The sequence below is a fragment of the Lutra lutra genome, chromosome 4, assembly GCF_902655055.1.
Source record: "Lutra lutra chromosome 4, mLutLut1.2, whole genome shotgun sequence".
Classification (NCBI taxonomy): domain Eukaryota; kingdom Metazoa; phylum Chordata; class Mammalia; order Carnivora; family Mustelidae; genus Lutra; species Lutra lutra.
In genome coordinates, this window is record NC_062281.1 from 161,698,126 (window position 1) to 161,909,145 (window position 211,020).

The following is a 211,020-nucleotide window of genomic DNA, read 5'->3' on the forward strand; positions in this document are numbered from 1 at the left end:
TAGTTAGTATCATGTTGATACTCAAATTAGAACAGAATAGTGTAATAAAGAAAAAGTAAAGGTCAGCCTCACTTATAAATACAAATGCTCATATTCTTTTTTTTTTTTTTCTTTTAGGGGGTGAGGAGCAGAGGGAAAGGGAGAGAGAGAATCTGAAGCAGGCTCCATGCCTAGTGCAGAGCCACATGCAGGGCTCAGTCTCTCAACCCTGAGATCATGACCCGAGCCGAAATCAAGAGCCAGACGTTTAACTGAGCCACCCAGGCACTCCACAAACCTATAGTTTTTTAATTAATAAGGGACTTAAGCTTGTTGTCTATAGTATTAGTGTACAGGCATGAATTTAGTTTCTTTACCCAACAAACATAAAGTGTAATTCTTAAAAAGATATAACGTATGATAACACAAAGATAAAAGTACTTAGGAACAAATTTAATAAAAGATATATAAGACCCTTATGGATAAAGTTATAAAACTTCTAAAATTTCTGAAATTTAAGGAAGTCTGACTGGTTCAAGGGAGGAGCATGCAACTCCTGATTTCAGGGTTGTGAGTTCGAGCCCCACATTGGGTGTAGAGATTACATAAATAAAAACTTAAAAATATAAAAAAATATAACATTTAATTTTGTTAATGGATAAGAATACCCAATGTTATAAAGATGTTATTTCTCTCCAAATTGTCCTACAGAGTTACTGAAATTCTAATAGAACCCCCACCTTGCATATATGTGTGTGTACAACTTGAAAAGGTTGTTCTAAAATCCATGTAGAAGAACCAAGAGTCCCAGGAACAGCCAAGACACTGCTGAAGAAGAACACAGTGGAACCTTGTCCTACCAGACTTATTACAAAACTACAGTAATTAAAACAGTAGGGCATGGATGAATAGACCAAGAAATTGAACAGAGAACTGATCCCAGGCCTAAAGGAAATGTAAAAAAGGAGATGTGGCATTTCAGATTAGTGGGGAAATATGAACTATTCAATAAATACTGTTGTGATAACTGCTTATGCATATTAATAAAAAAAGAAATTGAACACCTATCTTAATCTACTTGGAAAAATTGGTTCCTGGAGTGCCTGGGTGGCTCAGTCCATCAAGTGCCTACTTTTGGCTCAGGTCATGATCTCAGGGTCCTGGGATCGAGCCCCGCACCAGGCTCTCTGCTTAGCAGGGAGTCTGGTTCTTTCTCACTCTTTCTCAAATAAATAAATAAATAAATAAATAAATAAATAAATAAGATCTTTTAAAAAATCGATTCCTAGTGACTTAAATGTGAAAAATAAAATTATAACACTTGTTTTTTTTATCTTTCAGAAAAGTTTTAAAATTTTTTCAAGATTTTATTTATTTATTTGACACAGAGAGAGAGATCACAAGTAGGCAGAGAGGCAGGCAGAGAGAGAGAGTGGGAAGCAGGCCCCCACTGAGCAGAAAGCCTGATGTGGGGCTCGATCCCAGGACCCTGAGATCATGACCTGAGCCAAAGGCAAACGCTTAACCAACTCAGCCACCCAGGTGCTCCAAATTCTAACACTTTTAGAAGGAAATATAAAATAACATCTTTGACACTGGAGAGAGGAAAAATTTCTTAAGCAACACCTCAAAAGTGCAAAACATAAATAGGCTGATAAATTGGTAAAATTACGAACTTTCATTTATCGAAAGAGACAAGAAGACAAGAAATGAAAGATCTAGACAAACCACAAATAGAAAGAAAATACTGGTAACACATATATACCCATACCTTGGGGATATCATGGGTTCAGTGCAAATATTGTACTAATATGAATTAAATGAATTTTTTGGCTTCCCAGTGCATACACAAGTTATGTTTAAACTATACATATACATTTTTTATATATATGCATATAAGCATATATACATATATATACACATTTACACATTTAGGGCACCTGGGTGGCTCAGTTGGTTAAACATCTGCGTTTGGCTCAGGTCTGATCCCCACAGCAGGCTCCCTACTCAGCAGGGAGGCTGCTTCTCCCTCTCCCTCTGCCACTCCCCCTGCTTGTGCTCTCTCTCTCTCTCTGTCAAATAAATAAATAAAATCTTTAAAAAAAAAATTAACTAACTAAATAAATAGACTATATGGTCGTTTATTAAGTGTGTAATAGCATTATGTCTTAAAAAAGCACATATCTTAATTTAAAAATACTTTATTGCTAAAAAATGCCAATCATCATCTGAACTTTTAATGAATCATAATCACTGATAATAGATATCCATAACAAATACAATAATAACATGAAAAATTTGAGATATTCCAAAAATTACTAAAATGTGACACAGAGACACAAAGTGAGCAAATGCTTTTGGAAAAATGGTGCCAAGAGAATTGCTTGATGAGGGTTGCCACAGACTTTCAATTTGTAAAAAACGCAGTACCTGTGAAGCACAGTAAAGTGAATAGCAATAAAATGATTGCACCTATAATAAAAAAAAACCTCCTAAAAATCAATTTTAAAAAACTTAACTAGAAAAAAAGGACAAAAGACATAAATAGCCATTTCATGGGAAAAGAAACTCAGTTGGCTACGTATTAGCCTGCTTAGACTAACATAACAAGCTATCACAGACTGGGTTGCTTAAACAACAGAAATTTACTTCTCATAGTTCTGGAGGCTTGGAAGTCCAAGATGAAAGTGTCAACAAGGTAGGTTTCATTCTGAGGCTTCTCTCTTGGTTTATAGTTAGCTACCACCTCTGTGTGCTTACTTGACCTCTTCTTCGTGGGCGTAGTGAGTTAGCAGATTTAAGGGGAGAAAGAGGGGTGGAAAGAGAAAGGGAGAGAGGAAGGAAGCAAGTTTTCTGGTATTTCTTTTATAAAATCACTAATCCCATCAAGGGGGACCCATTCCCCTGACCTCATTTTACCCTAATTACCTCCCAAAGGCCTCACCTCCAAACACCATCATATTGTAAGTTAGGACTTCAACATGAATTGGGGTGGGGGGCAGGGCACAGACACAATTTAGTCTGTAGCATCTTATAAACATCTTTTTAATGCCTGATCTCATAAGTGATCAGGTAATGTAAATTATAACAAAATGAAACATTTTACACTCACCAGGTTATACAAAATTTAACCATCTAATGATATTAAGGGTTGGCACGACTGTGGAGGAAGGGACCTCATTCACTACTGGTGGGAATGTAAATAGGTTGGAGTTTTGAAAAGAGGTATTTTCTAGTGCAATTGAAGATGTACATGCCATATATTCCAGCAGTTCTGCTCCCATGTATATACACTGGTTTTCTCTTTTTAAAGATTTTATTTATTTATTTGACAGAGATTGCAAGTAGCTGAGAGAAGCAGGCAGAGAGAGGGGAGGGGGAAGCAGGATCCCTGCTGAGCATAGAGCCGGATGTGGGGCTCTATGTGGGACTCGATTCCAGGACCCTGGGATCATGACCTGAGCAGAAGGCAGAGGCTTTAACCCACTGAGTCACCCAGGCGCCCCTACACTGGTTTTCAAATTGCTGGGTGCAATCCAATAATAAATTGGGAAATTAATTTTAGTGGTGCTGAAGTATAATTTTCCAAAAGGTAAAATTATGGCTGTCATAAAAATATAAAATTAACACATGCCAAAAATATTATTTATATTAATTAATGAGAGCCAGTAGAATGTTACAGAAATGCTGTATGAATTGCTAAGAATCAGGAATGTTGAATTTGCTGAGAGGAAAAAATGGTTTAATATGCCATCGGTTAATATAACTTAATGTTTTTATGTTATCTTTTCTATAGAGTGGATAAAATTTTAAATACCCATTTTCTTGCAAAATAGTTTAGTCAATAGAAAGTCAGAGGTCCCTATGGACTCAAATCCTTCCAAAGTCTGCTAGGCAATGCCCAGCCTTACAGTAAAAGCGCACCCAAATAATTGCTTTTGCTCATTTCCAAGTCTTGGATAATAATTTTTCAGACAATGGGTCTCTTTTAGCACTTTTCGGTAATGAATCGAAAAGGAGAAATAGAAATTTAGAGAATTGCTGGCAGTAAGTATATTTTTCTGTGAAATTTTTGTTTCAGATATATACATCTATAGACGTATGTGGTATTATTGGGTTTGAAGTAGAATGTTTTTGTTCACTGTTGGCCGGGGTCAAAATGTTTGAAAATCATGAACGTGACATATTACGAGGTTCAACAGTGAAAAGAACTAGATGTTTGGAGTTCTCCCTTCCCTCAAAGTAGGCATCCATTCAAATGCCAGGCTTAGGCAAACCTAGAAAATGATCTGAGTGAATGGTAAAGAATAAAGAGACTGGAACGCCTAGGTGGCTCAGTCGGTTAAGTCCCTGTCTTCCGCTCAGGTGGTGATCCTAGGCTCCTGGTATCGAGTCCCCGCATCCGGCTACTTGCTCAGCGGGGAGCTTCTCTCTCCACCTCTGGCAGACACTCTGCCTGCTTGTGTGCGTGCACTCTCTGATAAATAAGATTTTTTTAAATAAGAGAAGGTAGAAATATCGAATCATGTTGTACACATGAAGCTAAAGTTACACGTCAAGTAACATCTCAAGTTAAAAAAAAAAAAAAAAAGAATAGAAGCGCAGCGCCGGGGGGTTCATCTCTGTCTTTCCTCAACACTAAAGTTCGGGGCATCTGGGTGGCTCAGTCAGTTAGGCCTCTGCCTTCCGCTCGGGTCGTGGTCGTGGTCTCCGGGTCCTGGAATCGAGCCCCCCGTGGCGGGAGGGGGGGTTTCCTCTGCTCAGCAGGGATCCTGTTTCCCTCTCTCTCTCTCTGCCTGCCTCTCTGCCTACTTGTGATCTTTCTCTGTGTCAAATAAATAAAATCTTAAAACAAACAAACACTAAAGTTCGCTGGCTATCTGGGACGCCACAAGAATGGAGAGAACGTAGGTTGAGGGGAACGGTCGAGCAGGCCAGCCCCAACAGGCAAGAGCTTGGACTCGTAGCTGTGCAGTTCGCCTGCTGCGAATCCAACACCAGGCGCGGGTCACAGCCATCCGGCTCTGGGTGTCGCCTCTACCCGCCAGCGTAAGAACACTGCGCACGCGCAACCCGACTAGCGACGGCGCCACGCTAGAGGCACTTGTCAGCAGGCCCGGCCTCACCTCCAGTCCTCCGTCGGCCAAAGTACCCAGTCGCCTCCGCCTCGTCCGCCCAGCCGGGCTCCCCCCGCCCTCTCGGCGCCGGCGCTGATAGCGACTGCGCGCGCTGGGCCTTAGCGGGCGCCGGCGGGAAGGGGAAGCGGCGGGTAAGAAGGGCCTGCGTCCGGGTGCGACTGTGACGGGGTTGGGAATGACCTCTTCGCTCTTACGGCTCTTGGGACCCCTGAGGAGAGGAGAGGAGCCTCTGGAACCGCTTACTCTGGCCGCTCAGGCGTGCCTCTGATAGTCAAGTGTTTTCGCCCTCACCTTTCGCTTGGTCTGGTCTGGTCGACTCCTGCCTCTCCTTTCCCCGCCCCCACCAGGGAATCCGAAGGCTGAGCCCCCAGCCGGTCAGATATCCCCGGACAAGTGGGAGATGCCTTCTCCGCCATTTAGGTAGCGCCGAATGTTTATCGGCTTGTAGTGTCGCAGCAGCTTAGGGGTAACTCTCCAGGTCCCCGACTCAGACACAAAGAACCTCGGTTTCTTGACGCTTGTTTTTTCTGCCACCCTTTGCTGAAGCAGCTTCCCGATGCTCTGAAGAGTAAAGTCAAGGCCACCAAACACAGGTCCTCTTTAATTCTTCTGGGCATCTCCACCATTTCCTGATAATCTCTCCCTTTCAAGTTTAGGTCTCTTGAGGCACGTCCCTCACATCCATATGCAGTGTCCCGGAGTTGTGCTCTTTCCTTTTGGAAACACGGTCACACATGTGCCGCCTTTTGGAATGAAGTTCTTCACTGGTAGTGGGATAGTGTCAGCAACTACTAAGAAGCACGGTAACACGTTAGGATTTCTGCTGTCTGCTACCGGAGTGGATGGATATTGACTGAACTCAGCAGGAGGCAGCATTTTAGCTCAGTGGCTGTGCTTGATGCCTTGAAGTTGGGGGCAGAGGAGGTACCTTGTAATCAAGCCGCTGGGGTCTAACGGGAAGAAATCTGAAACAGAAGAAAAGCCTAACAGCCATGTGATGTTTGATAATATTCTGCAGATCAAATTTCAGTATAGAGACAAATGCCGTTTGCTTTTATATGCCAATTAAATGTAGTATGTTGACATTATGTAAATGCTAATGTGAAGTTTTAGCAGCTGTCTTGGAACTTCTCAATCAGATTTCTCAATTCCTAGATAATCATGATGATTAGTTTTACTTTGATGAGTTTGACTGAATGCTATAAAATTAACCACTTTTTTCTAACATCAGCCCACACCTTTCTGTCAGTCTTTTTACTAGTTCCCTTTGATGCCTAGGTTACAAAACCATAGTCATCTTGGATTTCCCTTGTGCTTCATCCCCAAATATATTACATTACTGGATCTCATGGTTTCTTTATTTAAAAAGTAAGTTGGATTCATCCGTTCCATTTTCATTGTTGAGGCTGTATAAGGCTGTTTTCAAGGACTTTGCTACCTCTCAGTTCATTCCCTGGAAGGTTCATATAACAGTTCTGAAACATGACTGTTGTCTTGTTACTCTTGAGTCTATAATGGCTAAATTTCTGTCCTTGGGTTTCAAAGCCTTTTCTCTATAACCTGTCCTAATAATTCCTATGCATGTGATATGGTGGGAATAGCCTAAGATTTAAAGTAATAAGACTTGGATTCCAATACTGAGACTGTCATTATACTAACACTGTGTCTTCGGGAAACTTTGAGCTTCAGTTTCCTTCTCTCTCATTTCAAATAACAATATCTTTTTTTCCCACCTCTTAATTATTGTGAGGATTGCAATTGGCAAAATGTGTGGAAAAGCTATCATAGTTAGACAAAAACAACATAAGCTATTGTTATTTCTCATTGTACTCGTTCATTTCACAAATATTTGAAAAGTTAATATATGTTAGGTACCGGTGCTACTACTATGAAAGATAGTCCCTGCCCTTAAGAGACTCTCAGGAAGATTTCAGAGAATATATGTGTCTGTAGAAAATAGGTTTGGTAGTGTCTGACAAAGTATAGTGTGATGTAGCCAAAAAATAGGTAAGTTTTAAAAAAAAAATAGGTGAGTTTAGGATGGCCACCAAATCCAGAGGAGAGAGGAACAGGGAAGGTTCTGCAGGAAATTATGTTTGAACAGAGTCTTGAATTATAACAAAGACCCAAAAGGAAAAGGTGGGGAAGGATGCCTTGAAAGAGACACTTTTAGAGAACTGCAAATTGTTAGGTTTTGTTGGAGTATTAAGTTCAAAAAAGAGTATGGGAGATAGGACTGGACAGATAGACAGAGGTGAGATTTGAAGGGCTTTGTGTACTAAGAGAAGTGTGCCAAGTGAAGGTTTGTAAGCAGACAGTTGGCCCGATCACAGTTGGGTTTTTGAAAATTCATTTTGGTTAGAGTATGTGCTTTCTTAACTACAGTGTACAAAAACTTCTGCCTTTGTGCCTTTTCTTAACCAACTGAGCCACCGAGGTGCCCCTGTGCCTTTTCTTTCTTTATTTATTTCACCCAGAAGGGCTTATGCCCTCTCCTCAGATGTTAATCTTTATCTTGCAACATCCAGTCAGGTCCCATTTCTACCATGAATCATTCTCCATTTATTTTAGGCCCCATTGCTTATTCCCTTCCCTGAAACCCATATTTGTTTTGTGTGTATTTTATGTCCCTAAGTAGATTTTAAGCTAAAGGATAGGGAATGTGTGTCAATAGAAGACATGTTAAAGACAAAAATATGTTTTCTGGTCTCCTATTTTGTTTTTCAGGGTAGGATCAGATTATGGGCAACAGTCCTTTTAATTAATCTGTCAACATGGCTAATGAGGACTGTCCCAAGGCTGGTAATAGTCCATTTTCATCTGATAAACATGCCCAACTCATCTTGGCCCAGATCAATAAAATGAGGAATGGAGAGCATTTCTGTGATGTGCAGCTGCAAGTTGGGAACGAGACTTTTAAAGTTCATCGGCTGGTTTTGGCTGCCAGTAGTCCTTACTTTGCAGCTTTATTCACTGGAGGAATGAAAGAGTCCTCAAAAGATGTTGTACAAATTCTAGGAATTGAAGCTGGAATCTTTCAAATACTTCTAGATTTCATTTATACAGGTATGTTACATGAGCCTAAAGTTTTGAGTGAAGAATGATATAATCACTCATTCATTGCAATGGGAATATAAATTGATACAACTTCTATGGAAAGTAATTTGACAATATGTTATTATGAGTGTTTGAAAGTTTCATATCTTTTGACCCAGTATTCCTTTTCTAGGAAGGAATTATTCATAAGGAATTACTTAGTGATACAGGCAAATATTTATGTACCAGGATGTTTACTGTAACATTATTTATAACTACATAATTGAATACAATCTAATTATCCCTCAGTAGATTATATGATTAAATAAATTATGGCATATGTGTGGATCATGAAATATTTTTTTAGATCTCTCAAATTATTTAAATATATACTATGGAAGAGTGTTTACAATATTTCAAATGAAAAAAAATTGAATATAAGCACCGCTCTAATTTTGTAAAGAAAAAAAATCATTTGTCTTGGTGCACAGGAAAAAGACCAGAATGTTGATAAGTGTCTATCTCTGGATGACAGAATATGGAAGATCTGTTTGTTTTTTTAAAGATTTTATTTATTTATTTGACAGAGAGAGAGACAGCAAGAGAGGGAATACAAGCAGAGGGAGTGGGAGAGGGAGAGGCAGGCTTCCCACTGATCAGGGAGCCCGATGAGGGGCTGGATCCCAGGACCCTGGGATCATGACCTGAGCCAAAGGCAGATGCTTAACAACTGAGCCAACCAGGCAACCCTGGAATATGGAAAATCTTTATTTTTCCCCCCTCAAAATATTTGTAATCAACGTGTATGTATTTTAATTAAAACTTTTATTTTTAAAATGTTTTTTAAAAGTTTTGATAATGTTAGAAAGTGCACACAAAAAAGTATGAAGTTTATATGATATGTAATAAATATACATGGAAATAAGATTTGAAAGAAAGACACTAAAGTGTTAGTACAGTGTATGTCTGTGGGAAAATGTGTGATTTTCATTTTTGTACTTTTCTGCCTTGAAGTTTTTTCCTGTGGTGAAGATAATATAATCAGAAAAAATGTTTGAAAACAAAAGACTGTTTGGTCATCATGCTCTCCTTAAAGGACTACTTGTGGGAAATTATTAGGTGATCCCATAAAGTATTATTTATTTAGTGCTTGGTATTTAAACCTGGAAAATGACAAAAGGAGATTTCTTTGTGTTGTTTCTTATTACATTTTGGAAAATATCAGAAAATAACTCTTAATTTGGAGATTATAAAGATGATTATAAAACTATTCAGTTTTATTTACTGAAAGTCGTGCAGCCCTGTCTATTGTCTAATGTACAAATTAGCATCGAAGGATTTTTTTAACCTTTTCTAACTGACTTGTGTGAGCTGAACACAGTTTCATAAATGTTCTGCTTCTCTTATTTACAAAGTGTAAATTAACACATATTAATCCAGTGGAATTAGTGTTGAGCTACATAAACACAGAAGAAATGCTACAAGATGTTTATTCTGCCTCTTGTCTAAGGGTAGCAACAAGAGCTACTTAGTGAAAGATGTTCCCGGTACTGTCACCATAATGGTGATTAGCACTTCATCAAATAAATAAAAAGTAGTAAAACCCAGAGAAATAAAAGCTTTTGAGCATATCTGAGAGAAATAACATTCTTGAATATTGACATTTAAGGTTAAAATTGGTATCACAATTAAGAACAGAATTTGGCTACTGGTAAAGGATATCAAGTGGCTTAACAAGCTAGTTTATTTTTCCACAGAAGTGAATTCATAGTAGGCATTCCAAGGATGGTATGGTGGCTTCATGATGTCCTTAATATCCTATTATTCTCCCAACATTTTGCTCTGCCATCTATAGCTTGTAGGTGCTAATCTCATGATTGCTGAATTCCAGCCAGTGGAAGGAGGAAGGGAAAAAGGCAAAAGGTCCTGCTAGCTGAGTCTTTTCTTTTTTTAAGCTTTTCTGATAGCTGTACCCAGTAACTGCTGTCTATATCCCATTGGCCAAACAGTAAAAAATTCAACCTTATCTGTAAATGAGGTTAAGGTACGTAATTTTCATCAGGACACAATTAGCACCCACAACAAAATCAAGGTTCTTCTTTTTTTTTTTTCCTTAAAGATTTTATTTACGTATTTGAGAGAGAGAGAGCACAAGCAGGATAGAGGGACAGGGAGAAGCAGACTCCCAGTGGCAGGGAGCCCAATGTGGGGCTCGATCCCAGGACCCTAAGATCATGACCTAACCTGAAGGCAGATACTCAACTGACTGAGTGACCCAGTTGCCCCTATGGATACTTTAAAAAAAAAAAAAAAGCTCTATGCCCCATATGGGGATTGAACTCAGAACCCCCAGATCAAGAGTCACATGCTGGGGACGCCTGGGTGGCTCAGTTGGTTGGACGACTGCCTTCGGCTCAGGTCATGATCCCGGAGTCCCAGGATCGAGTCCCGCATCGGGCTCCCGGCTCCACAGGGAGTCTGCTTCTCTCTCTGACCTTCTCTTCGCTCATGCTCTCTCTCACTGTCTCTCTCTCAAATAAATAAATAAAATCTTTAAAAAAAAAAAAAAAAAGAGTCACATGCTGTACTGATTGAGCCAGCAAGTATCGCATATGAATACTTTATGTGAGCTAAGCACTAAACATGGCAGTGAACAAGCAGGCAGTGGCTCTGCCTTCTCAGAGCTTTATAGGTAGTGCAATTTAGGTACTTACAAATCTGAAATGAGCTTGTGAGAGCCTCATTTTCCTTAGTTGTAAAGTGGGGATAAATTTTCATAATTCATGTGAAGGTTAAATGAGATAAATTTTCCTAAATGTAAAAGTGTTTTTTGTAATCTATAAAGCCTTGTACAGTTATAGGACATTCTTTTTATTGCTCTCAAGTAACTCTTGGCTTTATCCAGTAGCAGGCATTCAGTCTTCATAGATTACAACCCATGATCTTGTCCAAATTTGTTGTGAATTCTCATTTTATTCAGCTAAGTCTTATCTCAGTTCTCTCTGCAACCACTACCATTTACTCCATGGTGGATTCCATTTCTTTCTTTCAGGAATCCCTGTTTGCATTCAATAAGCCATATTCTTCCTCTCACCGTAATTTCTTTGGGCATTTATTTATTTATCAATGATTTTATTTATTTATTTGACAGGGAGAGACAGCTAGAGAGGGACAGGGAGAAGCAGGCTTCCCGCTGAGCAGGGAGCCTGATGCCGACTCAATCCCAGGACCCTGGGATCATGAACTGAGCTGAAGGGAGACGCCCAATGACCGAGCCACCCACGTGTCCCTGGGCATTCATTTATTTAAAGCAAATTTTTTTAAAGATTTTTTATTTGTTTGTTTGACAGAGATCACAAGTAGGCAGAGAGGTAGGCAGAGAGAGAGAGAGAAGGGGAAGTAGGCTCCCTGCTGAGCAGAGAGCCCAATGTGGGGCTCGATGTGGGGCTCTATGTGGGGCTTGATCCCAGGACCCTGGGATCATGACCTGAGCCAAGGGCAGAGGCTTTAAACCACTGAGCCACTCAGGTGCCCCTATTTAAAACAAATTTTTGAGTACCTAGTGGGCAGTAGGCATTGAGAATATAAAAGGGAAAGCCTTCCCCCAACAGACTATAAATCTTGTTGGAAATACAAACTTAAGCCAAATAATTTAGTGGAGTGAATATCCTAAAAGGGATTAAGGGAAATATAAGACTGAATGGAGAGTTTATCCTTATCAGATAGGAGAATTACAGGGTTTTTCTTCCATTCTAAATATAATTAACTATTTAGTGTTCTCCCAAAGTCATATATGTTAATATAAAAGTAAAGACATCTAGAAAGAAAGTGGTGTACGTAGTTACTTAAATGTTAAGTATTTAAGGAGCGCCTGGGTGGCTCAGTGGGTTAAAGCCTCTGCCTTCGGCTCCGGTCATGGTCCCAGGGTCCTGGAATCGAGCCCCATGTCGGGCTCTCTGCTCAGCAGGGAGCCTGCTTCCTTCCTCTCTCTCTCTCTCTCTGCCTGCCTCTCTGCCTACTTGTGATCTCTCTCTATCAAATAAATAATTAAAATCTTTAAAAAAAAGTATTTAATAACGTCTCATATGTCATGAACTCTTGGTTATACCTAGCATTAAAGAATAATGTTTGTATGGCACTTTATCAAATTGAAGATGGGGACCCTGTCTTATTCATCCCAGTGCCTCAGTAAATGTTAGATGCATATAACCTTATGTTAAAAGCATGGACTTTGATGTCAGTCTCTACCCTCAATCACTTGACCATGTGACTTTGAGACAAGTTATTTAAACTTTCTGATTCTTGAGGGCACTTGGGTGGCTCGGTTGGTTAAGCGTTTGTCTCTTGATTTCAGCTTGGGTCTTGATCTCAGGATCTTGAGTTCAAGACCCACATTGGGCTCCATGTTGGGTGTGGAGCCTATTTAAAAAACATTTTTTTTTAAAGATTTTATTTATTTATTTGGCAGACAGAAATTACAAGTGGGCAGAGAGGCAGGCAGAGAGAGAGGAGGAAGCAGGCTCCCTGCTGAGCAGAGAGCTGGACGCAGGGCTCGATGCCAGGACCCCAGGATTATGACCTGGGCAGAGGCTTTAACCCACTGAGCCACCCAGGTGCCCCTAAAAACATTTTTTAAATGTATAATAAAGTAAATAAACTTTCTATTTCTGTTTAATTGATAGAAAAAGGAAAAATAATAACACTATTATATGGGTTGTAGTGACAGTTAAATAAATGTATGAAACAGTTACTGTTTCTGTCCATTATAAGTGTTCCATAAATGTTAGGTATCATCATTTAAGTTTTGTGCTCTTTCTACAAATCCTTTGTTGCCTTTTTACTTAGGATCTATCTACTCACCAAATACTAAGCTTTATCAGTGGAATTAAATATAATGCTTTTTTAATATAAGTCAAATGTTTGTTTTTACTTTGTTGGTTATTTTGTCTCCCTACTTCCCTAGGTATAGTGAACATAGGTGTGAATAATGTCCAGGAGCTGATTGTTGCGGCAGACATGCTACAGTTGACTGAAGTTGTTAATCTGTGCTGTGAATTTCTAAAAGGACAAGTTGATCCATTGAACTGCATTGGAATCTTTCAGTTCTCTGAGCAAATTGCCTGCCATGATCTTTTGGAATTCACAGAAAACTACATTCATGTCCATTTCTTGGAGGTTCACAGTGGGGAGGAGTTCCTAGCGCTTACAAAAGATCAACTGATCAAAATTTTGCGAAGCGAAGAGCTCAGTATCGAGGATGAATACCAGGTCTTCTTAGCTGCTATGCAATGGATTCTGAAGGACCTGGGAAAAAGAAGAAAACATGTGGTGGAAGTGCTAGAACCAATTCGATTCCCTTTATTACCTCCTCAAAGACTTTTAAAGTACATAGAAGGTAAATTTTTTTTGCATATCAAATGCGTGAATATCCAGTGGCTTTCTCTCTATTTGAAATGTGATAATGTTTTCATTTTTCAGTTCAATAATGGACATTTATTGAATTATTACTATATGTGAGATACAACTTTTGTGTTTTGCAGATAGTAGTATTTCAGTATTTCTACCCATTATTTTAATCAAATTCTGACATACCTTTCTTGAGTTTAAATACTAAGGGAGATTAGAATTATAGATAAAATTATTGACAGGCCTAAAATACCACTGCTGTTTTTGGTAGTACTGATTATTTCAGTGTAAGATTTCTTCTTATTCCTCTAAAAATTATAACAAAACCTGATACATGAGGAAAATTCATATGCTAAAAACAAAGCCCAAACTCAATAAATTCTGTACATCTTCTCATTATAAACTTAATTTTATATTGCTATAATATCATAACTTTTTTTTTTCCCAAAGATTTTATTTATTTATTTGACAGAGATTACAAGTAGGCAGAGAGGCAAGCAGAGAGAGAGGGGGAAGCAGGCTCCCCGCTGAGCAGAGAGCCTGATGTGGGGCTCGATCCCAGGACCCTGAGATCATGACCTGAGCCGAAGGCAGAGGCTTTAACCCACTGAGCCACCCAGGTGCCCCAATATCATAGCTTCTAAGTAGCCTTTGAATTGTCTTTAGGTACTAAACTCTGAAAATACTTTTCATCATAGTATGAATAGTGTTAATTTTTCTACTAGAAAAATTATATATACATATATAGATATAATATATTAATTATTATTAATTAATTGATTAAGATTTTATTTTTAAGCACTCTCTATACCCATTGTGGGGCTTGAACCCACAACCCCAAGATCAAGAGTCATATACCCTACTGACTAAGCCAACCAGGCACCACAGATTTAAATGTATTTTTACAAACTACCTTAGACCTGGTTTCAAGATTTGAAGCTCTTGCTCTTGTCATGCCTGAAACTTTAGAAAGTTAAAAATGATCTTCATATCAATTAAATACACTATTAGCATTAAAGGTATAATTCTGTGAAGGAATTATATTTAATGTGGGTTTTTCGGTTTTTTCTACTCTTAACAGTATATAATAGAATTTGATGGGTTTTTCTGAGTGATATCTTTTTTTTTTCTGAGTGATGTCTTTTTTTTCTTTTCTGAGTGATGTCTTTTTATTAATGCATATATATTACTCAATCAATTTTTATTGTTCACAGTAGTTATGTTCTATAAAGTTGCCACAAACACTGCATTGGCAAATACTGAGACATTGTTCCTAAGGGAAATACTTATGTAGATCACAGTATTTTTGCCACCTGATCAATACATAACATTGTTTTATGTGTGTTTCTATCAAAGACACCTTATTTAATATATATACTTAATATATATATACTTAATTTAATATATATACTCATAACATTGAACTCCTAGCCAATAGCACTATAACCCGTGCCTGAATGAAACCAAATACATGCATTTACTCCATAAAGCACATCACAGGCTTCTTGCAATCGGGAACACTAGATAGTACTTCAACAGTATGGGTGGGGTCATTTTCAACAATATCACCAAGAAAAAGCCCAAAAATGTGAAAACCACAGCACTAAAGAGACTGTGAAAAGGACACTTATTTATAATATGAGAGCTGAAATATGAGGCAAAGTGTCATCTTGTTTAGTTCCTACCTAGAAACATGCATGTCAGGTGATTCAAATTTTTTTCTACTCTGCAGCATGTTTATGAATGACTAGGAAAACACCATGAGTGTTAATTTGGGTTACAAATGCATTTTAATGAGTAGCTGTATTCATAAATAAGGAATCCACAAACAATGAAGACTGATTTAATTAATTTATTTATTTTTAGATTTTTATTTGTTTATTTGACAGACAGAGATCACAAGTAGGCAGAGAGGCAGAGGTGGAGGTGGGGGAAGCAGGCTCCCCATTGAACAGAGAGCCTGATGCGGGCTCAATCCCAGGAATCTGAACTCAGAACCAGACCCAAAGGCAGAGGCTTTTTTTTTTTTTTAAAGATTTTATTAATTTGACAGAGAGACATCACAAGTAGGCAGAGAGAGAAGGGAAGCAGCCTCCCTGCTGAGCGGAAAGCCTAATGAAGGGCTCAATCCCAGGACCCTGAGATCATGACCTAACCCAGAGGCAGAGGCTTAACCCACTGGGCCACACAGGCGCCCCAAGACTGACTATATTTAAATGCTAAAATAAGAAGAGAGAAATTATCCAAATACATTTTTGCTTGAATCATATGAGAATTTAGGAGTGGGACAAAAGCTTTCATGGTTGAGTTGTCTTTTCCCAAGTTCTGTAGATACAGTGTTATAGGAAAGTTCCTTTGCTAGGAGCAAGGGAAAGTTACCTAGAATTGGGGCTTCTTTTCCTATAGCTTTTTAGTCTTATAATATTCAAATCTGTACTGCTTTATTAAGCATGCCCAATTAGTTGTCAGCTAAAGGTATTTCTTGGAGTAAAGCTGCAAGGAGTCAGAGAGATGGAAATGGAGGATTTTTTTTAAAAGATTTTAAAATATTTCAACTTTGAAACTTTTTATTTTTGATCATATTAGAGAAAAAGCTGGCGATTTATGTAGAAAAATAATGAGACTCTACCACAAAATTCAGAGAGCAAAAGACTTAATAGAAATGGTTAAATTGGGGCTCCTGGGTGGCTCAGTCATTAAGTTTCTGCCTTCAGCCCAGGTCATGGTCCCAGGATCCTGGGATCAAGCCCTGCATCGGGCTCCCTGCTTGGCGGGAAGCCTGCTTCTCCCTCTCCCTCTGTCTGCTGCTACCCCTGCTTGTTCTCTCTCGCTCTCTGTCAAATAAATTAAATCTTAAAAAAAAAAAAAAAAGAGGGCACCTGGGTGGCTCAGTGGGTTAAGGCTCTGCCTTGGGCTCAGGTCATGGTCTCAGGGTCCTGGGATCAAGCCCCGCATCAGACTCTGCTCAGCAAGGAGCCTCCTTCCCCTTCCCCCTCTGCCTGCTTCTCTGTGTACTTGTGTGATCTCTCTTTCTCTGTGTCAAATAAATAAATAAAATCTTTAAAAAAAAAAAAAAAGAAAGAAATGGTTAAATTATGTTATGTGAAATATGTAGATTTCCCCCCTGGTGTATGTTTTTCGTATTTATCACTGGAATAATTGAGGCAATTCAATAGTACTAACTAAATTATAACATCTCTTTCTTGCCATTTTAGAGAATGACTACTTTCTAAAAATTGTATATCCTCTTATAAATGTTTAGGTAATAAAGTGTAATAAAACAACAAATTCCCCCAAAGTCCACTACCCAGAAATAACCAGTTATAATTAACATTATTAAACATCATTCTAGGTATCTATATAGGAGGATGGATGATGGGTGGATGTATGGTTGGATGGATAAACAGAAAAAAATGTAAAAATCATTATGTACATACTATTTATAATACAAAAAGTGTGCTTAACTCTCATTAAAAATTAATGAAGAAACTGAAGTAGTAACTAATTTCTGATGAATGTTTCTTTATCTCAAGAAACACTCATTTTAAAAAGTTCTTATCGAGTTCAGGACAAAAGATGAAAATCATTAAAAGATGAAATAAAAGTTTCATTTGTGTTTCAGTTTTATTTTTATTTATTTATTATTTTTCATTTTAATTCCAGTATATTTAAACATATAGTGTTTTGTGTTTAAATTTTTAACAGTGTAGGGACGCCTGGGTGGCTCAGTCATCAAGCGTCTGCCTTGGGCTCAGGTCATGATCCCAGGATCCTGGGATCAAGCCCCCCTTCAGGCTCTCTGCTCAGCAGGAAGCCTGCTTCTCCCTCTCCCACTTCCCCTGCTTGTGTCTCTCTCTCTCTGTCAAATAGATAATTTTTTTAAAAAAATTAAATTTTAAACAGTATAGACTCATTAAGAAAAATAAGGTAATTAGCATTGTTAGTTTTCTTCCTATGCCACCATTCAAGGTTTATACCTTTATTTATTTATTTTTAAAGATTTTATTTATTTGACAGAGAAGAGACACAGCAAGAGAGGGAACACAAGCAGGGGAAGTAGGAGAGGGAGAAGCAGGCTCCCCAGTGAGCAGGGAACCCAATGCAGGGCTGGAGCCCAATGCAGGACTCAATTCCAGGACCCCGGGATCATGACCTGAACTGAAGGCAAATGCTTAACGACTGAGCTACCCAGGTGCTCCAAGGTTTATACCTTTATATAGATTTTTTTTTCAATCATGATTTCCCTAGCTCTGTGCTTTTGTTCTGTATTGAAATGAATTTGATGCTGTCTACCAGTTTTTCAGTCTTTTTATTCCCAAATTTTCTTTTTTGACTTGTCTTTTGGTTGGCTGGATTTCATCATCAAGTACTTTTTTAAAGAAAAGTTCATGATTGGGGTGCCTGGGTGGCTCAGTGGGTTAAAGCCTCTGCCTTCGGCTTGGGTCATGATTCCAGGGTCCTGGGATCGGGCTCTCTGCTCAGCGCGGAGCCTGCTTCCTCCTCTCTCTCTGCCTACTGGTGATCTCTGTCTGTCAAATAAATAAATAAAATCTTAAAAAAAAAAAGAAAAGAAAAGTTCATGATTACTGTATTTCCTAAATTTTTTCATATTGAGAATTTCTGCCTGTTGCTTTTTTAAGTTAACAGCAATTTGGATGGGCATAATCATTTTTTTTTAAAGATTTTAAAAATTTGGGTGGCTCTGTCAGGTAAGCATTGTGCCTTTAGCTCAAGTCATGATCCCAGGGTCCTGGAATTGAGCTCTGCATTGGGCTCCAGCCCTGCATTGGGTTCCCTGCTCACTGGGGAGCCTGCTTCTCCCTCTACCTCTGACACTCACCCTGCTTGTGCTCTCTCTGTCAAATAAAAAATAGTAAAATCTTGGAGGAAAAAAAAGTAATCTCTACACCCAACATGAGTCTCAGACTTAACAAACCTGAGATCAAGAGTTGTATGCTCTATCAAATGAGCCAGTCAGACACTCCATGGATGGGCATAATATTTTTTTTAAGTTTATTTATTTATTTATTTGACAGAGAGAGACAGAGCAAGAGAGGGAACAGAAGCAGGGGGAGAAGGAGAAGGAGAAGCAGGCTTCCTGCTGAGCAGGGAGCCCGATGTGGGGCTCCATCCCAGGACCCTGGGATCATGACCTGAGCTGAAGGCAGATGCTTAACAACTGAGCCACCCAGGCACCCCATCTTTTTTTTTTTTCCTTAAGATTTTTATTTATTTATTTGAGGGAGAGAGAAAAAACAAGCATGTGCATGTGCCTACTAGCAGGGGGAGGGGCAGAGGGAGAAAGAGGATCACAAACAGAATCCTCGCTGGGCGAGGAGCCCAACTCAATGCTCAGTCTCACAACCCACGGAATCATGACCTGAGCTGAAATCAGGAGTCCAAGGCTTAAATGACTGAGCCACCCACTTGCCACCATTTCTCACAGTATAGAAAGTAGGTTTCGCTATTGGTCATTTCCATTTTACAGATAAAGAAACTGAAGTCCGAGAGATTATGTAGTTTGACCCTATCACATATTTAGTAAATGGTAAGGCCTGAACTTGAACCCAGATTTCTCTCATTCTGCAGCTTAACCTGATACTCCTTTACCCTCCACCTCCAGCCCTCCCACTTGCACCCTTTCATTGGCATTAAGAAACACAAATGTGGGCATTACCTATAGGTGCTATTTCAGCAGAAGTGTTATAGTTTCAGCTTTAAATCATAACAATTGGAATCTCTCTGACTCTTCTACCAGAGAGATACAGCAGCTTGGTGAAAACCATCAACCCTCACTTTGGCCAGCTAGGTGCTGGACACCTGTGCATATAAAGAGAAGACCCAAGAAAGAAGAGATGAATCTCATACCCCCGACACGGGGCTGGATTTCATGAGCCTGAGATCATGACCTAAGCTGAAATCCAGAGTCAATTGCTTAATTGACTGAGCCACCTAGGTGCCCTGGGCATAATATTCTTTTTTTTCTTAAGATTTATTTATTTAGGGATGCCTGGGTGGTTCAGTTGGTTAAGTGCCTGCGTCTCAGGTCATGATCCCAGGGTCCTGGGATTGAGCCCCTCGTCTGGCTCCCTGCTCAGCGGGGAACCTGCTTCTCCCTCCCCCTGCTGTTGTGCTCTCATTTGCATTCTCTTTCTCTCCCTCTCAAATAAATAAAATTAAAAAAAAAAGTATTTATTTACTGAGAGAGAGTGCACACACATGCATGCACTCAAGTAGCGGGGCGGTGGGAGGGGCCCAAGCAGAGGAAGAGGAGAGAGGATCTCAAGCAGACTCCCTGCTGAGCTTGGAGCCCAACATGGGACTTGATCCCAAGACCCTGATATCATGACCTGAACTGAAATCAAGAGTCAGACGCTTTACTGACTGAGCCACCCAGGAGCTCCGGTCTTCATCATTTTATTGGAACTTCATTGTCTCTCAGATTTATCATCCTCTAATGTTAAAATATTTTCCTTTGCTCTGTATTCACAGCTGTTTTCTCAAGTCTTTAAATTGATGGTTTGATTTTTCATCATGTCTATTGTGTTTCTTGTTTCTAATTTATTAAGTCTGTAATACTGTCATTTCAAGTTCTCACTTTGTTTCCTTAGCAAAGCATCTAATTCTGCCTTTGAGTTTTTTTGGTTTTGGGTTTTTTTTTTTTTTTAGATTTTATTTATTTGACAGACAGAGATCACAAGTAGGCAGAGAGGCAGGCAGAGAGAGAGAGAGAGAGGAGGAAGCAGGCTCCCCACTGAGCAGAGAGCCCGGTGCAGGACTCGATCCCAGGACCCTGGGATCATGACCTGAGCTGAAGGCAGAGGCTTCAAGCCACTGAACCACCCAGGAACCCCCCTTTGAGTTTTTTTTTTAAATAGGATCTCTATATGTATTTTTTTTTTCAATTTTTATTTTAAATAGGCTCAATGTCCAGCGTGGGGCTTAAACTCATAACCCCGAGGTTGAGAGTCACATGCTTTACCACCTGAGCCAGTCAGGCACCCCAGATCTGTATTTTTAAGTAATTCTAAATAATTAATTAATTCTAAATAATTGATTAAGTAATTCTAAAATTTTAAGTAATTCTTCACATGCTGTGAATCATGTATGGGAAGTCTGTTTGTGTTTGTGGCTAATGTTTTATTCCAGAATGAATTATTTCTCCTCTTTTTCCTGGGGTATATTTTAATAGTGCTATTGTTACTTATTGGTATATTGCTCATGTATAACATGGGCTACTCTCTTCAAACCAGTTTACTCTGATAATGGAAGAGCTAATTCTCCTTGACACCCTTTCTACCTTAGGGTAACTTCCAGCTAGAATTTGAGGACTGTGTTGTGTTCTTGCCACTTCTTTCTAGACTGAGGTATGAAGGTGGTGGAAGAACAGAGATCTGCTTAGGTTTAGATATTTGCTTAGGGACCTGGACTCTGAGCTCTCCCTAAAATCCTATTATTGATTTTGTGTCAGGGCTTACTTAACCCAGCTAAAGATATGTCTCATTAGTGTGGACATCTAACTGTGCCCTGTTAGATGGCAAGCCACGGTGATTCTGTCTTTACCTCAATGGTACTGTAAAGGATTTCCTGTAATGGTTTTTCCTTTGACTTCTCAGTTCTGCTTCTTACCTGCTCCTTCTACCTTTCCAAATTCTTAGTCATTAGGGAGAATTCTCAAGATTTGGTTAATTGACCTTTCTTCCTGAATATTGCTTCTGGGATATAGGAACAAAGCTTGGAGACAGTTCCTTGCTAGCATGTATGGTGCTTTTGTGTCAATTAGAAAATAGTCCTTCTCAAGGGGCCAGGTCTTATGGATTGGCAAGTGGGATATAGGTTGACTTTCATCCCCACTTCACCTCAGCTAAGCATCCTTGAGCAGGAAGAGTCTACTCAAAGTCTCTTTGGGAGATGGACCTCATCCTACTGGAATCTTTTGTTTCTTGATTTGACTATCATTTTTTAAATTATGTGACATAATTTTATATCTTTCTGTTATTAAGCCATAAGTATAGAATATGGGGCTATTTTATTTTTCCGTTTTGTTGGATAATCATGATCCTGTTTTACCTTGCCATCTCTGTTTAGAAATCCTCACACATGTGTTTTTAAATTAGGTATTATGAAGCATATTGTTAAAAACAATCTTTGATTTAAGGTAAGTTTATTCTTTAGTAACAATGAGAAAAATAATATTTGGTATTGTGGGAAACAATCACCATTGCTTGATGATGAGTTTTTATATATTTTGATAAATATGTTCTATCTTTATGGGAACATGTCTTTTCAATATTTATTTAAAAGTTGATTAAAACAGTATCTTGTCAAACTTGCTTTAGGAGTATCTGATTTTAATCTTCGCGTTGCGTTGCAAACACTTTTGAAAGAGTACTGTGAGGTGTGCAAATCTTCCAAAGAAAACAAGTTTTGTAGTTTTCTGCAGACATCCAAGGTTCGGCCTCGGAAGAAAGCAAGAAAGTACCTGTATGCAGTAGGTGAGAATCTTTTAAAAGGTGACGCAAATAATCTTTATTTTTAGGATTAAAACCTTTAATATTTTGTTATTATTTTACACATCAGAATATGCAAGTGTGTCAAATAGGCATATTTAATTTCACATATAGGCTAAAAATTAATTGTGTTTTATACAGTGGATACATCTAAGAATAAATAGCTATTTATTTGACATCGATTATTCTGTGATCCAAATTGTTGGGTTCTTAGATTGTCCAATTATTGTCAAATAACTGACTTACGAAATACTGCTTTAAAAGTTAAAAATGTGAGTTCTAGTGAAAAATAGGGAAATTCTCAACATTTTTAACTATTCATGGCATCTTAGATGATTAGGGGTAATAGGAACCAGTGGTCGCTAAAGTGTGGATGGATAGGATAATCCACAGAAGTATCAGGAGAACATATTAAAACATCTTTTTTATTTTAAAAAGCAGTAAGTCTCATTAATATGTGAAGTATATATAGACAGATTATCCAAATTTATATGCATATTTTCATATATTCATAACATAATTTATCATCTGTATATAATTATATGTGTAAGTTTATGTATGCTATAATATATAAATATGTAATTTTTTAGTGCATGCTACAGTTTTTTTACTGATGTTATGTGCTGTTCAACTCACTATTTTTATTTTTAAAGACTTTATTTATTTATTTGAGAGAGAGACAGTGAGAGAGAGCATGAGTGAGGAGAAGGTCAGAGGGAGAAGCAGACTCCCCATGGAGCTGGGAGCCCCATGCGGGACCCGATCCCGGGACTCCGGGATCATGACCTAAGCTGAAGGCAGTCGTCCAACCAACTGAGCCACCCAGGCGTCCCTCAACTCACTATTTTTAATTGAAAAATATACTAATAGAAGTCATAATGAGACTTCCTAACTAGACAGATAACCAGCTCCTTTTATGTTTTATCTAACATTTTATGACCAAAACCAGGTGGTAGAATGCTGGTTGACGTCATTGCATTTAAGCCATCATCTTTCAGGACTTGGAGCATATAAGAATATTTGTATACATGGCAAGCTCTAAAGTGCTTTTTCTTTGCTATGAAGTAATTATGGATTAAATGTCTAGATGTAGAGGGCTAGATTTTTCTCATTACTTTCATTTACATATTTAGCAGTAAGTGATTCGCTGTTTATCTCCTTTCCTTCATTCAGGCGGGTATACTCGGTTGCAGGGGGGTCGTTGGAGTGATAGCAGAGCCCTCAGCTGTGTAGAGCGTTTTGACACCTTTAGCCAGTACTGGACCACTGTGTCTTCACTTCATCAGGCTCGATGCGGGCTAGGAGTAGCAGTTCTGGGAGGGATGGTTTACGCTATTGGAGGTAATAATGAAATGTCTTTTTTCTCTCATTAGTCGCTACCTGTAAATTGGCTGCATTCTTATATGACTTATATATATTTCTAGGTACTATGGGGTATGCATATATATGGTTGTCCTCAATAAATATTTAATGAATAAATTAATGAAACGAAGAAAAAGGAAACAGAAGATATTGAATGTTTCAGACCAGGGGGATACTATGATTTATCCCAAGGCAGAATATTTAGGTTTGGTTTCGTTGAAAAGTTGTTTATAAAATGTGGAACCAAAATTTAGGTCAATGTTTGTGATAAAAATTATTTTAATTTTGAAATTTAATTTCACATACTAGAAGTTGTATTACAAATAATTTTTAATTAACATAGTTACCTGGACAGTGAGATCTATAAAAACTAAGTCAGCTAGTCTTTGGGATATGTTTCTTGATTGAAATCACTGTGTTTTCTGAAACCATTATTATGAATTATAAAATGATTAATAAAATTAAAGGAGTTTTGGATGTTGGAGGGAACTAAATATCAGAGGAGGATCTAAAGAGAAATAAATGCTAACACTTTTTTTTTTAAAGATTTTATTTATTTAGTGGGCGCCTGGGTGGCTCAGTGGGTTAAGCCGCTGCCTTCAGCTCAGGTCATGATCTCAGGGTCCTGGGATCGAGTCCCGCATCGGGCTCTCTGCTCGGCAGGAAGCCTGCTTCCCTCTCTCTCTCTCTCTGCCTGCCTCTCTGTCTGCTTGTGATCTCTCTCTGTCAAATCAATAAATAAAATCTTAAAAAAAAAAAAGATTTTATTTATTTACTTGACAGACAGAGATCACAAGTAGGCAGAGAGAGAGAGGAGGAAGCAGGCTCCCTGTGGAGCAGAGAGCCTAATGTGGGGTTCGATGTGGGGCTCCATGTGGGGCTCGATCCCAGGACCCTAGGATCATGACCTGAGCCGAAGGCAGAGGCTTTTAACCCACTGAGCCGCCCAGGTGCCCCCACTTTTTTTTTTTTAAAGATTTTATTTATTTATTTGACAGAGAGAGAGAGAGATCACAAGTAGGCAGAGAGGCAGGCAGAGAGAGAGAGGGGGAAGAAGGCTCCCTGCTGAGCACAGAGCCTGATGTGGGGCTCAATCCCAGGACCCTGAGACCATGACCTGGGCCAAAGGCAGAGGCTTAACCCACTGAGCCACCCAGGCGCCCCGGCGGTCACACTTTTATATCAGTATTTACTTCTGGATAATTTGTGTTTGTAGCAACAAGCCTAGATAGGTCATCTCTAACCCTTACAACTAATCTTTATGCCTTATTTCTCTGGGTTAGTCTAAAACACAAGAAGTTATATATCAAAAATATTTTTTTAATATTTATTTATTATTTGAGAGAGAGAGCACTAGCAGGTGGGACAGGGGGAAGCAGAAGGATAAGGAGAATCTTAGGCAGACTCAGTGCTGAGCCCAGGGTAGGGCATGATCTCACTACCCTGAGATCACCAACCTGAGCTGAAACCAAATTTGGTCCCTTAACCGACTGAGCTACCCAGATCCTCTTGAAAATGTTATTATTATTTTTCAACTATGATACTATCAGCTTAAAATGAGAGAGAGAGATGGAGAATATTTGGTTTTTATTTCTCTTTTGGAGAGAACATAATTGTTGCTAAAAACAGTTCATTAAGATGCAGCTGAGTGGCTTAGATGGTTAAGCAGCCAACTCTTGATTTTGGCTTAGGTCATGATCTCACGGTCGTGAGGTTGAGTCCCACATTGGTCTCTGCTCAGTGCAGAGTCTACCTGTCCCTCTCCCTCTACCTCTTTATTAAATCAATAAATGCCCTGTTGAATCTAAAAGTCCCAACAAAGAAATGAGAGTTTAAGCAAAAACTTTCTGTCAGCATAAAGACCATAATTCTATATAATCTTTGACTAGAACACTAATAGCTCTTTTTATATACATTTTATATGGATAGTTTCAATGCATGAATGCTCCTGTTTAACATAGGGTCACAGTGTCCTGTGTGACACTTTCATATATATTTGTCCCCTTTCCTGATGCCACAGAAATACTTAGGAGCACCCTTCAAAAATGCTATGACTTGGGGGCACCTGGGTGGCTCAGTGGGTTAAAGCCTCTTCCTTCGGCTCGGGTCATGATCCCAGGGTCCTGGTATCGATCCCCAAGTCGGGCTCTCTGCTCAGCAGGGAGCCTGCTTCCTCCTCTCTCTCTGCCTGCCTCTCTGCCTGTTCGTGATCTCTGCCTGTCAAAGAAATAAATAAAATATTTTTTTAAAAAAATGCTATGACTTCACTAACTTTTATTTATTTATTTATTTATTTATTTATTTATTTATTTATTTATTATTCTAAATAGGCTCCACATTCAATGTATGGCTTAAATTCATGACTAAGGTGCAGGGCCACATGCTCTATCAACTGAGTCAGCTAGGTGCCCCAACTCGGCCTACTATTATTAATACTATTAATATTGCTATCCTAAGATTTTTTTTTTTTTTTTTTTAATTTGTCAGAGAGAGAGGGAGAGAGAGCAAGCACAGGCACACAGAATGGCAGGCAGAGGCAGAGGGAGAAGCAGGCTCCTGCTGAGCAAGGAGCCCGATGCGGGACTCGATCCCAGGACGCTGGAATCATGACCCGAGCTGAAGGCAGCCGCTTAACCAACTTAACCAACTTAACTTAGCCACCCAGGCGTCCCTATCCTAAGATATTTTATAATGTATAATGTTAAGACGATTTTTATTATCAAAGTAATTCAGGTTTGTGATAGAAAATTTTGCTGAGGGGCGCCTGGGTGGCTCAGTGGGTTAAGCCGCTGCCTTCAGCTCAGGTCATGATCTCAGGGTCCTGGGATTGAGTCCCGCATCGGGCTCTCTGCTCAGCAGGGAGCCTGCTTCCCTCTCTCTCTCTCTCTTTCTCTGCCTGCCTCTGTCTACTTGTGATCTCTCTCTGTCAAATAAACAAATAAAATCTTTAAAAAAAAAAAAAAGAAAAGAAAATTTTGCTGAAATTGAAGCATATAAAAAAGTAATAATCACCCATACTCCGATCATATCGCCCAGAGATAATCACAATACTTGGTTTATTTCCTTCTACATACATACATATCTGGGTTAATATTCTAAATACTATTTTTGAAAATTAAGATATAATTCACATACCATAAAATTCACCATTTGAAGTATATGGTTCAGTGATTTTTAGCATATTTACAAAATTGTACAACTATTACCACTGTTTAATTCCAGAACATTTTTATTACTGCCAAAAGCCACTCTTATTATTTAGAGAAATTTTTATATCAGTGTAGGGAATTGTTTGCGAGCTCTGTTCCCAGACTCCAGCCAAGGGTCAATCTTGCAAGCAGGCCTTTCTTTCTTTTTTTTTTTTTTAAAGATTTTATTTTTATTTATTTGACAGAGAGATCACAAGCAGGCAGAGAGAGAGGAGGAAGCAGGCTCCCCGCTGAGCAGAGAGCCCGATGTGGGGCTCGACCCCAGGACCCTGAGATCATGACCTGAGCAGAAGGCAGCGGCTTAACCCACTGAGCCACCCAGGCGCCCCGCAAGCAGGCCTTTCTAAGGTTAGGAATTCTCAGGCCTGCTGTGCTGATTCTTTTCTGCACCGTAGTTTTATATGTTCAGGATTCTAGGCCCTCATAAAATTATATGTGCCACAAATACTTTTTGCAACTCTGCTGCTTCATCTTTCACTCTCTTTATGGTATTTTTTAAAAGATTTTATTTATTTATTTGGAGAGAGAGACAGTGAGAGAGGGAACACAAGCAGGGGGAGTGGGAGAGGGAGAAGCAGGCTTCCCTCCGCTGAGCAGGGAGCCTAATCCGGGGTTTGATCCCAGGACCCTGGGATCATGACCTGAGCTTAAGGCAGAGGCTTAAGGACTGAGCCACCCAGGTGCCCCCTTTTCTTTTCTTTTCTTTTTTTTTTTTTTAAAGATTTTATTTATTTATTTGACAGAGATCACAAGCAGGCAGAGAGGCAGGCAGAGAGAGAGGAGGAAGCAGGCTCCCTGCTGAGCAGAGAGCCTGACGCGGGGCTCGATCCCAGGACCCTGAGATCATGACCTGAGCCGAAGGCAGCGGCTTAACCCACTGAGCCACCCAGGCGCCCCTCTTTTTTTTTTTTTTTTTTTTAAGAAGTATCTTTTTTTCCTTTATTATATCTTTTGATAAACATATTTTTCATTTTAATGGGGCTAACTCTGTTATTTATTTTCCCTTTATGGTTTCTTATATCTTTTTAAAGAAATCCTTCTCTACTACAAAGTCATGATGATATATACCTTTATTGTTCTCTAAAATTTTAGTTTTAGAACTAAATGTATGTCTGTATTCTGCCTGGAATTGAGATAATAGGAGTAGGGAACCAGTTTCATCTTTTCCTTGTATATGTAACCAATTATCTCAATATAAAAAGCTTTTATTGCTGTGCAGAGCAAACTTCGTCATATATCAGGTAATCATATATGTGGGTATCTGTTTCTAGAATTTCTTTTCTGTTTTGGTCTCTTTGTGTATTGCTATCTTAATTACTATAGCTCTGTTTTGTTTGTTTGTTTTTTATTCATTTGAGAGAGAGACAGAGACAGAAAGAGGGAGAGGCAAAGGGAGAGGGAGAAGCAGACTCCCTGCTGAGCTGGGAGCCCGATGTGAGGCTCCATCCCAGGACCTGGAGATCATGACCTGAGCTGAAGGAGACTCTAAACCATCTGAGCCACCCAGGCACCCCACTATAGCTCTGTTTTAATTCTGATAAGCTTATCTGATAGGACAGTTTCTTCCCTTACTATTACTATTGTGTGAGAATGCTTGGCTATTCGGGGTCCTATGTACTTCCATATAAATTTTAGAGCCAGTTCATCAAATCTGTTTTCTTCTGTCAAATCTGTTTTTAAAAATAATGTGTGACGATGGACTACTACTCAGCCATAAAAAAATGAAATCTTGCTGTTCGCAATGATGTGGATGGAAATCAGTGAAATCAGTCAATCAGAGAAAGACAATTATCATATGATCTCATTCATATGTGGAATTTAGGAAACAAAACAGAGGGTCATAGGGGAAGAGAGGAAAAAATAAAACAAGATGAAATCAGAGAGGGAGACAAACCATAAGAGACTTTTAAGCATAGGAAACAAACTGAGGGTTGCTGGAAGGGAGAGGGGTGAGGTGTTAGGGTAACTGGGTGATGGACATTAAGGGGGGCATGTGATATAATGAGCACTGGGTATTATATAAGACTGACAAATCACTGACCTCTACCTCTGAAACCAATAATATATGTTAATTAATTGAATTTAAATTAAAAATGTTAGTTGGAAAAAATAAATAACAATAAAGTATGATTTCACTTATATGAGGTACATTAATCAAAATCATAAAAGACAGAAAGTATAGTGGTGGCTGTCTGGGGCTGGGGAGGGGAGAATGAGGAGTTATTGTTTGAATCAGAATAGTATTGCAGGGACGCCTGGGTGGCTCAGTTGGTTAAGCAGCTGCCTTCGGCTCAGGTCATGATCCCAGTGTCCTGGGATCGAGTCCCACATCGGGCTCCTTGCTCATCGGGGAGCCTGCTTCTCCCTCTGCCTCTGCCTGACATTCTGTCTGCCTGTGCTTGCTCTCTCTCCCTCTCTCTCTCTGACAAATAAATAAATAAAATCTTAAAAAAAAAAAAAGAATAGTATTGCAGTTTTATAAGATGTAGAGAATTTGGGGAGTGGATAGTGGCATGGCTACACAAAAATATGAATGTTTAACATCACTGAACTCTACACTTAAAAATGGTTAAGATGGTAAATCTTATGTTACTTGTATTTTAACACAATTTTTTTTGTGTTTCAAATTGGGATTATGTTAAATCTATAAATCAGATTGGGGATAACCATCTATACATTCACTCTTCTAATTCATGAACATGATATATCTCTTCATTTATTTAGCTTTTCCTTAATTTAAAATTTTACCTAAATGAAGTTTATAAATTCTATATGCCAGAGGTTTTGTACAATCTTTGATTAGACTGACTTCTAGGTATAGTCTATTTTAAAATTCTATTTTAAGTGGTACCTTTTTAGAAATTTTTATTTTTCTCTTTGTTACTAGGTAAGGATTGGGTTAAAATTCAAATTATACCAGAGCCAGGTATCCAAACTAATACATGAAAAAACATAGAAGTGTTAAAGTACAAATTTTATCCTCAAAAATTACATGGATTATTTGGGTGGCAAAATTAGAAATAATAGGAAAATGATGCCTTGCTTCATTAAATGGGCTTTAATAAATGATAGTGCTATTGATTTATAATAATACTTACTGGGCAAACTAATTTTAATGAATAGCATAAAATCAGACTTAATAGTTGAATTTCTGATAACGTGGAATGCTACTGAATATTGATTGTATTATGGTTCTAGGCTATTAGCATTATTATTAAACCTTCTGATATATGTCTCTTTTATTTAACTCAGGTGAAAAGGATTCAATGATTTTTGACTGTACTGAATGCTATGATCCAGTTACTAAACAGTGGACAACTGTAGCTTCAATGAATCACCCCCGCTGTGGTTTGGGAGTGTGTGTGTGTTATGGGGCTATCTATGCTTTGGGTAATTATGCTTTTCAACTTAAGGATATCTGGTATTATTTAAATTCTTAGATTCTAGTTACTTTAGACATTTTTCTTCCCTCCCACAAGAAATTTATGTCTTTTCAGCTTTATAAATTTTAATTTTCAAGTTTGAGTTACTTGGGGAATATTGTCAAGTATGGATCTCTTAGAAGGAGATGGAGATAAAGTATAGTAAGATGTCCAGTGAAGCACTTCAGCTGACTAATTAAATCTCATGATTAGGATAGCCATTCTGAATGTGCAGAAGTTGTTTCAAAAGGTAGTTTTGCAAAATACCTTATTTCCTAAGCAACATGATGAGCTTTTGTTTTTATTTTGTTTTGTTTTTTTTAAATCTCTGATGAAAACTAGTCAGAGTTAAGATCCAAGTTTTATAGTCAGATTCCAACTTTTTGTATGATCTTAGACAAATTACCCCTCTGGTACATATGATTATCATTCACATTATAAAGTTGCCAGATTAGATGCTTTCTAAGTATTTTTCATAGATAAGATTTCTTTATCCAGAAATGACATTTTTCTTTTTGGTTACAGGTGGATGGGTTGGAGCGGAGATAGGTAACACCATTGAACGATTTGATCCTGATGAAAATAAGTGGGAAGTAGTTGGCAACATGGCTATGTCACGCTACTACTTCGGGTGTTGTGAAATGCAAGGTATTGCTTTCTAAAAAATTTTTTTCTGAAAGTGTATTTTATTTTTGGGGGGAGGGGAAGGAGAAGAGGGAGAAAAGAGAATCCGAAGCGGGCTCCATGCCCAGCACGGAGCCCAGTATAGGGCTCAGTCTCACAACCCTGAGATCATGACCTGAACTGAAGCAAGAGTCAGATGCTTAACTGACTGACCCACACAGGTGCCATCCTCTTTTTCCCCTGAAAATATATTTTTTGAAAAACTAAGCTTGAGCCTTTATTTTCACAAAACTATGTTTTATGTCTGTTAGAATTGACTGATTGACACTAACAGTATGGACGTATTATTTTAAACATTTTATATGTTTGTGGTTTTTTTTTACAGATTTTTATTTATTTATTTGACAGAGAGATCACAAGCAGGCAGAGAGGCAGGCAGAGAGAGAGGAGGAAGCAGGCTCCCTGCTGAGCAGAGAGCCCGATGCGGGGCTCGATCCCAGGACTCTGAGATCATGACCTGAGCCGAAGGCAGCGGCTTAACCCACTGAACCACCCAGGCGCCCCAAAACATTTTATATGTTTTATTTTATTTTATTTTTTTTTAAAGATTTTATTTATTTATTTGACAGAGAGAAATCACAAGTAGGCAGAGAGGCAGGCAGAGAGAGAGGAGGAAGCAGGCTCCCTGCTGAGCAGAAAGCCCGATGTGGGGCTCGAACCCAGGACCTGGGATCATGACCTGAGCCGAAGGCAGCGGCTTAACCCACTGAGCCACCCAGGCGCCCCCATTTTATATGTTTTAATCTCTTATATCTTTATATCTGTATTGCCAAAATAATCATTTTTTTCCAAAATAAACAAAAGAAGAATTAAAAATTACAAATGAGCCGAAGACCTGACTAGGAAAATAAGCATTTGAACCTTCGTCCATCTTTGTCACTTTCTCTCCCATACAGTCCTTACTAAGTATTTCTAAGTTAGGATGAGGATATAAAAAACAATCTTCACTGTCTCTTATTTTGGCATTTTCAATGTTTTCTTACAGGGCACATTGTGATTCAGTCCACACAGAATATAATGCTATGACAAACTGGAAAAATGTTGTACCATAGGGTGCTGGGTGGCTCAGTGGGTTGAGCCTCTGCCTTCAGCTCAGGTCGTGATCTAAGGGTCCTGGGATTGAGCCCCGCATCAGGCTCTCTGCTTGACGGGGAGCCTGCTTCCCCCTCTCTCTCTTCCTGCCTCTTTGCCTACTTGTGATCTCTCTGTCAAATAGATGAATAAAATCTTTAAAAAAAAAATGTTGTACCACATATTAAAATGGTGTACAAACGTTATTTTAATTGTCTACTATACCCTGAGAAGTAGTTGTTAAGCATTGTCAAGTAGAACTGGATTCTTGGTCCAGATTGGAGAGCAGATTTATATGTACCTGTAGAGTAGTGAGCGGTGTGCTCCTTGTTAAAACAACTCGATCTGCTATTCCCAGCTCAAGTTCTTTCTGCTTTGTGAGTACCTTCTCTGATTTCCACTAGAATTTAAGTGTTCAAGTTACATGGTACAGAATATATCCTGTTGTGTAATACTATAGTGTTCTCTAATTGTTTTATATTTATGATTTTTATCTTCTCATATAAATTAAGTGTTCTGAGACTTAGTTTTCAGCATGGGGGTAGGGGCTGGTTTCTCTTCTACTAGCAAGAAGAGGTTCTCAGAATACCACCTAGGTGTTGGAGAATTCAATTCAACTCTAATACTGTGTACACATACCTGGAGAGAGCATCAAATTCCACATCAGTCCTACAACACTCATCCTCCCCAGGCTATTATTACCTGTGCTTTGGAGCGACAGGCTATAGATCAGAGATTCCAGTGGTCCCTCCTCTTCAGCTTCAATTAATTTGCTAGGGTAGCTCACAGAACTCAGAGAAAATGTTACTACTAAAATGACATAACACAGGAGCAGCTAGATGGAAGAGATGCAAAGTCAAGTTATACAAAAGGAGCACAGAGTTTTCATGCCCTCCCTCTCCAGATACACCACTGTTCGCACATCTCCACATACTCACCAACCCAGAAGCTCTCCAAACCCTGTCCTTTTTTTTTTAATGAGTTGTCTTTTTTTTTCTTTTAATTTTATTTATTTATTTGACATAGAGAGACACAACGAGAGAGGGAACACAAGCAGGGGGAGTGGGAGAGGGAAAAGCAGGCTTCCCACCGAGCATGGAGCCCAATGTGGGACTGGATCCCAGGACACTGGGATTCTGACCTTAGCCAAAGGCAGACACTTAACTACTGAGACACCCAGGCCCCCAAACCTGTCCTTTTGGATTTTTATGGAGGCTTCACTATATACATAGGCACAAGTGGTTAAATCATTGGCCATTGGTGATTGATTCAACCTCTACACCTCCTCTCCCCAGAGGTCAGGGGCTGAGACTGAAAGTTCTCACACTCAAATCATAAGTTTGACTTCTTTGGCAACTACCCCCCATTCCTTAAGTGCTTTCCCAAAGTCGCCTCATTAACATAACAAAAGACACCCTTCTCATTCTGGACACTTTGGAAATTCTAAGGATTTAGCTTGCTGTGAGCAAGGAATTGTGGATGAAAACCATATATAGATGAGAAATGTATTTTGGTCATCTGAATGACCAACTACATATTCCTTTTTTTCATAATTTTATTTTATTTATTTATTTGAGGGGGGTAGATAGCATGAGTAGGAGGAGGGGCAAAAGGAGAGGAAGAAGCAGACTCCCGTTGACCAGGGAGCCCCACATGGGTCCGGATCCCAGGACCCAAGGATCATGACCCGAGCCAAAGGCAGCCACTTAACCAACTCACCCACCCAGGTGTGCCCCAAATACGTATTTCTTAAAAATCACAGTATTGTGATTCTAAAATCATTGAGCTAGAGAGGCATCTTGGAGATTATCTATTTTATTCCCTTTATTTATAGATGAGCAAGCAGAAGATCAGGAAGGTTGTGAATTATCTTTTCCCACAGCTGGTTACTGGCAAAACTGGAGCTAGAACCCAAGTTTCAAATCAAATATAATAAGCAACTCACAGTGACTTACATTGTAATGTACTCTAATGATATGATCCTGAATATCTTTTTTTTTTTTTAAAGATTTTATTTATTTATTTGACAGAGAGAGATCACAAGTAGACGGAGAGGCAGGCAGAGAGAGAGAGAGAGGGAAGCAGGCTCCCTGCTGAGCAGAGAGCCCGATGCGGGACTCGATCCCAGGACCCTGAGATCATGACCTGAGCCGAAGGCAGCGGCTTAACCCACTGAGCCACCCAGGCACCTGATCCTGAATATCTTAATCTTGCCATATAACTATTCTAATTTGAATTCAATTCTCTATATCCATTTGAGTAACAGGTAGGCTGTCACCAAATAAGGCTATATCATTCCCAGTTTAAGTGCATGGTATTTTTTTAGGGGAAAGAAAATCCCTCTCCCTTTCCTTTTTTTATGTCATGTTAGCATTGATTCTGGAACTTGAGGTCATCAAGTAGATAATAAGGTGGAAAACCATGTCTGACTGTTTTGTTATAGCACTGTAAGTTCTTTGAAAAACAAATGCCACTTAATTTTTTTTTAAGTTGTATTTATTTTAGAGAGAGAGCACGTGCATGGGGATGGGGGAAGGGCAGAAGGAGAGGGAAAGAATCTTAAGCAGACTCCATTCTGAGCATGGAACATGACAACAAAAGACTCAGTCTCCCAACCCCAAGATCATGACCTGAGCCAAAATCAAGAGTTGGATGCTTAACCAAATGAACTACATAGGTATTTTAAATGCCACTTTAAATCATACCTCTAATTCTTTGTAACATGCTTAAATATGAGCTATGATACACCAGACAGAAGTCAAATTTCTCTCTTAAAGGATAATGTGAGCCCTACATTAAATATGGTCTCAGCATAGCAGACATAAATCATAAGTCTTATGTTTTATAATTATTTACATTCTATTTTCTGTAGCATCTGAATAAAAATATTCTGTTTCCAGGTTTAATTTATGTAATTGGGGGCATCAGCAATGAAGGAATAGAGCTTCGTTCTTTTGAAGTGTATGATCCACTTTCTAAGCGTTGGTCTCCACTTCCTCCGATGGGAACCAGGAGAGCCTATCTTGGTGTGGCTGCACTCAATGACTGTATCTATTCTGTTGGAGGGTGGAATGAGACACAGGATGCTCTTCATACTGTGGAGAAATATTCCTTCGAAGAGGTAGGTTGGACAATTTCAAATGCTTTGATATCCTGTTGTGATGTGCATTCTTTTATTCATGATATTGATCATTTGTAGTTTTTTTTTTTTTCTTTTTGGAGAACCAACTTTGGTGTTACAGGTTTTTTTCTATTGATTGCCTATCTTCGGTTTCATTGATTTCTCTATCTTTTTTCTTCTGTTTTGTTTTGTTTAATTTGCACTTTTTTCAGGGCACCTGAGTGGCTCAGTGGGTTAAAGTCTCTGCCTTTGGCTCAGGTCATGATCCCAGGGTCATGGGATGGAGCCCCACATCGGGCTCACTGCTCAGCGGGGAGCCTGCTTCCTCTTCTCTTTCTGCCTGCCTCTCTGCCTACTTGTGATCTCTTTCTCTCTGTCAAATAAATAAAATCTTAAAAAAAAATTTGCACTTTTTTTCTAAATTCTTTTTTTTTTTAAAGGTTTTATTTTTTACTTGACAGAGATCACAAGTAGGCAGAGAAGCAGGCAGAGAGAGGGGATGGGGAGAAGCAGGCTCCCCGCTGAGCAGAGAGCCCGATGCGGGGCTCGATCCCAGGCTCCTGAGATCATGACCTGAGCTGAAGGCAGAGGCTTAACCCACTGAGCCACCCAGGCGCCCCCAGAGAGCATACTTTATATGATTTCTGTCTTGGTAAATGTTCCTTGTCCACCCGAAAGGAATTTGTATTCTGCTGTTGTTGAGTGTAGTGTTCTATTAATGTCAGTTAGGTTAAATTGGTTAGTGTTGTTTAAGTCTTCCCTACTCTTTTTAACTTGTGCAATTGTTTTGTCAATTATTAAGAAAGCTTGTTGAAATCTTCAAGTATAGGAAGTATAGGAAGAGCCAAGGGCAGGCTGCCCCAAAATGTACCACTTTGGCATCTTGATTATTTTATTATTTTTTCAAAGATTTATTTATTTATTTTAGAGAGAGAGAACTCAAGAAGGGGGAGGGTTGGTGGGAGAGAAACAGACCCCCCTCTGAGCCGGGATCCCATCACAGGGCTCAACTGCAGGAACCTGAGATCATGACCCAAGCTGAAACCAAGATTCAGATGCTTAACTGACTGAGCCACCCATGTGCCCCTGGCATATTGATGATTTTAAATAAAAGTTACTTAAGAGACAGGCTATACAAGGACTTTTCCGACCCTCCTCTGTCCCCCTAAAAGCAGGAAATAAATCTCTTATTTGAAAGGTACCCTCCTTGTACCAGGAGGTAAAAAGACATCTGTGTCACCCAGATAGGAAATTTAGACCCAAGAAGAATATATAAACGATCCTTGTTACTGGTTTACTAAGTTATTATTTTTTTTAAAGATTTTATTTATTTATTTGACAGAGAGAGATCACAAGTAGGCAGAGAGGCAGGCAGAGAGAGAGGAAGGGAAGCAGGCTCCCTGCTGAGCAGAGAGCCCGATGCGGGACTCGATCCCAGGACCCCGAGATCATGATCCGAGCCGAAGGCAGCGGCTTAACCCACCAAGCCACCCAGGCGCCCTGGTTTACTAAGTTATTATCAGAGCCCAAATTCTCTTTAGAATCCCTTACTAGTTGAAGCTCCTAAAGTTACTTTTACTTTGTCCTGTCAATACCCCACAGATTTATTGTCTCTAAAAAGTATAAAAACTGCTTTGTTCACTTCTTTAGGTCTCAATTACATTATTGGGCCTATGTGTGTAAGTAATAAAACTTTTTTTTCTCTTGTTAATCTGTCTGATGTGAATTTAATTTAGTCCAGCTGGAAGGCCTTAAGAGTAAAGGAAGAATTTTTCCTTCCCTGTAAATTTTTTTTTTAAGATTTTATTTATTTATTTGACAGAGAGAGATCACAAGTAAGCAGAGAGGCAGGCAGAGAGAGAGAAGGGGGGAAGCAGGCTCCCTGCCAAGCAGAGAGTCCAATGTGGGACTCGATCCCAGGACCCTGAGATCATGACCCAAGCTGAAAACAGAGGCCTAACACACTGAGCCACCCAGGCACCCCCCTGCGCATATTTTGAATCTCTGTTATTAAGTGTGTACAAGTTGAGATTATTGTCTTCTTGATGAATTGATCCTTTCATAGTCATGAAATATTTGTCTTTATATTTGGTAATATTCTTTGTTCCTAAGTCTACTTTGATATTAATTTGACTAATTGATGTAGCCAAGCTATTTTTTTATTATTATTTGCATGGTGCATCTTTTTCTTTCCTCCCACTTTAAATCTATCTACATCTTTACAAGCTGCATCTCTGGTAAGATAACATACAGTTGTAATCTCTTTTTTTATCCAGGTTGACAATCTCCAACTTTCAAAAGGAATCTTTAGAGTTTTTCCTATTTATAGTAATGTAATTGGAGATATGGTTGGTTTTTAGACTCCTGTTTTGCAGTTTTACTCTTTGTATAATTCATTCTTTGATCCTTTTTTCTCTCTTTCTGTCTTTACATTGACTGTTTTAGTACTCCATTTTCTCTCTTTTATTATCCAATTAACTATAACTTCGCCTTTTTCTTAGTGGTTACTGTAGGGCTTACATTGTGTGTATATGTATTATACTATAAATATACTGTATCAAGGCAATCTTTGAATATTATCATATTCATTTTCTTATTCTTTTTCTTTTTAAATTTTAAACCATTTTTATTTATTTTTAGCTTTCTCTGTCTCTCTCTCTTTTAGATTACTTATTTGAGACAGTGAGCAAGAGAGAGAATACAAACAGGGGGAATGGCAGAGGCAGAGGGAGAAGCAGGCTCCCCAATGAGCAGGGAGCCTGATGTGGGGCTCGATCCCAGGACCCTGGGATCATGGCCTGAGCCAAAGGCAGACACTTAACTGACGGAGCCACCCAGGCACCCTAACAGTCAGTTATATTTAAAATTAAATGTTAATGTGAAAGTCTTTGATAATTATACATATATTAATAATTCCTAGTCCTATTCTTTTCTGTAGAAGTAAGTTTCTATCTAATACGTTTCTCTTTGCATGAAGAACTTTAATAGTTCTCTTAGTGCTGGTCTGCTGGCATTTATTCTCTTAGTGTTCATTTTCTGAAACTATTTTTCACCTTCATTTTTGAAAGATACTTTATTGAGTATAAAATTTTTTCCCTACCATCTAAAAGGTGATGTTTAATATCTGCTTACACTATTACTGATGGGAAGTCAGTAGTCATTCTTATCCTTGTTCCCATATATATATACGTAATGTGTCTTTTCTTCCTTGGAGGCTTTTACAGTTTTCTGTTCATCATGGGATTCCAGTAATTTGATTATTGTGTACCTTTTTGGAGTTTTGTGTTTAATTTGTTTGGAATTCATTGAACTCCTTGAATCTGTGGGATTACAGCTTTCATGAAAATGAATGTTTTCAGCCGTATTTCCTCAGATACTCTCCTGCTCTTTTTCTGAGACTCCAATAACATACATGTAAGATCAATTTAATATTGTCCCACAGGTCACTGAGGCTCTGTTAATTTTGATCTCCCATCTTTTTTCTCTCTGTGGTTAAGTTCATTTTTGTTTTACAGCTTCATTGAGGTATACTTGATAAAAATTGTGTAGATTTAAGGTGTATAATGTGATGTTTTGATATATGTTGTGAAATGACTACCAAATCAACCTAATTAACATACTTATCACCTTATATTTTCCTGTTCCTTTTTTTAACTTTTTTTTTTAAGATTTTATTTATTTGACAGAGATCACAAGTAGGCAGAGAGGCAGGTAGACAGAGAGGGGGAAAACAGGCTCCCTGCTGAGCAGAGAGCCCGATGTGGGGCTGGATCCATGACCCTGGGATCATGACCTGAGCTGAAGGCAGAGGCTTTAACCCACTGAGCCACCCAGGTGCCCCTTTTTTACTTTTAACTGAAGTCTTTATTAGCCATTCTAATTTTTTAAAAAATTCCAGTGTAGTTAAACATACAGTATTGTATTAGTTTCAGGTTCTCTTTTCCTTTTCTCATGTGTGGTAAGAGTTGCTTTCTTACCAAATTTCAAGTATACAATATAGTATTATGAACTATAGTCACCATGTTTTATATTAGATCTCTAGAACTTATTCATCCTGCATAACTGAAATTCTGTTCTCTGTGCTTCAGTTTGGATGGTTTCTTTTGCTGTGTTTTCAAGTTCATTGATCTACATTGTCTCACTTCTAATATGCAGTATCTAATTACATTTAGGGAATTTTTCATTTCAGATATATATATTTTTTAGCACTAAAAGATCTTTTTGGTTGTTTTTAGTGTCTTCCATTTCTCCCCTCATTGTGTTCATCTTTTCCTTTAGATCCTTGAACATATTTATAATATCTGTTTTTAAGTCCTTGTCTGTTGTTCTCATTATCACCATCACTTTTGGACCTGTATCTGTTGAACTTTTTCTTCCTGTTTGAGTCACCTTATTCCTTCTTTTCCACATTTCTAGTAACTTCTGATTGGATGGTGGACACAGTGAATGTTATATTGCTGAGTGTTTGGATTTTATTTCTTCTTTTAGGAAGTATTGAGTTTACTTTTGGTAAGCAGCTAAATTATTTGCGAATCAGACTGATTCTTTTGAGACATATTCTTAAGCTTTGTAGGAAAGGTCTAGAGTAGTGTTTCCTTTAGGTCTCCTACTAAAAGAATGACCCTTCTTATGTCTCTATTGAATGTCCTAGCTGTTCAGCAAGGTGTCTTTATTGTTGGCTAGTCAAAACTAGAATGTCTCCAGCTTTGTGTGAGATCTGGGAATTGGTTCAGTTTATAACTCCTGTAACGAAAACAGTTTCTCTAGTCACAATACTTTTGACACCAAATGTGCGTGTTTTCCATACCAGCTGTTTCCCAGTTCTCTTATGTTCACCAACTAGGTACCCTCAAGTCATTCATTTCTGACCCCTAAATACCCAACAGGCTAAGAGCTCAGTTTCAAAGATTACCCCTGTACTTTACACACCAGTTTCAAGTAGTGGGTCCTGAGGTTAACCACTAACTTATTTACACTTGTCTGACTTGGCTACATTTGGGGGTTCCCATAATCCTTTCCTCAGGTTCAATAATTTGCTCTAATGGTTTACAGAACTCAGGCAAACACTGTGTAAGTGGTCTATTGTAAAGGATTCAAATGGATAGCCAGATAAAGAGGTATATAAGGCAAGGTCCAAAAGGTCTCGAGTGTAGGAGTCTCTGTAGAATTTGGGGTGTGACACCCTTCTGACACATGGATGTGTTCACCAACCTGGATGCTCTCTGAACACCATAGTATAGAGATTTTTATGGAGACTTCATCATGAAGGCATAATTGATTATTAATTCAACCCCCAACCCTCTTCCCCTCCCCAAATGATGGAGGTGGGGATAAAAGTTGCAAGCTTCTAATTCGGGGCTTGGTCTTTCTGGCAACCAGCCCCCATTTCTTCTTCTTCTTTTTTTTGTAAAGATGTTATTTATTTATTTGACAGAGATCACAAGTAGGCAGAGAGGCAGGCTCCCTGCTGAGCAGAGAGCCCAATGCGGGGCTCCATCCAGGACCCTGGGATCATGACCTGAGCCAAAGGCAGATGCTTTAACCCACTGAGCCACCCAGGCGCCTCCAGCCCCCATTTCTGAAGTTATTTAGGGAGTCCACCAAGAGTTGCCTCATTAGAACAAACGACACTAATATCATCCAGGGAATTCCCAGGGATTTAGGAGTTCTGTGTCAGGAACTGGGGCCAGAGGCTAAAGGTATACTTCTTATTATGTCATATCTTCCTATGAGTTGTTCTGTGCCTATTTCTCATGAAGTTTTACTTTATGCATTGCATAGATTAATGGCATTCAGCTGAAGACACAAGGGGACCTCTGGCAGTCTTGCTGGAAAATCTTGGCTGCTTCAACCTCTCTAAACTCTGATCTCTGCCTCTTAAATCAGATTATTGTCATTCTGTGCTTGGAAATCCCCTTCCTTGTGGTGTGCAGAAAGCCCCACCAGACAGAAAGCCTAGATGACCATGAAGTTCACCTTCTTTGTTTCTATTTCTGACTGATCACAATTTTTCATTGTCTGTTGTCTGGGAACTTTAGTTTTTTAGGTTTGTCCCACTTTCTAGATCTTGTGGCAGGAGGACAGCTTTGGTAACAATTATTCTATTGTGGCTGTAAGTGGAAATCCTTCCTATGTCATTTTGCAGTGCTCCCATCATTCATTGAGCATGCCTTTACTTTCTAGCATAATAAAATATTTCAAGCTCATTTTGTACTTTCTCTGCTTTAGCTCTGGAATCAGCCATTCTTCTAAGAAGCTCCAGTTCCTCTTAGTGAAGGATAGTATTTAGAAACCAAGGTCTAGGCACTCAGACTACTCATGGCTACTGGGACATTGCTGCTTCTAGGCACTCGCAGTAAACAGAGCTAGGAATACATGTACCCATATACATCATGTATTCACTCACATATTTATTTATAAGTATTTCTGTAACATGTAAGTCATATGTTGTAAAACCGTGAGTTTATGATGATAACTCCAGTTCCAGTGCAATAGCTTAGATTCTTTCAGGCCTTCCCCATTTCCATGTCTGTAAATACCTTCTCTGTTAGTTAAAAACTACTTGGCTCTTATTATTCTCCCTATAGTCTACCCTTGAACAACATGGTTTTGAGCTGTGTGGGTCCACTTATACATGGATTTTTTTCAATAAATATAATACAGTACTGTAAATGTATCTTTTCTTCCAATTTTTTCTTTTCTTTTATTACATTTTATTTTATTTTTTCAGTGTTCTTAGATTCATTGTTTATGCACCACACCCAGTGCTCCATGCAATACAGGCCCTCCTTAATATCCACCACCGGCTCACCCATCCCCCCACCTCCCTCCCCTCCAAAACTCTCAGTTTGTTTCTGAGTCCACAGTCTCTCATGCTTCGTCTCTCCCCACCCCCAATTTACCCCAATTCACTTTTCCTTTCCTTCTCCTAATGTCCTCTATGTTATTCCTTATGTTCCACAAGTAAGTGAAACCATATGATAATTGACTTTCTCTGCTTGACATATTTCATTCAGCATAATCTCCTCCAGTCCCGTCCATGTTGATACAAAAGTTAGGTATTCATCCTTTTTGATGGCTATGTAATACTCCAGTGTGTGTGTGTGTGTGTGTGTGTGTGTGTGTGTGTGTGTGTGTGTGTGTGACACACCATATCTTCTTGAGCCATTCGTCTGTTGAAAGGCATCTTGGCTCTTTCCACAGTTTGGTGATTGTGCCATTGCTGCTATGAACATTGGAGTACATATGCCCTTCTTTTCACTACATCTGTATCTTTGGGGTAAATACCCAGTAGTACAATTGAAGGGTCATAGGGTAGCTCTATTCTGATTTTCTTTATAACATTTTCTTTTCTCTAGCTTACTTTATTGTAAGAATTTAGTACATAATACATACACAAAATATGTGTTCGTTGTGTTATTGGTAAGGGTTTTGGTCAACAGTAGGGTATTAATGGGGTACCTGGGTGGCTCATTCACGTACGCATCCAACTCTTGATTTTGGTTCAGGTCATGATCTCCGGGTTGTGAGATTGAGCCCTCGCATCAGGCTCCATGCTGTATGTGGAGCCTACTTAAGATTCTCTCTCTCCCTTTCCCCTTCTCTCCCTTTATTCCCCTCTCTAAAACAATGAAACAAAACAAAACAAACCCAGTAAGCTATTAGTAGTCAAGTTTTGGGGGAGTCAAAAGTTTTACATGGATTTTTAAAAAATTTTAGAATTTACTTATTTTTTTAAAAGATTTTATTTATTTATTTGACAGAGATATCACAAGCAGGCAGAGCAGCAGGCAGAGAGAGCGAGGGAAGCAGGCTTCCCGCCAAGCAGAGAGCCCGATGTGGGGCTGGATCCCAGGACCCCAAGATCATGACCTGAGCTGAAGGCAGAGGCTCAACCCACTGAGCCACCCAAGCGCCCCAAATTTATTTTTTATTTAAATTCAATTAATATACAATAATTATTGGTTTCAGAGATAGAGCTCAGTGATTCATCAGTCTTAACATAATACCCAGTGCTCATCATATCACATGTGCTCCTTAATGTCCATCACCCAGTTACCCCTTTCCCTTCCCCCCTCCAGCAACCCTCTGTTTCCTTTTTTTTTTTTAAGATTTTTAAATTTTTATTTGAGAGAGACAGAGAATGAGAGAGAGAGCACAAGAGTGGGGTAAGAGGCAGAAGGAGAAGCAGACTCCCCACCGAGCAGGGAGCCCCATGTGGGACTCGAACCTGGGACTCTGAGACCATGACCCGAGCTGAAGGCAGATACTCAACCAACTAAGCCACCCAGGCGCCCCACAGTTTGTTTCCTATGCTTAAGAGTCTCTTATGGTTTGTCTCCCTCTTTAATTTGGTCTTGTTTTATTTTTTCCTCTCTTCCCCTATGATCCTCTGTTTTGTTTCCTAAATTCCGCATGTCGGGGTGCCTGGTGGCTCAGTGGGTTAAACCTAAATTCCACATGTCAGTGAGATCATATGATAATTGAATTTCTCTGATTTATTTATTTCATTTAGCATAACACCTTCTAGTTCTAGCCACATTGTTGAAAATGGCAAGATTTCATTTTTTTGATGGCTAAGTAGTATTCTTTTGTATATAGATACCACATCTTCCTTCTTCTTTTTTTATTTTTTTGTTTTTTTTTTATTTTTATTTATTTATTTATTTTTCTTTAAAATTTATTTATTTGAGAGAGAATGCATGAGAGGGGAGTGGTCAGAGGGAGAAACAGACTCCCTGCTGAGCAGGGAGCCCCATGTGGGACTCAATCCCCGAACTCCAAGATCATGACCCAAACCGAAGGCAGTTGCTTAACCAACTGTGCTACTCAGGCGCCCTTCTTCTTTTTTTAAAGATTAAATCAGCTATAGATATTTTTGTGAATATCTATGGGTTTTTTTCTTTCGTTTTGTTTTTTAAAGATTTTTATTTACTTGACAGACAGAGATAACAAGTAGGCAGAGAGGCAGATAGAGAGAGAGGGTGGGGAAGCAGGCTCCTGCTGAGCAGAGAGCCTGATGCAGGGCTCGATCCCAGGACCCTGAGATCATGACCTGAGCTGAAGGCAGAGGCTTAACCCACTGAGCCACCCAGGCGCCCCTATCTTTGTGTTTTAAAATATGAGTATTTTGGGAGCACCTGAGTGGCTCAGATAAGTGTCTGACTCTTGATTTCAGCTCAGGTCATGATCTTAGAGTCATGAGATCTAGCCCTGCGTTGGGCAGCATGCTGGGCGTGGAGCCTGCTTGGGATTCTCTCTCTCTCTCTGCCCATCCCCCTGCTCATGTGTATACTCTCTCTCTCTTTCTTTCTAGGTAAATAAATAAAACATGAATTTTTTCAACAATGCCAACTTTGTCGTAATTCTGTAATTTCAGATAGTCTAATAGCCTTCAATTTTTAATAGAGGTCCTTAAATTTCAAAGGATTGTCTCTGGTTTTGGTATCTCAGAATTTAATTTAAATTCAGATCAGCAAACAAGGGCACCTGGGTGGCTCAGTCGGTTAAGTGTCTGCTTTTGGCCTAGGTCATGATCCTAGGGTCATGGGATCAAGCTTGCTAGGCTTCCCACTCAGTGGGAGTCTGCTTGAGATTCTCCCTCCCTCTCCTTCAGCTCCCTCCCCCATGTGCTCTCCCTCTTTCTAAAATAAATAAATAAATCTAAAATAAAATGGCAAAAAAAAAAAAAAAGAAAAAGAAAAAAGAAAGGATGAATACCCAAGTTTTGTAGCAACATGGACGGGACTGGAAGAGATTATGCTGACTGAAATAAGTCAAGCAGAGAGAGTCAATTATCATATGGTTTCACTTATTTGTGGAGCATAACAAATAGCATGGAGGACAAGGGGAGATGGAGAGGAGAAGGGAGTTGAGGGAAATTGGAAGGGGAGGTGAACCATGAGAGACTATGGACTCTGAAAAACGATCTGAGAATTTTGAAGGGGTGGGGGGTGGGAGGTTGGGGGCACCAGGTGGTGGGTATTGTAGAGGGCACGGATTGCATGGAGCACTGGGTGTGGTGCAAAAATAGTGAATACTGTTATGCTGAAAAAATAAAAAATTAATAAAAAAAAAGAATCTTCAATAAATATTTCTTTTTAGTTCTTTTAAAAATAAAATAAAATGGCAGTCAATCATTAAATTCAGATCAGCAGACCTACATTGAGTGTCTATAATGTGCTAGTGCTAGGCTGAGTCCTGGGATGTGAAGCTTTTTAAGTTTCCTGTCCTCAAAAATTCACTTTCTAGCATTGATGAATAGTTGGTGTTCACCCTTTGTTTCTGTAAACTTTGTTCATCATATACTTTATTTCCAGGTAACTTGCTCTTTTTTCTCTTATTTTTTGGGACCTTTATTAGCTTTCCTGTTTTCTGGGTATAGACATTTTCTCTGGAGAAGGTCATTATGAATAATTTTGGTTGTAGCAGGTTATTGAAATTTCTTCAGGGAACAGTGTATACCAGGAGTTAGCAAACTTTTTATTAGACAGATAGGGGCACGTGGGTGACTCAGCCAATTGAGCATCTGACTCTTGGTTTCAGCTCAAGTCATGATCTCAGGGTGTAGAGCCCACAGTGGGCTCCATGCTCAGTACCAAGTCTGCTTAAGATTCTTACCCCTCCTTCTCTCTCCCCCTCTGCTACTCCTCCCATTCACCCTCTTTCTCTCAAATAAATAAAATGCTTTTTTTTTAAAAAAAGAGTATTTTAGGTCTGCAGGCTACATACAATCTTTTTGGCACATTCTTGTTTTGTTATTTTTCAATTCATTTTTATTTTTATTAAGTTTTAAAATAAAAAAAAAATTTTTAAAGATTTTATTTATTTATTTGACAGAGAGAGATCACAAGTAGACAGAGGCAGGCAGAGAGAGAGAGAGAGGGAAGCAGGCTCCCTGCTGAGCAGAGAGCCCGATGCGGGACTCGATCCCAGGACCCTGAGATCATGACCTGAGCCGAAGGCAGCGGCTTAACCCACTGAGCCACCCAGGCGTCCTAAAACAATTTTTTTTTAAGATTTTATTTATTCACTTGACAGAGACACAGAGAGATCGCAAGTAGGCATAGAGGCAGGCAGAGAGAGGGGTGAAGCAGGCTTCCCACTGAGCAGAGAGACCGACGTGGGGCCCAGTCCCAGGACCCCAAGATCATGACCTCAGCCGAAGGCAGAGGCTCAACCCACTGAGTCACCCAGGCATCTCTTATTTTTTTATTTTAATTCCAGTGTTATTAACATACAGTGTTATATTAGTTTCAAATGTACAATATAGTGATTCACCAATTCTATACTTTACACAGTACTCTTCATAATAAATGTACTCTTTAATCCCCATCTCCTGGTTCACCCATCCTCCCCACCACCTCCCCTTTAGTAACCATCAGTTTGTTCTCTATAGTTAAGAGTCTATTTCCTGGTTTGTCTCTATCTTTTTATTCATTTTCTTGTTTGTTTTGTTTTTTTTTTTTTTTTTTTTTTAAGTTCTACATATGAGGGGCGCTTGGGTGGCTCAGTGGGTTAAGCCTCTGCCTTTGGCTCAGGTCACGATTTCAGGGTCCTGGGATCGAGCCCCACATCGGGATCTCTGCTCAGCGGGGAGCCTGCTTCCTCCCACTCTCTGCCTGCTGCTCTGCCTGCTTGTGCTCTGTCTGTCAAATAAATAAAATCCTTAAAATAAAAAAGCTCATTTGACAATGTCCTACATATATTTATATGACTGGACTCTTGAGTTTGTAATTTAAATATTTAAAAAGAACTAGAGTATTTGATTTCTCAGCAGTTTTCTCTATTGTCATCTTATGATTCTGCTAATTTTTTTTTTCCCTCTTAACCAGGAAAAGTGGGTTGAAGTTGCTTCAATGAAAGTGCCTAGAGCAGGCATGTGTGTTGTGGCAGTCAATGGGCTTCTATATGTTTCTGGAGGTCGATCTTCGAGCCATGATTTCTTGGCCCCAGGTACCTTGGACTCTGTCGAAGTTTATAACCCTCATTCAGATACATGGACAGAAATTGGTAACATGATCACCAGTCGTTGTGAAGGAGGTGTTGCTGTACTGTGAAATATAAAGTATAAGGGAGCACAAGAAACATTTTGAAAATATAGGATTTGACCTTTTGTAAATCACACATATATTTGGTGATAGGACCCTCTGATTCTATTGAGTTTTCCATGTATATGGTAGATAAATGACTAAAGAATGATTTTTTCTAAGAATTTGAGTAAGGAGAGATATGGAATATTATCCTAAATTAATAAAGAACTCACTCAAATTTGCCATGCTTACCAATAGGAATGCTGTTTATGCTCTAGAATTCTCTTAGGGGTAGAGTCCTCTTTGTAAAAATGATTTGCTAGAAGCTTCTTGGCAAATAGCCCCATTAGCTGCTTCTCCAGTGTAAGCCACACTGTAACATGACCCATGTGTGATGTAAGAATATCAGTGAGACAGTTTGAAGATGTCTGTACATTCAGTCTATGGCACAATTTTCCATGACCACAGTTGAACCTACAGAGAAAAGCCAGTGACACAACTCCCTACTTTTATTTGATACCAATCTTTTTATTGGCAGCAGATACACTGGGAGGGACATGTAGGAAATATCTAGCTATCTCTATAGATGTTTATATAGACAGACAAGTTTTTGCCTGTTGATAACAGGATTAAAAAAGCTTTTGCTCACTTATGTTGTCTTAGTGCTGAAAATGCAAGTGAGGAATTACTAGGACGTTCTTCATGAAAGTCCTTTAGTGCAATTGGATGATATAATGAGTGACAGAGCCCAGTGAGAGATAGGTACCTATTAAATTTCTTTCCTATTTTCTAAATAGTTATCAAAAATTATCTGCTTGGTTTGGGAAAGAGGGAATTTTATTAGACTATCAAGCTTTGTGAAGCTTACTTGTACTTGGGCAATCCTAAGTATGAACTTAGTACAAAACCTACTGTCTGGTTGGGAGAAGGTGGAATTGTAGGGACCTATGAAGCTTTTTATAGACATTGACAAAAGTCTTAAGTTGAAAGTCCTCTGATCCAAAACTGCTTTTCAAAACTTTTCATTTTTTTCCCCCTGAGAAACATTCTAAAGAATTGTTCTCTATTTCTGAGAGGAACATTCTTTTGTGTACATGATCATCACTTCTAGTTATTTCTACCAGTTGCTTGGAGCCATATATATTAAGTCTTACATACATTTAGGTTAATCTAGTGATTCCAGGATTTGATTTGTATATTCCTGATTTCCCCCTTTTTTTTTTTTTAAGATTTTTAAACAATCTCTACACCCAGCGTAGGGCTTGAAGCCACAACCCTGAGATCAAGAGCCAGCGAGGCACCCCTGATTCCCCCCTTTTCTTTCTTAAATTCCTTCAGTGTATTATTACAGGCTTCAGCAGCTTATTTAGATAGAAAATCTTTGTTGGTAACCATTAAAGACTCAGGTGGCACTCATATCCAAAATATTTGGATTGGCTCATAAGAGTACTTTCTTTTATAATTTAACCATATGCATTTATTAAGAAAAGCTTACGTAGTGTAGTGTATACCTGTGTCCCTTTGTTTGGGGTATCCTAAAAGTCTAAAGGGTCATAGGTGCCTGGTGTGATCTATAAAATGTCAAGGAATGACAGATGATTTGTAGATTATTTAAACTCCAATTCATGTGCCTTTAATATTTCTCTACAGAGAATCTGCTTTCTGGTTCAAAAGAGATTTACAAAATACTCCTATAATTTCTCATTATTGCCTGGTGCCAACCTGAAATGGCATTGTGAAGTGAGGCATTTTGTAGTGCTGTGGCAGAAACATGTCAAGACAATCTATGTTTGGGCTTAATGGGTCCAGACAATCCCTGTAAATAGATAATTGTAAAAATGCTTATTATATTATTTTCTGGGTGATGATTTTAAAAATAATGTACTAATAAAGTATGTTGATTTTTGCTTTTTCCTTTTCCTTGTATTACTTATTAACTTAGTTTATTAGCAGTGTTCCTAGATTACCCAAATGTAATAGGATTGCCCAAGATTTTTACTGTTTGTTTTACCTTTAGGGGCTTGCACATTTAGTTCTTACATTTAAATGTTTACTGAGCAGCTATTAATGTGATCTTCCTCCGAAATATTTTACAATCTAATATACTTCTAAACATCCTGTCCAATGTAAAGTCAGATGTACTTTAAAGTCAGTTTTTTCCCCCAAAGATTTTATTTATTTATTTATTTGACAGAGATCACAAGTAGGTAGAAAGGCAAGCAGAGAGAGAGGGTGAAGTGGGCTCCCTGCTGAGCAGAGAGCCCGACGTGGGCTCGATCCCAGGACCCTGAGATCAAGACCTAAGCCAAGGGCAGAGCCTTAACCCACTGAGCCACCCAGGTGCCCCTAAAATCAGGTGTTTTGTTTGTTTGTTTGTTTGTTTTAAGAATCATAACACTGTGGGGTGTTGACAGATAGAGATCACAAGTAGGCAGAGAGGCAGGCAGAGAGAGAGGAGGAAGCAGGCTCCTGGCCGAGCAGAGAGCCCGATGTGGGGCTCGATCCCAGGATGCTGGGATCATGACCCGAGCTGAAGGCAGAGGCTTTAACCCACTGAGCCACCCAGGCGCCCTCCCTATTGACTTTAGAGTAGCCGCAGATCCTTTCAGCTCATATAAATAGATTATACCGACGAAATGGGGTTGGAAATGCAATTCCCAGGGCAACTGCAATGAAAACTCCACACTGGAACCACCTATTATTCTCAGACACTAATGGATACAAAGTTTCCCTCTTGTGGGAGAATGTGCCTCTTTTTTCAATGATCGTAAGGCTCTAAAAAACGGGTTTCCGTTTTTATTATTTTACATTCAAAACAAAACATTAAAATGTGTAATTCATAAAGACTAAAAACTGTAATCTAAAGTGAAAATGACTTGTTAGGGATTTTCAAGCTGTTGCCAAGTAATTTCTATGAAATAAAGATTTCTAGAAATGAAAAAAATCTGTGAAGAATAACCACCGATGGAGGAAAAAGCTGTTAAACAGGGTAAGTAGAAAAAGATGATGCCAAAACACAGCTTTCTAAGGCTTATAGCCAACATGCTCATGTCATCTACAAAGTAGTTTTGTATTTATTCTACTTGACCAGGTCTCTTGGGTCCTTTCTCTGGATAAATATCTTCAACTAGTAAAGTGATTATAAATGAAAACAAGGCCACTAAAGTGACTACTATCTTAAGGGCTTTGAACCAATTGGGATAATGTGGCAAAAGAAAAAGTTCAATGTGTAATGCTATCCCCAAACCTATTATTACTGTGACTATAGCTTCACTGAGTCTTTCAGAAATAAGGAAAGCAAACCATGAAAACACAAGAGGAGCTGCACTATTAGCTAAATTGAGGAAGTCTGGTTTCGCTGTACTACCTTCTGGTAGAGCAAAACCCCATCTGATCCCTCCCAAGAAAGCTAGGAAACTGGCTCCATAAGCCATCTGAGTAAAAGCTAACACAGGAATATAAGTCTTTGTCATCACCATGACCAATGGTGGAGTAATAAAGGGAATTAGTCCTCCCAGAGTTATGTATAATGCTGGCTTTGGGCTGTCAAATAGGTAAGTGATGGTGCTTGATGGCTTGGCTGGAAGTACTTCTTGCTTCTGCTTCTTAAAGCTGCATGGGGAAGTGTGATAGTATTGTGTCTTCCTCATATACACTGGAAATGAAGAGAAAAACCAAGGCCTTGGAAACAAAGGGGAAAAGTTCTGTTGGTGACATGTCTTGAGAGAAAATGTTTCTATTCTGCTGGCTCCTAGTCGGACTGGAAAAGGGTACTTAAACATCTATAGAGAAAACAAAATCAACAGACAAAAACAGATTTTTAGATAACTGCAGTGTCTTAATCCCAAACTGAAACAATATAAAAACAAACAATCTGCTTTGTATTAGAACATCAAACTTTACAGAAAGGTTGAATTACAGGGTGCTGTTAATGCTAGCTAAGACTAGCAAACAGTTATACAACATGCAAAAGAAACTACTGAAAAGAAACCGAGTGATGTAATTTGGCCTACCACTAATTTTATCCTATGAGAGGAATATCTGAAAGAACAGGTAAAGACTATATCTTTAGTATCTGGCATTTTAAACTGTCTCTTCTATTTATAACTTGCAAAAGCAGCAGCATTAATTACTGTGGGAATGCTGTTTTATATAGAAAAAGTAATCCAGGGGCACCTGGGTGGCTCAGTGGGTTAAGCCGCTGCCTTCGGCTCAGGTCATGATCTCAGGGTCCTGGGATCGAGTCCCGCATCGGGCTCTCTGCTCGGCAGGGAGCCTGCTTCCCTCTCTCTCTCTCTCTCTCTCTCTGCCTGCCTCTCTGTCTACTTGTGATCTCTCTCTGTCAAATAAATAAATAAAATCTTTAAAAAAAAAAAGAAAAAGTAATCCAGCTTCCAATTTAGCTTTAGAAACACTGAATACTGGGGCACCTGGGTGGCTCAGTGGGTTAAAGCCTCTGCCTTCGGCTCAGGTCATGATCCCGGGGTCCTGGGATGGAGCCCCGCATTGGGCTCTCTGCTCAGCAGGGAGCCTGCTTCCTCCTCTCTCTGCCTGCCTCTCTGCCTACTTGTGATCTCTGTCTGTCAAATAAATAAATAAAATCTTAAAAAAAAAAAAAAGAAAGAAACACTGAATACTTTCCATAACTCCATGCCTTCCTATATGTCTTTTTTTTTTTAATTTTTTTATAAACATATAATGTATTATTAGCCCCAGGGGTACAGGTCTGTGAATTGCTAGGTTTACACACTTCACAGCACTCACCATAGCACAGACACTCCCCAATGTCCATAACCCCACTACCCTCTCCCTACCCCCCTCCCCCTGGCCCCCCTCAGTTTGTTTTGTGATATTAAGAGTCTCTTATGGTTTGTCTCCCTCTCGATACCATCTTGTTTCATTTATTCTTTTCCTACCCCCGAAACCCCCCACATTGCATCTCCACTTCCTCATATCAGGGAGATCATATGATAGTTGTCTTTCTCCGACTGACTTATTTCACTAAGCATAATACCCTCTAGTTCCATCCACATCATCGCAAATGGCAAGATTTCATTTCTTTTGATGGCTGCATAGTATTCCATTATATATATATATATATATATATATATATATATATATATATATCACATCTTCTTTATCCATTCATCTGTTGATGGACATCTAGGTTCTTTCCATAGTTTGGCTATTGTGGACATTGCTGCTATAAACATTGGGGTGCATATGCCCCTTCAGATTACTACGTTTGTATCTTTAGGGTAAATACCCAGTAGTGCAATTGCTGGGTCGTAAGGTAGCTCTATTTTCAACATTTTGAGGAACCTCCAAGCTGTTTTCCAGAGTGGTTGCACCAGCTTGCATTTCCACCAACAGTGTAGGAGGGTTCCCCTTTCTCCGCATCCTTGCCAGCATCTATCATTTCCTGACTTGTTAATTGCCTTCCTATATGTCTTTGCCTAGAATTCTAACATAGTACATTTTTTTCTTTTTCTTTTTTTGGGGGGAATGGGGAATGGGGAGGGGCACATGGAGAAGGGGAGAGAATCTCAAGCAGGCTCCAAGCCCACTGTGGAGCCTGATCCCACAACACCTGAGCTGAAATCATGAGTCAGACACTTAAGCAACTGGCCACCCAAGTGCCCCCTAACAACTACTTTTTTGTCTAGGGAATCTATCTTTTAAAATTCAGCATGAAGTTTCCCCAATCTGAATTAATACTCCTATAAATACTTTACGCACACTCCCATCATAATTTTCACAGTGAATTTAAATCATATGTTTATCAGGGCACCTGGTGGCTCTATGGGTTAAGTGACTGCCTTTGGCTCAGGTCATGATCCAGGGTCCTGGGATTGAGCTGCACATTGCAGGGGGCCTGCTTCTCCCTCTCCTACTCTTCCTGCTTGTATTCTCACTCTCTCTCAAACAAATAAAATCTTAAAAACAACAACAACAACATGTGTTTGGCTGTCTCAATATACTTAAGAACCAGGCCAGTAATTTTTTGCCTTAAAACAAAACAAAACAAAACCAGGGGCACCTCTGGGTGGCTCCATCCTTAAGCGTCTGCCATGGGCTCAGGTCATGATCTGAATCCTGGGATTCAGCCTGCTTCTCCTCCCACTCCCCCTACTTGTGCTCCCTCTCTTGATCTCTGTCAAATAAATAAAATCTTTAAAACAAAACAAAACAAACTTCCCCAGTGCCTTTCATGGTACATGCCCAAAGGAGTAACCTTTACTGCTGATTCTGTGCTTTAGTGAGCAGATTTCCAGACTTCAACTAGTTAACAGATGAACAATAACTCAAAAAGCACTGGATGAAAGAAGAAATAAAGTTATTTAAGAATCTTGGTGACTCCTTAAAATGCTAGGAAATGATTCCATCCTGGGGCCTTTTCCTTTTCTTTGAAATGTTCTTCCCTGAGCTACTTGCATGGCTGATTCCCTCTCTTCTTACCTCTCTCTCTCTTTTTTTTAAAAAATAGATTTGTTTATTGCAGGGAGGGTAAGACAACATGAGTTTGGGGAGGGGCAAAGGGAGAGAATCTTTAAGCAGACTCCCCCCAAGTATGGAGTCCAATGCGGGGCTCAATTCCAGGACCTTGAGATCATGACCTGAGCCAAAATCAAGAGTCAGATAGATGCTTAACCGACTAAGCTACCAAGCACCCCTATTTTTTTTAAGATTTTTTTATTTTTAAGTGATCTCTACACCCAACATGGGGCTTGAACTTACTACCCTGAGATCATAAGTCAGCACCCCTGGCCCCTCTATTTTAAGATATTAGTTATTTGAGAGACAGCAAGAGAGAGAGCATGAGCAGTGGGAGAGGGACACAGAGAGAGGAAAAACCAGACTTCCTTCTCAGCAGGGAGCCCCACATTAGGCTGGATCCCAGGATCCTGAGATCAGGGCCCCAGCCAAAGGTACCTGCTTGACTGACTGAGCCCAGGCCCCCATGACCCCTCTATTTTTAAGTGCAATCCTAAGCCTATTGTTGATATTCCCTATTATTCTAACCTGCTTTATAGTTCTCCAGAAGACTTACCACTTGTAATATAAAATATTTTACTTATTTGTATTTTATCCACCCTTTACCCCATCACCTAAACATATAAGGATAAGGATGTGTCTTTTTTTTCCCATTGCTATTGCCCCAGCAAAGCAGTGCCCGCAAGTATTTGCTGAATAAGCCAACCTTTGAAGATGCTTGAGAAAACTTCTGGATAAAATGAAGCATGCTGGGTCCCACTGTAAAGTCTTGCTCAGGAAGATACCAGGCAGTTGTGATTAATGCATTTTTACAGCTAAGTGGAGGAGCTGAATCAGAAGCATGTTGCTGTATAGAAAACAAAATGTTACTAAATTTTCTTCATTTTATGCATAATTTTGTATAAGTAGGAACCCGAGAATTTTTTCCATATAACACATTTGCCTTTGAAAACAATCATTAATGCTGTCCAGAAATCAGTAATACATTAAGTAAATAATCCTTTTCTTCTCTGATCCATTCTTTTAGCTTTTGCTATTTGGTGTAACAGAAAAGGTATTGCACAGAGACAGATCTATATTTTACAAACACTTCTTTAATTCCCCAGCTGTGTGACCTTGGGTAAATTGCTTCTTTGAAGTGTAGTTTTCTTATCTTTAAAACCGAAGGTTATAGCTTCTCTGTTCTCTTTTTTCACCCTAGGTGTTTACAGCTTATTTATTTATTTATTTATTTTTAAGGAAGTATTTTTAAGGGTGCCTGGGTGGCTCAGCGGGTTAAGCTGCTGCCTTCAGCTCAGGTCATGATCTCAGGGTCCTGAGATCAAGTCCTGCATTGGGCTCTCTGCTCAGCAGGGAGCCTGCCCCCCCCCCCCCCCCCCGCCCCGCACTGCTCTCTGCCTGCCTCTCTGTGTACTTGTGATCTCCCTCTGTCAAATAAAATCTTCTTTAAAAAAAGTATTTTTAAGTTATCTCTACACCCACATGCTCCCACTGAGCCAGCCAGGCACCCCTGCCTTAACTCATTTAAAACAATAACCTCATCACCTTGATTCTGAGAGACAGTATAGCCTGTTAGGTTAGAGTTGAGATTCTGGAATCAACAATTTGTGTTGGGATCCTGGCTTCACCACTTATATGGGATGTGATTTTGCAAACATATTTAACTTTGTCATGTTGCAGTTCACTCACTTTAGAAATAAGAATTGATCTATGTAAAGAGCTGCAAACGGTCCCTGACACAAAGTAAGCATTCAAAAAATAAAAGTTATATTCCCACCCTACACAAGAGGAAATGGTTAAGAACTCTAAATGAGCAGCCAGTAAGTGGTTGAGAATATGAATCTAGATCTGTCTTACATGAGTTTCATTGTTAACCAAGAGAATGAACTGTCTAAAAGACCCAAAAACCACAGTTGCTACCTAGTTAAATACTTTAATGAACTATTTCTAGGTCACAGCTCTTAGGGATGGGTAGAGAAATCCTGTATACCAGTCAATGTTTTCACTCTTTTTTTTTTTTTTTTTTTTGACAGAGAGATCACAAGCAGGCAGAGAGGCAGGCAGAGAGAGAGGAGGAAGCAGGCTCCCCGAGAAAGCAGAGAGCCTGACGCGGGGCTCGATCCCAGGACTCCGAGATCATGACCTGAGCCGAAGGCAGCGGCTTAACCCACTGAGCCACCCAGGCGCCCCAATGTTTTCACTCTTTAACAAAGACGTAGGGAGGTAAGTTATCCAGGGCCTCTGAGTACATCTTAGATGGCACCTTACATCCACTTCCTGACTTCCAAACACACATATCTGCAGGACCCACACACTCACTGTTGGTCAAAAGCATAAGGGCTTTCCAGACCACCCCACTTAAAAATCTCAACGCTCTCTTCACAGTTGGAACTCTCTCTGCACTGTGACCATGCGCTTTCCAACTCATGGGTGTTATATGGAGACCGATGGCCTATATCCCGGGGACAGCAACTGGTGAGGAAGGCAAAGACCTAAGGGTCAATCCACTCAATTTAGGTGAAAACGCCCGATACTGCCACCGTCCCAGAGGAAAGAGTTGTAAACTGCAAGCCTCAGAGCGGACTCCTGAGAAAAGGGCGCGCTGTGAGAACCCAAGGATCCTCGGGAAACTGCCTGACATTCCCAGCGGCTTTGATTTACTCTCAACCCTCGGTGCCTCCCCCAACGCCCCTCCCCCCAATTTGCACAGTGTGGCAGCAGCCCTGCTGTTAAATATGTAAGTATACTTGCCAGTGTCGAACCGGGAATTGGAACGCAGAGCAGCAAGAACACCCAGACACTCACGAAAAGGCACTTCCGGTAGATGGGGTTTGGCAGTCCCCTCCACTTCCTGGGAACAGAAAAAAAAGAGTCCGGGTGGGGACTTGACCAGTGCTGACTGGTTCCCATGCCGGGTGTTCATCTTGGGTCATTCTTTTAAAGAAATCTTAATTCTGGAAGCCAGCTTTTGAAGTCCGTAGGGTACTTGAATGGTCCTTACCTCCCCTCTCCAGGTTTCTCAGGCATCAGAATCTGACCCTCGAGTTCGGACAGGTAGAGCACAACTACTAAAACAATCCCAAAGTGATGGTGTTGTAGGAAGGTAGGAAATATTTGGAGTCTAGGCCAAGTACAACTTGGCCAAATTGTTCGCCATTTCTGGAACTCACAACAGGGTTTTCTAGGATGGATGGGGCACATCTGTGTTTGGGTCCTGAACTACTAACACTAAGAAAAACAAAACTTTTTACTTCCATTCTCTTTGCTTGGAACTGGAGACTCCATTAAGAAATAAAAAACACGGGGCGCTTGGGTGGCTCAGTGGATTAAAGCCTCTGCCTTCAGCTCAGGTCTTGATCCCAGAATCCTGGGATCAGCCCCGCATCTGGCTCTGTGCTCAGCAGGGAGCCTGTTTCCTCCTCCTTCTCTGCCTGCTTGTGATCTCTGTCGAATAAATAAATAAAATCTTAAAAAAAAAATAAAAAGCACAAAGGGCAGGATTCTCGCTTCCGTAAGAGTGGTTATAACAGTTTTGAGTTTAGGGTTGATCTGAAAAGTTAGATCGTTCCTTCTGTCGCCCTCTGCTTTAACTTTTATTTGTTGGCTCTGTGACCTTGGACAACTCTCTTTTCTTCCCTGGGCCTCCATTTCATACTCTGTCAAAGGACACAGCACCAGACAATTTGAGCGGCCTTCTGAAAACAGAGCTGCCACGGCCCACGTTGGCCAGTTGCTCAATTCCTCCGGATCCTGGGTAATGGAGCTTCGTGGTTGTCGGCCATCATACGGCTTAACGTCCCGTGCAGAAGGCGCCCATTACTATTTCTTCGTAATAGTAACCGCTTCTAACCGCGATAGGCTTTCACTTTTGTTTCCTTCTCTATCATGGCAGCACCACCCCTTCTAGTAGTGCGATATCCAATGAGACTTTGGGTCAGAGAAACAACTTCTCCGCCCCAGCCTGCGAGCCGGCTCCAGACAGAAATCCGCCCTGCGCTGGGCCAGGGGCGTGACGCCAGCCGTCGGGCGGAACTACCACTCCCAGCGGGTAGCGCGACGGACCCAGCGGCGCAGGCCTCGGGAGCACGGCGGTGTGGTCCGCTGGGGGCTGGAGTCCTAACGAGGCTCGCACGTGAAGGAAGGAGCGGAAGGTGGGAAGGGTAGGAAATCACGATCCTGCGAAACCGGTTTGCTAGTACTTGCACGGGTAGTCTGGGGACGCGAGTATGCCCAGAAGTGGGGTACCGGAGGGTGAAGGGGCGGGGAAAACGGTACACACACACCCACCCACTCATTCACAGGCATCCAGGCCCTGTGTTGGGCCGGGAAATAAGAAGAGGAGTTCCAAACTCGGCTGGTCACCCTCTCTGAAGAGCCGCGAGGAAAGGCAGAGCATTCAAGTCTGCAGAGGGGTGGGGGTAGCCATGCACAGTCTGGAGCCGCGGTAAGGGGGGGTGGGGAACGGCGCAGGGAATAACTGCCGTTCACGCGGCGGAACGTTGGAGGCGTGGGGCGCCCGCAGGGTCACCGGAACAGGGCTCCTGCGCTTGCGCTCCTGTGGGCGGTGCGAGCGGGTGGGCGTGTGTGAGGCGGGGTCGGGGTGGGGGAGGGCCGGCCTGGTCGTCGCTCCTCCCCCCCTGCCCCTCCAGGGCCGTGTGGGCCGGGCAGCCATTTTGGGAAGAGCTTTGTTATGGTTGTGGGCTCTCCACCTCTGCGGGATCAGGAAGCTGGGGACGCGCCCTCAGACGCTGCCTCTGGCCCCTAGCTGTAGCCCCACGGCTGCCGGGTAAGTGGGGGTTCGGGACAACGGGGCGGCAGAGGATCTTGAGTCGTTCCGGCCCGGGGCTCCGCCCGGTGCCCAAACAACCGGCTGTTGGAACTAGTTGAAGGAGGCTCTCACACAGGTGGTTGGTGTAGGTCGGGGTGGGGGGAGAGAAGCCGAGGGGCCAGTGGTCCTGTGGTTCGGATGGGGCACCTCCCCCCGCACGAGGAGCTTTGCAGTCGAGTGTCGCCGCGGCTTTGCCCGAGCGCTCCTATTTCAACTTTGGTCTTCGGCTCGGAACGCTCACCTGCGGCTCCCTGGCTCCTCTCCAAGCGTTCCGGCTTGTCGATGGTTGAGTGGCTTGGTTTACGGGTTTATTTTTCTTTCTTTAGAGCCAAGGGCTTTTGTTTTCCAACGAAGGAAAATTGAAGGAGGAAAAAATCGTGTAAGTCAGCCGTGGGGCATCTGAGGGGAAAAGAAGAGCTTTAACCACCAGCGTTTCGGTTCTTGATACCGAGGTGTTTTCTTTGATTTAGATTAAGTCGGTATTCAGCACCTACGGATTGCCTCCCTCCCCCCAAAAAAAGCTAGTCGATCTTGGAGAGTTTTAAGGAGGATTTTTTTCTGTTTTAAATCTACCTCCCTCCACCCCCGTGAAATTCAGAAGAAAGGCTGAATCTAAAATGGCTGTAGCTTGGGGAAGTGCCCTAAGCTTCGGTAACTTAAATACGTTACCATGTCTTAAATTTTTGGTGGTTTCTCCCAGGAGGAGAACAACTGAATCCTTTGGATATTTTGGTCTTCTTGGAATTGCTGTCTTGTCTTGAAGAGTCCTTTTAGGTAAAAACAAAGGTGAGGCTAAAGAAGTTTGCTTACTCCGAAAGTTTACGTAAGAGTGGGTGCGGTTTTGTTTGGCTTTTTTTCTTTTCTTTTCTTTTCTTCTTCTTCTTTTTTTTTTTTTTTTTTTGTGGTTGCTTATAGTTTTTTTTTTTTTTTTTAAGATTTTATTTATTTATTTGACAGAGAGAGATCACAAGTAGACAGAGAGGCAGGCAGAGAGGGAGAGAGAGGGAAGCAGGCTCCCTGCTGAGCAGAGAGCCCGATGCGGGACTCGATCCCAGGACCCTGAGATCATGACCTGAGCCGAAGGCAGTGGCTTAACCCACTGAGCCACCCAGGCGCCCTGTGGTTGCTTTTAGTTTTGAAATTGTGCTATGATGGTAATTTTATCAGCTAACTTTGTGCTCTGAGGTTGGTTTGCATTTGTCGAAATACACTCTTAACGTTGATACTTATTGCTTACCAGGAAAAAAAAAAGTTAATGGTGGTTCATGTTTGAGTTTAGTAACAGAAGGCACACGTTTCTTTGTAAATTCCTTCCAAAAGTAGAGTGACTGGTAATCTTCAGGAGACTTAGATTTGTATTTTCGTGGACTTCTGGCCTATAATATTTGAAAGGGAGTCAAGAGTGCTCTTAAGTTGAGGACAGTTATTGCAGTGGTGAGACAAGTGAAAACGAACTTTAAATCTGTAGCTCCTGATTGTTGTGCCCTTTCAAACAAAAGGCTGTCTTTTTGTTAGCCTTTTATTATTATTTTTTTAAGCCATTAGATCCAGAAGTTTAACTGAGAACACAAAGGCATACAGTGGAAACCAAGAACAGATAACTTAGTGTTTGGAAAGGTGCTTCAGTTTCAGGTTGCATTCTGTCTGAAAGATAAAAATAATAAAATGCTAGTTGTGAATGAGAACTTGAGAATTAATAGTAAAATAAGCTGTCATCTTCCCTAGGGAGTCAGTTTCACTTTACCTTCCTCCATTCTTTCAACACAAAAGTTTACCTTTGTTAGTCCCCCTGGGACTTTTTTTTTGGTTCTTAAATTATTTTGGTGATTTTATAAGAAAAACATTTGAAGTGCTCTATAGGAATTACAGGTCCTTTGCTTTATGTTTTGTCATTTGCCTGCTGAACCCGTAAACTTGGGTACTCGAAATGGTTTGTACATGTTGATATAAATATTCTTTCATTTGATTCTGGATGGTATCTTACCAGTTCTTGAAATGGGGAGTTGATGTTAGTAAGCTTTTTTATTTTGAATAAATGCAGCTCACCAATTTTCTCATTAGTAGCTGCTTAAAACCTTGGCTGAAGCGGGCACATGCAACCATTTTAATAACTTTGGAATGATAAAGAATCTGGAACACGTTTCTGCTTATAATACATTTTTAAATTCTTAAAGATATAATACACAATTATGAATCATACTTAGCAGATTGCATATCTTTGTTATATGGTTAAATTGTATGTACTTAGTAACAGTGATAAGTAATGTGCAGGGACCTAAGCAGTCTGTTTATAAGTCATTAACCATTATGGGTGCTTGCTTTAACTATGAAAATAAGACTGTTGGAAAGGTGAGAGGCACAACAATTTTAAAGCATCCCAATTTAAAAACTACTTCATGGAAAAACCATGTTTATGGTTTTTCAAATAGATGGGAGGAAAAATCTAGGAGGCACATTGATATCATGTTACCTCACATATGACTATAGTTGCCATTGTCTGGAATTTAATATTTGGTATGCTGAGACTTCGTTGTCCTAGTCATTTCTAAATCAGACTCTGATTTTTATTTCCCATTGAAGTCTGCCCCAAAACAAAACCAGCTACAATCAAACTTGAAAAGTAGTTCTGTAAGAATAGCTGAACTTCTTTCGCCCACAGATAGTCAGTCTTAACTAAAGTAAAATATTGCAAATGTTATGTAATATGAATTTTGATAGGTGATTTCAAATATACTGAGCAAATATTTCAAGAAGTCAAATAGTTCTTTTCCTTTATGAAAGCAATCAGCTTTTTTTCCTTTTCATTTCAAGAAATGCTACAGGCTCTATCTACTGTGGTGCCGGTTTTGGTGTACTAAAGGCTAGACATACCTAAATAATCATAAAACATTTTGTCAACAAAGAACTTAGTAGTTTAACAGATAAGTGGAATATGTTACAGGATGACAACATAGAAAACTTTCTCAAACAAGTTGGCTTTTGGGGCACTTGGGTGGCTCAGTGGGTTAAAGCCTCTGCCTTTGGCTCAGATCGTGATCCCAGGGTTCTGGGATCAAGCCCCACATTGGGATCTCTGCTCAGCAGGGAGCCTGCTTCCCCCTCTCTCTCTGCCTGCCTCTCTGCCTACGTATGATTGCTATCTGTCAAATAAATAAATAAAATCTTTTTTAAAAAAATGAAGTTGGCTTTTAACATACTTGTTATGTTTACCTTCCTTTTCTATGATAAAACTGTGTTGCCTTATGTTAACCAGATGTCAGGCTAACGAATTACCAGAATGAGCAAAGTTTTAGTACACTTTTCTGATTAGTCGGTCTGTTCGTGTGGAAATACATGTTGTTTTCAGAAAAATAAATTCATTTAAGTTTAGCTATACTTCAGATTTCAGACTCTTGTTTCTTCTGGTTGTAAGTTTAAATTTCATTATATAAAAAATTCTCTTCTGAATTATTGCTGCCTTTGAAGTATATTGAAAAGTTGTTTGGGGGGGGGCTCTTTGGCTATTTAATTAAGAGGTAGAGCCATTCCAGTGTTCCTGCTGTATGTTTATGAATTATTAGCTCTACTTTTTAATTAGTCTATGAGGTCTGATGGGAAGGGTAGTTTATTGCGGGCTTCATAAGCTAGAGGCTGTAATAGAGTCCAACATATATAATCTCATTCTTCAAACATATATAATCTCATTCTTCAAAATACTTTTTAGAAATAGATAATATTAACCCTTCTACAGTGAGTGTACACAGGTTCCAAGAAGTTAATTAATTTACATAATACAGTGAGAGATCTGGATTCAGGCAGCTTTCTCTGATTCTAAAGCTCAGTTTCTGCCACATCATATAGAGAGATGGTATGGTAATTAAGGGCCTCAGCTGTACAACCTGGATTTGAATCTCCACATTGCCACATTGCCACTTACTGCTTGGTGATCTTGGGAGAGTTTAAAGTGAAATTTTTGTGCCTATTTCTTCCTTTGTTAAATGGGGGATAATAGTAACTTCTCAGTGTGATTGTGGCAAATAAATAAAATACTGTTTGTAGAGTTCTTAAAACCATGCACTTCATAATTGTTAAACTGTATAAAATTGTCTGCATGAATGCCCTTTTACCCATCAAATGAAATTCATTAAAATCTGAACAGATTGTTGCACATGGGTGTTCTTATTTTTCTTTCTTGGGTATTTTTGTGTTGATTTTTCTAGTTTATTTGAATCAGAATCCAGTTCCCATATACTATAACTGGCATTCTTTCAAACCTCTTAATTTGTACATTTCTTCTGGTTTTTTTTTTCCTTGCGCTTATTGAAGAAACTGGATTATTTATCCTGCACAATTGCCATATTCGAGATTTTCCTGAATTCTTATAAATTGGTAATTGGATATGAGGGTTACATTGAGATTTGTTGGGGGGCGGGGAGGAGAAGACTAACTTCATAGGTGACTGTGCATTTGGATTTTTTTTTTTTCGTGGTTTGTTCAGTGGTTCTCATATATATAATTTCCTTAAAATTTTTCTATTGAGCAGTACAGAGTAATTAGAAGAGTTATTTACCCTCCTTTGTTATGTATGTAAAAATGGATCATTTGGTTTGCCAACTTAATGTTAACTTTTCCCAGGCACTGTTTTCCCTGTCCTCTTTTTCTTCATAGTATGTATTTTTGTATATAAAATTGAGCTGAGTATGCTGGGTTTGCAATGGTTTTGTTTTCTGGTTTTGGTTGCTAGTGAATAGTTTTCTTAGTCTCTTTGGTTTGAAAATTTTTCTTCTCAAAACTTTTCCCCAGGGCACCTGAGTGGCGCAGTTGGTTGAGCATCAGACTTGGTTTCAGCTCATTCGTGATCTCTGGGTCCTGAGATCACGCTCCACCTCAGGCTCTGCCCTCTGTGAGGAGTCTGCTTAAAACTCTCTTCCTTTCCCTCGGCCCCTCCCGTCTGCACTTTATCTCTCAAATAAATAAATACATCTAAAAACACTTTTCCCCCTATTGCTTATGCCCCCCTCCCAACCTCCTTAAGCATTTTATTCTTAACACCTATTGAACTTTCGCTGTCAGGGCAGGCACTTCTCCCTCTCACACCCCAGGGGAAAACATCCAGGCATATTCTTAACACTACCTTTATTCACCATTTAATCATCAACTTTCCAACAGTCTCCAAATCATAAAGATTTGAAGCAAAAAGGGGTGGAGTGACTTGCCCAAAGTTATACAGCTAGTACCTGGCAGAACTAGCTAGATCCAGTCTGCTCTTCTACCTTAAAAGTAATGTTTGGATTGAAAGCAGAGTTTATTCTTGAGAAGAAATTTGTAGAAATGCTTGTAAATAAAATGAGCTTAAAGTAAAAATATATGTCTGGTGATAAAGTGTTCGCTACTATTACTCCCCTCAGTTATAAAAACTATGTATAGTTTTTTAGATGTGACAAATAGTCTGTTCCCCATTAGGAAACTGGTGCCTTTCAGGGTCAGTGTAGCTGCAAATACTTGATAAAAGTTATCACAACTAAATGGCTTGTTTGTTTGTAGTGTAGTTGATATAGTGACTTTTGGAGCAAATGCTATAAAAACATTTTTGCTGGTTTTAAAACCTTAAGAGTTTCAGATACTTGAATAAATCTAGTGGATTAGTTACCTAAATCTTAAAGTCAGAATTTAATGTGTCAAATTGCATTAGTTAATAAATAAGTTTCTGTAACATACTATTCTTACTTGGAACTTCTGTGATTTAAGCAAATTCCATTTCTTTTCTTTCTCTCTCTCTCTCTTTTTTTTTTTAAGATTTTGTTTGTCAGAGAGAAAGTGTCCGCATATAAGCAGGGGGAGCAGCAGGAGAGGGAGAAGCAGGCTCCCCGCAGAGCAAGGAGCCTGATGCAATGAGGGACTCCATCCCAGGACCCCAGGACCATGACCTGAGCCACAAGCAGACCCTTAACTGACTGAGCCACCCAGGGGTCCCGTAAATTCCGTTTCTGTCAGTGGGATAGTTGAGTGTTTAGTTACGATTGCAGAAAGTGTTCATGACTGTTGAATGAACAATATTGGAAAGGAGGTTACCTGAGAAAGGTTAATAAATTTTATTCTTGAAAAATTTTGCATTTTGTGAAATTACCTTTAGGAAATGTTTTTTGTAACAATGGAGCAGAAGTGACACAATGATTAAAATTTATTACTGCTGGTAAGACTGGCAAGATTCCTGTGTTGGACATTCTAATTGGGTCTTAAAGTGATCTTTGGTGTTTCTTTTTGACCCTTTACCTTTTTAATCCCCTTCATTTATTGCCTTTTTGTGAATCTTAGTAGGAGAGGAAGCTGGAAAGTCTGTGTGTATTTAACAAGTGTATATATACGTACCTTATATATACACTTTCTGTCCTGAACACCTGGCAGTTGTGACCCAAGTTGTGCCAGTCACAGACACTTGTCTGGAGACTTGGATCTGGAGCAAAAGATGCAGAGAAGCAAGAACAGTTTAGAATCTATTCCATTGGCTTGTGGCAGTAGCAGTGGCAGTGGCAGTACTAGCTGGGCAGTTTCTTAAGCAGCTCTTCCGGTGATGTGTGACCTTGGCTGGTGATTTTTTGACTGCTTAGCTTTACATGGTTTCTGTGTGTTTGCAAAGTTAAGGAGGCTCTCAGTCATTCTCTGAACTCCCAATATATTTCTGGTAAATTCCTTTTCTGTTTAGTCTACTTAAGTATAGTTTCTTTTTCTCAACCAAAGACCCTCATTTATAAAATTGGCTAATATAATTTGCACCTTCTAGAAGATTTTGTTTGTAATACCCTCTGTTTAGGGTAGTCTCATATCTCAAGAAGTGAAAAACTTATATGAATGTCTTTTTTAAATACAAGACAATTTTCCGTTTTATCCACTCCCAAATTTTTAAAGCAGTTTAAAAGTTTAAACCTTTTAAAATTTAGCTGGAGTAAGGCCTGTGCACTATTAGTGTAGTAAAGCTCCCCATGTAATTTTCTTTCTTTTTTTTTTTTTTTAAAGATTTTATTTATTTATTTGAGAGAGAGACAGTGAGAGAGAGCATAAGCAAGGAGAAGGTCAGAGGGAGAAGCAGACTCCCCATGGAGCTGGGAGCCTGATTCGGGACTCAATCCCAGGACTCCGGGATCATGACCTGAGCCGAAGGCAGTCGTCGTCCAACCAACTGAGCCACCCAGGCGTCCCTAATTTTCTGTCTTTTAAAGATTATTATTATAAAAGCAATGTTATGCTGGATAGACTATTAGGAAATGTATATGTGCAAAAATAAAAATATTCTCCTCATCTAGAAATCACTACTGTAACTTTTAGTATACTTTTTCCAGTTCTTTGTATAAGCACATGTATGTAGGTTTTTATTTTACTAAAATAAAATTAACTTGCAACTTGCTTTTTTAATTAGTGATACCCATTCTTTAGTGTGAGTAAATGTTCATTTCTTCTACTATCCAGGTACAATTTTAATTCCTGGGGCGCGTGGGTGATTCAGTTGGTTAAGCATTTGACTCTTGGTTTCAACTCAGGTCTTGATCTCTTAGGTCATGGAATCATGCTCCACTTTCAGCAGGGAGAGTATGTGAATGAAAATTCTCTCTCTTTGCCCCTTCTCCTCTGCCCTTAAATAATCTTAAAAAAAAAAAAAAAATCAATTCCTCCAGCTTATCTAAAATAGAACCATACAGCTAGCTATTCAATACTATTATCTGATCCAAGACCTTGTTACATGTAACACTTTAATTTCCTTAGATCTCTTTAATCTAGCATAGTCCTTATTTTTCAGTGAGACTTGAGTTTGAGACTGCGCTGTCATGAAAATTGTTTTGTACAGTTGCATTCTGTGTTGTCTTTTAGTTTGTCCCTTTAATTCTTCTATTTTTCTCTAAAGTGTACATCTAAAAATTTGATAGATTCACATCAAAACATTTTTGGCCAGAATACATTGTAGCTATATCATTCTGCATTGTATTTATTGAATACATAATACCTCCTTGACCTAATTTCATAATGCTAAGATTGATCCTTAGATTAAGATAATAGTAGTCTGATCCAGGGCACCTGGGTGGCTCAGTTGGTTAAGTGACTGCCTTCAGCTCAGGTCATGATCCTGGAGTCTGGGGATGGAGTCCTGCCACATGGGGGTGGGGGAAAATCCCTGCTCGGCAGGGAGTCTGCTTCTCCAGCTGACCTCTCTCCTCTCCTGCGCGCGCGCGTGCGCTCTCTCTCTCTCTCTCTCTCTCTCATTCTTTCTTTCTCAAATAAAAAAAAAATAAATCTTAAAAAAAAGTCTGATCCATATATTAAACAGTGAGTCTTCTTGCAACAAGAAAATAATTTGCATGGTGTTACTTTGCACTAAAAGTTCTCAGTCCCTTATCAATCATTGTCCTAATTTTTTAAAGACAGCTTTATTGAGATTTACATAATCTAAAATTCACATTAAATAAATAAATAAGATTTTATTAGAGAGAGAGAGCAAGCATGAGCAGTGGGGGGGAGGGGCAGAGGGAGAGGAAGAAGCCAACTCCCCACTGAGCTAGGAATCCCATGGGGCGCTCAATCCCAGGACTCTGAGATCATGGGATTAGTTAACCAACTGAGCCACCCACACACCCCAAATTGACACATTTTAAATGTACAATTTAGAGGTGCTTGGGTGGCTCAGTCAGTTAAGCATCTGCCTTTGGCTCGGGTCATGATCCTGGGGTCCAGTATTGAGCCCTGTATTTGGCTCTCTGCTCAACAGGGAGCCTGCTTCTTCCTCTCCCTCTGCCTACTTGTGTGTTTCTCTCTCTCTCTCTCTCTGTCAAATAAATAAATAAAATCATTTTTAAGAATGAGTATGTACAATTCACTGATTTTTTTTTAAAGATTTTATTTATTTATTTAACAGAGAGAGAGAGAGATCACAAGTAGGCAGAGAGGCAGGCAGAGAGAGAGGAGGAAGCAGGCTCCCCGCCGAGGGGCTCGATCCCAGGACCCCGGGACCATGACCCGAGCCGAAGGCAGAGGCTTAACCCACTGAGCCACCCAGGCGCCCCGACTGATTTTTTATTTTTATTTTTTAAGTATGTTCACAGAGTTATACAACCACAGCCACTGTCAAATTTTAGAATACTTTTGTTGTCCTATGGAAAAAAAAAAACTTTTTTAGAATACTTTTATCACCCCAAAAAGAAACTCCATAACCATTAGCAGTAGGCTACTGTTAATCTTCCTGTCTCTACAGGTTTGCCTATTCTGGACTTTTCATGTAAATAGAATTATACAGTAAGTGATCTCTTATGTCTGACTTTCCTCACTTAGCATAATGTTTTTAAGGTTCCATCCACATTGTACTGTGTATCAGTGTTTTATTTGTTTTTATTGACGTATCCTATTCTGTTATGTGAATATACTGCTTTTTGTGTGTCCAGTCATCAGAATTGATGGGCATTTGAATTGTTGAATTGTTGCCTCTCTGTGGCTCTTTATTATGAATACTGCTGCTATGAGCATACAAGCTTTTGTGTGAACGGATTTTTACATCTTTCTTGGATCTTTTTGGAGTGCACTTGGTAACTCTGCATATGGTGTGCATATGGTAACTCTATTTAGCTTTTTGAGAATCTGTGTTCAGGGAGCCTGCAGCATTTTACACTCCCACCAGCAGTATATGGTGGTTTCAGTTTCTCTGCATCCTAACACTTGTTATTACATCATTTATTACAACCATCTTAGTAGGTGTGAAATTGTATCTTCATTGTGGTTTTGATTTGCATTTCCCTTGTGGCTAATGATGTTAAGCATCTTTTCCTATGCTTAGTAGTTATTTGAATATCTTCTTTGGAGAAATGTTTATTCAGATCCTTTGCTTTTTTAAAAAATTTTATTTTTTGAAGATTTTATTTGACAGAGAGTGCACACACATAAGTTGGGGGGAGGGGCAGAGGGAGAGAGCTTCAGACAGACTCCCTGCAGAAAGTGGAGCCAGATTTAGGGCTCAATCTTACAACCCTGAGATCACGACCTGAGCGGAAATAGAGTTGGACATTTAAACATCTGAGCCACCCAGCTGCCCTTGACCACTTTTTAAATTGGGTTATTTGTCTTTTTATTGTTGTTTGTAAGAGTTCTTTATTTTATTGATATATAACCGACATGCAATATTATATTTATTTCATGTGTACAACATAATGATAAGATATTTGTATATGTTGTAGAATGATCACAGTAAGTCTAGTTAATATCTATCACTATATATTGCCAGAAAATTTTTTTCTGGTTATGGCACTTTTAAGATCACTCATCCACTTTTTTTTTTTTTTTAAGATTTTATTTATTTATTTGACAGAGAGAGATCACAAGTAGAGAGGCAGGCAGAGAGAGAGAGAGGGAAGCAGGCTCCCCGCTGAGCAGAGAGCCCGATGCGGGACTCGATCCCAGGACCCCGAGACCATGACCCGAGCCAAAGGCAGCGGCTTAACCCACTGAGCCACCCAGGCGCCCCACTCATCCACTTTCAAATAATGCATTGCAGTATAGTTATAATCACCATGTTGTATGTTACATCCCCATGACTGAAATTTATAACTGGAAGTTTATACCTTTTGATGTTTTTGTAGATTCCACAGATAAGAGAGATCAGGGTATTTGTCTTTTTCTGCTTAACTTCATTTAGCATAATGCCTTTGAGGTCCATTTATGTTGCCACAAATGGGAAGATTTCTATTTCTTTTCTTTTCTTTCTTTCTTTTCTTTTCCTTTCTTTTCTTTTTTTTTTTTTTTCTAGTTCTTCATATTAACTTTACTATTCAAACAACAGAAAGTAGGTAGCAATTTAGGGATTGGGAAAGAGATAAAAACCAAAAAAAACTTTTCTACCATATTTATTCTACACTGTGTATAGCTGTGCTCACAGAGACGGCTTCTTTTACTTCTCCACTGTGCAGGAATTCAGTTGTATATAAAATTGAACCTGCTCAGAAGCTGAGGGAGACTAGAAATGATGGGTCCATATCCTGGTGCATTGTCATACAATTCAAACAATGGTGCAGCTACAAGCTTGTAATTTTTAGGGACTGCAAACAAGGCTTTCTCTTGAAGTTGAACCAAAAACAACTTCTTATGTTCCTTAGGTTTTGTAATATGTGCAGGAATATACGGGTACTGAGGAGGTTCAAAATTTGGTCTCCACCAGTTACCAATGCAGACATCAATGACCCAGTCTTGCAGGACACCATCTTGACGACCCAGTATCTCTGTCATTAAGCGTTTTAGTCCTTCAACTTCATCTTCTCCTGGGTTAAGTTCACCACCAGGTAATTTGAAGAAAGTTGTTCCCAGCTGTAGCAGTAACACATGTAGTAGCCGGTGCTCATGTACAATCAGAACCCCTTCTACAGTCCTTCTCATTCCAATTTTATCAAATTCCTCCCTCATGCGCTGAAATCTGGCTGCAACAGAGCTGTCCTTCTCATAGAGGGGCTCTTTTGTACCAAAAGTATAATTGGTAAGAGGGTACAGGTTGATGGTGCGCTCCAGGGTGAGGGGCTTGGTCTGCTGGATGTATTTGTTGCCGAACTGGTTGACTCCCCGGGGCCAGCCGGTTTGTGAGCGATTAGGCGGCACCACGGACATACTGGCGAGCTCGAATACTTGCGGAGAGTGGAAGTGGGGCAGGCAGGGAGTCTTTCCCTTGCCGGTAGCGGTTATTTGCGTCCCCCTCAGCAGACGCCACCCGCCATTAACATGAGAGCGCAAGAGGAGGGGCTCTTTTTTTTTTTTTTTTTTTTTAAAGTGAGAGAGCATGAGCAGGGCAGAGGGAGAGGGACAGGGCTTCTGGCTGAGCAAGGAGCCCGACACAGGACTCAGTCCCAGGACACTGGGATCATGACTTGAGTCGAAGGCAAACGCTTAACCAACTGAGCCACACACGGGCCCTGATTTCATTCTTTTTTATAACTAAATAATATTCTATGTGTGGTAAGGATGATACATTTTTTCTTTTTTGAGATTTATTTACTTTAGAGAGAGGGAGAGCAAGCAGTGGGGAGGGGCAGAAGGAAGGGGAGAGAGAAACTTAAGCAGACTCCAGGCTAAGTGCTGCACTAGATGCCGGGCTCCATCTCAGCACCCTGAGATGATGACCTGAGCTGAAACCAAGAATTGGATGCTTAACCAGCTGTGCCACCCAGGTTCCCCTCTTTAGCCATTCATCCATGGTGGACACTTGGGTTGTTCTCGTATCTTGTCTAAGTCTTTGGGTTGTCTTTTCACTTTCTTGAGGGTGTCCATCTTTTGAAGCACACTTTTTAAGTTTCATTTATTTAAGTAATAGCTACATACAACGTGGGGCTCAGACTCAAGACCCAGAGATCAAAAATTGCACACCCTTCTGAGCGAGTCAGCCAGGTACCCCTGAAGCATAAATATTTTTAATTTTGATAATATCTAATTGATCATTACCTAACCTAAGATCACAAAAATTTACTCCTGTTTACTTTTAGCTCTTAAATTCAGACCTTTTGATCCACTTAAAGTTACTTTTTTAAAAGCATTATTTATTTATTTTAATGAGCACAAGCAAGCTGGGGGATGTGAAAAGGGAAAGAGAGAATCCTGAAGCAGATTTTGAGTTGAGTGCAAGCCAATGCAGAACTCAATCCCAGGATCCTGAGATCATGACCTGAGCCAGAACCAAGAGCCAGCTGCTTAACTGACTGTGCCACCAGATGCCCTTAAAGTTAATTTTTATGTGTGGTTTAAGATGTGAGTCCACATTCTAGTTGGTTGGGGGGTTTTTTGTGTTTTTTTTTTTAAGATTTTATTTATTCATTTGACAGAGAGGAGAGAGATCACAAGTAGGCAGAGAGGCAGGCAGAGAGAGAGGAGGAAGGAAGCAGGCTCCCCGCCAAGCAGAGAGCCTGATGTGGGGCTGGATCCCAGGCCCCTGAGATCATGACCTGAGCTGGAGGCAGAGGCTCAACCCACTGAGCCACCCAGGTGCCCCTGTTGACATCTCTTGAAGAAGTTATTATTTAATGGGCACACTGTCTCTACTAAGAAATTATCCCATTTGCTGTTAATCCCTATGCAAGTGTGCCCTGTTTGTAGGGGAGATAGATATGTAAACAGGTAAATGTAATGCACTGTGATAGATGCTTAAGTATAGGTACATATGTGATAACATGCTTCATGAAATGGGACTTCATTTAAGTCACCTACTTAGGGATGAGAACTGAAGATTAAAAATTTTGATTGAGACAATGAAGAAATTAACAGAGAAACAAAAAAAAGTGCTGCATTAAAGCTTTTAAGTAGCCATTATATTTACAAGGCAGAAGAAAAAAGGAGTAAACACAAGGATCATAAGGAGAAGACCAGGTTCTCTTAATGCAGTGATTGCCACTCATGCTTCTCTCTGAGAAAGATTTTACCAGCTCTTTGTGAAGAGTATATGTGTAAGGATGCCAATTTTTTTTTTAAATGAGCTGTCCTTTTTTCCCAGATTTGTCTGTATTTTACAGCATTATTGCCTTTTCTCTTACGAAGTGGTATTATTAGGATTTCTTTTTTAGGATTTTTTTAATGTTTTGCTTATCTAAATAAAATTGACAGTATCAGCCTTTGAAACATACTTTGAAATTCTGTGGCTTGCTGCAGTCTAACACTGAAAACTGCTGGTCTAATGATATGATGGAAACCACGAGAAGGCATTTTAGATGGGATTGGCAGGATTGGCAGGGCACCTGGGTGGCTCACTCAGTTAAGCATCTGAGTCTTGGTTTCAGCTGAGGTCATGATCTCAGGGTTGTGAAATTGAGCCCCACATCAGGCTCCACGCTGGGTGTGGAGCCTGCTTAAGATTCTCTCTCTCCGGACGCTTGGGTGGCTCAATGGGTTAAAGCCTCTGCCTTCGGCTCAGGTCATGATCTCAGGGTCCTGGGATAGAGCCCTACCTCGGGATCTCTGCTCAGCAGGGAGCCTGCTTCCTCCCCTCTCTCTCTGCCTGCTTCTCCCACCTACTTGTGATCTCTGACAAATAAATAAATCTTAAAAAAAAAAAAAAAAAAAAAAGATTCTCTGCCCCTCCCCCCCAACCCATCCCTCATCCCTCCATCCCCCCCATGGGTGTACTCTCAGGGCGGTGGAGGGGACGTTTCTCTCTCTCTCTTTTAAGATTTTATTTATCTGAGAGAGAGCATGAGCAGGGGAAGGGGCAGAGGGAGAGAGAATCTTTTTGAGAGGGTGTGTACATGCATAGGGCGTAGGGAAGGGGCAGAGGAAAAGGGAGAGAGACAATCCCAAGCAGGCTCCACACTCAACACGATCCCGATACAGGACCCATTCCCACGACCCTGAGATCACCACCCAAGCTGAAACCACAAATCCATTGCTCTCAACTTACTGAGCCACCCAGGCACTCCAAGCCAAAATCAAGAGTCAGCAGCTTGGCCTCTTAACCGACTGAGCCACCTAGGTACCCCTGAATGTGATTTCTAAGAATGCTGTATATGGTTTGTTACATCAGTGCCACTCACTTCTTTGAATTATTTCAGTTATTTACCAAGGAACATTTCACAGTCTGTCATCAAGTTATTTTTAGTGATCTCTTAGCTGAGAACTAGGTTACATCCTTTTTTCAGTTTTGTGGAATACCGGCATGACTTGTTTCGTTGCACTTCGCAGACAGTGCATTTTTTTCAGACTGAAGATATATGGCGACCTGTGTTGAGCAAGTCTTTTGCTGCCATTTTTCCAACAGCATTTTCTCATTTCATATCTCTCTATCACATTTTGTTAATTCTCGCAATATTTCAAACTTTTCCTTTTTTTTTTTTTTAAGATTTTATTTTGAGAGTACATAAATGAGAAAGAGCATGCGAGGACTCTGGGATCATGACCTCAGCCAAAGGCAGACGTTTAACCAACTGAGCCACCCAGACACCCCTATTTCACACTTCTTCGTTATTACTATATTTGTTATGGTGATCTGTGATCAGTGATCTTTGATGTTACTACTGTAATTGTTTTGGAGTACTACTAAGATAGCAAACTTAATAAATGTTTGTTCTGACTGCTCCCCTGTTTCTCTCCCACTCCTCACACTTCCTTATTCCTTGAGACACAACAGTGTTGGAATTAGGCCAGTTAATGAACCTACAATGGCCTATGAGTGTTCCAGTGAAAGGAAGAGTTGCAGGTGCCTCACTTTAAATCAAAAGCTAGAAATGATTATGTGGGGAAGGCATGTTGAAAGAGGAGATAGGCCAAAAGCTAGGCCCCTTGAGCCAGTTAGCCAAGTTGTGACTGTAAAGGAAAATTTCTTGAAGAAATTTAGAAATGCTACTCCAGTTAACACATGAATGCCATTCAAGAAAGCGAAATGGCCTTATTGCTAACATGATAGTTGAGTGGCCTGAATAGAAGATCAGACCAGATATAATAACATTCCCTTATGCCAAAACCTAATCCAGAGCAAGACCCTAACTCTCTTCAGTTCTGTGAAGGCCGAAAGAGGGGTGGAAGCTGCAGGGAAGGGTTCAAAGCTAGCAGAGGTGGGTTCATGAGGTTGGAGGAAAGAAGCCATCTCTAACAGAAAAGTACGAGGTGGAGCAGTGAGTGCTGATACAGAAGCTGTAGGAACATCCAAGTCAGGACCCTCCACCAGCAAAAAGATGACTAGTGGGAAAATCAGACTATGTTTAGCATTTTTTAGCAATAAAGGATTTCTAATAAAGCTGTATGTACATTATTTTTAAGCATAATGCTATTGTACCCTTTATAATTCAGTATAGTGTAAACAACTTGTTCTGCACTGTGAAACCAAAAAATTCATTTAACTAGTTCTGTAGTGATAATAAGTGCTTTACTGTGGTGGTCTGGAACTGAAATCTATTAATATCTCCAAAGTATGCCTGTACACAGATTGTAAACTGTCTGATCTGCTTAATGATTTGTTACCCAGTCATTATATTGGTCAGTTTCTAAGAGATAGTCCCAAAAGCCTTTTCTAAAGAAGACTTACCAAATGACTAATCTATTACAGGAACATTATGAAGCTAAAATTAAACACAAGATTGGTTAAAAATTAGATACTGCATATTTTTTTATTTTCCCATAGGTTATTTAAAAATTTTATATTAGAGGGGCACCTGGGTGGGCTCAGTCAGTTGAGCATCTGACTGCTAAGTTCCACTGGGGTTTTCATCTCGGGGTGGTAAGATCAAGCCCTGCATGGGGCGCCCCACTCAGTGTGGAGTCGGCTTGGGATTCTCCCTCTCCCTCTGCACCCTGCCCCCACCCCAACCATGTTTTCTCTCTCTAAAATAAATAAGTACAACTTAAAAAATTATATTAGCACCAAACCTCAGTGGTGTAATAGAGGTAACTTTTGAATTATTGCGTCTAATGCAGGTAGAAATAGAAATTTCATTAAATGGTTGAGGATGTGCTTGTAATTTTGCTTTAGAATTAAAATAGGATGTCAGCATCTGTGGGGGATAAATCACAGGAATTAAATGAAGTGGTTTGGGGCACCTGGGTGGCTCAGTGGGTTAAAGCCTCTGCCTTCGGCTCAGGTCATGATCCCAGGGTCCTGGGATCAAGCCTCACATCCAGCTCTCTGCTCAGCGGGAAGCCTGCTTCTTCCTCTCTCTGCCTACTTGTGATCTCTCTGTCAAATAAATAAGTAAAATCTTTAAAAAAAAAAAAATGAAGAGGTTTTTGTTGTTTATAAGTTTAAGGCACTATATCCTAGATTGCATTTCAGGACCGCTTGTCCTACGTAATGTATAAATGTAGTTGTTCTGTTTTTAAGAGCGTGATTTATTTTGCTAGGAACTTTTTGAAACAGAATTCACGAAGTCACTTTTTTTTTTTTTAAATATTTTATTTATTTATTTGACAGAGAGAGATCACAGTAGACAGAGAGGCAGGCAGAGAGAGAGAGAGAGGGAAGCAGGCTCCCTGCTGAGCAGAGAGCCTGATGCGGGACTCGATCCCAGGACCCTGAGATAATGACCTGAGCCGAAGGCAGTGGCTTAACCCACTGAGCCACCCAGGCGCCCCACGAAGTCACTTTATATTAAGCAAATAAGTATATGGGAGGAATGAGTAAATGTGCATTGAAATGCTAGATGTATGTATGATAGTGAACAAAAGATTTACACTTAAAAATGAATATGGATTTATAGTATCTGAAATCTTTCAGCAAAAGTTAATTGAAATGTTTCTTCCTGAATACCTAGTCAAGAAAATGTAATGTAGGGAGGCCTGGGTGGCTCAGTCAGTTGGGTGTCTGCCTTCAGATCTCAGGGTCCTGGAATAGGGTCCTGGAATTGAGTCCTGCAACAGGCTCCTTGCTCAGCAGGGAACCTGCATCTCCCTCTGCCTGCCACTCCCCCTGCTTATTCGCCCGCAACTCTCTCTGACAAATATAAATAAAATCTTTTCTTTTTTAAAAGTAATATAAACTCCCAACATATGTTTAATATATATATATATATATATATATATATATATATTTTTTTTTTTTTTTTTTTTTTTTTTTTTTTAAACACGTTTTCGGGCACCTAGGTGGCTCAGTGGGTTAAGCCTCTCCCTTCAGCTCAGGTCATGATCTCCGGGTCCTGGGATCGAGCCCTGCATCGGGGGGCGGGGGGTGTCTCTGCTCAGCAGGGAGCCTGCTTCCCTCTTTCTCTGCCTGCCTCTCTGCCTACTTGTGATCCCTCTCTCTGTGTGAAAAAAAATAATCTTTAAAAACACATTTCCAGGGGCGCCTGGGTGGCTCTGTTGTTCAGCATCTGCCTTCAGCTCAGGTCATGATCCCGGGGTCCTGGGATAGAGCCCCACATCGGAGTCTGCTCATCAGGGAGCCTGCTTCCTCCACGTTTGCTCGCTCTCTCTCTCTGCCTACTTGTGATCTCTGTCTGCCAAATAAATGAATAAAATCTTAAAAATACTCCAAGGTGAATCAAAAGACTCTTTTTCTTTTTAATACACTTAAGGTAGTACATCACAGTAAGATGGGTGAGAAGGGGAAGGACACTTTTGAACTGGGGAGTTGGGAAAAAAGACCCAACGTGATGCCTTGACTACGGGTGCGGGGTGTTCTCCAGCAGACTCCTCGCCAAGCATGGAGACAAATGTGGAGCCACATCCCATGACCCTGAGACCATGATCCTAGCTGAAACCAAGATTCGGACACTCAACTCACTCAGCTACCAGGCCTCAGGTCAGTTTTAAAGAAGTGAGCATGGAAGTGGAAGGTAGGGAAGTTCCTTTCAAACTCTTCAAGTTCAATGTTTATGAATGGGTGCTTGGATCAAGTATTCAGATACAGATAATCCTGATATACATGTTGCAGGGAGAGAGCAAAAGCAGTTACTAAAACCTGAATAAAAATTGATGAGGTAGAGCATATATATATATATATTTTTTTAATATTTATTTGTCAGATAAAGAGTGAGAGTGAGCGAGCACAAGCAGGGGGAGCGGCAGGCAGAGGGAGAAGCAGGCTCCCCACCAAGCAGGGAGCGTGATGTGGGACTCATTATGACCTGAGTCAAGGCAGACGCCTGACCGACTGAGCCACCCAAGTGTCCTGAGCATTGTTTATATTTAATATTGACTATTTCTCTTGACTTAAACTGCTTTATTATACTTTTTAAATTGTGGCAAAATATACTTAAGATTTACTATTGTAACCATTTTTTAAAATTTTTATTTAAGATTTTATTTATTTGGGGTGCCTGGGTGGCTCAGTGGGTTAAAGCCTCTGCCTTCAGCTCAGGTCATGATCCCAGATCCTGGATGGAGCCCCACATTGGGCTCTCTGCTCAGCAGGGAGACTGCTTCCTCCTCTCTCTCTGCCTGCCTCTCTGCCTACTTGTGATCTCTGTCTGTCAAATAATAAATAAAATCTTAAAAAAAATTTTTATTTATTTGTCAGAATACAAACAGGGTAGCAGCAGGTAGAGGGAGAAGCAGGCTCCCTGCTGAGCAAAGAGCCTGAATGGCAGGTCTGAAGCCCAGGACCCTGAGGTCATGACCTGAGCCAAAGGCAGATGCTTAACTGACTGAGCACCCAGGTGTCCCTCTTGTAACCATTTAAAGTATAAAATTTGGTGGCAATAAATACATTCGCAGTTTTTGCATCTGTCACCCCCTGTCCAGTTACAGAACTTTCATTATCCCAAACATAAATCTCTTATGCATTAAGCAGTCACAATTCCTTCCTCCCAGGCTCTGTAACCACTAATCTGTGTTCTGTCATCTGTGGGTTGGGTATTCATACAAATGGAATCATAATATGTTCACTTTGTGTATTTGGTCTTTCACTTAGCATAATGTTTGCAAGGTTCATCCATGTGTAGCATGTATCAGTACTTCATTCCTTTTTATAGCTGGGTAATAGTCTATTACGTGGATATACCACCTATTGTTTCTCTATTCATCATCTGTTTGGATATTTGGTTTCTTTCTTCGTCGCTATTATGAGTAAAGCTGCTGTGTGAAGATTCACTTACAAGTTGTTGTGTAGATGTATGCTTTCATTTCTCTTGGATATATACCAAGGAGTGGAAATGTTCATTCATGTGGTAACTCCCATGTTTAACTATTGAAGAACTGCCAGTTGTTTTCAGCAGTTAGACAATTTCCTATTTAGTGCCACCAGTTTATGAGGGTTCCAGTTTTCTGCATCCTTGCTTTATTGTAATTTTTTAAGACTCTATATACTTATTCATGAGAGGGTAGAGGCAGAGGGAGAAGCAGCTCCCTACTGTAGCAGGGATCCCCATGTGGGACTCCATCCCAGGACCCTGAGTTCATGACCTAACCGAAGGCAGATGCTTAAACATTTGAGCCATCCAGGCACCCCTATTGTAATTTTTTTTTTTTTTTAAGATTTATTTATTTGACAGGGGCAGGGAACGCAATCAGAGGGAGCAGGAAAGGGAGAAACAGGCTCCCACCATGCAGGGAACCTGATGCAGGACTTGAATCCCAGAACCCCAGGATCATGACCTGAGCCAAAGCAGATTCTTAACGACTGAACCCACAGCTGCCCCTCTTTATTGTAATTTGTAAAAAGTAATTCCTTAAACCTTTGAATCCTTACCACCTGCTGGGTACCATGTTAGTGAGTTTTCAAAGGGCAAGGCAGGATTCTAGAAGCCAATAAGTTTTTGGCCTGCTTGGGAGATAAGATCAGCATTTATAACTATTCTGGAAGGAACAAAGGTTAAGTGCACTAGAAGGCACAAGTGCTTTGAAGATTTCAGAAGGGGAATTCCTTGTGGGGAAACATTTATTTCTTGACGCTCAGACGGAGGACCTTAAATCCTGTTCTGTAGTTGGTAGGAAGACAAAAATTCTGAGCCAGGGTTGTGATACAATTTGAGCCTGGGTTTAGGAAGAGAGATCTAGCAGCGAGAGTAGAGGCTGAGGCAGAGGGAGGAAGAGACTAGTAGTCCTTATGAAACCAGTTTTCTTATTGGTGATTGGAACCTGGAGTGATAAATAGAAATGGAAACTAAGGGATGGAATAGACAGAATTTGGAAACTAATATGTTTATAGCCTCCCTAGATCTCCTTTCTTCTGACATTAAACATTGTCTACCAGAGACTGACAGTTCCCACAATTCTGTCTCCAGGACAGACCTTTCTGAGCTTCAGAACATGTAGGGGCTCCTGGGTGGCTCAGTGGGTTAAAGCCTCTGCCTTCAGCTCAGGTCATGGTCCCAGAGTCCTGGGATTGAGCCCTACATCGGGCTCTCTGCTCAGCAGGGAGCCTGCTTCCTCCTCTCTCTCTCTGCCTGCCTCTCTGCCTGTGATCTCTATCTGTCAAATAAATAAATAAAATCTTAAAAAAAAAAAAAAAACATGTATTTGATGTCTCATATTAAAATTACATATTTTAGGGGCACCTGGGTGGCTCAGTTGATTGAGCGACTGCCTTCAGCTTGGGTCGCAGTCCGGGAGTCCTAGGATCAGGTCCCACATTGGGCTCCCTGCTCGGCAGGGAGTCTGCTTCTCCCACTGACCTTTCTCCACTCATGCTCTCTCTCTCTCTCCCTGTCAGGTAAATGAATAAAATCTTTAAAAAATTAATAACATTACATATTTTAGGGGTACCTGGGTGACTGGTTAGTTAAGCATCTGCCTTCAGCTCAGGTCATGATCTCAGGGTCCTCCTGGTTAAGTGGGAAGTTGTTTCTCCCTCTGCCCCTCCCCCTCACTCATGGGTGCACACACGCATGCACTCTCTCAAATGAAGTCTTTAAAATATATGTATGTATATTTATATATACGTGTGTATGTGTTTTGTGTTTTGTTTTGTTTTGTTTTTTTAAAGGGGTGCCTGGTTAAGTTGGTTAAGGATGTGACTTGATCTCAGCTCAGGTGTGTTGTTTTTTTGTGTGTGTGGTTTTTTTTTTTTTAAGATTTTATTTATTTATCTGACAGATCACAAGTAGGCAGAGAGGCAGGCAGAGAGAGAGGAGGAAGCAGGTGCCCCCCCCCTTTTTAAGAGAGATTTTATGTATTTATTTGAGAGAGAGACAGAGCATGAGAGGGGAGAAGGTCAGAGGGAGAAGCAGACTCTCCGTGGAGCTGGGAGCCTGATGCGCAGGACTCAATCCCAGGACTCTCAGATAATGACCTGAGCAGCAGGCAGTTGCTTAACCAACTGAGCCACCCAGGCGCCCCAAGTTCTTTTTTTATTTTTTTTTTAACTTTTTTAGATTTTTATTTATTTTTGAGAGCAAGAGAGAGCAAGGAACTCAACACAGGACTTGATCCCAGGACCCCAGGATCATGACTTGAGCCGAAGGCAGATGCTTAACCAACCGAGCCACCCAGGCACCCTCAGCTCAGGTTTTGACCTCAGGGTTGTGAGTTTAAGCCCTGTATTGGGCTCCATACTGGTTGTGAAGCCTACTTTAAAATATTTTCATTTTTTTTTTTTTAAGATTTTTTTTTAATTTGACAGAGATCACAAGTAGGCAGAGAGGCAGGCAGAGAGAGAGGAGGAAGCAGCCTCCCCACTGAGCAGAGAGCCCAATATGGGGCTCGACCCCAGGACCTTGGGATCGTGACCTGAGCCGAAGGCAGAGGCTTAACCCACTGAGCCACCCAGGTGCCCCATCTTTTTCTTTTTCTTTTTCTTTTTTTAAAATTTATTTACTTAATTGGAGAGAGAGAAGCAAGCAGTGTGCTGGGGGGGCAAGGAGTGGGGGTAGAGAGAGGAACAAGTAGACTCTGTGCTGAGCATGGAGCCTGACACAGGGCCTGGAGATCATGACCTGAACTGGAATCAAGTCCAACACTCAACTGACTGAGCCACCCAGGTGCCCCTAAACCAAGATTCCTTTTTTTTAAATTTATGATTTTATTAATTTATTTGAGAGAGAGGGCATCAGAGGGAGAAGCAGACTCCCTGCTGAGCAAGGAGCCCCATGTGAGACTCAATCCTAGGACTCTAGGATCAAGACCTGAGCCACTCAGGTGCCCCCTAAACCAAGATTCTTTTTTTTTTTTTTTTTTTGACAGAGAGATCACAAGCAGGTAGAGGGCAGGCAGAGAGAGAGGAGGAAGCAGGCTCCCACGGAGAGCAGAGAGCCCGATGCGGGCCCGATCCCAGGACTCCGAGACCATGACCTGAGCCGAAGGCAGCGGCTTAACCCACTGAGCCACCCAGGCGCCCTAAACAAGATTCTTAAGACAAAAAATCATCCAGCAGTTATGTTTGTTCATAAAAACCTATTATGTGGATATTGTTATCATGTATGTATTACTGGGAGTTACACGTATAGACATACATTAAAAAAAAAAACAATTCTAGGGGTTTCTGGGTGACTTGGTTGGTGGAACATGTGACTCTTGGTCTCAGTGTTGTGGGTTTGAGCCCCACATGGGGTGGTTGGGATTACTTAAAATATTTAAAAACAAAAACAAAACAACTTGAGTTACACTGAAGGAACAGCAACCAGTCCAGCTTTTACTCCTTATATTAGCGAATGATATGATGGTCATTTATGTAGTTGCATAAGCTAGAAATGACCTATATTTCTCCTTTATATCCATCTCCATATCCCATCAGTTATGAAGTTCTGTTTATTTTTCTTCTTCTTAAAATCCTGTGAATGGTTTCTTTTGTTTATATTAAAAGCTGGTCTTTCCTAGAGTGTGTCTTGTAGTCACTCCTGATTTTAAAAATCTCTAGACTGGGCCACTGAACCAGTTTCAAGAGGTCATACTTGAATTAGCTGTTCCTTTTGTGCACACTTTTTTTTTTTTAAGTCTGGGCCAAAGTGCTAACTGCCCCGTCCCACCCAGTTCACATAACGAAGCACTTCTTTGCTAACAAGAGCAAATTACAGGCAGAGATTCAGCTTCTCTTCTTCACCTGGAACCTTTTTGAAAAGGAGATTTTCTGATTCACATTTAAGTGTCTTTGCTTTATAATAATATATACAGGTCTATTCAGGTTTTCTGCTGTGACAGATTTGCCAAGTAATAGAAATTATCTAATTTAAGATTTTCAAATTTATTAGCATGTAAGTTGCTAATGATATTATTTTGCTCATAATATTTCTTAATCTGTTGTTTATGTCCTCTTCTTCATGATGTCTTTTTTATTTGTATCTTTTCCCCTAAGCAGTTTTACCAGTTTCTCTTGCTATCTTTTGATTAATTATAAATTTTTTAAAATTATCTCCATTATTTCTGACTTTTTTTTTTTTTTTTTCCCAGCTTTTTTCTGGCTTTTGTGGTTTTCTAGGGGGGGTTGTTTGGTTTTGTTTGGGTTTTGATTTTTTTTTTTTTCTTTGTTTTTGCTTTTTGAGAGAGGGAAAGAGATGACCTGAGCCAAATCAAGAGTGGAAGCTTCACTGATTCAGACACTCAGCCGCCCCTTTAGTCTTTTTTTTTTTAAGTGGTCTTAAAGCTTATTTTCCATTAAGTACTGTTCCACCCTATTATATTGCAGATTTATTTGTAGTAGTTTTTTTGTAATTCTGCTTAAGTGTGTTGAAAGTTTCTTTATCAGAACATCCTTTCTCCCACAGTAAGTTTTGATCAATACCCAGTATGTAGCTAAATTCCAATTACTCTCTCTTCCCTTACATGAATTTCCTTCCTTAACTGCACCCAGGTTGCAATACCTATATAAAGCACCTTGCTACATGGAAGCCCTCAACTTTTTGCTTGGCCTTGTCCCTCTGCCAGGAGACTTCCTCATTCTGCTCTGGCTCCTGCACTCTGAATTGGGCTGCCCTCCTAATAGGACATTCACCTTATGTTTCTTAATGGGCTCTGACATCCTGCAGTGGTCTCCTTCCATACACACATTTCCCTATCCTTCATCCTGAATGGACACACTTCACATCCTGATTAGGCTCCAACACCCTGCTCTGTGCCTCTGCTACCAATAGATCTTACCCTTGTTTGGCCCCACCTAATGGCTTTGGACAGGATCTCTTAGGGAAGGAGGAGGAGAGTGGGCACTGCAAGAGAAAAGTCATTTTCTAAGTTTAATACAGTATGGTTACAGAACATAGACTATTTTATTCTTTGGAACAGAGACTTTTAGCTAGTATAAAATCAGCTTTTTTTTTATATATGCTGAAGGAATATATGTACTCTGGATGATCGATAGGTATTTATGTGTATGTATATGTATTCACCTTATAAATTGCAAATCTTTTCTTAACTTTTTTTTTTTTTAAGATTTTATTTATTTATTTGACAGAGAGAGAGATCACAAGTACACAGAGAGGCAGACGGGGGTGGTGGTGGAGAAGCAGGCTCCCCGCCAAGCAGAGAACCCGATGTGGGGCTCGATCCCAGGACCCTGGGATCATGACCTGAGCCAAAGCCAGAGGCTTTAATCTACTGAGCCACCCAGGCGCCCCTCTTTTACTTAACTTTTTATGTGCTTGTTCCGTTAATTACCCTTTTAAGTATTAGAAGTATATAGAAAGTGTAGAGACCAGTGAACTTGTGGAGACTGGGGGGAGTGATGGTACCTGGAGAGAGCTCAGAAGTTATGCACACTTCTCTCACCTCACCCGATGTATCTCTTAAATCTGGCTATTGATTGATATCCTTTATCATATTCTTTAATAAACTGGTAAATGTTTAAAAAGGTGTAGACAGCAAGTGAATAGCCATGTATTTATCACTTACCTTCAGAAGTAATGCATTACGGGGATGCCTGGATGGCTCAGTTGGTTAAACGTCTGCCTTTGGCTCAGGTCATGATTCCAAGGTCCTGGGATCAGGTACTGCATTGGGCTCCTTGCTCAGCAGGGTGCTGCCTTCTCTCTCTCCCTCTGCCTTCCACACCCCCTGCTTGTATCCTCACACTTCCTCTCTCTGTCAAAATGAATAAATAAATAAATATTTAAAAAAAAAAAAAGATCCAGCTGTGGTGGTATTAGTCAATGACTACGGTAATAAGCAAGTTATATGGCTATGTGATTACTTAGAGTAAGTTATTCCCATGTATGAGAGAAAATGTAGATCTAACACATTCATTAATTTGCATTTCTGAATTACCTTTGGCAGCTAATAATGGATGAGGTTATATAAAACAAACTCAGTTCAGGTGACTTGTCTAAAAACCATTAAAAATCCTTAAAATAATTATAGCTAATTATGTTGTCATTATAGATGGTGACACATTAAAATGATGTCTAAATTGGTCTTAAATTTTTGATTAGTAGTACCTTTTATTGACTGATAATTTGTATCCCATTTTAGCAATTCTATGTAACAGTGATTTTGCTTCTTGTGATACTGTGCTATTTTGCTTTTTTATTTATAGTGATAGATTCCTGTGGCCTTTTAAGTGATTGAATAATGATGGAAATGGATCCAAAATAATAAATGACTACTCTACTAAAGCAGTAGAAGACTCCTCGTATCACCTTCCAGCTCAATTCAGTCTTCAGGAAGAGGCGGAACAAGTGAAATAGAGAAGACTGAAGAGAAGAAGACCTCACTCTGGAACTGTTTACTCCTTGACTACTCCTTGACTTCTTTATTTCTACTTGTTTTAATTTTGCTGTGAATTTAAATAGTGAAAACCAAAGAAATAGAAGATACATTTGGGAGCTTTATATAACCCAAGAAATTTGCCTTGAAAGCTGCTCTTCTTTGGAGGAAAACATACTAAGTTCCTGTCTAATTAAAAACAAACAAGATTTCCTATGTCCCTTAGATTTTGAAGAATAAAACAGATATAAATACATATCTGCACACTTTTTAGCAGCTCTGTAGGAATAATGAGATTTATAAATTAAGGGCTTTGTTATGTGGATGTTCTGCCACTGGAATTGACTGCTCAGAAGATCTTTTATCGCTCTTTAATGTTATATTTTTGATCTGTGGCTTTGATGGCATTATTTGCCCACACATGAGTTTACCTCTTTCCATTTATGACCTTGTTATGAACAGTGTTTGCACTCAATGTGCAAATGTCCATGTATTATCTATTTAAGCAGCATCATAGTGCCATCACTCAAGGAAGTTGAATGAGGTGAACATAGACATAGCTCTTTCCCCTTCCCCCCATTTTTTAAATGTAACAAATACTTTTTATGTTCCCCTTCCCCTTCCCCTTCCCCCTTCCCCTTTTTGGAAACTTGTCAGGAACTAGAGTTTAAGATGAGCAATTGAGGAGACTTGAAAGAGTGATACAGACAGAGCCTGGCTTCCTTGTGCTTTATCACAAGGCGTGCTGCTGGCCAGCCTATTTAAGCACCCTTTTAACAAGAGAACCTCGTAGGAAATCCAGCTGGCAGACTCAAGGAGTTCGGGAAACAGGACCACAGAGGTTACACTCTGGGGTAAATATTCTCCTATGTCTAACTTCAGAAGAAGACTATGTATGTGTATCTTGGAAAATAGCTACTGTTTTCTGGTGTATTTAATTTTGAGGAGCTTTAGTGGGGTAGTGGGAGACACCAGTGGATCTCCTGGGAAAACTGGTGCTAGTGGGTATTTGAGGGAATTAAAAGAATAAATCTTGAGGGATTGTATCTTCTCTAAGATCTTTTCTGCTTTTGCCACGAATTACCAGAGTACCAGAAGCATATTAATCTCTTCATAAATATCAGTAGTTTTAAGTAGATGTTTATTCTTAAGGGTCTTCTGTTAAAACTCAAGAATTCATTAGTCTTCATATAACCTTCCAGGTCTGTGTCATATTTTTCTGTTTATGTGTTTTTCATAGTCCTTATTCATGGACTGTTGCTTTTGTTTAGAACTTCTTTGAGGTTATAGAGCCAGATAAGTAGTCTTAGAGAGGCTCAGAGACAGCAGGTCTTTGTGTAAAGAGGGAATCTTAGAGTAATCAGAGACTCTTTTGTACATTGGTATCAGGTCCCTGCATGTATAACGATTTGAGTTTTCTCATTTTCAGATCCTGGCCATGAGGTTGGATGCCTCACCTTGCTGAAAAGAGACACTGGACCTAAATGGCGCAGCATGACTTTGTTCCTGCTTGGCTAAATTTCTCAACACCACAGTCAGCTAAGGTACTGTTCTTCATTCCTGTAGTGACCTTTATATACCTTTATAATACCAGTTCTTTTTATCCCCAACTTATTGATGGCCTCTGTTTTAAAGTCTAGGTGTTTTTGTGTATTCAATCTTGCCTGAGGATTTAAAGTATGTTTTCATAGACGTATTATATATGTTTTCATAGGATATAAATAGACAGTTTAAGTTATTGTGGACCCCGCCATTGCCAGGTATCTCCTCATCCCCTTATTTCATTATATGCTAAGCTTTCCTCATGTGGCACACTTAAGACTTCCTGGATTTGAAGTGCCTAGGTGGCTTAGTTGGTTAAGTGTCTGCATTCATCTCAGGTCATGATCCTAGGGTCCTGGGATTGAGGCCTATGTAGCATTCCCTGCTCAGTGGGGAGTTTGTTTCTCCCTCTGCCTCTTCCTCCCCCCGCCCACCTTACTCATGCTTGTTCTCTCTCTCTCTCTCTGAAATAAATAAATAAAATCTTTATTTTAAAAAAGGTTGCCTGGATTAACTGCACTACACTTTGGAACCAAAACATATCTGCTGATCTATTATTTAGGTAAAGAGGGGCAGAGATAAACGCAAAATGGTTTTTTGGGGAAATGGACCTTTGGTATAAATGCACATTTGTCTGTAGTAGTAGATGAGGAAGATGAAAAGGGAGAGACATTGACTACTTACATGGATCTCAGGTTAAATCCTAGAAATTCTGTTTTAGGGGTGATAATCTACTTAATGATTTCAGGGGAAACTGTATGTTACATTAGGAATAAAGACAAGTAAAAACAGCCAGTTCATATAGAGTGAAGGTAGCCCAGAGTGGATTAGTTGTACTCAGAGTGCACAGAAGAACAGCCTCAATTATTGGGGCACCTAGATGGTTCAGTTGGTTAAGTGTCTGCCTTTGGCTTGGGTCCTGATCCCAGGGTTCTTGGATCAAGCCCCACATCTTGCTCCCTGCTCAACGGGGAGCCTGCTTCTCCCTCTCCCTCTTCTCCCCCTGCTTGTGCTCTCTCCTCTCTCTCAAATAAATAAAATCTTAAATTAAAAAAAAGAACAGCCTCAATTATTGGTAAAGAAAACTTTGGGAAGCTAATAAGCTTAAAAATGCTTCCCATGGAGCGCCTGGGTGGCTCAGTGGGTTAAAGCCACTGCTTTCGGCTCAGGACATGATCCTGGGGTCCTGGGATCAAGCCCCGCATCGGGCTTTCTGCTCAGCGGGGAGCCTGCTTCCTCCTCTCTCTGCCTGCCTCTCTGCCTGCTTGTGATCTCTCTCTCTCTGTCAAATAAATAAATAAAATCTTTAAAAAAAAAAAAAAATGCTTCCCATTTTGCCAACTAATAGAGGAGGGACACTTTGCTGTGTAATCTCAAAAAGGGGGGGGGCCTATGTTCCCTTATGTTTTAAAAAACTTACTTATTTTAGAGGAAGAACATTAGTGGGGGAGGGACAGAGTGAGAGGAGGAGAGAGAATCCCAAACAGACCCTACACTGAGCATGGAGCCAGACATAGGACTCTATCCCAGAACCTTGAGTTCCTGACCCAAGCTGAAATCAAGATTTAGACAGTTAACCGCCTAAGCCACCCAGGTGCCCTCCCCTGTTTTTTGTTCGTTTGTTTTGTTTTTAAGAATTTATTTCATAGGGGCGCCTGGGTGGCTCAGTTGGTTAGGCAACTGCCTTCAGCTCAGGTCATGATTCTGGAGTCCCGGGATCGAGTCCCACATCAGGCTCCCTGCTCAGCAGGGAGTCTGCTTCTCCCACTGACCTCTCTCCTCTCGTGCTCTCTCTCATGCTCTCTCTAAAAAAAAAAAAAAAAAGAATTTATTTCATAGAAAGAGAGTGCCCCCACTTCAGAGTGGGGGTTGGGGCAAAGGGAGAGGGAAAGAATCTCAAACACAGGCCTCTATCTCATGACTCTGAGATCACCACCCAAGCCAAAAATCAGGAGTCAGACTCCCAACCGACTGAGACCCTTGCCCTTTCCTTGTTTTTAAATGGGAATTTTGGGGCAGATGTTCCTGATCTATTTAGACCCACAAAATTTTGCTCTAAACTTCATTTTGAGTCGTCCTTTGGAGATTCCCAAGATCTCTTAATTGACATAATCTGACCCAAAGCTTGGGGGATGGTGGGCCTGAGGGATTAGTTGTGGGACCCAGGAAAGCATTATTATTTACAAAGAATAATCTAGCACAGTAAAGTAGAGTAAAAAGAATTGGGAAATGAGATTTCACTATTTCCAGTAAAGCTGCATTGAACAAAGTTCTGCAGTGTTGGGATAAGGATAGACAGAAAGCAATGGAATAGAATAGAGAATTCAAAAATGCTTCTGTACATACAGTTCTGTACATAGATTTTTTTACTAAAGTGCCAAGGTAATTTAATGTGGAAGTGATATTCTTTTTTAGCAAATGGTTCTAGAACTGGAGATAGATAGATAGGAAGTGAGAACCTTGACTTCAGCCTTTACTTCATACCACACGCAAATAAACCTGAAGCGGATCATAACCTAAATTAAAGAGCTAAAAACTATAAAACTAAGGAAATAGATGCAAAGATGTCTGTGCCTCAACCTGTAGTTTTCCTCTGTGCCTTTGTCAGTTATATCCGTATTTTTCATACCTTTTAAGATTTTCGGTCTCTCTTTTGAAATTAAAGAATGCTCTAAAAATAATAATAAAATTTTAAAAATTTAGTAAAAAGAATGTTCTAGAATAAAATTATTTGGAACAGGGAGGTAAATGAAAGTTCATCTAAAACTGCTTCCTTTTCATTGTATAACCTTAAAGACTTATTTTCCCTGACCTCTTTCCTCATGTGTAAATGAGTAAAATGAAGCTGATGCCAAATTATAATACTGTTATGAATATTAAGTAGTTTTTAGAAGTAAGTGGTTTGTTTTTTTTTTAAGATTTTATTTATATATTGGATAGAGTGAGAGAGAGCACAAGTAGGCAGAGCAACAGTCATGGGGAGGGGGAAGCAGGCTCCCCGCTGAGCAGAGAGCCCAATGCACAGCTCCATCCCAGGACCCCAAGATCATGACCTGAGCCGAAGGCAGAGGCTTAACCCACTGAACCACCCAGGCGCCCCATAGAAATAAGTGTTTTATAAAACTGTAAAAACCATGTCGTTGTTACTCAGGAAAGTGCTGTGGTATTTAAACCATTTCTCTCTTCAATTGCAGAATAATAAAGTTGTTTAGAATTTTTTTTAAACTTTTTTTTAAGATTTTATTTATTTGTCAGAGAGAGAGAGAGAGAGAGAGAGAGCGAGCACAGGCAGACAGAATGGCAGGCAGAGGCAGAGGGAGAAGCAAGCTCCCCACAGAACAAGGAGCCCGATGTGGGACTCGATCCCAGGACGCTGGGATCATGACCTGAGCCGAAGGCAGCTGCTCAACCAACTGAGCCACCCAGGCGTCCCTAGAATTTTTTTTAACCAAGCATGTTGCTTTTCCTTTCCTGTTACAAGGTTAACCTAATATCTTATGTGTAAAATTTGAGAGCTTATTTTAATGGATATTGACAGAGCTTTTTTTTTTTTTTACCCTCTCTGTTGCATATAATTGAAGAAATTGTTATCTTCTTAATCTGTTTGCTTCTCTATATTTGATCATCTTAGTCACCTACAGCCACCTTTGAAAAACACGGAGAGCACCTACCCCGAGGAGACCGTAGGTTTGGAGTAAGCCGTCGTCGACATAATTCCTCTGATGGCTTTTTTAACAATGGACCTCTACGAACTGCAGGAGGTGAGCCATGCCCAACTTCCATGACTATATTTAAGCTACTCAGTTAGGACAAGCCCACATAGAGGGTACATGTCCATGACCTTGATAGGCTGTTTTTTAAACACGTTTCCCAGTTAGATCTTCAGTTGTTGTTATTCAGTTATATTGGCTTTCTAACGTTCTTGTGTTCTCGTGTGTCATTTATTCAATTGAAGATCTCATATAGAAATTAAATTAAAAGGAAAAGATAATTTTGTGGACTTAATCTTTTATTTTTAAAAAAAAGGTCCCCTGATGGACTTTTGGAAGTACTGCAAATCAAATCAGGAAGCAAAAACCTAATGTGTTACTTGTCCTTACTATTCTAGATTCCTGGCACCAACCCTCCCTGTTTCGCCACGACTCTGTGGACTCTGGTGTCTCTAAGGGAGCATATGCTGGAATCACAGGGAACCTATCTGGTTGGCATGGCTCTTCCCGAGGTCATGATGGCATGAGCCAGCGTAGTGGGGGTGGCACAGGGAACCATCGCCACTGGAATGGCAGCTTCCATTCCCGGAAAGGCTGTGCCTTTCAAGAAAAGCCACCTACAGAGATTAGGGAAGAAAAGAAAGAAGACAAGGTGGAAAAATTACAATTTGAAGAGGAAGACTTTGTAAGTATCAAGGTTTAAATGTGTGGTTAAAACCTAAACAAATAATGCCATAAATAGAAGACCCTGTTAATAATGAGAAAGTTGAAGAAATTACTAAAAAGGAAGTCCCTAAGTTTAGATTTTTATTGCTTTTAGAGGGGAAGAAGTTAATTAGTATAAAGGTGATGACCAAAGTTCTTAAGTAACTTGCAGCAAATCTCCATGTTTTTCATCTTTATGCTTTTGAAACTTCAAAAAATTCATTTCCTTTAAGTTTTATAAGGTTCAGCATTCAAAATTCAATGTTCAGGTTATGTAAAAATGTGGTCTTCATGTTGACTTGTCTTTCTCTAACTACCATAAGAGGTTTTTTACTCTTGACCTTTTCATTTTACATAAAATAGTTGTGATGTTACAAATATGCAGTTGGGAGTGCCGATGTATACAGTAAAACTATGCCATTGTGTATTGAATTATATGACTTTTGGCTTCTCAAAGTAGAGTTTTTAGTGTACCTTAAAGTTTTCTGTATTTTATTATTATTTTTTAAGATTTTATTTATTTATTTGACAGAAAAAGTGAGAGAGGGAACAGAAGCGGGGGACTGGGAGAGGGGGAATCAGGCTTTCCACTGAGCAGGGACCCCGATGTGGGGCCCATTCCCAGGACCCTGAGATCATGACCTAAGCCGAAGGCCGGAGGCTTAACCCACTGAGCTACCCAGGAGCCCCTCTAGTTATTTTTTAAAGTGGCACATTAAATTAGCCAATCACTTCTGGGATGGCCATTTTAATATATTAATGAATCCAACTGAATAACAGTCAAATTTAGGCATCAGCTCCTCTTCTCCAAAGTCTAGTAAATGTTCTGGAATCCTTTAAATGTTTGTTTTTGTTTTTGTTTTTAAAGATTTTATTTATTTATTTGTCAGAGACAGAGAGAGAGAGGGAACACAAGCAGGGGGAGTGGGAGAGGGAGAAGCAGGCTTCCCTCCGAGCAGGGAGCCCGATACAGGGCTCAATCCAAGGAACCTGGGATCATGACCTGAGCCAAAGGCAGACACTCAACTACTGAGCCACCCAGGCTCCTCTAAATGTTATTTTTTAATGTGAATACCTAACCTCCAGGCACCTATCCTTCACAACTTTATTTGTAGAAATGTTCATATTGCCCTAACATAATGAATATTGTCCAGAATGTTCCAAATACCAGTGGTCCAAAACTTACTATGACACTAAATTATAACTCATTATTCAGTAAACTTAGCACATTTAAGGAAGACCAGTGGGAATAGTTAATAAAATCTCTATTGCTCATCATGCTTTGGGAAGTTGGTTAAAATCCTCCCATCAAACCAGCAACAACAAAATGTTTAATTACATTCCTAGGAGTTTCTTTTTGTATTTTATTCCACCTAGTAAATTAACCCACTGTAATGGTAATTTATATATGATACGAATATTTATCTAAAAGTATATATTTTACGTTGTGGCGAGAGCCAGCTGAGCATAAAGTTTATTTGGGTCTATTAGTTTTGGTTTCTTACATTTTGGTGGAAAATGTTTGTTTGCAATGATTGTTGCAAACAAGAAGTAGTGTGGGGTAGGGGCGCCTGGGTGGCTCAGTGGGTTAAGCCGCTGCCTTTGGCTCTGGTCATGATCCCAGGTCCTGGGTTCGGGCCCCACATCGGGCTCTCTGCTCCGCGGGGAGCCTGCTTTCTCCTCTCTCTCTCTGCCTGCCTCTCTGCCTACTTGTGATTTCTCTCTGTCAAATAAATAAATAAAATCTTAAAAAAAAAAAAAGAAGTAGTGTGGGGTAAAGTGAAAGTTGCGCTTTTTTTTTTTTTTTTAAAGAGTCCCTTTTGAATAGGTTCTATACTACTGATTGGCAGAATTTGTTGTGTTTTGTTTTGTTTTTTAAAGGTTTAATTTGTTTATTTGACAGAGATCACAAGTAGGCAGAGAGGCGGGGGTGGGGGGGCAGGCTCCCTGTGGAGCGGAGACCCCGATGTAGGGCTTGATCCCAGGACCCTGAGATCATGACCTGAGCTGAAGGCAGAGGCTTTAACCCACTGAGCCACCCAGGCACCTTTGATTGGCAGAATTTGATAAGAAGGCCCATTATCAATTCTGTGGCATTCCCAGTGGGAAATAAATCGACAACAGAAAAAAAAAAATGTGAAAGTAGCACTATCTATGCCTGCTGAGTGATTTAAGTGGAAGTTTGCTGTCAGTCAAACCTGAGCCAGGTCAGTAAGGGCAAATTAATACGGCATTTATGTTTTAAAATATCTTTTTTTTTTTAAGATTTTATTTATTTATTTGACAGAGATCACAAGTAGGCAGAGAGGCAGACAGAGAGAGAGAGAGGGAAGCCAACTCCCTGCTGAGCAGAGAGCCCCATGTGGGACTTGATCCCAGGACCCTGAGATCATGACCTGAGCCGAAGACAGCTACTTAACCCACTGAGCCACCCAGGCACCTCTTTAAAATATCTTAAGTGTACATAAAGATATGTACATAAAAGGAGGAACGTATATATAAAAGGAGAAACATAAAAATGTACATAAAGGAGAAAAGTGGTCAAGTATGCACATCATCAAATTAAAGCTTCCCTAATCCTACTATCCTCACTACCCTCTCCCCACCCCCCCCGCCCGCCCCAGAGATGATCACCACCTTGACTTCTGTGCTTTATCATGTTTTTTGTAAACTTTCACTACATGTATGTATCCATAAACACTCTACACTAATAGCATTTTCCTTCATTTTGATGTTTATATGGATAATATCGTAGTTCTCTTTTATTTGCTTAAAATTGTTTTGAGATTTATCTGTATTTGATACGTATAACCCTAGACCGGTGGTTCTCAACCAGGAGCAAATTTGCTCCCATTGTCCATCCACACCCCCCCCCCCAAACCAAAGGCACATTTGGAAATATCTAGAGAAATTCTGGTTGTCACAACTGGAGATAGTGCTATGGACATCTAGTATGTAGAGATCAGGGCTGTTGCTAAACATTGTACAATGAATGCACAGGACAGCCCCATAACAAAGAATTGCCTAGCCCCAAATGGCAATATTACCATGATTGAGAAACCTTGCTTTAATTTTTCACTATTACATAATATTCTGTTGTGTGACTATACTGGATTTATTTATCCATTTCCCTATTTGCAAACATTTAGGTTGTAAACAATTGTGGTTTGGAGGACAAATTGAAAGGATTGGAACTGAGGTAACTAGAGAAGGAAGAGTAAAAAATTTCAATTTCGATTTAAAGCAAATTGATGAATAATAAGTAATTTTAAAAGGAAAAACAGGAGCATAATTGGAGGGAGAAGATAAATTCTTTTTATCAAAAAGATGGGTAAGATCTGGAGATGTGCACATGGAAAAAAAGATGATACATGAGGTTGGTGGATGGGTAAGAATGGAGAGTGATATATTCAGAGAGGGGCCTAGAACCTATGGAAATAGCTGTAAGGAGGCTGGGAAGTAAATGGTTGAAGAAGAAAGGGGTATGTTAAGAAAGAGTAGTTAACCAAAGAATAGTAAAATCAAGGTATTTTGGGGACAAATTTTTTATATATATTTTTATATATTCTATATATATTTTATAAATTTTCTATATATTTTTCTATACTGTACAATGTATAATTAGAAAAGTTATTTTTTGTTTTAAAATGGTATTAGTTTGATGTAATAAACAGTCTTACAGTTACCTTGGACAAGTTAAATAACCCTGATTTTCTCAGGTGGCTCAGCCGTTAATTGTCTGCCTTTGGCTCAAGTCATGATCCCAGGGTCCTGGGATCAAGCCCCCACATTGGGCTCCCTGCTCAGCAGGAAGCCTGCTTCTCCCCCTCCTACTCCCCCTGCTTGTGTTCCCTCTCTCTCTCTCTCTCTCTCTTTCTCTCTCGGCCAAATAATAAAATCTTAAAAACTAATTTTCTCTGCATTGTTACATAGATAGTAATGTCTCCCTTGCAACATTAAAAAGTAAAGATCACCGGGGCGCCTGGGTGGCTCAGTGGGTTAAAGCCTCTGCCTTCAGCTTGGGTCATGGTCCCAGGGTCCTGGGATCGAGCCCCGAGTCGGGCTCTCTGCTCGGTGGGGAGCCTGCTTCCCCCCTCTCTCTCTGCCTGCCTCTCTGCCTACTCGTGATCTCTCTCTCTCTCTCTCTCTGTTAAATAAATAAAATCTTTAAAAAAAAAAAAAAAGTAAAGATCACCTATGTTGAAATTAACTGGGAGCATCTAGCTGTCTCAGTTGGTAGAGCATGTGACTCTTGATCTCAGGGTTATGAGTTTGAGCCCCACATTGGGTATAGAGTTTACTTTTCAAAAATTCTGTTGTATTTTTATGTGCCAGCAATAAGCAATTGGGAAATGAAGTTTTATAAAATGCTTTTTGTAAAGCCAAAAAATAAAAACTTTTAAAATTGCTTAGGAATAAAATGTTTAGTAATAAACTTAACGAAAGATGTGAAAGATCTCTATACTAAGCCAGAAAATATTGCCAAGAGAAATTAAAGATCTAAATGAAAGAGATACCGTTGTGAATGGGAGGCTTTGAATTAGAAGACTGAGCGTGGTTAGGACAGCAGTTCTACAGATTCTGCATAACACCAACCAGCGTGTATTCTTACAGAAATGGACTAAGTTATGCTAAAATTTTTATTGATGTATCACTTCTTTTTTTTTTTTTTTTTAAGATTTTTATTTATTTATTTGACAGATAGAGATCACAAGTAGGCAGAAAGGAAGGCAGAGAGAGAGAGAGGAGGGAGCAGGCTCCCTGACGAGCAGAGAGCCCGATTCGGGGCTTGATCCCAGGATCAAGCTCAATCCCTGGGATCATGACCGGAGCCGAAGGCAGAGACTTTAACCCACTGAGCCACCCAGGTATCCCTAAAATTTTTATTGAAATAAAATTTTTTATTGAAAGACCCTAGAATACCCAAAGTGATCTTGAGAAAGAATGGAATTGGAGGACTTACTCTAACTTGAAGACTTAGTACAAAGTTATAATGATCAAGATATTACATTATTATAAGGATAGACTAATAGTGGAGCAGAATAAAGAGCTCAGAAATAAACCTACATTTATATAGTCATTTGATTTTCAACAGATACTAAAATAGACCAATAGAGAAAGAAATGTGTTTAACAAATGGTACTAGAATAACTGTGTGTGTATATAGAGAGAGGATAGATAGATAGATAGATAGATATCCCCTACCTCATAGCATACCAAAAAAAAAAAAAAAAAAGAATTCGAGAGGAATTATAGACCCAAATGTAAGGTCTAAAACTATAAAGCTTCTAGAAGGGGAATTTCTTTATGCCTTAGAGGGTAGGAGATTTCTTTGGACAAAGAGAGCAATAACCTTACAGGAAAACATTGATAAATTGGATTTCATCAAAATTTAGAACATCTGCTTATCTCACAGACTCAAAGAAAATACAGAAAATAATTATAAAGCATATCTGTGAAAAGGGACTTGTATCCGTAATATAAATAACTCTTATAACTCAATAATAAAAAGACAACTCAATATAGATTTTTCTTTCTCTCTTCGAGAGAGTGAGCAAGTGGGGGCCTGCAGAGGGAGAGTGAGAGAGAATCTTGGGCAGACTTCAGACCAGTGATGAGCTGATGCAACTCAGGGCTCGATCTCACAACCCTGAGATCAGGACCTCAGCTGAAATCAAGAGTCAGACACTTAACCAACTGCGCCACCCAGGCACTCATCTTTCTTTTTTTCTTTTCTTTTTTTTTTTTTTTTCAAGTTTATTTATTTAGGGGTGCCTGGGTGGCCCAGTCGCTTGAGCATGGGACTCTTGGTTACAGCTTGGGTTGTGACCTTAGGGTTTTGAGATTGAGCCCTGCATTGGGCTCTTTGCTGAGTGAGGAGTCTGCTTTGAACTGTCTCTCCCTCTCCCTCTGGGCTCTACCTCTCTAACCCCATCGTAGGTCTCCTGCACACGAGCTTTTCTCTTTAAAAAAAAAAATCTTAATTTCTACACCCGATGTGGGGCTCAAACAACCCCTCAGATCAAGTTGCATGCATGCTCTTCCAGCTGAGCCAACCAGGTACCCCGACAACTCAATATTTTTAAAAAATGAGCAAGATTTGAACAGATTCTTCACAATGGAAGATACACAAATGGCCAGTAGTCACATGAACAAAATGATGAGTGTCATTAGTCACAAGGGAAATGTGGAAATTCAGATTATGAGATACCGTTACCCATTCACCACAATGGCTAAAATGTATAAGTCTGAAAACATTAAATTTGGTGACATTTTCAAGCGTTTGGAACTCTCATACATGGTAGGAGCATGAAGTAGAAACCATTTTAGGAAAGGGTGTGGCAGATTTTTGTAAAACTAAACATAAGCCCTATCCTGTGACCCAGCACTTCTAGGTATTTACTCAAGAGAAACAAAGGTATATGGGCATTTATTATAATTTTATTCATAAAAGCCCCAAACTGAAAACATTTTAAATGTTTTTGACACAAAAATAGAAAACTTGTGGGGCGCCTGGGTGGCTTAGTGGGTTAAGCCTCTGCCTTCAGCTCAGGTCATAATCCCAGGGTCTTGGGATCAAGCCTTGCTTCAGGCTCTCTGCTCAGCGGGGAGCCTGCTTCCCCCCTCTCTCTCTGCCTGCTTGTGATCTCTCTCTCTCTCTGTCAAATATATAAATAAAATCTTAAAAAAAAAAATAGAAAACTTGTGGTATAATCATGAAATGGACTACATGTATTCATTAATAAGGAGTGACTAATAAAACAACATAATGAATTGCAGAATGGTACATACTGCCTGATTTTGTTTATGTGCTGTCCTAGAATAAGCAAATAATCTATGGTGGAAAAGAAAGTCACAGCAGTGGTTGCCTGTGTGGAGTAGGAATTGTCTGGGAAAGGGCATGAGGGAACTTCACTGTTGCAGTAGGTAATTTTGTTTTTAGAGAGGTTGAGGAGTTATAAACATTTTTCAAAACTCATGGAATTGTTTACTTAGTATATGTGTGTACCATTGTATGTAAATTTTATTTAAAAACAGATTATCATCACCAAGCATGGTAGAAATAGATAAAATAAACCTCCTGATGTGATGCACTGAGGATGCAACCTCACCTCTTTAGATCCTTCCAGGAATCCATAGCCTGAATCTAACCATGAGAAAATATCACACACACTCAAGTTGGAGTTCTACTATAAAGAATTACAAAAGATTCTTCAAAAGAACTAGCCTCTACTTTTTGAAAATATTGTCATGGGGGTGCCTGGATGGCAAAGATGGTTAAGCGTCTGCCTTTGATTCAGGTCATGATCTCCAGGTCCTGGAATTGAGCACTGCATTGGGCTCCGAGCTTGGTAGAAAGTCTGCTTCTGCCTCTCCTTCTGCTTGTGCTCTCTCTCAAATAAATAAAATCTTTTAAAAAATAAAAATAAAAATTTTATCATGAAAGAAAAAATTCCAGATTAAAGAAAACTAAAGAGATAAGACAACTGAAGAAATCCTGTGAGGAGGACCTTGCAGGCTCAGTTGGTGGGACTCTTGACCTCAAGATCATGAGTTCAAGCCCCGTGTTGGGCATGGAACCTACTCCAAAAAAAAAAAAAAAAAAAAAGCAGCATACGATCCTTTGGACACTGGATGAAGGGAAAACAGTGTACATTTTAAAAATTCTGTTTTGCTATAAAACTAACCAGTGTTACAGTTTGAATAAGTGTGACAGATTAGATAGTATTTGTTGATCTTAGTTGCCCAATTTTTACAATTACACTGTGATTGTGTTAATGTGTTTTTAAAGAAATACATATTTAAGGATGAATGGTTTAGGTTGCAAATGGTTCCAGAAAAAATATATTTAGAGCGAATGTTGGAATAAGTGGTGTAAAATGTTGACATGAGAATCTAGACATCTGTGCAGGATGTACAAAAGTGGGGGTTTTTTTGTTTTTATTTTTGTTTTTTTAAGATTTTATTTATTTATTTGACAGAACATGAGAGGGCACAAGCAGGGGGAGGGACAGAAGGAGAGGGAGAAGCAGGCTCCCCTCTAAGCAGGGTGCCAGATGCAGGACTTGATCCCAGGACCCTGGGATCATGACTTGAGCCAAAGGTAAGATGTTTAACTCACTGAGCCACCCAGGCACCCCAGAGTGAAATTATTTCTGGGGCACCTGGGTGGCTCAGAAGGGTCTGGCGGGATCAGTGAAGAGAGAAACCACACAGTAATTTGAACAGGGAAAGTACAGGATTGGGGTAATGAGCGGTTGGCTAGTAATAAAGAGAACACTAAAGAATATGAAGTAGCCAATATAAGGGACAGCTAATAACCCTGGGGCTAAGCTAGAGTGCCCAATGGAGAGTCTCCCTCTTCCCCCATCACCACCAGACCTTGTTAAAAAGGGATTAGTTGGTGCTTACTGAGTTGAACAGTTGCTCGGGTGCTTTCAGGGAACATGCTGAAATCTGCCCTCTTGAGTACCCGGTAGAGCTGTTCAGATATCACTCTGCTACAGAACCACTCAAGTCAGAGCTCACGTGGACTTTAGAACCTTGCTTAGCAGGAGCTGGATGCCGCAGGAGCCTGCTGAGGAAGCGCACTGGAACAAGAAGCAGAAATCTTTTTCTTGCTCTCTACTGACAAAAAAGTTAACTTTCCACCTGGCAAGGGAAAAAATGTTAAGTGCCCAGACACGTTTATACTGAGCAGGAAAAAAGGATGACTTTGGAACTAAGAAGCAATAAGTTGGTAAATGGCACTGAGTACTATCATTGTTTATATTAACCAGCCAGTGTATTCCCCTTCTAGAATGTAGCCCCTCGCTGAACACAAAACAGTTGGAAATAGGATCCAGATTGAGCTGTGGAGGTGGAAACAGTAGAGACAAAGGAAAGTGAAGGTTGAGATAAAAGGGAGGAAGGAATGTAGCCAGGGCATGAAAGAAACTAAGCCACCATATTTTTTAACACTTTATGAAAACAACACAACAGAGAGCTCTAAAGCTTGATGTCAGAAAAGCTGTCTTGACTCACATTTACAAAAACTAATCATATGTAAATGAACATAAAGGATCAAGAGAATAAGGAGCAGAGTAACATCCCTACAGTGCAGAGTACACCTGTACAGCATGTCCACAAAACAGATAAGAACCTTTTAAAATTTACTCTTACTACAGTGTTACTATACTGTTTTAAAATTTAAATGATACTAAGAAAATGGCATAAGAACAACCTAAACCAGAAAAAAGTGCTAGAAATCAGGAAAGAAGTAATGAAAAATTTGATGGAGTGCCTGGGTGGCTCAGTTGGTTAAGCATCTGCCTTCAGCTCAGGTTATGATCCTGGAGTCCCACATTGGGCTCCCTGCTCTGCGGGGAGTCTGCTTCTCCCTCCGACCTTTACTTTCTCAAATAAATAATAATAAGTAAAATCTTTCTTTAAAAAAGTAATGAAAATTTTGAGGAAAAGGGAGACTAAACAAGGAACACAAGAGAATAATCAGTGTTTTTCAAGAATTACAAGAGGAAAATAAGAATTACAAGAGGACAAAGTTTTTTAAAGATTTTATTTATTAGGGAGAGAATAAGGGGGATTTGGGGAGAATGGAGGGAGAGGGACAACAGACTCTGCTGAGCGCAGAGCCCAGTATGGGGCTCAGTCCCATGACCCTGAGGTATGACCTAAGCCAAAATCAAGAGTCGGGCATTTGACCAATTGAGCTACCCCGCCACCCCAGAAGAGGAAATTTTTTAGTGAGGGAGGCACAGCCAGTTAAGTGATCGACTTTGTTTCAGCTCAGTTCATGGTCTCAGAGTCCTGGGATTAAGCCCCAAGTGAGGCTCTACACTCAGCAGGGAATCTGTTTGGGATTCTGTCTCCCTCCCCTCCTACCCTTCTCCACCCTGTGCATGTGTGTGTTCTCTTTCTTTCTTTCTCAAATAATTTTTTTTTTTTTTTTTAATTAGAATTGAGGGGCTCATGGAGGGCTCATGACTCGGTCTCAGGGTCGTGAGTTCAAGCCCCACATTAAGGGTAGAGTTTACTTAATTTTTTAATGCTTCATTATTTTTAAAAATAGTAAAAGAATGAGAAATGATACGGATTTGGTAAGAAATCATTTATATATGTGTATGTATATATACACACGTGTGTGTGTGTATGTGTGTGTGTATAAAGATCCTGTACACACACATACCCAGAAAAAAAAAAAGAACTGCTTGAAGGCTAAAAATTATAATTCAAGAATAATTTTTTGAAATACAGTAAAATTTGAGCTGTGAATTGAAAGGACAGCCAGAACAGCCAGCACCTAAGTAGGCTTATAAAATGCTAGATTCAAGTGAAAAAGAAAAATACCCCTTGAACATCAAGTCCCAGTGACTTAGAAAGAAAAATCAGACTTTGACAAAGTTTTATAATAGAAGTCAGTGGGGAGCCTGGGTGGCTCAGTGGGTTAAGTCTCTGCTTTCTCCTCAGGTCATGGTCTCAGGGTCCTGGGATCAAACCCTGCATCGGGCTCTCTGCTCAGCCGGGAGCCTGCTTCCCCCTCTCTCTCTCTGCCTGCCTCTCTACCTACTTGTCATCTCTCTCTGTCAAATAAATAAATAAAATCTTTAAAAAAAAAAAAAATGGAATAACAATTACCAGAGTCAAAATGTTAGCCAATAGTTTTATACTTTACCACCCTGCCTTGCCAAAATAAACGTGTATAGAGGGGTTCTGTAGTCTCTCCAACCAGCTTCCAATTTATAGGAAATCTAGAGGTATAACATTTATTTAAGTAACCTGTAGGTTAAGAGAAGTGAGAGATGTTTTTTTGGAAACCAAACTATCATTTTGAGGGACATACACTTGGGTGGTAAAAGCAAAGAGGTGATCACCATAAGTTAGGATAATGGTTATTTTTAGAGGGGGAGAGGTTTGTTGTTTGAGTTTTTGTGGGTTTTTTTTTGTTGTTGTTGTTGTTGTTGTTGTTGTTAGTTTTTTTTGAATGAAGGTTATAAAATGTTTCTGGTTTGGCTGGTAATGTTCTGTTGATTAAACAGTGAGTTCAGTGGTGATTACAAGAACTTTATGCCCATTTGTTTTATGCAGTTTTTTGTATCTGTATATTTTACTATTTTTAAAAATCAGTGGAAAGAAATAAAAGATACATATAAACAGGGGCAGTATCTCTGAAAACCCTGAGTAGAATGTGACTAAGAACACAAACCTATTAAAATGGGAAAATACAGCTTTTATCCATGGTGAGTCCCTCTACCTGTACTTTTCCATCCAGAGGAGTGTAATTATCTGTCCTTCATATTTTGTCATTAATTTTTTCCATTTATATGGTGAGTTGGTTCTTCAGTATGTTTCTGTGCTTGTTCTATGCTTGTGGTTCTCGCCTTGATGGATTGAAAATACATACCTGCTGGGGCCCCATCCCTAGATATGTTGATTCAGAAGCTCAGTGGAATCTGGGCATCTTTCTGTTATTTAATGTTCTTTGGGTAATTTTGCCAAAAAGCCATTTTCCTACTCTATTAACATATTGTAAAGTTTAGGCTTGGATACCAGTGTCCTACTCATACCTCCTGTACGTTAGTTGTTAGTTAGTTGTTAAATGTTACTGCTCTTAACACTTTTCCATCCTTCCCCTCATCTCTTTCTCTGTTACCTTCATTATTCTCCTGAACTGTGGAATTGGTCTCCTCTAATGGTCTCGTAGTTGATGCTTAAGCCTCCAAATACATCCTTCAAGCTGCTACCAGACTGTTGTAAACTTAATGATTATGGGTATGTTTACTGCATGAGAGATGGATCTTCAGTACCTACAGAATAAAATTAAGTCTCCCTAAAAAATCTGGCTACTTTGCCTACTTTGCCAGATACCTCTTTCACCACAGAAAGTTCCCCTCCTTCCCTAGTGCTAATCATTCTAAACTATTTGCAGATCTCTGAATATTCTGTTATTTTTCGTGCTTTCCTGTCTGGGTGTTCATTGAGCATCCTATTCCTGGAATCACCCATTTTCCAGCTTTGGAATTCATCTTTAAGGATTCTTCTTAGTTCATTGAACCTCTGATGAAACCTTTTCTGGTAGCACTTCTCTTTCAAGTGGAACTGACTGTTCCTTCTTCCCTAATATAAATTTTTATCATAGACCTGGTAACCTTTTATTGTGCTTATTTGTCTACAAGTATATGTCTTTATAGTGGGACTGTGACCCTTGTGGGCATGGAGGGGGCTCATCTTCATTTTCTTAATTGCCTTTATATTCCTAGCAAAATCCCTGGCACATGGTCTGCCTCTGCCCTAAAGCAGTCTTAGGAAAGCTGCGCATACTATACATTTCACTGACCAGATTGTCCTAAAGCTGAGAAAAGTGATCTATGTTCTTGTCCATTCAGTTTTCTGTGCCTCCTTATATGCCGTGCATACCCTATTGGAAGATAAAAACTTGCACATTTAGTCTGTTTAGTTAAAAAATACTTTTTTAGTCCTCTTATGTTAAAGGAAATGAAACCCAAGATAGCCTAAGACTAATGTAAGATCTATGGATTTAGCATTTCAGTATCTTCTGCTTACTTGTCGATTCTGAATACAGCGTTAAGTAAGTGCTGCTGATACATAATTATCGGATAGGTTCCATGGTGATGGCTACTTTGTGAAAAGTGCCAAAATATTAGCTTTCTTTATCAACCATTAATATCCCTTTTTTCCTAGCCTTCTTTGAATCCAGAAGCTGGCAAACAGAATCAGCCATGCAGACCTATTGGGACCCCTTCTGGAGTGTGGGGTAGGTAGATTTTGCCATTTTAAAGGCGCAACTTTACATTTTTCTTAGCATGGAGAGGAGCAAAAATTCTTTATCTCTTTTTTGTTTGTTTCTTTCTCTTTTTTTCTCATCTCATCCATTTGCACATGGTAACTAACACTTATCTCTTACTGTGCCCACCCAAAATAGCATTGAAATGTAATGGTCTTGGAGTCATGATACAGATAATTGAGAGCCTGTAAAGCCCTAAATTTGAAAACAGATTTTAAGCAGAGGGAGAATTATCTAAAGCTTATGAGAAGTAATGTTTAATTAACATCGCTAATTCATTTATAACAACTAAAGTGAATTTTTTGTGTTATAATTGTTTCCTAAATATTTGGCAGGCAAATATAGTGGTATTTTCTAAGCATTCTTTCATATTAGTAGATAGTCTTCTAAAGTGTTGTCTGAAAAGGCTATATAATACCACATTCTATGGACGGTTTTGTTCAATTAGGTTCCAGTTGTTGAGGGTTTTTTTTGTTTTAAGGGGATTGAGGGGTAGGTTTGGCAGTTAATCCATGTGGCTTGTTGTAGAAAGCAAGGTGAAAACAAATACATACGATTATGTGTAAATGTTGAGGATAACTAGGCTTATAAAAAATGAAGAGACAAATCAGTGTATTTCATACCAAACCTGATCTGTAGTTTTGGAATTGTTGGCATTTACAAATGAGACTCTCCTCATCCCTACCTTAGACCTATTTAGACCTGTTTAGTAGTTAGGCATCTTATTGGGATGGCTTTAGTATATCTGAATACTGGTTTTGGATCTTGAATTATAGGATTAAAGGCGCTTATTGTGCCGTTTCCCCTTTGTTAATAGTGTAAAGGTTTGCTCCACTTTGCCTCATCAGAAGGTCCCAGGGTAGCCGCCTTTCCCCCGATTTCAGCATTTCTCTCCATTCCCATGCTGACAGGAACTGCCACACTTGGATATATTCTTGTTTGGTGTATGCCTGAGTGATCACACAAGACAAGTTATGCCCCTGAAGGCCTACTAACACCTTTGGTTGTTACGGTTGATTTATGAATTTAGCTTCATATGCTGCCTTTTTCCTATAATCCCCAAGTAGTGTCATTTTTGAGAATATCTGTTAAGTGCAAACCAGGAAATGTTTGTCCCTCAGTTTCAGCAGTTCTTTGTTGAAAGTGAGGACTTCATATATACTGTGCTTAACCATTATTTGACATTCTTTTGTCTCTTCACTATTGTATTTCACAGAAAACCCACCTAGTGCCAAGCAACCCTCCAAAATGCTAGTCATCAAAAAAGTTTCCAAAGAAGATCCTTCTGCTGCCTTCTCTGCTGCATTCACCTCACCAGGATCTCACCATGCAAATGGGAACAAATCATCAACCATGGTTCCAAGTGTCTATAAGAACCTGGTTCCTAAGCCTGCACCACCTCCTTCAAAGGTATGATTTGGAATCAGTGTAAGAACCCTATATAGCAGAGGTTTGGGAATAAATCAGGGAAAAAATTAGTAAATTTATTTTTTCCCATTGAATCATTCATCAGATACTCATTCAGTACCTAATAAATGTATAGTATTTTACTCTGTCTCCAAACTCTCTACTACTTCTAACTGGATTTTTTTTTTTTTAATTTTATTTATTTATTTGACATTTGACAGAGATCACAAGTAGGCAGAGAGACAAGCAAAGAGAGAGGAGGAAGCAGGCTCCCCGCTGAGCAGACAGCCCGATGCGGGGCTCAATCCCAGGACTCCGGGATAACGACCTGAGCTGAAGGCAGAGGCTTTAACCCACTGAGCCACCCAGGCGCCCCCTAACTGGATTTTTAGTAGGCTTCTCATACTGTTCGCTTCATCTCATAAACTTTCTTCTGATTTGCTGTTCAATAGCATCAATATCCATCTGATCACTTGGCTGATTATCAGATTGGCTTCTTCTTTCCTACTACTCTTCATCACTCATTCTCGTGTACCAAGCAATTAAAATTCCCTGTCACTTATTCCCTCTCTGATGTCCTATGCCCTTGCCACCTCCCATGTACTATTGTAGTGCACACTTCTGTTTTCTCATCTCTCTATATTCATCTTGCACAAAACTGTCAGAATGATCATCCTAAAACAGTTTGAGTATATGACATCCTTTCCTCAGTCACTTCGACAGTCCCAAACCATCTATAGCAGGGTTTGGTAAACTTCTATAAAGAGTCAGATAATAAATAATTTAGACTTTGTTGGTCACCTGTGACATGCAGTCTTTGTTACATTTACCTTTCTTTTCTTTTCCTTCTTTCTTTCTGTTTCTTGTTTGTTTTACAATGCCTAAAAAGTGTAAACATTATATTAATAGCTCATGGGCCATAAAGAAACAGGCCTCTGGCCCATGGGTGTTCCTTACCAACCCCAGTCTTATAATACAGTGTCCGAACTCCTTAGCAGTGGCATGTATAATTCTTTATAGCCTAAGCCTAATCCATCTTTTATATTTCACTACCTCTTCTTTCTCTTACCTGGAAAATTATTCATCCTTAAATTCATGTCATCTGCTGTGGCAATCTTTTTTTTTTTTTTTTTAAGATTTTATTTATTTATTTGACAGAGAGAGAGATCACAAACAGGCAGAAAGAGAGAGGGGGAAGCAGGCTCCATGCCAAGCAGAGAGTCCAATGCAGGGCTTTGATCCCAGGACCCCGAGACCATGATCTGAGCCGAAGGCAGAGGCCCAACCCTCTGGGCCACCCAAGTGCCCCTTTTCTATCACACATATCTAAAGATCTCATTAATCTTTATATCTCTGATTGAATAGCACTCTGTCTTTTATCACAATATCTATAACACTTAATTACATCACTTTATTTTCTCACAAAAGCACATAATAATTGCTTTAATGAATTCTAGCCTGACTTCATTATTGAGAGGGAAACCAGTGAGCATTTGTTCATTTTCCTTTATGTGTAAGCACTGTGTTTGATGGTTCTGAGCAATACAGAGAAGTACAACACTGGTCGTGACTATCCATGAGCTGAAAGTCTAATTGGGATAATAAGATAAAACAATATGAACGGTCATGTGATATGTATGAAATAAAATAGTAACAGATGCTGATAACAAATTTTAAACAGACTTGGAATAACTAAATGAATTAAATACTAGTGTTAAATTCAGAGGAGCAAAGTCAGTTCAGATTATGACCATCAAGGAAAATTTTGCTCAAAACTTGTAATTTGAATTAATCTTTGAAGGATGGGCCAGATTTGGATAGGCAGAAAAAGGTCTAGAGGGTTTTGCACATCATAAGAGAAGTAGTGGTTAAATACAAGTTCTGAAACCAGAAGACATTACAGTAGTTGAGGGATAGCAAATGATTATAAATACTCCTGGGAGCACTAGGAAAATAACCAGACTAGGGTTCCTTATCCTAGTAGTAATGAATGAAGCTTTCAGGGTAGGTAACATCTCTAAGGAAAAAGAGTAGAAGAGCAAAGAATGGGAAAATAAAACTTAGAGGAATATTTAATAATTTATAAATATTAGAAAAATAACAATATGGTCAATAAGACTAAGAAACTATAATTCAGACATAATTCAGACAAAAAATAATATACTGTCACAAAAATCTGGTTAGATGACTTTAAGTTAGAAACTGGGGTTGTCAACATTTGACAGTTGCTGCTGACAAGTTGAGGAAAATAAAGAAAAAGGGGTTTTGACCTTAGCAATTGGAAAGGTTTAGGTCACCTTTGAGTTGAGGTTTAGGAGAGTAGTGTAAGATTTCAGGGCCTCTGGAATTAATGTGGGTAGAAGTAGAGGTAGTGGCAACTTTGAGACTTGATAGTAAAAGGAAATAGAATATAGGTGGTGGTAAAGTTAAGTGAAAGGATGAAGAAAATCTGTAGGAAAAAGCCCTTGGAATATACTTGAAAGAGGTCATTAAAGAATCATGGTCTAGGGGTACCTGGATGGCTCGGTCATTAGGCGTCTGCCTTCAGCTCAGGTCATTATCCCTGAGTCCTGGGATCGAGCCCCACATGGGTCTCCCTGCTCAGCAGGAAGCCTGCTTCTCCCTCACCCACTTGCCCTGCTTGTGTTCCTGCTCTCACTCTCTGTCAAATAAATAAAATTTTTATTTAAAAAAAAGAATCGGGGGGGCGCCTGGGTGGCTCAGTGGGTTAAGCCACTGCCTTCGGCTCAGGTCATGATCCAGGGGTCCTGGGATCGAGCCCCGCATCGGGCTCTCTGCTCAGCAGGGAGCCTGCTTCCCTTCCTCTCTCTCTGCCTGCCTCTCTGCCTACTTGTGATCTCTCTGTCAAATAAATAAATAAAAAATCTTTAAAAAAAAAAAAAAAAAAAAAAAAGAATCGGGCACCTGGGTGGCTCAGTGGGTTAAAGCCTCTGCCTTTGGCTCAGGTCATCATCTCAGGGTCCTGGGATCAAGTCCCGCATTGGACTCTGCTTGGGGGGGAGTCTGTTTCCCCTTCTCTTTCTGCCTGCCTCTCTGCCTGTCTGTCAAGTAAATAAATAAAAAATCTTTAAAAAAAAAAAATTAAGAATCATGGTCTAGGAAGAAATGAGTAGAAATAAAACTGATTGGCAAGTGGAATTCTCTTTGAAAGGGTTGAAGATACTCGTTTGTCTGATGTAGAAGGGAAAGAATGTGAGTTTAAGTTCGGAGAGCAACTACTACGTAGGAAACAGTATAGCGTGGAAATTAACATCAGGGCTTTGGAGTAGATAGAGGTCACTTTGCACCTTCTTTGTGATATGACCATGGGCAAGTTTCTTAAGTTTTCAGTCTCAGTTTTATCATCTATAAAATGGGGTAGTAGTACCTATCTTTTAAGGTTTCTGTGAGATGTAAATGAGGTTTTGTTAGGTATTTAAAACTGTCATATAGTAAGTGCTAACAAATTATAGCTATTATTATCAACACACTTTGTTCCATTCCTTAAGAGGTTTTATAAGTGTTACTTCATTTGAAATGTCTGCAAGCCTTCTATTAAAATATATAGAGAGAGTACAAAAATGAGTTAAAACAGTATCATATCCTCTAACACTTAAGAAAGCTTTTGAGTGTGAAAAAATGGCAAGGACAAAAGTCAGGACACAGAGCTTCAGATTAGTTTAGCTCTGTTGTATAGGACTATCATAAGTCAAGGATAGAATGAAAATCAGAAAACAAAGCTAAAGGCTATTAATGTCCTTGCAGAAGGTCATGAAGCCTGAACAGGGGTGATGAAAGTGGGCAGAGTTGGGAGGTGGCACATAGTGGGAAGGAAATAGGACACTGTCCATTCTTCTCTGGAAAACCAGGATAACTACGGAGCCATTCATTGGAGTTAAGAGAGAGATCAGTTTTCAGGAAAAGTTGATGAGAGGTTCTGGGTGTGTGAAATGTGAGGTATTAGAGGAGGGAAGAGGTGAGATGACTGGGAAGCTGATGTGGATTTACCCAGTCATTTTCTCTAGGCATTCAGTGGTTACTACACATTGAGGATCTGTGTACTAAAAACTGTGTCACTAGAGGCATAAAATAATCTTAAAGAATTTGTTATCTAGTAAAGAGACAGATATAAAAAATAAATGTTCTGGGGCGCCTGGGTGGCTCAGTGGTTTAAGCCTCTGCCTTCGGCTCAGGTCATGATCCCGGGGTCCTGGGATCGAGCCCCGCATCGGGCTCTCTGCTCAGCAGGGAGCCTGCTTCCCTTCCTCTCTCTCTGCCTGCTCTCTGCCTACTTGTGTTCTCTCTCTGTCAAATAAATAATAAAAATCTTTTTAAAAAAATAAATAAATAAAAAATAAATGTTCTCTGCCTAGAGAGGGTCTTCAGACTCTTCATAGATAAGGTCATATTTGAACTGGGTTTTGAAGTGGAAAAGGAAAGAATGGCCATTTGTTTGTATCTTTCTATGTTCCAAGACCTTTGTTAGGCCTTTTACATGTATTCTATAACATTTACTCCTCTAATCCTAGGATGCAGAAAATTACGTAATATAAGTTTCCATAGCTAGCGAAGTGATGGAGTCAGGACTCTTTTTTTTTTTTTTTTTTTTTTAAAGATTTATTTATCAGAGAGAGAGAGAGGGAGAGCGAGCACAGGCAAACAGAATGGCAGGCAGAGGCAGAGGGAGAAGCAGGCTCCCCGCAGAACAAGGAGCCCGATGCGGGACTAGATCCCAGGACGCTGGATCATGACCTGAGCTGAAGGCAGCTGCTTAACCAACTGAGCCACCCAGGCGTCCCTGGAGTCAGGACTCTTAAACCAGGCTTGTCTGACTTCAGTCCAGGGCTCTTTCGGGTGCTTCAAATTGCCTCCCATCCTGAAGGACTAAAAAAGGAGGGAGGAAGTTGAGAATTCAGGTTTTAGAGTCAGACTTCATGCCACTCTTTAAGGCTGTGATTTTCAGCAAGTTACTTGATTTTGCTAAACTTGTTTCCTTAAAAATAAACTGGAGCTAATTATATCTGTCACTTAATTGTGGTAAAAAAATAAAAGTTTTAAAAGCGCTTAGAATATAATATTGGCACATCCTAAGTAGTCAGTAAATAGTTTAAAAACAATAGGAGGGGCAACTCAGTTAGATGAGCATCTGCCTTTGGCTCCAGTCGTGGTCTCGGTCCTGGGATCGATTGCCGTGTCAGGCTCCCTGCTCTGTGGGGAATCTGTTTCTCTCTCTCCCTCTGCCCTTTCTCCACATATGTTCTCCCTCCCTCTCTCTCAAATAAGTGAATTTTAAAATCTTAAAATAAATAAATAAATAATAAAAACAGTAAGAGTACAGGGTGCCTGACTGGCTCAGTCCACGGTGCATGTGACTCTTGATTTTGGGGTCGTGAGTTTGAGCCACATGGCATAGGGATTACTTAAAAAAAAAAAGTAGGAGTTTGTTAGGGAGCAAGTAGATGGGGCTTTCCAGCAGAGGAACCCTTGTTACCTAAAAAAGAAAGAAAGGTAAAATGTGCCATGTTTGGGAAAAGACAAATGCTTAAATATGGCTGGTAGTTGGGAATTGGTTGCAGGGGCGGGGGGGCGGGGAGTATTAGTTAAGACAGTCCAGTCATGGAGGTTTTTCTTTTTTTCTTTCAAGATTTTATTTATTAATTTGAGAGAGAGCAGTGAGAGTGAGAGAGCACAAGCAGTGGGGGATGGGAGGAGTGGTCCTCCCCCACACTGGCCTTAGCCCTCTCACCATCTATAGAAAATGATGAAAGAAACCACTTACTATGATGTTTTGGAGGTCAAACCCAGTGCCACCCAGGACAAATTGAAAAAGCCTTATAGGAAACTGGCCTTGAAGTACCACCCTGATAACAATCCAAATGAAGGAGAGATGTTTAAAGAGATGTCTCAAGCTTACAAAGTAGTCTGATGCAAAGAAAAGGGAATTCTATGACAAAGGAGGTGAACAGGCAGTTAAAGAAGGTGGAGCTGGTGGTGGTTTGGGGTCCCCCATAGACCTCTTTGATGTTTTTTGAAGGAAGAGGAAGGATGCCGAGAGAAAGGAAAGGTAAAAATATGCATCAGCTCTCAGTAACCGTAGAAGATATATATTATATAACAGTGCAACAAGAGAGCTAGCTCTGCAAAAGACGTGATTTGCGATGAATGTGAAGGCTGAGGTGGTAAGAAAGGAGCAGTTGAATGTCCCAATTGCCAAGGTACTGGAATGCAAATTAGAATTCATCAGATAGGACCTGGAATGGTTCACCAAATTCAGTGTGTGTGCGTGGAGTGCCAGGGTCATGGGGAATGTATCAGTCCTAAAGATAGATCTAAAAGCTGCAATGGAAGGAAGATAGTTTGAGAGAAGATTCTAGAAGATAATATTACAAAGGCATGAAAGATGGCCAGAAGATACATTCCATGGTGAAGGAGACCAAGAACCAGGACTGGAACCAGGAGATAATACCCTTGTTTTAGATCAGAAGGACCATGCTATTTTTACTTGGTGAGGAGAGGACCTTTTCATGTGTGGACATACAGCTGGTTGAAGCACTGTGTGGCTTTCAAAAGCCAGTATCTACTCTTGACAACCAAACCATTGTCATCACCTCTTATTCAGGTCAAATTGTGAAGCATGGAGATATCACGTGTGTGCTAAACGAAGGCCTGCCAATTTATCATAGACCATATGAGAAGGGTCACCTAATCATCGAATTTAAAGGGAACGTCCCTGAGAATGGGTAATAGCAATCTCTCATTCTCCAGAAACAGGTGTTTTTTGTTTTTTGTTTTTTGTTTTTTAATAGCTGGCCTTGGAATATAATACAACAAGATATTTGGTTATTTATTGAAAGAGCTATTTTATTAAAATAGGGATAGAGATGACTGGGCGCCTGGGTGGCTCAGTGGGTTAAAGCCTCTGCCTTTAGCTCAGGTCATGATCCTAGGGTCCTGGGATCGAGCCCCACATCGGGCTCTCTGCTCAGCAGGGAGCCTGCTTCCTCCTCTCTCTCCGCCTGCTACTCTGCCTACTTGTGATCTCTGTCAAATAAATAAATAAAATCTTAAAAAAAAAAAGTTGGCCTAATAATTATACCTGATTGGGTTAAGAATGAAAACGGTATGACAATCACCTGGTAAACCCCAATTATATTAATTCCCTTCCTGAAGCTTATAGTATCCTCTTCAGTACACCAAAGAAGGGGCAACTGGATGGCTCAGTGGGTTAAAGCCTCTGCCTACGGCTCAGGTCATGATCCCAGGATCCAGCTCCGCATCAGGCTCTCTGCTCAGCGGGGAGCCTGCTTCCCCCTCTGCCTCTCTGCCTGCTTGTGATCTCTGCCTGTCAAATAAATAAATAAAATCTTAAAAAAAAAAATACAACAAAGAAATTCTTTTCACTCAGATCCTTCTGTTGTCTTGGCAGTTTCTCAGTTTTAGTTGTTTCATTCTGGAAAAATGGACATTTTTCACTTGCTTCAGCTTCACTCACTGATGTGCTTTATCTTTCCTGTTCTCAGATAATGTGATTGACTCAGAGAGTGGGGCATGCCTGGGTAGCACAGTCGATTAACCATCCAGCTCTTGGTTTCGGCTCAGGTTGTGATCTCAGGGTCATGGGCTCGAGCCCTGAATCAGGCTCCACGCTGAGTAGAGTCTGCTTGAGATTCTCTCTCCCTTTCCCTCTATCCCTCCTCCCACTTTGGCTGCGTGTGGCTCATTCTCTCAGTCTCTGTCTTTCAAATAAATAAATTAAATCTTTAAAAGAAAAAAACATTCCAGTCATACTACAGTGCCCAGTCATAATTGGGATTAAGGCCAGAGTGACAGAATGGGCCTAGACTCCACAAAGCCAAGCAAAGAAGGGACCAAACCAGAATTGTCTAGTCATTTATATTGCCCACCCTGGCCTAGAAGTAGCTCCCTGTCTTTGAAGTTCTTGGAAAATAGCCTTTTTTTTTTTTTTTTTTTTTTCTTTTTTCTTTAAAGAATCAGGATTACATCTGTGGTTAACAAATATGCCATAAAAAAAGCATTTTAGGGTCCAGTAAGTTTGGGAAATGCTGCCTCTCAAAATCACATGTGTTCACATTCACAAATACTATAAATATATAGTAAAGAAACCTATTGAAGTTTACTCACCTCAGCATGTCCCACACTTAGCTGAACTAGAGCTCTCTTTTTGAGAATTATTCCTGTTAATATCCCATGACACTTCTGGTTCCCGTCTGCTTTTTTCCTTCCAAGTGCCTAACCTCAGGAGGAGGTTGCATACCTCCCAGACACGTTAAGACGGGTAAGCTCTAGGAACTCGTGTTACCGCATAACATTTTATTCTTTGCTTTATGTGATCTTCAGGCTGAGTTTCCGTCTCCATACTTGTGCTGACTGATTTGTTCTTTCTTCCCATGTAGCCCAGTGCATGGAAAGCTAACAGAATGGAACACAAATCAGGATCCCTTTCCTCTAGCCGGGAGTCTGCTTTTTCCAGTCCGATCTCTGTCACCAAACCCGTAGTACTGGCTGGTGGCACAGTTTTAAGCTCTCCTAAAGAGGTGAGTGAAGATAAGGCCAAGCAGCCTTTTCTAAAATTGTCATTTCCCGTTCACTCAGGTACATGGTGTGACATGTAAAGCTCTAATTCCATTTCCTTTGTAGCTGTGTTTAGCTCAGTCATTTCTTTTTTCTTTTCTTTTTTTTTAAGATTTTATTTATTTATTTGACAGAGAGAGATCACAAGTAGGCAGAGAGGCAGGCAGAGAGAGAAGGGGAAGCAGGCTCCCCGCTGAGCAGAGAGCCTGATGTGGGGCTTGATCCCAGGACCCCAAGATCATGACCCAAGCCGAAGGCAGAGGCCTAACCCACTGAGCCACCTAGATGCCCCAAGTTCAGTCATTTTCTTTACTGGTGATTCCCATTTGCCTCTGAAGATGGGCTGTAGCAGAGTGGATTAGTTGCTCTGTGGTAGATTGGGGTCAGCCTGTGGTAGACTGGCATGAAAGATCAAAGAGGTGCTCTAGGAGCCATACAGTCTCCTGCAGGAGCCCTGCAAATCTGTGGGCATCTGGGTGGCTCAGATGGTTAAGCATGCACCCACCTTGGGCTCAGGCTGTGCTCCCAGGGTCCAGCCTCACATGGGGCTTCCTGCTCAGTGGGGAGCCTGCTTCTCCCTCTCCCTCTGCTCTTCCCTCCTGCTCGTTCTCTCTCTGTCTCTCTCAAATAAATAAAATCTTTAGGGGGGAAAAAAATGCAAAGCTGAAGTCTGTTTTTTAAATGAAAAGGAGAGTTTATTTTTGGTAAAAGAGTGATAATTAGGCTTCCAAATTCTAGAGATCAGTACCATGTAGAAGTGACCCAGAGAGTCACAGTTCTTGCTGTTTGCTGTCAGGAGCAATCTATTTGTGGTATTTGCCTAGAGTCCCTCCAGCACTACTCCTCCGATTGAGATCAGCTCCTCTCGCCTGACCAAGCTCACCCGCCGAACTACCGACAGGAAGAGTGAGTTCCTGAAGACTCTAAAGGACGACCGGAATGGAGACTTCTCAGAGAACAGAGACTGTGACAAGCTGGAGGATGTAAGAGCATAAGGTTTTTCTGGGGCAACATAAGGGTTTTCCTGTGTTGCATATGTACTTTTTTTTTTAAAGTCTGTAATTGGGGGTACCTGGGTGGCTCAGTTACTAAGCATCTGCCCTTGGCTCAGTGCATGATCCCAGGGTTCTGGGATCATGCCCCACATCGGGCTCCCTGCTTAGTGAGGAGTCTGCTTCTCCCTCTCCCACTCCCCCTGCTTGTGTTCCCTCTTGCTGTTTCTCTTTCTCTCTGTGTCAAATAAAATCTTCAAAAAAAAAATTTAAAAATGTCCCTCCTTAAAATGCTTTCTTAAAAGCCACACCCTGTAATTTCCAGGAGTCCCAACATTGGCCAGCTATCAAGTGGCAACTCCTAGCTACAAGGGACTCTAGAAAGGGGAACTTTCTAAAGCTGAGCCCAGTAGTTCTTGAGTCCAAATTGTGAAGAAGACGAGCACTGATACCGAATCCGTATCCAGTAGCACCTACCACCGTTGACAGCCTGAAGTTAGGCTCCTAAGCAGGTGGTGTGCTTGAGAAGCCCTAGGACGGTGAGCAAGGCCTCATTTTTGAAGGGGGACTACCTGTGTGCTGAAGTTCCCTGGAGAGCACGTCACTCAGTTCTGACTCTTTAATCTTGCAAATTGTGTATCTTGCTACAAAGGGTCATTGAACCAAGTGTGTCCTTTCCTTCTTTCAGTTGGAGGACAACAGCACACCTGAACCAAAGGAAAACGGAGAGGAAGGCTGTCATCAGAATGGTCTTACTCTCCCTACAGAGGAGGAAGGGGAGGTCCTCTCACACTCTCTGGAAGCAGAGCATCGGTAAGTGAAGATCAGATCACGGGGCATGCTGTGTATGGTCTGTAAGGAGCTTGAACATCCCTTAAGACGTCTCAGGTGGAGTCTGACCCTCAGAAGTGTTCTTGAGCACCATAACCTGCCCTCTCTTTATGCCCCAGCTTGCCTGTTGCCCACTGGGCATTCCTTTACGGGTTAGCTTTTTCACAACTTTCCTCCGGGAGGCTTTCACGTAGTGTAGTTTCAGATTCAGTTTATAACTCCATTTGGAGAGGGGAACCTATTTCCTAGGACTATTGTGCTGGCCCTTTGACCCTCCTAACCCACGTGAGCCTTTATCAGACCCCTTTAAAAGGCCTTGGGAGGGTCAACTGGGTGGTTCAGTGGTTAAGGATCTGCCTTCCGCTCAGGTTGTGATCCTAGAGTCCTGCAGTCAAGCCCAACGTCTGGCTCCCTGCTCAGCAGGAAGCCTGCTTCTCCTCCTCCCACCATCTCTGCTTGTGTTCCCGCTCTTGCTATGTGTCTCTCTCTCTGTCAAATAATTAAATAAAATCTTTTAAGAAATTTAAAAATAAGCCATGAGACTCCCATGGGTGGAGCTTGTTCTTTAAATGAGGGCCTTTAACACAGAGCCACCAGCTGTTTGGGCACCTGGGTGGCAGATGGGGCCTGCCATGTGTGGCAGTACCTTCCTGAAAGGAAGTTCCTGTCCTGAAGAACTTTAGAAGTCAGCAGGATCACAAGAGTATGAAGGAGACCACAGTGCCATGAAGTTGAAAGGGAAATTAGGTACATGTGGAGATGTGCTGATTTGCTTACAAGAGATAAAAGTGAGTTGTGTTTTAAGATTTATTTTAGAGAGAGAGAGAGAGAGAGAGTTGGGGGAGAACCAGAGGGAGGGGGAGAGAATCTCAAGCAGACACCCCACGGAGTGTGGACCCCATGCAGGCCTCGATCACATGATCCTGAGATCATGACCTGAGCCAAAATCAAGAGTTGGTCGCTCAACTGACTAAGTCATCCAGGTGCCCCCAAACCGAGATTTTGGGGCACCTGGTAGCTCATTTGGTTAAGCATCTGCCTTCAATTCAGGTCATGATGGCAGGGTCCTGGGAGTCCCCCATCTGGCTCCCTGCTGAGCAGGGAGTCTGCTTCTTCCTTCCCCTCTGCCTGCTATTCCCCTTGCTTGTGCTCACTCTCTGTCAAATGAATAAATCTTTAAAAAAAAAAAAAAAAAAGGTGAGATTTCTTCCTCTTGTTTTGTCAGAAAGAGCCCTTTACATTTTGGCTCTTATGTAGCCTTAATTTCTGCTGCTTTTATCTCCTCTCTGTAGCTCTTTTATCCTGTAAAGAGGAACTGTGGAGATCCCTCATTTAATTCAAATACCTAAGGAGCCATAATTAAAGCTTATCCTACCAGGGAGGGGTAGGGGTCCTGGAGTAGAGCTGTGTCAAGGCTCCACACTCAGCAAGGAGTCTGCTTGAGGATTCTCTCCCTCTCCTCCTCTCTTCCTGCTCTGTGTGCACACGCTCTCTTTCTCTCTGAAGTAAATATATTTAATTTTTAAAGAAACTTATCCCATTAGGAAGAAAAGAAAAATCCCAAGTGGAGTACGATTGCCCCAGGCAAGTAAGTTTTCTCTGGAAAGTTGTGGTCTTTCCACTTAACACCTAAAGGTCTCCTATTTTCTTTGCCTGACCTCCCTCTCCTAGGTTATTGAAAGCAATGGGATGGCAGGAATATCCTGAAAACGATGAGAATTGCCTCCCCCTCACAGAGGATGAGCTCAGAGAGTTCCACATGAAGACGGAACAGGTATGTCATAAACCTTTCCTGGAGACCTGTTAATGATTAGGAGAGAAAGGAACAGGGCAGTCATTGCCCTTACAGAGCCTCAGTTTAGTGTGAGAGCAGGACCTTGGAAAAGAAAACATAAAGTAAGTTGCCATAGTAGAAATACAGAGGAGCGAATCACTGCTTAGGCAACAGGGATTACTGGTAATGGATATAAAAACTAGGTCAGTAGTTAGCAGATTCCAGAAAGTAGTATGTTCTTTCATTCTGGCAGCTCTACCCCCTTATCAGAACCACAAGGCTGTGTCCCAGAGTAATGGGCGGAGCCCTGGGTCTCTAGGGAAGCAGAAGCAGGCCTGTCCACCCCACCCCCACCTCCAGCCCTGTGGTTTCCCTCTGATATTCTCTGGCCAGAGCCAAGAAACAACCTCTTTGAATTATCCAACAAATGGTTGGCTTCTTTCTCTGAAACACTGCCAGACCTTGAGATTTATAGCAATGAACAAGATAAATGGAGTTAAAAACTTCATGAGGCTTACATTCTGGTGGTATTTATATTTTCTTTACATTTTTACTTCTCCGATTTTTATTTAAAGCACAAATAACAATAGGATTAAGGCCTGTAAAGAGAAATTACAGCTGACATAAAGACTCTGCTACTCAAAACTATTCTCTCAATTGTTATCACCTGAGAACTTGTAGAAATAGAGAATCTGAAACCCTACCTACTGAATCAGAATCTGCATTCTTAAGAAAGATCTGTAAATGACTGATTTGCACTGTGAGTTTGAAAAGCACAGCTATAACAAATCTTGGGGTGGGGGGCACCTGGCTGGCTCAGTCATTATGCGTCTGCCTTCAGCTCAGGTCCTGGGACCCGAGCTTGCTTCTCCCTCTCCCACTCCCCCTGCTTATGTTCCCTCTCTCGCTGTGTCTCTCTCTGTCAAATAAATAAAGTCTTTTAAAAAAAAAAGAAAGAAAGAAAGAAAAGAAAAAAGAAATCCTGGCTCTCTCAGAAGGGCCCCTTCTACATTCTGCCTTGAATTCAGTACCGGCCTTTTTCAGGTCCCACTGCCAGTGTAGTTTTTGACGGTTTTCTTTTTTCTTTTCCTGCTAACCACAGCTGAGAAGAAATGGCTTTGGGAAGAACGGCTTTTTGCAGAGCCGTGGTTCCAGCCTGTTCTCCCCTTGGAGAAGCACTCGTAAAGCAGAGTTTGAGGATTCGGACACGGAAACCAGTAGCAGTGAAACATCAGATGACGATGCCTGGAAGTAGGCATATAAATGCTCACAAATCTGACCCAGTAAACTCAGCTTGTGTGTTTAGGGAGTATACAAAAGAAATCGTTCTTTTCCTTTTCTTATGTTGTTGAATACTTCATGCACAAGGGAAAATAATCATATCCCAAAGAGAGAGCAATTGGCTTGTTTAGCTTTTGTTGTTCTTCCCTGTTATCTGCTTAATAGAGAGAAGTTTGTGTGATGGGAAAGATTTTTTAAATACACACACACACAGACACAGTATCTATGGGGCGACGCACAAGTGGGAGCTGGCAGTGCAGAGAGGAGACGCCGGTCTGCAGCAACAGCTTCTACTACCAGCCCTTGGGGCACTCACCCCTGTGCTCAAGCAATCATTGTCAATGACAAAGTGACTATTGAAGTTATAATTGTATTAAATTAATGCTAATAATTTGGATATTTTATTTTATTTTTGGCTGCTCGGGTAACTTTAGCCCTTAACCAAGCATACATGGTTTTCTTTTTTCTTTCTTTTTTTTTTTTTCCTTTTTTTGGGTACAGCTGTAAAATATTTGGATATAGGAAATGTTGTGTTATTCTTGCAGCCTTGATATTCAGGGTGGATTGTAAAATATAAATTTTTGTGAGATTTCAAAGATTAAGATTATTTTGATAACATTATTTACAGATTTAAAAGATGTGGTTATCACAAGTCTGTTGAAGGGGAAAACTACTGCATAAAATAACTAACTTGGAATAAATATTTTGCATCAGTTTGGATTGTCTTGTGTAAGAAGTATATTTCCTTTAAAGTTAGATGAGTGGATTCTTTGAGGGAAATACTTCTAGAAGTCTGAGGGAAATCTGAAATTCAAACACCACTGTTTCTCCTTTTAGCGGATACTTTTTTGATGCAGAAAAACTTGTGCAATAAATTATCAGTAATAAAATCAGAAACCCAAGTTTCCTTCCTGAAACTGATTTTCATTTGCCTGGGTATTTACCAGTTTGCATATTTCAAGGAAGGTTCTGTGCCTCAGTTTTCCTGCTAAACAGGAACATGGGAAAGGGTTTGAGCAGTGACCAGTGGAAGAGGCACAGTTTTTCATTCAACATACACTTCCCAGCTCTCCCCGTACAGCCAGGCATTTTGCAAGGTTCTGGGGGTGCAGGGAATGCCCAGCCCAGTAGGGAAGAGAATAAACCATTATATTCAAAATGAAGTCGTAGGCCAAAATCTTACAGACAAGTAGAAGTTAAAGCAAGCACGCAGTGACACTGGCACTCTGGCCATCCCTACAGTGCATGGTCCCTGGTGGATATAGCGGTCTAGGATTGTCCTCTAGTGGGAGACAACCAGCAGAGTAACAGTCCTGACTGCATGTTAGAAAGAGAACTAACTTGTGTCTCCAGAAAGGATAGAGGCTAGAGGCAGAGAAACCAGCATGACATTGGCTAGATTCTAAAGGCTAGGAAGGCTAGGAAGGAACCCTGTCTGCCACACTGAATTACATAGTCTCTTCTGCTGGGGTTACAAGCAGTCCATGTAGAAATGGTGGTTGAGACAGAGCAATAAGAACTGTATCATATTTCATTGGATATATCTTTTGAAGCATTATGTACTAATAAGAAAACTTGCCGGGTCCCTGGGTGGCTCAGTTGGTTAAGCTTCCGACTTTTGATTTTGGCTCAGGTCATGATCTCAGGGTTGTGGGATCAAGCCTTAGTCCAGCTCCTTATGCAGCAAGGAGTCCGCTTTTCTCTCTCTCTCTCTCACGCTCTCTCATAAATAAATCTTTAAAAAAAAGAAAACTTGCCAGGTATGAGTCGGTCTCGATTTCAGTGTTAAAATGTTGGGGGGGGTACATCTTAGAATCAGTGAAATACTATAAAATGAATTAAGTTGCAAAAGTATTAAACTGGAAATAAGTTGGTTGAGATAAAGATACCCTGCCTGTTTGGGGTTGAGCTTTGCCACTTACTAGCTTTCACAGAACAAATTTCTAAAAATGTGCCCTTTTTCTTGCTTGGAATTAAGCTGGCTGAGATCACATGCTTTGAAACACTTGTAACCTGTTGCTGATCACACCTTGGCCTTCACATGGTGAGAGGGCTGCTACCCTAAGTCCCTGCCTTGTTTAGAAAAGGGAATTTGTTTCTCCCTTAAGGGAGAAACATGGGGCTCTGAGCTCAGAGCTCCTGCTGGTGATACATGTATTTGGGGAGGTGGCAGAGATTCGATCAGCACAAAAGTCCCCTGCCCTGTCTCGAATGAAGGGCTACCTTTCTATATCTGATTCTCTCATCTGATAGATTGTGTTCTCCCAGAACTTTCATTCCTTGGGCTGTGCTAATTATCTTCCCACTCCAGACAAAACCCCAAACAGGAATGGGGTGAGGGAAAAACTGTCAGCCTTGGTGTGATTTTTGGTTATGCAAAAGCTGTGGTTGCTTCCCAAGGGCCGCAGTACAAGGGAAGGCTTTTCAAGCCTAGGGGAAAGACAAGTTTCCTGACAAAGCCTAAAAGGGCAGAAGGCTTCCTCTCCCAGGTGTTCCCTAGAACGGAGAACACTTAACTTCGGTAATGTTCACTTGGGCAGAACAAGAATGAACAAAATGATATTTCCCTGCCAGAGACTGTTGAATAACCAGTGATGGGGAGGGGGAGTATGTGCGAGGGGCCCAGCTAGTCTGGGATGCAGCTGTTTGTTCCCTTTACATCAGCAGAGAAACCAAGATGTGGTCAAAGGACTTGCACATGCTCATGTAATGCAGTGGAGCGACTTTGTGACGCTTTCTCAAGCCAGGGGCTCCTCCCAAAGGTGATCAGCCTTTCCCCACCCCTGCTCTGGACCTGCCTAGACCTGTGGTTGCTGCCCAGGGAGCTAAGTCTCCTCCCCAAACATAAACTTAATCATGTAAACTCAGCAAACTTGGCCTTTCCTCCTGCTGCCTCTGGCTTTGTTTCATCCTTTTCTCCCTTTCCCCTGCTCTCTGTCCTGTCTCTTGCAGGTCTTGGCTGGCGTGTCAGGAAAGGAGGTCCCATCCCATGGCCTCCTATTCTGGGGAGCCAGGGCTCCTGTCCTGTGGGTCCTGTGACATGGTTTTCCGCTCCTGGACGCTGTTGGCCACCCACACTCAGCGTTTCTGCATTGGCCGTCTGACCCGAGAGGTAACACCCGGAGCCCACCTCTCTTAAAAGGGCTGCCTCCATGGCCACATGGGTGGGTATTCAAGCAACTCTGAGCCTCAGTTTTCTTCACCCCACGCCCTGTCCTGTCGCCAGGTAGTGCCACAAGAACACCAGGGCCTCCCAGACCAGGAGGCCAGCAAATTGGCTCTTAAGAAGCTAACAGAAGAGGTACTCCAGACTTTCCCCATTTGGAAATTCAGCATCCTCCCTAAATCTACAGATCACGCAGATCACGGGTCAGATTACCCCGAACACTGCGGCTGTACCTACAGGAAATGCGACCTTGGATAACAGAGGTCCCCAGGGGATTAGAAGGGCCCCGGAACCAGACCCAGGCGCAGACTCGAAGCACCCATGAAGCTGCTGGAAGCCCCAGCGAGCGGCTTCGGGCGCTGCAGGGGACTCACGCAAAGCAGGTGGCGAAGACGGAGTCACAGAGCCGGGCCCTGGAGAGACGCAGTGAGGGTGAGGGAAAGCGACGGGGGATAACGGGCCCTCCCTGCCCCAACCCCTTGGCTTTGAGTTTGTCCGACCCATTGCTACTCCGTCCCTTAACGCCTCAGAACTGAGCCAACGCCTCCAAGGTTTGGCCCAGACCCGGGGCGGAATATCACGCCTTTTCGGTCTGGAGCGGGAGCTTCGAGAACTCCGGGCAGAAGCCGGGCGAACGCGGGGAGCTCTAGAAGTGCTAGGGGCGCAAGTTCAGCAGCTACAACCGGAGGCCGGGTGAGACCCGGCGCGGGCGAATTCGAAGCTCAGCTGAACCCGCCGGGGGCCGGGGGAAGGGGCGGAGCCTGACCTGAGGCGGAGCCGCGGCGGGACGCGGGAGGCGTAGGCGCCCACGCAGCTGGACGGTCGCAGGCATTGGGTAGGGAAGGGGCGGAGCTTCCGGAGGCCGGGTCTCGGAATCAGCAACACCTCAGCGCGCGTGTACCCCTGCCCCAGGGCCCGGCTCAGCGCCCTGCGAGAGGCAGAACTCTGTTGTCCGGTGCTGCGGGCCAACCCAGGGACTTTGGCTGCCGAGATCGGGTGAGGTCCCGGACCAGGGTCGGCAAGGGCGAAGAGTTGATCAGTCCTGGAAAGACGCTGCTGCATTTTTGTCCCCTGCTCCCTCCCTAGGGCCCTGCGAGAGGCCTACGTTCGAGGCGGGGGCCGGAACCCCGGCGTTCTGGGCCAGATCTGTCAGTTGCAGGTGGAGGCATCAGCACTGGAGCTGCGGCGGTTGCGGACTCGCAGAGGTGAACAAGAGGGCCTCTCCCAAGCGGTGGTCTTAATTCTGGGAGGAGAAAAGGGCGGTTGAACTGGCGGGCGTGGCGGGGGGGGCGTTTTGGCATGGGGACCACCTGAAGGTGGAAAACCTGGGAGGTCTTTGTGGCAATGGCTAGAATGTTACCTGACAAGTCCGGCCTTGTCCATAGAGACCTAAAGCTGGAATTCTCAGAATTGCACAGCTGGTTACCAGAGGTTGGAGGTGGCAGGTCGGACTTTTTCATTGCAGGAAAGGAGGCAGGTGCCGCCCTGGGGGAGCTTCTAGTAGTGGAAACCGAAAACCGGCGCTTGGAGGCAGAAATCCTGGCCTTACAGATGCAGAGGGGTGCAGGCCCTGCGTCCTGGGGTCAGCGAGCCCCCTTGTCCTACCCTGTACCACAGCCAAAGGCTTGGGCCTCACTAGCTCGCCTAGCTCTCCCCAGCAGGCTGAGTGCAGAGGAAGGGGTTAGAGGGGCCGTGCATGGGGAATGAGGCGCGTTTGTGTCCTGTCCGTTCCTGCCCTCGTGCATCTCCAGGTGTCCGTGCATGTGGGTCCGGCTCTCAGGGAAAGTTTGTCTCAGGCCTGTTCTTGCCGCGTCCTGCTCAGAGATGCCCTACTCTTAACTCTGGTCCCAGGGCCTACGGAGCCTCGAAATTTGGTGAATCCCAGCCCATGCCTTAGAAGGAGGGAAGATCCCCCGCGCCTCCCGCCGCCGGTGGCTCCTCTGCTGCCGCCCCTTCCACACTCCACAGGCATCCTATTGAGTGGCACAGAAGAGGCCGTGAGGACCCAGGGGCTGGGGCCAGGGCCGCTCTGTTTTGTGTAGTTGGGGAAGCATGGGCACCAAGGAGGCTTTCCGCAAGTCAACTCTTCCCCCACCTACAGCTGCAGGTTCCTGGAACCATGACCAAGAACCTAGGTCTGGATCCATACTTCCTTCTGCCGGCCTCTGACGTTCTGGGCCCTGCACCCTATGACCCTGGGTGAGACCTGCTCCCTCCTTTGACATTCTCTGTGACTTGGTCATCACTGGGTCATCATCTGATTAAGCAGACCCACTAGGAAGAGCTAGGGTTGGGGAACTGATGGGGTGAAGGGCCAGGCTGAGGGGATAGGGTTCAGAGGAGTTGGGGGTTGTATAGATGGCAGCTGAAACCTGTGTTCTTCAGGGCTGGGCTGGTCATTTTCTATGACTTCCTTCGGGGCCTTGAGGCCTCTTGGATTTGGGTGCAACTAATGACTGGCTTGACCCGAGATGGACAGGACACAGGAGGAGCCACGGCATTGCCCCCAGCCCTTTGCTTGCCCCCACCTCCAGCTCCTGGGCCCGTGGGCAATTGTGCCATCCTTGCCAGCAGGCAGCCTGTACCCAGGTCAGTAGTTAGAGATTGATTGACTTTTGATGCTTTTTGTCACAATTGAATCTTTTCCCCCATCCTGCTGAGTTTCCCCATCTATATACAGGGCCACTGGCTGAGAGCTGTCCAAGGAAAGAATAGTTCTGGCTTCTGACATCTTGTGTTGGTTGTTCTAGGCTGCCACCTTCAGCATCAGTATCCCTGGTCTGTGAGCTACAGGCCTGGCAGGGGCTGGCATGGACTAGGGAACCACAGCCAAAGGCTTGGGCCTCACTAGTGCTATTTGACCGGGAGCAAAGGGTATTAAGTGGACGTTGGCGCCTTCCACTTCGGGCCCTTCCTCTGGACCCCAGCCTTAGCCTTGGGCAGCTGAATGGGATTCCCCAGGTAAGTGTGGAGGACAGGGACTGGATCTCCTCCCCTCCAGGTATAGACGCCGTACCATGTCATCTCTCTCCAGGTAGGTCAGGCTGAGCTCTTTCTGCGACTGGTTAATGCAAGAGACGCAGGTGTCCAGACACTGGCAGAGATCAATCCCGCAAGTGCCCAGGAGTACCAGTACCCACCTCCGGTGAGGGCTCACCTAGCACTAGGGATACCGCAGTGTGACTGGCGTGGTCAATTGCCAGCATGTTCCAAGCTATTTCTGTGAATTAACTCCTTTAACTATCATACATGTGTTAGGCAGACTATGTAAACAGATGAGGAAATCAGAGCTGCACAGTGAGGCTGACTTGGTTTACCTTAGGTAGTTAAGATATAAACCACTTGCTAAAGATACACTTCTCCCTGTTCCACAGATGTCCAGCTCACCTTCACTGGAAGCAAGCTTCCTTGCCCCAAAAGCTGGCTTTGTTGACCCCCCTCCTCCTGAAGAGCCCCCTCAGCAGCAGAGTCAAGGATAGATGGTTTGGGCCCTCATCACGGTTTTGACCGCCACCGCCGGCTTCCTGAGTCTAGGAGAATGTGGGTGGGCATGAGTAGCTTAAGAGGCTCAGAACTAGGACTTGTTGCCAGACCTGCAGCTTTACTACTCCACGTTCTCAGAGGGTCTAGAAGCAAACACCAGATACAAGCTCAAGATAGGAGATCCAACCATAGCTTTGCCACCTTCCACAAATACTTGGCCTTTATTAGTTTTCTCTTATAAAATGGATGTGAGGATTAAATGGATATTGGGTATTTTCAGTATTGCCTGGAATATGAATTCTTTAAAAGCTGGGGGCACTCTTAAATTTGTAAATGGAACATCATCAATTTCTTTATTGGGGGAGGGGGGCTAAAGCCCATCTTGTTGCCACACTTTGTTCAGGACATCTTCTGGGAAGCCTTTCCAGACTATAAAGGTCCCCACTGAACTAGGAGCTCCCATACCTTCCACAATTATAGAGGGTCACGTGTAAAATCTGGCTGAAATTTGATATTGGGTCCCAGTGCCAGAACCCAGTGCCAACCTTTTAATCAAAGGCCTAAAATCCTTAGGACTTTAGCATCTAGGGCTTCTATCTTCAGGAAGTTCAAAGCCAGAGGTCCTACAGCCATGAGTTACCATAACCAGCCCAGAAAAATTCCAACCATTTTCTCTGCTATCTATTTAGGAAACAATATATCAACTGGAAAATGGCCTGACATTGGCTATTCAAAACGGCAGATTCTGACCTACTACTGTCTACCTAGTGCAGCGAAGTAGCCCTCTGGGTGGTCAGAATTACCAAATCCCTTGAGGTCATGTAGGGCAGACACAGTTTGGAATTCAGACCCAAACAGTAACTTAACTAAGGGTCAAGGCTGAGGCAGCTCAGGCAGCACTTAGGGCACACTCTGTCCATCAGAGAGGTCCCTGTGGGATGGCTTTAGTGCAAGTGTCCTGAGCACCAGCACCCTGACTATGCAGCCAGAACGGGTGGGCATTTCTGCCTTTCAACCCCACATCCCACACTGAAATGCTTCAGGTAGTTCGGGATCCCACTGAAAGATCTTTAAACACAAGTCCAGACCAGGAGCATTTTTTAGCATCTTTATTTGAGAAGTCAAAACTGCAGATGGGTAACAATTTGGATTCAAGTTATAAGATATATTTCAGCCCTTCTGTACAGAAAGCAAAACTCCACCAGCCAGCCTCCCCACAAATTCTTCCAACCACATCCAAAGTGTCCAGTCTCTCTCTTAAGCCACTTTCAAACCAGAAAACTCAATTCTCTACAGTTAGCACACCAGTTTTCCTCAACAATCACTCCCCCCTCCTACCCCTCCTGCACAAGTTTTCTTCAGAGTTCTTTTTCCAGAATTACTGACCCTCAACTGGAAACTAGGTGGGAACAGTTATCACTTAAGGCCTGGCTCAGGCAGTTATCAGCTCATGAAGTCCACCAAATGGTATCAGCACGAAACAGCAAGATCTTTACCAAGTCTTGTTTCTGTAGCCCCCATCAAGAGACAGCACCACTGAAGGCTTGCAAGACGGTGGAGTTCAGTATTTAAAATGGGAAAAATGTAGCACCACTAGAAAACAAAGGGCCGATGGCTGTGCATGATTTGATCACCTCCATATTAGATAGGAGCTTGGATGGGAACTCCCAACAGAGATCAGTACAGAAAGGGGCAGGGTGAGTACCTTTGACCCAGAATGCTCCAAGGCACAGAGTCAGCCAGTATTTAAGAAAAAAATCATCAAAGCCTCAACCTTTGCTTACAATCTTTATTGAAGTTATACAAAAAGAATCCCCCCAAAGTGAAAAAATACATTATATACAAAAACTTTCCCTCAGGAGGAGGGCTCTGCGCCCTCTCTTTAACATGCAGTGCTTTCAACTGTAGCTCCGGCCTCCACTGTCCCCTCCACTGCTGCCCGGCTTTCAGCCTGATTCTCAGCCTGGAAGATAAATAGGGAGCCTGGGCATAAATGAGCCTTGTTTCAGCCCTTCTGTCTTATACAATCGAGTAGGCAGAGAAAGTGAACAGGTCTCCTAAAGCCTGCCTTGCTCCCTACACTCCTAATAGGATGATTACCACAAAATGTAAGGCCATTTCCGAAAGTCTAACAGGGCTGACAGAACCAATGTTCACACATCACTTGGAAAGGGAGCAAGCAGAAATAACCCAACGGTCTTCCCAATTAAGTGCCTTCTCATACATTCGTTAGAGCAGGACCTGTGGTATGTATATAGCTTCCATTCGTCAGTGAGAAATCCCACATTCCAAAACCAGTTTCCTGCACACTGTTTCTATGAGGGTTGCATTCAAGTAATCCAAACAGGCTCAAGGTGAGGAACATGCACTTAGGATGACTAGTTTCCCAGGCCCTGAGAACAAGGGGAAATAATAAGCCAAGAGTCCAAGCCCGCTTAACTGCCCACCTCCTCCTCCATGTTTTCTGAAACTTCATTTCCACTGGAGACGGCATCCCCACTGCCTCCATTCACCTCCAGCTCTTGTTTGGCTTTCTTTGCATCATCTTTTCGGGGACTCTCTTCCTCTGGTTTCCTCTGAAGATAGAAATTGGGAAGGCTTCACAAATGTGCCGAGTTTTTTCAAAGTACTGCAAAACTTTAAAAGCCCTTCACTCCTCTCCTCCCCCTCTGCTGCCACATGGTGCAAAGATCCCGACATCAGGATCCATGCCTCTCAAGGTCTCGCCTATGGCCACAGGAAGTAGACGCCAACCTGTGCTCGGTACAATAAATTGGTCAGCCACAACATACCAGTCTAGCCTCTCTAGGGGAAGGGCAAGGAGTAGATCTGAATAGTAACCAAACCCCAAGTTTGTGAATAAGGAAACAGTCTCCCGCAAGAGGAAAAAAAGACTGTAATTATAGGCAGAAGATGGGATGCCACAAGAGTTTAAGTATCAGCAGGTCTGCTGCTGAACAACTACTATCAAGGAAAACCTGCCAGCTTCCCAAGAAGAGCTGATCTAAGCAATTCTCAGAAGCTTTCCTGACAGTCCTGGGCCAAAAGAGGCCTGGAAAACAGAAAACATACTCAAGTGAAAACTACCTTCATTCAAATCCTCACTAACTTTGCCAAATGAAATGTCTTATTCACCAAATATTAAGGAATGTATACCTGGTGTGTCATTTGAGGGAAAACAAAACAACAACAAAACAACAAAAAGCAAACTGGAAAGAAAATAGAAATGACCACATGTAGATTTACCTTCTTTCTGACAAGGTGGGAGATATCAGTCACACAATTTGATGAGGAAGCACCATCTGCTGGTTTTCTACTGGCAACCTTGACAAAAAGGACTCTGTTAGCAATGTATGACTACGCAGGACACACACAGGCCTAATACTAAGTGACAAAAATCTCTTGAATACTCACCATGGAGACTGAAGTGCCTCCTCCACTAGGAGTGAAACCTGAAGTAGAGCTCTCCACCTGTGCGGGAGGTGACAGACCCAAGTGGGTCCCAAGACAGAACCCACCAGGTCACCTACATACCTACAACAGCTGCCTACCATCCAAACAACTGACCAAGACCTCAAATACTAGTGGGCCTCCACATACCAGCAGTATCATCCACCCCCTCTACCTGCACCTGCCACCCCCAAACCGGGGGCTTAGGCACAGTGTAAATATGAAATTAACCCATCCATATCTTATCACCTGTGGCGTAGAAAGCTCCCTGACATTCCAGCAGCCACTCAGTATTTTGCTATCTATACAGAGGAGTTCTCAGAGATGATAGTAATAGCTTACATTTGTTAAGCAAATACCATTTGTACTGTCAGAAGTATTTTAACATACAGATACTATCCCCGTTTTATAGATGAGTCAACTAAGGCAAAGAAACATTAAGGAACACGCCCATGGTCGCAATAACAAGTAGCAGATACAGAACTTAAAACCAGTCTGGCTCCAGAGTGTATTCTCTTAAGCATTATACTACTGGATAGGTAAACTAGATAAATTCTCACATTCCTTCTAACCACCAACTCCCTGGAAACCATATCATGGTTCCTAGACTAATAGAACATGATACCATGATGCCTTCCAACAGTATCGAACATGCTATTATCAAAACTTTAAAAGGAAACCAAACCAACCAGAGTTGCTTTCAGAGCCAATTCAGCCACATTCCCACTACGCTGGGACTCCTTTGCATCTTCTATCTTCTCTCTAATTTCAGGTAGCAGTTCCTTCAGCTCCTCAATCTCCTTCTCATATTCAGTAGATGATCCTTCAGCCTCCTTCATCTGCTCACTTAGTACAGCTACAAAGAACAGGCTGAAGTGATCAGTAACAGTTACCACCAAAGGATCCATTTTGTTCTAATACTGTCGAACTGGAGCCAGTCGAGCTTATCGTCAAGTAGCTGATGCTCACTCACCCATTCTTTTCTCAATGACTTCAATAGATTTGCTGAACTGTGCCACTGCCTCGTCATACTGAGAGTTGTACCCATAGGCCAAGCCCAGCTGGTAGTGGGTCTCTGCAAGGAGCCGATCGTGGGCTTCCAGGTACTGCTCCTGCAGGTTTAAGCAAGCCTGGAACTCCTCCACAGCTTGGACATAATTCTCTAATGAAGGGAAAAAGAATAGCAAGCAAATGGACAGCACTTAATATATAATACTTCTAAATTCTAGACCATTCCATAGGAATGCTCTATTTTGTTTTTATTTTGTAAAGATTTTATTTGACAGAGACATACCAAGAGAGCGAACACAAGCAAGGGAAGCAGGAGAGGGAGAAGCAGGCTTCCTGCCTAGCAGGGAGCCGGATGTGGGGCTCGATCCCAGGACTCTGGTACCATGACTTGAGCCAAAGGCAGCCGCTTAATGACTAAGCCGCCGAGGCACCCCTGCTCTCGTTTTAAATTACATTTTCTTTGTAGCATATGCAGGATGCTGGACTATACAAGTACCTAACAGCGGGGCGGGGCGGGGCGGGGGTGGGGTGGGGTGGGGTGTGGAGCGGAGGGTGGGGAATCCCTACTGAAGAAATTTCAGAAGAAATTCTTCACTATTGTAGGAACTATAGGAACCCAAACCCACTCTCCTTTTAAAGCCAACTGCCAGGGGTGCTGGGGTGGCTCAGTCAGTTAAGCATCTGCCTTCAGCTCAGGTCATGATCTCATAGTCCCGGGATAGAGCTCCACATCAGACTCCTTGCTCAGCAGGGAGCCTGCTTCTCCCTCTCCCTCAGCCCCTCCCCCTACTCGTGCTTTATAATAAAGTTAATTTAAAATAATAATTATTTATCTAATAAATTTTTTTTACTTTTTAAGATTTATTTATTTGACAGACAGTGGGCAGAGAGGTAGGCAGAGAGAGAGGAAGGGAAGTAGACGCCCCGCTGATCTGAGAGATCATGACCTGAGCAGAAGGCAGAGGCTTAACCCACTGAGCCACCAGGCACCCCAATAAATCTTTTTTTAAAGCCAACTGCCCACCACTGAAAATTGATCAAGCGGAATTTTAAGGAATAGAGGAAGAACTGGGGGGGAGGGACACACATTAAAGGAAAGAGTAGAATGGAAAATGTTATTACCAGATTCAACACTAACTTCTCCAAGTTTAAGATGGGCCTGTGCAGCATAAAGCTGAGCTTCCTTTGTTTCTTGCCTGAAAGAAGGAAAAGATGATCAGAAACCTTAATAGCGTTTGTCCAAACCTAACCGATACTCTACTTCCAAGCTCCAAACTCCCAACCTGAGCCTAGAAACATCAAAAAGTGTTACCTTTTAAAAATTATCTTTGCTAAATCCAACATATCCCAGGCAAGCTCTAGATTCCCGATCTCCTCCTCTTCATTTTCTTGAGGAGACTAAAAAGTATATCCAAATCATTGGTATTAGGCAGAAGTATAAGATAGGCACATCTTCAGATCACAAATCTAAATGTATAATATAACACAGCTTAAAAAAAAAAAAAAAAAACCACATGATATATGACTTAAAATTTGGACTTCCTCCCTAAAATCTACAGAATGGGTCCCTATAATCCTTCTATCCCAAGTCATCACCTTATGTCAGTGATAGAAATCTAACAGTGACATGGTGGGTCCCATTCTAACATCCTTGGATTAAATGGATCTGTGTACTCTAGGCACGAATAGGGAGTCCCCAGTGCCTAACCAAGAAATGACTATGATAATCATGCCTACCCTAGTAAGCTACAGTCCTACACTAAGAAAGCAGATGATGATACTGAACAATTAATAATTTACCTTATTTTCAAGAAGTGATTCATTTGGTGTTTCTTCAGCCTTGTCATTTTCTTTATCCTCCTCTTCTGAGCCTTCAGTTTCTGCAAGCAAAAATTCCTCAGTACTGAGAATACTAAGGATATCTTCCTTCTAACTAGTCAAAGATCCCAATAAATGCCTGTCAACCTATATTCTGAGGTAGAACAGGCCAGATGCCGTCAGTTAATATTTGAGCTGAATATAAATATTAAGCCAATAATTACAGTCTATTTCAAGTGTAACCTAGAATTAGATTGTATAATCTTACAGTGTGTCTGTGGTTTACACCTTCAGTGATCGGAAGGCCGTTTCTCTTCTAAGAAAAGTCAATCTGGATCATTCAGATCAAGACCGATTAGCTACTGTAGTATTTTATTTGCTAGAAGCTCCAATCTACTTAGCCAGAAGCAGTTGGAGAACTCTGTTCCTGGTGTCTTTAAGCAGCCATTTGTTATATAACACTAACACGCTGAGAAAGTACAAAAAGTTAAATTATCCCAGTCCATTCAGAGCAAGAATGCTCAAGAGACTAGCTTTCCCACAACACAGCTGTGGAAAGAAAAGCGTAGTCCTTACCAACTCTCACCAATGAGCATGCCACAGACTCCAGCCAGCTCTAGCATGTACAGAATTGAGTGAGCAGTACCATGACCAATTGTTTTACTCCAGTGTAATGTTAAAACCTGCAGCCATATTGACACTCTATTTCACCATACTGACATACGTTCACAAGTCAACTGCCATTAAGGACAGGCTGCTAATAAACAGCTCTATGCACCAGTTAAAAGTTCAGAATGTCATGTAATTAAAAATGGGCTTTTGGGGGCACGTAACAATTCTTGAATTGGGTATACTGTGGCTACCTCTGCCATCTTTCATTAAACATTTTTAACACAAGCAAAAGAGCTCAAATACTGTCTCCTGACAAGCTATTATGGGAACATAAATATGCAATTAGGCCTCAGAGCCATTAAGTCAGTCTAAACTTTTATATTCAGCAATACTGCTTTAGAATGGGCATAGGCACAGAAAATTCCTAAACATTATAAAATGAGTAAGACAATCTAAAGTCCTATAAGAAGGGTGCCTGGCTGGCTTGGTTGGTGGAGCACGCAATTCTTCATTTCAGTGTTGTAAGTTCTAGCCCCAAGCTGCGTGTAGACATTACTTTAAAAAAAAAAAAAAAAATCCTCTAAGAATCAGTTACAAGTTAATTGACCTCTATAGCAAACGGTTTTTATCAAATGACTCACTTTTCCCCTGTTAACCATGTAATTTAGTGCTTCTGAAATAAATACCCACCATCATACACCAGTATCTCTCTGTACCCAAATTTCCGAGTTATCTATATACTTAGTACTCTGTCAGACTAGATGGGTGGTATTATTAACTTTGACAATGAGGCCCATTCTCAAGAATTCTCAAGAGAGGTGAATCTATGAAACATTTTACCTTCCTGATTGTAGGAAAAATTGACAAAACATGTATTGTTATTCTGTATTCTTAAATTATCTGGTATCTGTTCCTACGCATACCAGAATGCCAGGTGACATCTAATTTGCCATAAAACCTGTTTTATTAAATCAAATTTTTAAATTAAAATTCTTATGATAATCTGAGGAAAATACTGGTTTCCCTTGAGAAATCTATACTACCTTCATGAAAGGGTGAAGAAAAAGTGAAGTTAACGAGGAAGCCATTACTTTAAAAAACACTTTCCAACCTAGTAACCTATACCCAGGTATTAATGGGAATGCCCTGATATCCTGCGTGCAGTGATCTGTTAAAATATTTTCCAAGCTTCTTTGAAAATGGTATCTTCTTTGTATCATGCCTATTACCATCCCTTGGAAAAAGGGAAACAGTTTTATATCATTTCTCTGATTTGTTGCCGATTCAAAAGTTAAGGGCATAGAATAGCACAAAAGAAAAACTCCTCCTAAAGACAAAGACAATCTCTGCTGATTCTCTGGGTATTCTAGCACTTAACAGGGTTAAGTCAGGTAAACACTACAGATTGACCAGTATAGTCTGTCTAAGCATGGCCAAGCTCTGTGCCTACAATTTTTAAAAACTCTGTTCACTTACCGATCAGACCACTTATCTTTATTAGGGATATGGACGGCCTGAGAGGTGGTAGGAAATGGGATTTTAAGAGAAAACCTCTGGGGTGCCTGACTGGCTGAGTCAGTAGAGCATGTGACTCTTTTTATTTATTTATTTGACAAAGAGATCACAAGTAGTCAGAGAGGCAGGCAGAGAGAGGAGGAAGCAGGCTCCCCGCCAACCAGAGAGCCCAATGTGAGGCTTGATCCTAGGACCCTGAGATCATGACCTGAGCTGAAGGCAAGAGGCTTAACCCAGACTGAGCCACCCAGGCATCCCGAACATGTGACTCTTGATCTCGGGATTGTGGGTTTGAGCCCCACATTGGGTGTAGAGTTCTTAAAAATAAAATTTAGGCGTGCCTGGATGGCTCGGTCGGTAAGCGTCTACTTTCAGCTCAGGTCATGACCCCGGGCTCCTGGGATCAAGCCTGCTCAACAGGAAGCCTACATCTCCCTCTCCCCCTGCTTACATTCCCTCTCTCACTGTCAAATAAAATCTTTTTTAAAAAATAAGATTTTTTTAAAAAGGAGAGAGAGAGAGAGAAAACCAAATGTAAGACTTTTGCAGGCTAATGCTGCCACATATAGAGGAATAGAGCACAGAGAGTCAAAGTTTAGGCCTTAGAGCCAGAAGGTTTGGGTTACCTCAGCCCTCTCCTTATTGGCAAATTATTTACGGTCTTTCTGCCATTTCTTCGTTTGTAAAATATGGAAAACTGTACCTTCTTTGTGAGTAGCATGGTAACCAGGGCACATACTAAAAAAAATGCAACTGATGATCCCTGGGCTTTTTTTTTTTTTAAGATTTTATTTATTTGAGAGAGAGAGAGAGACCATGAGAGGGGAGAGGTCAGAGGGAGAAGCAGACTACCCGAGCAGGGAGCCCGATGTGGGACTCGATCCTGGGACTCCAGAATCATGACCTGAGCCGAAGGCAGTTGCCCAACCAACTGAGCCACCCAAGTGCCCCACCACTAGGCTTTTATAAGTACTTTTTTTTTTCCTCTCTCAAATAAATAAATAAGTCTCTAAATAAATAAGTCAGTCAGTCAATCAATCAGTAGTGACCAGAAAGTTACTGATAAGAGGTGGGTTAAGGGAGGAGATATAAAGTCACCTTCCTCACTGTGAGGTAGGCTTGGGAAGAACTTACATTCATATCAGATCTAGGGTCTGAGTCTAGTACTATGACTTACGGTGTTTGACCCTGAACAAGTAACATAACCCCCTAAGCCTCTATTTCCTCATGGCTGTAAGTGGAATAATACTACCTACTACATAGTATTTTGGAATAAAAAATAATGTACGTGGGAGAGCTATAACAATGCTGCTTATGATCCAATTGAATAGTTTTTGAACTGGAGAACTAGGACCTCTCTACTGTAGCTTATTATTCAAAGTCTAACTTTTAAGAGCCAGCAGAACTTTTTATCTTTAATCACTATCATTAAAGATTAAGACATGGCAGTTTTTTAAAAATTAAAGAATTCAGTTCTGTGCTTTTTCCATAAAGAACTCCTAAAACCCAACAAGCAGCCCAATGGTGCTACCATTTAGCCAATTCACTTCTGGTTACCATGCCTGTGCTGGCTGGAGTGCAACGACATGCACATAGGTAGAATGTAGAATGTAGTTTACCAGAATGAGCTGCAAATACTGATAGTGGGTCTTTGAAAATCTAAAACTAAACAGAACCCTTAGTCTGTCAATTACACGAAGTGGTAACCATTAACTGGAATATACCTGTGGTTATTAATACCAACATTAGATGAGCCTTACAGACAGCAGAATCCTCAAATTACAGTACAACTCAAGTCAGACGTGCCAATTATGTAATTGCTAATTAGAGGCTTATACATCTTGATGGAATTGAACCAAAATTAGACCAATAATACTATGCAAAGCATCCACACTTTATAATGTTCTAAGTAACAAAAACTTCAGTTTAGCAGCCAAAGCGAGCATGAAATGGGGGGAAAGCAGCAAGAGGGCTAATAGTTAAGATTTTTTGTTATCTTTTGGAGGGGGCTAATTTAAAACTAATGTAAATAAGCCTCGAAACACTTCCTGAAGACTGAAAGTAGAAGAGGGTCACCAGACTTCTTTCACTATGTTTAATGGCCTTCATTTAAATGGCATGCCTGCTTAAGTGTACCAATTCACTGGATTCTACTGCTCTGATCCTGCTTCCTAAAGCAGAGAAGAGGAACCATGTGAACAGTAAATTAAATAATCCAGAGGCATGCAAGTGAACATCCATTCAGCATTCTCTGCCAGCCTGGCCCCCGTTTCCCTACCTACCCCACCAGCCCCCATCCACCTCGACTGGCTAGTACGGTACGAGTTACTGATAGCTAGCCAAGTCTCAGAAACCAGAGAAGCCCTATTTTGCAGTTAGTAAAAAGCGTTAGTTTATAAGCCAGCTGAAGACTTGCTTTTGATTTAACTTGCTCAACTTATCACAATCTTCTTAAACTTTCCCCATTTTCATTTAGCCCTTTCCTAATCCAAAGGCAGACGGAAAATCCTGAATGGAAGGCTGACCTTTACCCATGATTAGTGAGTCAAATCCAGAAATGTACGCCACCCACTGCAGCTCTTGCATATCCCGGTTACCTTCACCCTCTTTCATCTGTTCTTCTCTGTCTTGTGTTTCTTCATTAGCAGCTATCTTAACTTTGTCTTCAGGGGACTTCTCAGTAGCCCCCGGGGCTACCTTGGTCTCAACCCCATCTCCAGCTGCCTCAGACTCTTCTATGGGCAGCTTAGTCTCCTCCTGGCTAGGAACCAACTCTGCCCTGACCTTCTCCTCTAGTCCCGAGCTATCTTTTCTTTCTGTCAGTCCTTCTGCATTAGTCTGTTGTTCAACAGGAGTCTCACCTCCCGCAGCTGACAGTCCATTGACTGAACCATCCTCAGGGAGAACTGTGGCCTCCTGCCCAGGCTTCTCAGAGACTTCGGACCCAGCTTCTGCAGCCTCTACTGTCACCTCTGGTGAGTCTCCAGCAGGAGGCACTTCTTGCCCTACCAGCTGATCAAGCACACCCTTTCCTGGCTCATTTTCAGAGGCAGCTACCTGCTCCTTTGGCTCTTCCCCACCCACATCCACTGGCTTAACTGCTGAGTCTATCGGCTCTGCTTCTGCCTCCACTGCAGTACCCTGCTTTTCGAGAGTCGTAACAGGCTGCTCTCCTGAGGCTTCTTTTGGCTTCTCCTCTATGCTCACAATTACTTCTCCCTGCTTCTCCTGACCTCCTTTTTCTCTGGATTCTTCTTGGATGTCAGTTCCACAAACTGATTTTCCTTCCCCAGCATCTGGTACTTCCTGCTCTGGCTTCCCAGAAGTGACCTTGACTTCATTCAGTCCTTCTGGTGCTGCTATTTCTTTTGCCTCAGTGGTTTCAGTTAACTGATCTGGAGTGGATTCAACTTTTTCCTGTAGTTCCTCTGCAGGCTCACTTATATCCATGTCTTCTCTTCCACCCTTCTCCATTTCAGTCTCCTGCTCTTTATCAATTTCAGGCTTTACCAGAGACTGGTCTTCTGGTTTTTTTGCTTCTTCTTTTTCTCCCATGGCGTCATAAACCTGTTCTCTCAACTCTTCCCTTGCTTCCTCTACATGGTTAAAGAACATGAAGCATAAACATGTCTTCGAATTTAGTGATTAAGGCATAAATGGAAACTAAAAATACATTCCCTTTAAACCCTCAAACAGCCTGGCTTAAATTTTAGCAGATGGCCTAAAAATTATCTGCCCCCTTGAGAAAAAGCAAAGGGGAAAGTCCCAGATAGCAGAGCAACTTACAGCAAAAGAAACCCAAGCTCCTTAAATGAGATACTGTTTTACTTGAGCATTCTGATTATCAGTTAGGTTAAGAGATGCCAAGCTTTATGCTCGCCTCTAAACGTTATAAACCTCCATCTAATATGTAAAACTAACAGCCAAACTCCATTTAGAATTTAACATTTAATTTTCTTAGATACAAAAAATGTAAAAAGACTCCAAAAGCACTGCTGTTCAAATAACTGAGCTGCAGACTTTTAAAAATTTGCATCTAAAATTATTTAAGGTTGTTATGTATTTAAAATATCAATTCAAATAACCACATTTATTGGGGAAATTAACTTTTCCTTTTATAAAACCCTGCTGTCAGTTTCAGTAATTGGCTGTCTCCACTGTAGTCTCCACCAGATGCAGGTATCACCCCAGGCAACTTAGGAGAGACCATCCAGGACAGGGAGAGCCCTAGTCCCATCAACTGTACACAAGAAATATACGTCGCATCTCCTGAACATCACATGCAACTCCACATACCATCTATGTTATCATTATTTTCTACCAGAGATTCGTCTTCTGTTTTTTCTCCTTCCTCCTCTTCCACATGCACACCTTCCAGGGCATTTCCCAACACACCATTCTCCATTCTAGAAGAACAAAAGGAGAAAGCACTAAAGGTACGATGGTTAGAACCTAACAGGTTTTCTAAGACAGAAATTATAAAAGAAACAGAAAAGCAATCAAGTGCAGAGAACACAAACTTTATTCATGGAAGAAAGGCAGTGATCAAAACTAATATAAATTAAGGCAGTAAAAGCACTGCAAGAAAGAAAAAAGCATACCCTTCATCCCACCACCTAAAAAGCACCAATGACTCGACAAAAGAACAAGATCAATATGTATTTGCTTTACCACAGGGCCAAAATATTTCCCAAACTTCGCATCTACCCATATTTCTTTAGTTGGCTTTAAAACATTCTGGCAAGACTTGTGACAAATCAGGATGACCTACAAAATTAGAAAACTTACCAGAACTGAGATTAAATGTACCAATTAACATTTGCTAGTTTGTATACCCTTAATAAATTTTATTCTAGTTAATAAACTCCAGTGGAAAATATGCAACTTTCTAATACGTAGGTCTACTGGTTTTTATTTATGACACATTTTCATATATTAGTGTTTTCAAATTATCCTTCATTCAGTCCTTGTTTAGGATGATTGTTTTGTGCTTAGGGTGCTTTTTTTTTTTTTTCCCTTTTTCCTTAGAGTGCTTTTAATGTTCTCTCTCTATACTGGACTTTATGGTCCAAAAATAAATTATGATTATTCACTAACAGAAAAGATCTCTGCCTCTAAAGCCCCCAAAAGTCAAAACCCAAGCCTAAGTTTACTCTGTATCAAGTGCCTTCCAAAACTTCCATCAAAATTTCATGTACCTTCTAAACCCCTTTCTTAGTAAAACCAGTCTCACCCAGCTCATATGAAATCCCAAAGCTAGTAAATAACCTTGACAAAGAAACTTAAGTTTTTAAATACACCATAACGTGATACAAAACATCCCACTTAAAAAACAGTGGTTTGAGGGGCACCCAGGTGGCTCAGTCAGTTACACAGCAGACTGCTGATTTCAGCTCAGGCTATGATCTCAGGGTTGTGAGATGGAGCCCCACAAAGGCTCCAACCTCAACGAGGAGTGTCTGCCTAAGGATTCTCCTCCTCTCCCTCCACCAACCCTCCTCCACTTGCTCTCTCTCAAATAAATAATCTTTAACCAAAAAACAAAAAAACAAAAAACCTGTGGCTTGAAAAACATACCTTGCCAACTCCAGAAGTGATTTCCCATAGAAAAAGAAGGCTTCTCCACACTCATTAGCTGTCTCTCCATACTTCTTACCTCTACAAAGAGAACAAATATCTAAGATCAGAACTGACATCTAGTCTAAAATACTTATTTCTAGTTCTGTAAATTATAAAATGACATTTCTTCAGTGACACATCATTTTAGGAAACCAATACTCCCCTCTCCTCTTGCTTTCAAGTCAAATTCAAAGGGACTTTAAAAAACAATGTATGGGGCGCCTGGGTGACTTAAGGTTCCAACTCTTGATCTCAGCTCAGGTCTTCATCTCAGGGCCATGAGTTCAAAGCCCCACACTGCATGGGGTGCCTGGTTAGCTCAGTCGTCTGACTTCGGCTCAGGTCATTATCTCAGGGTCCTAGGATTGAGCCCTATATCAGGTTCTGCCCTAAGCAGGAAATTTGCTTGTCCTCTCCCTCTGCCCCTCCTCCCACTCGTGCTCCCTCTCTCTCTCAAATAAATAAATAAATAAATAAAAACAAGGGGGCCTCAAGTGGCTGCCTATGGCTCAGGTCATGATCCCAGGGTTCTGGGATGGAGCCCCACACCCAGAGCCTGCCTCCCCTCTCCCTACTGCTCTGCCTATACTTGAATGCTCTCAGTCAAATAAATAAATAAAACCTTTTAAAAAAGTGAACAAGCAAACACAGCACCACATGGGGCTCCAAGCCGGACACGAAGCCGACTTAAAAAAAAGTGTGTGCACCCACACAATGTACGAAATTAATATATTGCCTGGTCTTTCTATATGTATGTTTCAAGTGACATCAATTTGCTTGCTGCAGTTATAGTATATAATCTGAGAGCCAAACTACATTAATAGGTATTTCTCCTGCTATAGGATGAGTGTCAGGGCACATGGGTGGCTCAGTCATTAAGCCTCTGCCACCTTTGGCTCAGGTCATGATCCCAGCATCCTGGGATCACCCTGCATGGGGCTCCCTGCTCAGCAGAGGCTCTGCTTCTCCCTCTGCCTCCTCTGCCTGCTGCTCCCCCTGTTGTGCTCACAGCAACAGGCTCCTTGCTTGGTGGGAGGACTGCTTCTCCCTCTCCCACTTCCCCTACTTGTGCTCCCTCTCTCACTGTCTCTCTCTCTCTCTCTCAAATAAATATATCTTTTTAAAAAGGGAGGAAAAAAAAGGTAAGTGTCAGTATGGGACAGAATGAACAGTTAAAGGACTTTTGGCAGGGCCTTAAATAATGAATAAGGTATATGGAAAGACAGCATGTTATTAGATATAGGAGCTTATTCTCTGGAGTCAGATTGCCTGGGTTTAAATCCCACCTCTAGACCTTAACTAGCTGTAGAAACCTTAGACTCAATGCCTTAGTTTTCTCATCTATAAACAGAAATGTTGAGAACTGTTCAAAGATCTAAGAATTGAATTAATAATGCCTATAAATTATTTAAAACAACGCTTAGAAATATAAATAGCACTATACATAAGTTTTAGCTCTTAATACCTAGACAGGGAAGAGGGAAAGGAAAACAAATCACAAGTGTGATAAATGAAAAGGAGGAGGTACTTTACATAGAGTAAGGAGACTAGTTTTCATGAAGGAAGGACTAGCAGAAGTCACTCAAAGTCAGGGAAGCCTAGGTGGCTTCAGTTGGTTGGGCGACTGCCTTCGGCTCAGGTCATGATCCTAGAGTCCCGGGATCGAGTCCCACATCGGGCTCCCTGCTCAGCAGTGAGTCTGCTTCTCTCTCTGAACCTCCCACTTCTCATGCTTTTCTCTCTCTCATTCTCTCCCTCTCTCAAATAAATAAATAAAATCTTAAAAAAAAAAAAAGTCAGGCCACCTAATGGCCTTTACAGCCTAGTGAGAATAACTAGAGAAACTAATCACAAAGTATTATGAGGGTCATGTTTAAGTATAATCTACTAGAGGGGCACCTGAGTGGCTCAGTGAGTTAAAGCCTCTGCCTTCAGCTCAGGTCATGATCCCGGGGGGTCCTGGAATGGAGCACCGCATCAGGCTCTCTGCTCAATGAGGGAGCCTGCTTCCTCCTCTCTCTACCTGCTTCTCTGGCTACTTGTGATCTCTGTCTGTTAAATAAAAAAAAAATCTTAAAAAAAAAAAAAAGTATAATCTACTAGATTAGAATACTGCATGTCAAATTTTCCCCCTAAATATCCTTAAAGGCAGGAGAGTGGGGCGCCTGGGTGGCTCAGTGGCTTGAGGCCTCTGCCTTCGGCTCAGGTCATGATCCCCGGGTCCTGGGATCAAGCCCCGCATCGGGCTCTCTGCTCGGCGGGGAACCTGCTTCCTCCTCTCTCTGACCGCCTCTCTGCCTACTTGTGGTCTCTGTCTGTCAAATAAATTAAAAAAAAAAAAAAAAAAAAATCTTTAAAAAACATAAAATAAAATAAAGGCAGGAGAGTGAAAATACTGATCTCTAGATTATCTGGTAAGAAAATAAGCTAAGAAGTATGTTCACTTGTGCTTATTTTTTAAAACTTCAATTTCATCAGTTTACACTGTAAATTAATACGTTTTTATTATAAAAATACTGAAATACTTAGCATCAGATCAAATTTGCACCCTACTCATAACATACCATAGGATATCAGAGCCTCAGTTCCTCTGTCCCAGATGATGACAAACTAAGAAGCCAGAGGTCAGGAATTAAACAAGATAAATGCAGACATCCGGGAATAAGATTCTATTCTACATGTTGGGAAAGGGAGTGAGGCTAGGAGAAGAATGAACTGACAGGACCCTGACTGACTGAATAAGAAGGAATGAAGAAGCTAGAGGCTTTTAATCATGGTGAACCTGAAATCTAGTTTTACTAATAAGCATTTCTTATAAAGGGGATTTCTTCAGGGGCGCCTGGTTCAGTCAGTTAAGCAGCTGCCTTCAGCTCAGGTCATGATCCCAGGGTCCTGGGATCGAGTCCCTCATCAGGCTCCCTGCTCAGTGGAGAGCCTGCTTCTCCCCTCCCTCTGCCTGCCTCTCTGCCTACTTGTGATCTCTGTCAACTAAATAAATAAAAATCTTTAAAAAAAAAAAAAAAAAAAAGATGCGCTAACAGTCAGCATTAGTGCTAGGGTGGCCAACCATCTTGGCTTGCTTGGGACTTTCAGGAGTTTCCCCAGACACAGAGCTTCCAGTGTTAAAATTAGAAAAGTTCCAGAACAGGGGCACCTGGGCACCTGGGTGCTCAGTCAGTCGAGCGTACAACCTTTGATCTCACATCAGGTCTTGATCTCCTGGTTGTGAGTTTGAGCCCCATGCTGGGCTCCACGCTGGGCGAGGGCCTACTAAAAAAAAAGTCCCAGAACAAAGTAGGATGAGTTGGTCCCTCCTATTAGTGGTGACTGGAAAACAAACTACCTTACTCAGGGAAAGAAATGAATGAGATTGCTCAGTGATATTCAAGTCTTATTGTTAGTGACAGAAATACACATGTACATGAAAAATATCAAATTTTTTAAAACTCTGCCCCCCCCCATAAGACAACCTTTTAACAAACACAATATAGTACAACCTAGCAAAACACAGTACTTACAAAAGACTAGCTGCTTCCTGGAATGCATTCACAGCTGCTGGAATATCCCCCATCACCAGATGTTTCTGTCCTAAACCTAACAGTTTCTTAGCTTCATTATCCACATCCAAACTGCAAGAAAAAATTATTTCAAATGTCAAATATTTCTTAAAATCAACATATTCTGAATACCTGTTACATTTAAACCACTGTACTTTAACTTCTTTAAACCTTTGAGCACACTCTCCAGCAAGGCTTAGCCAACTCACATTTATCACTATAAAAGCAAAAGAAATCATAAAGCAACAAAACTAGATTATTTTCTTAAAGGTTTATCTACTCACAAAGACTATATCGTATGCTACTATAAATATTTGCTAACTAAGCAACAAACAAAAAAAAAAAATCATGAAAGAACCATATATTACACACAGCAAGTTGTACTGCTTCTAAGAAAAATACATCCAGAAACATTTAGGTAGGGGCGCCTGGGTGGCTCAGTGGCTTAAAGCCTCTGCCTTCGGCTCAGGTCATGATCTCAGGGTCCTGTGATTGAGCCCCACATCGGACTCTCTGCTCTGCAGAGAGCCTGCTTCCTCCTCTCTCTGCCTGCGTCTCTGCCTACTTGTGATCTCTGCCTGTCAAATAAATAAATAAAATCTTTAAAAAAAAAAAAAAAAGAAAAGAAAAGAAACATTTAGGTAGACAGCAAAGACAGTGAATCTCAATATCAAGACAATGTGGAATTGACATAAACAAAAATAGATGAAATGGAACAGAGGAGAAAAACAGATCCACACATACAATCACTTGAAATTTTGACAAAGGTACCAAGACAATTCAATGGAGAAAGAATGATCTCCTCAACAACTGGTGCAGGAATAATTGGATATCCACATGCAAAAAAGTAAACCTCAACCTTATTATCACGGCACATACAAAAATTAACTTCAAATGAATTACAGACTTTAATATTTATTTATGTTTCTTTGCTTGTCAGAGAGAGAGAGAGAAAGGAGGTAGAGAGCACAAGCAAGGAAGCAGGGGGATCCAGGAGGGAGAGGGTGAAGCAGGCTCCCCACGGAGCAAGGAGCTCAATACAGCCTCCATCCCAGGACCCTGGGATTGTGACCTGAGCCGAAGACATACGCTTAACCAACTAAGCCACCCAGGCATCCGTGGATTATAGACTCTCTAAATATAAGATTGAAAACCATAGGTGCGCTTGGGTGGCTCAGTGGATTAAAGCCTCTGCCTTCGGCTCAGGTCATAATCTCCGGGTCCTGGGATCGAGCCCCGCATTGGGCTCTCTGCTCAGCGGGGAGCCTGCCTCCCCCCATCTCTCTGCCTGCCACTCTGCCTACTTGTAATCTCTCTGTCAAATAAATAAAGAAAATCATTAAAAATAATAAGGGGCACCTGGGTGGCTCAGTGGGTTAAAGCCTCTGCCTTCGGCTCAGGTCATGATCCCAGGGTCCTGGGATCGAGCCCCACATCGGGCTCTCTGCTCAGCAGGGAGCCTGCTTCCTCCTCTCTCTCTCTCTCTCTCTTTCTGCCTGCCTCTCCGTCTACTTGTGATCTCTATCAAATAAATAAATAAAATCTTTAAAAAACAAACAAACAAACAAATAAATAAATAAAAACAGTGATTGTCAACCTAAGTGAACTTAGGGATTATCAGGAAGTTTTTTTTTTTAAAACACAAAGCCTGAATTCTACCTTAAGCTTAACAAATAAAATCTCTAGGGATGCAACCTATAAATCTACCTTTTGAATAAGCATCCAAATAGTTTGGACAACCAAGCTATTAAGCTTACCTCTGGTTAAGAACCACAGTCATATCAAGACAAGGAAGTTATGTGGAAGTAGATGTGAGCCCAATATAAAATTTAAAACTTTTAAACTAGAATAACATAAAATTTAAAGTGGCAACCTTCTAAAACAGAGATCTAAGTCAGCAGAAGTATTCAAAGAAAGAACATGTTAGCATTTGCCATGCATGTAATAAGGAAGGAGCAGAACTAACTTTCAAGTCTAGTATTTTAATCAAATGTGAAAAACCTGAAGACATCATTGTCAGGATTCCACACTTTAAATTACATACAAGTATCTTAATATTCAGTCTTAACTGTTATCTATTAAAAATAATACTGCCCTGGGGCGCCTGGGTGGCTCAGTGGGTTAAGCCGCTGCCTTTGGCTCGGGTCATGATCTCAGGGTCCTGGGATCAAGCCCCGCATCGGGCTCTCTGCTCAGCAGGGAGCCTGCTTCCTCCTCTCTCTCTGCCTGCCTCTCTGCCTACTTGTGATCTCTCTCTCTCTCTCTCTCTGTCAAATAAATAAATAATCTTTAAAAAAAAAATAATAGGGGCGCCTGGGTGGCTCAGTGGGTTAAGCCTCTGCTTTCGGCTCAGGTCATGATCTCAGGGTCCTGGGATCGAGCCCCACATCGGGCTCTCTGCTCAGCAGAGAGCCTGCTTCCTCCTCCCTCTCTCTGCCTGCCTCTCTGACTACTTATGATCTCTGTCTGTCATATAAATAAATAAAATCTTTAAAAAAAAAAAAAAATAAAATAAAAAAAAAATAAAAAAAATAATAATAGGGGCGCCTGGGTGGCTCAGTGGGTTAAGCCTCTGCCTTCGGCTCAGGTCATGATCCCAGGGTCCTGGGATCGAGCCCCACATCGGGCTCTCTGCTCGGCAGGGAGCCTGCTTCCTCCTCTCTCTCTCTCTCTCTCTCTCTCTCTCTCTGCCTGCCTCTCTGCCTACTTGTGACCTCTGTCTGTCAAATAAATAAATAAAATATTAAAAAAATAATAATAATAATAAAATAAAATTATATACACACACACACACACACACACACACACACACACACATACAGGGGCACCTGGGTGGCTCAGTCAGTTAAGTATCCAACTACTCTTTGTTTCAGCTCAGGTCATGATCTCATGGGTTGTGGGTTCCAGCCCCAAGGCAGCTCTGTGCTCAGTGGGGAGTCTGCTTGAAGATTCTTTCCCACTGCCCCTCCCCACCACTGGAATGCTCACACTCCCTCTCTCAAATAAATACATCTTCGTGTGTGTGTGTGTGTGTGTGTGTGTCTGTCTGCATGTCTGTGTATGTGTTTGTGTGTGTGTTTACAAAAAACAATGAATAAAAACGTGAAGATATTCTGCGGAAGACAAACAGAATTTCGAACAGTGATTGTCAGGGCGCCTGGGTGGTTAAAGCCTCTGCCTTCAGCTCTGGTCCGGGGTCCTGGGATCGAGGCCCCGCCTTGGGCTCCCTGCCCAGCAGGGAGCCTGCTCCCCCTCCCCACCCCTACCGCCAGCCCGCCTATCCCTGCCTCTCTGCCTACTTGTGATCTCTGTCAAATAAATAAATGAAATCTTAAAAATAAATAAATAGGGGCGCCTGGGTGGCTCAGTGGGTTAAGCCGCTGCCTTCGGCTCAGGTCATGATCTCAGGGTCCTGGGATCGAGTCCCACATCGGGCTCTCTGCTCAGCAGGGAGCCTGCTTCCTCCTCTCTCTCTCTCTCTCTCTTTCTGCCTGCCTCTCCGTCTACTTGTGATCTCTATCAAATAAATAAATAAAATCTTTAAAAAACAAACAAACAAACAAACAAACAAATAAATAAATAAAAACAGTGATTGTCAACCTAAGTGAACTTAGGGATTATCAGGAAGTTTTTTTTTTTAAAACACAAAGCCTGAATTCTACCTTAAGCTTAACAAATAAAATCTCTAGGGATGCAACCTATAAATCTACCTTTTGAATAAGCATCCAAATAGTTTGGACAACCAAGCTATTAAGCTTACCTCTGGTTAAGAACCACAGTCATATCAAGACAAGGAAGTTATGTGGAAGTAGATGTGAGCCCAATATAAAATTTAAAACTTTTAAACTAGAATAACATAAAATTAAGTGGCAACCTTCTAAACAGAGATCTAAGTCAGCAGAAGTATTCAAAGAAAGAACATGTTAGCATTTGCCATGCATGTAATAAGGAAGGAGCAGAACTAACTTTCAAGTCTAGTATTTTAATCAAATGTGAAAAACCTGAAGACATCATTGTCAGGATTCCACACTTTAAATTACATACAAGTATCTTAATATTCAGTCTTAACTGTTATCTATTAAAAATAATACTGCCCTGGGGCGCCTGGGTGGCTCAGTGGGTTAAGCCGCTGCCTTTGGCTCGGGTCATGATCTCAGGGTCCTGGGATCAAGCCCCGCATCGGGCTCTCTGCTCAGCAGGGAGCCTGCTTCCTCCTCTCTCTCTGCCTGCCTCTCTGCCTACTTGTGATCTCTCTCTCTCTCTCTCTCTCTCTGTCAAATAAATAAATAATCTTTAAAAAAATAATAATAATAGGGGCGCCTGGGTGGCTCAGTGGGTTAAGCCACTGCCTTCGGCTCAGGTCATGATCTCAGAGTCCTGGGATCAAGCCCCGCATCGGGCTCTCTGCTCAGCAGGGAGCCTGCTTCCTCCTCTCTCTCTGCCTGCCTCTCTGCCTGCTTGTGATCTATCTGTCAAAAAAAAAAATAAATAAATAAATAAATAATAATAATAATAATAATAATAATAATAATACTGCCTTTGGGGCACCTGGGTGGCTCAAGTTAGTCAAGTGTCTGGCTTTGGCTCAAGTCATGATCCAAGGATCCTGGGATCGAGACCCACATCAGGCTCCCTGCTCAGGAGGGAGTCTGCTTCTCCCTCCCATCCACCCACTGCTTCCCTGCTTGTGCTCAATCAAACAAATAAGATCTTTAATAAATAAAAGTAATATTGCCCTTAAATTATATAGTTCTTAGTTTATGTTCCAGACATAAATCTAACTGTACTCTGTAAATAATCTTACCTCTCAACTTTATTTGCAGAGGTAGAAGGAGCAGGAGCATCTTCTTCAATCCTGTATTGAAAAATTAAGGGGAAAAAATTAAAACGAAGGCTATTTTAAGCCTGGGAGTTAAATAAATTAAGAAAAAATGTAAACCCCTAAGATCTTAAAAATAGTGATTTACCTACATAATCAAACTTTATCTTCATTCATTCAAGTATCTGTTAAATGCCTATTTGCTAGGCAAGCAAGAGATACATAGTACAGTGAACAAGACTGTTACATCCTAGTTTTGAGTTGATGATCAGGTGGAAAAGAGTGAGATATGTTATAATGCAGCATGTGCATTCCTTTAAAAACCTCACATTCCATTAAACTCATTAAAAATAACGTTTCTCTCTTTTTAATTAACATATATGCATTATTTGCCCCAGGGGTAAGGTCTGTGAATCATCAGCTTACACATTTCACAGCACTCACCATAGCACATACCCTCCCCAATGTCCATCACCCAGCCACCCTATCCCACCCCCCAGCAACCCTCAGTTTATTTCATGAGTGAGATTAAGAGTCTCTTATGGTTTGTCTCCCTCCTAATCCCATCTTGTTTCATTTTTTCCCCTCCCTACCCACCATGACCTCCCACCCTGCCTCTCAAATTCCTCATATCAGAGAGATCATATAATTGTCATCCTCTGACTGACTTATAAAAATAACGTTTGTTCTTAAAGAAAAAAAGAGGGGCGCCTGGGTGGCTCAGTGGGATAAAGCCTCTGCCTTCAGCTCAGGTCATGATCCCAGGGTCCTGGGATCAAGCCCTGCATCGGGCTCTGTGCTCAGCAGGGATCCTGCTTCCCTTCCTCTCTCTGCCTGCCTCTCTGCCTACTTGTGATCTCTGTCTGTCAAATAAATAAATAAAATCTTTAAAAAAAAAAGAAAAACTTCCAAGAACATTCAGTTTTGAAGTTTTTTTTGGGGGGGGGGCACCTGGGTGGCTCAGTGGGTTAAGCCTCTGCCTTCAGCTCAGATCATGATCTCAGGGTCCTGGGATCGAGCCCCACATCGGGCCCTCCTCTCTGCCTATTTGTGATCTGTCAAATAAATAAATAAAATATTTAAAAATCTTTAAAAAAAGTTTTTTTTAAAAAGTGGGGTTTTTTTTTTAAAGATTTTATTTATTTATTTGACAGAAGAGAGACACAGTGAGAGAGGAACACAAGCAGGGGGAGTGGGAGAGGGAGAAGCAGGCTTCCCATTGAGATGGGAGCCTAATGAGGGGGTCAGCTCGATCCTAGGACCCTGGGATCATGACATGAGCCGAAGGCAGACGCTTCACCATCTGAGCCACCCAGGCGACCCATGAAAAGTTTTTTTGTTTTTGTTTTAAAGATTCTATTTATTTGACAGACAGAGATCACAAGTAGGCAGAAAGGCAGGCAGAGAGAGAGAGAGGAGGAAGCAGGCTCCCTGCAGATTAGAGAGCCCTATGTGGGGCTCGATCCCAGAAACCTGGAATCATGACCTGAGCCGAAGGCAGAGGCTTCAACCACTGAGCCACCCAGGCACCCCCAGGACTGAATTATTTCCAAGTAACTGCATCCCAACATCAAAATACATTTAAAGGAATTAAAAAAAAAAACTCAGCAACAAACCTCACAATGTCTGATAAGTTATGTAAGTAAAAAATGATCAGGCAAACAAGGAAGCAGGGAATTAAAATCCATAGTTGGAAAAAAAGGTAATCAATAGAAACACACCCAGGAAGGACACAGGTGATAGACAAGGACATTAAGGCAATCATTTTAAATGTACTCCACATGTTCAAGAATGTAAAGAAAAGTGGCGCCTGGGTGGCTCAGGGACTGAGACTGAGCTCCACAGCGGGCTCCACACTCAGTGTGGAGTCTACTTGAGGTTCTCCCTCTCCCCCTGTCCTTTCCCTCCTCTCTCTCTAAAATAAGTATTTTTGGGGGCGCCTGTGTGGCTCAGTTGGTTGGGCAACTGCCTTCGGCTCAGTTAGTGGTCCTGGAGTCCTGGGATTGAGTCCTGCATCAGGCTTCCAGCTCCATGGGGAGTCTGCTTCTCCCTCTGACCTCCCCTCTCATGCTGTCTCACTCTGTCTCTCTCTCTCTCACATAAATAAATAAAATCTTAAAAAAAAAAAAAGTATTTCTTTAAAAAGTTTATTTATTTATTTAACAGAGATAGAGAACACAAGTAGGCAGAGACGCAGGCAGAGGGAGAGGGAGAAGCAGGCTCCCCACCGAGCAGGGAGCCTGACGCGGGGCTCAATCCCAGGACTCCGGGATCATGACCTGAGCCAAAGGCAGATGCCTAACAGACTTGAGCTACCCAGGCACCTCTAAAATAAATTTTTTAAAAACAGAACTTCATGACTATGAAACACTAAGGAGACTAACATACATGTGGACTGGGGTCCCTGAAGGGATAGAGGGGGGGAAAGAAAATATTTAAAGGAATGGAGAAAATATTTAATTAAACAATGATGGCAGAGGCACCAGGGTGGCTCAGCTGCTTAAGTGTCTGGGATCGAGTTGTGGTCCCAAGGTCCTGGGGTCTGGCCCCACACTGGGATCCCTGTTCAGTAGAGAGTCTGCTTCTCTCCCTCACTGCCCCCCCCCCACTTGTGCTCACATGCTCCTTCTTCTCTCTCAAATAAATAAGTAAATAAAGTCTTTAAAAAAAATTGAGCACCTGGGTGGCTCAGTCCATCAGTCTCTTAAGTGTCTGCCTTCAGCTGAGGTCATGATCCCAAGGTCCTAGGAATGAGCCATGCCATCGAGCTCCCTGCTCAGTGTGGAGTCCGCTTCTCTCTCTCTCCCTGCCTGCCCATGCTCTTGCTCTCTTTCACTCACTCTTTCAAATATATAAATCTTTTAAAAAAAAAGAAATGATGGCAAATACAAAACAAATACCATAAAAACAATAAACAATAAATGTTAATATTTATCTGAAAGACAGATAAAGAGCATGAACAGGAGGGCCAGAGGGAGGAGAAAATCTCAAGCAGACTCCATGCTGAGCACAGTGCCTAATGCCAGGCTGGATCTCACAAACCTGAGATCATGACCTGAGCTGAAATCAAGAGTCTGATGCTTAACCGACTGAGCCACCCAGGCACCCAACAATAAATTTTTAAAAAATGAACAATAGCAGAAAACTTGCCAATTTTGATTAGAAATATAAATCCACAGACCCAAAAATCAACAAACCCCAAGCAAAAGAAACATGAAAAACACACCGAAGTATTTGTCAAGTTCTAAAAACCAGTGACAGGGCGCCTGGGTGGCTCAGTGGGTTAAGCCGCTGCCTTCGGCTCAGGTCATGATCTCAGGGTCCTGGGATCGAGTCCCGCATCGGGCTCTCTGCTCACCAGGGAGCCTGCTTCCCTCTCTCTCTCTCTCTGCCTGCCTCTCCGTCTACTTGTGATCTCTCTCTCTCTGTCAAATAAATAAATAAATAAATCTTTAAAAAAATAAATAAATAAAAAATAAAAACCAGTGACAGAGGAACAACCACAGAGGCGCCTGGCTGGCTCAGTCAGTAGAGGATCTGACTTGATCTCAGGGTGATGAGTTCAAGTCCCCATGGTGGGCATGAATCCTACTTTAAAAAATAAAAGAAAGAGGGGCGCCTGGGTGGCTCAGTGGGTTAAGCCGCTGCCTTCGGCTCAGGTCATGATCCCAGGTCCTGGGTTCAAGCCCCACATCGGGCTTTCTGCTCAGCGGGGAGCCTGCTTCCTCCTCTCTCTCTGCCTGTCTCTCTGCCAACTTGTGATTTCTCTCTGTCAAATAAATAAATAAAATCTTTAAAAAAAAAATAAATAAAAGAAAGAAAAAAGATATAAAATCAGGCAAAAGAAAATGATACTTATATAATCATAGTAAAAAATATATAAGTATGGGGGCGCCTGGGTGGCTCAGTGGGTTAAAGCCTCTGCCTTTGGCTCAGGTCATGATCCCAGAGTTCTGGGATCGAGCCCCACGTCAGGCTCTCTGCTCAGCGGGGAGCCTAATTCCTCCTCTCTCTGCCTGCCTCTCTGCCTACTTGTGATCTGTCAAATGAATAAATAAAATCTTTAATATATATATATATATATAAAAGAATGACAGGCAACTTCTTGTTATAAACAATGCAAGACAGAAGATAGTAAAGCAGTGTTTTTTAAATGCCGAAAGAAATTATCAACCTATTCTATAGCTAATGAAGTTAATCTTTCAAGTATAAGAAATAAAACCTCCTCTTTCATACAAAAGAGAGGACTTACCACCAATGCACAATTATGAGAAAAAATGTTAAAGGAAATCTAGGCAGAGAGAGACGCTTATGAGGCTCTGTCTGTTAAGTGTCTGACTTAAGCTCAGGTCATGATCCCCAGACTTCCTGCTCAGGAGGGACCCTGCTTCTCCCTCTGCCTGCTGTTCCCCCTTCTTCCCTGTTTGTGCTCTGACAAATAAATTCTTTAAAAAAAAAAAAAGAAAGAAAGAAAATAAAATAAAAAAGAAAGAAAGAAAGAAAAAAGGAAATCCAGGCACAAAGAAAGTTATACCAGGTAGAAATTTGGATCTATGTCAATAAGAAGCACTGACCATGGTAAATGAGGGCACATGGAAAACATTCTTTTATTTTTTAATCTGGTTTTTTCACTTTAATGAAGATTTGGCTCATTTCTAGTTTTTGGCAATTATGACAACTGATGTGAACATTTCTGTGCATGTTAGTGGCCAGCTTCACATTTCTTTTTAATACAAACTGAAAAGTGAATCAAGTTTTTAAAGATTTTAGAAGCAAAACAAGGGGCACCTGGGTGACTCAGCGGGTTAAGCCGCTGCCTTTGGCTCAGGTCATGATCTCAGGGTCCTGGGATCGAGCCCCACATCAGGCTCTCTGCTCGGTGGGGAGCCTGCTTCTTCCTCTCTCTCTGCCTGCCTCTCTGCCTACTTGTGATCTCTGTCAAATAAATAAATAAAATCAAGAAGCAAAACAAGCATTCCCAAAGTTATTAACATAAATATTTTAGCAATAAAATCACATATGAGGGGCGCCTCGGTGGCTCAGTGGGTTAACCCTCTGCCTTCAGCTCAGGTCATGATCTCAGGGTCCTGGGATCGAGCCCCACATCGGGCTCTCTACCCAGCAGGAGGCTGCTTCCCCCTCTCTCTTTCTGCCTGCCTCTCTGCCTACTTGTGATCTGTCAAATATACAAATAAAATCTTAAAAAATAAAATAAAATAAAATATGGAAACATTTCTAAATAACTGGTTTTTAAAAAGTTTTCTCCACTGCATGTTTCTTTTGAAAAGCAGTTACTTTCTCACTGTTAAAATATCAACTTTTATCTTAGGGCATCTGGCTGGCTCAGCTGGTAGAGTGTGCAACTCCTAATCTCCTGGTGGTGAGTTCAGGCCCCATGCTGGGCACAGAGCTTACTTTAAAAAAAAAAAAAAATTAACTTTATCTTTTTTTTTTTTTAATAAACATATATTTTTATCCCCAGGGGTACAGGTCTTAACTTTATCTTTTACAAATTGTTTATTTTCAGATATCTGCTAGTGGGTTTACTACTGACAGCCATTGTTTTTAACTACCTGATGTGTCTAACAAAGCTAGGAATACAAGCTATAAGTGGAAGTGTCAATTCTGCTATTTTCCTGCCTTTTTTATGCTTGCATATTATCTTCAATTCACCATTTCTAAGCAGGAATCTTTTAAACACACTGTCCACTTTGTAAGAGCTAGTTTAAACTGGAAAAAAAGTCATATCTAGACTTATTGTTGCTATCATTTAACGTATATACAAATATTGGATCATTATATTGTACCCTGAAACTGTCAATTATATCCCATTCTTAAAAATCCTAATGTTTTATCATCTCCCTGATATGAGGAATTTTTTTTTAAGATTTTGTTTATTTATTTGACAGAGATCACAAGTAGGCAGAGAGGCAGGCAGAGAGAGAGGAAGGGAAGCAGGCTCCCTGCTGAGCAGAGAGCCTGATGTGGGGCTGGATCCCAGGCCCCTGAGATCATGACCTGAGCTGGAGGCAGAGGCTTAATCCACTGAGCCACCCAGGCGCCCCTATCCTTATTTCTATGAATAAAGTTTCCATGCTAGAATCTTCATATAGCTGGTCCCTTGTCACTCACATATCATGGAGGCAATCCTTGACCATGCGAACTAAATTAATCATCCAGTTACTTTCACCTTAAAAATGGGTAAATTAAGATAACCATCTGTACAATATTTTATCACTAACATTCTCTAATCTACGTATTTATAGTCTATACCAAGTAATGGAAGCTTCATCTGAGAAAACGGACCTCCTCTTTCTCCTTAAATGTGGTACCTCTAGTAACCAAAATAAATGTTCAGTAAATATAGAGGGAATATGCTTATGACCTGGGTGACAAGAAAAGTGCTTCACAAAATTCTCCTTAAAGAATGACCAGGGGCACCTGGGTGGCTCAGTCTGTCAAAGGTCTGCCTTAGGTTCAGGTCATGATCCCAGAAGCCTGGGACTGAGCCCCGCTTTGGGGTCCCTGATCAGCCGGGAGCCTGCTCCTCCCTCTCCCTCCACCTCTGTGTGCAGCTCCCCTTGCTTGTGCTTCCGCTCTTCTCTGTCAAATGAATAAAATCTTAAAAAAAAAAAAGCCTTGGGGCTCCTGGGTGGCTCAGCAGGGAGCCTGCTTCCTCCTCTCTCTCTGCCTGCCTCTCTGCCTACTTGTGATCTCCGTCTGTCAAATAAATGAATAAAATCTTTTTTTTAAAAAAAACTCCGTTGTTTAAAAAAAAAAAAAAAAGTCTTCGTTAACTTGTAGAATCTCCCCTACTACCGCCACCACAAGAAACAGGAAACCAGAATCCCCAGTAGCTCAGTGGGTTGGGCCTCTGCCTTCGGCCTAGGTCATGATCTCAGGGTCTTGAGATCAAGCCCCACATAGGGCTCTCTGCTCAGCCAGGAGCCTGCTTCCCTCTCTCTCTGCCTGCCTCTCTGCCTACTTGTGATTTCTGTCAAATAAATAAAAACCTTTAAAAAAAAAATTACAGGAAACCAAGGCCCACAGTCTCAACCAGAAACAGAATAGTTTTCCAGGCACCTAATTATATTTATCATCATCTATCATCCTCCCTACAAAGTTTTAATTTACCCTTACAAATAAATATAAGCTCAATGTCCACCTGACAGAATGGATAAAAGTACAGTATATTCACACAGTGGAGCACTATATAGCACAAAGAAATCACTAAAAGAGTATGTAATGTGTATGATTCTCATAGTGTTGAGTATAAGCAACTAGGTATCATTACACAGAGCATAATTCAATTTATATAAAGTTCAAAACTGACAAAACTAACCTATTATGTTAGAAGTCAGAAGAGTCACCTGGGTGACTCAGTCTGTTGAGTGGCTGACTCAGGTCATGATCTTGGGGTCCCAGACTGAGCCCCCAACAGCCTCCCCAATCAGCGGGCAGTCTACTTCAGAATCTCTCTCTCCATCTCCCGCTCTCTGCCCCCCACCACCACACTCTCTCAATAAATATACTTTTAAAAATGAAAGTTTTTAAAAGTTTTATGTAGTCTTAAACTTGTCTATTTTTCTTTTGTTGTCTGTGCTTTTGGTACCCTATCCAAGACCAAGTCCGATATCACGGAGCTTTTATCTTCTGCTTTCAGGAATTTTGGTTTCAGGCCTTACATTGAGGTGTTTAATCCATTTTCAGCCCAGTTTCGTATGTGTAAGATAAGGGTCCAACTTCATTCTTCCACATCAGCATATCCAGTTTTCACAACACCATTTGTTGAAGAGACTATTCTTTCCTCATAAAGTGGTTTTGGCATCTTTGTCAAAGATCATTTGACCCTACGCGAGGATTTATTTCAGGACTTTCTATTCTGTTCTTTGGTCTATTTGTCTGTCTTTATGCCAGTTACCACAGTTCTCATTATTGTAGCTTTGTAATGTGGTGAAATCAGAAGTGGGCTCTCCAACTCTGCTCTTTTTTAAAAACTGCTATGGCTTTTTGGGATCCCTTGAGATTCCTTATAAATTGTAGGATGAAACTACTATATCTGCAAAAATGCCATTGAAATTTTGATATAGATTGTGTGGAATCTATAAATCTCCTTAGTAGTATGGACATTTTTTTAAAGGTTTTTATTTATATAAACAATAAATTTGTAAATAAATAAAATCTTTTAAAAGGGGGAAGGCACCTGGGTGACTCAGTTCATGACCCCAGGGTCCTGGGATCAGAATCCTGCATCAGACTCCCTGTTCCATGGAGAGCCTTCTTCTCCCTCTCCCTCTGCCTGCTTGTACTTCTCGGTCATATAGATCTTTTTAATCTAGAGTGTGCTTGAGCAAGGGGAGGGGTGGAAGGAGAGGGCGAGACTCTCAAGCCAACTCCTTGCTGAGAGCATAGCCAGATGCAGGGTTCAATCTCAGGATCCGAGAATATCACCTGAGCTGAGAAACCAAGAGTCAGACACCCAAACGACTGAGCCATTCAAGCACCCCAGGACACCTTAATATTAAGCATTCCAACCCAAAACAGGGCAAGTCTTTCCATTTATTTGTATCTTCTTGAATTTTTCGGCCATGTTTTATAGTTTTTACTACAAAAGTCCGTTCAAGGGGCGCGTAAGTGGCTCAGTCAGTTGGGCCTCTTGACTCTTGGTTTTGGTTCAGGTCACGATTTCATGGGTTATGAAATGGAGCCCTGTGTCGGGCTCCATACTTGGTGGTAGTCTGCTTAAGGATTCTCTTCCTCTGTCCCTCCCCCTACTCTCATGCACCCAGGCTCAAACTATCTCTCAAATAAGTCTTTAAAAAGTTTGTACAAGTTTTTCACTCCTTGGTCGGGCTTATACCTACTATGTAATTCTTTGATTCTATTTTAAATGGAATTGTTTCCTTTTCAGATTGTTATTCTTATATAAAAACACAACTGATTTTAAGATTTTTATTTTTAAGTAATCTACACACCCAACATGGGTCTCACTCAACCCTGAGATCATAGTCACATGCTCCACTGACTGAGCCAGCTACCTTCCCCAAAATGCAACTGATTTTTAACTTAGTAATTAAAACTTTGCAAGGAACCTGGCTGGCTCAGTCAGTAGAGGATACAACTCTTGATCTCAGGGTCTTATATTCCAGCCCCGTGTTGCATGTAGAGACTATATAAAAAATAAAACCTTAGGGGCGCCTGGGTGGCTCAGTGGGTTAAGCCGCTGCCTTCAGCTCAGGTCATGATCCCAGGTCCTGGGTTCAAGCCCCACATCGGGCTTTCTGCTCAGCAGGGAGCCTGCTTCCTCCTCTCTCTCTGCCTGCCTCTCTGCCTACTTGTGATTTCTCTCTGTCAAATAAATAAATAAAATCTTAAAAAAATAAAAAGAAAATAATAAAACCTTAAACAAACAAAACTGCAGAATTCATTCATTAGTTCTAACAGGTTTTTTGTGTGTAGTCTTCAGGGTGGACCTCATTTAAAATTGTATTTACTTATTTTTTTTACAGATTTATTTATTGAAGGGGCGCCTGGGTGGCTCAGTGGGTTAAGCCTCTGCCTTTGGCTTAGGTCATGATCTCGGGGTCCTCGGATCAAGCCCTGCCAAGCAGGCTCTGTGCACACACTTCCCCTTCTTTCTCTGCCTACTTGTGATCTCTCTCTCTCTGTCAAATAAATGGAAAAAATCTTAAAAAAAAAAAAAAAAGATTTATTTATTGGAGAGAGAGAAAAAGAGACTAAGACAGAGAGAAAGAGGGCATGCCAGCAGGGGGAGGGGCAGGAGAGAAAGACATAAGCAGACTCCCCATTTAGTGCAGAACCCCATGCAGTGCTCATCTCATGAACCTGAGATCATGACCTGAGCCGAAACGGAGAATCAGACACTCAAATGACCAAGCTACCCAGGTGCCCAAATTTTATTTATTTTTAAAAATCTTAATTCTAAAAAAGTAATAAAAATAAAAATAAATTTTAAAATTTAATTCTAGTTAATATATATCTATGTTGTATTAGTTTCAAGTGTGTAATACAGTGATTCAACAATTTTTTTTTTTTAAGATTTATTTACTTGACAGAGTGAGACGCAGTGAGAGAGGGAACACAAGCAGAGGGAGTGGGAGAGGGAGAAGCAGGCTTCCCACCAAGCAGGGAACCCAGTGAGGGGTTCCATCCTAGGACCCTGGGATCATGACCTGAGCTGAAGGCAGACACTTAATGAATGAGCCACCCAGGCACCCCTGATTCAACAATTCTATACATAGATTAGTCCTCATCACGGTAAGTGTACTTTTTTTCTTTTTTAAGTTGGCTCCAGGCCCAGCATGTGGTTTGAACTCACAACCCCAAGACCAAGAGTCCCAAGGTCTATAACTGAGCCAGCCAGGTGCCCACGATAACTGTACCTTTAATCCTCTTCATCTATTTCACCCATCAACACACCCACCTTCCCCCAGGTAACCATTAACTTGTTCTCTATAGTTAAGCGTCTGTGTTTTGGTTTGTCCTTCTCTTTGTCCAATTGTTTTGCTTCATAAATTGAGTGGACCTCATTCTTCAAAGTGGTAGTGAAGAATGCTCTTGGACATGTATATAATTAGCATTACCAAGGTTAATGGGATATGATGATGAGTTGTCTTAAGAGTACAAGGTCAGGAGTGCCTGGGTGGCTCAGTCAATCATCTGACTTCAGCTCAGGTCCTGATCTCCATGTTCATGGATGGAGCCCCTTGTGGGTGTCCGTCCACTCAGCAGTCTGCTTCTCCCACTCCTTCGCCCTCTGCCCCTCCTCCCCACTCATGGGTACACTCTCTCTCAAATAAATTAAGAAGTACAAGGTCATACTCCTCTTATTGAGAAATAATTTCAACATTTAGTCCATTTATTTTTCTGTTCTGACCTCAAAAAAAGCACCTTGACATTGCCAAATAACAATTCAACTAAAATAATCTAATAGTTCTTTATTGTCCCCCCCCCCCCCCCGAATCCACCAGAGGGACTCTTCTCCCACTTACACATCTGAGTTGTAATACCTATCTTAACTCCTCCACCCCACTGAAGAATAGGTACTCAGGTTTTCTGGCTAAATCTTTCAAACAAATAATTACAACATTAATTCATCATAAATCCATGGAGCTAACTCACAAGAAGTTATCTTAATCTTATTTTAAACACCAAAACACTAAGAACTAACTTAACCCCTACACACCAAAACAGAGGAAACAAACCACTTTGTGGAAATAGAAATGACAAACCCAGAACTTAAAGATTACTGAGCTAGGGGCGCCTGAGTGGCTCAGTGGGTTAAAGCCTCTGCCTTTAGCTCAGGTCATGATCCCAGGGGTCCTGGGGTTGAGCCCCGCATCGGGCTCCCTACTCAGTGGAAAGCCTACTTCTCCCTCTACCACTCCCCCTGCTTGTGTTCCCTCTCTCGCTGTCTGTCAAATAAAATCTTAAAAAAAAAAAAAAAAGATGTCTTTAAAAAAACTGTAAAAGAAAATACTAATAGTAAGACTTTATTTGAGAGACCGTGTGCACATGAGCGGTGGGAGAGGGGCAGCAGGAGAGGGAGAGGCAGACTCCCCATTGAGCAGGGAGCTGGATGCTGGACCTGACCCCAAGAATCTAGGATCATCAAGTGTGCTCAAGGCAGATACTTAACTGACTGAGCCACCCAGGTGCCCTAAACAAGCCATTTATTTTTTTTCTTTTAAGATTTTACTTATTTGACAGAGAGCACGAAGAGAATGAGCACAGGCAGAGAGAAAGTGAGAAAGGCTCCCCGCAGAAAGGGCAGCCTTATGAGTGGCTCAATCCCAGGACACCAGGACCATGGCCTGAGCCGAAGGCAGACGCCTAATTAACTGACTGAGCCACCCAGGTGCCCCTAAAAAAGTCTTCCCCCTCCCCAATTTTATTTGTTTATTTATTTATTTGACAGAGAGATAGCAAAAGAGGGAATATAAACAGGAAGAGTGGGAGAGGGAGAAGCACGCCTCCCACTGAGCAGGAAGCCCCATGCGGGGCTCAATCCCAGGACCCTGGGATCATGACCTGAGCCAAGGCAGAGGCTTAAGGACTGAGCCACCCAGATGCCCCAAGAAGTCATTTTAGACACTTTACCTCTGAATACCCCATTAACTTACTTAACTGAGAAAGGGCATCTTTACCGTTCCCTCAGACTCGCTAATTAGGTTTTCATGTAATTTACTCTCAAAGTAAGCTTTTTCATGGGTAATGAAATTATAAAAATGAAATACTGGGGTTTAACCCAGACTGTGCCACTTATGAATTGGGAAATTATTTCACCATTCTAATCTTGATTCTTCTTACCTATAAAAGGAAGTTAACTACTTCACAGCAAACTCATGTGGATCAAGTAAAAATATTCAAAAAAGCACTTAATACATACAATTGGTAGATTTTAGTTTGCAACTCATGGCTGGAACTTAATAGTTTATTTTCCTTTCTGGAGGCACATGAGTACTTTCTCAGTGTATGGTCATAACCTGCCAGGAAGCTGGAGACTAGTTCACCACTAACTTAACTTTAGCTATACACAGATAACATCTGAATATCTGCAATTCATATTGGCTGCATAATTTTATCTCAAAACCAAACCAAACCCTTAATACTTTTAAGGGCTGAGAGGGCAAGGATCTCTATCTAAATGGAATGACTGCTAGAGTTGTCCAGCACACCATAAAATGGTCTCCCGAGCATCAATCTCAAGTAAGGAGTTCCTTATTTTAAAAAAAAGGGGGAAAAAAAAAAAGATACCACACGATTCACAAAGCACAAGCTACTCCTGTCCTATCAAATCAATGAATGAGGGGCGCCTGGGTGGCTCAGTGGGTTAAGCCGCTGCCTTCGGCTCGGGTCATGATCTCAGGGTCCTGGGATCGAGCCCCGCATCGGGCTCTCTGCTCAGCAGGGAGCCTGCTTCCTCCTCTCTCTCTCTGCCTGCCTCTCTGCCTGCTTATGATCTCTGTCTGTCAAATAGATAAATAAATAAAATCTTTAAAAAAAAAAAAATCAATGAATGAGGAGGCCGAAAACGGAGCTTGAAACTAGAACTGTATTTTCTCTAAGAGTTCCCACGTGATCCTGAGGGTAGTTTGTCCACTGCTAAACGTGAAGGAAAATGAACCAAGTGGTAGGCAGCGTAGGTAGAGATAAGTAAATCTTTAGTAACTTGGAATGTACCAACACCATCAGAGTGTAAGTCTATAAACTAATCATAAAATCTCACAGCAACCTCTATACTGGAAGAAGCGAACTTCTAAGGTGTAGAAGGGAAAAAATAAAACCAGGCTCTTAAAATCAAGGGATGACTGGGAATTTAGACCCACCAGATGGAAACGGCACTTGCTTCCTCGAATTAACGGAGTGTCCCCTTTCACTGTTCAAGAAATACCTTGTCTGACAAGCACTGTAGCGCTTTCAAAGCAATCGTTTCTACCCAGTCCACCTAATACATTTCGCGCATACAACCGCCCATTCACCTAACAACCAAACACTGACTGAAGTAAGGAGTTCCACGCAGCGCTAGGTGAAGATGCTTTCCGTCCCGATACAATCCCTCCGAAGCAGCCAAGTTTCTCGCCAGCACTCCCGAGGCCTAAAGAGTCACTATGCTCTCCACCACAGGCCTAAGAACGAGGATAGCTGAGAGAAAGAGGGCAGGAGATGGGCGAGGAGACAGTAGCAAACAAGCTTCACCACGCCACACCGCGGAAGTTGGATATTCTGGGCGAACCGCACAGCCCCAAACAATGGAGTTTTCCCGCCTCCTCAGGACCCCGCCCCCTGTTCCCGAGCCGCGGGAGGAAAGCTAACCCGAGCGCGCGTGGCCCCGCCCCCTGAAGGCCCCGCCCCCTCCCGAGCCCACCAGGCCAGCCTCCCTCCTCGTGCAAGGGTGGTTTTTTTTTTCCCCGTGGGGTGGTTTTTTTTTTTTTTTTTTTGGCGCCAAATCTGTTAGTTATTTTCCCGGGTTGTTTAGGGACACTACTGGATGCGCGAGCCAGGAGTGCGGGGACAGCACGGGCATAAAGACAGACAGGAGCCCTGTGGCCCCGCCTCCTCCCCGATAGCCCCGGGCCGGGGAGGAAGAAGAGGGCAGACGATGAGCAGCCGCCGCTGCCCCCGGCAAGATGGCGGCCGCGAAAAGCGGGGCAGGGGGCGCCAGCCGACTAGTGTTACTGCTAATGCGCGAGGTTCTCTGCAAAGGGTGGGTTTCTACAGTCCGGGCCACCCCGAACTGCGACGGCTTTGCGGTGGGAAGCAAGTCCTTCCTCTCATGGGCCTGTCCCTCCCGGGGAGCCCCAGTCCACCACCCCCTCCCGGTGGACTGGCCAGTGCCTCAAGCTCTCCACGGTCCCGCTTACTTGTCGGCGGAAACCAGCTCCGCAGCGATGGCGGCAGTGGCTGTGGACTCTGCGGCCATCGTTCCCCTGAGGTGGTGGACCAACGCGCGGAATAGAGTCTGTGAGGAAAACAGGGAATTTGGGACGCCAGAAACCTATTCAGGGACAGAAAATGGCAGATTGGAGACCCCGCGCGGCTGGGCCCCTTTATAAACCAGAGCCCTTTGCCCCGCCCATCCACTTCCGGATCCTCCCCTTGAGTTTAAAGGGCCAGGACTGCCCCAGTCCAGCCCAAGGACCACTCTCGCCCTCGCTGTCTTATCTGCGGGGTACCTTCCCTCCCTGACCCGCTTTCCCCCCAAAAAGCAACTTCCTGCTTCTCTAGCAAGTTGCGTAAGAACTGGAATCTTCGTACTACAACTCCTGACTGGGCGTCGGCCAGCGGCTTCCACATAAGGGGAAGCTGGTGCTGCTCTGCATGTTTGGAGCGTGTAGCCGAGGATCTCTTTCCGGCCCTGATTTTCAGGGAGGTGACCAAAACTTTCTACCCTTCCTCTCAGTCCTAACGGATAGACACGTAAGAACCGAGCACGGGTACAGCAGCAACGGCTAGAACTGATTTCTGTGAGACTCGTGGCTCTGAGCCTCAGCAACAGTTGACGCAAGAAAATGCTATCCTAAGATTGGCTACCGCCGAAACTACCGCGCTTGATTCAAAGTCAGTACTGCGGAGGGACGCTGGCTCCTCCCCTCTGGGCCCGCCCCCTTCGGCTGGCCCAATCCGCTGACGCCATCCTCTTAGGCCCTACCCAGCTCTTTTCCTGCATTCAGAGATACCGTTTGTCGTTTGCCCCTGTGTGCCACAGTACCGTGCTTAGACACTTTAAAACTGTTAGCGGTTTTATTTAATATTAACAACGCTATTTGTGAGATCGGGATTATCAGCCCCATTTGGTAGAAATAGAAACCAAGATTCAGGAAGGTGTAACTTGTTCAGAAAGTTGAAAGACAAGTCGGCTATGGAAAGCAGAGGGCCTCATTTCCTGCAACTGGCAGAGTGGAGGATGACTGGTAGGCTGCAGTGGTGCTGCACTTTCTCACACCTGGAGTATCATCCATCGCCTTCCAGCCTGGCCTTCCCTACAGTGATCAACGGGGATTTTACTTCTGTCCACGTGTTGATACCCTGGGAAAGACTTCCCTACAAAGGAATCTTCCTCCAGTATGTAAAGGGTCAGGCAAGTTGAAATCTGGGGGGCATAGAGCTGGACTTGGAAATACCAATTCTCTGGTGGCAAACAGACCTGGGATTCCCATTATTAGCTGGGTGACCTCAGCCAAGTCATGTAATCTTCTAAAATTGGGGCGCCTGGGTGGCTCTGCCTTCGGCTCAGATCATGATCCTAGGGTCCTGGGATCCAGCCCCACATCCAGCTCTCTGCTCAGCAGGAAGCCTGCTTTCCCTTCTCTCTGCCTACTTGTGATCTCTCTCTGTCAAATAAATAAATAAAATCTTTTTAAAAATTGATGTAAAATGAGGACAATATTAGTATTCACCCATTAAGGATATTGTGAGAGTTAGAGGAAATGCTTGTTTCAACAATCAGCACTGTACCTTGCTCAAGTGAAGCAGTCATTAAATGGCTACAACTGTCTGAGAACATGGTGACTGGAGGGTTGGTTTGGGGAGGGGGAGATCTCTTCAGAGTCCTTGCAGCCAGAGCGAGGGCCAGAGAAATCCAGTCTAGTACCTTGTGTGATCCACTCATATGTTAAACTAATATTCACAGAGCAACTATGATATGAAAGGCTTTGCACTAGGCCCCAAGGACAAAACACATGCTCTCTGGCTTTGAGGAACTCAAAGTTCTTGTACAAAAAATCAAGTTCAAAATAGATATTAGGGGGCACCTGGAATCTCAGTTGGTTAAGTGTCTGCTTCAGCTTGGGTCATGATCCAGGGTCTTGGGATTAAGCCTGAAATCAGACACCCTGCTCAGCCGGGAGCCTGCTTCTCCCTGTCCCTCTGCCCCTTTCCACCCCCCCTACCCAACTCGTGCATGCACTCTCTCAAATAAATAAAATCTTAAAACAAAAATAAAATAAAATAGATATTAGAAGCGCCTAGTGTCTCAGTGGTTAGGCATCTGCCTTTGGCTGGGGTAGTGATCCTGGGATCCGGGGATCAAGCCTGGAGGAGGGCTCCCCACTCAGTGGGGAGCCTGCCTCTTTCTCTTCTGCTCCCCCTGCTTATGCTCTCCCTCTCTGGTCTTTGTCAAATAAGTAATATCTTAAAATAGAATAGATATTAAGCGGTGCCTTTGTGGGTCAGTTGGATGAGCATCCTGACTCTTGATTTTGGCTCAGGTCATGATCTCAGGGGTATCAGATAGAGCTCCCTGTGGGGCTCTGCAATCAGTGCTGAGTCAGCTTGGGACTCTCCGTGCTCTCCCTCTGCCCCTCCTCCCATCAAATAAAAAAATAAAAATCTAAAAAAAAAATTCTCTCCCTCTGCCCCTCCCCCTCCTCCTCTCTAACAGAAAGGCCCTACATGATTTGGCTCCAATCCACCTCTCCAAATTCATCCCATGCTGCTCCCCTCCCTTTACCATCATCCTACTATGTTGATCTTTCTGTTCCTCAGAATGCTCAAGCCCTTTCTCGTATGCAGGGGCCTTTGTACTTGCTACCTGACTGCCTAGAAAGCTCTTTTCCCAATAGTTTGAAATGATTAGCTCTTATTCATCCTTTAGGCCTCATCTTAAATGTTACTTCCCCACGCAAAAAAGGCCTTCCCAGGCCATTCAATCAAAATTAGCTTCCTCTTGTTTATTTCTTCGATTGTGCTCATCAAACTCTGAAGTTATTTACTTGTTTTTTTTGTTTTGTTTTGTTTTGTTTTGTTTTGTTTTAGCTCTCACCCAGTTCTAAGTTCCAGGTTCCATGTGACTTATTCTGTTTTGTTTACAGCTAAATCCCCAACGCATATAATAGTGGATGACTATTACTAGTGTCCAATGTGAATTTTTGGTTGAATGACTGCATGAATAGAGCAATTATAGTATAATCATAATTAGAACTGGAAGAAATTTAATTCAGAATGTATCTATTTAGGGGTGCCTGGGTGGCTCAGTGGGTTAAAGCCTCTGCCTTCGGCTCAGGTCATGATCCCAGGGTCCTGGGATCGAGCCCCACATCGGGCTCTCTGCTCACCAGAAAGCCTGCTTCCTCCTCTCTCTCTCTGCCTGCCTCTCTGCCTACTTGTGATCTCTGTCTGTCAAATAAATAAATAAAATCCTTTAAAAAAAAAAAAAAGAATGTATCTATTTAAAATAAGAACCAATATATCATACTAAATAATGAAGGTAATGGGACTTTATGGGAGGGTTGGGGGGGAAGCAGGAATCTTATATTGAACAAGATTTAGAGAAGACTTCCACTTTATAAATGTTGGGTTGAATACTTACATTTACCTCCATTCCCTGTTGAAGCTGTCTACATAACAATAAAGGAAATTCTTTTATTTGTTGTTTGTTTCCTTCCTTGTTTTTTTTTTTTTAATTTATTTGACAGACAGAGATCACAAGTAGGCAAAGAGGCAGACAGAGAGAGAGAGGGGGAAGCAGGCTCCCCACTGAGCAGAGAGCCCGATGTGGGGCTCGATCCCAGGACCCTGGGATCATGACCTGAGCCGAAGGCAGAGGCTTTAACCCACTGAGCCACCCAGGTGCCCCTCCTTCCTTGTTTTTAAGGTAAAACAAGATCAGAGAGAATGGGAGAGGAAGCAACAGCAATAAAATTTTAAAAGCTGGAAAAGGGATGGACAAGCAGTAATTGACCTAGCAACTAAGAAAGGAGAGTCCCAATGGGGAAAAAGCCATGATGCAACCAAATTGACAATAGAGAAACCATGAATGTTCAGGAATTGATTGCAGCAGGTACTTCTAGGAATAGAGGATGAAGATAAGGCTGAAAAAGTAGGGTTATGTTGGAAAGTTTTAAGAAGCAGTTAGACTCTCTAAAACTACTCCCCCAAAGCAATAGAAGATTAGAAGTCTATTTTTCCGGAGAGGATAAAACAAAAACTGAGTGAAAGTTGAGAGTAGAAGGATATTGAAAAGAAAGGGATTAAATGATTACATACAAAATCTTGAGACCTTGTGATAGTTGTCTCTCCATATGCATTTTCCTTTTTTTATAGTAGTAACAGAACCCTGATTTTAATTTATGTATTTATTTTATTCTCAGTGCAAGTCTCTGAGAATAAAAACTAAAATCATCACTGTCCCACGGAGGTAGTGTTCACATGATGACATTTTGGTCAATGGAAAGTGAACAGAAAAATGTGTGCAACTTCCAGAGAGACACATTAAAGGGAAGGGGCTTGTCTTTCACAAGACTTGGTGGTGAGCCATCTTGGACCATGTTAATCAGGGCAATGCCCCAGGAATGACAAAGCAGTAATAGAAGACAAACCTAGGTTCCTAGCGTCATGGAGCCACCATACCACCTGAGTTGCTTATTCTTTTTTTTTTTTTAAGATTTTATTTATTTATTTGATAGACAGAGATCACAAGTAGGCAGAGAGGCAGGCAGAGAGAGAGAGGAGGAAGCAGGCTCCCCACTGAGCAGAGAGCCCGACACAGGACTCGATCCCAGGACCCTGGGATCATGACCTGAGCCGAAGGCAGAGGCTTCAACCCACTGAGCCACCCAGGCGCCTCCTGAGTTGCTTATTCTTAAAATGTTATATAAGACAGAAATAAACTTCTTAGGTATATTATCGCATATCAAGCAACAACTGCTAGAATTGCAAAATAAATAGAGATAAATCAATAATTATAGTTGAGAGGCACCTGAGTGGCTCAGCTGGTTAAGCATCTGCCTTCTGCTCAATTCATGATCTCAGGGTCCTGGGACCAAGCCCCAAGTCAGGCTTCCTGCTCAGCCAGGAGTCTGCTTCTCCCTCTCCCTATGCCCCTCCCCACTCTTCCCCTGCTCATGCTCTCTCTTTCCCTCTCTCTTTCTCTCTCAAATAAATAAATTAAATCTTTGAAAAAATAAATAGAAAATTGTATTCAAATGTCACTCAGAAATCATAACAAGCACACAAAAAAGTCAAAATGTTGAAAATATGACTAATATTATTAATACACTCAGGTGACTAAATATATATAGAAATCTATACTAAAAAAAATCTATTCTCGGGGTGCCCAGGTGGCTCCATAGGTTAAGCATCTTCCTTTGGCTCCGGTCATGATCCCAGGTCCTGGGATCAAGCCCTTCATCCAGCTCCTTGCTCAATGGGGAGCCTGCTTCTCCTTCTCCCTCTGCCTGCTTCTCCCCCTACTTGTGCTTGCTCTCTCTCTTTCTCTCTCTGTCAAATAAATAAATAAAATCTTTAAAAAAAATTCTATACTCAAAACAGCAAATACACATTATATTCAAACATTATAGATCATTTACAAAAATGGTCCATATTTTAGGCCATGAAGAAAGTCTCAATAAATTCTAAAGAATTATAATTATTATTATTATTATTTTACAGACTATCTTCTCCAACCACTAAGCTTTATTGCATTGTAAAGTGACATTTATACAATTGACTCTTGAACAAAAACATGGGCTTGAATTGCGTGGGTCTACTTATACATGGATTTTTTACAGTGTAGCACTGTAAATGTATTTTCTCTTCCTTAAGGTTTTCTTTTATCTTTTTTAAAGATTTTATTTATTTATTTATTTATTTATTTATTTATTTATTTGACAGAGAGAGACAGCAAAAGAGGGAATACAAGCAGGGGGAATGGGAGAAGCCCGCTTCCTGCCAAGCAGGTATGAGGTGGGACTCAATCCCACAACCACAGCCAAAGGCAGGTGCTTAACAACTGAGCCACCCAGCATCCTTCCCTATGGTTTTCTTTTCTTTTTTTTTTTTTTTAAGTTTTTTTTAAAGATTTTATTTATTTATTTGAGAGAATGAGGGAGAGCATGAAAGGGGAGGAGGTCAGAGGGAGAAGCAGACTCCCCGCAGAGCTGGGAGCCTGATGCAGGACTCTATCAACGGTGGCCAGGATCATGCCCTGAGCTAAAGGGGGTAGCTTAACCAACTGAGCCACCCAGGCACCCCTTTTATAAAGATTTTATTTATTTATTTGACAGAGAGAGATCACAAGTAGACATAGAGGGAGGGGGAAGCAGGCTCCCCGCCGAGCAGAGAGAGCCCAATGTGGGGCTCGACCCCAAAACCCTGAGATCAGGACCGCAGCTAAAGGCAGAGGCTTTAACCCACTGAGCCAACCAGGTGCCCCTTTCCTCATGGTTTTCTTTTCTTTTCTTTTTTCTTTTTTAGGATTTTATTTATTTGACACAGAGAGAGAGAGATCACAAGTAGGCAGAGAGGCAGGCAGAGAGAGAGAGGAAGGGAAGCAGGCTCCCCGTCGAGCAGAGAGCCCGAGGCGGGGCTCGATCCCAGGACCCCGAGATCACGACGTGAGCCAAAGGCAGAGGCCTTAACCCACTGAGCCACCCAGGCGCCCCTCCTTATGGTTTTCTTAATAACATTTTCTTCTCTCTAGTTTACTCTATTGTAAGAATACAGCATGTAATGCGTATAACATAAAAAATACAGGTTAATTAACTTGTTATCGATAAGATTTCTAGTTCACAGTAGGCTATTTAGTTTTGGTGTAGTCAATAAGCTCGGGGCGCCTGGGTGGCTCAGTGGGTTAAAGCCTCTGCCTTCAGCTCAGGTCATGATCCCAGGGTCCTGGGATCGAGCCCCGCATCTGGGGCTCTCTGCTCAGCGGGGAGCCTGCTTCCTCCTCTCTCTCTCTGCCTACTTGTGATCTCTGTCAAATAAATAAAATCCTAAAAAAAAATAAGCTATTATGTGGGGTTTTGTGGAGGGGGTAGGGAGGGAAGAGGGATCAGTGTCCCTAACTTATACATTATTCAAGGGTCAACTGTATATGGTATAAATAACAGTGCCGGGGCGCCTGGGTGGGTCAGTGGGTTGAGCCTTCCGCTGAAGTCATGATCTCAGGGTCCTGGAATCCAGCCCGCGAGCAGGGAGCTTGCGTCCCCCTCTTTCTCTGCCTGCCTCTCTGCCTACCTGTGATCTCCGCCTGTCAAATAAATAAATAAAATCTTAAAAAAAAAACAAAAAAAAAAAACAGTGCAAATATCCATCCCTTGGGTTAAAAAAAATCATGAAGCAGGGGCCCCTGGGTGGCTCAGTGGGTTAAAGCCTTTGCCTTCAGCTCAGGTCATGATCTCAGGGTCCTGGGATGGAGCCCTGCATCAGGCTCTCTGCTCAGCAGGGAGACTGCTTCCCTCTTTCTCTCTCTGCCTGCCTCTCTACCTACTTGTGATCTCTCTCTCCCTGTCAAAAAAAAAAAAAAAATCATGAAGCAAATTAAATACTTAGAATTGAGTGATAATGAATGTGCTATATGTCAAAGTTCATGGGATATAAAGCTGCATTTATATGAATTTTAGCTTTTAAAAAATTTTATCAGGAAACAAAAATAATGACCTATTGATTCAATTTATGAAGTTAGAAAAAAAGCAATAGATAAATCTCAGGAGGGAAAGACATAAGGACGATAGGGCAGAAATCAAGAGAGAAACAGAAGAATAATAAAACTAAGGACTGATTCTTTGAAAAAAAATTAAAGTATGTACAAAAAAGTACATTGAGGGGTCCCTGGCCTGGCTCACTCGATAAGCATGAGATTCTTGATCTTGTGATTGTGAGTTCAAGCCCCACATTGGGTGTAGAGATTACTTAAAAATAAATAAATAAACTACATAGTTTTTAAAGTATATAGATAGAAATGCAAAAAGGGAAAATGCAGAAGAAATAACTGTGAAAACTACAGAATCAATTTAAAAATAAGTGTATTAAGCATAATTATATGTTAACAAATATTTTTTTAAGATTTTTTCTTTTTCTTTTTCTTTTTTTTTTTTGACAGAGATCGCAAGTAGGCAGAGAGGCAGGCAGAGAGAGAGGAAGGGAAGCAGGCTCCCCGCCGAGCAGAGAGCCTGATGCGGGCCTCGATCCCAGGACCCCCCGGATCATGACCCAAGCCGAAGGCAGAGGCCTTAACCCACTGAGCCACCCAGGCGCCCTATGTTAACAAATTTAAAAACATAATGGAGTGGTCCTAGAAAAACATAAAGTGCCAAAATTGGCACAAAAAGAAAGAGATCTTAAATAGACCAAGAAATAATAGAAAACTGAAAATGGTAGTCACAAGAACCTCCCACCATTCCCCCCAAATGCCCAGATGGTTTTATAGGTGGGATGAACACATTTTCTTTTTTCTTTTTTTTTTTTTAAAGATTTTTTATTTATTTATTTGACGAGATCACAAGTAGGCAGAGAGGCAGGCAGAGAGAGGAGGAAGCAGTCTCCCTGCTGAGCGGAGAGCCCGATGCAGGGCTCAATCCAGAACCTGGGATTCATGACCTGAGCTGAAGGCAGAGGCTTTAACCCACGAGCCACCCAGGCGCCCCGGGATGAACACATTTTCAAGAAATATTTCCAGATATAATAAAAACCAAAAACTTTTCTTATTTTTCTTTTTCTTTAAGATTTTATTTATTTGACAGACCGAGATCACAAGCAGGCAGAGAGGCAGGCAGAGAGAGAAAGGGGGAAGCAGTCTCTCTGCTGAGCAGAGAGCCCGATGCAGGGCTTGATCCCAGGACCCTGGGATCATGACCTGAGCCGAAGGCAGAGGCTTTAACCCACTGAGCCACCCAGGCACCCCCAAAAACTTTTTTTTTTTAAGATTTTATTTATTAATTTGACAGAGATCACAAGAAGGCAGAGAGGCAGGCAGAGAGAGAGGGCGAAGCCGGCTCCCTGCCGAGCAGAGAGCCCAATGCGGGGCTCGATCCCAGAACCCTGAGATCATGACCTGAGCTAAAGATAGAAGCTTTAACCCACTGAGCCACCCAGGCGCCCCCCCCCAAAAAACTTTTCTATACTAGTAATAGAGTCTTGATTTTTATTAACAAGATTTAAGAAAGACCTCCAGTTAAAGATGATGGGTCAAACACATACATTTGTATATAGGGGGAAGAAAACAAACAAAAAAAGGCTAACGTAATCTGATTCCCAAAATAAGAAAATATGAAGAATGAAATCACAAGCCCCTTTCACTTATGAATGTTATTGTATAGATCCTAAATAAAATTGTGCTAATTATGATGGGGTAAGTTTTACTGCAATTACAAGTAACTCTAAAATTTAAATGGCTTCATACAATAAGATTGTTTCCACTCATCATCTATTTCAGGTCAGCTGGAGGCTCTGCTCTGTGTCATCCTTACTTGACCTCAAATTGATGGAACAGTGCCCATTGCTTGTCACTGTTTCAGAAGGAAAGAGAGAATGTGTTGGAACTCACACCTGCTCTTTTTTATTTTATTTTATTTATCTATTTACTTATTTGAGAGAGAGTAAAAGTAGGGGAAGAGAGAAGGACAAGCAGACTCCGTGCTCAGCATGGAGCCCGATAAAGGAGCTCCATCCCACCACCCTGAGATTATGACCTAAGTCAAAATCGAGTCGGATGTTTAACCAACTAAGGCACCCAGGTGCCCCAAAACTCATACTTGTTCTAAAAGCTTTCACCTAGAACCAACACATACCACTTTTCTCCCTTTTCTTTTTTCCCCCAGTAAGCTCTATACCCCACATGGGCTTGAACTCATGAGCCTGAGATCAAGAGTCGCATGCTCTACCTACTGAGCCAAACAGGCACCCCACTTTTGCCTCCTTTTCAATGGCCAGAACAAGTCATGTTATTGTCTCTGGAGTACTAAAGTTTCGATGCAAAAAGAGAAACCCTGGATCTTCACAAATGGTATCAACTCATTTTTGCTCTGACATAATCAAGTGGCTCTTGACCTCATCATGATAATAGCTCAAAGTGTTGTTTGCATTCTTGTCAACTCAAACTATTTAACTGTAAAGTCAGTTAAAAAGGGATATCCCTGGGGTGCCTGGGTGGCTCAGTGGGTTAAAGCCTCTGCCTTCAGCTCAGGTTGTGATCCCAGGGTCCTGGGATTGAGTCCCGCATCAGGCTCTCTGCTCAGCAGGGAGCCTGCTTCCTTCCTCTCTCTCTGCCTGCCTCTCTGCCTACCTGTGATCCCTGTCAAATAAATAAACAAAAGCTTAAAAAAAGTGGGGGGGGATATCCCTGAGACACATGGGTAGCACAGCCAGTTAAGCAACTCACCCTTGGTTTTGGCCCAGGTAGTGATCTAAGGGTCATGAGTTCAAGCCCTGCACTGGGCTCCATGCTGAACATGGAATCTGCCTGAACTCTCTCCCTCTCCCTCTGCAGTCCCCCAACCCCCCACCATGCTCGCTATCTCTCAAATAAATTTATACATTTCCCTAAAATTAAAGAAGCAGTCTTCATTCTCCACTCCATTGAAAGAAAACAACCCTCTGAATTGGATAATCCTGGATGCAGAAAAATGAAATGTAATGCAATTTAAAGGTAATTAAATATGGATTAATTATCCTGTGGAAAATATGTTGTTCATATATTAATAAATAAATGAATATTTATATGAATATATGATAAATATATGAATTCATATTCATTTATGAACAAATTCATTTTCATATATGAATATGAATAATAAATATATGTATAAATACGCTAGCTCAGGCTTGGTTGCCATGTTGTATAAAACAACCTATTAAAACCTTGAGAGGCCGGGGCACCTGGGTGGCTCAGTGGGTTAAGCCTCTGCCTTCAGCTCAGGTCATGATCTCAGGGTCTGGGATCGAGCCCCGAATCAGGTCGCTCTGCTCAGCAGGGAGCCTGCTTTCCTCTCTCTCTCTCTCTCTGCCTGCCCCTCTGCCTACTTGTGATCTCTGTCTGTCAAATGAATAAATAAAATCTTTAAAAAAAAAAAAAAAAAAAAAACCTTGAGGCCAAAGGCCCAAGTTAGAGAAATAAATCAAAGATTTATATCTGGATAAGCATATTTCTAGTTTGATGAATATACAGGCATCAAAGTCAAAGTGGGGATAATCCACTGAAAGAATATAAAGAGGAAAATCAGGGGCACCTGGGTGGCTCAGTCGGTTAAGCATCTGTGCATCTGCCTTCAGCTCAGGTCATGATTCTAGGGTCCTGGGATGGAGCTCTGCATTAGGCTCCCTGCTCAGTGGGAGTCTGCTTCTCCTTCTGCCTCCCCACCACCACTTGTGGTCTCTTTCTAATGAATAAATAAAATCTTTTTTAAAAATGGAAAAATAAAATCTTAAAAAAATAAAAATAAAAAATAAAAAAAATAGGAAAATCAACAAACTTGTCATGAACATTCTAGAATTTAACATCTCAACCAATAAAGAGATTTTCAGTGTTTTAATGCTTTGGACAATTATCAGGGCTCCTTCACGGATATTTTCCTAAACAAATACTGTGACCTCTTTTTTTTTTTTAAAGATTTTATTTATTTATTTGACAGACAGAGATCACAAGTAGGCAGAAAGGCAGGCAGAGAGAGAGGGGAAGCAGGCTCCCTGCTGAGCAAGAGAGCCGATGTGGGGCTCGATCCCAGGACTCTGGGATCATGACCCGAGCTGAAGGCAGAGGCTTTAACCTGCTGAGCCACCCAGGTGCCCCCAAAAAAATTTTGATATAAGAAACCGGAATGTGGGGCACCTGGGTGGCTCAGTGGGTTAAGCCGCTGCCTTCGGCTCAGGTCATGATCTCAGGGTCCTGGGATCGAGTCCCACATCGGGCTCTCTGCTCGGCAAGAAGCCTGCTTCCCTCTCTCTCTCTCTCTCTGCCTGCCTCTCCATCTACTTGTGATCTCTCTGTGTCAAATAAATAAATAAAATCTTTAAAAAAAAAAAAAAAGAAACCGGAATGTGGTAGTGCTAGCCATTGACCAGCAAGCACTCTTTTCTTTTAGAATGTCATCTTAAAAAGTAAGTCTCATTTTTAAATTCTACATCTGTGGCCGTTTATCCAAAACAAAAATCAAATGAAGAATCCTTTTTGCAGGGCGCCTGGGTGGCTCAGTGGGTTAAAGCCTCTGCCTTCGGCTCGGGTCATGATCCCAGGGTCCTGGAATCGAGCCCCACATCGGGCTCTCTGCTCAGTGGGGAGCCTGCTTCGCCCTCTCTCTCTCTCTGCCTGCCACTCTGCCTGCTTGTGATCTCTGTCAAGTGAATAAATAAAATCTTTAAAAAAAAAAAAAGAATCCTTTTTGCAAAAATACTTGAGGAATTCAGATTTCCGAAGAGCTTTCCTTAATACTTTGATATTCCAAACATCCTCTTGAAGGCTAGTGTCCTTATCTTTTTTTTTTGGTTAACTATCAGATCTCATTTTTCTTTTTTTAATTAACATATATTATTAGCCCCAGGGGTACAGTTCTGTGAATCACCAGGTTTACACACTTCACAGCACTCACCATAGCACATACCCTCCCCAACGTCCATAACCCCACCCCCTCTCCCCACCCCGCCTCCCTGCCCCCCAACCCTCAGTTTGTTTTGTGAGATTAAGAGTCTCTTATGGTTTGTCTCCCTCTTGATCCCATCTTGTTTCATTTATTCTTTTCCTACCCGCCAAATCCCCCACATTGCATCTCCACTTCCTCATATCAGGGAGCAGATCTCATTTTTCAATGGCTTCAGTTATGTTGTATGAAGTTACCCAACATCAGTTTCAAGTAATACATCCCCTACAAGACTTGCAACTTCACTTTGCCATGGATGTGTGCTGTGTTATCCAGTGATTAGACAAAGATGTCAACAGAGCAGTGCTAAAGTTAAGCCATGTGAAATGTGTGTCAAGAATAATTTTTGGGGCGCCTGGGTGGCTCAGTGGGTTAAAGCCTCTGCCTTCGGCTCGGGTCCTGATCTCAGAGTCCTGGGATCGAGCCCCATGTCGGGCTCTCTGTTCAGCGGGGAGCCTGCTTCCCTCTCTCTCTCTGCCTGCCTCTCTGCCTACTTATGATCTGTCTGTCAAATGAATAAAATCTTAAAAAAAAAAAAAAGAATAATTTTTAAGCAGTTTATTAGTGAATAATTTTATGTTATGATACCTTCTGCTCCCTGATATGGGCTGAATCGTGTCCTCTCCAAATTTATATACTTAAGTCCTAACTCCCAGTACCTTAGAACGTGGCTATTGGGAGACCGATACTGTAAGCTGGTGCTGCAGAATGTGAAAGAAATGAGACTGAGATCTCGAAAAGTGGCAAGGGCAAAAATTCCAAGCTGGTCAACAAGGACTGCTACATCTCCAAGATGTTCCTGTATGGGGACTTGGCCATCACGGTCCTATAGAACCTGCTCATCACCAGCAAGTAAGTAGGGGCCTCTTCTCCCAACAGAATTCCCTCCCTCATCCTACAAGGACCCAGCCTTTATAATAGGAATAGTAAAGTTATTTTTTCTAGTGCCCCCCCCAAAAGAAGAAGAAATTTGGACATACATAGAGAAGAGAATATAAAGGCACAGAAGATAGCCACCTATAAGCCAAGGAGAAAGGCCTAGAACAAATCCCTCCCTCATGACCTTCAGAAGAAAGCAATCACTGCTGATACCTTGACCTTAGACTTGTAGCTTCTGTAAGTGTGAGAAACAAGTTTCTGTTGTTTAAGTCACCCATTCTGTGGTACTGTTACAGCAGGCCTAGCAAAGTAATACCTATTTAAATTACCTCATAACTGTAGAAACTTAGATCAAGTATGTCAAGAAACTATGGAATTGTATAGCAAGCCACAAGGTCAAGAAAGATGTCAAAAACAAGTGACAGCTAAACTCCATTTAAGTAATTGGTGTTAACCACACAATGGGCTAAGTGGTGGGCTGTTCCAGATAGAAAGGACCAGAGAAAAAGACTAACTTCCAGCATGCTTCCCTCCATCTACTTTTTTTTTAAAGATTTTATTTATTTGACAGACAGAAATCACAAGCAGGCAGAGAGGCAGGCAGAGAGAGGAGGAAGCAGGCTCCCTGCCGAGCAGAGAGCCCTATGTGGGACTCGATCCCAGGACCCCAAGATCATGACCTGAGCCAAAGGCAGAGGCTTAACCCACTGAGCCACGCAGGCGCCCCCTCCGTCTACTTTTTTTTTTTCTCTACTTTTTAATCCACGTGATCCATCCTCTCGACAGTGCCAGTGCTGTGTTGCTGAGACACTAATCAAACCAAGTTAGTCTTGCTCCAAACTCTTCCTTGACTTCCTGCTATATTCAGAATAAAAGCAAAATCTTAACTGTTTCCTGTTCTCTCCATCACCAGGCCCTACCTAATTTCAGCATTATTTCATGCCATTCTACCCCCACTCACTTTTAGTTTCTATCACAGAGAACTTTTTTAGGTTTTTCCAACACCTTCTTCCAGTTTCAAGGCTTTCCCCATAACCTATCCAATTTGCATACTCCCACTCACCTCTTTTAACTAATTAATCCCTATTCATCCTTCATATCTCAGCTGATTAAATCAGTACACTCCTCACTCTGAGCTTTCATAGCACTTCTTCCAAGTGTAATTAAACGAATTATGCAATTAAAGTCTGCTCCGTTAAACTGCAGGGACCTGTGTGTCTTGGTCTCCTGGGTGCAGCATCGTGTCTAACTCACAAGTAAGTACCCAATAAACACTTGAATGAAGAGCAATGGTTCCACTGGAAATCTAAAATTAGTTTTGTGTGACTTAGGTTCAGAAGAATTTTTCAAAAACCCTCCTAAAACCTCAGTGGCCTTTGGCGGGACTAGAAAATACCTAAGATAAGGACCTTAAGATAGGTGCAGAGTGACAAGTTTTCAGACTCACTCTACCTCCTTCAGATAGCCTACGCACACTGACTTAAGTGTCTGAGAGAAAGCTTCTATCCACAGCCACCTTCCCTGATTTTGCAACCTGGGACTCCTGAACTTCTGAATAGCTCAGAAGTTTTGGCTTTTGGCTCTTCCTAGTCCTAAAAGTAGGCGCTGAACAAGGAGGTGAGGTGGGGTGGGAACTGAAGACCCAGCCCCAGAAATGCCAGGAAACCACAGGACTCTTACTACCTTGATCTCTCACCCTGAGACACCTGGGACAGCACGTAGCACTGAGAGCTGCCACCAGAAGGCGCTACTCCCTCAAGGTACCTAATTCAAGAAACTAGAAATGGGCATTCAGCCACACATCCGTTTCTCCAGAAACAAAAGAGGAAGGAAGTCTGGGCTTGGGGCAGGTGGCATCCAGCATCCCTCAGTCCAGCATTCCTAAAGGAAATAATTTCCATCTCAGGTCTGGCCAGACAAGTAAGACAAGCAAGTAGTGTGGATGCTCCAATAACTTTATTAATTCCTTTCTGCACGTGGGAGGACCTTGTAGCTGGAGAGCTGGAAGGAAACCAGGAAGTGGGGGTCCTCAGTACGGATCATTAAAGGGGTACAGAGGGTGCCCTGCATCTCTCGGGACCTTCTTCCCATCCACCTGGAAAGAGAGACGGGTGGCTCTATTAGTAGGAGCTCACATTCCAAAGACACAGCATCTTTCCCTGAATCTTTCTGATCACCACCTGTATAGAGCACTATGCCAGATAGTAGTACAGGACCCGGGCCTCAGAGAATGCCAATGTCGACACCACTCCAGCAAACCACAGCCTCGTATATACCTGCCCCTGAGCCTAAGAGCTTAAGGTCTCAGCTGAAATAAGGAATATTTATTTTCTTATCTGTAACAGGCTTCAAGCCAACCTCAATCCCTCTACCAAGGTTAAGAAGGCCTTCTAGGTTCCTCTCATTTATACCATTTACTGAGAACTTGCTATGGTGCCAGGAACTGGGATCATTTTATAGACAAAAAACTGAGGCTTGTAAAAGTGAAATAACTTGTTCTAAGTCACAAGATATCGAGGCAGGATCGGGACTCACAGGCTATAATGCTTTACCCCGAACCATACTACTTCCCCAAGCTTAATAAAAAGGAGCCCGCTGTGTCCAGGACAGCAATCCTACCAACAACATCCCGCCTCTCCTCTGACCACCAAGGTTGAGGCCAGACTGGGGCCAGAATTCCTCCCCAAATCTTACATTCCCTAACTCTGGCAGCTGATATATACTCACTGTAAGCATGGGCACAATGTATCGCCAATTTTTATTCAGGGCATCCAGCTGCTTCATCTCCTCTAGGCTAAACGTAAAGTCAAACACCTGGGGATGGGAAGTGGGGGTCAAAAAGCCAGTTTCGCATGCAGAAGTTGAGATTCCAGAACACTGCCTTCTTGCCAGGCAGAATCAGAGCCAGACTGTGCACCATGGGTTAAAGACGACACAATTCACCACCAAGTACCTGAATGTTCTGGAGGATATGTGAAGGGGTGATGCTCTTGGGAATGCAGATCACTTTCCGCTGCACCTGCCACCTAAGGTGGGGATTGAAGCGCATGAGGAAGAGGAGTCAGTCCTCACAAGCACTGTCTCCTCACCACACAGCCTTCTCAAAAATCCTGGAGTCCCTGAGCCGCAGGGGAATAGGGGACATGCCTCAGGTTAGCTTCCCCCCAATTACATGGCAGGATTAGCAGCTTCATTCAGGACAAGGCCTCAACCCTGGCCTCCCAACCCAGGGGCCCTCACCCACCTCCTTTCCCCAACACTGCCCGCACCTGAGCAGGATCTGAGCTGGAGACCGGCCATACTTTTTAGCCAGGGCCAGGACGACTGGCTCCTCAAGTAGGACCGGTTCATCAGGATCACGCCAAGCTCGATCAGAGGAGCCCAGAGGGCTATAAGCAGTCACCTCCAGGCCGCGTGCTTGGCAGTGGGCAATCAGCTCCTTCTGAGCCAAGTACGGGTGACATTCCACCTAAAACAAGGAAAAATCCACCACTACAGGCTGGCCCCGCCCAGCTTGCAAGGTCCTACCCAGTCGTGCACCATCTCTGCCCATCTTGCACTGCTGACTGCCCCACTTTTGCTTGGCCCACTTTTCCCATTCAGCTTTCTAATATTCTTGTATTTGATATAAACCAATACATACTACTTGTTCTCCCTGACATAACCTTACCCTTTATATGTATATTATTCACATTTATTTCCATTGTGCTTGAATCAAAAAGACTTTTTTTTTGAAAGATTTTATTTATTTATTTGATAGAGAGAGAGAGAGCACAAGTAGGCAGAGAGGCAGGCGGGGGGGCCGGTAGCACTCTCCCAGAACCCTGAGATCACGACCTGACCCGAAGGCAGAGGCTTTACCCACTGAGCCACCCAGGCGCCCCGAATCAAAAAGACTTCTTAGCCCCCCCCCTTTTCTTTAAGATTTTATTTATTAGAGAGACAGAGAGAGAGCACAAGTAGGCAGAGCAGCAGGCAGAAGGAGAGGTGGAAGCAGACTCCCTGCTGAGCAAGGAGCCTAATGAAGGACTTGATGCCAGGACCCTGAGATCATGACCTGAGCTAAAGGCAGCCGCTTAACTGACTGAGCCACACAGGCGCCCCTAGCCCTTTTCTAATTCCAGTGTAGTTAACTCAGTATCTATCTATCTATCTACTTATCTACCTACCCCCCTTCCTTCCTTTTCAAGATTTTATTTATTTGAGAGAGAGAGAAGCAGACTCCCTGCTCGAAAGGAACCCGATGCAGGGCTTGATCCCAGGACTTTGGGATCATGACCTGAGCTGAAGGCAGACGCTTAATGGACTGAGCCACCCAGGTGCCCCAATGCCCTACTTTATGTAGAGAATTTCTACAGCAACACTTCTGAAAACATGTTAGCCATCTCCATGAGGAGACCCATCATCTGCTCACTCATGTTTTTGTTCACACACACCCCCCCCAAAACCAACAGATCTGCTCTGCTATGCTCACCTGCAGGACAGCTGGGCGCACAGAGGCCACACTGAGCACATCATCAATCTGTCGACTGCTGAAGTTGGATAGGCCCAGTGCCCGTACCAGCCCCTTAGCCACCAGTGCCTCCAGAGCCTTCCAGGTCTCCTTGTAGTGGGTAGAATCATAGCGGATAGTCCCATCGGCATTCTTAGGGAAAGGGTTGTCTCCCCGCCTAGGTGAAAGACAGCCCCCCAACGAGTGGGCACAAATGCAAGGCTTCTGCCTTACCTGACCATCCAGTCGCTCTGTGTCCTCATACTAAGCCCAGAAAGGGCCAAACACCAAGAATAAGAAACAAGCGTGGTTTTTCGTCCTTTCAGGTCATGACCCAGGCATTTACTCTCTATAGAATGCCCATTCCCTCTCCTCTTTTTTCTAGACCCAGACTGTATCTCCTCTTCTCTCCTCTGAGAAGTCTTTCTGAATTTCTTCTTCCTCTTCCTCCTTGCAGGCTCTGGCAACCGTCTTCTAGGACAGCACAGAGCTGACAGTGAGGCTTTCACAGCCTCTGCTGGAGCTGATTCTCCACTGCAACCCCAGGCTTAGCTCAGCAGAAGCTAGCAGTTTCTGGAATGAACAAAGGGAGCAGCAGGGACCACTCACATGCCCCTGAGATACCCACTGTGGGAGGTTACGCTCCTTTTCTGTAGCTAAACTCCCAACACAATAACACAGAAGGCTGGGTTCCCGTGGAGAGCTGAGGCATGATCCCCTCCTGCTCTGCTACTGTGCCTTACAGGTCACTAACACAACTCCCCCAACACCCGACTGCCCGGATGAAGACCCTGGCAAGGCTCACTCAAATGCGTAAGGCCAGTGCATCAGGTACAGGTCCAAATACTCCAGCTGGAGGTCAGCCAGCGTCTTCCGGAGGGCAGGCTCCACATCCTCAGGGTGGTGTTTAGTGTTCCACAGCTTCGAAGTCACAAACAGCTCCTCTCTCGGCACCGCCTGGTCCATGGGGCAGGGCCCACAGTGAGAGGAGCCGTGGGCACCCAGTCTCACCCACCCTCACCTCTGTGAGAGAGGACTTAGAAGGAAGATGCTGCCAGATCCCTCCAGCCAGGTGTCCAGCCTTCTCACCCCAGCCCTCTGTAGCCCCTATCCTCACCTTGCCAGGTCCCACATTCTCCTTCAGGGCCTCCCCGATCTCGGTCTCATTGCCGTAGATAGCAGCACAGTCAATGTGGCGGTAGCCTACACTCAGGGCGTACTTAACAGCTGCTTTCACCTGCCAGATGAGAGAAGCAGAGATTTCAGCTGTTGGCCTAGGCCAAAAACTGCCCTCCTGAGGGACACTGCTGGGGGAGGGGCAGGAATATACCACTGCAGTCATCAGAAAGTAGGAGCAAGAAGATGAAAGATGGCTCTAGTCTAGGGGACCAGAAGCCTCTTCAGAGACTCTAAACCTTTTGTGCCAACCCAATAACCCCCAAGATTTCCTCCTACCCAAGCAATCTCAGTGCAGCCCAGGAAAAATTAACATTGTATTCCCAGTTAGATGCTCAGAAGATGGACAGATACATTGACAGGGAACAGAAGTATAAGTCATAGAGACTGGTTCTCTAGACCTGAGGAGCTGGTTAGAGAAACATGATACATAGGTAAATAATTTGTAGGCTAAGGACACACGGTGAGACCCTTATGGAGCCCTGTAGACCAACTGAGCTCTGGGAATTCAGTGAAGCAGAAGAGCTCTGAGAGAGGGAAAAATTTAAGGAAGGCAGAAAAGTGAGATGGAAGCTAGGCCCAGAGCCCTCTGTCAGGAGAAAAGAAAGCAGACAGAAGTCGGAGGACAGGTCAGTCAATCTGCTAGAAAACAGACTAGAAACCTGGCATCAGAAGCAGAACCAAGGGTGCCACGGCCTTGCCATTTATGATCCCCATCTAGGTACAGCTCTTACTATCCAGATGTACTCTCCTCAGCTCTCCCTTCATCCCCTCATGTACTCCCCTTATCCCATACCCCGCACCCACCCCCGTCTTGGCTGCCCAGTTCTGATCGCCACCCTCTGTCCTTTCCTAGATCCTAGACTTGCCCTGGGCCATGTCAGTGCCTGCCTAGGGCATAAAGACCCTGACTCCAGGGTTCTAGGCTGCAGGAGGAAGGAAAGCAAAGGGAAAAGAGGCAGAGCACACCACAAATACCAGCACACCACAAATACCACCCAGAGAGAAGAGGTTATATTCTCCCTGCCAGACTCCCTCTCAAACTTAATCCCTAAACTTCTCTAAACTCTGACTCAAATTTCCAAAGAACAAGGAAGCAGCCCTGGGAAGATGCCCCACCCCAGGAGGGAGCTGCATCTCTAGTTATGACAACCCTAGGAAAGCAGGTCTCTATTCCCACACTCCCTAAGCTGGAAGAGTCTGTATCAGGGTTTATTAAATTTCAGCTAGCAGCTGCCCTTTTTTTTTTTTTCCACCTACGAATGATTTTTACATCTTTAAATGGTTACATAAATACATAATCACTCCCATTTTTTTTAATTAATTTATTTGACAGTCAGAGATCACAAGCAGGCAGAGAGGCAGGCAGAGAGGAGGAAGCAGGCCCCCTACAGAGCAGAAAGCCCGACATGGGGCTCGATTCCAGGACCCTGGGATCATGACCTGAAGCTGAAGGCAGAGGCTTTAACCCACTGAGCCACCCAGGCGCCCCTAATCGCTCCCATATTGCCACCTGTCCAGCAAAATCTAAATTATTAAGCATCTGGTTCTTTAAGAAAAAGTTTGCTAACCCTTGGTCTGAGCAGCTGACATAGCTATTCTTCAAACCCCGACACCTGCCATGTGCCTACCTTTGGACTGAGCACTGGGGAGTAGCCCGGCCCTTAAGGAGCCCCGTGTGAGAGAGGGAGAAGGATCACAGCACAGAGTGTTAAGTGCCGTATTAGGGGGCAGCACAGGGCCAGGCACAGGGAGGTCCCATGTCTGCCACAGCACTCAGTGCAGATCCAATTAGGGAAAGGGTTCCTCCCTATTCCCTTGGCCCTTCTGGGCCCCTCAGCCCTTCCTCTGAATCACCTCAGGAAGCCAAGGGCTCACTGCTTGTCTCTTCTTCCCTTGTCTCTTCCCACTGCCCTGCAGGCTTATCTGATACTATATGAAATGGAGTATAGCAATGGGGCAGCTATAGAAAATTCAGGGACCCTCTCCCAAATTCTGCCTTTTCCCTAGCAGAGATATAAGAAGCCCTCCTCTCCTTCCTCCATCTCTCACCTGGCCAGGATCGCTCTTCCAGGTGCCCAGCCCAATCAGGGGCATCTTCTGCCCAGTATGCAGGAGGACACACGAAGTCGCCATTGCCCCCTGAAACACAGATGGGAAGAGAATGGAGTGGGGTCAGTGTTGCTGCTTGATCCTCACTGGTCAAGACTCCTATAAAACATGGGTGGTAACGGGAGCAAGAGGTGACAGAACAAACAACACAGTTGTACACACGTGCCTGTGAGCAGAGGGCAGCTAAGACAGGGTAGCCCGAACCAACTAAGGCCAGGAGCTCCTGGACAAACATTAACCGGACCACCGGCCTGGGTGCCCTTCCTTCTGCCAGGCTAAAGGCCTGTGTTAGAGACTTCCGATACCAAGAGACCAAGGTGAGTGACTCCCTGAAGTACCCAGCCTTGACTATGTAACGTCTCAGGCCGGGGCAAGACTGGCTAAAGCCATTATGAGTCTGAGTGAGACCAGGTGACAGACTGGATTCAGGACAGGTCCCTTATCCGAGGATGAAATGAACAGTCCCAGGAGGCTATCAGAAACTACAGATGCTCCTAGTCCCTGACAGAGAGGTCTGATTGCCATGCAGCTAGGCCTGAGTGGGCTCTTTAACAGTAAGCAGACCATTTTTTATTTATTTTTTTTTAAAGATTTTATTTATTTATTTGACAGAGAGAAATCACAAGTAAGCAGAGAGGCAGGCAGAGAGAGAGGAGGAAGCAGGCTCCCTGCAGAGCAGAGAGCCCGATGTGGGGCTCGAACCCAGGACCTGGGATCATGACCTGAGCCGAAGGCAGCGGCTTAACCCACTGAGCCACCCAGGCGCCCCAGCAGACCATTTTTTAGATGAAAAACAAACAAAACAAAAAACTCAAGAGAGGTGAAGTTAAATTAAAAGAGAGAGAGAGAAAGATGAAGTTATTTGCCCCCAAATCAATAGCTGAGAAGTGGCAGAGCGAAGGATCCAAGAAGGAACCAATGGATAAAGGCAAGAAAAGGGCAGGTCAACACAGTCATAATATTTATGTCCAGCACATATCACAGCATGCTACAGAAAAGCAAATGACTTCTGTTAGGGCAAGGACCAGGAAATATTGACATTGGCTTTTAAGAGTAAGTTGGGCTTTCCCAAGAGTCAAGGGGAGAAGGCTTTCCAGGAAGGGGAATTAGACACAGCAGAAAGCAGTAAGTTACAAACACAAGAAAATTTCCAACTGAACAAAACAGGTGGATGACTGGAGCAACCCTCTTTGGAGAGCTCTGAAAATCAGAAGTCTCCAAACGGCCCAAGAATACTCATTCAGTCAGCAAATGACGAATGTGACGAATGTTCCGAATGTTCCGGGCCTTGTGCTAGGCCTAAGAGACACACACATTCAAATAGAGTCCCTGCCATTTTGGAGTTTACGGGCTGGTGTGATGAGGACAGTCGGTATCAGCACAATATGTTAAGACAGGACCAAAATCTGTACAAAGGCTACAAGAAAAGAGCAACCCTGCAAGAATGGCTTCCTGGAGATACTATCTGAGCCTTTTTTTAAGGTTTTATTTTTAAGTAATCTCTATTCCCAATGTGGGGCTCAAACTCACAACCCCGCAATCAAGTTTCACACTCAGGATGCCTGGATGGCTGGCAGTTAAGCGTCCAACTCTTGATTTCAGCTCAGGTCATGATCTCAGGGTTGTGAGATTCGCCTCTGCACTGGGTGTGGGGACTTAAGATTCTCCCTCTGCCCCAAACCCCCAATCTAAAAAAAAAAAAAGGAAAAAATTTTCTCTCTCTCCCCCCTCACACCTGCTCCCCCCAAAAAAAGTTGCATGCTCTACCAACTAAGCCAGCAAGGTGCCCAAGTCAAGTCTTTTTTTTTTTTTTATTAAAGATTTATTTATTTATTTGACAGACAGAAATCACAAGTAGGCAGAGAGAGAGAGAGGGTGAAGCAGGCCCCCCACTGAGAAGAGAGCCTGATGCGGGCTTCGATCCCAGGACCCTGAGATCATGACCTGAGCCGAAGGCAGAGGCTTTAACCCACTGAGCCACCCAGGCGCCCCCAAGTCAAGTCTTGATGAACAGGAATTATCCAAGCAAAAGAGAAAAGAGAAAGAATGTTTGCCCTAAGAGCCAGTAAGAGAGAAATAACCTTTTCCCTTGATCTCATCAGTACTAGAAATATCACTCCCTTGGGATTGATTTCATTGCCAGCAATAACTTAATAAATATAACCTTTGTTTCCAAGTCCTGAAAATATTAGTATTTTCCTGGTAGAGCAGGAAATAAGATAAGTTGTAAGTATAGCTGACATATCAAAATTTTCATTCCTAATACTTCCGACTCTGGAAGAATTTCATAGCCTAGCATAACCTGGTTATGGAGACCGCCTTCTTCTGCTAGAACAAAACCAAAAATGTTCAGTCTGTGTAGCAAACCACAGATCACTAGAAGGCAATGCTGTTACCAAACTTCCCGGGGACACAAACTTCCCAAGGGATCAGGCAAGCATGTCTGGACTTCACAGGAGGAACTGGCCTGCCAGCTGCCACCAGGGTCTGTGGCTGGTTTCCTGGGCTCGTTCCCCAACAGGGGACCTGTCGGCCTCTCCCAGATTTCCCAGCACACATTAGAGAACTCTGAAATTACACATGGACTTAAGGCTGAAAGCTTGAACAAAAGCCTGGTCTGAGGCAAAAAAGAAGAAACCTGATGCTTGCTTCTTCCCTTCTTTTGATGGTGAAACTAAAAACCCAAACGGCTGAGGCATGGGGGAGCAGGGCTCATAGAAGGAACACCTAACGAAGAGCTTCAAAGAACAAGAGCTCCAAAGGAGAGAATGGAGGGGCCGCAGGAGAGAGCAAATGTTTTTCTCTGAGACAGAAGTCAGAGTCTGCCAGCTCTTGACTTCCTCCTCATCTTCTGCCTCACACATTGGCATTCCAGCCCTCTCCTGCCTTAACAGGCTCTGAAGTTGTAAGGAACTGCCTGGCTTGGCCTCTGGCAGCACTCAGAAACCCTCATGTTAACTTGGGAGAGATTTTACCCATGAACGAGAAAACCTGGCTGTGTGTGGGGAGGGGAGGTATAAGGACTCAGGTTTTAGGGGCACCTAGCTGGCTCACTCGGTAGAGCATGCAATTCTTGATCTTGGGGTTCCAAGTTCAAGCTCCACATTCTTTAAAAAAGCGGGGGGGGGGGGGCTGGGTGGCTCAGTGGGTTAAGCCTCTGCCTTTGGCTGTCATGATCTCGGGGTCCTGGGATGGAGCCCCGCATTGGGCTCTCTGCTCAGCGGGGAGCCTGCTCCCCCGCCCTCTCTCTGCCTGCCTCTCTGTCTACTTGTGATCTGTCAAATAAATAAAATCTTGAAAAAAATTAAAAATTAAAAAAAAAGGGGGGGACTCAGGTTTTATTATTCCCAAGTCATCACCTACACCTACGTTCCTTCTCTCTGGGGTTATCTTCCCTTCTCAGAGGAGGGCTCTTTAGCTCCTGCCTGGATGCAAGAACTCCAAAACACAGGAGAAAGAGGAAGCAGTGTTTACATGAGTGTTCTCTGGCTGCATGGGCCTTTCTTCTACTTCCCATACATGTCAGTGTCCCTCAGAGTTCCGTCCCCAGTCCTCTTCCCACTCCCTAGTTAAGCTCATGTCTTCAGTTACCACATTAAGCACTGATTCTGCCCACCCCAGTTCTGGATATTCAACTCCCTCTGGAAATCTCCACCAGTATGTCCTATAGGGATGTAAGACTCAGCATGTCCAAAACTCTACTTGTCAAATCCAGCAGCGAAGCACAAAGGAACAGTTCAAGGCCTGGGGTTGCACACACCAAGGTTTGAATCAGCACCCCTCCCTCATTTTAAAGAGATGCTGTATCTAAAGCACTTTGCACAGTGCCTGACCCATGCTCTTCTGTATACTCTCTTACCAGGGACTCAAGGCCCTGTATAACAACTTGTTAAAGCAAACATGTTCATAGTATAATCTGTGGGGTCTTGAAAAGCCATCTAAATAATGTTTTTCAGTTCAGGTGGCATTTCTGCCAAATAGATAATGGTATTATCTATCAGATTATGGTTTTGACAGGTGATGGGTAGGATAATATATCCTTATCTGTACTCCTAAGAAGCTAGCATGGAAAACCACTTTAAATATGTAACTGTGGCCAAGATTTGGTCTATTTGGCTGGGTTAAAAATCCTGTTAATATTGGTAAATATTTTTTTATAAAGGCATAGTCTGCTCTGGACTGTAATGCCAAACTTAAGACTTCTGGAACACTTCATGTACTTCTTGATGTATGTGAAAAGAATTTTAAAATACCTATTTCTTAAGTCTTTCTCCAGCCCATCCATATCAACCTCCACTGACCACTACTGCTCTGAACCACCCATTTCTCTGCTTCCAGTGTGGCCACTCTCCCCACAATCCATTCACTAACTGACCATGTGACCCCGAGGCTCAAACTCTTCCAACACTCCTTGCCAACCTTCAGGATAAAGTCTACATTCCTTAGTAATACCTTTCTTAACCTGGCTCCTACCTTCCTCATTTTTCCACCTCTTCATTGTAAACTCCCGATTTCAGACTTTGCAGAACCAGCCACCACTTACTTCAGTCCCGGCGCACTTTGCTTCCCAAAGTCCCAGCCTGGCCTGGCTAGGGGCAGCTCACCCTTCAGCTGGCACTTGCTGCTCCCATGCACCCATAGCTGTGCGCATAGCTGCCATTGTTGGTTTATACTGCTTTCCCTCACAAACCAGGGTATTCCTTCAGGTCAGAGCATATCATCTTTTTGAGCCCCTCACTCCTGGAGTGCCTCCCCATAGATACACATAGAAACTCACACGTGAGCACACCCACACACACAAACACACTAAACACACACACAATGGCAAAGCCGAGAGCGTGACAGCTTAGGTGGGGGGTACATTTGAAGAAGTCCTGCCTTCATCACCTTCTTTCTTTCCTTCTTGGGTAACCTAGAAAGAATCATCTCTAGAAAATATCAAAGCACTTACCATTTTCAGAAAAAAAAACAAAACAAAAACCAGTTGCTTCATACAGAATGAAACTGGGATTGCTCCTGTACAAATAAGAGAACCGAGATCTTGGGGAAGGTAACAGGCTTGATCAGAACCATTGAGACTCTTTTAGGAGGTCTTGCAGCCTGAATATAGGTAAGCTGAAGGGAAGAGTTAGTTAATAGTAACTCCCATCTGATGACAGTTCAGATTCCATCCGGTCTCCCTGTAACAGAGGTCTGAGGCAATAGAAAAACATGCCCTAACTTCCCCAAACCCAAGGCAGGTGCCTAAGTAAGCTAAGTCTACCCACTTCGGCCATTTCCAGAAGTATTTCTGCAATCCCACAGGAAAGGCCAGAGTTCCTGCAAAAATGATGTTGGTAAGCAAACAAAAAGAAGAGGCCAACTAAAACTTACTGAGCACTTTAAAAACTTTATTTTACTTAATCTTCACTACAGTTCCGACGTAGAAACTCACTTCATCGGTCTGAAAACTGAGGTCCAGAGAAACTGAGGAATTTTCCAAGATCACAGAGTTCAAATCCGAAACCGAGTCAGACTTCCTCCAGAGACCCCGCTCTCTGGTCTATTCCGGGGCGGGAAAGAGGAGTTGGGGGCTGCAGCAGGAGAAACTCACCTCGGCTGGAGCACAGAGCGTGAACAAGACAATGTGATCTCTGCTTCGTTCTGCGGCCTGCCAACGATCCAAGAGGTCTCAGCTTCTGGAACCGGTGGGCTGCAAGGAAAGTTGGCCTAATGGTGAAGGCAGGGACCTAGCTTGAGCCTGGCGGTGGAGAGGAAGCTTCACCCGGTGGAGGGGAGAGGGCCGGGCTTTCAGCATCACGCGCAGCGGTCGACCCCACCCCTGCCCCCCGTGAAGAGCGGGAGGGCGGAAGCCAGAGCTGCGAGCCTGCACCATCTCCTCCTCCCGCTGCTAGTGATCGGATTGGCTGTTTAAACACACTTCACTGCGCAGGTTTGGAGGACTGGGCGCCGGGTGAAGCGTCAGCCGCCGGCCACGTGGGAAGCTTCAGCGGCTGGGGAGGACCTCTGCTGGCCCACAGTGCACTGCGCGCTGCGGCAACGTCGCTCTAGGCTGCTGGGGCTCCTTCCGCCCGCGGCGGAGGATGCTCTGGGGTGACACGTTGCAGGTGCAGCTGGTGTCTCCTCTATTTTCGGATTCGCCGAACCAGCTTGCTCGCCTCTCCCACAGAGTCGGGTTGGCCGGGTTTCCAGCGTATACCTAAACTAGCCCCGTTATTCAGTCAAGCAAGCAGGCTGGGAGAGTAGCCGCAGCGTAAAAGTTGTACCAAGGAAGACCTCGGGCCCCTGGGCTCCAAGAGGCAGGAAGTTCGTGGTCCCTGTATCTGGACTGTGGACCCTGTCCGCGCATTATTGTGTCAGTACTGTGCTAGACTTTATAAACATGTTTTTATTGACTCTTCACAACAACCCTGTAAAGGCAATGTTCTTTTTAATTTTTTGTAAGCCTTTTAATTGAAGTATAGTAGAGCATAAATAGAGAAAAATGCATAAATATTAAACGTACAGCTCTGCGTTTTTGTGGGTTTTTTTTTCCCCCAATGTAACTGTTATCCAGGTGAAGATAACAGACGTTACCAGCACACTGGAAGCCGCCTGTGAGGGAGATATTCATGTTGCATTTTACAGGTTGGATAGACTTAGCCAAGTAAAGCAGCTTGCCCAAAGTCACACAGCTATTAAGTTACAGATTTTATTTTTGAAATACCCCTTGCTGTTTGGACTGAGAGGTATCTTGCATTTTATGTGTTTTCCACTCTGAGTAGCTCTTGCCTTTCACTCGCCATACTTAATTTTCCCTGCCCCTCTGTTCTTTTCCATCTTTTTTTGCCCCCTGGATTATTCCCCCACTGTTGCCTCAATACAGGCGATGTCCTGATAGACCAAATATCCAAATTTTGACGCCATCGGTCCTCATAAAGACTTAGATTCCAGCTTATGTGATCAGAATTTTATATCCCTCAAACTGATCTTAGCCTAGCAAAGAGTTGCCTTCAAGGGACACATGCCATATATTCCCATCCCTCCCACCTTTCTGCAGGGTCTGACAGACTCCCTATCTTTTTCTGCTGTCTGAATTCTTAAAAGTCTGAAGTGCAACTGCTAAGGTCTTCTCCTTCCCCAGTGTTGGGGCTTTTGCTCTTAGTTCTGGTGCCAGGGAATGTTTCATACAAAGCACAAAGCTATCCCTCCAAGAGTTTTCAAAGCGGCAGTCCTCAGATTGTAAAACAGATCCGCTCAGGAACACACCACCCCTTTTCCAACCACCCTCCCATTTTACAAAAGACAAGCCTCTCAGCCAACTTCTAAAAGGGTCTTGCCCCATGTGAAAACAAGGAGGTGAAGAACAGCCTGAGAGGTAGGAGGAGACCACGTGAATGAGTTGTCTCAAATTCCAAGGGAAAGGAGTAGTTAGGTAGGCAGGATAGTAGGAATGTGTTGTTTTGGCTGTCCAGTGTCCATTCCTCCCTCTTTTGGAGAATTTCTTCCTCCTCACTGGATCCAGTTCAACAGTCATTAATTCAGATACCTGGCCTCCCTGGCCAACATGTATGTGAATGACCCAAGATATGCTAACTGGATATTCCTTTCTTGAGTTTGAATTATTAATATAGTCATCAAAAGACTAAAATCAGCAGAATTTCATGCTTTTCATCATGAAATGCATTTCACTAGCATCTTGCCAAAGCTGTCAGGCAATCTCTGCTAATAGGACTTCCCAAAGCCACCTGCATCCTGCCAATTCCCTGCCATACCTTCCCTTTGGTCTTGCAAGTTCTCCTATAGCCTTCCCAAAAAGCTGTTTTTTCCTTTGGTTAGAGCCAGTGTTTGTTGCTTACAATCAAAGAAGCTTAACAAACATAAATGAGTAAAAATAGTATCAGTCGGGCAGCACCAGTGGCTCAGTCCTTAAGCTTCTCCCTTCGGCTGAGGTCATCATGCCAGGGTCCTGGGCTCAAGCCCCAGGTTGGGCTCTCTGCTCAGTGGGAAAGCCTACTTCTTCCACTCCCACTCCCCCTCCTTGCGCTCCCTCTCTCCACTGTCTCTCTCTGTCAAATTAATAAAATTTTTTTTAAGATTTTATTTATTTATTTGACAGACAGAGACACAGCGAGAGAGGGAACACAAGCAGGGGAGCTGCAGAGGGAGAAGCAGGCCTCCTGCCCAGCAGGAAGCCCAAAGTGGGGCTGATCCCAGGACCCTGGGATCATGACCTGAGCCGAAGGCAGACCCTTAACAACTGAGCCACCCAGGTGCCCCAATAAAATCTTAAAAAAAAAAAAAAAAGAATAAAAATTGTTTAAAAAAAATGATATCAGATGCTGCAGGAAGAAGAGGAAGAGGAAGTAAATCACAGGGAACTCTAAAAAAAAGAGGTAATGAGGGGTGCCTGGGTGGCTCAGTCGGTTCATGTCATGATCCAAGGGTCCTGAGATCCAGCCCTCCATGGGCTCCCTGCTCAGCAGGGAGCCTGCTTCTCCCTCTTCCTCTACCACTGCCCCCTGCTTGTGATCTCTGTGTCAAATAAATAAAATCTTTTCAAGATTTTTTTTATTATTTATTTGAGAGACAGACAGAGATAGTGAGAGAGAGCATGAACAGGGAGGAGAGAGAGAAGGAGAAGCAGGCTCCCCACTCAGCAGGGAGCCTGATGCGGGGCTCCATCCCAGGACCCTGGGATCATGACTCCAGCCAAAGGCAGAAGCTTAACTAACTGAGCCAGCCAGATGCCCCAATAAATAAAATATTTTTAAAGAAATAAAAAATAGGGGCGCCTGGGTGGCTCAGTGGGTTAAAGCCTCTGCCTTTGGGGGCGCCTGGGTGGCTCAGTGGGTTAAGCCGCTGCCTTCGGCTCAGGTCATGATCCCAGGTCCTGGGTTCGAGCCCCACGTCGGGCTTTCTGCTCAGCAGGGAGCCTGCTTCCTCCTCTCTCTCTGCCTGCCTCTCTGCCTACTTGTGATTTCTCTCTGTCAAATAAATAAATAAAATCTTTAAAAAAAAAAAAAAAAAAAGCCTCTGCCTTTGGCTCAGGTCATGATCCCAGGGTCCTGGGATCGAGCCCCGCATCGGGCTCTCTGCTCAGCAGGGAGCCTGCTTCCTCCTCTCTCTCGCTCTCTCTCGCTCTCTCTGCCTGCCTCTCTGCCTACTTGTGATCTCTGTCTGTCAAGTTAAAATAAATAAATAAATAAAAATAAAAAATAGATTTAAAAAATGGAAAGAGAAAAAGTCAAACCGGGGCTGAATGAATGTGAATAGAATGTGAATGTGTTTTTTCACATCTCAGTTATTATATAAAATGCAAGAGGAGTGATTCAAGTTAGATATACATATGATCTGTTTAAATTTATGTTGATTATCAAATCCAGATGTGACCCTGGAACTGCTACAGCCATTTTGGTTCCAGAATGAGGATAAAACCAGTACAAAGAGGAGGACAAAGCCAAGAGAATGTCAGGGAAGTAGAAACACCGAGCCTTGAATTATCACACTATGTCTAGAATTTGCCCTATCCCTGGACTTATGTAAGATAATAAAATTTCCTTTTTGGTTAAGGCTTTGAATCAAGATTTTCTGATATTTGTAAGTGAAAATATCCTGATGGAGACATGCAGTAGTTTTTCAGCAGAAAATAGAGCCAGGCATTTTTGCAGAGGCAACGACGTATAAAAAGTTCAGAGGTAAGAAACGGAGGTTGTTTAAGAGAATGGCAAATGGTTTGGTATAACTCTAAATTAAAATCCCTATGGGAAAAGTGGAAGTGATGAGGTCTGAGAGGTAACTAAGGCCCTGAGTGCTAAGCTAAAAAACTTAGAGTTTATCCTGAGGAAAATAGGAAAACATTCTAAACAGGATTATGCCATGATCAGATGTGGATTTAAGAAAGGTCATTCTAGGGGTGCCTGGGTGGCTCAGTAGTTAGGCGTCTGCCTTCGGCTCGAGTCATGGTCCCAGGATTCTGGGATTAAGCCCCTCATCAGGCTCCCTGCTCAGCCAGAAGCCTGCTTCTCCCTCTCCCACTCCCTCTTCTTGTGTTCCCTCTCTCTCTGTCTCTTAGTGACAAATAAATAAAATCTTCAAAGAAAAAAAAAAAGAAAGGTAATTCTAGTAGTAGTGAAGGGAGTGACAGGTACAATTGCAAAACCGGAAGCAGGGACATTTGATGGTAGGTGAGAGGTGATGAGGGTCTGTCTTAGAGGAGCAGCTCACATTCAGTCAGAGAGAGAACACATTTTAGAAATATTTAGGAGCAAAACCAGCAGTATTTGGTGATCCATTAGATGTGGGAAGTAAAAATAAAGGAAGAATCAGAATGACTCTTAGGTTTCTGGCTTTAGTACATTAGTAGATGGTTTCCTAAATGCACCATATTTTCTCTCACCTTTGGGTCTTTGTGTATGCTGTTCCCCTACCTAGAACACGCTTTCCTTCAACTATCCCCTACTCCCAAAATATCTCTTCTGAGAATCTTCCCTGACTAGCTTAGACTGAATTAAATGTTCCTCTTCTGTTTCCCCAAAATCTCCTGTACTTACCCATAGATAACTTAAGACTCTATATTGCCCTTAACAGAAAACCTAATTTAAGCTGTCTTCAACTGTGAAGGAAATAAATTTATGGACTCACAGAGGCAGGATTAGGGTTGGTGTGATTCAGAAGCTCAAAAATGACACCAGGATCCCTTTTCTTCCATTTTTTTTTTCTCTCTGCTTTCCAATCTCTCATATTCATCCTGAAGTTGACCTCCTCATGGTGGCAAAATGGTTGTGGCACTTCTCACCTTCATTACAGCTACCACCTTCTCCAAAGAACTAATTTCTGGGAGCTCTCTCAAATGACCTTCCACAAGATCATTAGAAACTGCCTATAGCCTCCCATAAACCCAAACTGAGTCGCAAGGCAAGAATAAAATGGCATGAAAGAAGTTAGTTTCAGGGGCGCCTGGGTGGTTCAGTGGGTTAAAACTCTGCCTTCAGCTCAGGTCAAGATCTCAGGGCCCTGGGATCGAGCCCTGCATCGGGCTCTCTGCTCAGGAGAGAGCCGCTTCCCCCATTCTCTCTGCCTGCTGCTCTGCCTGCTTGTGCGAGCTCTCTCTCTCTCTCTCTGTCAAATAATTAAATAAGTAATAAAATCTTAAAAAAAAAAAAAAGAGCCAAATAGAAATTCTGGGAGTAGAATATAATATAGTAGTGAAAAGGAACTAACTATTTTTCTTTTTTTTTAAAGATTTTATTTATTTGACAGACAGAGATCACAAGTAGGCAGAGAGGCAAGCAGAGAGAGAGGAGGAAGCAGGCTCCCCGCTGAGTAGAGAGCCCTATGTGGAGCTCGATCCCAGGACCCTGGGAAAATGACCCGAGCTAAAGGCAGAGGCTTTAATCCACTGAGCGACCCAGGCGCCCCAGGAACTAACTATTTCTATATTCAACAACATGAGTAAATTTCTCAAACTCAATGTTGAGTAAAATAAAGCAGACATGAAAGACGACATAATGTGTAATTCCATCTATTTATACAAAGTACAAAAATAATGGGGCACCTCGGTGCCTCAGTTGGTTGAGATTCCAACTCTTCTTTTTTTAAGATTTTATTTATTTATTTGAAGATTTTATTTATTTGACAGAGAGAGACAGTTGGAGAGGGAACACAAGCAGAAGGAGTGGGAGAGGGAGAAGCAAGCTCCCCACTGAGCAGGGAGCCCAATGTGGGACTCAATCCCAGGACCCCAGGACTATGACCTGAGTCGAAAGCAGACACTTAATGACTGAGCCACCCAGGTGCCCCAAGAATCTAACTCTTGATTTTGACCCAGGTCTTGGTCTCAGGGTCATGAGTTCAAGCCCTCGTTGGGCTTCATGCTGGGTTGCAGTCTACTTAAAAAAAAAAAAAAAAAAAAAGAGGGTGCCTGGGTGGCTCAATGGGTTAAAGCCTCTGCCTTCAGCTCAGGTCATGATCCCAGGATTCTGGGATCAAGCCCCACATTGGGCTCTCTGCTCGGTGGGGAACCTGCTTCCCCCCTCTCTCTCTCTCTGCCTGCCTCTCTGCCTACTTGTGATCTCTATCTGTCAAATAAATAAATAAAATCTTTAAAAAGAAAAAAAAGAAGAAGAAGAAGAATATGGTCAGGCCGTTCAGAGGGATGAGGAAACACATCCTCTTCCCAAGTGTCTGAGTCTGTCTTGAAACTATCCCGGCATTTTACTGGCACTTCCTGCTTACTCTAGATTGGGTTGTCCCAGCAGAAACCAAGAATTAGAGAGTAAGAAGCAGAGACTAAGAACAAAGTTCAGGTTCCCGTAATATTTCTATACGCAAATCTGGCCAATAAAGGGGCCAGGCTAAAAGCTCACAGCCTGGAGACAGAGGGAGTAGGCCTATGTACATTACCTAGTTAAAAAGGAACCCCGGGGCCCCTGGGTGGCTCAGTGGGTTAAAGCCTCTGCCTTCGGCTCAGGTCATGATCCCAGAGTCGTGGGATCAAGCCCCGCATAGGGCTCTCTGCTCATCGGGGAGCCTGCTTCCTCCTCTCTCTCTGCCTGCTTCTCTACCTACTTGTAATCTCTGTCTGTCAAATAAATAAATAAAATCTTAAAAAAAAAAAAAAAAAGGAACCTGAAGCAAGACAGTGAGGGGAGGTCCTTATCCATACCCTCTCACCTGGCTCTTAGCAGAGCCTCTCAGACCCTCTCCAGACTTCTTATCAGTATCAGTAAGAACCCTGGGATGGAGAGGGAGACCTTAAATCCAGATTCACCTCCAGGAGTTAATGGCTGAGTATCTTTCCATCCAGTAGAGTATCCTTCATTCAACTAGTGCTGAGGCCCTACTGTGTGCTAGATATTCTGCTGGTGTGCTGAAAATACCTTGAACAAGATCTTGCCTTCATGAGATGAACTTCCAGTGACATTGTAGTAGAGGACAGGAGCCCGTTCAAAGAAAGCCTGAACTCTTTCCAGTCCATGAATATCTCTAAAGGGTAGAATCATTTCTAAACCCTGGGCAGCTCAGAAACTAGCCCTTAATGCAGGATCTTAGCCTTTTTGTACCAAAGGGATAATACCAACTTTATAAGACCTAATCCCCCCCCGCCCAAAACAGTGAGAATCCCTGTGTGGGTAGCTATTGGGAATGGCCATAGAGTTGTGCACAGAGGCATTATTTTCTTTCTCAGTCCCTTGGATCCTGTGGTCCAATTCAAGAGCCTGCTGGCGGTCAGGCCCTGTGGACTGTACTATGCAGTCTGCTTCTTCATCCTTCCAGATCCAAGCTCCAATCCCCTCCTTTCTCCAGCATGCCATTGCGCCTGTATATGATTCCGCTGTACCATATTTCACTGATTGCAATGTGGACTCTGACTGTGTACTCTATCTTTTCTTATCCATAGGACTGGGAACCCTCTGCTATACCAGAGACTGGTTTAGGAAACATGCCTTAGCTACCATTTTTAATAACAAAACAATAGCTAATGTTTGGGGGCTCTTACTATATGCATCAGACACTATACGAATATTTCATAGAAATTATCTCATTTAATCTTCACAGCAACCTTAGGAATAGGGACCATTATCATCATCCCCCTTTTGCAGTTGAAAAAGAGGCTAAATGATTTGTGCAGGGTCACACAATAAATGGAACCACAGCCAGCATCTCTTGCTCCAAAATCCATGCTTTTTCCAGGATACTACTTGGTGGGGCTGGATGAATAAATGTCTGAAATATGTACTCACATAAGGTCCAAAAACTCAAAGGTAGAGTTGGGCCTTAATAGGTCAGTGGTTCTTACGAGCAACATCTCTGGAAGGTGTACACCCCTAGGCACTTGTACACGTGCCATAGGCTGGAAATAGAAGTGAACTAGGTTGGGCACAGAATTTCCCAACAATTATTCTTTTTTTTTTTTTTAAGATTTTATTTATTTATCTGACAGACAGAGATCACAAGTAGGCAGAGAGGCAGGCAGAGAGAGAGAGGCAGAAGCACACTCCCTGCTGAGCAGAGGGCCTAATTCAGGGTTCAATCCCAGGACCCTGAGATCATGACCCGAGCCAAAGGCAGAGACTTAACCCACTGAGCCACCCAGGCGCCCCTCCCAACAATTATTCTGTCTTGTTGTAGATTTGTGTGATGCATCAACCTGCCAGATCTGACGTAGCTGTGGAGTTGAGTGACCCACAGTATCAATCATGTAGTGTAGTATTTCTCTGCTTTGGTATACCAGGTCTTTCTCCACACCAAAGCTTGGCTATGTGTAGCTGGAAGGATGAGGGAGTTAAGGTCTCCAAGGGAAACCCTCAAAAATAAGAGGGACAAGGATCTTTAGGTAAATACTCCAGCCAACACAGTCTCCACTAGAATAATTTTGAGGTGTGGTTTTCATAATTTTTCAGAAGCTTCCCTAGGTGGATTGATCCCAGTTGCCCATGTATTAACTGGTTAATATATTGTTTGCTCCCCCCCTTTTTAACCTCATTTCCCCCTCCCTTCTTTCTGGTTCCTAAAATTATCTCCCAAATAAATGACCTATGCCCAGTCCTTTGTCTCAAGTTCTGACTTTAGAGAGAGCCCAACTTTAAGACACTTAACTATCTAGATATTTCTTTCCTTAAAAAAAAAAATACACACATGTATGTATGTGTGTATGTATGTTTCCTTTATAAGACCAATACATGGGGCATGTGGGTCGCTCAGTTGGTTAAGTGTCTGCCTTCAGCTCAGGTCAAGATCCCTAGGTCCTCAGAAGTGTCCCACTCCCTGCTCAGAGGAGAGTCTGCTTCTCCCTCTTTCTTCCTGCCTCCCCACTCCCTCCACCCACCCAGCACTCCCCTGCATGTGTATCACTCTTTCTCTCTCTCTTAAAAAAAGAAACAAAGACTGGTACATGTTCTTTATTGCAACTTTTATAAATTTTGAAAATACAAAAGAACTGCCCCATTACCTAAAGACAACCACTGTTATCTTTCAGCATATGATAAATTATTTCTTTTGTGTTTGTGTGCCTGTTTCTGTTTTTGGTTTTGTTTTTTTTTAAGATTTTATTTATTTATTTGACAGAGATCACAAGTAGGCAGAGAGGCAGGTAGAGAGAGAGGAAGGGAAGCAGGCTCCCTGCTGAGCAGAGAGCCCGATGCGGGGCTCGATCCCAGGACCCTGGGATCATGACCCGAGCCAAAGGCAGAGGCTTTAACCCACTGAGCCACCCAGGTGCCCCCGTGTTTCTGTTTTTAAATGTTATCGTAATCTAAACTACTAAAAGTGATTATTCTGTTTATTAGTTTGTGACTGAATTGTAGAAATTCAGTTTGTTCTCAGTGATGTCTATGAATATGGGAAAAACAGATTTTAAAAAATGGGACGCCTCGGTGGCTCAGTTGGTTAAGCCACTGCCTTCAGCTCGGGTCATGGTCCCAGGGTCCTGGGATCGAGTCCCGAATCGGGCTCCTTGCTCAGTGGGGAGCCTGCTTCTCTCTCTGCCTCTGCCTCTGCCTGCAGCTCTGCCTGCTTGTGTTCTCCTGCTGGCGCTCGCTCTCTCTCTCTCTCTGACAAATAAATAAATAAATAAATAAATAAAATCTTTAAAAAAAAAAATGTATGCAGGGGTGCCTGGGTGGCTCAGTCAATTAAGTATCTCCCTCTGCTCAGGTCATGATCCCAGGGTCCTGGAATTGAGCCACACATCAGGCTCCCTGCTCCATGGGGAGTCTCCTCGTCCCTCCCTCTCTGCCTGCTGCTCCCTGTGCTTGTGTGCGTTCTCTCTCTCTGTCAAATAAAATGTTTAAAAATGGCTCAGTGGGTTAAGCCTTTGCCTTCAGCTCAGGTCATAACCTCAGGGTTCCGGGATCAAGCCCCACATCAGGCTCTCTGCTCAGCAGGGAGCTTGCTTCCCCCTCTCTCTTTGCCTCTCTCTTTGCCTGCCTACTTGTGCTCTCTCTCTGTCAAATAAATAAATAAAATCTTTTTTTTTTAAAGATTAACGCTCAGTCGTTAAGCGTCTGCCTTCAGATTGGATTGTGATACCAGGGTCCTGGGATCGAGCCCCATGTCAGGCTCCCTACTCTTCATTTCGGCTCAGGTCTTGATCTCAGGGCTGTGGAATTGGTGAGCCCCAGGCAATGGAGGCTCTCTGTTCAACAGGGGGTCTGCTTAAGGATTCTATTTCTCACTCTCCCACTGCCTCTCCTAAAGTTGTAAGAAGTGGTCAGATTGAGGATCCATTTTTTAAATTATTGTTATTATAGAATATGGAGGAAGGAGGACAAAAGGATGACCCCTGGAATTTTGACCTCATAAACTGGGCAAATGTTGATGTCCTTTACCAAATGGGAAAAACCGGGAAAGCAGTACATGATTGGGAGGGAGGAAATAATTCTTTTTAGGGAACGCCTAAGTGGCTCAGTGGTTTAAGCTGCTGCCTTTGGCTCAGGTCATGAGCACAGTGTCCTGGGATCGAGCCCTGCATCAAGCTCCTTGGTCAGCTGGGAGCCTGCTTCTCTCTCTGCCATTCTCTGCCTGCTTGTGTCCCCCTCCTCTCTCTCTGACAAATAAATAAATAAATAAAATCTTTAAAAAGAAAATAATTCTTTTTGGACAAGTTGAATTTGAAATGCCTGTAAGACATAAAAGAGGGGAGACAAGTAGAAATTTTTTTTTAAAGATTTTATTTATTTATTTGACATGTTGGGGAAAATCTGAAGCAATGAAGGAAACTCAGGCGGCACACGGAAATCTGGGAAAACACAGCTTTATTTTCGCCGGCAGGCTCAGTAGGATCGTTCCCCAAAGACTGAGCACCCGGCAGGGTCAGGGGTGAGTTTTTATGGTTATGGGTGATGCGGGATGGTAACGGAATGTTTTATGGGGTGTCTCAGGGCCGATTGGCCCCCTTTATGCAGAAGTATAATCTATACAGAAGCGTCTCAGGAGAGTGCTAAATCACCCCAGGGAACTTGTTTTCTTTTCTTAATCAGGCGAGATGGCCATTTGGTCTTTTTCTGCCTCAGCAGGAGGAATGGAGAGCAGCGGATGGGAAGGGGCTGAGGACCCGGGGTCTCTATCCGCCTCATGGCCCCTCCTTGATGATCAGCAGGTGGTACCCTAGAGATCATCATTTTCTAGATTTAAGGGAGTATATCCTCAGAGGGCGAGGATATGGGCAGTCGTGTGCTGAGGGACAGTATCTGTAATGAAACGGACGAGGCTATTGAGGAGACAAGGACCGAGGATAACTAGGAGGAGTAGGGACTAATAAAGGGGCTGCTAGGGGTAATAGCCAAGATGTCCACAAGATGTGAGTTCTTCCTAACGACACTGGATGCATTCCTGGAGCTCGCAAACCTTGGAAGTGACGATCCCGGGCTGGCTGACATAGTAACAACATTCTTCTTGCAGGAAGAAGCAGGTTCCTCCTTTTTCTGTGGTGAGGAGGTCTAGGGCTCGTCGATTTTGGAGAGCCACTGCTGCGAGACTGGAGAGTTGGGTCTGAAAGGATGTTAATGAATCTGTGATGGGTTCCATGTCATCATTGAGTTCCTGAGAGAGCTTATATTAAAGTTAATAGAAGTTACGAGACCTGAGGTACCGGTAGCTACTCCGGTGAGGATGCCAGCACCTAGGTGGAAGGGTAAGGCGATCGCCCATATGCTTCAGTGATGGGGAGAGGCCCGGGACTGGAACTGGGGGTCTGAGTATAGTGAGGCAGAGGGAGATAAGAACACAAGTGTGCAACCAGAGGTGGTGTCACCTTCGTCATGGCACCTGAAGAGAAGTTCGTCTTCACAGGATAGGAAGATGCTGGGTGGGGGGAGGGGTGCAGTAGGGTAGAGGTGCCATGAAGCTGGAGCAACGGTCATCAGGGGGTTGGGAAAGACCCGGAGGTAAGATTATGAGGTAAAATTATGAGCTGGAGCCAAAGGTATGGGGTTGCTTAAGGGACCAGTGGTTATATGGGAGTTGGTAGTATTGGGCAGTGGCCAGTTGGATGGAACAGTGACCCCGAACAGGGCTGACTAAATAAGAGGGAGACAGACCCAAGAGGCAGTGTTGGGAATACTTCCTGGGAAGTATTTGACCATAGTTGGTAGCTGTATTGATAAGTTGTCTAGTGAGCCCCTGCGTGTCTGGGAGTTTTGTGAGTTGCTGAAGGGAAGTTAGGATGATTCTCCGGTAGTGGGGTCAGGGGAGCTGGGGTCCAACTGGCAAAATCTTTTAGTCTAGTTTATCCTTGGTTTTGGAGAGCGATATCCTGGGTGCCGCCCCCGCCCAAGGAACCAGCCTGGGCTAGGGTAGGTCCAACATTACTGGACCTGATTTGGGGTATATTGTACAGACCAAGAGATCTGTGTCAAGGTTGCCGTCCAGAAGGTCTGGCTGGGGCCATGGGAGGAGGTGCAAGTAGTCGGAGTTCTCTCCTGGTAACAGGCCTTAGTCATTAGGGTAAAGGATTGAAAGTATCGAGACCTTCCAGAGCCTTTCATGCAGTTACACTCAGAAAAGGGAGGAGAGGGGTGCCTGGGTGGCTCAGTGGGCTAAGCCTCTGCCTTCGGCTCGGGTCGTGGTCCCAGGGTCCTGGGATCGAGTCCCACGTCGGGCTCTCTGCTCAGCAGGGAGCCTGCTTCCCTTCCTCTCTCTCTCTGCCTGTCTCTCTGCCTACTTGTGGTCTCTCTCTGTCAAATAAATAAATAAATTCTTTAAAAAAAAAAAAAGAAAAGGGAGGAGAAACTTAGTAGCCCTAGTATGAGGCCCTAGCTGGGTTGAGGAAGGAGAAGATGTATTTTAGAATTTAGGGACCCTTCTTTAAAGTGATCTTCAGAGGGTTTGATGGTGACAGATGTGTGGTCCAGGTAGCTTGGTCTGGGTTTGCCTTTTTTACTTGAGAATGGTGGATCCATGGCGTGATGTTGGTAACCCTGAGGGCAGGGGGAATTATGATAATTACTGTATGTGGGCCAGTCAAGGTTGGGTGAAAGGGTTCATGTTTCCAATCCTTTACCCAGACCTCATTTCCAGGGCAGGAGGAATGGACAGGGGTTCCTAGGGATATAGGGGCCCTCTCTAATATGTGGGCATGTAATTCTGTGAGGATTTTTCCTAGGGATAACAGTTGGTCCTGGAGGTGTGTGTCTCCTAAGACGTTAAGATCGCCTGGAAAAGAAGACAACAGTGGGGGTGGCCTGCCATAGAGTATTTCAAATGGGGAGAATCCGTTTTTCTGAGGGGTACAGCAGGAGCGGAGTACTGCTAAGGGAAGTAGATCTGTCCACCCTAAGGAGGTCTCAGCATGTAATTTGGATAGGGTTTCCTTGAGGGTACGGTTCGTATGTTCTACTTTCCCTGAGCTCTGAGGCCAGTAGGCTGTGTGGAGTTTCCAGGAGATGTTGAGGGCTAAAGTTAACTCTCACAGAACTTCAGAGATAAAAGCCGGGCCACTGTCACTGTGTATGGTAAGCAGGATCCCGTACCGAGGCACGACCTCCCGGAGGAGTACTCTAGTGACTTCTCTGGCCTTCTCGGTCCAGGTTGGATATGCCTCTACCCATTCTGAGAAGGTACAGACCAGAACTAGCAGATATTTTATACCTCGGTTAAGGGGTAATTTCTGTGAAGTCCAATTCCAAGTCTTCAAAGGGAGCTGTCCCTGTGCGCTGTACTCCGGGGAGAGGGGAGGGTCTCATTTTTGGGTTTTGTCTAACACAAGTGGCGCACTGATCGGTGACCGACTTGCATAAGGTTGAGAGTCTGGAGATGTAGAAATGTTTTGCCAGGAGTTTTTCAAGCCCTGTTTTTCCCAAGTATGAAGTTGAATGTTGTCCATTGACGGCATAGGGGGCAATGTTTGCTAGAATGAAAAATGCCCAGTTGAGAGGATCCACCACCCTTGGGAATGGTGAATTGCTCCCTCAGTTTTGGCCTAGTCATCTTCAGCTGTTGTATAAGTGGGATTTTGTAAGGAGGGGGTAACGGGTGCTATAATGGTAGGTTGTCCATCTTGGGCAGCTTCCCTAGCTGCCTGGTCAGCTAAGCGGTTCCCTGTAGCTGGCTCAGCATCTCCTTTTTGATGTCCCCGACAGGGGATGACAGCTAAGCTCTGGGGCACCCATACTGCTTTAACAACTGGAGGATTTCATTTTTGTTCTTAATGGTTTTTCTATTGGATGTGAGGAGTCCTCTTTCTTTGTAGATTGCCCTATGTATATGTAGAGTGGCGAAAGCATATCTTCAGTCAGTATACATGTTGACCTGTTGTCCATAGACAGTAAGAGTGCTTGGATGAGGGCCCAGAGTTCAGCTCTCTGAGCTGACCATCCCCCAGGGAATGCTTTGGCTTCTAGGACTTCTGTAGCCATAGTAATGGCATAACCGGCTTTTCTTAGGCTATTGCTTAGGAAGCTGCTACCATCAGTGTATAGGTAAGGTCAGCATTCATCAGAGGGGAGTCCTGGAGGTCCAGCCGGGCAGTGTAGACTTCAGTTAATGATTTCCAGAAAGTTATGTTCTGGTTCCCCTTCCACCATTGGAAGGTATGTGGCCGGGTTGAGGGCCTACACAGTTTGTAGGTTTATGCGAGGATTTTCTAGAAGTAGCCCTTGATATTGAGTGAGCCTGGCGTTTGATATCCATTTCTCACCCTGACTCTTCAGAAGAGTGATCATCACTAAGTGGGGAACTTTTACTGTGAGCTGTTGTCCTAGAGTGAGCTTGTCAGCCTCCTTGACGAGAAGTATGGCGGCTGCCAGAGCCTGTAGGCAAGGGACCATCCGGAGGCAACAGGGTCTAATTTCTTTGACAGATATGCAGTGGGCTTTTCCCAAGGGCTTATTGGTTGGGTTAGAAGTCCTAAGGCAATTTTGTTTTTTTCATGAACATGCAGGCAGAAGGGTTTTCCGGTAGGGTAGGCCTAGAGCTGGGGCCTTTCCAAGTAAGTCCTTGAGTTCTTTGAAAGCCTTTTCTTGTTGGTCTTCCCATTGTAGAGGCTGATTATCTGATCCCGTTAGTGAATCATATAGGGGCCTGGCTACAATTGAGAACCCTGGTATCTAGATTCTACAGAATCCTGCAGCCCCCAGGAACTCATGCAAGCCTCGTTCGGTGGTGGGTCGCGGGAGGTTAGTTATCATGGCCTTTTGTTCAGTGCCGAGGGCCCGTCTTCCTTGAGTTATCATGAATCCTAAGTATTTGACCTCTTGTCTACATAACTGAGCCTTTTTCCAGGATGCTCAATATCCTCTTTTTGATAAGTGATGTAGGAGGTCGAGCATTGCTCGGTAGCAGGTTTCCTTAGTTGGACTGGTGATGAGAAGGTCATCGACATACTGAAGTACCCTGCAGCCAGTTTGTTCCCTGGGGAAGTCAGCCAAGTCAGAGGCCAGGACTTCACTAAATATTGTTGGTGAGTTTTTAACCCCCTACGGAAGTCTGGTCCAGGTGAGTTGCATCTGGCATCCCAAGCTGACATCAGTCCATTCAAAGGCAAAGAGAGGTTGACTTACAGGGGCTAGGCGAATACAGAAAAAGGGGTCCTTTAGGTCGAGGCGGGTAAACCAGGCAGTGTCCGGCGGGATCTGGCTTAAGAGGGTATAGGGGTTTGGCACCACCAGGTGTAGAGTCTGAGCAACCCGGTTTATGGGACGCAAGTCGTGGACAGGTTGGTAGTCACCGTCGGGCTTTTTGACTGGGAACAGTGGAATGTTCCAGGGAGACTGGCATTTGACCAGAATGCCTGCTTCATTTAGTTGCTCTAGGTGGGCCTATATGCCTATTTGGGCTTCCTGTGAGATCGGATACTGCCTTTGCCATTGTGACTATGTTCCAGCCTTTAGTTCCATAAGGACTGGAGCTCGCCGGATGGCAAGTCCGGGAGGATTATCTTCCGTCCATACATTGGGGACTGCAGTCTGGTAGCCCTCGGGGTTTTTCTCAGGGTGTTCTTGTTTGAACAGTCTCCATTCTTCATCCCGGGGTATGTTGAGGGACAAGATAAGTTGAGATCCGGCGGGGTTTAGACTCATGGTGACCTGCCAGAAGATTCAAAGGAGATTTGTGCACCTAATTTTATTTTATTTATTTATTTAAGATTTTTGTTTATTTATTTGACAGAGATCACAAGTAGACAGAGAGAAGCAGACAGAGAGAGAGGGGGAAGCAGGCTCCCTGCTGAGTGGAGAGCCCGATGTGGGGCTTGATCCCAGGACTCCGGGATCATGACCTAAGCCGAAGGCAGAGGCTTTAACCCACTGAGCCACACAGGTGCCCCTGTGCTCCTAATTTTGAAAGCAAATCTCTTCCCTTAGTAAAGGGAGTGGGCAGTCTGGAACATATAGAAATTCATGGGACACAATGTGTCTACCTAGTTTACAAGTTCGGGATTGGCAAAAGGGTTGGCTTGTGGCTCAATCCCCTGTGGCACCCATGGTGGTTACAGTTCGTCCTATAAGGGGTGTCACTAGTGAAGTTAGTACCGAGTGTTCTGCCCCAATATCCACCATGAAAGTGATCTTTTGGCCCCCAACATTTATATCAACCATGGGCTTCCGGGGACCTAACATTAATGAGCCCAGTCCCCATCAGTCTGAGTCTATGTTGGCTAGTCCGATAAAGTCTGGATCCCGGTCTGCCTGGGTTTCGGGGCAGTTGGAGGGAGAATTTGAATGGTTTTGGCCTTCGATTTGGGCATTCTTTTAGCCTTCGATTTGGGCATTCATTCTTCCAGTGCCCCATTTCCTCGAAGTATGCGCATTGATCCTTTCTGAGGGTTCTGCATTGTTGAGGCTGTCCTCTTAACTGTTCTGGCAGTCCTTGTAGTTGAGAGTTTTGTTGAAGGGCTTCTGCCAGCAGGGTGACTTTTTGTTTCATCTTCTTTTCAGCCTTGCATTTTGCTACAGTGTCTCGGTTTTAATAAACCTTATTGGCTATTTCTAGAAGCTGGGTGATGTACATCAGCAAAACCCTCAAGTTTTTGGAGCTTGCAACAGATATCAGGAGCTGACTGTGCCTTGAAAGCTGCATTTACCGTCCGTTGGTTCTCGGGTACTTCTGGATCAAATGGAATGTATATACGGAAAGCCTCGCAAAGCCACTCATAGTAATTACCAGGAGTTTCCTCCCCGTCCTGGGTCACATCAGCTGTCTTTGACATGTTGGTACGTTTCTTGGCACCTTGTTAGAGATTTTGCAGGATGGCATTCTGGTAGCACTTGATAGAATTACGGCCTTCTTCAGTGTTGAAGTCCAAGTCGGGCCGATTGTCTGCTACAGACTCCTGAGCCCATCCCTCAGTATTCATAACGCCCGCTGGAGCCACCTCCTTGAGCCACTTATGCACCTCCTGAAGGATTATTCTTCTCTCTTCAGTGTTGAACAAAGTGCGAAGGAGCTGTTGATAATCTTCCCACGTTGGTCGATGAGTTTGGAAGATGGATTCCATGAGGTCAATCATTGCCTGTGGTTTCTCTGAATATGTGGGAGTATGATGTTTCCAGTTTAGGTGGTCGGTAGCGGTGAAAGGCTGATAATAGATGATGGATCGACCCGGTTGGGGGGTGCCATCTGCACCAATCGTATCAGGACCTCAAGTCTCACAGAGGGTAAGCCGAGATCTCCCGTGTTTGGAGGTGGCACATAGTGTTTCAGGGTTTGGGTTCTGGGGAGGAGTCCCCATCATGAGTAGTTGGGGGCGGAACAGAGGTTGGTAATGAGACCATTGACAGTGGGGAACCAGAGGCGGGGGTTGGGGGGACTGCGGCTGTTGGCGGAATCAGAGGTGTCAGAGAGGCTGTAGTTGGTGCTGCAACAGGGAAAGGCGGGGATGGTATATCCGGTGGTGAGACCGAGAGTGGCGGGGTGCCGGGTCCTACCGCAGGAGCAGTCGGGGGAACCAGAGGAACATACAGTGGTGGGAGCTCTTCCTCTGAATCCCCCTGACATATGGCTTTATTCCGAGTACCTTTGGCTGGCTGAGCAATGAGGATCCTGCATTGTCCCTTACTATTTTTTTTTTAAGATTTTATTTATTTATTTGACAGACAGAGATCACAAGCAGGCAGAGAGAGGAGGAAGCAGGCTCCCCGATGAGCAGAGAGCCCAATGCAGCACTCGATCCCAGGACCCTGGGATCATGACCTAAGCCAAAGGCAGAGGCTTTAACCCACTGAGCCACCCAGGCACCCCTGTCCCTTACTACTGACGTGGAATCATACCTATGGGGGAAGGGTTCTAGCTATTTCTAACCAGGAGTCAATATATGGAAACTGATGTGGGTGCCCTGGGTTTTCTGTGACTATGCCATAAACACGTCGGACGGTGGACAAATGTAAGGTTCCTTCTAAGGGCCATCCAACATCGAAACTAGGCCATTCTAGCTCGCCGAGGGTCCTGAGTTTTCCCGGGGTCATATGAACCTGGTAGTCACCGCTAAAGCCTTTTTAAAAGTTTTTAAGGATGCAGTCTAAGACAGTGGGTTTACTGGGTTTTCCTCCCATCGTGAATGATGTCACAGACAAAGGCAGGGGACTCTTTCAGATGCTGTCCTGCTCGCGTCCCTCACGGGAACTTAGGAGTGTCTTAGCTAAGGTCTATCTGTATCAGCCCCAGACCAGGCTACTCTGGAGTAGATGACCATTATGCTTATGACACTCCACGAGACTCAGGGTGCAGCCACTCAGACTCCATCGCGGAAGCGGTGGAGCCATACAGACACATTCACACAGTCAGTCACTCTTCACATTCAAACAGGTTGGACAATCCCCTCTGGGTATCCCTAACTAATGGGAGGTGATCTGGCTCCCCTTCTGTCCCCAATGGAAGGGCCTGACTCCAGCAGTAGCCCCGGGGCTTACCTGGTCCAACGGATTGGATCCAGGCAGTTGTCCCGGTCTTCTATTGTTGCTTCAGCAGCCTGGAGACAAGCAGCAGCTGTCCGGGAGAACCCAGCTTTGGGTCCACTGAAATCAGCGGGGCACACCTTAAGCCTAGGGTAGGTACTCGGTTGTCCTTCGTGGCCCATCTCCTGTCCCACACCGGTGGCACAATGGGCCAGTGCAGTTGGGTTTCCTAGTCAGGGAACCAAATGATGGGGAGAATCTGAAGCGACTGAGGAAACTCAAGCGGCACACACAAATCTGGGAGAACACAGCTTTATTTTCGCCGGCAGGCTCAGTGGGATCGTTCCCCAAAGACTGAGCACCCAGCAGGGTTAGGGGTGAGTTTTTATGGTTATGGATGATGGGGGATGGTAACGGGACGTTTTTCGCGGTCTCTCAGGACTGATCGGCCCCCTTTATGCAGAAGTATAATCTATACAGAAGCGTCTCAGGAGAGTGCTAAGTCATCCCGGGAACTTGTTTTCTTTTCTTAACCAGGCCGGTCAGCCATTTGGTCTTTTTCCGCCTCAGCAGGAACAATGGAGAGCAGCGGACAGGAAGGGGCTGAGGCCCTGGGGTTGGGGAGGTGTTTCTTCTATACGCCTCAGACAGACACAGAGAGAGGGAACACAAGCAGGGGGAGTGGGAGAGGGAGAAGCAGGCTTCCCGCTGAGCAGGGACCCACCCCCACCATGTGGGGCTCGATCCCAGGCCCCTGGATCATAACCTGAGCCAAAAGCAGACGCTTAACAACTGAGCCCCCCGGGGTGCCTTACAAGTAGGCTTTTTTTAATATACCAGTCTGGAGCCCAGTCGTGAGGTCAGGACTGTATAAATGATGTCTAAGGTCCTGAAATTGGATGAGCTTAGGGAGTGAGTGAGACATAAGAGAAATGAGGACCAAGGATTGCGATGTGGAAGGCCGTGTAACATTTAGAAGTCAGGAAAAGAATCCAGAATGAAAGAAAAATCAGTAGAGTGCAAAACCCCAGAGGTCAAATCAATCTTCTTTGAGGAGAGAATAATTAACCATGACAAATGCTGCTGAGAGGTCATGTAAGATGAAAACTGAGGCTTGAGTATTGGATTTGGCATAATGGCAGCCATTGGTGATCGTGATGCAGAAGTTTCTGTAAAGTAGTATAGATAAAGCTTAGAGTGAATTAAGAAGAGAACTGGAGGGGGCACCTGGCTGGCTCAGTCAGAGGAGCATGTAACTCTTTGATTTCAGATTGAGTTTGACCCCCATGCTGGGTGTAGAGATTAAATAAATAAATGAAGGGGCGCCTGGGTGGCCCAGTGGGTTAAGGCCTCTGCTTTTGGCTCAGGTCATGATCCCAGGGTCCTGGGATGGAGCCCCGCATCGGGCTCTCTGCTCAGCAGGGAGTCTGCTTTCCTTCCTCTCTCTCTGCCTGCCTCTCTGCCTACTTGTGATCTCTGTCAAATAAATTAAAAAAAATTTTTTTAAATAAATAAATAAAAAGTGAAAAAATTTAAACAAATTGGAGGTGAGGAAGTGGACAAAGTGCCTATATGATGAGGGAACAGAAAGCAAGCTGAGGGCAAAGCACAAGCTGACACCCTGAAACTCCTCACCTCCCCACCCTCCACCCGCAGTGGGATATGTGTGACATTCCTCAGGCACTCCAGGTGAAAAAGGGACAGGCAGGCTAAGTAGGGAGAGATGGATAGAGATGGATAGGGAACTCCATGATCAGGCTCACAGAAATCCCAAAAATGTGGAAGTCTAAGGAAACCAGAGATAAAGGAACACTCCAGACCCCACTGTCCTACATGTCCGAAGGGGGAGTCTTTGACAGTCCCCTGCGGTCAATAGAAGATAAACAGACCTTAAAAAAAAGTAAGCCAGTAAAGATGTTATCACTAGTCCTACTTACACAGAGGTGCTGTCAAGTAGAGAAGTAAAAAAGATTTAAGTTCCCTGGTTAACTTTCTATAAAAGACTAACCCTAAAAGTCTTCAGTGACAACCCTGTCAGGACCCCTCTCACTCCTGAGAGTTTTTTTGGTATCCTTGCTTAATACAACTCTGTCGCTTTACTCACTCTCCTTTGTGAGATTCATGGTCTCCCATCACTGACCGCCTTAAAACTAACGGAAGGGGGAAAAAAAATGCTTAACTCACAGAGATTTCAGTCCTGCAAGACAAGAGTCTCCATCAGGTTATACTGATTGACAAGAAAAAAAGCATTTTTTAAAAATATTTTATTTATTTATTTGACAGAGATCACAGATAGGCAGAGAGGCAGGTAGGCATAAAGAGAGGGTGGGGGGAGTAAGCTCCCTGCTGAGCAGAGAGCCGGATGCAGTCCGATTCCAGGACCCCGAGATCATGACCTGAGCCGAAGGCAGAGGCCGAACCAACTGAGCCACCCAGGTGCCCCAAGGAAAAAAAAGCATTCTTATAGGTCTCTGGAAGTTAGGTTGTTGATAGACCCATAGACTCAATTTCCTGGAGCCCTAACAGCACCCTCCCATCCATAGTGGTATGGGAAACAAAGGTAGAAGAAAACGTAGATAAAACTACTTTTTCTTATAACCTGAAGCCCATGGACAAATAACTTGAGGCAGTCAGGAGGTAAAAGTTCCTCCCAGGAAACTCCCAACTGTATTAATGTTAATACTTTGCTAGAGGCATAAACAACCTTAGCGAGACAATAGCTAGGCCTCCAGGATCCTAAAAGTCTTCTTTAGCATATCAAAGTCCTTTTGGACACCTCCCTTTTTCCTTATGTCCCCCAATCCCAAGTATATAATTATTCACCCCACACAGCCCAGGTGCACTACCCTTTCTTGCCTTGGGGTCCTGTCCCTGTCCTTTAATAAAGTCACCTCTTTACACCAAGGACGTCTCAAGAATTGTTCCTTTGACATCAGCTTTGGACCTCACCAACATTCAAAAATGACCTCATATAGACAACCCTTTTAGGGACTTTGCTCTAGCAAACTGGGATAGTAGTTGAAAGAGTAATGAAGTTAAGGGTGGGGTCTTTCCCCCCTGAATTGGGAGACACACTATTACTGTAGGTTATGTGCTGATGAGGCAGAGTGAGGAAAATTGACAATTTAGGAGAAAGAGAAAATAACTGCAGGAGCAGTATCTTTGAGTAGACAAGAGAGCGTGGACTCTTCATATGTTAGGTAGGGGACCAGACTAATATTTTGAAAGTAATTGGTGCCTCCTGATCTCCAATATCTCATTTAATCCTCAGAGTAATCCAGCACATTGGTATTATCATCCTTAGAGTGAAGTAAATTCAGTGTCAGGTTTAGTGACTAGCTTAAGGGAATATAGTGGTGGAGATGGGATTAAAATTTTTGGCTAATTTGGGACGCCTGGGTGGCTCAGTTGGTTGGACGACTGCCTTCAGCTCAGGTCATGATCCCGGAGTCCCGGGATCGAGTCCCGCATCGGGCTCCCAGCTCCATGGGGAGTCTGCTTCTCCCTCTGACCTTCTCCTCACTCATGCTCTCTCTCACTGCCTCTCTCTCAAATAAATAAATAAAATCTTTTAAATAAATAAATAAATAAATAAAATTTTTGGCTAATTTCAAAGAGAGTACACATTTCACTAAGCTCTACAAAGGTCCTTGAATCAATGAATGAGGAGGGCATATGGAAGTGTACTAATCAAGAAACTGGAGGCGCCTGGGTGGCTCAGTGGGTTAAGCC

General features: G+C 42.4%; 7 protein-coding genes across 15 annotated transcripts; 3 read left to right on the forward strand and 4 right to left on the reverse strand.

Moving 5' to 3' along the window:
- Window positions 1-4,852: 4,852 nt before the first annotated feature.
- On the forward strand, window positions 4,853-56,757 carry IPP (intracisternal A particle-promoted polypeptide). Of its 4 annotated transcripts, XM_047726007.1 has the most exons (11): window positions 4,853-5,248; window positions 7,845-8,183; window positions 13,117-13,548; window positions 21,899-22,054; window positions 23,243-23,410; window positions 29,893-30,030; window positions 30,588-30,710; window positions 34,718-34,938; window positions 46,773-46,893; window positions 55,499-55,688; window positions 55,851-56,757. In XM_047726007.1, the coding sequence occupies exons 2-11, from the start codon at window positions 7,892-7,894 to the stop codon at window positions 55,942-55,944; spliced, it is 1,935 nt and encodes a 644-aa protein (XP_047581963.1). In that variant the 5' UTR covers window positions 4,853-5,248; window positions 7,845-7,891; the 3' UTR covers window positions 55,945-56,757. The 4 variants fall into 4 exon arrangements, with proteins under 4 accessions (XP_047581963.1, XP_047581965.1, XP_047581966.1 ...); XM_047726009.1 differs by lacking the exons at window positions 55,499-55,688; window positions 55,851-56,757 and adding an exon at window positions 54,134-54,263 and having other exon boundaries at window positions 4,873-5,248; XM_047726010.1 differs by lacking the exon at window positions 55,499-55,688 and having other exon boundaries at window positions 4,875-5,248.
- TMEM69 (transmembrane protein 69) lies at window positions 49,752-56,375 on the reverse strand. The gene is made up of 3 exons (XM_047726015.1): window positions 56,217-56,375; window positions 54,172-54,312; window positions 49,752-50,752 (listed from the first exon to the last, which is right to left on the reverse strand). Exons 1-3 carry the CDS (start codon window positions 56,373-56,375, stop codon window positions 50,045-50,047), a joined length of 1,008 nt encoding a protein of 335 aa, XP_047581971.1. The 3' UTR covers window positions 49,752-50,044.
- Window positions 56,758-57,472: 715 nt separating the features above from the next.
- Window positions 57,473-118,615, forward strand: GPBP1L1 (GC-rich promoter binding protein 1 like 1). Of its 3 annotated transcripts, none has more exons than XM_047726012.1 (12): window positions 57,473-57,616; window positions 84,095-85,118; window positions 85,694-85,808; window positions 89,438-89,567; window positions 89,915-90,201; window positions 102,921-102,993; window positions 104,240-104,433; window positions 112,845-112,985; window positions 113,847-114,005; window positions 114,703-114,827; window positions 116,517-116,619; window positions 117,722-118,615. In XM_047726012.1, the coding sequence occupies exons 3-12, from the start codon at window positions 85,749-85,751 to the stop codon at window positions 117,872-117,874; spliced, it is 1,425 nt and encodes a 474-aa protein (XP_047581968.1). In that variant the 5' UTR covers window positions 57,473-57,616; window positions 84,095-85,118; window positions 85,694-85,748; the 3' UTR covers window positions 117,875-118,615. The 3 variants fall into 3 exon arrangements, with proteins under 3 accessions (XP_047581968.1, XP_047581969.1, XP_047581967.1); XM_047726013.1 differs by lacking the exon at window positions 57,473-57,616 and adding an exon at window positions 57,805-57,909; XM_047726011.1 differs by lacking the exon at window positions 57,473-57,616 and adding an exon at window positions 58,095-58,251.
- On the reverse strand, window positions 69,054-70,028 carry LOC125097871 (cleavage and polyadenylation specificity factor subunit 5-like). Its single transcript, XM_047726017.1, has one exon. The coding sequence runs from the start codon at window positions 69,898-69,900 to the stop codon at window positions 69,217-69,219; it is 684 nt and encodes a 227-aa protein (XP_047581973.1). The 5' UTR covers window positions 69,901-70,028; the 3' UTR covers window positions 69,054-69,216.
- A 2,148-nt stretch (window positions 118,616-120,763) lies between the features above and the next one.
- On the forward strand, window positions 120,764-124,685 carry CCDC17 (coiled-coil domain containing 17). The gene is made up of 13 exons (XM_047726014.1): window positions 120,764-121,012; window positions 121,094-121,201; window positions 121,306-121,498; window positions 121,597-121,759; window positions 121,979-122,062; window positions 122,153-122,271; window positions 122,532-122,648; window positions 122,918-123,063; window positions 123,168-123,265; window positions 123,452-123,655; window positions 123,817-124,027; window positions 124,101-124,211; window positions 124,441-124,685. The coding sequence occupies exons 1-13, from the start codon at window positions 120,890-120,892 to the stop codon at window positions 124,543-124,545; spliced, it is 1,782 nt and encodes a 593-aa protein (XP_047581970.1). The 5' UTR covers window positions 120,764-120,889; the 3' UTR covers window positions 124,546-124,685.
- A 1,639-nt stretch (window positions 124,686-126,324) lies between these two features.
- Window positions 126,325-161,854, reverse strand: NASP (nuclear autoantigenic sperm protein). Of its 3 annotated transcripts, none has more exons than XM_047726003.1 (16): window positions 161,729-161,854; window positions 161,335-161,468; window positions 146,936-146,986; window positions 142,093-142,203; window positions 138,533-138,613; window positions 137,252-137,361; window positions 135,553-136,551; window positions 130,811-130,890; window positions 130,323-130,408; window positions 130,133-130,206; window positions 128,973-129,161; window positions 128,689-128,855; window positions 127,964-128,020; window positions 127,796-127,873; window positions 126,997-127,125; window positions 126,325-126,512 (listed from the first exon to the last, which is right to left on the reverse strand). In XM_047726003.1, exons 1-16 carry the CDS (start codon window positions 161,765-161,767, stop codon window positions 126,432-126,434), a joined length of 2,466 nt encoding a protein of 821 aa, XP_047581959.1. In that variant the 5' UTR covers window positions 161,768-161,854; the 3' UTR covers window positions 126,325-126,431. The 3 variants fall into 3 exon arrangements, with proteins under 3 accessions (XP_047581959.1, XP_047581960.1, XP_047581961.1); XM_047726004.1 differs by having other exon boundaries at window positions 161,688-161,762; XM_047726005.1 differs by lacking the exon at window positions 135,553-136,551.
- A 14,779-nt stretch (window positions 161,855-176,633) lies between these two features.
- On the reverse strand, window positions 176,634-188,357 carry AKR1A1 (aldo-keto reductase family 1 member A1). Of its 2 annotated transcripts, none has more exons than XM_047727831.1 (9): window positions 188,073-188,357; window positions 182,420-182,509; window positions 180,309-180,428; window positions 179,997-180,148; window positions 179,174-179,369; window positions 177,969-178,168; window positions 177,653-177,725; window positions 177,427-177,513; window positions 176,634-176,794 (listed from the first exon to the last, which is right to left on the reverse strand). In XM_047727831.1, exons 2-9 carry the CDS (start codon window positions 182,501-182,503, stop codon window positions 176,729-176,731), a joined length of 978 nt encoding a protein of 325 aa, XP_047583787.1. In that variant the 5' UTR covers window positions 182,504-182,509; window positions 188,073-188,357; the 3' UTR covers window positions 176,634-176,728. The 2 variants fall into 2 exon arrangements, with proteins under 2 accessions (XP_047583787.1, XP_047583788.1); XM_047727832.1 differs by lacking the exon at window positions 188,073-188,357 and adding an exon at window positions 184,042-184,060.
- Window positions 188,358-211,020: the final 22,663 nt, after the last annotated feature.

Bases quoted from the DNA above. Each gene is read 5' to 3' on its own strand.
- NASP (XM_047726003.1), bottom strand. From the start codon at position 161,767: ATGTGGAAGCCGCTGGCCGACGCCCAGTCAGGAGTTGTA. The intron at 138,614-142,092 runs GTAAGTACTGTG...TTCTCTTTGTAG, and splicing joins CAGGAAGCAGCTAGTCTTTT to AGGTAAGAAGTATGGAGAGA. The intron at 128,856-128,972 runs GTGAGTGAGCAT...TGTTCTTTGTAG, and splicing joins AGTCATTGAGAAAAGAATGG to CTGTACTAAGTGAGCAGATG.
- GPBP1L1 (XM_047726012.1), top strand. From the start codon at position 85,749: ATGGCGCAGCATGACTTTGTTCCTGCTTGGCTAAATTTCTCAACACCA. The intron at 89,568-89,914 runs GTGAGCCATGCC...TTACTATTCTAG, and splicing joins ACCTCTACGAACTGCAGGAG to ATTCCTGGCACCAACCCTCC. The intron at 114,006-114,702 runs GTAAGAGCATAA...TCCTTCTTTCAG, and splicing joins ACTGTGACAAGCTGGAGGAT to TTGGAGGACAACAGCACACC.
- LOC125097871 (XM_047726017.1), bottom strand. From the start codon at position 69,900: ATGTCCGTGGTGCCGCCTAATCGCTCACAAACCGGCTGGCCCCGGGGA.
- TMEM69 (XM_047726015.1), bottom strand. From the start codon at position 56,375: ATGGGAACCAGTCAGCACTGGTCAAGTCCCCACCCGGACTCTTTTTTT. The intron at 54,313-56,216 runs GCAAGTATACTT...TTTTCTATACAG, and splicing joins CAATTCCCGGTTCGACACTG to CAACATGCTTCTGATTCAGC. The intron at 50,753-54,171 runs GTTGGCTTATTC...TTTTCTCTATAG, and splicing joins TTTCTCAAGCATCTTCAAAG to ATGTTTAAGTACCCTTTTCC.
- AKR1A1 (XM_047727831.1), bottom strand. From the start codon at position 182,503: ATGGCGACTTCGTGTGTCCTCCTGCATACTGGGCAGAAGATGCCCCTG. The intron at 177,514-177,652 runs GTACTTGGTGGT...TCCCATCCCCAG, and splicing joins ATATCCTCCAGAACATTCAG to GTGTTTGACTTTACGTTTAG. The intron at 176,795-177,426 runs GTGAGTATATAT...CTCTCTTTCCAG, and splicing joins ACATTGTGCCCATGCTTACA to GTGGATGGGAAGAAGGTCCC.
- IPP (XM_047726007.1), top strand. From the start codon at position 7,892: ATGGCTAATGAGGACTGTCCCAAGGCTGGTAATAGTCCATTTTCATCT. The intron at 22,055-23,242 runs GTGAGAATCTTT...TCCTTCATTCAG, and splicing joins AAAGTACCTGTATGCAGTAG to GCGGGTATACTCGGTTGCAG. The intron at 55,689-55,850 runs GTAAGTTATCCA...CTCTCTTCACAG, and splicing joins TTTAACAAAGACGTAGGGAG to TTGGAACTCTCTCTGCACTG.
- CCDC17 (XM_047726014.1), top strand. From the start codon at position 120,890: ATGGCCTCCTATTCTGGGGAGCCAGGGCTCCTGTCCTGTGGGTCCTGT. The intron at 123,064-123,167 runs GTGAGGACCCAG...CCCCACCTACAG, and splicing joins TGAGTGGCACAGAAGAGGCC to CTGCAGGTTCCTGGAACCAT. The intron at 124,028-124,100 runs GTAAGTGTGGAG...ATCTCTCTCCAG, and splicing joins AGCTGAATGGGATTCCCCAG to GTAGGTCAGGCTGAGCTCTT.